Source organism: Equus przewalskii, chromosome 2 (assembly GCF_037783145.1).
Source record: "Equus przewalskii isolate Varuska chromosome 2, EquPr2, whole genome shotgun sequence".
In the NCBI taxonomy this organism is placed as follows: domain Eukaryota; kingdom Metazoa; phylum Chordata; class Mammalia; order Perissodactyla; family Equidae; genus Equus; species Equus przewalskii.
The window spans coordinates 19334693-19578729 of record NC_091832.1 but is presented as its reverse complement, the minus strand read 5'-3'; the positions used below and the strand labels follow the sequence as shown (position 1 = coordinate 19578729).

The window sequence follows — 244037 nt, the reverse complement described above, 5'->3', positions numbered from 1 at the left end:
GGGCCCTCGAGCTCTGGAGCCTGTGGTCTCCAGTGGCCAGCAGTGGATGGCCAGGGTACTGGGACAGTCAGCTCCGGATGGGCAGGGGCCAGGGAAGGAAGCCCCCATCTCGCATCTCTAGCTAATTTGATCCCAGGAGGTTGGGGGCAAACATCCCTCCCGCAGAGAGGGCTCTTTAAAGGTGGAGTGGTAGGTGGGAGGATGCACTGTCCATCTGGCACTTGGGGACTGGGGGTGCCACTCGCTTCTGCTCCTGGCTGGTAGCATTATAAGCCACCCCCCGACAGGGGCAGATGGCCTCCGTGGCAGATGGAGACTAGGCCAGCAGTGGCTGGGTGAGCTTTCTAGTGTCAGCCTGGTCTCCCTGGCTAATAAGACAATCCAGAGGGGCAGTAACAGGGCTGTGAGTGTGAGTGTGTGTGTGTGTGTGTGTAGAGATGGAGTCCTGGCCTTGTTGGGCCATTCTGGGGGAGAAGTAAAGAAGGACCCCCAGATGGAGTCAGTGGATCTTCGGGGTACACCTAAGTTTGCCATGTAGGGGGGCACTTGCTCAGGGCCCTGACACTGCTCACCTGCCGTGGCTCGCGAAGCTGCCCAGTTAGTTCTCCAGTGAAGGGATGGTCCCTGGGGTGGGAGTCTCTGCTGCAGCTGGAGCCTGGTGGCTTGATGCAGACCCCCTGCCAGGTCCCCGGAGCTGTGACTTGGGCAGCGGCTCCTCCCAGAGGATGCGCCAGTTTATTATGCGCTCGGGCTCCCTCACTGCGCAGGCAGGCAGCGGCCTTCATTAGCGGAGGAGCTGGGGTCTGTTTTGGCTGCCTCATCAGCATCAGTGAACTGCGTCCCTGCGAGATTTGATACAATTTAATTAACCTAATTAAAAGCTCTGATTGCAGAGATGATTGGGGTAGCGCCAGCAGCGACTGCATATTTATAATGAGCTGCAAGGTGTGGGACCGCAGCCAAACGCCACGCATCCTAATGAGCGGGAGCCGGGAGCCAGGGAGCGGGAGAGGGAGCGTTTATTTTTGGCAACAATGCCCAGTTCCTCCCTGCCAGAGAGTCAGAGACCCAGGGAGCAGGGACGGACCTGCCCACCCGGCTCTTCTGCGAAAGGTGGAAGCAGGAGGGTGTGCTCCCCACGAGTCCTTGTGCCTTTGGACGCCCACACGAACGCACAATGCTCGTGTTTTCTGCCTGCAGCGTGGGGGCTGGGACCCCAGCAATGCACTTTTCCTGCCTCTCTTTATCGCTGGGAATCAGGGGCTGCCTGCTGAACCATGAGCCCCGGTCTGAGGAAATGGTTCAGCAGAACCGCTTCGCTCTCAAGACTTCCGGATCCCTGGGCTGTTCTCTTAAACTTGCCAAGGAAGATCCGAGGCGGACAGGATTTGCTGAGAGGCTGAGCGGGGGTCAGAAAAGGGATCTGAAAGCCCAAGAGACCCAGGTGAGGATCCTGGGCCTGGAGCAGCCAGGAGAAACAGGAGAGATGAAGTCCCAGGCCACCTCCCCTGGACTCTCCTCTCCTCTCCCACTGCCTCTGTCTGGGGAGTCTTGGTTTGTCTGACTCAGCGTTTCCGCTGTAAATCACGTCTAATAATAACGAGAGTGAGAGCTGTGGCAGAGATGCTGTGGGTGAAGGGGGCACCGGTGAGAAGGAGCACACTGCCCAGGTGCAGAGGGGTGTCGAGCAGGGAGGGAGCTCTGGGCTGGCAGGAAGGGAGGCTCTGGAAGCCACGGTCAGAGGCCTGGGGGGGAGAAGGTGGGAGCAGCCCTGCCCTGGACCCCCGTCCCTGTCCCTGCTCAGAGCTTGTGTAGGTCGTGAGCTCAGCTGGGCTGGCCCAGCCCCCCAGTGCTCTGAGTGCCGCCAGGACAAGATGAGATTTGTCCCCAGCCCACCTTGCAGAGCTGCAGCTGTTTAGTTCCCTTATCAATCTTCTCTGTGGGTTTAATCATCTCTCTGTCATCCTGCTGGGGCAGCCCTCCCCTTGCTGGAATCCCGGCTTGCCTCCTGTCCCCTTCCCCCAGACATAAGCATCTTCCCCGACCTGACTTCCCTTGTAGGAGACAGAGGGTGGGCCACATGGCTTTGCCCCAGGTTTAGTCCCAGTGGCGGGGGTGGGGGTCCTTGTTTTTGCAAGGAGTACGTAGGGAGTAGGTGTGGGTAGAGGTGGCACTGGCAGAGAATCTGTCCTATTTGAGTCCCCAGGGTCTTTGGCTCCATCCCAGGCTGGGTAGGACAGAGGTCTAGAGGTTGGCCATGAGGACCTCTAGCCCAGATCCAGGAGATTCTTGTGTAGGTGCAAGAGTGGCCATCTCTTCCTTCTTCCTCCCTTCTGCCAGCCACTTGGGAGCTGCGTCCACCCACAGTGGTCCAGCCAGCCAGCTTTGTCTGGCCTCTTTCCCTGGGTGGGTCCTGTGGGGCTAGGCCCAGTGGAGCCTTGTGGGCTCAGGGGCCCGTGGGCAGGAACCACGAGCCCACAGTTTTGCGTGCATCTTGGAAAAGAGGGCGCCCAGGAGTCAATGGAGCCTGTGTTGTGGTCCAGGCTGAAAGCCAGGGCGCAAGGGGCTCTGGGTCCCATCCCAGTGCTGACGTGCAAGATGACCTTCAGGGCAACTCTTTGGCCCTCTCTGCTTCACTCTCTTTCCCCTCCAGAGCATTCGGGGAATGGGAAGGCAGTGGGGTGGCATGGGATGGTGTATGTACCCCTGAGAGGGAACACGAGAAAGAGGGCCCTTCCTCTCCCTCTTCGCCATTCCCACTCAAGTACTCTCGGTGTCAATGGAAAGTTGGCTCCTTCCCATTTCTCAGAAGGAAATGGGAAGTCCCAAAGAGGGATAGGATCGGGCTGAGCATCACCTAGTTTGTCCTCAAGGCAGGGGCTGAGAGACCCCCTCAGAGGGTCCTCTCAGGAGGGGACCACAGGTTCTGGGTGGGCACTGACTAGTCTTGGGCTGGAGGGGGCTTGTCCCGTTCAACCCAAGGCTGCGTTCTGTAGGACAATGGCGTGTTGATGAAGCTTTGGTCTTGATCTCACATGACCTGATGGGGGTGGATGGACTGCACGTGGCTGAGCCGCCTGGGCTGACCTTTGGTTGCTGGCTAGGGAAGAGAGGAAACCATGAAGCTCTCCTGCCCACTCAATGCCCTGGGCACCCTGCCACCCCCCCCCCCCAGGAACCATCCTCTGGGCACACACCCTCTGTCTTCACCTACCTTCTTTTAGCCTTTCTCTTCCCTTTCTCTTCGCTCCACCATGTGTGAGTGTGTGTATATTGTGTGTGAGAGTGTATGTCTGTGTGAGTGTGAGCAAGGAGGCTCTCAGAGGAGGGACAGTGAGAGAAGAAGCCCCCTTTATGGGTTCTTTCCAATCAAGGATGAAGCCAGTTTCTTCCATTGTGGGGACAACACCAGGCTAAGGCCAAAATGTACGTGCATGTACGTCTACATGTGTGTGTTTCACGGGCATGGGTGGACACGTGTGTGCTTGTAGAGGTCAATGCCTCCTACTCTGCCTTGTCCTATGACCTATGCCCTCCTCTCGTGCGAGGGGTGACTTCTATGTCAGCTTCTTCCAGCTCAGACTGGAGCCACTCCGCCCCTCTCTGATACAGGGCCAAAGTGTCACTTTCAAAGGGAAAAAGGACTTTTTTGAGGGTTGTGTTAATTATTGTAATCAATTGAATTAACTAAAACCTACCATTCAGTGAAGAGGCAAGGCATGTGCGTGCACACACACACACACACGCAATGAAAGTTACACACAGACAAGTGTACACAGAGGGCAAGCCAAGATACAGAGAGATGGGGTACACTCTTGGGCACACCTGTGGTTCTTGAAGGTGGTTATCTGGCCTGCCTCCTCTTCCTCACCAAGATGCTACGGTGGATGGAGCAAAGGGGCTTATCTCAAGAGAATCTTTCTCTAAAGTTTCCCAAAGGGGGTTGTGGGCCAGGGCCTCTGAGATGGGGCATGCCAGTACAAATGACTTGACACAGCTGTTTAAAAGGGAACCTGCGGCCTGACTCTGTCACAAAACATTACAAATATTACGGGAAGATTTTTTAATGGGTCCTCCTTCGTTGGGAGGCCCATCCAATTTTTTTCTCTAGGGCTAGTCCACCCCACCACCCCCTTGGTGGCCCTGGGCGTATGTGGAGGGAAGTTAAATTCCCAGACCTGGCATTAGATGGGAGTGGGGTCTCAGATGCTGGCATAGGGAGGGCTGTGGGTGTGAAGGGGACAGCATGCCCCTCACTTATTCTCCGGGCCTCTCTCAAATACACAGTTTTGAACGGTTTGGCCAAGGAGTGTTTCTGGACGCTCCTCCCTCCCTCCCTCCATTCCCTTCTTTGTGTGTCCCCTCTCCCCCCCCAATTTAGTCCTATTAATCCCATAGTATGCTGGGGGATAAAGTGTGGGAATGGTCCTTAGCACTGAAGCAGAGAGGACAGAGGCTGGCAGGCATGGGGTGGAGAGGCAGAGCCTGGGAGGAGGCTGGGGCTGAGGCTGGTGCGGGGCACGGGGCTGAGGCTGGTTGGAGCTGGGATGTGAAGTTGCAGCTGAGCTCAGCATGGACTAAAGGGAGGTTGTTGGAGGTTGGATTGGCAGGGCATCTCTTTCAGCCTTGATGGGATTCTGAGAAGCCTATTTTTGGAGTCCAAGGCAGATGTTCTCCCCCATGGAGAGAAGGTTTGGTGTCTGCTCTCCCCTCAGAGGGGCGGGACAGGCCCCGCCCCCTGCTCCCCTCAGCTGAGCAGAGTCGTACATCACCAAGGGGCCGGGGCTCCCTAGATGTATTACCCTAATACGTCGCTATAGCAACCCCACTCTAATCCTGCATTATTCTAATGTGGTCCCTCTCCCCACTGTGATGTATAGCTTGGGTCTCAGAGCTGCAAGGCCCGTTCTCTGAGTCTGCTCCAAGTGCCCCAGGGATGGGTGGGTCGGAGGCTGGCTTAGCTTCCTTGGGTCCTGTCTTGCTTCTCCTTACCCTGTGCACGGGATCCTTTGTGAGGCTGGGGTGTGGAGGTGGGGTCTGATCCAATGGCCCACACACCCGCCTGCCCAGAGAGGGGAAGCGGCAGGCCATGTGTCCTAGCCCTGGCACACGAGCGCCTGACGCACCGACCCACGCCAGCCTGCCTGGCCTGGGGACCTGCGGCCTTGGGGTTGGGGGCCAGGGCAGGACAATGGCTGCATTCCGGCTGTCAGCCACAGGCCCCCATTGTTCCTGTGGACACTGCCTGCTTGAGGGCCTCCATTCTGGCCCTCACCCTGCGTAGGGTGTAGGATGCTCCCTGGACCACTCCCCCGGGTACCATAGAGGGGTGATTCATGGGGTGGCCAGGGCATAGCAAGCCTCAGCTGTGCCCAAATTCTGGGGGGCGGTAGGGGGAAGCGACTGAGGATTGTTTGTGTCAGGGGAGGTGGGGGGTGGAATAGCCAGAGGACTCAGGGCTGTGGACACCAACCACGTCATCCCTACCCCTCCTCATGTGTGGGCCGGTCAGAGAGGCCCCATTGTCAGAGGGTGGAAGGGAAGCAAGAATTGAGAGGGGCCACCTCAGAGCTGGGAGGACCCATAGACCACCCTTCACACTGCACTAGTGGGGAAATTGAGGTTCAGAGAACAGCAGAGACTTGCTCAAGGCCACACAGCTAGGTGGTGACAAGTTTGGGTCCAGAAAATTCCCCATGTATCTCTGGTGCTCAAATGCTGCTGCCATGTCTCGTAGGAAAACTGAGTCCCACTGGTGATTTTCACCCTTGGCAGAAGTTATGTTCATAAGCTCCTTCCTCTTCCCCACTTCCTTTGAAATCTCTCTAGCTTAGGTCCAGCAGCTGGCATCCCTGGAATGAGAAATTAGAGCTGGGGGAGTCCTAGGGCCATGCAGAGGCCATACTGACTACATCTTCTGTAGGGCCCTGAAGAAATGAGTGGGGCACGGAGGCTCCCAGTGCTCCAACACACACGTTTCATAGCTGCAGCAGTAGAATGCATTGTTTCCTCCCAAATGATGACCTCGCTTGGGCTCTCACATGCTACCCTACATGACTGAGAGGTGGGAAGGGAAGAGGCGAATCCAGGAATGTTTAAAGGACAGGAGACTGGTTTTATTTATCTCTGTGTTCCCACTGCTCAACATACGGCTTGATTGTTAAGTTGGCTGATGGATGAGTGGATGGATGGTGGATGGTTGGATAGATGGATGGATGGGTGGTTGAAGAGCGGTTGAGGGTTGCATGGATGAATAGATGAGTGGATGGGTGGGTAGATTGGTGAATGAATGGTTGCACGGATGGGTGGGTGGGTTGATGAATGGATAGGCCCATGGAACGATAGACGGATAAATGAGGGCATACCTATTTCATATATGGAGGTCCAGGGATTCCAAATGACCCAACTTGGGTCATAGTAAGGTACATGGGCCCCACATTTGAGGCTGGGATGCCCTGAGGTGTGGTTTGGTGGTCAATCTCTGGGCAGAGTTGCAGTCAACCAGGAGTTGGGACCTGAAGGAATCTGTAGTCAAACAAGTCTTAAGGTAGGTGGCTCCACAAGGTCTAGGGGCCTTGACCCTGAGTTGAATCTTCTATGCTGGAGTCAAAGTGGAGGGGTGGGAGAGCACTGGTAAAAGAGTCCCGAGCAGGGCAGGAAGAGGCATGAAGGTTCAGGAAGGGGGAATGAGTAGGGTCTGAGGGCATTGGGGCTGAGTGGCTTTGCCTCCTTGGGATCAGGCCCCGAACCAGGAGCCCCTGAGGAAAACCCTCACTCATTTTTCATAACCCAACTTAATGGTACCACCCTCTCTGAGGCCTTCCCTGATCCTCTGGGTGCTGTCTCCCCAGAACCCAGCATAGAGCCTAAGTACCTAGAAGGGGCTCAGTGCACGTTGTTGGGGCATGGGGTTGCCACAAAGAGGCAGAAGTGGGGAATAGGTTGGGAGACTGCACCTGCTACGAATTTTCTGGGTCATTTTGGGTGAGTCCCTCAACAGCCTGGGGGCTCCCTCTCCTCGTCTGTAGACTGGCGATGGAGAGCTTGAATTTTTCTTTCCAGAATGGTTTTGAAAATGAAGAGAAATAATTCTGGGTGGGGGGGAAGCCCTATGCATTATTTTTCTGCACTGCTTCAGCCCAGCAATAATATAATAACTATATCATACATACGAAATTAATTTTATAGCTAACGTTTAATGTGCACTTAGAATATGCCAGGCTCTCTTCTAAGTGATAATGTACCTCATCTCTCACCTAATCCTCACAGCAATGCTACCAGGCAGGTACTATCATTAGCTCCTTTTGCTAGATGAGGAAACTGAGGTATAGCAAGTGTAAGCATCTTGCGCAAGGGCGCACAGGGAGTAGGTGAGGCAGCCAGGACGAAAGCCTGAGCAGACACCAGGGCCTGCATTCTTAGTCACTGCGTGTGGCTGCTCAGTACACAGTGCTCTGAATGGACGCATCAGGAGGGCTTCTTGACCTTGGTGATCCCAGGCAGCTCTTCCAACTTCCTCCAGCCTCACGGGATTCACCTGATTGCCGAGTGGCGGAGAGGGAGGCGGATCCTAGCCGATTAGCTCCAACACCCTTGGTCCCCATTTCTCTCTCTGGCCCAGTCCTGAATTCTGGAACCCCCTGGGCTTTGGGCACATACCCCAAGCACTGGACACTGCTGTTCACCCCAGCAGGGAATGTAAAAATAACACGGATCCGGGGGTCAGATCAAATGAGTTTTATCCCAGGTTCTATCATTAACCAGTCGTGCCATTGTGGGCAGGTCACTAAAAGTCTCTGGGCACCAGTTTCCTTATCTGCAAAATAGGAATAGCTAATGTGAGATAATGAAAATAAAGCACAAAGGAAGTGCTGGATAAGTATTATGTCAGAGCGCCTCAGGCAGAGCGGGGTCAGGAGTAAAAGTTCATTACACTGTGGTTTTCTTCCTCATTCACTTGTTTTCGTACAATGTCCTGCTCGGGCCCCACAATAAAACAGCTTTCCTTCATTCATCACCTACTTATGCTAAGCGCTCTATGTACATCATCCCACTTAATTCTTGAAATAGCTCTATGATGTAGGAACTGCCATTGTCTCTGTATCAGGAAACTGAGGCACAGAAAGTGTAAGTAGCTGACCTAAAGTCACACAGCTAATAAGAGGTAGAGCCAGAATTTATACCCAGGACTGTCTGGTCTCATGGCCCCTGCACTTCACCATTCTGCTCTCTGCCTCCTTGGAGACATGGAGCGCTTCCTCAAGGACTTTGATGACGATAGGAGAAGGCAGGTGACCCTCAGTGGCTGGAGGGCGCCTCCCCAGAGGGTCAGATCTGTCCGTGAGCTGCTTGGGTCAGCTCTAGTGGCTTCTGCGTCGGGGGAGTGCTCTCTCCTCCCCAGACCGGCCAGCCCCAGGGAAAGGCCAAGGAGTGAGACAATTTCCCACCCTAAGCAAGGAGAGCAGTAGCAGCGCAGGGTCCAGGTCTGCTCCTGTTCAGAGCTGAATAATCTGGAGCCTTTGAAGAAGGATTTCTGAAAAGCCATCAGGAGTGAATCATTGACTTAGGGAGGCGATGAATCAACGGGGAGTTCATAAAACGGCAAATGAATCGGGTGTGAGAACGACAGAGCCACTGCTATTCCCCAGAACCCTCCAGGGACAGAGAACCGAGAGAAAAGAAATAAAAATAACACGGGGCCTTAGGCCTGCTACAAACCCGAGTCAGCCCCTCTTTGCATGTGGAAAGACAGAGGGGACAGAGGGGTGAGACCCACTGGTGGGTGGAACCGGGCCAGAGGGAGCCTCCCCAGGCACACTTGGCTCCCTGGGTCTGGGCTGCAGGTGCAATTAGCAAACGCCTTTTCCCCTTCTTTTCAGAAGCCCTCACAAGAAAGAACACTGATTTTGACGAACACCCAAAATAATGTGAGATCAGGCACCATGCATTATGCATGAGGTCTGATTTAACATGAACATTATTTCTTGTGTACGAGACCATATGCCTCTGTGCTGTCTCTGCAGCCTAATAATACCCAGACCCACCCTGGTCAGGCTCAGCCAGAGACACGTCCACTGTGTGTGTGTCGGGGGGTGGGGGGTGGTGCTGAAACAGCCCTTCTGGTAGTTAGCTCATCTGAGGGGAACCCTTTCAGATGCCCTGGAGGTGGGTGGGAGGTGGGTTGTGCTCCTGGAGAAACACCAGGGAGCTGGGGGTGGGTGTAACTGTGTGAAAGTGCCAGTGTGTGTGCGTGTGTGTGTGACATCAGGAGCCCGTGACTAGGTGATGCTGGGTTCATCGGGCGATGATGTGGGGACATGTGCGTAGCTGAGGGTTTACTGCACAAGAAACGGGTAGATCTAATTGCTGTGTGTGTTTGTATATATACACGCATATGTACGTGTGGGGGTGTGTGTTTAAAAAATAACATCACACATACATACAAACACACAGCCTAACTTTAATTATCTGAAGGGAGCAGGAGAGATCTGGGAGGAGCTGAGAACAATGATGGGCAGGGATGTGTTTGGAAAGCAGCTTGTGGGGTAAGTGATTGGAAATCCTGAGAGAAAGGGACCCTGTCGAATGCTGCAAAGGATGCTTGTGCATGTTAAATCAGACATTACAGTGCCAGGGACCCGGCGACTCTGGAGAGCTCAGCGCCAAAGACCACAGCGCTGGCATCGGACAGCCAAACAGTGGTATGGGTGTGACCATGAGTGAGTTAGCGTGTGTGTGAGTGAGCAAGCTGGTGAGAGCGTGCACTGGGGTTTTAGCTGGCTGAGAGGAGGAGTGATGCAGATGAGTGTGAGTGGGAGAGAGACAGAGCAGGTAGCTGTGTTGGCGAATTTCCGAGAATGGCTGCAGGAATGGGTGGGGTGGTAGATGGAGAAGGAAGGGTCACGGGCAAGCCTGTGTGTGTGGGAGGCAGGATTGCTTCCTTGAAGGTGACGGTAGCCTCTCCTCTACCTGGCATCCCCCACAGAGTAGCCAACTTGAAGGTAATTTTTTAGGGGGACACTCAGCTGTGAGGTGGCCCTGGTGGCTGCTCCCATGTCCCAGCTCAGGGACCAATAGAGGGCAGTCCTCCCACACGGAGGCCTCAGAGGCGATAAGAGGAACTCTGAGCGGCTGGCCAAACACTAATTTTGGGTCTTTGAATATGCCAGGCAGGGACAAGACTGATGGCTCCTCTGGCTTTGGTCACTAAGCAGGAGGCCCCAGGTGAATCCTCTTCCCTGAGCTTAGGGGGAGCAGCTGGGCCAGACACCAACCTCCTCTTTCTCCTCTCCCTGCTCAGGTGGGTCTCCTTACTGGAGCTCAAGCCCTGCTGGGGAGCCTGGGCCCTGCGTGCGTCATTAAGGGCTTGACCATCTCACATGCAGCCCAGAGCCTTCCAGAGGAGACTGGATCCTAAACAGCTCTAAGTGGGCAGCTGTGGTTGTGGGTCAGCTAGCCCTGTGGATGCCCCGATGAGGCCGGCATCAAGGGATGATGGCACAGGACCTAAGCCACGCAACATACAAGCTAGTGCAACTTCCTGGGGAAGGAGTTGCATGAGAACCTCAGTGTCCTTGAGCTTCAGGGCAGGGCACCTTCTGGGTTTGCCTTAATGACTGCAGGTGACCACAATGGCCAACTTCCTTCTTCCTGTCTTGGCCAAACCTCCTCCCCCCCGACCCTCCACTGTGCCAGCAAATGTTCTTCCAGCTCAAAGCATCAGCAGTATAGCATGGACTTCCTTTCCCCGCTCCTATCTCTGGGAGCAGCTACAGATTTGCAGGCACGGTGGCACACATGCAGATTCATACATCACTTCACAGAGGTGCACGTGGGGAAAGTGGAGCTCTAACAGAATCTGTGGCTGTGTGATCATAGGAAATTATTTTGTTCAAATGAGAAGGGGAGGGAGATGGAATCAGAAAACCCCAGATCTGTGAGGGGAAAGCTTGGGCTTCCCCGGAGGTCGACGCTAGGGCCATCTGCTGCTCTTGAGTGAAAGAAAGTCAGGAGGCTCTCGAGGGTGAGCAGGTATATATCCACATACACATGGGGTGGAGAAACCGCGGTCAAGTTCACAGCTGACTGTGTCTTTCCTAAACTGTATTCTATCCAGGGAGTAAGACTCCGGGCAAATATTTCTCTCCCTGTGGCTTCTCCTTACACGTTCAAATGTGCTGCAGCTCCTACCATCAGCCCAGGATGGGAACTGGGGGGAGGAGCCCTGGGGCCTTCTGCGACCAAAGGGTTGGTCACTGGGTAGCTGTCCCAGGCTGGTGTCTCATTAAGCAAATCCTTGCAAAGTGGAAGATTTTCTTCTGTCCCTTTTCCACTTTTTTTTTTTCATTTTTTTGTTTTACGCCTCAGCTGCTGCTGGTTCTTGGGAGGCAACATTGTTTTGTTGTTTTTGAGTTGACTTGCTTAGATAATAAATCCACCCTCTTGTACAGGATTAAGCAATTAGGAAATCAATCAATCAATTGATGTCAGCTGCAGGCAGAGGCCAGCGAAAGGCTCGAGTCTTCCCAGCCACCCTTTCCAACCTCCAAACCTGCGGAGGCCCCGGGTGGCGGCGCAGGCGGCAGGGAGCACCGAGCTTCATCTGCTTCCATTGCAGGGCCCCGAGGCTGGGATGAATCCAGGAATGGAGACATAACAAGGGAGTGTGGGGGAGTGCGGGACTGCTTCGAAGTTCTGTACTTAGTGGAGGAGGAAACGGGAGCCCGAGGTAGGGTGGCCAGGGGCTCCTGGCCACACTGTCACCTGGCCAGCCTCTTTGAGAGAAGTTCCTGGCCTCCTCTTTGAGAAGCATGAGAGAGGCTCACTGGCCTGCCAGTATGGGGAATGGCTGGGACACGGGTGCCAATTATAGGGCTAATCGCCCACTAGGCTGGACTAGTGAGTAGGGGGGAAGGAGCGGTGAGTGAGCCTCTGAAAACTCTGGCGGGTTTTGTACCTGTGGAAGTAGTTCCCCCTGAGATCGAGGGGCAGAGCCCAGAAAGTCACTGGGAACTGTCAGCACGGCAGGGTCATCCTGAGGCTGCAGCCTGGCCAGGGACAGCCAACTGGGGAGTCTGGGGACACCTCTCTGGGTGCCCAAGACACTGTCGGCTAGAGTCAAGGCCTCTCACGGGCCTGCACTTGGGCAGCTTCCCTGGCTGGAGAAGGCCACACGTACACCCTCACGAGGGACACAACTTTCGCCCTAGGCAAGTGACTAGGCCTTCAAGCTCTGTCTCCGTGAAGAGGAAGAGAAACCTCATGTGACTTCTCCTGAGAAGGGACAAGCACTGCATCTACAGAGGAAACAGGAGGAGCTGTTTTATTCATATTTTTAGGAAGAGTTGTTTTAAAGGAAAAAGAAGTTCCTGACTGGGACACAGGGAACCTTAGGCTTTGGCTCTGGAGCTCAGATCTGCCTCCCCCATCCTGCTTCTGGAGCGGGGGGATGCTGCTGTCGAAGGCTTGAGAAGGGGATGTCTGAGAACGTCTGTGTCCTCTCCAGGTCATGATTGCACAGCCGTGGAATCCTCACACAGGCATATGCATCACTCCCTGGGGCGGAGGGAGGGTGTCCTTTGGGTACTCATCCCTGGAGAGGAGATGCCCGGGCTTTCACAGCTGGGCCCTACTCTTCCCCAAGAGAAGTTGGGGCACAGTGGTTTGTCTGCAGAGAAGTAGTAGGGCTAGCTTTGCCCAAACAGACAGGCAGGGCTTTCCCCCCAGGCCCACTCAACTCCCGCAGGACCACTGTCTAAGCTGTGTGAACGCCCAGTGGATCCACGCAGGTTTGGGTACCGTTGGTTTGCGGGTAGAGAGCCAGCTGGAGTGGGCTGGTGGGCCTGATTCAGTTTCCAGTGGCCCCAGAACCTGGAACGATGGAGTTGGCCTGGACCCCACACATGGAGTACAAAGTGAAACCAAAGTCAGGAGCTGTGGTGCCGGGCGGGGGATACAAAGATGCCAGGCTGGCGGTCCAGGTTGAAGCAGGCTCCTTTCTTGGCCGTGAAGAGGAGTCGAATTGTGCCTGAGGAATGGCTGACTCAATTCGGTGAGGGTGTCCTAGGCCCTGGTCTGGTCTCAGGATAGTCTGTTTATGGGAGGGGACAAGAGGCGGCTTCATCTTGCCTAAACTCACTCACCTGAGGCAGGGGCCCAACTGTTGCCCAAGTAACCAGTGGTCCTGATACTGGCCAGCAAGAAGGTCTGTGTGGTCACCTTCCTCCAGGACAGTGAGGCCAGAACTTTAAGGGGATAAGCGAGGGCATCCCGTCACTTCACCCCCAAACCAACCCAGCCCTGGTAGTAAAGAGGACAGGACACGGCCCTGGGGTACATGTTTATGTGAGTAATAAAATATTTACTATAACATAAATATAAAGGGAACTTCCCAGTCTACATTTTTTTTGCAATAAAGATACAAAGAGAATGCATCAAAACATTGTTCCAAAAAATAATAAAAATAACAAAATTTAAATTCAAACTGTAACAAACAGAACAAGAAATGGAGAAGGGGGAAGCTCCAAACACATCCGGAAAATAAATAGAGATGGGTCAGAAATCTGGAAATCATATTAAAATATCTTTTTCGGATTAGTCGGTGTACAAAATCCTTTAGGATCGGGAGGGAGGGCAACCCGGAAAACCAAAAATAAAAGCCAAGCACAAAATGTTTCTTCTCCCCGCCGGTGTGTACATATCTCACATATTTACATGGTTCCCACCTCACCCCAAATTTGGGGAATTTCTCTCCAGGCCTCCCCCCAGCATCCCGCATCCCAGGGGGCTGGAAAGGGAGCAGACGGAAGCCGCGGGGATTTAGGCAGAAGGTTCTCAGGGAACGGCTTATTTCTACAGCTGGTTAAAAAATATCTCCAACTTTTTCAAGTTTCGTTTGTTTGTGGCCAGGGGGTCAGGGCCCCGCGGGGAGCGGGGGCCCTGTTGTGCGGTGGTCAGTCTGCGGTGGGGCACAAGCCCCGTCCCATCGGGGTGTGTGTGGGAGCGCAGACCCCTCCGGTGTGGCCGGGAACCGAGCTGGAGCTCGGATAAAACGAAACGAAAAATGAACACTTAAAATTTTTTTTGTTAGTTTTTGTTTTTTTGTTTTGCTTTTTTTGGGGTAGGGTAGGGGAAGGTAAAGGGAAAAAATAAATTAGGCTAGATTAAAGCTTTGGCTATTTCCTGCTTTATACACAGACGCGGCTCTCGCGGCCTCCCCTCCGGGGCCCCGATAAATACAGTATACAGCGATTTAAATTAAGGGCGCGGGCGGAGTTAGAAGGACCCCAGGAACCGAGAGGCTCCATGAATAAATAAAAATCGTAAAAAACCAAACCCGGAGGAAGGGTAAGGGGGATGGGGCACATCCTTATGGGAGAGAAGAGGCGTGGAGCGAATAAAGTGACAGTCCCCCGCCCTCGACCCGCAGGCTCGGGAGTCCGCGCCGGGGAGAGGGATGGGGAACCCTCCCCCCTCTCCTCCTCTCTCCCGGGAAATCCCTAACCCCGTACCGCGTTACCTGTCGCTGTGGGGAGGCCGCTGCCGGGATCCGGCCCCGAACAGCCCGGGGGGCAGGGGCGGGGGTCGTCGAGGGAAGGAGGGCAGGGAGCAGGCGGCGGGCAGGACGCCCGGGGTGAGTTGGCGCGGTCCAGATCTTCGCTCCTCTCTCCTGGGGCTCGGGTGACGCAGCCTATCGGCCGTCTTCGCCGCTCGCCGGAGAGGGTCGTCCGGGTGTTTGGTTTTGTTCGAAAGTTTCGGGGCTTTTTGTAAAATCCAAAGCAACCGAACAAAAAAGAGTTCAGGCCGCGCGGCACCTCGCCGCGCGCCGGCAGGAGCCCGGCCCGCGGGGTCACTGCACCGAGCCGGGCAGTGTGTGGTGGTGGTGGTGGTGCAGCGCGGCCGGTGGCGGCGGCGGGGGCGCCGAGGGCGGGGATGCACCGCCCCCGCCCGGCCCCAGCTCGCCGGGTGCGTAAACGTCGTCCATGGGCGGGTGGCCGGCTCCGGCCGCCGGGGTCATGCGCTTCTCCTTCTGCCGCCGGTTGCAGAACCAGACGCGCACCACCTCCTTCTCCAGCTGCAGGCTGTCGGCCAGGCCCGTGATCTCGTGCGCCGAGGGCTTGGGGCACTTGAGAAAGTGGCTCTCGAGCGCGCCTTTGACTCCCACCTCGATGGACGTGCGCTTCTTGCGCTTGCGGCCCTGTGCTGCGATCTTGTCCAGGTTGGTGGGGCTGCCGCTGGACGAGTCGGTCTCCTCCAGCCACTTGTTGAGCAGCGGCTTGAGCTTGCACATGTTCTTGAAGCTTAGCTGCAGGGCCTCGAAGCGGCAGATGGTGGTCTGCGAGAACACGTTACCGTACAGCGTGCCCAGCGCCAGCCCCACGTCGGCCTGCGTGAAGCCCAGCTTGATGCGCCGCTGCTTGAACTGCTTGGCGAACTGCTCCAGGTCGTCCGAGCTGGGTGCGTCCTCGTCCGAGTGCTCGCCCACCGACGAGCCACCGCCGCCCGCGCCCGGGTGCAGGTGCGCCGCCGCCGCGTGCAAGCCGCCCGCGTGTGCATGTCCGTGTGCGTGTCCGTGGGCGCCCAGGTGCGGCGGAGGCGACGGCTCCAGCTGCGCCTCGTGGCCGTCCTCGTGCAGCGCGTGGTGCAGGCCCGGCCCCGCGCCGCCGCCGCCCGCCGCCAGCATCCCGGCCAGGCCGCCGCCGCCGCCCCCCGGGTAGGCCGCCTGCGCGTACAGCCCGAGCGGTTGGGGCTGGTGGCCTCCGCCGGCCCCCGGCGACGGCGACATGGCCGGGCCCAAGTGGTGCGCCGTGCCGCCCTGCGCCCATGCCGCGCCCGCGTGGGCCGCCCCCTGGTGCACCAGGCGCGCGTGGAAACCGCCGCCGCCGCCGCCGTCGTCGGCTCGGCCAGTGCCGCCGCCGCCCGCCTTGCCGTGTTCCAGGTGCGGGCCGCCGGCCCAGTCGCCGCCTCCGCCTCCTCCCGTGGGTAGCCACTGGGGGTGCGCTAGGCCCACGGGGTGGCCCGCGCCCGCGCCCAGCCACTCGTGGTGCATCAGCTTCTGCACTTCGCGGTACGCGGCCCCCGCGTGCAGCCGCTCGGCCGCCGCCGCCGCCGCTGCTGCCGCCGCGGCGTCCGGGTGCATAAGCGGCCCCGTGCCCCCAGCTCCGCCGCCGGGGCCCCGCGGCAGGTACTGCGCCGTGGTGGCCATGCCGCCCCGCGCCCCGCGCCGCCGCCGCTCCGCTCCGTCTGCGGGCCCAGCCGCCGCGCTCCACCGGCTTAAAGCCGGGACCCGCTCAGCGCTCCGGAGCCCCACCCCACCCGCCGCCCATTGGCTGCCCGCGGAGCCGCCTCCCGCCCCCCGGCCCCGGCCCCCGCCCCCCGCGTCCGCCTGCCGCCAGCCGGGGCCGCCCAGAGCTCGCCATTGGGCCTCGCTCCCGGGGTCCCGCGCGCCGGCCGTGCTGATTGGCCGCTGGGGCTTCATTCACGGCCCCCCTGCCGTCCGCGTACACACTCACGCCCCGGGGGCGCGGCCGCCACGTGGGGAGTGGCGCGGGGGTGGCACTGGGACCGCACCCCCTCTCGTCCTGGCTGCGTGGGCCCAGCTTTCCCCCCTCGCTGGAGACTCCGAGCCCGGCGGGTCCCACACTCCACGCGAGCTGAATTCCCGCCCGTCTTTGGCAGGGGCGGCCGGAGGCGGCGGCGAGGATGGCGGGCTCCGGGAGGCGCTCGGGCTCCGAGAAGCCGCTCAGCCCCGCGCTCCTCCCTCCGCAGTGCCGCTGCAGGCGGGCCGGGATTCCGCGGGTCTCGGGAGGCTGCGAGCGAGCGGCGGCGCGGGTCCCCAGCTCGGTTCCAGAGCGGCTGCTCGCCTGGGCCGCCTCGCCTCCCGCAGCTTCCAGCGGGCACGGAGCTCTCCTCCGCGCGCCTCTCCGGCCCGTCTCGTTTTCCCCCTCCTTCCGCTAGACCCAGTGCCGCAACTCCGCCGACCTCCGCGGCCCTGAGAGCGCGTCGGCCGCGGGCAGAGTCAGACCCGCTTCACGCCTCGCGCAGGCTCCCCTTCTCCCGGGCACCGCGGCGCAGGTGAGTACCGCGCGGGCGGCTCGGGGCGGCACGGCCGGCGGCAGTGATGCTGCGGGAGTCGGGAGCTCCTGTAAAGAGGCCGCGTTCCGGGGGTTCCAGAGTGAGAGAACCTTGAGGTGGAGGCGGCTGGGGGGGGGGGTGGGGGGGGAAACGCCACCGACAGGGGTGGTGGACTCACTGGGTCGGCAGGTATCTGTCCCAGGCCGCCGCTGCCTTCTCGCTCCTTCACCTCTCTGCCTGAAGGGCCCATTGGCCGGGGTCATGGCGGGGTCACGCCCCAGAGACAGTTGCTCTAGGTGAGGCGTGGCCTGGACTTGAGGAAGTGCTGTTGGCACTTTAGAAGTCCAGGGTGCAGGCCGGGAGCTGTCCAGCCTCGCCTGGGGTCCTGCACTGGCGTTTAATCCGGCTCGCCTGGGGCTACCGAAAAGGGAATTGAGATTGAGGAGGCCTTGTTGGAAAGGTGAGGCGTGCAATTCGGGTATCTTCTCACCCCATTTCTTTGAGGACTCCCTGAAGGATTCTGAGTGGACTGGAACCCCAGTAGCAGCTCTCCTGTGCCTTTGACCCACACTGGGCTGGAAGCTGAGCAGAGCTAGGTGTAGTCTCCACTCTTCCCCACACTGGGGCTTGGCTCCCCGGGAGCCATCCAGCTGCCAGCCCACCTCTTTTCTCCCCATGATCTTGCCTCTCATGGATTCATGGATTCCGGGGCCCTGGGGTCCCAGATCACAGGACTGAGCTGGGGACCCAGCTAGAGCCCTACTGGGCAAGTTGAGATTGTGGAACACAGCCTTCACAGTGTGTGAACAACGGTGATGGGGACTTGGGTGACAGCTGCAGTGGGGTGATCCCACCGGTGGCTGGGGCAGAGTCGACAGTGACAAGGGTCATCCCGGGCACAGACTGTGCTCATCCAGGCCCTGAACATCCTAGGAGGAGGCTCTGGCTAGCCCCTAGGGGATGGAGTAGGACAGGGTCTGGTCCTTGTCTGGCCACTGGCCACTGTCTTGAGCAGGCTCCTGAGGTACCACCCTTGCTTCAGAAGCTGTGAAGGAGCCCTGTGTCTGAACCTAGCTAGGAATGCTGAGCTTCCCTGGACTCTGGCCCGGGAAGGGGTCACTTTGAGGCAGGCCTGGACCTCCTGGTCCGCTTGTCTTCCTGGCCCCTCCCCCAGGCCCAGGAGGTAGGACCCAGGCTGGGAATGATGTAGTGAAGGCTCCTCTCGTGCCAGCCCTAACCAGACATTGAAGCAGGGGCTGCCAACCTGACCTGCCACTATCTTCCTGGGCAGGAATAACTCTGGTCCTGTCTCTCTAGCCCTTGGTTTTCCTACCTATAAACGGGGAATAACAGTGCCATAGGTAGCCCACCTGTCTCACTAAGGTAAGTCAGAGGGTGATACGAGACAATGGGGGTGAAAAGCTCTCAGAAAGGGCATTTACTCTGCTGGTTTCTGTTGTTAGTGCCCAGTGAATGGGCAAATTACTCGCCCCTTTAACTAAATCTCATCTGTTGAGTGGGGTTATGGAGGTTTGGACCAGCTGACCTCATAGGCCCTTCCAGCTCTGATGGTCTTTGAGTCTGTGAATCTGTCTCAGTTTTTGTTGGAGGAAGGGAACTGTCTGGACAGTGGACGGGTGTGATGTCCAGTCTTTGGAATTGTCACTGAGACTTGAAGAATGAAGACTCGTGGGTGCTTTACCCTCATCATTTTACCTGCACCTCTCGGCCCTGTGGGAGAACAATGAGATTCTTACCCCCAGTGCATAGATGAGGGAGCTGAAGCTTGTCTGAGGGTGCAGAACCCATGAGGGTCCCATTCCTCATTCTCCTCATTGCTCTGGGATGGGGAAGGATGCCTGTGGAGGCAGCGGCTTTGGCTGTCACAGTAGAGAGAGCCCACCACCCTATCTCTGGTAGCTCTCGGAGGGTGGGCCAGGGCCAGCTGGCACTCCTGAAGCTGTGATCCCGGGTCTGGGCTGGACTGAGAGGTGTCTGCAGCAAAGCCGGGCTCCTAGGTTACCAGTTTGTCAGCCAGCAAATCTCAGTCCCGTCCCTGTCATCCCTGTTAGCTGCCCTGTGACTTGGTGCTGGTTGCTTTGCCTGGAGCTTCAGTTTCTTCATCTTAAAACGGGGACAGGAATGCCTGCTTCTCAGTTTACTGTGAGGTTCCAAGGAGGAAGCAAAGCGTGTAATTTAGACACCCTCTGCATGTTCGAGCTGCCCCTGGGGTGAGCAGCCGTGTGAACTAGGAAAGGATAACGTTGCTTTCCCTGCTTTGGAAGTTTTAGACCCTCTACAATGATATGGGCTTGGTCTTGAGTAAAAATTTTCTTGTATTTGAAAGTTAAGTTTTCCTCAGGAAGTCTTGACATCTTCTTTGCTCTTGCTCCCCGAGGTTCTGGGTGGGGTGCTGGGGGCTGTGACATGGCCTGCTGCAGAACACCCCCTCTATCCAGGAACCCTACCTTCACAGGGTCTGGGGAGGACTTGGCATACGGACCTCAGACACCCCCCTGATCCACGCAGACACTGAATGGTTTAGGTGTTCACACACACATGCCACACTCAGATACACACGTGCAATTTAGCCCAGGGACAAACATACAGATTCACGATAGGAATGCATGGACTCACACCCTTAGGTTGGATATTCATAGTCACAGAAATCAACACACAATGATAAATACAGGCATGTGTCTAAATGGGAACACACGCAGAACCCACACGTAGGCTTAAATAGACTCAAGTAGGCATTCCTTCAGCCACACAAAAATACACGAGACCTACAGTGGCTTTTGGAGTCACAAGCTGGTGTGCCAGTTCACACAAAAAGGCACACTGTCATGTTCACACACAGGAGCACACAGAGCCAGCCACGCACACTCTGCCACCCAATGCATAGACACAAAGAGGCCCACCCCACATGTCACATAGACATACACATATACACCTACACCCTGTAGGAACTGACACATCTGCACAAGGGATCGGAAAGCAGAGGAGGGGGCTGTCCCCAGCCCAGAATGTGGTCCGCACAGTTTGGTGGCGGCACTAGTCCCAAGGAAGCAGAAAAGCCCTTTCTTTTCATATTTTTTTCACTCTCCTTGTTTGTGGAGGACAGCTCCCAGCCAGGCCGCCGCCAGGCTCAGAGGCTCCTGGGCCTCTCTCCCCAGCAGGGACCCTGCCCAGCCCGCCCCCAGGCCAGGAGCTGCCTGGGCTTTCCCAGAGTGGCGCAGCCTCCTCCAGGCTCTGGAGTGTGACCGAGCGCCTGCTCATTTGACACAGGTCACCGAGCCTCCAGCAGATGGGGCCCTCGCTGTGGGGGGTCTCCGAGCCAGAGGGGCTGCAGGGGGAGGCTCTGCAGGGATGAACGGCAGCTACACAAACTCCAGCCCCACATACTCTCTCTGCAGAGCCCCAAGTCGCAGACACAAACCTCTGCCATCTACATTCACGTTCCCTCCTGGGAGATTCAGGCACAGCCTCTAGAACACAACCACACTCTCCATCAGCACCCTCGTGGTCACATACGCACTGTTATATTCCAGACACACGTCCCAGACAGGTGAACCTACACAATGGTACGCCGAGCAAGATTTGGGAGGGAGGAAGAAAGGGCAGCCTGGTCTGGCTGCTTTCCCCCTTTGGACTCTGAGCCTCTGCGCTGTGTCTTTCGGTCAGTCAGTGGGTACTCGGAGCCCAGGAAGCGCTGAGAGCAGATGTAGCTGCAGACCTAAGGCCTTTTCAGTGCTGGGGGAAGACAGGCTCCGGGACATTCCACCTGGATTCCTTGAAGTCAGGAGTGCTGAGAAGAGTTCAAGGGAGGAGAGATCGGGGCTCAGGGGGGGGTGCTGCTGGAGGAGCTGGTGTCTTCGGATGCCCTCCTGTGTGCGTGGACTTTGAGTCTTTGTCTGTGGGGGCCAGCATGCGGGCAGCACTCAGAGGCCACTGCCTTTCGCTTCTGCCTGTCTCCTTAAGCCCTAGATCCCATGTTTTCAGAGTGTCAGGGTTTGGGTTCCACTTTGGCTCTGACTCAGGCCCACGGGATGACATTGGACCAGTCTCAGCCCCCTAGTTTCTGTGGACCTCAGTATCCTCATCTGTAAGCTGGGCAGGATGGTCTCTGTTGGATTCTTGTGAAGCCGAGATGAGATCACTGCCTGGATGGAAACCTGTAAAGGGAAAGTGTAGCTTGGTTCTTCTCCCTGGCTGCCTGGGGTGAGTAAGAGGCTGCGTGCGCAGGAGCGGAAACTGCCTGCTCTGCAACCAGTTCTCGCTAAGCAGTGTCAGGAGTGACCACACCCTGCTCAGACCCTGCTCATTCTGGGCTGGAATGCTTGTCTGCCTTGAAGCATCTGTCAGGGTTCTGGCTGTCAGAGTCCTACCTGGGGAGCTGCCAGGGGCATCTTGTCTATTCACTACCTTGGTGCAAGTTGTGGCAGCTAGGTAGGTTCGGAGTGCTCACCACCGTCCAGAAAGCTCTCCCACATGGGCTGGGATCACTGTTCTGAGCTCGAGCCCCTACCTCCTCCCCTATAAGGTGTCCTCCTGGTGTCCTACCTCTTCTGTCCTTCCTGTGCTGGCAGGAACCTAGCATAGAGGGCCAGGAGGGGCGCTGCTGCCTCTGGTAGGGGAGAAAGAAGCAGCCTCACTTACTGAATGGAAGGTCCCCCATCTCTCAGCCTTGGTGAAGGAAAGGCGGGCTGGAAGGGGAAATGTCTCTTAGGGGGTGAACTTTTCCTTGCCTTTTCTTTTCCTGCCTCAGCCGCTAGGCCTATGGGTAGGGGTGAGGATCCTCCCAGTGCATCAGTAGAATATTCAAATTAGGGCTGGTCAATTGCTCTTGAAATTTACTTTCATTTTTAGCAGAATGGCAGCCTCTGAGCTGGAGTTAATGCCCACAATCCGGTTATGCAGAACATGCTTTCTGCAAATCGGTAAATCATTAGCAGGGATTAATCACTCTGAAAGGCTGGGGCTGGGTTTGAGTTTCTTTTCTTCCTTTTTTTTTTTTTTTTAACACACTTTTCATCTGAATGGCTGCAAAATTCACCGCCACAGGGTGGGGTGGGAGGAATGATAATTTAAGTCCTTGTCACCATCCTTAGAAGAGTGAGGTGACTTCCTGGGCCTGGTGTTGACTTTGTGACCCCACTGAGGGTGGGGAGTGGGCAGCTTGGGTGCGTGGAAGGGAGAGCGGGGAGTTCTCTTGGGTTTGTGTGCATTACAGTGTTTACGACAGTGTGCGGGGGGGGCTTGGTGTACTTGGATACATGGTGACTGCATGTTAGCATGCTTGCATGAGTTCGTGTGTTTGTACTTTATGGAAGCTCATAAGCATTTGCGTGCTTGTGTTAGGTTCGTATTAATGTGTGTGTATTACTGTCTGTAATTGGGTCAGGGATTCTGTTTGAGAGCGGTTTTAAAAACCACACCTCACCTTCCTCAGCCTGCAGGTAGCTCTTGAGGGGAAGTAGGTAGGGCTGAGGGGAGTCCCAGTTGGCACCTGCTGGGGGGCGTGGCTTAAGGTAATTTACATATTTATGAGCCTCTCCAACTCCCCTCTGGAGGAGACTGTCTGAGCCCACCTGGGGGCCCCTTAGGGCAGGTGGGGAGGTCAGGCTCACTCCTTCATCCCAGGTCTAGTGGCTGCCTCCTCCACCCATGGACTAAGAACATCCAATGCCCCCTGGTTCCTGAACCCCAACTTCTGCGTAGCTGCAGTACACACAACTCCGGCTCCTGATAGGAGCGGTGTGTCTGCGAGTGAGAAGCTCTTTTCCCTTCCAGGTCTCGGATGCTCCATGAGGACTCTTGTGGAAGGAAGGTCATTCTTCCAGCCAAGACCAAGCTGATGAATGGGACTGTCTCCCACTTTATGTCTACACTGGGCTAGCCTCCTTATTCCTCTCTTTCTTGCTAGCTAATGCAGCCCAGCTTTGGAACAGTAACCACCTTCAAACGACCCAGTAATGACATTCCTAGGGTGTTGGTTGGGGTATGTGTGCATGGGGATGAGGTCACAGGACTTCTCCTCCCGTCCAGTGCTAGAGTGTGGGGTTTGAGGTAAGACTTAGTGGACCTGGTCCTTATATCAACCCACTCCTTCCTCTGATCCCCCCAGCCTCCTCTCCCTATACAGAGCCAGCTGGGGTAGCCTGAGCATCACTATCTGCTGTGCCACAGATGGCACAGATGCCCTGTACTCCTGTTCATGTGCCTCATTCATCGTCCCACTGATGTGCCCTCCTCCCCTCCATGCAGTAGTCTAGCCTGGAGTCAGGGGGCGGGACAGAAAGATATAGCTCCTTAGCTGTTACAAGTTGGGAGGGTCTGGAGACAGTTGGCTGGCTCAGCGCTGGCCTCCCTCAGCTTTCTCGGGAGCAGCAGGTGGAGGGTGGAAGTGGTGAGAGAGGATTTAGGAATTATATTTTCCCAGGGACCTCTTAGCATCTTTATGTATCTCTGGTGGCAGACATCTGTCTGAGCTTAGGGTAACATCTGCCTGGGCTGGAGACAACATCTGTTTGGGGCTGGGACACCTGGCTGAGCCCAGCACATTATTTGGCCCCGGGACAGCTTCTGTCTGGACCGAGGACATGTGTCTGAACCTGGCACAGCATCTGTCTGGGCCCGGTGCAACATCTTCCTGGCCTGGGGGCAATGTCTGTTTGAGCCCTGGACATCTGTCTGACTTGGGGACGTCTGCTGAGCCTGGAACAATACCTGTCTGAGCCTGGGGGTGGACTTGTCATTGCAGATAAAATCACCGTCGAGTTTCAACTTTGGTTTGTAGCTGAGAACAGAGTATGTGCCAGACTCACGTCCCTGCCCTCCTCTCTACCAGGGAAGGGCTCTTTGGTAGAGGGCCTCGTTTTACCTCCACTTGTAAGGTCGTTGGGCTGCTTGCTCTGGGGACCTCCAGGGACAGACAAAGCTGACACCCCAGTGCTCCGGGAAACCAAAGTTAAAAGAATGTGTAAGCCAACAGGTCATAAATTGTAGTGACTGGTTAGGATGGTTCTCCCTTCCTCCGGTCCCTTTGTTGAGTTGAATCAGTGTGCTCCTCCAAGACACAACACAGACATGTCACTTGCCTCCTGAGAAGCCTTCCATTGCTCCCTCTTGTGGACATCATCAGGTCCAAAGCCCCCAGGGGCCCTGCCCTCTGAATCCAGCAGCTTTGAGCTTCTGTTCCCACAAACACCCCAGGCCCTCGCGACACCCTTCCTTTGCACAAGCAGTTCCCTCTCCTTGGAATGCCCACCTCCCCATCACACTCTTCAAGTCCTAGTTCAAGGGTCACCTGTTCTGGGAAGTCTTTCCACTCTCTCTCTCGACTATGCCACTGCCTCTGCCCTGCTTCCACACTGTGTCATGCAGGTCACCTCTGTGTTAGCATTTATGGGCATGCACAGCCATTGCCATCCACGTGTCTGTCTCTCCCATAGGGCTGTGAGCTCCTGGGGGCAGCTGGCTCCATTTCATCTCTGTCTCCCCAGCACCCTGGTCTGTAGTGATACCAGTAAAGGATGCCTGCTTAATGATCATGTGGTTGTGCTGCTGTGATCTCATTTCCTTCTTTTTTCAAATGGGTGGGGTGGGGGGACACTGGTTTTCAGTCTCGGAAGATGTGGGCTCCAGAGAAGAGGGCCAATCTTCGTATTCATACCTGGTTTGTTGACTGAAGCTAAAGGTGCTGGGGAATGGGCCGGGAGTGCCCTGGACGGGGCCTTTGGGAGCCTGGTCCTGCCCAGCATCCTTTATCCACGACGAAGATGAAGATGTATAGGATCCAAAGATTCGACCCTTTTGACAGGAGCCAGGCAGGAGCTTTAAGGTCGAGGGGTGGCCACGAATCCCGACCTAACAGCCTCTCTGTAGGCTGAAGGCTGTGTGCGTGGCACTAAATCTAAGAAAGAGGACCTTTGCCTGGGTCCAGGCCCAATCCTGAGGGCAGGTGGGAGAACTGAGGCCTGGCTTCGCTTGTATGGAAAAGTTCCAGGGTTCCCACCTCTGCTTGTCCTGCCAGAGAGGGAAAGTCACGTAAGGTCTTATTAATATAAACCTTGTGTCCAGAGCAGACTGCTCTCCCCGGTCCAGCCTACCGGGCCCCTGGCCAGGTTCAGAGGGACGCAGATCCCCAGGAGAGCATCTGAGGAGAGAGGCCGTGTAGGGAGGGGTGCAGAACCAGGAGGAGGGAGCTGAGGAGTTAATGCTCCCGGGACAGTCGCTGCCTTGGTGGCTTTTATGCCACCAAATAGGAAAATCTTTCTTGTTTTTGCTGATGATAAAACCAATACAGGTTTGTGTGTCAAAATTCTTTACTTCAGAAGTATGTGAAGCCGAAAGTGGAAATCTGTTAATCTCTCTGCCTTGCCCCTCGCCACTGCTCCTATTGGCTATACCTTTCCAGAACTTGTTTGCATGGACCACACTATTTAATAATGACAGCTGAGATTTATTGAGTGCCCGCTCTGTGCAGGACTTGTGCTCAGTGCTTCCATCTGGGCTTGCACGGTGTGTCCTCATGAGAACCCTGTGAGTCAGGTGTGACAATTCTTCCCATTTACAAATGAAGAAACTGAGGCTCAGAGCGATATTAATAATAATAGCCATATATATGGGGTGCTTCCTACATCCAGGTACCATTCTGAGCACTTTACACGTTACCTCCTTTAATGCCTATTGGAGCTGGTGTGTAAGAGGATAGCTGGTGTGTAATAGGCAAGCAATAAATGGTGGTTGGTGCCCCCAACTTGGAAGTTCGAGAATCTCCGATGATGAATCTGGGATCATTCGATGGGTCTGTAGATGGGAGGGCTCTTGTCCCAAACCTCCTGAGCCACAGGCAGCCTCCCTGGTGCGTGGGGATGCTGACTCAGCAGTGAAAGATGTAAATTCCTACCTTGGTTTGCATATGATTTACACGTTTTTATTTATGAGTGTCTTTGATTAATGTCAAAGTGCCTCTGTGATTTTTCTGCCAGGTGTCAGGGCCCTGCAGAGGGCATGGCTGGTGTAGACTGGCCGCAGGCTCTGAGTGTGCACGTGTCAGAGGCTGCTGGGTGGGGGAAAGTGACAGCTGCGGGCAGGCGAATGGCGGTGGGAGGGTCGAGCAGTGGCCACACTGGAGCCTGGAGATCTGGAGTGGGTGATTTGGGCAGCTGTTGTGAATAGGGGGCATCTGACAGCATACGGCAGGGTCCACCTAAGGGGCTGGGACAGAATCAGATCTCCAGGCCCTGGGGTGAGTGACTGGTGGGCCTATAGGTGGCCATGGTCTTGGAGAAGCTAGGGTGCCGGTCAAGCTTTCTAGGTAGGAACTCAGACCCAAGGAACGAGGACAGGATCTGGGGTGCAGGGTGGGACACATGGTGGTGGTGAGGTCTTCTAAGCAAGGTAGACGCTCAGAGGCAGGAAGGGCCCGCCTTCCAGAGTTCCCCCTGGTGCTGCCCAGGGCAGGAATCCCTTGCTTGGATGCTTCAGGAGGGAGTGCTCTCTGCGATCAAGGCCTTGGGAAAATCTGCCAGTCAGCAAGAATATTCTGTGCGTGCTGGCTGTGCCCAGCCCTGTGCCTGGCACCATGTGGAAGACCAGTCCTAGCCTGCAAACCTTGGCAGGGGAGGCGGCAAGATACGGAGAGAAGGGCGGGCCCCGACCTTGACAAAAGGCTGTGTGCCTGGCACCATGCAGCACTTTCATCCATTATCCCCTTTGATCTTCATGAAGATCAAAGGCGGTGGCTGTCTTATCTCCTCATTACAGAGGAGGAAGCAGAGACTCAGAGAGCTGCAGTGACTTGCCCAAGGTCATACAGCAAGTGAGTGGAGGAACCCAGATTTGAACCTGGTCTGTCTCATTCCAGAGCCCGAGCATTTAGCTGGTTTATTCTGCCTCAGCCAGGTATAAAATAAGGATAACATCCAACCTGCTTAGTTGTTGTGAGGGTTTAACGAGCTCAAGTGCATAGGGAGCTTAGCACAGTGGCTGGTACACAGTAAGTGCTCAGTAGAAGCTTTTTTTTCTTAAGTGGTAGAACTAGGATTCTTAAATCCTGGTCCAGTGGCCTCTGATGTTTGCATGGTACCATGGTTCTTGCCAAGGCTGGTTGCCAGGGTGGCTGGGACAGAACATGACCTCCTCTGTGGGTTGGGTGAGCCCTTGTCATGCATGGACACTGATGGCCATCAGCCTATGGGAGGGACCACCTGGCAGTCCAGAGCCCCTGTCAGCTCAAGTCCTAACCCTGGCTGGGGTGCAGACACTGAATTTGTCTAGTTAGGGTTGCCTGGACTTGTGTGTGTATGTGTATGTATTTTGTGAGCATCTTTGACTGGGGAAGGAGGGACAACTCTGGGGAGAACAGGGAGCTCTATCAGCAGGCAGTGGTCAGGGCCCTTTCTCATTTCCAGCCACAGAGATCTGAATCGATTGAGGGAGTGAACTGTGTGAAGATGTGTGGGAAATCACTCCTGGCAGAGGGAATAGTAAGGGCAAAGGCCCTGGGGTTGGAATGAGCTTAATATGTACATCTTCTTCAGTAGCTATGGAGACAATATTGACTCGTCTCTTCCAGTGTTTGAAGTAGAGGGGCAAAGTGGGAACAGGATTCATTCGTTCATTCGTACATTAATCCAACAAATATTTAGTGCCCACTTTGTGCCAGACATTGTTCTAGGTGCTGATGGCCGACACTTATTGAGCATTTCTTAGGTTTCTAAGCACTTTACGTATATTACTTCATAGAATCCTTACAACATCACAAGGAGTTGGGGAAGCCTGGGGGTACATTTTGGTTTCTTCAGATTCCTCCAGCCCCTTCCCATGTCCCAGCTGCCTTGGGCATCCAGTGTCTGCCACCTAGAGAGACCAGGACACCCACAGTGGGTGGGGTGGGTGGTCCTGCTAACATTACTTCTCCAGAGTCTTTCATGTCCTGGTTGGGCCTTGCCTGGGCTCAGGCCCTGAGACTCCTGGAAGCCACCCAGTAGACGGAAGCTGGAGAGGGTGGGGTGCCCACGTTAATCCCATTCAGCCAAGCCTGCCCCAAAACTTCCTCCCCCTGGGGGCTCCCAGTCACATCTTCCCCATCCTCCCTCCACTGCTTAGCTCCTGGCCCCCCTCCAATCCCCTGCATAGTTCAAGCCTTGTCCTCTGGGCTCTGCTCAGGGCACCTGGTCTCAGCTTGGGAGCAGAGGCTCCTGGCAGGGAGAAAAGAAGGTTCCATACCTGCTGTCTGGTGGGACTGTCCCGAAACACTCCCTGTGCTGCACTGACTGCTGGAGGCAGCAGGGGTGATGCTCACCCAGCCCGGCTCCCTCTGTCCTTTCCTTAAGATGGTCAGCTCACAGGCCTCAGCCAAGGCGGGCTTCTTGGTTCCTGAACCACTCCCCCTTGCCCAGGACCTGGGCTCCTCACACTCTCCTGTATAAGAAGGAACAGGGAAGAGGAAATAGAAAAGTTGCTTAAAATTCAGAGGCCAAGGAAGGAACCTGGTGCTTCAGTTAGTCTTTGGTGAATAAAGAAACCTGACAAAGGGGGTTTTCTGGGTGGGATGAAGGAGAGGGAAGGTCTTGTACTGATACGCTTGCTAACCTGGAAACCATGACTCTGTTTTCCCATCCACCCATCCATCCACCCATCCATCCACCCACCCATCCACCCATCCATCCACCCACCCATCCACCCATCCATCCACCCACCCATCCACCCATCCATCCACCCATCCATCCACCCACCCATCCACCCATCCATCCACCCACCCATCCACCCATCCATCCACCCATCCATCCAGACACCCATCCATCCACCCACCCACCGATCCACCCACCGATCCACCCATCCACCCACCTACCCATCCATCCATCCATCCATCCATCCACCCACCCACCCATCCATCCATCCACCCACCCACCCATCCATCCATCCATCCACCCACCCATCCACCCATCCATCCACCCACCCATCCACCCATCCATCCACCCATCCATCCACCCATCCATCCACCCACCCATCCACCCACCCATCCACCCATCCATCCACCCACCCATCCACCCACCCACCCACCGATCCACCCACCGATCCACCCATCCACCCATCCACCCATCCATCCATCCATCCATCCATCCATCCACCTACCCATCCATCCATCCATCCACCCACCCACCCACCCAACCACCCACCCACTCACCCATCCACCCACCAACCCATCCATCCATCCATCCATCCATCCACTTATCCACCCACCCACCCATCCACCCACCCACCAACCCATCCATCCATCTATCTATCTATCTATCTATCTGTCCGTCTGTTGACTAGATGTCTAATGCAGCCACCGGTTGAGTTATGCTTATTGAATGTGTATGTTGGAGGACTGGTCAGTATTTGTACATTTCTGACCCATCTGTTTATATATTTCCTTTCTCTACCTGGTTCTTAAAGAAGCTCCTTGAGAAGTGGGGCCCCATCCCTACAGAGCCAGAGGAAGGGCTCTATCTTGGCTGTGAGGTTGGCAGCAGCTGCCTGTCTTGGGCACCCTGGGGAGCCAGGGTCATGGGGAATCTTGCATCCCGCTCCCACCCCTGCTGGGCCAGGCCTGTGACCCTCACTATGACCCAGCCTGGAGGATGTTGTGCTGCTCCAGGGGCAGGGACTTGCTACCTGGCAGCCTGCCTGCGCTGCTGCAGGGGCTGCTGGCCCCTTCCCAGCACAAAGCTTCTGGAACCTCTCCGCACGACTGTAGTAAACAGGCTGGGAGCCAGGGTCGGTGGGTGGCTGCCACGTTGGGAAGAGCAGGAACCTCGTAGGGGCTCAGAGGGGTGGGTGGGCCAGCTTTGAGCTGAGCTACTGCTGGGAGCCTGAGAGTTCAGGCCACTCTCTCTGCCCTTCCACCCTGCCCTCCTCCCTGCCCAGGCCAGACCTGGCTTGGACAGCAGGTGTGGGGCATCCGACATCTGTGGGGCAGCTCTGAGCTTCCCTGCTTGGTGGTGAACCTGCAGAAGGAGGGGCCAGAGAGAGACATGGAGAGGCAGAGGGGTGTAGAGATGGAGGTTCAGAGAGAGAGACTCAGAAAAACAGACAGAATCACATGAGAGATGGGAGATTGGAAGGGCTGGGAGGAGAAGGGTCGGAAGAGGGAAGTGCAGGGCAGGGAAGAAAGCGGGGTTGGGGGGGCCCAGGGGAATGGCTCTTCCAAAGGCAGGAAGTGTGATGCTTAATAACAGCCCCCTCCTATGTGGCTAGCACCCCACAGGGAACAAAACTTTTCCACTTGCTTAAGCTCATTCAAGCCTCACAATAGCCCAGCTGAGATGGATGAGGTCCTCCTGAGGATGGGGGAAGGGATGGCCCCGGGTGGGGAGCAGGCGGTGGCAGGGGGAGCTGCAAAGCTGGAACTGGAACCTGAGGACTGGCTTGGAGGATCCCACAGGGTGGGGGGCAGTGAGTGGGTTAGAGACAGAGCCCCCAACTGGGCCTGAGTCTCCCCAGGGACAGTCTTCCCCAGCCGTGCTCAGAGGCTGTTGATAGATGTGGCCGGCCTGTGCTTGGTGCTCCTGCTGCCAGGACGTCATCACCCCTATTCCTGGAAGGAAGAAGTTGTCTGAATCAGGAGGCCTCTCTCTTGTCCCCTTTCTCCTGTCCCCGGCTGCCTGGCTGTAGCGGATTCTGTGGCATGTGCCCAGGTTCCCCTTCAGGGCCAAGGCACTCACTCCCCGCCTTCTGGGAGTGGAGGCTGTTGATGGTTCACAGCTGAATCCATCTCCAGGAATTGCCTTTGGTGTAAGGGGGGCACCTTGCCCAAAGTTACACCCGTCCCCAGGGACAGCCTACATCCAGTGGCTGGTCAGTTGATGGCAGGTATGCAAAGGCCAGGTCCCCTTGCTGCAACTTGGGACTTCTGAAGGGCCGTCCCAGCTCCAGAACTCCTTATGAGACTGTGAGACTGCCCGGGGCCTTTGCTGTGACTGCACGGCCTATCAGCTTCTCCCTTTGCCCGATGCGGCTTCCGCCTTGCGCCGTTGTTCCTGAGAGTACTTTCCAATAAACCTCCTTCGTGCACGTCACGTAGTCTCAGAGCGTTTCCAGGGGGTCCGACCCACGACACTGACTCCAACCATTGGGTCCCCATCCCACGTCCTTGTTTTCATCCTAATCCTTATCCCCACCCAACTCTAAACCCCTCCTTTCTGCTCCTGGCAGTTGCCTCTTACTGATCTTCCTGTGTCCGCTCCTGCCCGTCTAGAGCAGAGCTGTCCACTGCAGTAACCAGTTGTAGCTAGTGGGCACTTGAAGTGTGATTAGTCCAAATTGTGATGTGCTGTAAGGATAAAATACACACCGGATTTCGAAGATTTGGTATGAAAAAAAGAATGTAAAATATCTCTAATGATTTTTTTTTATAGAGATGACACATTGAGATAATATATTGGATGCAATAAAACATATTATTAAAATTAGTGTCTCCCGTTTCTTTACTTTTTTTGATGTGGCCATTAGAAAACTTTAAATTATGTGTGTGGCTTGCGTCATATTTCCATTGGACAGTGCTGCTCCAGAGTCCGTTGTTCCACAGCAGCCAGAGGGATCCTTTACAATCTTGTTGGATTGTGTCCCTCCTCTTCTTACAACCCTTTAAATGCTCCCATCTCATGGGAGTCCTTACTGTGGCTTTCAAGGCCCTCCACAACCTACCCTCCTGCTTCCTTGCATATCTTCCCTCCTGCCATCCTGTCCCCTGTTCCCTTGTTCTAGTCACACTGGCCACCCTGGAACTCCTTAAACTTGCTAAGCTCATTCCTACCCCAGGGCCTTTGCAGATGCTGTTCCCGCTGCCAGGAGTGATTTCTCCACCTCTTCATGTGTTCACTCCCTCGTTTGATTCAGATTTCTTCTCAAATTGTCCCCTCTGCAGGGTGGCCTTTTCTGTCTACCCTGGCTAAAATAGATGCCTCCTGGTTTGTCTCTAACCTCAGGGAAAGAGCATTTATCCTCATGTAACATGACATTACCTATTCAATTGTTTATGTTTTGATTTTTGTTTTCTCAATTAGAATGTAAGCTTCATGGAGCCAGGACTTTGTCTTATTCACCAAAACACTCCCTGTGCCTAGAACTAGGCCTGGAATACAACAGATGGTCAGTAAATATTGGCCGAGTGACTATTTATAGATGATATAACTGAGATCCAGAGAGTTGAAATTGTGCCCAAGGTCACACAGCCATTCAGGGACAGGGCAGGGAATAGCTCAGGACTGTCTAGGGTCAGCGCCCACACTGCCCACTACAGGTGCTGTCCACAACTTCTTTCCATCCTCTGGGTCCCATCACACAGGAAACACAGGGGTCACCTTGAGGAGGGGGGACCTGGCTGTGGAGAGGTGGCAGACTCTGCTTTTCTGGTGTCTCTGATTTTCTGAGTGCTGGAGACTTCCATGCAGGGACCCACCTGCCAGTTGGTCCTTCCCTCGCCTGTGCACCCAGACTCACTGTGCAAGGAAGACCCTGGAGTAGGGGTGGGGGACAGGGTAACTCTGGGTGATAGGGGTGTGGTCTGTCCAGGGCTCAGCAAGACACTATGCTCTTAGGCCGTGACACTGCTCAGTGTTGTGCCCGGAGCCGAGTGTGAGGCACAGGGAGGAGGTCACAGCTACGAGTGGGGAGATGAAACCTCATGAACTTAGGTTTGAGAAGACAGCAAAAGGGAGAGAGAGGAACCCTGGAACTGGATATGGGGGCTGGAGAAAATTGCAGAGCCTGCTGCCCCACAAGCCCCCCATGAGGGTCTCTGCTGCTGTGCCCTTGGGGCAGCTCTGACCTTGCAGAGTTTGCCTTCGCCCCACCTGCCTGGCCAGCTGCCCACCACGATGGGGTGAGAGTGCTCTCTGGGCTCCGACCAGATTCCCTGCCAGCTGTATTCCTTAGGAGGGGCACCCTGTTCGGAATGAGCAGGACTTTGGAGCCTCGGAGGCTGCTCTGTCTTCTCTCTGCTTGGTGAACTCCTACACATCTCTCAAGTCCCAGCTCAAATGTCCTCTCCCTTGTCCAGAGTCCCCTGACTCTCAGGTGGGGTTTGTCCCACCCTCCTCGAGGCACCCAGGTTGTGCATTGTTCCTACAAGTGTATGAGTGTTCAGTGCTTGCTTTGTAGTTCTTTTCTGTATAACAGCCGCTCCTATAGACTGCGAGCCTGAGGGCAGGTCTGTCTTACCCATTTCTGGGTTTCCAGCCTGAGGCTTGGTAGGGAATAGACCTTCACCACTATTACCATCATCCCCAGCACTGCCATCATCCCCACCACCATCGTCACCACCACCACCATCGTCACCACCACCACCATCATCATCACCACCACCATCATCCCCACCACCATCGTCACCACCACCACCATCATCATCACCACCACCATCATCCCCAGCACCACCATCATCCCCACCACCACCACCATCCCCACCATCATCATCACCACCATTGTCACCACCACCACCATCATCCCCAGCACTACCATCATTCCCACCATCGTCATCATCCCCACCATTGTCATCATTACCATCATCATCATCACCACCACCATCATCCCCAGCAGCACCATCATCCCCACCACCACCATCATCCCCACCATCATCATCATCACCATCGTCCTCACCACCATTGTCATCATCACCACCATTGTCATCCCCACCGCCATCATCATCATGGCCATGATCATCACCACCACCATCATCATCATCATTGCTATCGTTGGACTTGATGTTTATTGATGTGTTCCCATCATGTGAGAAGTGCTCCCCCTGAAGGAGATCATTTAATCCTCACAATGACCCTACTCAGTGGGGCAGGTGTTTTATTGTCCCTCTCTGAGGAAACCGAGGCTTGGTGAGGTTCTCAAGGTGGCGCTGTCAGTAAGTGCAGAGCCAGGGCCTGCACCTTAGCTTCTGACTCCAAGGCCAGTGCTCCCTTGCTTTATGTGAGCAAGGGGTGAAGGGCCTTCTCTCTGGGCATTTCTTCAGGTGAGTCTGTAGGCAGCCTGGGGGAGCTGGCTAGCGGAGGAGGGAGCCCGGTGGTTCCTGTGGCTGAAGCACACGGTGTGTGTAGGGCTCAGAGGACATGGAGGTGGCACAGTCAGAGGAAGCAGATCAGGGAGGGCCTGGGGCAGACAGCGAGCTGGACTTGGGCCTCGCTGAGTTTGAGGCGCCTGCGAGGCCTCAGCATGGAGATGCCCTGTGGCCAGTTGCATCCATGGGTCTGGAGTGGGAGGGCAATCTGCTCTGGGGAAGGAGATTTGGGGTTGTTGGCGGAGATACAGACAAGTCTGTGGGAGTGGGGCGAGGTCCTGGGGAGTGTGTGGTGTGAGAAGAGGAAAGTGTCAAGAACGGAACTCTGGGGACCCTTCATTAAAAGGGCTAGTCGATGAAAAGGAGCTGGCAAAGGAACCTCAGAGGGATGAACAGAGGGCAGAAGGAGAACCAGACAGAGGGCTGCTACCAAAACCTGGGAGGGGCTCCATAAGTATTTGTGGAACGAATGAATGAATGAATGAACGAGCGAGGTGGAAAGGATTGGCAATCCCCTGACCTCTGGGCCTGCTGTGGTTCTGCCCTGATGACTTAGTCAGGGCTTCTCCTCTCCCCAGGACGCTCTGCCTCTTTCCTCTCTCCTGGACCTGCCCTCTGCTCACCCCATCCTCAGGGAGCTAAAACGGGGTTACTGTCCCTACATCATAACTAGGGAAACTGAGGCCAGAGAGGACCACCCACACAGACACGCTGGGTCTTAGTGCAGGTGCATTCTGGACAGGGGTGGCATCTCCAGAGAGGGGGCTACCAGCAGGGTGGGGTGTCTTGGGGGCTTCTGAGACCCCATCTCTGGCCTGGGGTTTCTCGCTCCACGGTCATGGAAACCCCCTGGCACTTGGGAGCTCTGGGAGATCACCTGCTTCAACCCCCTCATTTTATAGATGGGAAGACCGAGGTCCAGGGAAGGCAGAAACCTGCCCAAGTTCATAGTCATAGAAGTAATAATTCCCGGCTATCATTTATTGAACACCTACGATGTGCCCGGGGTTTCACACCTGTTCTTTTGTTTATTCCCATCATCCCCTTAGTAGTCTCTGATTTTGCAGATGAAGAATCTGAGGTTCAGAGAGGTAAACCGATTTGTCTGAAGTCACAAAGTAGGTGAGCCTGGGCCAGAATTCAGATCCAGATCTGTTTGACACCAAAGCTGGGGTTGTTCCTCTGCCCTCCGTGGCCGCCCAAATTCCAGACCCCAGGTCTCCTGCATCCTGGGCCAGAAGATTTTCTGTCCTGGCTGCAGCTCTGCAGGATCCAGGCAGTGTTTCTGAGGAAGGAAATGACAGTCAGCAAAATGGTGGGAGCGCTAACATCCAGCCTTGAGTGTTGCATGTGCACAAAGAAATTGGGAGAAGGAAGAGAGGGGCTGCCCCCACCCCTGCCCCACGGCCCAGCCAGGCTGGCCCCCAGCAGCCTGGCCCTCTCCCTCCCTGGGGGCTGGAGCTGCCACTCCGCCTCTGCCTGCCCGCCTGATCGGGGGGCAGAGCTGGCTTCATGTATTATTAATAGCACTGCCAGCCTTCCTGTTTTCACGCTGATAACCTGCTGGGGAGGGCGGGTGGGAGGGAGGGAGCAAGGGGGCAAACCCTGGAGCTTCGGGGGCCCCTCCCCCCTCAGCAGAGCAGCTCTGCGGGGCTGGCCCAGCCCCAAGTCTCTGAAGTTGGTTTCTAGAGCTTCCTCATCTGAGCCCACAGGAGGGGACCGGGCCCTCTGAAGCGGATTCCTGCGGGAGGTTGGAGCACGTGACTCTGGGAAGAGCCCCATCCCTTACACCATCCAGGATACCAAGAGCTCAGATCACTCTGGCCTCCCCAGAGGCAGATGTGCCCATATCCAGGTGGCCACGGGGCTCGGGGCTGAGGATTCAGGTGTGTGTGTGTCTGTGACACTGGCTCCCAGGATTCCCTGGGGCAGGGATCTCTGAGGTCCAGCCACACATGGAGCTCAGGCCACATCTAAACTGGTCTCTGCCAGTCCCCCACCCCATGCCTCATATCTTTTTCCCTTCCAGAGTCCAACCTGAGGGCCAGAGGCAGGCTATAGATGGAGCCAGCCCCGTCGAAGATTGAAGGGGGTGAGGTGGGTAGGGCCGTCACCTCTGAGCCAGCCTGTAGGCTGTAGGTCATTGGTCTGTGTCCTCAAGGGCCAACTGTGCATCTCTTCCCAACTTCTTGTTCAGTGACGTCACACTGGGAGTTTGAAATTGGCCTTAGTGGGAGTATTTACCCCCCAGAAACTGGCAAATGCTACAAATCAGGGTCCCTCTACCCCAGAGCCCATCGATAGACTTTTACTAGTATGGAAGGCTCTGCTCTAACCTTGGACATGCCTGCCCTTCTCGTGCCTTTAACTTCTGCCCAGGCTGCTCCCTGGAATTCTTTTCTCTTCCCCTTTGCCTGTTAATTTTCAATAACAACAATAAAAGCAGTAATAATATTGGCTAACATTTATTGTATGCTTATTAGTTATGTTCTGGGTCTGTTGGAAGAGCTTTACAAATTCAACTCATTTCGTCTTCACAGCCACCACGCAATGAGTAGACGACATTGCGTTATTTTTATTTTACAGATGAGGTCACTGAGGCACAGAGAAGTTGAGGAACATCTGAGGTCACACAGCTCATCGATGGCAGAACTGGCACCCACACCTCGCTCTGTGGCCTGTGCTGCCAGTTCCTATATTGCCCCTGCCTGGCTGCGGGGTGCCTCCTGCCGGAGCCTTTCTGGCATCTGGGTCTTCCTGGCTGACTTCCTCTGTCGTCTCCCAGGGGCTGTGCACTGAGCACACGAAACTGTTCTTCCCCAGTTTGGGTCTTTCCTGCCCCCCAGGCTGGGAGCTCCTTGAGTGTACTGCCTGGGTCTGAGTCATCTGGTGCCCCCAGTACCTGGCCCAGGAGCAAAGTCTGAGGACACTTGCTGAATGAGCCACTCACAGGGGTCATCACGGGGAGCCTTTGGTACAGGGCCTGACACATCGTGCATACTCATATGTACACTGCTCCATCACGGGCAGTGGGGTGATCAGAGACTTGTCTCACTCACCCAGCAAAGTTCGTACTCGTGCCTTCCATACACCAGTTCCTGTGCTGGGGGGTGTGGATTACAGTGAAACAGACAAGAAACTTCGTCCTCTCGAAACTCATGTTCTAGTGGGAAAGATACAATAAACAAGATAAAGAAATAAAATATAAAGCATTTAGTGACACGTGCTAAGGAGAAAGACAGAAAGCAGGGAAGGGGGATAGGAAATGTCCAGGGGAAGGTTGACATGTTGATGGGTTGGGAACCTGTCAGACTTCTCTGGGAAGGTGACGTTTAAGGAAGGGAGGGAACCAGCTGTGCTGTTTGTTGGGGGAAGTTGCATTGTAGGCAGTGCCAAGGTCCTGAGGCAGGAACTTGCTTGGCATGTTTGAGCAACAACAAGGAGGCCAGTGTGCTTGGAGTGAGGTGAATGGAGGGGAAAATAGGTCAAAGAGTTATTGGAGCCAAGAGAAGCAGGTAGAAGAAAGAGGGGCTAGTGGGAGTGATGGGGGGAGGGTGGAGAGGGTTATGGGGTGCTGCTGCTTTTCCCTCTGCCTAGGAGAGGGACAGCTGTGAGGGGAGGCCGCAGGAGAGGGCTCTGCTTTCTGTAGCTAAAAACAGTCTTGGAGCCGTGCCGGGCCCTTCGCCCCTTGTAGATGCTGGTGCCGGGCAGAATTGCCTCAGTTTCCCCTCTAGACTCCTATCAGCTGCTCCCCTGTCCTTAGCACAAGAAGGTCTTGCCCTAAGGGCACTGCTGGTCTGGAATGGCACCGTCCTTCCCCTTGGGTTTCTGCTGCCCTCCCTGCCTCTGACCTTGCACTTCAGGGAACATGCGTCAGGTTCGTTAGGTGTTAACCACTGGGCTGTCCCTTCCTGATGCTCCTGCTTTCCAGACACTCCCCTCTGATCCTGAGTCTGGCTTCCAGGCGCAGCCTGCCCGAGAGCAATACAGTGGTCCTCCCAAAGACAGTGAGAGATCCGGGGTCCTGGCGGTGCGGGGATGAGGTGGCAAAGGAGGGAAGATCCTGGCGGGGGCCTGGGTTGTGAGGTCAGCAGGCCCAGGGGTGCTGCAGGGGTCCGTCAGGAGTCCAGGATGGCTGAGTGGGGGCAGTGGCAGCACAGGGGATGTCTGGACTGGGACTGTGTGCACTGGATTTCTTTGTCCAATGCCACACCCAACCCCAGAGCCCTAAGTGCTCTGCGTCGTAAATAAAACCCACCTAATAAATCTCTCCTGTAAATTTTCTGTGTGGAATTTCATTACTCGTCTCGTTTCCAGTCATTAGGTTTCAGTCCAATTTGGAGTTGTCCCGATGGCTGTGTAAATCATGCCTGCACTCCGGGGAGCGTGAACTCCAGGGAGAAATCACGCCTGGGCCTGTGGGGTGACAGCTTGAGCCTGGAGATCTGGACCCCGAATGGGCGCCTGTGGGCTGTTGGCTGCTGGCACTGAGCTCCTGCTACTCCTCTTGCCCTGGGAAAGGGAAAGGAGCGAACACTAATTGAGCCCCTCTTCTGTGCCAGAAACTTTGCACATGTCATCTTGAATCCTCACACAAGCCCCACAATGTAGGAATTACTATGTCCATCTTAAAGAATGGGACTGAGGCTCAGAGAGGGCGAGTTACTTGCCCAAGGCTACTCAGCTCAGCTTGTTTGTACCTGGATAGTCTGGCTTTGAGCCCAGGTTTATCTGATTCCAAATCCAATGCATCCACTGCCTCCCAGCTTCCTAGATGGAGAAAACCGTGGAAAATCTTGCACAATGCCACCTCTTCCATGAAGCATCCCTTGGTTACTAGCTGGAGTCCATCCCTCTGTCATCTGTTCCCCCTGTCTGAACTTTGAACCCCTTTGGGAACTTTCATCACATCCAGTGGCCTTCTGTGACTCTTCATCTGCTGGGCTCTCCAACACACGGCCCCCTGGGTCTTTCATTCATAGCACTTTGCACACTTGTAATTATGCATCCAGTTCTGTGACTGTTGGGTTATCGTCTTTCTTCTCTTAAATGTAGGCTCCAGGGAGGTAGTGGCCACATCTGCTTGGCTCACCAGTGCATCTCCAGCATCTGGTATAATATTTAGCAGGTAATAGATGATCAATAAATTTTTTGTTGATTGGGTGAATGAAATATTACATGAAAGCATGAGGTAGTGGCACCTACCCGGAGGTGGGTAGGAGGAGATGTCAACATGTCCACACCTCCACTGTGCAGGTCAGTTAGATTCCCAAAGCCCAGTGGAGGTCTGTGTGGGCAGGGGGATTCTGGAGCCTTGTGCCCAGGCTCTAACTCCACCCCAACCTCAGCCTTCAGCCCCAGACCCCACTCAATCTCCAGCCCTAGCCTCCACCCCTAACCTATCTCCAACTCTGATCTCAGCCCCAGCCTCAAGCCCCTCGCCAGCTCTAACCTCAGCCTCAGCTCCAGACTCTGCCCCCGACCCAACCTCAGCTCCAGCTCATCATAGCCTCAACTCAGTCTCAGCCCCAACCCTACTTCAGTCCCCAAATCAGCTTCAATCTCGGCCCCCACTTGAGCACAGATCCAACCCCAACTTTAGCCTCCGTACCAGACCTCAACCCCAACCTTCCCACCAACCCCAGCCTCAACCCCATCCTACGTCTAATCCCAGCCTGAATTTCAACCACAACCTCATTCCTTTTCATCCCAGCCCCAGCTCCAACCTCAACCTAGATATCGCGAGCCTGTCCTTGGGAAAGCAGGGTCTCCTCCTCACCTGAGGGGCAGGAAGCACCATGGTGACCAGTGTCGGCTGTCCTGTCGGCCCGCCATCCCTTCCCCCACCTACCTTCCAGCTTCGACAGGGCAGGAACCTATTGGCTCCTTGTGGGCACTCACTAATAATTTCTCATATGTCTATCGTGGTTGCGGTTTACAAACCACATTGACATCCATCAGCCCACCAGATCCTCTAAGAGCTTGGGAAGAAGTGTGCGTTTCTTTATGTTATGTAGGAGGAAATGGAGGTTATGAAATGCTTTAGCTGGTTTGTGGCAAAGGGGGTGCTGTAACCCAGCTCTTCTGACTCTGAGTTCCACGCTGTCCCTGGTTCTCCCTGACCTGCGAGGAAAACGAGAGAGAGGTGTTCTTGGTTCTGTGTGTGCGCATGTGTGTAACAGCAGGCACCCGCTCCCTGATCGCCAGCATCCTGGGGTGGTCTCCACTAAGGGACGTGGAGGAAGCGGTCTCCTGTTTCCCACCCTGAGTTCAGGAGAACTTGTAAGGGAGAGAAGACAAGAGATATGGAAGAGGCCAAAGAGAGCGTGCATGGCATTGAGCAGTGTTTGGTTAGAGTCCTGGCAGGAAACAATTCACCTCAAATGGTTTACACATCGAGACTGTAATGGATGGACTACTTACAAGGCATGGGTGGAATTTAAGAAGCAACAAGGGATGGTGAGGCCCCAGAGGCTGGCGATAGTGGGAAGCCCTCACCACCTCCAGGGCTGGTGCTGCAAGACGAGGAGAGGATGGTATCGCAGCCCAGCGAGGCCTGGTGCTGTGGAGGAGGGAGGCCGGGTGCAAGCTGTAGTCACGGAGAAACACAGCCACTGATAAAAATGTTGCCCAGGAGAGAGGATGTGGGGATGGAATCCCTGACCTCCCTCTCCTCCCCCCCTGCCATCTCTGCCAGTGCCTCCGGCCAGCTGAACCCAACCAGGGGCACCCAGGCCGCACAGCCCCCTGGGGTCAGCCTCCTGGGGCACAGAGAAGGGCTGAGAAGGGTAGGGATCGAATCTGGGGCAGGAGATGCAGTGGAGAATAAACAGCACAAGAAGAAAGAAAGACTGAGGAGCAGGTCGTCAAGGAGAGACCGACAGACAAAGAGGAGCAGAGGGGGGTGGAGAGCCTGTGAGGGAGGGAGTGAGAAACGGCTCTGCCCATGTCTCTGGGCAGGTCTGCGGAACCCAAACCCGGCCCACGTGCATCTCCTCAGATAAACTCCTGGGAAGTAAAGGCCTGAAGCCAACAGAGTGCAGAGAAGTCAGCAAATATGTGCGCAGTGAATTCCAAGCCTTCTGCTCACAGCTCCTGGGAAGAGCAGCAGAGCTTTGGGTGGCTCCGCCCACCTCCCCACCCCCAGTCCCCTGCCTGCCTCTGATCCTGGGGAAGGGCCTCCACCGTGGGCATCTGGAAACAAGGAGAGAGATCTCTCCCCAGCAGGTGTGAGGGCCGGAGGACTGCACATCACACAGAAGAGCGAGGCTGACATTCACAGGGGCCTTCACATGCACGATTAGATGGCACCCTCCCAACACCTCGGTGAGGCAAGCTGGGTGGAGACCCTTGTTCCATTTTACAGGTGAGGAAACTGAGGCTCATAGGGAAGGCGCTTTCCCAAGGCTGTTATGAGTCAGTGGTAGAGCTTTGATGAGACCCAGACTGAGCCTGAACCCTGCCCTCCCACTGAGCCCCAACCCAGGCCCAGACTGAGCCTGAACTCTGCCCTCACACTGAGCCCCAACCCAGGCCTATACTGAACACAGCCCAATACTAACCCCTGAACATGGCCTCTGACAGCCTCACTCTCTCTGGCCAGGAGGTTGGAGGGACCCAGGATACCCTTGAGTACTTTCATACGATTTCTACTGTGGATGGGCTCTTGGAATATCCTTGAGGCTTGGAATTTTTCCAAAAGAAACTTTGACTAAAGGAAGATCAGTACTATTTTTGAAATGCTTATTCTGTGCTGGGCACCATGCTAAGCACTTTGCATGAATTATCTCATTTAATCCCCTCAGCAATTTGTAGGTTTGGTACTATCATGATCCTAATTTTTTTTTTTTGAGAAAGATTAGCTCTGAGCTAACTACTGCCAATCCTCCTCTTTTTGCTGAGGAAGACTTGCCCTGAGCTCACATCCGTGTCCATCTTCCTCTACTTTACATGTGGGATGCCTACCACAGCGTGGCTTGCCAAGTGGGGCCATGTCCACACCCAGGATCCGAACCAGCAAACCTCGGGCCAGTGAGAAGCGGAACGTGCACACTTAGCCACTGTGCCACCAGGTCGGCCCCCTGATCCTAAATTTTTAAGTGAAGAAACTGGGCTCTGAGAGGGTAGTAGCTTTTTCAGTATCCCACAGCGAGTATGTGGTAGGGCTAGGATTCCAACCCAGGTCTCTGTGACTCTGTAGGTTTTCACTATTATCCTATGTTGCCTAACAGAGACCAGAAATTGTAGTTCTTTCCTCCTCTTCTTTTTTTTTTGAGGAAGATTAGCCCTGAGCTGACATCTGCCACCAATCCTCCTCTTTTTTCTGAGGAAGACTGGCCCTGAGCTAACATCTATGCCCATCTTCCTGTACTTTATATGTGGGAGGCCTGCCACATCATGGCTTGACAAGTGGTGTGTAGGTCCGCACCCAGGATCAGAACCCAGGAACCCCGGGCTGTCAAAGCGGAGTGCATGAACTTAACCACTGCTCTACTGAACCAGCCCATCTTTCCTCTTCTTTTGAAAGCAAACACCTTACTGATCTCTCACTAAACTCAGCTTGGTGGGTACAGCTCCCAGGTCTTCATCCCTGGCCTGGGCCACACAAGGCAAGTCCCAGCCCAAGGAGTGGCCTGTGATAGAGACCATGGGAGACAGTGGCCTCCCTCAACACCCAGGGGAAGGACAAGGGATCTGGGGGACCTGGCAGGCCATGGGAGGAACATTCTCAGTCTTGCACAGGACAAAATATCTGTACCCATTGCACACATGGACACAGTCCACAAGATATGGGCATGTATATTAGGGTTCTCCAGAGAAACAGAACAATAGGCTATATATAGATATACAGAAAGAGATTTATTATGAGGGATTGACTCAGGTGATTATGGAGGCTGAGAATTCCCACAATCTATCAACTGCAAGCTGGCGGCCCAGGAAAGCCAGTGGTGTAGTTCCTGTCCAAACCCAAAGGTCTGAGAACCAGGGGGACTGACGGTGTAGGTCTCAGTTTAGGTCCGAAGGCCACAGAACCAGGAGCGCCGATGTCCGAGGGCAGGAGAAGGCAGATGTCTCAGCTCAAGCAGAGAGAGCAAAGTCACTCTTCCTCTACCTTTTTGTTCTATTCAGGTCTTCAGTGGGTTGGGTGATGCCCACCCACATTGGTGAGGGTGGTCTTCTTTACTCTGCCTACTGACTACTAATCTCTTCCGGAAATACTCTCAGAGAGACACCCAGAAATGTTTTACCAGCGATCTGGGCATTCCTTAGTCTAGTCAAGTTGACACATATTAACCACAAATGAACCATCACAGTGTCCTACATACTTGTGAGAGATATGTGTCTGCCTGCCCAGAGAAAGTGCTGGATGTGTGCAGGGAGCCTCTCCCTCCCTCCCAGTGCTATGCACAGTGCTGGACATGTGGAAGATGGATTAAAATGCCAGCTCAGAACTGTGCGGGGAAGGGATGGGCAAAGGCCACTTTCAGGAAATCTGAGCACCCAGGGAGAGCACAGGTCTCCTGCAGCCATCTCTGCCCCGAGGCTTCCCCTTTCTGGGTCTCCCTGTACACCAATAACTCTCCTCTTGTGTCCCACCCCCTAGGGGTTCCCAGGAAGAAGAAGGGGACTCAGAATCCTGACCTTTCCATCTGTAGGACAGCATGAGATGTGGAGATGCTGAACCCGGACACCTGGCATCGTTATGATTCTGGGCAGGTCCCTTGTCCTCTCTAGGCCTGTTTATTTCTCCACAAAGGGAAGCAGTGGGCCTCAGTGATCACCAGGATCCCTTCACACTGATTTTCCCACTGCCTCTCCACAGCATCTCCTCATCCTTCTACCCCGAGACTCTGGCCATGGTGCTGAAGGAGGCCATGGCCTCTCCAGGGGCTTGGAGGCGTGGAGGTCAGCAACGTACACATCTCAGGATTTGTGAGGCAGAGGAAAACTACCTTGAATGAGCACCTACTATGTACCAGTCTCTCTGCTGTTCACTTTACATACATTGTCATGTTGACTGATCACACTGTCCCTTGGAGGAAGAGATTATCATGGGGAAACTGAGTTTCAGGAACTGTGGGTCCCACATTTTCCAGGAAGCAGAAAGCTGCTCTCCTGACTTAGGATTTCAAGTAGCCCTGGTTCCCAGAGATGGTCCTGAGACAATTAAGGGTGGCTGAGAAAACAGTGACATGCAGAAATGGTTGATAAAACTGTGAAGGAGCGTCTGTTGGCATTGGTTCTGAGCCTGCGGCCAGAGATGAATGATTGAAACACCAGGCTTGTTACAGCGAGAGCACGTTTGATTTCTCTCCCCTGCACTGCATGCGATTTCGCTGGAGGGAAGTTAGCAATCAGCTAATTGACATTGAATTAACCATGAAACTCAGCCCGCGCCTTCTCTCTGAAGCACTCTCCAGCAAGACTTTATCAAGGCTTTGAATTATTGATTATTACTTATAGCTCTGATGGGGTGATTTCCTTTTATTTGTTTTCACGTTGGGTGTCCTTCATAAGTGTCCCCAAGAGTGGGAGGCACCCAGACGGCAGAGCTTCTTGCCAGAGGAGCCGAGGGAGAAGGCTGAGTCCAGGGAGGACGGGTCTGGGTAGTCCATCAGGCCCCAGAGAAATAAACCTGTATTTGCTAAGCTGTGGAGCTTCTGTTTTTCGTTTTTGCTGCTGTAACTGTAGCAAAACCTGGCCTAACCTGACTAACAGGGGCTCTGAGGGTCCAGATCCTCCGCAATGTCTCATGATACCAAGCTTACAGTCTGATGAGCTGTGATCCCTACTCCTGCTGTCTCAGCTCTGTCTGTGAGGACTGTCGCTGGACGTCTATTTCAACTCCATCAGATACCTAAATTCTTCCACGACATCCAAACCAAATGGCTTTCTGGACTCTGTGTGCATATTCTTGGGCCAAGGAATTCACTCTCTCCTAAGGCTGTCTTTTCAAAAGTGCTCAGCTCTGACTGTCCCCCTTGGAATTGTCCATGTAACTTCCACTGGTCTCGGCTCTGCCCCATGGAGCCCCACAGAGTAGTTTCATTCTTTTAGTCCGTGACAGCCCTTTAAGAATCTGAAATTAGATATCTGGGACCTCTCCTCTTCCAGGACAAACATCTTTTCAACTCTTCCTCACATGGCTAGATTTCAAGTCCCTTTTTCAACTTGGTCCCCTCTTTTGTTGGGAATCCGAAGTGTCTGGGAGTCTCTGAAAATGCAACACCCAGAGCTAGAGGGCTCCAGAGATGGCTTGAGAGTGGTGTCGCTGAAAAGAACCATCAGCTTCTTCAGGTTGGATATTAGACCTTTAGTGATGCAGCTTCATTCTGTAGCAGAGACGTTTTCTTCTTATTGAATTCATGTGCTCCCATATTTCCCAGCTTCCTTGTGACTCTGTGGGGCCATGTGACCAGACTGACCAGTGGTCTGTGAGCTGAAATTATATGTGACACTCTGGAATGAAACATTGAAGAACCAGTGAGTGACATTCCAGCTCTTTGCCCTTGCCATGGTGACCTGGAAGCCATGTTCTAGGTGGTATTGATATAAGATGCAAGTAGCCTGGGTCTCTGAGTCACCACTGGAAAGGGAGCTGACGTGAAGGGTTGCTGGACCCACAGTGGACTTCGTATGAACAGAAATAAGCCTTCATGTGTTAAGGTGCTGACATTTTTGCTGCAGTGGTTGCTGTTACTGTAGCACAGGCTTGCTGTCCTGACTCGCAGGCCCATCGTGCTGCTCCCTCCCCTTGGGTGGCAAGTCTGTCTCATCACCTAGGTAACACCTCCTGTGAAGCACATCCCTCCTCAACTGGACCTTGAAGTGATTCTTATTTATCGACTTTGAGCTCCTTAAAGTTAGTGAGCACATTTTATTCTTTGTGTCTTCCCCAGGGCCTAGTCCGGCCACACAGAGGGCATTAATCTTTGCAGAAGGAAGGGAGTAAGAAAAGGGACTGCTGGGTCCCTCAAGATGGAGGCAGAAAATGGCCTCTTTGGAATGAGGCAAAGTGGACTCAAGTGTCCAGCTCCCTCCCTGACCAGCTGTGTACCCCGTGGCTAGTTACTTCTCTATGATTTCTATCAAATAGAGATAGTAGTCCCAGTCTCTCAGAATTTGAGAATGTAATAATATATTTTATAAAAAAGTGACTGGTACATTGTGTTGTAAATAAATGCCAGATAAATAAATGTAATAAAAAGTGTAAATAAGTGTCCTTACCAACATCATCGGCAGCAGCAGAAGGATCAGAGGACATTGTTGCTCCATCCATCCAGGTCAGAAGCAGAGAGGAGGGTCATCCAGGAGGAGTCTCAGCTCCAGAGTGGTCACAGGTGGAGGATTTAGCAGATGCAGGAGCACGTAGACCCTTGAGGGTTCAGGGCTGGACATCCTGGACCAAGCCACTGCAGCAGCGTCCCTCTGAGGTTGCTAACACTCCCAGGCCTCCCTCCCCTTCCTCACTGGACTTTCACTCAACAGCTGTATTTGGCCTGAGGTGCAGCTTGTGACATCTATCTGGATGGTTCCTCCGGTACGATTCTGCCTGGTTCCAGCGGAAACCTGGGCAAGATGACAGGGTACTGAGGAGCCATGTCACTCTGCTGGCAGGTGTTCAACATGCAGGGGTGGGAGGGTGGCCTCTGGACAGCTGCGCATTAGAGATGGACAGCACACATGGGCAGGTGTCATCTAAAGATAGTGTCGGTGCGCCGTACATGAGTCACCCCAGACAAATGTCACAGTGCAAATGCACACCATTTTGAATGCCTAATGTCCTTGTGGAAGAAGAGATGAGAGGGAGCTTACAATTTTTGAGTCCCTACTGTGTGCAAGCTGGAACTGATATCTACTTTAATCCTCACAATTTCATGAGATAAAGATTACTATTCCCATCTGAGAGATGAGGAAATGGAGGCCTGGGAACTGGGGACCCAAGTCCAGGTTTGCTTGACTCCAAAGCCTGCCTTCTTTTTAGTCACCACCAGCCTCCCAAGGCTTGTCCTCTGCTCGCTCCTTCACTGCCCTCCACCTTGACAGATGTGCAATTTCCGGTCCTCCCTAAAATATTTCAGACTCACCAGGCACTATGATATGTTCTGAGCCTCAGTTTCCTTTCTTGAAAATGGGGGTGATAGTGACACCCACCTCTTAGGAGTGCTGTGAGGGTTGAGTTGAGTTAATACACACAGAACACTGAGCACAGAGTTAGCATTATTTAAGTGTAAGTCATTGGTATAACAATAGCTAACATGTAGGGACTACTGTTTACTATGTCTTAGGTAGGCTGCGAAGTGCTTAATGTGGTTCATTTTATTTAACCCTCCAAACGACCCTTGGGGGGAGGTGTTAGTCCCCTCATTTTCAGCTGGGGAAGTTGAGGCTTAAGAGAAGTTAAGTGAATTATCCAAGTCCACACGCTGAGGAAGTGACTGCGTGGGAGTCTGAATGCTGGTCATCTGAGGCCATGCTATAGGAGGTCAGAGCCAAGAAATAACAATAATATAGGAATTACTTACTTCTATTGAGTGGTTCTTACCTGCCAGGCACAGTGCTAGTACATATATAAATACATAAAGTCTCAATTTTCAAAACTGTCCTCTACGAGACAAGTCTTATAATGAGCTGAATTTTTTAACACATAAACCTGGGAGTTAGCAAGAGCAGGTAACTCCCTCAAGATCTCACAGCCGGGAAACTACAGTGTCGACCCCTGTTGTTGACAGCCCTTGCACTTAACCAGGTAATCCCCTTAATAGCAGGGAAGATATACGTGTTGTATATCCTTTGACGGTGATGTGATGCTTGGGTTAAAAAATTGATTGCAAAATTCACATTGGAAACAAAAGGATTCAGGAAGTTTTAAGAGGATGAATAAGGCTATCCAGGCAAAGGCTGACCCCCAACAAGTAGGTGTTGAGTTGCTGGTCTTCCAATGGCTCCGGGTGGTTTGAGCAGGTCACAACCAGTTTGATTCAGCTTCATCCAGTCTTGACCAGCTCCACACATTTTGAGCTGGCCCCAACACGTCTGGTTTGATTCAAGCCGGCTTGAATCAGTTAGATCTAGTTGCAGCCAGTTGGGACCAGCCTGAACTGGACTGACCTAGTTTAAGTCTATCTGTCTCTTCAGGTTGATTTCCTTTCCAGCCTTAGAGTCTTGACTCCCTGTGGATGATCTTCTCTTAGGCTCTCTGGCTGGATGGCTGTGGTTGGGACACTGGTGAGAAAGAAAGTCTAAGTAAATTATTAACCTCACAGGGGCCACCCTTGGACCCTTGGGGATCTGCAGCTGGAAGACCTCAGCTGGTGAGTCCTGGCTTGGTCAACTCTGTTAGAGGGCCTCCCATCCTACTCTGCCCCCATGGAGTCCCCTTGCTGCATGCTCTTCCCTCACCCTTTCCTGTCCTAGAAGTAGACTTTGCCTTCAATTTCTTTTTGAAGATGTGAACTCCGGGGATCCAAATGTGCAGGTCTAGGGCCATCCCTGAGCAGTAGGGCTTGTCTAGGATGGCAGGGCTCACATGTGGGTGGCGGCCCCTGTAATGGGTGACTGGTGGGTGTTGCTCACTTCATTCCTAGACCCTGAAACAGATGTGACTTGTACCACTACACTGGCAATTCAATTAAACATTGATGTGCATGGGGGCTGGAGGAGGCAGGTGGGCAGAAATGGCAGGTGCTGGCTAATGGGGTGCCACATTACATTATCATCCTGCAGAAACCATGCCCCCTTCAGAGAATAACGTGGGCCAAAGGGAATGAGTACCAAACAGGCCTGGGGAGCAGGGCCCCTAGGCAGGCTGGACCCCTACCCAAGGGCTTGCTGTTCTGTTCCCAGCTGGACTGTGTGGTGATGCAGCTATGGGACTGATCAGACCCAGGAAGGGTCAGAAATCCAGCACAAGCTGTCTCCTGGAGTGGATAGTCAGCCCCCTTGTCCTGGACTGGCCACTGCCCCTCTCCCTGTTAGTGCCATGCCTAAGGCTGTGAGTGTGTTGGTTAGAGAAGAGGGTCGGCCACCTAGTTGGGAATTTATGTCCTTAGAACTAGAAGACACTTGTCTAGCACACTTGCCCATGGTCATGTGGACACTCAGTGGCAGGCCAGCCCCCGCTCCTTCCGCAGCCCTGTGGGATCCATTCTGTATGCAGAGAGGGGGCAGGGTAAAGAGAGAAGAAGGTCTCCTGCCTCCAGCCAGGCCTGGTTCTCTCCCCTCAGTTCTCCTTCCATGCTACCTCCACCTGCCATGAAGCAGGCCCTGCCAGGGCTCGTGGGACCCCAGAGGATACCTCCTATCCCCTCTGAGGGTCCCAGTTTTCCACGTCCTCTGAAGAGAGACTGGGGCCACACAGGAGTGGGGTGATGCTCTCTGCATGTTAATCAAGGGGGAGGCTCTCAATGGACTGTGTCAGGGGTCCACTTTGTCCTAAGGTCAAAGACTGACTGTGCCTGGGGGACCAACTGAGCCCAGAAACAGCTATGTCCAGCAACCGGCTGCTGACTGTGCCTGGGGATTGACTGTGCCCAGGAACCAGCTGGTATCCGGGTGCTGACTGTGCCCGTGGAAGGACTATGCCCAGGGACCCACAGTGCCCAAGGACTGACTGAGCCCAGGGACGACTGTTCTCACACACCCTTTGAGGACCCACTGTACCTGGGGCTCATCTGTGTCCACGAGCTGACCGTCCCCAGGGACTGATTATGCCAGAGAACGTCTGTGCCCAGGGCCTGACTGTGTGTAGCCTGACGGTGCTCAGAGACCGTTTCCAGGGACCAGCTGTGACCAGACACTAGCACCTCCCAGTGACCAAGTATGCTTAAGGACACCTATACCTGGCCAGCCAGCTGAGCCCAGGGACTGGCCCTGCCCAGAGCTGGATGAGGCCCAAGGATGGGCTGTGTCTGGACCTGTAAGACCCTCGGCCCGGGTACCAGCCGTGTCAGGAGACCAGCTGTGCCCAGGGACTATGGTGGGGGACAGAGACTCTTCTACCTGGACGAAGAGTCCTGTGCCTGGCATACAGGCTGCCCAGCTGTGTGGCCCCGTGCCTGGTGTGAGGGCCTCTGGCACAGCTTTTCTCCTGGGACAGCAGGAGGAGGGAGCCCCGACCCGCAGTACAGGCAACCTCAGATTCCCTATTTTGGAGCCTGGGGGATAGAGAAGGAGAAGGAGAACCCAGAGCTACTGAGCACCTGTGATGTGTCAGTGTATGCTGGTCCTTCCTTCCCACTATGTCGTTTCGTCCCCAGGACAGCCCAGAAGGCGGTAGATATCACCGCCATTTGCAGATGGGAAAACGGAGGCTCCCGGAGGTGAAAATTCTTTTCTGGTCTGACTCCGGAGCTCTTAACCATGCTGCTGTTCTGCCCATGGGCTGTGGCTTCCCATGCTCCACCTCGCCTACCAGAGTGGAGCTGAGGTGGGGCCTCTCCCCATCTTCCAGAAGAGGAGACTGAGGGATGACCAGAACCCGCACGTCTGGTCTGCGGCTGACAATAAACCTGCTCGTGCCAGTGGCCCTGACTTCTCAGGCAGGACAAGGGTACTTGGCAGGCCCGTAGGAAGGGCTTCCTGTGGGCTGCATTCCTGGTTGCTGTCCTGGAGGCGGGCAGGCCGGGGTGCGGAGGCCGTCGGCCTCATCACAAGCCGCCTTTCATGATGCTCAACAAGGCTCCTTCAGAGCCCGGACTCGGCTGTGCAAACACGCACATCTGGGCTGCGGGCTGGTGCAGGGCAGCGGAACTCCCCCACCGCTGGCCAGCTGCTCCTGACCTTCTGGACAAAGGGAGCTTTGGCCCTGTGGGGGCTCCCCGGGAACTTGGGGCTCTGGAGGGTACAGCCCCTGCCCAGCCCTCCGCGGGGAGCAGTCCTCTCTGGCTGCCGCCTGTCATTTTCATCAGGACTGGAACTCTGATGCTGACAGCATTTCCTGCTGAGGGCATGCCCTTCTCCTCCCTCTCGGGCCAACACCCAGCCAGAACAGGAGAACCAGAACAAAGGCTGCAGGCAGAAAGGGCCTCGAGTGGCGGGCAAAGAAGCCTCTGAGCAGCCAACTCAGTCTAAGGCCCCCTCCTCAGGGAGCTTGTCATTTCACGGAGGAGAAAGACACAAATCGAATCATCACAAAAAACAATTGTGAATAACAACAAACTCTTACATAGTGTTTCAGATTCCAGGCACTGTTTTTGGTGCTTTACATATTTTAACTGATTTCATCCTTACGACAACCATATGAGGGGGACACTCTTCTTATTCCCGTTTTACAGAGTAGGCGATTGAGGCACAGGGAGGTTAGGGGACTTGCCCGAGGCCACACAGCTAGTCAGTGGCAGAGCCAGGATTTGAACTTGGGTATCCTGCAGTCGTAACAATGATGCACATTTACAAACCACTCCAAGGGCAGTCACAGGGGGAGCTGAGGTGGGGAGGGGGAAAGTCACTGGGGAGGGAAATAGGATTTAAGCTTAGGGAAGATCACTTTGGCTGCTGGGTGGAGGGCAGATGTGGATTGAAGGCTGTCCCAAGAGTATAGGTGAGAGATGATGGCGATGCGGCCTGGATTAGGGCAGGGCAGGGGCCAGGGGGAGAATAGGGCGGGTTTGGGAGAGATGTAGCATCTAGAACGGCAGCAGTGGTTCCTGGCAGCTGAAGGGGGGTGAGGGTGAGGGTGGAGTGGAGGACTCCCCTGTGTGTGGGGACTGAGCCACTTGGTCCCCAGTACCCACTTCACCTGCCTGGCAGGGCCCCCTTGGCTCTGAGGCCTCTAGGGCGTATTTGGGGCCTTCTATCGCTGTCATGCTCCAGCTGCCGGGAGCATCCCGGAGGGCTCGGGGGAGAGAAGGTCAGTGGTACAGTGGAGGAAGCCCTGGGTTGGCCATCAAACGTGGATTTAAATCCTGACGCCTCCTCTGGCAAGCTGGGAGACTTTGGGTGAATCACCTTTGTCTCGGAGCCTTAATTTCTTCCGAAATTGGGGAACGCATGCCTCCCTCACAGGGTCCGTGTAAGACAGAGGATACGCACATGGACTGCAGAGGGAGAGGGCCAAGTTGCTACTCGTTGCTGTTGTTTAAAATCATCATTGGAGGCTTCCTTCCACTTGACAAGGGGAGGACTCAGGAGGCCTGGACACCAGTCTCTAAGATGTCGTGTGATGCTGGGCATGCCTCCTGCCCTGGGCCTCGGTCTCTGCTCTGGGACGTGAGCCCCCCACGGGCGGTAGAAGAGCCGGGGCCGTCCTGCCAGGCAGATGGAGGGAGCGCGGCTGCCTGAATTTAGCACCTGGAATGGAGCTGGCCAGAATGGGCATCTCTTGCTCATTCCAGTTCATTCGCTCATTTAACAAATGTTTAACTGAACATCCACGAGGTGCGAAGCCTTGTGGGAGGGGCTGCGATGCAGTGATGAAGCAGGGTCAGCAAAGTCCCCGCTTTCCAAAGCTCGCTTTACGGTGGGGATGGGAGATAGTCACAAGTGAAAAAAACCAACAGAGAGGATTGCAACAACAAGATGTGCCTGAAGTCAAAAGCCCCAGTGACGTAAAAGAGGCCGATGGGGAGAGCGGCTCCTTTAGATGGGGTGGTCAGGGGAGGTGCCCTAGGATGACGACCGGTGAGCTGAGGCCTGGCCGATGAGAAGAACCCAGCCTGGAGAAGCTGGCCGGCCTAGGTGACCAGTGAAAAAGGAGGCATATGGTGGCAGAGGCATCGAGATGTAGGAGGGAGGCCGGCTCACATCGGGCATGGCAGGCCCTTTTAAAGAGTGTGAACTTTACTCTGAGAGCCGTGGGAAGCCTTTGAAAGGATTAAAGCCAGGGCGTGACATAATCGGATGCACTAGTTTAAAGGTTACTCCAGTTGCCGTGCAGGGAATGTGTTGAACGAGGGAAGAATCACGCAGGCCGTCCATCTCGGGCTCTAGCTCCTGCCCCAGCCCCCTGACTGAGAGGACCACCCCTCTGTCAGCTGGGCATTACCTGCCCTCCACAGTCTCCCTAACCCTCTTCCAGACCACCGGCTCCAGATGTGCCTTGGCCCCCTGAGAGCACCAAGACCCCTGAGCAGAGAGAACTGGCTGGCTGGCCCGGGCAGGCTGGGCTGGCAGCCTGCAGGTGGGGACCAAGTGCAGGGCCAGTGGGCATGGGCATGGCTGCCCTGCCGGCTTCTGCCCACCATGCAGGGCACGCCCCCCACCCCCACCCCGCATGGGGCTTTTGAATTAAAGTCTTAACTTTTTCTTTTAAATGGCAGCTCTGTGTACTGTACATGGTAATTAATACATTAGCATTTATGCAAAATACCATCACAGCCGGGCTGGTATGTCAGCTGCCTTCCTGAGCTGCAAAAATGTGAGCGCCCCGAGGTACCTCCGATGGGCCCCCACCCCTAGCAGACAGCTCATTTGACCTGCGCCGGTTGCTACCACATCTCAGGGAGCGTGTCTGCGTGTGCGTTTCTGTGTATGCCGGCCAGTGTATATGCGTCTTCTTGTGAGGGTCTGTGGGGGTGCGTATGTGTCCTTGTGTGTGTGTGCACACGTGCTGCCCATGCTCACATGAGTAGGCATGTGTGGTGTATGAGGGCGTCCCTGTGTGGGTGTGTGCCTGTGTGTTGGTCTGGGCATGATGCATATGAGTGTGGTTTTGTATGTGCACATCTCTGAGCATGTGTGTGTGTACATCTGTGTGTGCCTATGTGCGTGTCCGTGGGTCTGTGTATTTGTGACCGGATAAGTGTGCATGAATGTGCATGTCTGTATGCACTTATGTATGTGTGCCTGGGTGCATGTCCGTGTGTGTCTGTGTGGGTTATGCATGCATGTACATATGTGCACAAATATGTATGTTCATGTGTGTATATCGGTGAGTATTTAGGGGTAAGTGCCTATGGGGTCTGCTGTTTGTGTGTTGCATCTCTGTGTTAGCAGGGCTGTGGGTGTCTCTGTATATTATAGATATACCCATGTGCATTCCTGTACATATTGAAGTGTGTGTGTGTATGAGATGCTTGCTAGAGTGGTTCTGAAATGAAGTTGTAACGCAGTGGAAAGAACAGCCCACTGGAAACAGTGACATCTGGGTTCAAGCCATGGCTCCACCACTTGCTGGCTCTGCAACCTTGAGAAAGTCACTCCACCCCTCTGTGCCTCAGTTTCCTCATCCGTGTACTGGGACTGATGGAACCTACCCTGCCCATAACAACCATAATCAATATTCTCTGGGCGCTGGACGTCCTGGTGTCGAGGATCTCCCAGTGCGTTGGGGGAGGTGAGCCCATCAGCAGGCAGTGACACGCAGGCTATGGGCGCGATGGCACAGGGTGCTGCGAGGAATGTCACTTAGCCCCTAGTGGGAGAGAGGGGTGGGATGCGTGAGGGACGGTTTCTCTGAGGAGGTGGTTGTTGAGCAGAATCTTGGGGGATGAGGAGGAGTTAGCCAGGTGAAGAAGCCGAGAAGCATGAGCCAGCCCGAGGGAGCATGGGCATGGAGTTGTCTGGAGCGTCCAGAGTGGCTGGAGACCAGGAGCGAGTTGGCAGGGGTTGGGGTGGGGGCTGGAGCAGCTCACCCGGGCCCGTGTATGCTGAGGGCAATGGGGAGTCAGTGGGGGACCTTTACAAAGAGGAGGTCAGGGTCAGGGTGCAAACATCTCTCTAGCTTCTGCAGGGAGGGAGGACTGGAGAGGGAGGCGGTGACTGGAGGTGAGACGTGGGTGCCTGGCTGCCCGGGGATGACCCCCAGAGGGTGAGGCCTGAGCAGAGGCAATGGAGAAGAAGGGGAGGGGATGGGGTCAGAGGGCATCGCTGAGTCAAAATCAATACTGTGCAGAAATCGACTAGACAATGAGGTGAGGGGAGGGAGAGGGACGAGCCGGGGACACCCAGTCTGTAGCTGGAGACAGTGGGTGGTGGATGAGGTTGTTCACTGAGACAGCAGACTTGGAAGGAGGAGGGGAAGGGCTCTCTCTGGAGGGGGGAGGATGAGTTTTAGACGTCTCGAGGTTGTAATACCTATGAGACGTCATTCATTAATTCACTTACTCATACATTCACCATGTATCAGGCGTCTGAGAGACCAAGATGAGCAAGACAGAGCATTGTCAAAGGCAGAGGGAAAATCAGGTGCAAAGGCCCAGTGGCAAAAGAGATGGAGTCTGGGAAAAATGATAAAGGTCTTAGGCAGGTGGGAGAGTGTGGGAGAAGGGGGAGAGCTGGGGCCTGACCACGGAGGGGTCTGGGGTGGGGCACGTTGGTGAATGGTTTGGGGAAGACAGTGGGGGAGGCACTGACAGTGGGGGATTGCCGTGTTGGGTTTATATTTTAGGAAACCTTTTCTTTCCTCCTCTTGCCCTTGTCCACAGCCTGCCGAGGGATCCTTGGTCTTCCGATCTGTGAAATGGGGCTGATGATCGTGCCGTTGCCACGCGGTTGTGAAGTAGACTAACTCTGGGCCTTGGTAGTATATCCCTGTCCTCAAGAAACTTCCAGAGGCAGACGCTGCTGGGTAGTAGACGCCATGATGGGGGCCAGCACACAGTAGGTGCTCAATAAATCTTGGTCATATAAAGTGTCAATTAAATGGATAGTAGCACGGGGGTCTGTGGGAGCTGAAGGAGGCATCTGAGCCTTCAGATGGGGATTAAGGAAGACTTCCCAGAAGAGGTGGCCTAAAGCGTGAGCAGGAATTAGCCTAGTGAAGAGGGGAGGGCACAGCATGGACAAAGGTGTCAGGGTGTCGGGGTGTGACAGCAGGAGGGCTGGGGGAAGTTTACGTCATTCAGGTGTGCAGGGTAAGGAGTGGAGATGGGCGTGGCTGGAGTCCGACAGAGGCCATATCACAAAAGACCTTGAGTGTCAGGCTAAGGAGCTTAGACTTTTCTCCCCTGTAAGCAATATGGAGCCATAGAAGTAGAGGAATGGCTGGTGAGTTTTGTAAAGTTTTAAAGAAATCACCCTGGGTACTGGGTACTGGATCCTGGGGGGGGCGGGGGGCAGGGCTCAGGACAGGGAGGCCAGTGATGGGGTCTTCTGTGGCTTAGTTTGGGGTAGTGACTGTGCTGCCATAGGTTTATCTTAAGGAATGGGGCACCAAGCTTTTTCTAAACTAAGGCATGCACAGGGCCAGCGGGAGAAACCCTGGTTTCCACCCTGCGCCTGGCCATGATCCTGCCCTGAGACCTTGGCTCCACCAAGCCACTTAGCCTCTCAGGGCTGCAGGTGGTTCTGGGTAAGGAGACCCACAGGAGGTGATCCAGAGAGAAAGGGAGGGATGTTGGGAAGGGATTTTTTTCACTCACCTCCTGGGGGGAGAGAGTCCCCTTGGGCGCAGGAGGGCCGGGAGGGAGGCAGCTGTCTTCCTGTTTCCTTCTCCTTGACAGGAGGAGGGTGAGGACGAGGACAAGGACGAGTTCATGTATTTTCATGCTGTGGCCTCGACACTCAGCCCCATAGTCCCAGCTCACAGACGCTGGGACGCTGCTCTGGGGTGGGCCGACCCCGCCTGCAAGCAGACACTCCACTATTGTTCGAAATGGAATTGGTCCCAGGAAGCTTGGAGCCTGTGCAAACCGCTATGAATTTTGCAAAACAGCTCTGAGGCGGTAAAGCATGTCAGAAGAATCAAATGCGGAAATCCCTATTTAGAAGCTCCGCTCTGGACACGCATGATGTGCCTGGAGAGAGGATCGGGCAGGGGCGCCGGGCCCGGATGTCCCTCTCCTGTGGCCTCGGTGGGCGGTGCCACACAGAGGGGAGACAGCCCCCCAGCCCCTCGGGCCCCAGCTTCTGTCCAGTTCGCCTGGCCTCGGATTGAGCCCCTCACAAGGCACCCACCCCCCCCATCCTTTCCCAGGGTACCTATCCTATTTTTTGTCTTTTGAAAGCAGCTTTATCATTTTGTAAAAAAGGATACATATGCTCATTGCAAAAAATTCAGACAAGATGGAAAAGTTCAAAGAAAAATGTAAAAACCACCTCAGATTTCACCACCCAGAGATAACCGCATAACATTTGGGTGAACGTCCTTCCAGACTTCTCCCTGTGCATAAATATACACAAATAGATTCCACGTATGCAGTTCCCCCCTGAGTGAGGTCAGACGACACAGGCTGTTCTGTCACCTGTTTTTTTCTCCCCACTCAGCAATATGTCACGGACATCCTTCATGTCCACAGATACGGAGCCCCCTCATCATTTGCATGCCTGCATTACGGCTATGAGCACTCCTCGCTTGACCTACCCAGTCTCCAGCTCACGGCAATATATATTTTTCCAATTGTTTTGTTCTTATAAACATCCCTGCAATGAACATCTGTGTGCACAGATCTTTGTGCCTTTCTTTCGCTCATTCATTCATTCATTCACTCATGCCACAGATGTTTATCGAGTGTATTCTACACACCAGCCCAGTGCCAGGCTGGGGATAGAAATGGTGGATAAAGCGACATGGTCAGTCCTTGCTTTTACAGAGTTTCTGATGCAATGGGGAGACAGGACGCCCAGCCCCTGACAGCAGGGGAAGACAGCACTTTTCTGCAATGAGCTTATGTCTTAAGCACTTACACAAATACCTATTCAATGAGCAGGTGATATGCAGTACAAAGAAGTACACAGCCTATGAAGGAAAAGTACAAGCTGTGAGAGAGTCAGACGAGAGAATGTTAGCTAGACTTGGGAATCAGGGAGGGCTTCTCTGAGGAGGTGACATTCAGGTTGGGAAAGATGAATAGGCAAGAGACAGGGTCAGGGGATGGAAGGGGAAAGGATGGGTGGGCCTGGAGGGGAAGAGCAAGAGGATTTCAGGGGCCGGCCCCGTGGCCGAGTGGTTAAGTTCGCGCACTCAGCTGCTGCGGCCCAGGGTTTCACTGGTTCAGATCCTGGGCGTGGACATGGCACCACTCATCAGACCACATTGAGGAGGCATCCCACAGGCCACAACTAGAAGGACCCACAACTAAAATATACAACTGTGTATTGGGGGGATTTGGGGAGAGGAAGCAGAAAGAAAAAAAAAAAACAAAAGAAAAAAGAAGATTGGTAACAGTTGTTAGCTCAGGTGCCAATCTTTGAAAAAAAAAAAGAGGATTTCACTTAGAGGGAGCCGTATTTTCAACTATTAACCTACAGAAAGTTCCTCCGAATGGAATAGCTGGGTCAGAGGGTAAGCAGAGTTTGCGTTTCGTCACATGTTGTAAACTGCTCCCCATGAAGGTGTTACGAATTTATGTTACAGCCCCATAAAGAGTACGTGGTGAGGTTGTCGTGAAGATTCAGGACCAGCAGGCATGGGCGGTTAAGCACAGCGCTCGCGTGCAGGAAGTGAGCTGGTCGCCGCTGTTGCCATTAGTGTCCTAATTATCTGTGCCAATCTAATCGGTGAAAAATGATATCTCATCCTTGTTTTTAACCAATGTGTCTTTTTTCGACTTTGGCGGAAATTGAGCCTTTGGGGGGGAAATGAACTATCTTTCTTTTCTAAGCCACCTTTGTCAGAACCTTCCTGTGCCCTTTGCAGAGGCAGGAAGCGCCCAGGGTCTCTGGCCTGCAGTCCCATCCTTCCAGCAAAGCCCCTGGGCCTTAGAGGTGACTCCAAATCCCTGTGTGGCTCTGGAGTTCCAAAGACATGTGTCAATCAGAGAGGAGGGCGGTTGGGAACCTGTGTCGGACAGGGGTTATGCCCGTGGGGAGGGACAGGCGGAGAGGTGGGGCCCTGGAGGCAGAATCCACATGCCATTAGGAGTGCTTAGAGATCCCAGGTGCTCCCGATGATATTCATGCAGCTATATGAATATTAACGAAGTGGCCATTAATATTAATGACGATAGTAAACAAGTGCGAGGATTATTTTTAAAGAGGGCTGCTGCTCCAGCTGTTGCCTCCCTTCGTTAAGATGCCTCTGAAGTTCTCAGCCTTCCTTTTTCCAAACCTCATGCAAGACTCAATGGCGTCTTCATGACCTCTGCCTGGGCAGGGACCGAGCCAAAGGGGCATTTCCAACGTTTTGGATTGAAGGACACTCTGCACAGGAAACCCTGAGTTTCCCTCCGAGGTCCTCTGGGCCACGTGAGTGGCAGGGACAAGGAAGGGATGAATCGGCTTGTGTATGGGCAGCCAGCTGCAAAGACTCTGCTTTTGACCCTCTCAGGCATTAGGCCCGGCATCCACATCCCTGAAGGAGTGTGGGCAGGGGGCTCGCAAGGGTCCAATCTCTTGCGAAGGTGGCTGGAGGAATTACCCTGCTAAAGTGGTCATGAATTATAGAAAGGAAGAGGGGGGAGGAAGGCCCAGAAGATCATATGTGTAAATAAACCGGAGTGGCGGCCAGACATAAAAGCCAGCCGCCACCTCCCGCTCCCACGGCGCCTCTTTTCCACAGCCCCACTCGTGCCAAGTAGCACAGCGAGTGGCTTACAACCTCCGTCTTCCAAGGATTTGTTAATAAGTCAATGACGGAACATCTAAAGGGGAAAAATATTTCTCTTTATAGTTGGAGATAATTGTCCCAGGAAAAAAAAAACAACAAACCTTTAATTACAACTCACATGGAGAAAGCTTGATTTGTGGGCAGAGCCCAAATGCTGAGGAGCTGGATGTAAAATATTTGTAATATTTAGGGAACCTAGAGTTTTACATAAAAGTAAACAGCATTGCCTGAAGGCACAATTTCCAGCAACACAATAAAATGTGCAGTGAATTTATGGCGGCCATCCATTAGCCCTTACCAAGGCAACGTCGCCCCTATCTGTCGTCCATCATTATAATAGAGGGTTAATGCACCGAATTTACATAAAAAAGTCATATTGTCTGCATGAATTATTTACACTCGAAGCTGTTTTTACAGCTTGGTTTCAAGCTGGATTCTGGGAGAGATTCTGCCAGTAAATTACTCTGTGGAGACCTGGTTCTATAACCGCGTGCGGAGCCGGCAATGAAAAGAAAGGAAAATGGGCAGGCCCTGGCGGGTCGTTGGTGCTGACGCCTCTCGGTGGGGGGCTGGAGGCAGCGCTCGAGGCTTCAGGAGGCTGTTGGACCTGGCTGCAGAGGGGGCTGTGTCCCTGGGCCCCGTGGCATCACGGTTGGGGCCCAGCTGCCGGTGCGGTTAAAGCCAGCGTGGGACCCCCGGAACCACGGCCATCCTCCAGAGGGGTCCGAGGGCTCTTGGAGGCTGAAGTCAGAGGTCTTTTCGGGATTGGGGTCCTGGAGAGGGAGAGGAGCTGCTGTGTTTGTTGGAGGCGGGGCCTAACTCAGCAGCGTGAGCAAGACTCATTGTCCCCATTGTACAGATGGGAAGACTGAGACCACAGGAGGCTCCTACGCAAGAAGCAGGGAGCCCATTCGTCCCAGGTGGGCCTGGGGAATGTGGGCCCTGCAAACACTTCAGACTTGGAGGGAGAGGGGGCTAGGGTGGGGCATCTTGGGAGGACATACAGAGTCTCCATGCCTTGCAGCTCAGTCCTTAGATTTTCCAGGACTTTTAATGAATTGAAGGCAGTTTTAGTGGTTGGGCTGGGGCTGAGCTGTTTTGTGGCACTGAGTTCTTTTTTTTTTTCTTTTGCTGAGGAAGATTTACCCTGAGCTAACATCGGTTGCCAATCTTCCTCTTTTTTTTGCTCAAGGAAGATTAGTCCTGAGCCAACATCTGTGCCAGTCTTCCTCTATTTTGTATGTGGGTTGCCGCCACAGCATGGCTGATGAGTGGTGTAGGTTCACACCCAGGATCCAAATCCACAAACCCGGGCCGCCAAAGCCGAGTGCGCCGAACTTAACCGCTGTGCCATGGGGCCAGCCCTGGCACTGGGTTCTTAAATTCTCTTCACTTCAGGGTTTGGGGTACCGAGGAGAACTGCTCATGCTTCCAGGTGATGTGGAGTTATGGGAGGCTGGTCAGGCAATGGAAACACACCTGGATTTTTAATTCTGTGCCAGCTGCATGGCCTTGGGCTAGCCTCCTAGCTTCTGGGGGCTCAGTTTCCTCATCTGTAAAATGGGGTTTCTAATCCCAACTCTCCCAGCCTGTCCTCCAAATGACAGGAGGCTGGAATCGCGTAAGAGGCTCTGGAAGGTGTGTGACGTGTTACAAGCAAGGCCACAGGTGACGGGGTCAGCAGAGGGAAGCCTTGAGATTAGGGCTGGCAGAGGGCCTTGAAAAGAAGAGGGCAAGATGGACAGATGGAGAGAGAAGGCCAGACAGCCACAAAGAGATCAAAGAATCCAGAGATGGAGAGGCAGGGAGGGACAAAGAGAAAGGGCTAGGGCTGGAGAGGAGGGAAGAGGTGACTGTCACGGGCAGACTCAGGCTGCCTAAGGCTCTGACTTCCTGGAGGCCCGAGGATGCTTGCCTGCCAGGGAAGAGGTTGGCAGGGCAGCGTCTGTCCCGGGGCCGGTGCTACCTCTTGCCTGGACCCTCTTTCTCCATCCAGGCCCAGAAGTGCCTGGACTTCTCTCTGGCCTGCAGGTTCCTGCCTCTTCTCCCTCTGTTTTCTACAGACGAGGAAGCCTGAGCCGGATGCCATCTCCTCCTCCCCCATCCCCCAGCACTCGGGCCGGGCATGTGCTTGTCGCTGCTGCACTCTGGGTCTCCCGCTCCTGGAGCAGCCACAGCAGGTCCCAGGGGCCTGGAGACAACAAACGACTCCCCGCTGATGGGTTGCTCACTGCCTCCTGCCTGCCAGCCTGTTCCGCTGCGTGCCGCAGATAACCGCGTAAGGCGAGGGAACCCCTCCTGCCCCGGCTGCTCTGATTTAAAACCGAACTTGGCTTTGCTTTCATCCCCGCGAGAAGCAAGATTTAGATGATCAATTCCTCTGTCTTCCCGGGAGCGTGCACACAGATGTGCACAGACGTACCTGCACACACGCACACAAAGGCGCTCACACATTGCAAATTCCCCATGCACCCATACTTACACACGAACGTGCCCACCCCATGTGCAAACTACACGTGTTCACATTCACGTATGATGCATTCTCGTGCACACACAGGCCATCCAGGGGATTCGCTGCCCCAGGCTAGGACAGGAGGAAAAGGTGGTGGTCGGAACAGCTGGGACGCCTGGGGTCGGTTGGCAGGATAAAGCAGACACGCAACGCCGAAATTGCAAGAAGCTCTGCCAGTCTCACCCACCGTGTTGCCTGGAAGAGAGGAGTGAAGGTCGTGTTTTGTGTCAACGTGTGTCTGTGTGTGCGCCCCTGTACGCAAGTCTGTGTGTTTGTCTGTGGGCGTCCACAGGTGTGGGTGCCTTTGTTGGGTGCTGAGGTCGATGGTCCGTGGGCAGGGGAGAGTGGGGTGTGTTGTGAAGAACTCAGCACTGGTGTCTTGGCCACTGATGCTGGCCCGAGGCTGGCCCGATGCTGGTCTCCGGCTAGCTGGTGCCCTCTGTAGTCTTCGGTTCCTTCTGGCTGCAGAGCGTCCTGCCGGTTCCGACCAGTTCTGACTTCCTGGTCTCTCTGTGTGACCTTGAGGGTGTGTTTCTCTGAGGTTTGAGTAAGATGGGCTTGGGGGGCGGGAGTGTGTCTTTGTGCTGAATATGGTTGTGTGCGTGTTCATGGGAGTGTACTTTTCACAGCAGAGAGGGCACCTGTGGGCCTACGTTTGTATCGTGAGTCCGTGCGAGTCTAGTGCGAGTGTGACAGTGAGTTTGGGAAATGGTCTGTGGGTGTGTTTAGCTTAGTGCAAGAATTTGTGCGGGTGAGGACCTGACCGTCCTTACTTCAAATGCACCCCTCCCCCTTACTCCTCTGCTTTCATCTTCTCCATCACACTGATCACCGTGGAACACCATGTGTATTCACTTATTTAGTTTATGGCTCCTCTCTCCCCTGCCAGAACGTAAACTCCATGAGGGCAGGAATTTTAGCTGTTTGGTTCATGTCTGGATCCCCACTATTAGAACCATCTCTGGCCCAGGGTGGCATGGTGGATGTTCGATAAATATTTATTGAATGAAGGAATGAATGAATGAATGGAGAACTTTATCACCTCCTTCAAGAGTCCCCTGAAGTGTCACTTGCTTTTTTTTTTCCTCCTGAAAACACTGTTCATCATAAAGTACCATCTGTGAACCCATTGAGTGGACATCACCAAGGTGCAGATGGAGTCTGAGAAGGCAGGTGGAGGGGGAAGTTCCTCTTTGGGAAAGGGAGGGCTGCTCATCTTTCCAAGAGCAGTGCCGGTGGGTTCGGAGGCTGGGAGGACAGAGCACAGGGTCTCAGGAAGGGAGGTGGGGCAGACGAGGGAAAGTCGGTGGGTCTACAGTATTTGGAGGACGAAGGAAAGAACACATGAGCTGGGAGAGGCGGTGGGGTCCCATAATCATTCCCTCCGAGCTGATGACGTTTATCGACACTCCCAGGAGTGTTCCCGGTTCACAATATTGAGTGCGTTAGCAGCTCTTCAACTGTTTGTAAGAGGGAGTAACTAACAATGTGGGAATTAATGTCGACCGGAAGCACGTCTGGGACTGTGCTGGCTGGTGCAGGAGCCGCTGGCCGTACCCTTGTGGCCGTTGAGCACTTCCGGGTCATTTTCTCATTGACGCCCCCACAGCCCTCCTTCAAATTGCTCCCTGCTCCTCCAAGCGCTCTGGTTCTCCTTGTCTTGTTCTCATTTTTCTTTTGTCCTTCTCGCCTTTCAATACACTAAATGATTTACTAGTTTATTTTTTACTGTTGGTGTCCCTGTTGGAATGAAAGCCCTCACAAGGGGTGGGGCCGTTGTCTGGTTTGGGCTCTAATGTGTCCCACGTGCCTGGAAGAGTGCCTGGCGTGTGGCAGCTGTGTCATCCGTATTTATTGAGTGAATGGACGGGCTTCTGTCTGTGTCGTGAGGGGATGGTAGACTTCTGTGCGAAGGGGCTTGGAAAGCCAGTACTCGTGCGGGTGCGATGGTCAAGGGGCCGTGTTTTTGATTGTGAGGTGATTGCGTTGGGGAGGCGGGTGGCCTTGCTCCAGAGCTCCGTCCTCTGCGGCCCCGGGGGCCTGTCCTCTGACAGAGGCTTCCAGTTCTGAGCATCCTGCCTGGACATTGTCAAGGCTTTGCGGACAGACCCACAGATGGCCTCCCCTAGAATCTCAGAGATCCCTTGACTGGCTGCCCCTTCGGTGGCCACGGGCCTGAGCCCCAGCCCAGCAGGTTTCCGGGCCCACTCCCTCCCTGGCTTATGGAAGCCCCTCAGTCTGCAGCCCAGGCTGACCTCTGGGCTGATGGAGTCAGGAGGAGGGTGAAGGCTGATGGTCAGTGGTGGGGGACAGCCGTGCTGGGTGGCTGGACCCAGCATCCGGACAGTCTGGGCGTGTGGGTGGGAGGAGGGGCCTTGGGATGCTCCTCGGGCAAGTGGGGGTCCTGGCCAGTGGGGGTTCAGGAGGCAGCGTCTGTTCAGAGGCATCAGGGTCTGCCAGCAGGAGGCTGCGCCCTGATGAAGGGCTGGGAAGAGGGCCCAGGCTGAGTCGGGGGCCCCGGGGTCAAGGAGCTCAGGACGCGCATGTGCTGATCAGCCTCTGAGGAACCCACTGATGCCAGTCTTCAGGGAGCAGCGGGGTCTGTGCCTCAGCCCAGCCCCTTTATATGTGAAGGTGGTGGGCACAGAGCTGCTGGGAGGTGGGGGCGAGGAGTGGCCAGCCCTGTGGATGACAGTGTCAGGACCCAACAGGCGCTCAACCAAGTGAACGTGGGGTTGATGCCGAAAGAAAAGCACAGCAGGGCCAGAGAGCAAGTCCCCTGTTAGGCCGGCATTTAGGGAATATTGCCTAATAGCGAGAATGCAGTGTTCAGAGTCAGACAGAGCTTGGCTCAGCGTTCAAAATTTCCAGCTGTGTGACCTTGGAAAGGTTATTTAACCTCTCTGAACCTCAGTTTCCTCATAGGCAAAGTGGAGATACTTTTTATTTCATAGTGGAATTGGAAGGATTAAAGTTATTGCTACTGTTATTTAAAAAACTGCACAGAGCCAGGAAGGCTGCCTGGACAAGATTTCCCATGAAAAAGATCCAGATCTTTGGCTGTGCTCAAATTAGTGGGAGGGTCTAGTATGGATGGCGGAAGCTGCCGCACTTAGAAAAGAAGGCAGAGATCCCCGGAGCCAACGTGGGTTCACCAAGACCAGGCAGATCTCGTAGGTTCTGACAGCTTAACGACTAGGGGATGAGGAGAATGAGCTGGGGTGGAGGGGAGTGGAATCTGTTGGTGGCACACCTACTGGGTGCTGGATACTTCGCAGACATGGCCTTACTTAACTTTCACAAGCCTGGGCGCCGGCTGTGGCTGTCTTGATTCTGCAGATCCGAAACTGAGTCTCTAGGAAGTTAGATGGCTTGCCCAAGATCTGCGGAGCTGGGATTCAAGCCTGGAGCTGTCGGGTCCTTTCTGCCATGTCACACTGCCTTCCGAGACGCTGGAGAGGGTCTCATGACCCTTGAGGACGTAATAGATGGCTGTGAGGGCACAGAGGGGGCTCCCATCTGGCTGAACAGCAGCCACGAAATGTTCATGTAAGTGGAACCAGGTGGGTCTGCGAAGGTCTTGAAAGGCTTCTCTGGGGCTCTGCCTTCCACCCTGTTCTGACCACTACGTGCCGAGGACCCAGAAGAAGACATGGAGAGTGCAGGCCTGTAACAGAAGGAGGTAGGAGAACAGAGAAAAGGGACAGAGAAAAGCCCAGATAGAACAATCAGGATCCAGAAGGATCTCAACTGGCTGGAGTGACAAGGAGGCATGAAGAAATGTCACAGGGATAAATGCTGGGGCCCATCTTGACTACAGGAAAAATTGTAGAGAGGAGCAGCAGATCGTGACAAAGGGATTTGGGCGTTCAAGGGCCTATAAGTTCAGTATAAGCCAGCGGGCTACATTAATAGAGGTATGAGGTTTGAGTCAAGGGAGGCGACCACTGTCCTGGCCCAGCCTGCTCTCTGCCCTGGGGCAGTCTCTATTGTATATATTTGAAGGTTATGTGCTATTTTCTGCTTTTTCAGCTCTTCTTCCTTTTTGGGAGGGGAGGCGGTTTAAAGGGAACAGAGCCGTTCCGGAGTTTGGCCCTTGGATTCCATCCAGAGAGGCCTCCAAAATGACACTTTGGAGGGCAGGAGAGAAGCTGCAGATTTCCTGAACTTTTGTTTGAGCAGCCAGTCCTGGATCTGATCTTTACGCCACACTGCCCTCACTTGGGGGAGAGGAAAGTGCTGGTCCCTGAATGCTCTGGAACAGGGAGGGGTCCTGGTCCCCTTGGCCACTGGTCAGGTGTATCCACTCCCTCCCCAGCCGTCTCCCTCCCCTCTCAGAGCCCTTATCCCGGTGGGTGGTCAGCGGTTTGCAGGGCCTGGCAGGGCCGGTTCTTCTGGGCTGGAGGTGGGCGGGACCAGAAAGCTTACAGTTGCTCACATCAGGGCTGGAACCCCGCTTGGGCTGGGGCGACACCCGCCAAGCTGAATTCGGCTTGGGAGGCGCCTGGCTGGGAGACGCGCTGTTTAGCGCGGAGGTTCTGTTCCCCTCTGCGATGCACTTCTCCTGGCAGCTGCCGTGAGTGAAGCTGTTGAACTCCCCTCTCTCCTGCCAGAATCACAGGCACTTTTTCCTGAGCAAGAAACAGGGCTGCAGACAGTTTTCCTCATTAAATACTTCTTTTCCTCTTAAATCTGTTTTTGCATTTTTTTTTTTTTTTTTTTGCGTGAACGGAAAAGTAAAGCGGATGCTATTGAAATAAACAAGGCATTTGTGGTAGGAAGGTTAAAGCAGATTGTTGGGGGTGGGGAAGGGGGCTGGATGCGCCCCGCGTCTCTGCACACAGGCTGCTTGTAGCCTGTTGGGAACGGCAGGGAGAGAGCGTGCTCAGAGTCTGCCCACCTCCCAGCCCAGGGGAGCTTTTCTCCGAGTGTCCTGGGGATTCACCGAGAAGGGCCGTGGGGAAGGGAACTATTATTTATCAGGAGCCTGCCGCGTGCTAGGCCTGTAACATGGGTGAGCTCATTCAGTTCTCATGACCACGCTGCGGGGCAGGACCCATTTTACAGATGAGGAAAGTCAAGCCTCGGATGGACTAAGGCCAACCAGTCAGGGATGCCCTGAACTGGGATTTGAAGCTCCCTCTGTCCGACCTCAGAGGCCACGCTCTTTTCACTATACTTTGTTACCCTGAGCTGTTGTATATCAAGCTGGGGGATGTAAGAGGAGGAGGAGAAGGAGAAGAAGAAAGGAAGTAAGGAGATCTGGGCCAGCTCTGAGAAATGGGCGTCCTACCTGGCGAGCCGGAACGTGCCCCTGACCCCGGGAGTGAACCGTGACCTCGTGGCTGGCTTCTGACAACTCTGGGAAGTTTGGGGAAGGGTGTGGGGTTTGATGACAAGGATGGGCTTCCTGGAGGTGGAGGGCCCTGGAGGTTGAATGGAGGTGAGGGAATGGCCTTGCCACCGTGTGCAAAGGCAGGAAGGGTGCGAGTCTGGTGTGGGTGTGAGGAGGTGATTCAGGGTCGGGTAGCGATGGTTGTGTTGGAGGACGGGGTCAGGTTGGAGAGTGTGATGCAAAGAAAGAGCCCTGGGCTGGGAAGCAGGTGGCTGTTTGTTGTCCTGGCTCTGCCACTGACTTGCTGTGTGATGTTGGGCAAATCTCTTTCCCTCTCTGGGCCTTAGATTTTCTGTCCGTAAAATGGTGGAATTAGACTCGAGGATCCCTAGGAAGAGAGAAAGTGACTAGACAATCCAGAGGCTCTTGAATATCAAGACTTGACCTTAGAGTCGTGAAACGTTAATGCTAAAAGGGCCCCCAGGAATCAGCTACTAAACCATCTGACTTTAGGTCTTGAAGGATGAGTAGGAGTTTTTGAGGTAAAGGGAAAGGAGATGGAAGAGGGAAAAGAGGGCGTTCCAGGCAGCGGGTATAGCGTGAACAACAGCATTGGATGGACGCAAGAGGCAGATGTCTGGGGGACGCCAAGATGTTTGGTGTTGGTGACGAATAAAGACCAACACAGGTGGAGGAAGAGGTCAGGGATCAAACAGGAGAGGGAGATGGGGCCAGACCTTGGAGGATCAAGGGGCTTCGATTCTGTCCTTTGGGTAATGGGGAGCCATGGAAGAGAGTGGGAAGGACACGCTCAGAGGGGCCGTTTTGAAAGATCACTTGGCAGCTTTGTGGCTGATGGATCTGAGAGGGGCTGGGAGAGGGCACGGGCCGGGGCGAGTGCCGAGGGCCCAGTCAGGAAGCGTGGGGTCAGTTCAGGGAGAGACGGCGACCGTCTGGGCCAGGGGAGCGGAGTGGGTATACTGAGGCCAGCGTCTGTTCCAGAGGACCTGGGAAGCGGGAGAGATGGGACTTGTTGATTGACTGGATGTGGCGACTGAGGAGGAGGGAGAGCCAAGGACTCCTAGGTTTCCAGCTGGGTGACATTCGTTGAGACAAGAAGCCCAAGAGGAGGGATGGGTTTTTTTTTTGGAAAGGTGGTGAATTCAGTTTTGGATTTGGTGAGTTTGAGGTGCCAATGCAACGTGGATGTAATGGCTCTTCCTTTCCTTCCTTCATTCATTCATTATGGAGCATGTACCGCTTGCCAGGCGCAGCTGGATGCCGTCTTCCTGGAGCGTCAGCCTAGAAGGGCCTTCAGAAGGTTCTTCCTTATGCTGAACCTCGAGCTGCTGCCCTCCTACCCCCCGGTCCTCTTCTGCCCTCCAGGACCTCCCAGGCGTCTACCTGCCTTTGGAGGTCAGAGGTCAGTGGCCGTGGCTCCCTGCGTCGCCTCCTGCTCAGGGAACACGGAGCTGTGAAGAGAACATGCCCTTGAGAAAACTGTAAGGAAGCGCATTTCAGCCCGAGCGCCTTTTGGTACCGTCTCATCTGTGAAGTGGCTTTAACAAAACCTCTCTGACCGGCGGCCGTGTGTTGGTGGGGGGTTCCTCCTGGCTTACAGAATCCACTGAGGCCATCCCTTCCCACCTGCATGTCCAGTGACATCCGACGGGGAGCTTGAAATTGACCACGGTGGGAGGATTTACACCACAGAAATTGGCAAATGCTACAAATCAGGGCTCTTTACTCTCTTGCATATTCCTGGTTGGTGACTATTTACCAGCACCCCACTGCTCACAGGGTTATGGTTAGGACGATGGATATGGAGCCCCGGGCACATGGCACCCACATGCACACACGTGCGTGGCACAGCGTGGGATGCAGTAAGTGTGATGACCTTCTCCTTTGAAAAAACTATTGTTTCATTTGCTCAAGAACAGCAGCTCCCCTTCAGCCGGGGACCGCTCCCTCTTTCCTCGGACAACGCGGTTCCGGTCACAGCTCCTGTCTTCCTCCTTCCTCGGCCTCCACAGAGGCATAGAGTCAAGAGGCTGAGGATTTTGGAGGCTTGTGAATTGAGGTCTGAATCTTGGCTCTGCCTCCTGCCAGCTATGGAATAACCCTGGGCAAGTTATTTAATCGTTCCAAGCCTCGATTAAGTCACCCATAAACTGAGGGTGGACATGCCTCCCTCATTAAGTTGTTGTGAAGATGAAATGAGGTAATGGGCGTGTGGGTGTGCAAGGGCCCGGCGGGGAGGCAGCAGTTTCAGTGAAAGCTTGACCAGTGCTGGGCTCTTTCCCGTGGAAAGTCCGCTGTGAGCTGGGGAGGCAGCCCTGACTGTGGGGGAGCAGCGGGGCGGGCAGGAACTGGGGCTGCGTCCTTGGGGAAGATGTTTTCTGGTGGAACATGTAGGCCGGGAGAGGCTGTGGGCTGGAGGACCCTCCAAATGGATTCCGAGGGCAGTGGAGGGGAACTCCCCGGGCCGCGGTTCCCACTTCCGGGGCCTCACCTGCAGATCTGCAGATGCACTCCTGCGTCGGCGCGGCTTGTGGGTTTCTGGGGCGGCTGTGGCAGCCCGGGCTGTTCTGATTTACCACCCGGCCCCAAGCAGATTAAATCACCCAGAGTCATTTGAATTTTACCCGGCCTTGTCACACAAATCTTAGAAACTGCTGTCTGGCAAGAAACTTTCTCTGTACTTTTTGGAAGAAGTCTAAGAGCTCTAGAAATTGAGGTGAAGTGGGAAAAAGGAAGTGGTGCCAGGCGGGTTTCTGCACCTTCGGGTCAGGTCTGAGTTGAGGGAGGGAGTGTGGTGTGTGTGTATGTGTGTATGTGCGTGGGTGTGTGTGTGTGACAGAGAGAGAGACAGAAGGGAAAGAGAGATCTTGCTTTGGAGGCCTGTGGGGCAGTGCCATCTCTGGCTGTGTGACATAGTGCAAGTCACTTAACCTCTCTGAGTTTCAGAGGATTGTTGTGAAGGTCAAAAGGGCTAGCTTGTATAAAATGGTTTGCAGGCTTTAATCAGTTCTGTGATTACTAACTGGGAAGAACGGACAAATGACTATATAAATAAATCATATATGGCTGTGCTTCCCCTGGGTGGAGCTGAGAGTAAGGGCTCTGGGAGGTAAGAGAGAGGGGCATGTTGTCAGAGGTCTGGGCCTTTAAGGAAGCCTGGGTCCCAGGAAAGCAAATTGGAAGAGGTCGTAGTGCAGTCGAGGTTGTCAGCACCCCATCCATCTCCAGCAGTGTATGCGACTGTGCAGATAAGTTCTGAGTGGTGTAGCCAATCCAGATAACCCTCCCACACTCACACACCTTGGCACATTGGCTTGTTCTAAACTAATCAGCACACACATTCCTCTGGTCACAGGGATTGCTTTAGGTTGGCCCAATCAGACAGAAGCTCAGAATTTTTGTTAGATGGCTGGAGAAACATATCCAATCTCTCTCTATCTGAATTCAAATGAACAAGCTTGTGGCCCTGATTCCTGGCAGACATCTGGTGACTGGGAACACAACCTGAGACTACTGTCAAAATATGGAAGTGGGAAGATCCTGGAAAATCTCAGGAAAATGGCATCCAGCCTTGATCGAACCATACCTGAAGCCTGTGCCATCTGGACTATTCAGTTAAGTGAGCTAATAAATCCACTATTATTAAACCAGTTTGGATTTTATTTTTGTATTCCTTTCAACTAAAAGCTGATACATGGACTGACAGAGGGGTCTGAGTGGGGAGTGAGAACCTGCTTGGTATTAGGCAGCCAATAAGGAGGAGAACATCTAGGCTGGAATTAAAGGGTTGGTGGTGGTGTGTGATAGGCGAGGGGTGGCAGGGGCCTGCAGGAAATAAGCTGGAAGGAGGTTTGGGGTTGAATAATGGAAGGACTCAAATGCAAGTTTAAGAATTTGGACTTGATTCTGTTGGGAATGGGGCTAACTGAAGAGCTGTAAGCAGCGGAGGGGAGTGTTGGAGCCGTGTGAACACAGTGGTGTTTTGGGAAGATCAGCCTAAGAGCAGGGTATAGGTTGGCTTGGAAGGGGAAGTTGGGGGCTGAGACTTAAAAAAATATTATCATTTACTGATAATGCGCATGGTGTGTGTATTATCTCACTTAATCCTTACAATGACTCTTCTTCTCCCCCCTCCCTTTTTTTTAAACTGCATTTCAGAGATCTTGCCTGGACCACGTAGTTAGTAAATGGCAATCAGGTTTTGAACACAGGTCATCTGACTTCAAACCCTGTATCCTTATTCCTCATGTTTGTGATAACACAGCTGAGAAATTAATATGGGCCAGGCTAGGATAGTGGTGACAGGGTTGGAAGGGATGGAACGAGAGAATTAGGCTGGTGAAACCCTACAGACATTCTTGTTAGAGTCAGAAACTAGACCAGGGTAGCTATTGTTATCAATATCTTAAAAAATACTTTTCCTAAAGTGCTAGACATTGCAATTAGACAGGAAGATGAAATAGAAAGTATAAATACTGGTGGAGGAGAGCAAATAATCATGGTTTGCAGATAAGATGATTATTTATCTGGAAAACCCAAAACCCATTTCCCAAAAACAATTGGAAAAAACAAAGATTTTAGTAAAACGACCAGTAACAAAACGATAAACAAAAGCAAATAGCTTTTCTATTTATAAAATGACCATCTAGAAGGGAAAATGAAAGGTCTCATTCACACTGTCAGGAAAAAAACAACACCACAAAATACCTGGAAATAAACTTCGCAAGAAACATGTAGAATTTACATGAAGAAACAGAACGATCTTCTGAGGGGTATGAAAGGATTTGAATAAATCTGACACCTAATTCTTAGGTGGAAAGATTTAATACTATAAGGATTTCAGTTCTCGTTAAACGAATGTACAAAATTAAGACAATCTGATCAAGACCCTGACAGGATGCCTTTTTTTCCTTTTGAATTAGAAAAAATAATTATAAAGCTTATCTGGAAGAATGAAAAATAGGAGTAGTCAGGAAAATTCCTAAAAAGAAAAATGATGCTTTCTCTAGCAGATATTAAAATGTTCTCTAACGGGACAAAAATGAAAATTTTTATGTAAGAATAGGAGATCATTGGGATCGAAAAGAGAGTCTAGAAATGGATGCAAGTATTTAAGGGAATTTCATATATGATAAAATGGCATTTCTATTGAGTTTGAAAAACATGGGCTATTTTATAAATGATGTTGCGATAAAGCTGGTTTTCTGCCTTACTCCACCAAGATCAAGCCACGAAGACCATAGTGACATAAATATACATGAATATTTTGGTTATCTGAAAGTGAAGAAGGCCCTTCTAAGCATGAGGTGATATCCCGGAATCATAAAAGATTGATACATTTGAATATATGAAAATTAAAAACTTAAATACCTTAAAGACCATTAAAGGAAAAGTAAAGGAAAAAGAGAAAACATATATTGTAGACAAGCGTTTAATCTGATCTCAAATGCACAAAGAACTCTTACAACTCACTAAGAATATGATAAATATCTCATTAGAGAAATGTGCAAAGGACATGAACAAGCAATTCACAAAGAAAATAACTACAAATGACCCCAAATGTGAAAAGATAGTCATTTACTAAGAATCTAGGCCATGCCAATAAAAGTGAGTGTCGTTTGCCTTTTGTCATTTCGCCAACCATTCGCACTCAGGGTTGGCGAGGGCGCGGGCCGGCAGGAGCCGGAGTGCTGCAGATGGAAGTGCATTGTTGCAAGTTTCCGGAAGGGCAGGGTGGCAAAATCAGAACTAGCATACCCTTATTGTAGCCATCTCATTTGTGGGGTTTTATTCTAAGGAGATGATTGCAAAAACGAGCAAAGACATATGCACACGGCTATTTATCACAACACTGTTTATGGGAGTAAAATCTTGACAACAGTCTAAACAATCAATAGAGACCCAGTTGAAGTGTGACACATCCATACAATGGAATATGATGAAGTAATTAAAATAATTTTGTACAGCTCTATATATTGACATAGAAAGATGTCTATGACATATTGTTGAGAGAGAAAAGCAGGTGTCCGCGAGAACAGGATGTATAATACAATCCTTCGTCTATAAAATTATATACATAGATCTCTATGTGTATGTATGCATAGGGATATGTCTGCAAGGCTGTTCACCAAAATGCTAGGAGTGGTTATATCTGGGCGGAAGGATTTTGGGTGATTTTTACTTTCTTTTTCATAATTTTAAACATTGGTTTGATTTTTTTTTTTAATATTGAGCGTATATCATGTCTTTCAATCAGAACAAATAATAAAGCTATTTTCATTTCGTAAATTAGATAAATATTAAATAAGAGGAATCGGCACATGGTGATTTAATGGATGTGGATAAGGAGTCAAACGCAAGCCAAGAATTTGGTCCTGGAGCCTGGGAGGATGATGGGTGGTGGGAAACCAACAGCAGGGACTGATTCTGGAGGAAGGAGGAGGCGCCGGGCTGTCAGAGCTTTGTGATAGTGGCTGCTGGGCATAGAGGCACAGGTGACGGGGGTCTTTTCCCCAGGGGCAAAGTGGTGTCTGAGCTCTCGCAGCGAGGGGCTGCCCCGGCAGGCGCAGTAGACGGCTGAACACCGGGCCCCGGAACACGGCAGCATTTATGCGATGGAGAATGAACAGGTTGAGTGGTCAGGAAGGCGAGGGGCTCCCAGGGGCATCAAGGGCCTCAGAATTCCATGGAGGCGGGGGTGAATTTCCAGAGAAAGGTCAACCATGTCTAATGCTGCAAAGGCATTGAGACCAAGAGAGGGCATGGGACTTGACAAATAGGGGTTTGTTGGTGCCCTCAGAGCAGGCCGTTTCTGTGGGAGAGGGCCTGTACGTGGGTGAGTGGAGGAGTGGGGGAGTTTGCTGTGGGAGAAAGGAGGGTTATAGCTGGGGGATGCAGATCTGAGGGTAAGGAACTGAGCCTTGATTAGGGATGGCAATAACTGGCACGTGTGCCACCTCCCCCCTCCCCAGCACTGGCAGACATCACTAACCATGCTGCCGAGCCCGGAGGAGGCCTTAGAGTCTTTCTCCCGACAGCCAGGCTGGGGAGCCACTAGCAATCTAGTGGACTTGGCCAGTCAGATGAAGCTCTTTTCCTTGCCTGGGCTTGAACACATACTTGAAGGATGATGAGAACGGGGGATGGAGGGGCGATTAAAGGCGCAGGAGAGAGGAGGCCTGGTGGAGCCGGGGCCTCCCGGGGCATGTGTGAACCTCAGTCTGGGATGACTTCCGGGCCTGGAACCTGGGGGCTTGGAACACTCTGTCTGCGAGTCTGAGGTGACTAGATGCCAGAACAAATCCATGCTTTGGGTGATGCTGTGAAAAAGCCCAGGTGGGTGTGAATTACTAGTTGGTGCACAGATATTTGGGGCTCACCTGGGCCCACCCTCTGGCTGTCCGGGGAAGGCACAGCAGGCACCCCATTGTTTGGAGCCCCTGGTATGAGGGGGTCTGTCTGTGGGTTCCAGCTGTAAGGCCTGAGAGCAGCAGAAGGACTGAGGTTCGGTGGGGGCTTGTGGGAAGGACATTTGGGGAAGACATTCTGGTTTAGCTGCCAGGCCTCCACTGGTGTTTCGATCGCATCAGTGGGAGCATGGGGAGATAAAGGAACTTCTGGACTCTCAGGGGCCAGAGCTCCTCAGGAAGCATGGAGGAACACAGACACGTGGACAGGGCTCACCTACAGAAAACGACCAGGCTGTGGAGAGCCCAGGAGTCATGTGCAGTCTAGGAGAAATGCTTGAAGGAGCTCAGGCCAAGGAATCAGGCCCCTGCTTTTCACCTGCAGAAGCAGTTTCCTAAAACGTGCTCCTTGGAAACTTAGCTTTTTGAGGTTTTTCTGCAGAAAAGGGTTCTGTGAGCAAACACGTTCACGAAATGCTGCACCCACAGCTCAGAGCGTATGAGCACCGTCAAGGCTCTGAGAAGTCCTGCAGTGGAGAAACTTCGACGCAGAGTTTTTCCAAACTTATTCGACCCCAGAAATGTTTTCAATTTAACACCCATTTACCTCCTGCAGGACTAATGGCTGACCTGGGGCAGAGAGAGCGACATGTCCTGTGTGGTCCTGGGGCAGTGTTTGAGCCAGTGCAAAGATGCCGCAAGGAGGCAGATTTTGGCTCAGTTCCGGGAAGAACTTTGCAACAATTGCAGATGTTTTAACCGTGAAAGAGGCAGTGAAGGAATTCCAGTCCCCAGAGACCTCAAGTGGAGTGTGGACTTGTCAGGGATGCTGCAGAAGGGAACCAGGCTGCAGGTATGTCATCATTGATTTCTGGGGTTCCGTGAGCTCTGGGAGAGGGCTCTTTGGTACCCAGAGGTGGTCCTGCTCCCTTGGAGCCTGTCGCCTGGCTTGTACTGCTGCGTACTCGGCCCGAGAATACTTGGGATGCTTGAAATGAACAGTCTGTGAAGGTAAGATGCGAACACATAAATATCCTCATTAAGTCCCAAATACACATCCCAAACTTTACGTAACAGGAACAGCAGCTGGAGACGCCCACAGCCCTAATTGCTTTTCTGTACGAAGAGAACGTCGTCCTCCCTCCAGCTCTGCGTCTTCCATTCATGGAGGTAATTACTGCAGGGAGCCAGCTGTGGCGGAGTGGCGGGCAGACAGGCGGGTTCGTAACACCACCCAGTGGGTGCCGCCACGAGGATGGGATGCCGCGGTTAGGCTCTCCGCTCTCTCCGTGGGGAGCGGGGCCCGAGGATGGTAGGCCAGCCGCTCAGCGCCCATCCCATCGGGCCCCGACTGAGCTGCCGAGACAGGATGCGTCCCCTCCCGGGGACTTGACAAGCATGATTCGGGGCAGCAGGAAGGACCCAGGGCCAGGTACAGGAACAGGGATGGGAAGGGATGGGAGACAATGACTCCGTTCCACAAATTGCTCAAGATGCCTTCTCTGAATCTCCTGCGGGGCTGGGACTCTGAGACCACTCATCAACCACAGCCCCTGACCTCCCAGCTCAGCCTGGGGAGGAAGCAGCCATGGCAGGAAACAGGCTGGCATCGAGGCACGCTTTCAGGCCTTGGTGGCTACCGGGGATGGAGAGATGGACTCTGTCTTGGGGAAAAGGCTCAGAGAAGACTTCCTGGAATAAGAGAGAGTGGGACTGGGTCTTGGAAGTGAGTGTGACCCAGAGAGGGAAGAGTCACCATAGTTGGGTGTTCCCTCCTGCAAAATGGGGCCAAGGTTACTATGGACTTAGGCGCCGAAGTGACAGCTAGTTTGTCCCTCTGCCTCTTGGTCTCTAGTGACACCCAGGACTCATGAGGACCCTCTTGAGATTTCTTTAAGGGAGTCTCAAGCATGGAGCTCTCAGCCGGGAGCCTGCCCTTGGGACCTGGGCCCTTGGTGGTCAGCCAGAGTGGGTGCCCTCCATCAGCGGGGTTTGAGCCTCTCTTTGGAGGGGCTCTGGGCAGGGCTGTGACCCAGGTGCTCTGCCCACCAGGCTTCCCGTGGGTGGCAAGTGAAACTTTTCGTCTTGGTTCTCTCCCTGCAGCCAGCTCCATTCCCTCAGCCCCAAGTGGCGGCTCCTTGGGCCGGAAACAATGTGCTTTCTCCACGCCTGGGAGTGGAAGTCAGCAGTTTGGCACCGTCTGGCTGGCAGCCTCCACCGGCTTCCTTTGGCACTTTATTGGCAAAGGCGGTGACATTTCTTTCAGTTGGGTGGGTGGAGCTGTTATGCAAACTCCCGCTCTCCTCATTCGCCAGATGAATATTCATGACTCAGGCAATCTGTACCAGCCAGACTTTCCTGAGGGCGGCAGCTCTTCTCTTCCTCTCTCTCTTTTTCTTTCTCCTTCTCTCCTTCCCAGTTCTTTGGAAAGCTGGAGTGCGGCTATATTTAATTTACAAATACGGAGCTATTGAGCTTGCCTTTTGAGGTGCAGGCATTGGGGAGGACGTGCTGGGAATGAGAACAGCACTTGAGGCATTTGTCCCTGACCCCAGGGTCCAGCACCCAGGCCCCAGATCCTGGGAAGTCCCATGGGTCTGGGGTTCCCTTTGAGCCTGGCATCTTGGTGCCTGCGTGCCTAAAGGTGCAGCAGCTGGCGCCACCCCGTTCCACACTGGCGCCATGGGAATTCTGGAGGCGCTGATGTGTTCCTGCCTAATGCGCGGGCCAGGCCCTACCAATGTGTCATTGCTCCCTTGTCCCCCGTGTCCCCTGTCCACCATGCTTTGCTCTTTGTCAAGGCCCACCCAGACCCTGCTCCAAGCCCTATGCCAAAGCCCAGAGGGTAGTGGGGCATTGCTTGTCATTGCTTTCCTAGAGAAGGGACCACTCCCTACTTGGGGTCCAATTCCCTGGAGCTACACCTGTTTCTTTCCTTAGAAGGGTGGCTCCCCAGCTTCCTTTGTCTCTTCCCAAAGAGGCACGAGAGACTCCGGCAGAGGGGTCAGAATTTCCAGAACTTGCCAGGGAATTTGGCCTTAGCAAGGATGTGCTCGTGTATGTCTTGAGTGTGCGTGTATGTAAATATTTACGCACAGCTTAAATGAGTCTGTATGCCTACATCTATGTTCGAGTGTCTGAGTGTGCGTCTGTATGTGTAAGGGCGTGAATGTGTATGTGGCGGGAAGTCTGGGCATGTCTGCATGTGCGAATGTGCCTCTCCAGTTAGAGCTGCCTGTTGGAGTATCTTTGTGGGTCTGGGGGTGTTGCGTGTCAGGGTGCTGCTGCGGGGCTGAGGCTTGTGTGTGTGTGTGTATGCGTAGGTGAACTGTAGATGTGTGAGTGTGTAGGTGTGCCTCTGAGAGTCGAGGAGAGAGAGAGAGTGTGTGTGTGTGTGTGTGTGTGTTGGGGGTCGATTCCCCCTGACCCCGGTTCCCTCCCAAGCCTTTGCCTCTCCAGTGAGGTGGAGGGGGACGTCCCTCCCTTTGTGAGTGTTACAGCTTCTCTCCAAGGACGGGAACAGAAGGCTTCCCAGCACAGAGCGTCCTGAAATTACTTTATATTCCCCCCCCTCCTTGTTTCATCTAATCAAAATAGCAGCCTTAGGCTCACCCATTCTCCCTGCCCACCACTCAGCCCTGGGGGAGGGAGCGAGGTGGGCCGTCTTGTCTGACCCCTGCTGAGAGCACCTTGCAGCCCCGAGCCAAGGAACTGTCTTCCACATCTCCTCCTTGCGTGGCCCATGCTTCAGGAGCCAGCTGCCTTCCTGCCTGCCAGCAACTGCCAAGCTCTTCCAGAACCCACATCCAGGCCCGGCCTCATTTACAAATATGCAAATTTGCATCTTTTCTGGTATGCAAATGGAGACAGGACAAATAGCTAATTAGGGTCAAAAGAAGCACTCTGAACCAATTAGTTGTGGGGTCGATTCCTTTCTGCTGGGAGGACACTGGGTCCGCCTGCTGCCCTCCCAGCCCTCGCTCCCCTGTACCCACACACTCTGGCCTGGCCGGTCTGGGGCCGTGCATGCTCAAAGAGCACTGAAACAAGAATCAATGCTTGACTCCTGGTCCCACCTCTGACTCTTAGTGGTGTGACCCTGGACTCACTTGTCTGAGCCTCAGTCTCTTCCTCTGTGAAATGGAGCAATGACATTGGCTGTCCTGTCCCTAATCTTCCACCCCAGTGTGGTGAAACTTGAGAGGACTTGAATGTCAACAGCCTTTGGAAACTGTACTAAAATTCCTCTGATAGGCACATCACTTGTGCTCTTCCAAAGCACTTTCTGCCCTTGGTTTTATTTAATTGTGACGTCCACCTTATGAGTTAGATGACTTAAATGTGGTGACAGGATGGCAGTAAGTTTCATCCTGGGTGCCAACTCTGGCCAATTATGAATGTCTGTCTGGAGTGGTGTGTTGAGAAGGATTCCGAGGCCAAGTCTGAGTTCACCAAAAAAAGAGACTGTGATCGATTAGCGATGTCTGCTGTGGGCAAGTCACTGGACTCTGGCAGCTCATGCTCTGCATATTTATTGGCCAGGAAAGATGTGGAATTTGGAGGCAGAATCTGGGTTCCAGTCCTGTCTGCTCCCTTGGGTAAGTGACTTAACCTTCCTGAGCTCAGCTTTCTAGTATAAAACGTGGAAAATAACACCCCGTCTTAGGGTTCTCATAAAGATGACACAACAGAAGGTTAGGCAAGATCTCTTTGTCATCTGGGAGGTGATGTGTCCATTTAATTGACATGTCAACGAGACAGGCATATTGTCCCATTTCAGAGGTGGGGAGCCTGAGGCCTGCAGAGGGTGGATGACTTGGAGAAGAGGAAGCCGGCAGCCTTGTCTGGCAGGCCTGCACAGCAGCTGGGGCTGCTCCCCTCTCTGCAACTACAGGATCCTGGCTCCCTCCCGCCACCCCCGCACCGATGCCCCAAGCGGGCTGCAACAAGCCCTGCTGGCCTGGCTCCACTTCTGGGTGTGAAATTTGGCTGAATCGGCACCTGGGAGAATGGGGCCATTGCCATCCTGGAGCCTGGGCCAGGGCCAATGGGCAGATGAAGGGAGGTGGGAGGGCCTGAGCGCCAGGGAGCTAGTCAAAGCCGGGCAGCTGGCGGGAGACGGGCAGGAGAGCACCTGGCTTGAGGACAGCCAGCTCAGGGATGATGCTGAGACCCGGGGCTTGAGCTCAGAGCAGAGCCCAGAGGTGTGTGTGTCTGCCTGGCTGCTGGCAATACCTGAGCATGTCAGCCTGTGTCTCTGAGTGTACCTTTGTGCATGTGCATGTGTCTGAGGATACATCCGGGAGCTTGTGTCCTTATAAATGTGTGCGTATATGCATCACCTGTCAGTGCAAGAATTAAGTACATCTATGTAGTTGTGCTCATGTACGTGTCAAGGTGTGCCTGTGCATCAGTGTGTACCTGTGTATGCATGCCTCCACATCTGTGTGTAAGTGAACTTCTGGCATGTATGCGTCTGTCGGTCTCTGTGTGTGTGTACATTTCTGCCTGTGTCTGTGGATGTCCATGTGTATGTATCTTTCAATATCTGTGCAGGTGTATCCCTATTGGCACATCTGACCACCTCTGTCGGTATCTGGGGACGTGGGTCCACGCCTTTCTGTTGGCATCCATGCAAGCGTCACTGGACAGCATTTGTGTCCTTTCCAACGCCTCTGTGCCTCTCTGGGTGTTGTACACATCTGTAACTCTGCCCACGGACATGCGTCAGTGCGCATTTCCGTGGCTGCGCCCGTGTGTTGGTGCTTTTCTGGGTGTGCACATCTCCATGTGAGGGTGTTAGTATCTGTTTCAGCATGCAGGCACAGCTGCATCAAGGTGAGCAGGATGGAACCTTCCATGTCACTGCAGCAGCTCTGGGTCACCATTTCAGTCTTTGCCCAGTGGCTGGAGCCTCCTGGACGTTCATGAGCCTTTGCTGTGTTTGAAGGGAAGCTTTGCTGCCCCGGCCAGAGCAGGGCTTGGGGCTTCTGCAGAAGGACCTGCCTGCTCTGACTTATTTATTTCTCCCTCTCTTTCCTTGTCTTATCTCCATTCCTTTTGCTATTCTTCTTTCCACTCCCCCTCCTTTCTCCTTTTTTTGGTCTCCATCCTTCTGTCCTTCCCGCCTTCCCTTCTAACAACTCACTTGAAGAGACCTGGCCTTGGGCTGCTCTGGAGGTGACAGATGAGCCTTAGAAGCCCCACTTCAACCTCTAGGGAGGGCTCCCCACTCCCATCCCCCATGTGGACTCAGCCCCAGAGCCACGCAGTCTCCTGGGGCTCTTTAAATTAAAGCCATTGCACCTCACTGCATTTTAATAATCGCCCCCGGCAGTAGCTCAGAGTGAGACCCCACGACTTTTTCTCCTTCCCTCTTGCGGCTTCCTACAGTGCCGGTGAAGGGTGGCCCCACGGCCGGCTGGAAGACCCGCTAGCTCGGACTTCGGAGCCCCCCGCCCCAGCTCAACTGCTTGTCTGCGGACGGTCCCTTCTGCCATTGCTGGACCTTTCCTGGGATGTGACGCTGCTCTTCCTCCCGTCTGGGTTCTGATTCCAGCCTTCCCCAGCTGGCCCACCCTGCTCAGTCCCAGGCTCATCCCCAGGCAGCCTCCCCCTGGATGTGGTCCCTCTCCGGTGCTGGCTGCAAATGTCTCTCCGGTTCATCCTGCAGGGCCTGGGGCAGCGTCACTCCTGTCTGCCCAGGTTCCCTGCCCGCAGTGGTGCTTGGAACATGAGCGCTGATGCCTGACTCTGGGGAGAAATGAGGTGCCCCCGTTCAGATCTCGCCATTATCAAATGCCTTCCCTCTCCTTGCAGGCTTTTCCCTTCACTGATGATATTGGATGGAATTTAAAATAAAACAATTGATTAAAAGTTGGAAACTGAGAGGAAGATGGGCAGGGATGTAAGCTCAGGGCCAGTCTTCCTCAGCAAAAAGAGGAGGATTGGCAGCCATTAGCTCAGGGCTAATCTTCCTAAAAAAAAAAAGTTGGAAACCGTATACACGAAAATAAAGACACCTGTAACACCAATAAGTATCATTTGAGCTTTGATGTAAAAAGAAAGCATGTTAGGATGACAGTTTGTGGACAATTCCAAATTAGCATGAAGTTCTCAGCTGGTAAGTGTCTTGCCTTTGTTCCCCTCTCTTGGGGTCCGTGGCTAGGCGTTCTCCTTCTTGGGATCCTGACCAGGCAGGCACTGAAGTGGACTGTGAAGAACCTGGACTTTGGGTTGGGATAAGCCTTGGTCGAATCTCTCACTTCCTGGCTGTGTGACCTTTCTGAGCCTCGGTTTCTTTATCTGTACAATGGGGATAAAACATCTACCTCACAGGGTGGTTGTGAGGCTGAGAGAAGATGGTGCGCAGGGCGAGGGGCAATGCCTGGCGTGCGTCATTCCTCCTACGGAACACACCCAGAATCCAGCCACTTCCCTCCACTTCCACTGCCATGGCAGCGGGCGGAGCGCCATCATCTTCCCACCACTCCCCGATGATCTTTTCTCTACACTGTAGCCATAGTGATCCTGTTCACATTCAAGTCACGTCATATCACTTGTCTGCTCAAAACCTCCCGTGGTTCCCATCTCACGTGGAGTAAAGCGGAGGTCCTCTCAGCAGTCTGAAGGCCCTGTGTGATCAACCTCCCCACCTGTCACTGTCTCTGTTCTTCTCCCCCATCTCACTTCCCTCCAACCACACCGCCGTCCTGGCTGATCCCAAAATGTGTCGGCCACATTCCTGCCTCAGGACCTTTGCATGTGATGTGCCCTTTGCTGGAATGTTCTTCCTCCAGATATCCTCATGGCTCCCTTTGCCACCCCCTTCAGGTCTTTATTCAAATGTCACCTTCTTCATGAGGAACACGCTCCCTTTTCTGATCTATTTTATCTATAGCACTTCTCATCCTCTGGTATACCATACCATGATTTTTACTTATTTACTTTCTTCTGCTGGTGTCTTCCCAGGAGAATGTAAGCTCCTTCGGAGCAGGGATTTTTGTCTTTGTTTCCACCGTCTGAAACAGTGCCTGGCAGATCATGGGCGCTCAGTCAATCTTTGTGGAATGAAGAGCTGCTCATCATTTTGGAGAGTACCAAAGCAGAGGAGTGGCTGTCCACCCACTGGGGCGAGCCGAGGTTATTGTTCTCCTGCAGCTCTGGAGGGGCCTTACTTCGCCATTACCTTTCTATTGAGGCAGTGGGGCTGCAGGCGCATCCAAGGCTGAGGTGGTCCTTCTTGGGGGCTCGCGCTCAGCGAGCCTCTCCACGGGAGTGAGGGCATTCAGGTTAAGGTAGGTAGTCCGGTTAGGTGCTGGAAGGGCCTGAGCCCAGAGATTAGACCCAGGGGGCAGCCTGGGCCGAGGGGTCGTGCAGGAAGCCCTTGCTCTGCTGGGGAAGGGTGGACAGGCAGGTGTGCTAAAGGGTGTCTACCTTACACGCTGAGAACTTCCAGAAGCCATGATTGGGTCCAATCCATCTTTGCCTGCCCCCTAGACCCATGCTTGACCCTCAGCAGGGCCATCACTGTCTGCTGGGTGGCCTGCTCAGCTCAGATCCAGGAGGCTAGGGGTCGGGCAGAAGAGTCACCTCAGGGCACAGAGGAAACACGAGGGGGAAGGTGAGACCTGGGAGCGGGTCTTGGTCTTACCCACCTTTACTTTTAAAGTCCTTTCTTCAAAGATGGGGAGGAGGGGTTCTCCAGAGCTGGGACACACGCCCAGGCCAGGATGATTTTCCCAAACCCGACACATTGATGGCTAAAAGGGGCTTTGTCTGGATTCCAGAGCAGACTGCTTAACTATTTTTTTAATGCCATGGACTTCTTTAGCAGTCTGCTGTAGCCTACGGACCCTTCTCAAACAGTGTTTTTCAAGGCATAAAATCAGATACAGAGGATTACAGGGGACATATTCTATTCAACTGCAGTTCTGACCATGGACCCCAGGTTAAAACGGCCAGTTACGCTCTTTGAAGACAAATATTCCCCCTCTGAAAACAGAGCACAACCCTGGCTCCTCCTGCACTCTTGCAGGGGGATGGGGCAGGGGTGGGACTGGGGGAGGCATTTGGTGTCTCTGCAGGACTGTCCTGGGGGGTGGGAGCAGCCATATCCCACCAGGCCCAGGAGGTGGAGTTTAACCCCTTCGGGGAAGCCACAGGGAGCAGGATGGCTGGGCTGCCTGGGGGAAGGAGTGAGCTCCCCATCTCTGGAGGTAGTCAGCTGGAGGCCCATCTGCCAGGGAATCTGGAGTCGGGGGTGGGGGTGGGTGATGGCTGCTGGGGTGGAAGAGGGTTTGGAGATTGATTTAACCCGAGGCTCTTTGGGAAGTGGACCTAGGAGGCACCCATGGCTGTCAGATCTTTCTCCTTTACCAAGCCCTGAGCCACCCGTGTCGCCCTCGGAAGGAGAGAATGGTCACTTTCTGCTGGCTACTGCCTGCCAGGCCCGCGCAAGGAATTTGCACCAGGGCCACCTCAGTTTTGCCTCAGAATCAGCGGCTGGTCTTGGTCTTTTGAAGACACGGGGCTTCAGGCTGGGGAAACCTCTTGGCATTTTGTGTCTGTCCCCCCAAACCCTTCCTGGGGGTGGGGGATTGTAAACCATGCCACCCAGCTTCTCTGCAGCTGTCTGTAGAGTTCCAGTTCCCAGCCTAGGATGGGGTCTCCCCTTCTTACCTCTGTGACCCCAGCGCCCTCCCCTGCAGCTTCAAGGCCCTCAACAGAGCCTGAGACAGTCTTTGAAATTGTCTGGGCCAAATCCCCAGTGGTGTGGATGGGGTCACTGAGGCCCAGAAGGTCAGGGGCTTTGTCCAAGTCCTGTAGCCTCTGGGTGGCCAGCTGGTTCTGGAACCTCAGCGTCCGACTTCCTCCCACTGCTGGGCAGAGGTGGCCCAAGCTGCGAGGAGGCTGCGGGAGGAAGGCAGCCTTGGGTCCCCTTTGACAAACACATCGTGCTTCCCACCTACACCCCCTCGGTGGGTGGGGAGCCGGGCCTGGTCTATTAGCTTTCTCCCGCTGTCCCCCGAGGGGGCATTTGCCTATTTTGCATTTTTTCCAGGCTGTAGTTAGACAACTCCAGGTCCTGGGGGGAGCGCTGCTGAAAGAAAATGTCAGGGCGACACGCCGCCAAGATAACATTAGCGAAATATCAAGTTCTTTATGATGTCAGGAGGGATTCCTTCCCGCTGCCGAAGCTGCCTAATGACATCATAAAATAGGCCTGCGGCAGCCACAGGCCCCCTGAGCCATCAATCAGGCCTGTCTGTGGAGGCCCACCCCCCCCGCCCCCCCGCCCCCCCGCACCCCCGCACACGGGGTGGGGGTGGGGCGCGGGACGGTAAACTCAAAGGAGGCCAGGACTCAGCAGCACTGTGATGCGCTGGGGGCTGAAGACACCCACAGCCCCCCGGGAAGCGTGCCCCTCCGTGGCTGGCCTGCCTGGGCAGTGGGGCAGGCGTGGTGCCCAAGGCCCCTGGGAGATCCTGAGGCTGGGTTGGCCTGCCACCGGGCACTGATGGCTCCCGTCGTCTGGAGCAATGGGACGGAGAGTCACACCACTGGAACAGTTGGAGGAGGTCTGACTCCTTCATGGCTGGTGTGTGGTCCTGCAGGCTCTGTTTGCTCGCGTTTGTCCATCTAGCTATCCGTCCCTGAGGGTGTTCACAGCATGTATACAAATGGGTTGTCCGTGTCTGCGTTTGCCTGGGCGTGTGCAATCATGCCTGCCTGCCTGCTCTGTGTGTGTCTGAGGCTCTGTCTGTCCATGTACTTGTACGTATGGGTGTCACATGCCTGCAGATGTGGGTGAGGAGATGTGGAAGGGGATAAGGAGGACCGAGGAGAGAAAGGGGTCCCAGAGGGCGAGTGGGGACACGGGGTGCATGCAGGTCAAGCACGTCTGCCTGCCCCCGGCTGAGGACTTTGGATGTGTCTTAGAATCACCCAGCCAGACTTTAAAACCCGCCCATGCCCCACTCTCACCTCAGATCAATTACATCAGAATGTCTGGAGCCAGGGCCCAGGTATTGGCATTTTTAAAGGCTCCCCAGGCACTTTTAAAGTGCAGCCAGGGTGGAGAAAACTAGGGTGTCCAGGGCCTTGTTATTCCAAGTGTGGTTTGTGGACTAGCACCAGGGCCTCATCTGGGAGCTTCGAAGATACGCAGACTATCAGCCCCCTCCCAGACCTCTGGAATCCTAAACTGCATTTATATTTTATTACTATTTTATTATTACTTTTAGGAAGATTAGCCCTGAGCTAACATCTGCTGCCAATCCTCCTCTTTTTGCTGAGGAAGACTGGCCCTGAGCTAACATCCGTGCCCATCTTCCTCCACTTTATATGTGGGACGCCTACTACAGCATGGCCTGCCAAGCGGTGCCGTGTCCGCAGCTGGGATCCGAACCAGCGAACCCCGGGCTGCCAAACTGGAACATGCGCACTTAACCGCTGTGCCGCCGGGCTGGCCCAATAATCTGTATTTTAATAGGTGATCTGTACATCCGTTAAAGTCTGAGGAGTGAAGCAATGCTCTTAACTGCTTCAGATCTGAGAGTTTCTGGCTCAGTAGGTTGGGTGGGGCCTAAGAATGCGCTTTTCTAGTGAGTTCCCAGGAGATGCTGATGCTGCCAGTCTGAGGACCACACTCTGAGAGGCACTGGCTTAGCTGTAGCGTATAAAGGAGGCAGACAGGAGGAGAGGGAGTGGAGGGGTGTGTGTTGGCGCATGAAGAGGGATGGAAGGGGAGAGGATGTCTTCATCACCCGGGAAGATCCCGTTTCCCCCCAACAAGTGTGGCCTGCCGTCATCTCAGGGCTTCGAGTTCCCTGACTCAAACCACGGATGAGGGGAGTAAAGAGAATATGAAACATCAGCGCCGAGTCTCTGAAAGCTGCTGGCACTTGGGCCCCGTTCCTGATCCCTCGGGAACCCCTTCCCTACCCTTGCCATCCTGTTGAGAAAAAGCTGGACCTTTCTCTGCTGAAGAACCCCAGGCCAAGGAGTCAGGCTTTCTCAGAGTTGGAGCCCATCAGAATGCCCACGTGCCTTCTTGGGGGTCCAGCACAGGTTGGGGGCTCCATAATTAAGGCAGCCATCTATCCGGTTTTTCTGGGACACTCTCAGCATCTGATCATCATCCTTTCATTCTCAAAAGTTTGCAGGATAAATAATATGTTTCCCCTATTGAAAATGGCTACTGGAATTGTGAAAGTTTGGTTGAGGCAGAGGTGAGGAGGCCCAGGGGGCGGGGTGGGAGGTGAAGAAGTGTGTTCCCAAGGGGAAAGCCCTCTGGGAACCTGCCCCCTCCCTCAGACACCCTCCTCCTGGGGGCTGGCTTCTTGGGTGAGGAATGGGGAGCGTCCTTCCCGGGATGCCCAGCCGTGGGACAGGGTTTAGCTTGGTAGAGGTGGGATACTGGGGAGCAGATGTTTCTCCCATGGGGCAGCCAGCTCTGTCTGTCTGTCCATCTGGTGGGGCAGCAGGAGGTAGGCGGGGGTGGTGCTGGGAGCCACACTCAGCCACAGCCCCGTCTTGCCTCAGGCCTGGTCTGCAGGATCAGCATCTCTTCTGCCCACCTCTTGCTGCAGAGTAACCTGAGGGCTGGGGGAGGAGATAGCGATCAGCCGGAATACCAGAGGTGTGAAGCAGGCATGACCTCACCCAGGGTGTGCCTGCTCTCGGAGCCCTGTGGGGCCACCCTCCCACTCACTCCCAGGCACCCCCAGGCCAGCTTAGACAACAAGCTTCAGCCAGCCATGGCTGGGGCGTCCCTACGCGCTGGGCTGGGTCCCAGCCAGGGCTCAGGCCAGGAACTGGGTATGTCTTCTGGGAGCAGCCTATAGGCTGCCTGGGGGTGAATGCTGGAGTCCTTAAGGGGATCCCAGCCCTTCTCTGGCTCCCTGGGGCTGGGCATTTGGGGGAGCAGCAGGGAGGGAAGGTGGGGGCTGGGGAGAGCAATTCAGAACTGAAATTGAGTGCCAGACCTGTAGTCTAGAAAGAAAGGCAGCTGTTAATCCCCAGTGACCAAGGGAGGTTCGAGACCTGCCTCAGCTTGGGACAGGAGGTGGAGATCAGGAAGAGGCAGCTCCAGCAGTGTGGGCCAGCAGGGATCCCTACTGTGTGTCAGGCAGCCAGCTAGCAGGAGCTGAGTTGGAAATCAAAGCCAGAAAAACCTGGAAGAGACTGTGGGAAGTATTCACCAAGCCAAATATATTAAAACACCTCTTAGTGACTTCAGATTGAGCCCATTGTGGTAAGATAGGCTGTCAACGTCAAGCGGTTGACTGTGGGCTCAGGGGAGATGGCAGCCCCCAGGGATTGTGGGGGTCCTGGAAATCCGTGGGCAAGGTCTCTAGAAGAAAATACCCCCCACCCCTGAGGGTTAGAGCAGAAAGTAAGCTGAGCAGCAGCAGTGGAACTGGTCCTGCGCCTTCTGGCTGGGTGCTGCCCTTGGACCCCTCCCGCGGTCCAGGCTCTGTCCAGTCATGGGCTGTTTCCCCCTAGACCTGCAAGCAGGTCCTTCCCACTCATGCTCATCCCGCCCCATCCTGCTCGGTCTACAACCTCACCCACTCCAGACCTACCCACACTTGTGCCCACCACCTCCGTGCACATCCTACACCCACACTCACAGGAGGCATGTGTACCTCACCCAGGAGCATGGCACAAACAGCCACTTTGAGACCCCTTTGCATAATGAATAAATGGATCCACCTATGAGCTGCTGGCTTTTTCTGGCTGTGCTTGGTGTCTGTGGGCTCCCAGCCCCAAATCCAGCAGGGCAGACAGCATTGGCTCCCGCCTTGGCCCGCCGCCCCCGCCCCCCCCCGCCCCGTGCCCAAGGCCAAAACCCCGCTCCCCAGAGCGCCCCCTGGTGGCTGCCTTTCTGGGCCTCGTGGATCCAGGCTGCTGTCCAGAGCCCCTTCCTCCATGTGCGTAGGGGGGACATGCCTACACCACAGTGTGGATTGTTCTCTGAGTTATTTATTCAGTTCTGCAGATGTCTCCTGGGCTTTCTGTATGCCTGGCCCTCTGCTGAGCTTTGGGTCCCAGAGACAAGGAGAATAACTCACCACTTGCAAAGAATATCTGGGGCTTAGCAAGCCTCTCGGGCTGGCTCCCACTCTGTCCTGGGATTCCGCCCTCCCTGGACCCTTCCGCGCTGTTCAGTCCCCATCCGCCCTCACACACACCGTTCTCTGCCACGTGTCAGCCCCTCTCCCTGTCATTCTCCTTCACCCCCTCGGTGTCCTCCTTCACACTGACTTTGGAGCGATGGCATCGCCTGGTCGTGTCCTCTTGGCTCCGGGGCCGCGTCAGGAGTGCTGTGGAGAGCCTTGGCTTGCTCCCTGGCATCTGCTGCTCCCTCACTGCCCAGCTTTGGCTCTGGGAGACGCAGAGCCAGGCGGAACCCGGGGTGTGTGTGTGTAGGGGGGTGGGGGAGGTTGTCCTCACTGGGTCTAGGTAAGGCTCTTGGCTTCTCAAAGGCCTGAAGCATGGTGGGAAGTGGACACAGGAGAGAGAGAGAGAGGGAGGAGGTCGGGAGAGAGAGAGAGGAGAGGAGACAGGAGGAGGGAAGGGAAGAGAGAAGAGACAGGAGAGAGTGAGCAAGACAGAGAGTAAGAGAGAGAGAGTGACAGGGGGCCGGCCTGGTGGTGCAGCCATTAATTTCGCATGTTCCGCTTCTCGGCGGCCCAGGGTTCGTTGGTTCGGATCCCGGGTGCGGACATGACACCACTTGGCACACCATACTGTGGTAGGCATCCAACATATAAAGTAAAATAAGATGGGCACAATGTTAGCTCAGGGCCAGGCTTCCTCAGCAAAAAGAGGAGGACTGGCGGTAGTTAGCTCAGGGCTAATCTTCCTCAAAAAAAAAAAAAAAAAGAAAGAGAGAGTGACAAAGCAAGAGAGAGTGGGGAGAGAGAGAGAAACAAGAGTTAAAGAAAGTCACAGAGACTGAAAAAAACAATAGGGACAAATAGACCAACAGAAAGAGATTCTGACTTGATCACCGGGCACTTCTAAAAACAATTTCATTCACCCTCTTTTCTTAAGGATGGACATGGGTCTCTTTCAGTACAAGGTTGCACAGCCCTGGAACGGACCTCAGAAAGGGGCCTGGAGTCGTGCCCTGGACTCTGGCTGGCCTCAGCTCCCACCTGTGTGACCGACTGGAGAGTACGCTCCAGGAGGAGACCGTGGACAGTGGCAGTGAGGTTCCTTGGAGGATGGTCCAGCCCAGGCGTCCTCCCATCTTCCCTCCATGGGCCCCGGGCTTGCTGTGGTCCTGACACCCTCAGCTGAAGCCTTCAAGGGGCTTCGTCAGAGATGGGAAGTCAGCTTCGCAGGGAAATTTTGCAAATCCCCAGCAGCCTCTGGCCTCACCTCTCGTGGGTGGTCTTCCACCTTTTCTCGGATGTTGGACCCCCAGGCCCCCCCTCTTTTGCCCACTGGTGCCAGCTGGGACCCGGGAGACCCCTTCCTCTTGTCCTTGTGAGGTTGCCTTAGGTGGGGAGTACGGCTGGAGGTCAAGAGCCTGACCTTTTCCCCTTCCCAGCCGAACAGCCAAGAAGCTCCTGGGCGGGTTCTGATCAGATTCAACCCACTCCTCAGGCCTTCTCGGGCCCCTCCCCTTTGCCCTTGGCCTGGGGGACCCCTCCCCAGACCTGACCAGGGCCGAGGAGCCCTGCTGAGAGCCCTGAGCAGTCTCACGAACTCAACCAGGGATTGTGGCAGGAGCGAGGAGTCCCTTTCTGTCCCCACAGCCCACACCCGCCCCAGGACAGAGGGGCTTTGGCAGCCTCCAGCCTGGTTATCTGATTTGGGGGCTGATGGGGTTTCTAATGGAAAACAATATGGTAATTTCAGAATGTTCTTGATTAGATGAGAATGATATTGCATCAAAGTTACTTCCTTAATTTATTCAGAAAATAACAAGAGAGAATTCTCTCCGAAGATCCTTAATTAAACCAGAGCTTGCACCGCGCAGGGAAAGTGGGCGCTGAGCTCCAGGTGTGGGGGACAAAGGCCCTCCCTGAGTCTCCCGGGGCCCCGGGCTGCAGGGACTGGGCAGGTCTTCACCCAGACAGCCTGCCCGCTCTATGTGGAGGGAGTGTCGACAGCCAGAGGCACAGGACGAGGCCCCTTCTGCTCAGGGACCAGCGGGGCAGCCGGAATCATTCCTGTCCCTCCCTGTCTTCTCCAGCTTCATCCTGGGAGTCCTCAGTGACCCACAGCCATAGAGACTCCGCAAGCAGGGGTGGCAGAGCTGGGTGCCCAGGGCATCTTTGAGACACAGAACAGCCCGGGTGAGCACGGAAGATGCGGGCAGGTCCAGTTATGATTTGCACTAGGGTCAGCTTGGGAAGGCTGGCAGACCCAAAAGGCATAACTGAGGACAGTTTGATCTGAGAGGGAGAGGCAGGGTAAGAGAAACAGCAAAAGATGGTGAAGCTTCTGGACATTAGTGATAGGGAGAGGAAGCTGTGGCTCCTCTTAGGCCTGAAGGGGCAAAAGGAGGGACAGAGAGAGGCCACTTGACAGAGCTGTGCCCACAGACTGTGACAGCAGTGCCAGGACGCAGTGAGTCCGGGAAGAGATGAGGATGTACTCCCAACCTCTCTCTTTTCCTGCCCTGTTGCGCTGGTGTCGCGCATTAGCTGGACTGGAAGCCAGGAGTCGGGGAGCCTGGGGGACGCCCTTTGTGTTGGTGAGGGTCCTGGGGCACAGAGCAGAGCAGACAACAGATCTGGGAGAAGGCAATGGAGAAAGCCTAGCACAGCCCGCAAGGTGATGGTAAACAACCTTTCCTTGTCTGATACTTCAGAATTTCTCTAGTGCATTCTTATTCATTTTCCTTCTCACTCCCCACAACAGCCCTGAGTACAGATTCTTGTCTCCAGGAGGAAACAGGCTCAGAGAGGTTGAGCCATGTCCCTGAAATCACACAGTAGGGAGGTTATGCATTTGAACTCAGTTCCTCCTCCCTCCAAATCTCCCCTTCCCCACCCTGAAATAGAGGCTTGGATGCATAAAAGTGCTAGCCTGAGCTGGGTGTTGCCAAAGGGTCCTGGTGTGAAAGAGCCCTGTCTAGAAGCTTCTGTGAGGCTGTGAGGGAAGTCTTGGAGCACCCTGGGCACTTTACAGAGGAGACGACGGCAAACTACTCAGGAGACAAACATTTCTAATTCCGATGGGACCTCCTGCCCACGGGAATGATGTGGCTGGCTGGCTGGGATCTGCTGGAGCAAGAGCTGAGAAAGGCGGCAACTTTGCTGAGTCAGGATATAGAAGGAACTTCCCATCCTCCCAGGGACCATCTCGTTTGCCCACACGCCTGCTGGTTACACGGCACCAGCCTCGCCCCATCCCAACCAGGCACCAGCACCCCAGCCACCGAGCAGTGTAGGGACTGGGTCCTGGCTGGGGATGAAGTGGGCCTGGTCCTCTGGGCGGTAGGAGGAACCTGGGCAGGGCTCTTGGGGAGCTCCCGACTGGATTCTGATGTGGCAACAGGGTAGAGAGACAGAGACCAGGGCCCCGACACTGCGGCTGCAGAGGACCCCAAGGTGCAAGAGTTCTGAGGGTGGGGAGGCTGATGTGCAAGCATGTGGGTGCTTGTACGCATGCGTGTGTGCATGTGCGAGTGTGTGTACCTGGGTATGTGTGCCCATATGCATCTGAATATATGAATCTGGCATATATGTGTGTAAGGATGTGCATGCGAGAGAAAGAGAGGAGAGGAGGAGGAGGGGGAGGAAGAAGAAGAGGAGAAAAAGGGAGGCGGGGGATTTTGTTAGGGCCATCAAGGATCAAAGGGGTCAAAGTCAAAAGAAGTGTGGCTTGGATGGGCCATGTGAGATGATGATGATGATGGTGATGATTAATAATAGTAGCTAGCATTTATGTAACTCTGTATGCCAGGCCTGCTCAAAGCCCTTTATGTATATTAAGTGTTTTAATCCTCACAATCAATTTAGGAGGTAAGTGCTGTTATTACCCTATTTTACACTTGGGGAAACTGAGGCACCAAGAGAGTTTTTTTTTTTTGACAATGTGCCCAAATACCAGAGCTAAGAATTGGGCCCAGGCCCAAATCTTAACTACCAACAGGTTCTGTGTATCGAACTGAAAGCTGTGTCCCCGGTCTCTGACTTCTGTGCAGGGCCTCTGGACCACTGCTTTGATGCTCTCTGTCTCATGCTCTTTGTTCCCAGCAGGACTTTTTTTGGGGGGAATGTGAAGTTGATCCCACAAAGCCCGAGTGTCAGGCAGGTGGTCCTAACTGAGCCGAAGCAGGGGGGCGTCAAGGGAGCTTGGGTTTGGGAGGGCCGTTCCTTCTGGGTGGTTGGTGGGGGCGGGCACAGGGGTGAGGCAGAGATGTGAGCACGGGTGGCTTGTGCAGGGTCTTCGAAGGCCAGGTTAAGGCGTGAGACCTCTGTTCTATAGCACAGGTGGTGGGGGCCCTTGAGATGGGGAGAGTGGCGTGGTCACCCTAGGAGGGTCACTCTGGCTGCAGTGTGGATTGCAGAGAGAGAGACCGGAGCCAGTGGGGCTGGTGACCTGAGGAATGCAAGGATCCACGTAAAAGGGTGATAAGGCCCGGGCTGGGGTAGGGTTGGGGTCGGGGAGGGGGAGGAGATTTAGAAGGAAGAAGCCTCAGTAGTGGGTGGCAGACTGAATATAGGGGAACCTGAGGGACTTGTTGAGAATGGCTCCCAGGTTTCCAGACACCTGGGTGGATGGACACCACAGGAGGAGAGCAGCTCCTGCCACACACCCAGGTCCCTCAGGAGGCCAGGGAAGCCTGTGGCCGTGGTGGCTGAGACACGTGCCCATGGAAGTGGCCAGGGCATTGCCTGGCTCTGGAGAGGTTTGGGTTGGCCGTGGATTCTCTTCTGATGGATACATAGGTTGGGGAGGCAGAAGGTCAGAGGGACGGCCAATGGACACATCAGGAAAAGGGCGGGGGGGTATCGATTTCCCCTTGAATATTTTTCATTTTCTTTAAGTGTCTCCATTTCTAAAAAGCTCACATAGGAGATTGTACGAGAAATGGAGCTGCATGTCATTCATTCTTAAGTCTCAGATGCCAGCGAGGCCCGTGCTCCAGGGGTTAGGACTCTCATTCTGTGGTCAGTTGGGGGTTCAAATTCTAACGTCACCATTCTATAGCTGTGTGTTCTCGGGTAAATCGCTCCACCTCTCTGAGCCTCAGTTTCCTTATCTGACACTTAGGGATCATTACAGCACACGCCTCTCTGCTGGTTGTGAAGATTCCATTAGATAGGCCACTGCAGGCAGCTCTGGTCATGATTCTTCAGATCCAGGCAGGATGACAGAGAGCAAGGGCTGCTGCGGCATTGTTCCTTGCCCCAGTCTCCTAGGAGCCCTTTCCACTTGTCTCCACCCTCCCCACAGGTAGGGGACACAGCCATTCTTTCAGGACTGGGAGGGAGAGGTTCTGTCAGACAAGAAGGGGGGGGGCCTTTCTGACCAGGAGGGGCACCGGTGAGTCTTTACCGCCTGGTGCTCCTCTGCAGGCCCCTCCCGTTCCCAGTGCCCCAGGCCCTGCCTCTCTCCTGCAGTCCTGAAAAAGACGACAAACCCAGATACAGGCTGAAACTGGGATGTCCATCCCCCCTGCCTGGACCCTGCCTGGACCCCGCCTCCCCACATAGGGTCTGGACCTGTCGTTTCTCAGCCTGTGCTCTGGCTGCAGGCAGCGCACGCCTCAGCCCCCTGCAGCCCCTATGCCTGCAGGGTCCCCATCCCTGAGCTCTCTCAGGTGTCCTGGAGGGGGTTCTAGGGTCTGGGCGGGCAGGGGTTGCTGCAGACCCCTCAGCCTGCTGCCCAAGGATGGGGCATCGGGAGAAGATGGCTGCCTCCCTTCTCCTCTGCGATTTGGCCTTGGGGCCTGGGCCTTGGGCTGAGCTCGCTCCTACCCCAACCCCAACTCTGCAAGTTTGCTGGCAGCAGCGTACATGACTTTGGTGTAGTTTCTGTGGTTTAATAAGCTACAAAAACGACATTATTTTAAGCCAATCTGGATATAGCACAAAAACTCTCACCCCGTCTGTTCTGTGAAACTCAGATACCCTGACGAGAACACAGCTCACAACCAACTAATACAATATTCTGCTGGGCTCGCTGTCAGCGGGCCCCACGCGGGAGCGGCTCCCCGGAGGACCGCCCAGGCGCTCGGCAGGCCGAGGAGGCAGGCGGGCGGCCGTGGATGGGGAGGAGGCGGACGCCGAGGTGGGAGCCGCGCTGGCGGGGCTGCCTCTCCCCTCCCCGCCTAGCCGGGGCCGGCCGGCCCCTCTGGGCTCCCCGCCCCCCTCCACGGGGACGTGGAGAGGAGAGGAGTGTTTCTGGCCTGCTGACAGCGGCTCTACTCCCACAGCTTGCATATGTCTGATTCCGAAGCAGGGAAGTGTGTCCAACACACCCAATGCAAAGACAGGTTGTTGAATATTTTTTCTCTCATCACTAAAAAGGATTCCCTGCTGGGTGCAATCAAGATCCATAAACTCGCGGCTCGAGTCGGTGTGAAAGCGGCGCTCCAGCCCAGACTCCCTCGCTGGCGCTAAATGCAGGCTCCGGGCGGAGATGCACAGACATCCGCTAGCAGTCTGGCCCCGCGACCGGCAGTTCCCGGCACATTAGGCAGTGCGCTTATTTTGGGCTACGCTTCAGTGGATTAACTTTCAGTGTAAAGTTTAGGAGCTTGGGCATCGTCCCTGTGGCGCTGCCCCCGTCCTCTCTTGGTGGGTACCAAGCTTTACAGAGCCAGAGGCAGGGGGGCTGGCCCACACGGGTTCTCAGCAGCCGCTGGGGTCAGCACTGGAAAAGGAAGGCGGGGGGGGGGGGGGGGGGGGGGGCAGAGGTCCCCGCTGGGGCCCCTGGCAGCCTGGAGAGCCCAGCTTGCTGACCCGGCCTGCCTCAGGGTCAGCAGATGCCCAATACCTGACTTCCCTGGAGACCCTGAATTCGCAGGCTTTGAAGATCTTGCAAAGTTCTCCTGGGAGGGGGAGGTGGAGGCTGGTCCTAGATGAGGGTCTCCCCTCTTCTGCTGGTGGGGGCAGGCCTGGCATCCACCCATCCCTCCCCACCTGGGCGTCCGGCTCCCTCCCCCCACGGGATCCCAGGACACACACTGGAGGTTGGAATCTTGCTTGTTTACGTAAAGGCAAGTGTGCCTTCTTCTCCTTCCGAGCTGCCTCTCTCCATCCCTCAGGTAAGGAGACTGAGGCAGAAAGGGACGTGGCAAGGTCTTAACTGGGCCCTGGGAGAGCCTCCCGCGAGTGGAGGAGGGTGGAGAGAGGACGTGGGGCGGAGGAGGAAGAGGGTGTGATCAGATCAGTGCCCGGACTCCTTTCTGATGGCTCGTGAGGGAAGAGCTTGGCGGTTCTTGCAGAAACTGAGGGACCCTCTCCCCCTGCCCCCGTGGCTGTCCACTGGGAAGTGCTTTCAGCTCCAACAATTTACAACTCTAGTTCCCATGATTTCTTAAGAAGCAACTGAAAATGTAGTCTCCAAAAAAGCACCCCCCCCCCCCCCCCCGCCCCGCACATCTTTTTTTTTTCTGGGGGCCTATGATGTATCATTTAAAACCAGAATGAGCTCCAGAAATAGCATGCAGAGCAAAGGGCAGCTTAGAGCCAGTGCTGAAGCCCTATAGGGTGTGGGATCTGTGATTCACTCCCTCATTTACGCAAAACGTGTCACCAGGGCTGACTTCGTACAAGTTACTGGGCTGGGGCTGTGGCAGGCAGCGAGGTCTCTGCCGGCGGAGGGAAACCAGATACATCCCCACTCTTCCGTTTGCTCATTTATTAGCAGCGACTATGAGCCAGGCCCTGTGTTGGGGCCCAGCGCAAGCAGATGCCGTTTGAGTATAAAGCAGAATGTGAAAAGGCAGAGGAGAGAGGGGGTTTCGGAAGAGGCAGGGATGCTGGGCCCCTTCTCCCAGCTTTGAGCGAATGGTCAGGAAGGCTTCCCAGGTCCACATCCTGCTTAGCTTTGCGCCGGCTTGCAGAGGCCCACAGGGATGGGATCAAATTGCCTCCAAGTTACACCGAGGCAAAAACAGATGATGAGAAAGAGGAACTATTGAGGTGGTTTTGGGGAGCTCTGGATTAAAAAAAAATCCTTTTCCTCTCTCCTATATCGTAAATCACTCTCCTTCTTTCTCTCAAACCCCTCCCCCACTCCCTCCCGCTGTCCCTCTCTCCGAGAGATCAGCACATTGCAAAGACAGGTTGTTGAATATTTTCTCTCTCATCACTAAGAAGGCCTCCCTGCTGGGTGTAATCAAGATCCATAAACTCGCCGCTCGCCTCCAGTCGGTGTGAATCGAGCCCCACTCCGCTTGCCTCGATTCAGACACGCTCGGGCCGGCTGACAGCGGTGGTCAGGCTGCTCTCTCAGACGCATCCCATCCCCGAGGGGCTGCGGCAAGGGGGGCTGGGTCTCCTGAAGGCCCCACCGTCGGCTCTGGGCTCTGTAATGACGGGGCCCGGAATTCAGGGCGCCTCTCCTGAAAGGTCAGGAGGGAGAGAAATCGATACCTGCAGACAAGGAATCAGGTCATTGACACGTGGGCGCTCCTTGATCTTCACCCCGGGTCCCCAGTTCCCCAGGGAGAGGAGAGAGGAGGCAGGATGATCTCTCAAGCCTGGTGGTTATTTCCAACGGGCCGCCTGACTGGGTGGCATGGCTTCTGTCTGGTTTTCAGAATTGTCCCTTTCGTGGTAGACAAGGGCATGGACCTGGTGTTGCTCCAGAGGGCTGGGAACAAGCAGGGGGCTGGGGCGGGTGGGGAGGTGGTGGCTAGAATGAGAGGAGAGAGTGAAGGAGATGCACCAGAGAAGCTGGGCTGCCGACTGCTGGGCTGCTCAGTGTGCCACCCCGCTCTTTGTCTGAACATCCGTTAGCTGGGTTGGGAACAGTCGGCAGATGCAAAGCTGGGGAGGAACACTTCTCACCTTCCCCTGACTTTACACTCCGATGTGATGCTCTCCAATGACGCTGTCACCCTCTGAACCCCTGGGCCAGGTCACCCCCTCCTCCCTGACCTCTCTCTGTCCACTGTGACCTTTCTGAAATGTGAATCTGACCATAGCTTCCCCTCCTTAAGGTGCTTCCATGCTCCCCTCTTGCCCACAGAACGAAGCCTAGGACCACGGTGAATAATCAAGACCTGCCCCCAATACTCCTTTCAAACTCCCCCCACCCTGACCCCTCAGCTGTTAATGTTCTGGACACCCGAGCCATTTCCCAAATACACTTGGTGTCTTCTCACCTCCAGGCCTTTGCATCCTCTGTTCTTCCTGCCAGGCATGCCCTCTCTTCCTTATCTTTCTAGTGCAGTCCTCACTGTCCTTCAAGCCTCAGCAGAAATGCCTCTTCTTCCGAGGAGCCTTCCCTGACCACCCAGGCAGAGGTAATCCATGCTCCCTGGGCAATTTGTACAATTCAGCCCTTAACATCTGTACCGTGATTGTCTGTGTCAGTGTCCCTATCCCCAGTGGGCACAAGCTTCTCCTCGAGGGCTGGGACTGAGTTTGATTTAGCTCTGTGTGTCCAGGGCCAGCACCTCGTGTGTTGAGATGAGTAAAATCAGAAGTTTCATCACCAAGTTTCAACCCTGCTCTCTGTCTGTACCTGCACACCTGTGTCCCTGTGTCCCTGCATACCTGTGTCCCTGTGTACCTGTATGGGCACATCTTCCTGTCCACGCTTCCCCTCTCCATCCTCCTGACCAGATTGGGAGCACCTGGAAAGCTGGATGGAGTCTGTCTCGTTTCTGAAGGTACACATGCAAAGTGGGCGCTGGTGAAGATGGTGGGACTGGGTTTGGGCTTTGCTAAAATAGTCCGCCGCAGGCTCAGCCTGGGAGAAGCAGGCTCTCTCCCTGCAGGGGTGTTGTGGGTGGTGGTGTGTTGGTGGTGGTGCGGCTTCCCATGAAGGGTCTGGGGGACTCACTGCGCAGGGCTGGGTGCTCAGCCTTCATTTCCATTCACATTGGAGGGGCTGCCGACCCCGAATCTGCAGGCTCAGCCTCGGAGGCGCTGGCTCCCCAGGCAGGGTTTACAGACCCGCACGAGCTAGTGGGGGCCCACCCTGGGGCTCTTCTCCCAAGGCTGCCAAATACAGTAGCTCTCCAGGAGAAAGAAAGTCCTGCTGCGGCCTCCTTTGCCTCTCTTGGGAGGCCGGCAGCAGGAACTCAGAAAAAGTGAGGGTTTCCTCTCTGGCAGACACGGCAGGCCCACCCTCCCACCTCTGCAGAGGCCACGGAGATATTGCCCACCAGCTTCAGGGCTCTCATAACTCTTTCAAGACAATCACTTTATTTATATGAGTTTGTTTTAAAAAACCCACCGACGATCCACCGTAGGGACCTCTCCTACCGCCTCAGCTTGATTCTCTCCTATCCTCCGAGTCTATAACTCTTAGTCTTTTGATTCTCCCAGTCCACAAACTATAAAAATCTTATTTCTATAAGGTCTTTTATGGTTACCAAGATAGTCAATAGTGTCATTTTCATTCATATCATTCTGCAGGGAAGTTAGAGGAAACGAACCAGACAGAGGAGAGCTATAAATAAGCGTGAGCTACACAGGGCCCCAAGCGGATCCCGCTGCGTTCTTTTAAAACGACTCATGCACGGAACACACACACGCAAAATATGCACATATGCACACAAGTGTGCACACGTATGCCCACTCAGGCATAGAGACAGGTGCATGCAAACTCACCCATGCACACAGGATGCTTGTATGCATGGTGCTTGCACACACACACATGCACGTGCATGTATGTGCTTACACAGTTTGGCAGGCTTAGATAAAGGCCCTTGATGGAATTTGCCTGGCTTTGAAGGGCCAAGAGCAGGCGGCAGCACACGCTATGGTGAGCTGGGGGACTGAAGCCAACCAGCCCAGGGAACACATTCCAAAGCCATGAATGGTGGGGTCGGGCACCCAGCCACCCATGAGCTCATGTGAGGGAGCTTTGGAACTCCCACCAGCACAGGAGTCTGTGCTCCTGGCCAGGCAGCAGGGGCAGCTGCTCAGCCAGCGCTGGGAATGCCCAGGCGGCTCCCAGGGCTCCCACTGACTGTCTGCTATTGTCGTCTGAGGGCCCAAGCCCTCATTTTTGGAGGGCAGCCAGCCAGCTTTGAGATTCTGATTTGTGTCTGGCTGCCGCCCACCTGAACACTTGTCCATAGCCCTGCAGCCAATGGCTTTGCCCTTAAGGCAGGACCCCAGAGGAAGAGCCTGGGGCGTGACACTAGAGCGGAAAGCAGAAAGTCTCGGGCAGAGGGAGAGCCGGCAACTCTGTGTGCCAGCGTGAAGGGTGTAGCCCAGATGGGGCTGACCAAAGACGGAGGGGCAGGCCCAGGCCTGGAGGAGGACTGCCAACCTCCCCCAGGTGAGTGTAGTCAGGTCTCAGTCCCTGCCCCCAGGAGTGGGTGGGGGAAGGACGGGGCTGCCTGGTTGGTGCCAGAGAACCATGCTCTCCTCAGAGGATTCTGGGCTCACTGGCCAGGGGGACAAAGGAGGGAATGGCCCCTGGAGCCAGGAGGCCTGGGACCCAGTGCAAACTCTGTTGCCCTGTGTGATGTTGGGCAAACACCTTCCGTCTCTGGGTGTCTGCACCCCAGTGAATCATAAGGAGGGATGAGCTCTCAGACTCCTCCTAGTTTTGGAGGTGCAGGTGGATTAGCTGCACCCCAGCCTTAGGGCCATTGTGTCTCCTTAGTTTCCCCATCTGCAAAATGGGGATAATGGCTTTTGACATTGGCAACGTCCCAGGGATGGCTTGACGGGGGCTGGCAAAGGTCCAGGAGTTTGGATTAGCTCGTTTGGGAACTGGTGGGTTTGGCAACCCATTCGGAGACTGAGACCCTGAAAAGGCTCCCCTCCCATCGCCAGCTTTCTCCTCCCTCCTCACACACCCCCACCCCCAACACCCCCCTAAACACTGAAGAGCTGAGAATGGAGCCCGGGGCTCTGAGCTCAAGGTCTTGGAATTCCTCTATTTCCCCTCCCGCCTTCTTCAAGGGAACTATTAATTGTAATTTAAGCCTCCTAAGTTAAAAGCAGTGTGCAGATTTAAGGATTCTTTCATCCCAGTTACACATCGTTTCTGGCTGCACTTTAGTGCCAGGCTTTTATCTGTTGTTCTGGGGAATCACTTATCGGCCAGAGCAGCGGGCTCCACACAGATTTCTCCCTGATTATGTTTAATGGCAAATGGAGAGTTAACCACCCTCCCTTGCCTGAGCTGTGCCGGTGGTTTCCCCAGCCCAGCCTGAAAGCAGCCCAGGGGAGCAGAAGGACAAGTACTGGGGGAGCTGCGGGGACCTCCATGTCCCGGAACAGTCGGTGCAGGGCTTCGAGGGGACCTGTGTGGCTCAGGGTGGCTAAGGGGGCATTCCCCCACCCACCTCCAGGTGACCCATGTGCTCTGTTCCGACGCTGATGGCAGCTATTTGTTTATTCCTCACATTCCACAACTATAGGTGTCTACAGTGGGTCAGGCCCTGAGCTGGCATCATGTCGTCACTCACATCAGTGTGCACCCAGCTGCCAGGGCCACTGTGACACTCACACTTGCATGCTCCAGGGTGTGTCCAGCCCCTGAACCTGCACTGCCAAATGAACACACATTCATAGAAGCATGCACACACACATATAGATACACTTGCAGGAGCATGCACACGTGCACAGAAACATGCACATATATGTACACATACTCAAAGAAGCATACACATGCATGGACACACTCATAGAAACATGCAGACATGCACACATGCACAGAAGCATGCACACACACAAACACACACAGGAGCATGCACACACATACACCCTCACGGAAACATGTGCACACACTCTCACAGGAGCATGCATACACATGCACACACTCACAGAAGCATGTGCGCACACACTCACAGGAACATGCATACACATATACTCACAGAAGCATACACACACAAGCACTCACACATACTCACAATCAACACCTCCATACACAGGGACACACTCTATTTGCACAGATCCCCTCCTAGTACCCCCGAATACACTCTCAGCTCAGTCCCACATGGCACGCAGTGTGACTCTTCTTTATTGTCGCACAGACACTTCTCTGTCAGGACATCTGTCTGTCATTCACAGAATTAGAATGCCACAGGAGCTTGGAGTGGGTCTTGGAATTTCAGGCCCTTATTCCGTGGAGCCTCCTGTGACTTCCACTTCCACTGTGTCCCTGAGCCCCATCTGTTATACCAGTTGGATGACCATGTCACAGGCTCGGCTGGGGCTACTCAGTCCCAGAGTTGTTACTCTGTAAATCTCAGACTATACACGTCCAAGGCAGAACTCCTGGTCTTCCCTAACCCTGCCTCGCCTGCGGTCTTTCCCACCTCAGCTCTTGGCAAGTCCTTCCTTCCATTGCTCAGAACAAAAACAGTCCGATTCTGACACCAGTTACAGCGTGTGGGTTTTTCCCCCACAGCACCAAGCCATTCTCCCATACCAGCTGGGTGTCCTACGATTCAACCCATTTGTGACACTGTCCACCTGGAGACAGCATCCAGTCCCTCAGGTTAAGGATGCAGTCCCACAAGACTGCCTCCACTTCAGATGCCAACCCCTAGTCCAGGTTGTCACCTGTGCTTTGGACCAATCAGCTATAGATCCGAGGTTCCCCCAACCCCCTCTCTGGGTTCAGTTACACAGAACTCAGGACACCAGTTGACTTATGAGATCACTGGTTTCTTATAAAAGGATGTAACTCAGGAACAGCCCGATGGGAGAGGTGCACAGGGCAAGGTATGGGGAAAGGGCTTGGAGCTCCCATGCCCTCTCTGAGCGCCACTCTCCCAGCACCTCCATCTGCTCCCCAACCTGGAAGCTCTCTGAACCTCATCCTTTTTTGTTTTTGGATGGAGGGCTCATTACATACACAGGAGGTTGGGGGGTGGGGGTGGCTGAAAGTTCCAACCCTTTAATCACGCGGTTGGTTCCCCTGGCAACAAGCCCCCATCCTTAGGTTACCTAGGGGCTTTCCAGAAGTCACCCCATTGACATAACAAAAGACACCGTAATTGCTCTCATCTCTTAGGAAATTCCCAGGGTTTTAGGAGCTCTGTGCCAGGAATGGGTACGAAGACCAAATGTATACTTCTTGTTATAAATCACAGTGTCGCGAACACCTTGGCATCATTCTTGACTCCTCTCTTTCTCTCACTTCCTACAGCTGGTCCATCAGCCAATCAAGCTGGCTGGATTTTAGAAATACATTCCTAACCTGATCACTTCTCACCCCCTTCTCTGCCACCACCCTGGTCGACCTGGCCAAGAGCTCTGTTTGGTTTACTGCAGTGACCTCCAGACAGGTCTGCCTGCTTCGGCCCTCACCAGAGGATGTTTCAAGTCAGGTCATGCCACTTCTCTGCTCCTTTCAGAGAAACAGCTGAGGACCTTACGGTGGCTGCAAGTCCCTCTGAGATGTCTTCCCCTCCCTCCCTTCCTCCACTCCAGCCATACTGACCTCCTTGCTGTGCTCTTGCCTTCTGGTCCTCACTGTTCCCCGTCCCCCGGGGATGCTTTCCCGCCAGATCTCCACTTGGATAACACCCTTCCCTTCTTCAAGTCTTTGCTGGATTATCACTGCTTGATGAGATCACTTTAACTATTTTATTTAATTCTACAGTCTGCTGCCCCTTCAGCCTCTGTCCTCCCAATGCCCCTTACTCTGCTCTGTTTTGTCTTTTTTTCCCCGTGGAATGTAGACCTTCTGTTACAAGTTGGGTGCCTGGGGAAGCAGACTCTGATAGAGTTTTGCTTGCAAGCAGTTTATTGGGGAAGGTTCTCAGATCTAGACCTGGGGGGAGGGGAGGAAGCAGGACCGGGCAGAGGGAAGAGCTGAATTAGGAGGTAGTCAAGAGCCCTCAGCTGACCCCCTGGGGAGCTGTGGAGCTGGGATTGTTACCGAGCCAAAGTGGGTTCGCTTCTTGGTGAGTGGGCATCGAAGCCTTCATCAGAGGTAGTAGTCACACAAAGTACAATTTATTTGCAGCAAATAAGGAGATGACCATGGGGAATCACTTCCAAAGCTGTGGCCCCCAAGCAAGGGGAAACTAGGTGCCCATACAGGTATAGTTTGAAAACATGCTTTCACATACATCTCACGTTATGCTAATAAGGCTATTTTCTTTTTTTTTGGTGAGAAAGATTGGCCCTGAGCTAACATCTGTTGGCAGTCTTCCTCTTTTTGCTGGAGGAAGATTGGCACTGAGCTAACATCTGCAGCAATCTTCCTCTATTTTGTGTGTGGGACACTGCCACAGCATGGCTTGAAACTTCCTTTGAGTTACCTGGGGCAGTTAGTCAGTGACAGGATGGCTTTCAGAGTTGCTCCACATTAAGGAGAGGGAACTGGAGCCTTTATAACCCCAGATGGACCAGCTATGGGATGTGGGCTGCCCCAGGGGGTGGTGACCTTGAGTGGAGCAACTGCCTTCTCTGAGGGCAATTCTGGAGGAGAGAGACTCCGCTGAATGCCATGGGCTGCCGGCACTCCCAGCCTCAGTTCAGAAGTGGGCCATCTGGGCACCACACCCCCGCATGCCCTAACCTTTAAATACACCTGAATGAGTAAATGCATCTGTACGATAGTTATTGTTTGTATCCATCTCTCCTGCTAGAAAATGAGCCCCAGGAGGGAAGGGCTGTCTGTGGCCTAACTCCCTGATGTTTGCTAGGTGCCTGCGACAGTTTTGGCGCATAATAGGTGCTCCATAAATATTTGCTGAATAAGTGAATGAGCCCGCCCATTCTCAATGGCCTGCTCGTCTCAAGGTCGTCAACTTTATTGGAATCAAAATCCTGGTGCTACCGCCAACCGTGGTTGTAGGTGCACAACCGTGAGCAAGTTGGCTGACTTCTTGGAGTCTCTGCTTCCTCATCTGTGAAATGGGATAGTAGATAGTCCCATCTCACAGGGTTTGGAGAGGATGGAATGGAATGAGCTAGTGCGTATAAACTACTTGACAGGTGCCTGGAACAAAGCTGGTAATCAATAGATATTAACCGTCGTCAATGATGCTGTTCGTGTCCTGGCTCTCCTTGCTTTGGGTTGCTGCCAGGATTCTGATCAGACTTAAAGACAAAGCTGAGACCCCATCTGGGGAACCTTGACCTTCCAGGTGTACGGGGAGAGGGGGGCTGTTTCTGCAAGTCGACGTGCAGAGCTCAGGTCTTGGCTAATGAAGATAGAGATCTGCTCACAGCCTGTGGTTGGATCCCTGCCGCAGGAAATCTCAGTGTGTACCTGTGTGTGTGCATCTGTTTATATGTTTGTATGGAGATAGTACAGGCCATCCTCAAAGCTGTCTATTCCTAAAGGACAACTGGACCCACACAGGAAGCCAGATATTAGCAGGGTCTGGAGAGGTCAAAAGAGTCATCTCCTCTTCCCCACCTTCTGCTACTCTGCATCCTGATGGGCTTGTCCCTGCTGCTCCCCTGAGTGAACTTGCTTCCCGGTCTCCAGCGACCTCCTTGTGGTCAAATCCAGTGGACGCCTCTTGACTTGAGCAACCACTGATACTGACCACCACTCTCCATCTTGTGTTGCCTACGATCACTCTCTGGGTATAGCAGATGCTGTAGTATGAACCCCAGGTACCCTCCCTTGAGACTGAGGTACTCATTCTCTCAGCCAATGGGAGTACTGATGGCCAACAGCATTCAGCTGAGTCCCTCCCCAAGAATTGTCTTTGGCCAAAGGGAACTGCCTCTCCCAAGGCTACGGCCCTCCCCGGAGGCAGTTTGAACTCACTGGCTGACTGATTATTCTTGCTGCATTTTGAGACATCTCTAAAGGGCCGTCCCTGCTCTAGAGCTTTCCATGGGATTCACTGGGGCCTCTGTCACAGATGCACCAGAGTTCAGCTTCTCCCTCTTCCCAGTCCTGCTGTCTGCCCTCTTTCACAGGTGTCGTTACTGAGCTCACTCCCTAATAAGCCCTCTGCATGCAACTCTCCATCCCTGATGTGTTTCTAGGGTATCCGACTGATGACTACAGTTGGTGCTAAGAGTGGTTCCTAGGAAACGGGCTCTCCAGTGGGATTTTGGAGTTGTATCACCCACTGGCCAGTTGGTAATGAGAACTCCATCGCTGGTGGTGGGTGGAAGTGCTAATAGCCCCTGACATACTTTAGCAATGCAATTGTTAAAACTTTCACCAGTTGTGAACTGGGATGGGGTACTGGTGGAAGGGAACATACTGGTGGAAGGGAACATACTGGTGGAACGGAACATACTAGAGGGAACGGCATTACAGACGTCTGAGAGGCTCAGAGGAAGTGGGAATGATAAAGACTATGGAATTAGACCATTGTTGCTGGGAGCTATCGGTGCTTTGGAAAAAGACAAAGAAAGGTTTGGAAAAAGACAAAGAAAGGTTGAGGGTGATTGATCACCAATTTGAGGTGAAGTGTGAAAGCCGGGGGGTCCTCCTTGCCATCAGATAAGGAGACTTTCTTCTGCATCTGGAGGGCAGAAAAAATGGAAGTTGGGCCCAGGATTTAATTCTGAGTAGCAGGTTTCCAGAGAAAATTGAATTCTCAACATAGCAAGCTGGCTCTGCTTGATTGGTCAGGGCCTTGACTGGGAGACGGGATGTCTGGGCGCATGCACTTGAATGCCTTGAAATCGCAGGTCACGTGAGCCCTCCGAGGCCGCAGGGTGTCCTTTGCCCTCCCCATGCCTCAAGAAGTTGCAGAGATGCAGAGCCGTCCACCTTGCAAGGTGTAGTGCATCACGTGACGCCCCGCCCCCAACCACCACACCAGGATCTACTCCCCCTCCCCTTCCGGCACCCCAATAGAACCTGCCTGTTCAGGGAAGAAGTCGCTTCAGGATCTAGCCAGTGTGCACTAGCAGGAGCCCAAAGTTTAACCTGCTTTCTCTCCCGCATCATTGGCAGTCTCTCCACCTCTGATCTGTACTCTGCTGGTCCACCTTCCATGCTGCCACAGAGGAATCTTTCTGAAACATGTCTCCATGTTGCTTCATCTCTTACCTGCTTTTCTATGTATTCTTTTTGTACTTGCCATGCAAGTTCTTGCATCCGAGCCTTTGTTTTTGCTGTTCCCTTTGGTTGGAGGCTCTCTCCCCTTCCTCACTTCACCAGGCACTTTCCCGCCCCTGTTGAAGCGCCACTGCTCACCTCGTGTGGAAGACCTTGTGTTCTCCTCCCGGCTCCCCTCTCCAGGGCTGGTGTCTCTGTCCTCAGCTACTCAGAACACTGACCCAGGGCTCACAGCTGCATCCCTTCTCTGGGACTGTCCTCAGCCACAGAGAGCGACCGTGCCTAAGGTTATGCCCCCTGCTGGGGCAAGGGATACAAAGACCCAGGCCCCTTGCCTCAATTTGGGACAACTTTGAGTTTCTTTCCACCTCTAGAGCATCTCACAGGATTAGCTGAGGCCTCAGATGCAGCCACACTGCGGTTCAATCCTCACTTCTTTATGGGTCCATCTCTCCAGAGCACACCCTCCCAATAAAGCTCGTGTAAAGCTATTTCAAAGTCGGTTTCCAGAGAACCTAATCTAAAACACCTCTTAGGGTATTCTTAGATCCTCTTTCTCTGGGCTCCCTGGGAACTGTGGGCATACATCTGATATTGTGTGTTTTTCACGCATCTGTTACTGTGTAACAAACCAGCCCAAAACTTAGCGGTTACCAGTAACGACTGCCTTTTCTCCCATGATTTTATGGGTTGACCGACCTCCACTGGGCAGTTCTGCTCCATCTGGTGTCGTTCAGGTCACTTGTGTGGCTACACTCAGCTGGAAGCCCCACGGTGACTGGACTGTCCAAAATGGCCACTCACCCTCCAGGGCCCCTCCTGCATGGCCTCCAATCATTCAGTGGTCTAGCTCTGGCTTCCTTACAGTATGGTGGCCGGGCTTCAAGAAGGAAGAACTGGAAATGGCCATTCCTCTTAAGATTTGGGCTTAGAAGGTTCAGAACCTCACCTTTGCTGCATTCTATTGGTCAAAGCAAGTCACAAGGCTTGTCAGAATCAAAGGGCGGGGAAACGGGTTCCACCTATTGATGGGAAGAGCATCATGTCTGTCTAGGAATGAGATGGACTGGTTGGCGACCGTATTTGGAAACCATCAAACATAGCATTTAACAATCATTGCACGGGGAGCTCCTTGAGGGCAGCAATTCAGCTGTATATCCGTTGCCCCTAGCCCAGGCACTTGGCAGGGACTGTCAGAGATTTTTGGTGACAGAGAGAGCTCCAGCCCCAATGTGCCTTATGCTGCATTTGGTCCCCATAGAGCCTGGGGAGCGGGTAGAGAGTGGAGCCAAGTCCTAGGCTGTCAGCTGCCTCTATTGGAATATCACTTTAATTTCCAAGATAGCTGGTCCAAATGCTGTCTGGGAGTCTATTTCTGGGCACAGACTCTGCCCCCTGGGGCATGAGTGGGGCATATTTTATTCAGCCACATGGTTGCACAGGGCCCAGGATCCAAACACAGATTTAATAATTAAAGCTCATCTCTCCTCTCTCTTGTCATTGTACATTTAGAGCATGTGGAAGTCATTAGTGTTGTTTGTCAAATAATTCTGGCTATGCACCTGCTGAACACATGGAAAGATTGTACTTCTTGGCCCTTTTATACTTGGGTGAAGCCTGGTGATTAATTCTGGCCAATGAGTTGTGAATGGAAGTGACTCGTGCCACGTCTGGGCATTTAATTACTGTGTGAAGCGCCCTCCAGAGCTCTCTTTCTCTCTGTCTTGGTGACAGGCAGGGTTGGAAATGGGGTCTGCTCCGTCAGTTGGGTGAGGAGACATGGAGCAGAGCCCCAAACAACCCATGATGTGCCAGCGGCTTGAGTAAGAAGTCATCTTTGCTGTTTGAAGCCACTGAGATGAAGGGGGTTGTTTGTCACAGTAGCACGACCTTGTATCCTGATACAAGGGTACCCCGTACAAGGGTCCTGGCTTGCGCCAAGCTGAACTCAGCATTCAGGTAGATCTGGAGTGGGGTGGGGGCAGGGCTCTTGGGAAAGAACTCCCCTTCAGGGAAGGAGGAGCAGGGGCTGGAGTAGACGCTGGAGTGGGAATCCTACACACAGGCCCCCTAACGTGAGAAAGTAATCATTAGTATGTGTTAGAGTCGTAAAGGCTTCATATTAAAATTGAATGGAATAAATGTTGAGGAAGTTGGGAGCAGTTTAAAGATTCTTACCCTCTGCTTCTCTATGTGTATTGTTTCTGTCCCCTCCCTCTCTTCCCCAAATCCCCTCATTCACTGCTAGGGGTTTGAATAGTAGTTTTAAAAGCACAGTGACTTGAATGCCCAGATATTTGCATATGGGCCTTCCTTCTGTGGCTTTCTTTATTCTAGTTCAGTGCCTCTCTAACTTTAGTGTGCCTAAAAATCCCTGTTCAGGGCCGTGTAAACGAACCCGTGGATACTGGACTTTAGGAGTGGTGTATGAGCTTTTCAAGGGTACTTTGACTCTACGCAATTCTTGTCTTACGCACAGCCCTCAAAATCTAAGCCCTTGGTAAAATGAAATTCCATTGTGGAAAACCAAAGGCACCTTGCAAATTTCATGAGCCGCTGAGAGCGCAGGATGTCCGCGGCAGCTGCTCTCAGCCTGTTATCCACCCGTCACTCCAGTCTGTTGGTTTTCCACCCGTGGTCTACACCTCCGTCGTCTCTTCCTGGATTACCATGTCTCCTTGCATCTTCTCTTGCTGATTCCAATCCATTGTCTTCATCACAACCAAAGTGATCCTTTCCAAACACCGGCCTGGTCATGTCACTTCCCCCTTCACTGGCCTCCCATTGGTCTTATCAGGAAGACCAAACTTTTTAGTGGAGTCTTAAGGCCCACGGGACCTGGCCCTTGCCTGCTTCCCCGGCCTCATTTCATGGCAGTCTCCCCCTCGGCCACCTCTGTGTTCCCTCCATGCTGGCCTTTCACTTCCACCAACACTGTCACGGCTCTCTCCCCCCATCACGGAGCCTTGGCACTTGTTGTACCATCTACGTAGAATGTTCCTCCTCCACTCTCTCTTTTTTGCCTGATTAACTCCTACTCATGCTTCAGATGTCAGTTCAAGTGTTATGTCTTCAGAGAGGCATTTAAGCCAACTTATTCTTCACTTGCTCTCATAGAATGGTTTGCTTTCCTTCAGAATATTTATGTCGGTTTGTAATTATACACTAATTTATTTCATTATCTGATGAAAACTTATTTCTTCCACTAGAAGGCAAGCCCTGGGGGAGCAGGGGCTGTGACATCCTTGTTATTCTTGTGTACCAGCTCATTCAATGTGTGTGTGCTGCATGAATGACTGAATGGTGCTCAGAGTGGTTCTGTGACAGCAAGAGTGACGGTGGCATTAGCAGTGATGCCACACCCATTTCTGTCGCTTTTGGGCTATTATTTGCTCTAATTCTCATCTCAGGCTTGTGTGGCCTGGGAAATAGGAATTACCTCCAGATGGAAAAACCAAGACCCAGGGCGTAGACAAGACTGAGGGTCAGTGAGTGGCTGAGTCAGGTCCAGAGCCTGTCCTCCAGACTCCAGGTCGTTCTTTCTCAGACACAATGCTGCTTCTTGGCCTCAACTCTGACAACGCAAGAGCTGTCCTCTGAGGTCTCCAGTGTGGATAATTTGTGGGCCAGAGATAACACAGTAGCATCTTCTACAAATAGTTCTCTGACTTCTCCTCTTCTTTCTCCTTCTTTTCTCCTCCTCCGTCTCTTCCTTTTCCTTTGGTTCAAAAGTAATTTTTGGGGATGAAATGAGCATGGGTAAGACTTTTTAAAATGTTGATGAGAGAATATAAAGAAACTGAGCTGAGTGCAGCTTCACCCAATGGGTGGGGCCGGTGAGGACCTATATATGGTATTAAGGCTGAAAGCGCAGACTTTGGGAAATGTGTTAATGTTGGATTATTGTTTAAACATTTTTTTGGGACTTTAGGGTCTGATAACATCACTGTGGATGGTGGTGGTGGTGGGGGCGCGGGGAGCAGTGATTTCTTTTGGAAGGGACTGACATTCCCAATTTCAATCATCCTGGGCGGAGGTTAATCCTGGAGCGGAAAATAAGGAGGTATGAGGTAGCATTTGGCTTTAAGGGAAATTTCCCTCCTCTCTCTGGAGCCTTGGGTCAGTCTCCCCTGGATTCTAAAGCATGGAGGTAACTAGAGCATTATATTAGTTAAGGTATGGCCATCTGCTATAATAGATAAACCCTTGATAGCTCAGTATCTTAGAATAAAAGTTTATTTCTTGCTTTCAAAATAGACATTCCCAATCACTGGTGACTTTCTCCCAAGTGGCAATTAGGGACCCAGCCCCTTCCATCTCGTGGCTCCCCTATCTTTAACATGTGACTCCCAAGCTCACCATAGAAGTAGAAAAACTAACTGGGGTCAGGTCTCAACATAGCTTAAATAGGGAAGTACAGACCCTGCTCCAGAAGGAAATAGCTTTTGCACCAAAGGAGCTGCATGGACTGTCCGTATGTACCAGTAGGAACCAGGGGAACACGCATAGCGGTAGATCCTGAAGGTTTTGGACTGGGGTGGTGGGGTGGGGGGATATAAATCTAGATTGGGGGGTGTTTATTGATATAGGAATGCTTTCCTGGGAATCAGAGTATAACGTCTGGCAGGGACACTTAGAGCCAGTGCTAATAAACCTGAGATCAGATGCTGTCGGGATGTCTCTGTGAAGCCTGGCCATGATGGTTGCCTGCAGTAAATTAGGTGGAGATGCTGGAATTGCCTTGGTAGAGTATTGACTAAATGGTCAGAGGATTATGAGATGCGGCACAAGACAATGAGACCAGCCGACTATGTTCCCTGGAAGTGTCCAGAAGATGCTCCCTTTACTAAAGAAATATGGATTGTGCTAGACGGGGGTATACAGCATCACTCAAGGGCTCAGGGGTGGCCCTCCTCTGTAGGTAAGTGTTGATTGTAAGAGACGCTGCCGTGGAACTGGGCCTCCTGATAACAATGGGGATGATAGGGTTTTGGAATAGCAGAGACCACATGCCAGCAGGTAACTGACAGAGGAGAGGTGGACTTGTTTACCACAATGAGCAGCAAAGCTGGAGTGGCAGCTAGAGGCCTTGACCCAAAGGGATCTGTGCTGATAGCTAATAGACCATGTTCCTAGGGGCTAGATATATGGGCAGCCAAAAGGGTATTTCTTGACTTAAGTAGCCAAAAAAGATAAAGAGCAGGTGAACCAAAGGCTATGGCAGCCTCTGCAATAGAAAATAATGAATCTTTACCTATTCTCCAGACCTGAGCCACTTTTCAGACCCAACGTCCATTGATTGAAGGAGAGGCCAAGCCCCCTTGAGGAAGGACCCTGCAACATCCCTTCAGGTCTATGCAATAAACACTTCCCCACTCTTCCTTTAAAGGGACCATGGCTATTTTGCAGAGTGACATTGGGGGAAAGGAGAGCATGAAGCTCTTTTCAGGGCTGTTGGATTTAGGGTCTGAGCCGAGCACCCAAACACCACACCGACCCCCATCTTAGAGTTAGGGCATTGAGAGCGCTAGCTTAACTCTGTCTCACCGTGGGTCCAAAGGATCCACACACCGACTCTTCATTCCCTTTCCTAGCTTCTGAGTGTATAATTAGAATAGATATACTTAGTATTTGCCAAAACCTTCACATTGGTTCCCTGACCATTATGGCAAGAAGCTCAAGTGGAGGCCCTTGAAAATGCTGTCCAACTGCTTCACCAAGGTGTTAAATCTGAAGCAATTGCACATCGTAGGTGGCATCGCAGAAATTAGTGCTGCCATCAAAGACTTAAAGGAGTCAGGATTGATTTCCCTCATTAGATTCCCATTCAATTCATTGGTATGGCCCCTGAAAAGTCCAGACTGGTCATGGAGGACAGCGAACTATCATAACAAGCTGAAGACCCAGTTGTGGCTGCTGCGCTGGATACGGTATCTTCACTAGAACAGATCAACATAACCTCCAGCATTTGATAGGCAGCATTTGATCTTTTCAGTTCACACCAGGAAAAAGGATTAGGAGCAATTTGTATTCACATGGGAAGGATAGCAATATATATTCACTGTCTTGCCCCAAGGCTAGGTTAATTTTCTTGCTTTCTGTCACAGTATAGTCTAAAAGGACCTTGATTGTCTTGACATTTGCAAAACATCATGCTGATCCCCTATATTGGTGGCATGATTCTCATCGAACTCAATGAACAGTAAGTGGCAAGTACTCTGGGTGCCCTAGTGAGAGACAAGTGTGTCAGGAGGTGGGAGGAAAGCCCTACAAAGATTTAGGGCTCGACACATCAGTAAAGCTTTAGAAGTGTTGCTCCTTGAATCTCCTACCACTAAGAAAGAGGCAGGGTGCTTGGTGAGCCTGTTTGGGGTTTTGAGGCAGTGCGTACTACATGTGGAAATAGTGTTCTAACCCACTTATTGAGGGGCTCAAGAAGTTGTGTGTGTTTTTTTTTAAAGATTGGCATCTGGGCTAACATCTATTGCCAATCTTTTTTTTCCTCTTCTTCTTTTTCTCCCCAAAGCCCCCAAGTACATAGTTGTCTATTCTAGTTGTGAGTGGCTTTGGTTGCGCTATGTGTGACGCCGCCTCAGCATGCCCTGATGAGTGGTGCCGTGTCTGCGCCCAGGATCCGAACTGGCGAAACCCTGGGCCGCTGAAGCTGAGCGTGCGAACTTAACCTCTCCGTCTCAGGGCCAGCCCAAGGTTGTGGTTTTGAAAGGGTCTTAGATCAAAAGAGGGTTCAGCAGCGAGTCTACTGGCAGCATAGCCTGCCTGAGCGCTTGGGCTGTGTGACCTGGTAACTACAAGAATGTTAGAGGTGCCTATGGCAGGATCTAACAAGCCCTATTAGGAGACTCACAGGGTTAGAGTTGCGGAGCAAGGCTATGCCTTCTGTAGCAGAGAACTTCTCAATGCTTGAAAACAAGCTCCTGGAGCGTTACTGGGCCCTAGCAGAGACAACCACCTGACTGTAGACCAGCAAGTGACGGTATGGCCAGGGCTGCCCATCATGAGCTAGCTATTATCACATCTTAGTCAGAAGCTTGGGTGGACGCATCAGTAACCCATTGTTTGGTGGAAATGGTACACTGGACTCAGATCTGAACAGGTCAAGAGGGCACAAGTAAGTACATTCACTGGTGGCTTAGCCTCCCATATCGTCTATCTTGGTTGAGCCAACACCTTCCTCTCAGCTCCTATCACCTTGTGAGGAGATTCCCAAGACCAGCTGATGGAGAAGGAAAAATCCTGGGTTGGTTCACAGATGGATCAGCTTAACATGTTGGTGGCCCTGAAGGACAGTGATGAGAGAAAACCTTCCACTAGGTAGAGGTTCGAATAGTACAGCTTGATTGTCAGCCTTTTACGGAGGGTAACGTGGTCTGAGGTGAGCATACACATAGACTATTGGCCAGTGGTGAATTGCTTGGCTAATTGGTCAAGGGCCTGGAAGAAGCAAGATTGAACCATGAGAGATAAGAATCTTGGGATAAGGGTATGGATGGCCCTATGGAAATGAACACAAAGTTTTCAGATTTTTGTGTCTCACGTTAATGCTCCTGAGGGAGCATCCAGTGTAGAAAAGGCATTAAACAACCAGGGGATACGATGACTCCTGAAGGGAGCTGTACTTACCTGTAGTGTTGTTTGCAGGATATACTCTTGGCTCTGGCCGCCGTGATGTGGAGGCAGCTGCTGCTGGCAGGCTGGTGAGTTTGTGCAAGCCCAGAGGGTAGCAGAGAGAGGCTCTTTCCTAGATGACCACTCTCAGGACCCCACACTCACTCTGCTTAGAGCACACTGCTATATTTATAACAGGCTTCTCCTTGGTGCTTCTCATCTCTGTGCTGTTTTCCAAACACTACCTTTTTGCCCCAAGGTCTCTGCAAGTGAAGTAAAGCATAATTTACTGTTTGAAGAAAAGCCCAACAACAAAACATTGGATGTTTTTGACACCTATTGGATGTCAGCCAGACTCTGTCCTCAGCCATCCCACACATGCACAATGGGCCCACGCAAAGAGTGGCAGGGTGGTGGGCTGAAGGCTGTGCATAGGCCCAACAACATGGGCTCCCTCTCACCAAGGCTGATCTAGCTAATGTAGGGCCAGTCAGCAGCAGAGACCAACACCAAACCTGAACCTCCTGAATCCTCAGGAGGATGCTGATCCTTATAGAGAATGACTGGCCGCTTAGTGGCAAGTGCCTCTGCAAAGGGCAGCAGTTTGTCCTTCATGCGAATGACAAATGCTCTGGATTTGAGTTTGTCTTCTCTGCCTGCAGTTCCTATTCCAGTACCACCATCCAAAGGCTTACAGAGTGTTCGGTTTACTGACATGAGGTTCCACATAACGTCATCTCAGACCAAGGGACTCACTTTACAGAAAAGGAGATGTGACAACGGACTCATGACATTGGGATTCACCGCTCTTGCTATATATCATATCATTTGGAAGCTTCTGGCCTGATAGGATGTTGTCATGGCCCTTTAAAAACTCAGCAAGGTGGCAGCTTGATAAATGGTACCCTGCAATTTTGGGATTCTGTTTTCCAGGATGCAGTATGTACATTACACTAATGGCCATTAAGTGGTATTGTGTTGCAATAGCTAGAACATATGGATCTGAGAACCAAGGGGTGACTGTGGGATTGGGTCCTCTCACCATCCTTTCCAGGGACCAACTTGGGGAAACTTGTGCTTTCTGTCCTAGAATCTTAAAGTTCTGTGGGACTAGAGGTCTTGGTCCCTAGGGGGTGAGGTACTTCCACCAGGGGAAACAATAAGGATTCCACTGACCCCAAAACAAAGATCGCCAGCTAGTTGTTTGGGATTCCTCATGCTAGAAGGCCAGCATACACGGAAGGGGCTAGAGTTGCTGCTACACAACGAATAAGTCTAGAACTTTTCTTCTTCCCTGTGAACTTTCCCCTTTTCCTACTTTACTTGTGCTCCTTGGGACTATCTCCTGCTCCAAGTCCATGTCTCAGGGTCTGCTTTTGAAAAAACAGAGTAAAGCAGTAGGATTTACAATTTTGTCCTATAGGCAATGGAACCCATTGAAGGGTTTTAAGCGAGGGTGGTATGTGATCAGATTTGCATTTTAAAGAGATGACTCTTGTGGCTATGAGGAGAAGAGGTTGGAGGGTCCAGAGTGGACTTAGGGATTCTAGTTAGGAGGCAATTATAATAGTCCAGACAAGAGATGGTAGTGGTTGGGACTCATATGTTAGTGGTGGTAGAGATGGAGAGAGAAGCAGATGCCTCGAGATATTTAATGAACAGAATCAGTAAGACAAGAGTTCCCTTTATCTGTTTCAGATCAATCCATTCAGAGCTTTGCCTCAGTGTATGCACACATGTTTTTCTGTATACCCATTGTCCTCTTAAGGTCAGTTAGATGCTTTAGGACAAGACCTGTCTCTTGTTGGCAGCCATTTTCTGGAAGGAAAGGACTATAGGTGTGAATCAAAGAGCTTTATCATTGAATATCGAAGCAATATGATGCTCTAGAACCCTGTTATGGGACCTTTCTAGCTTAGCATAACACAGAGAGACCATTCTCCTCTCTTCAGAGCGCAGACTCTTGAGTTCCAGTTCTGTTGGAGCCACTCAGTTGATACCTTGCAAAACTCTTGGGTCCAAGGCCGTGGTGTTTGGCTGATTATGCCTGTGATGAGCAGGAGTCAGGACTGATTTGTGGGAACACGATGGCAGCCCTTAGGATTTCCAGAAATACTTGGTAGGGGAGGTGCCAAGAAGTAGGGTGGAAGAAAACTTTTCAGAAGACTGGATTTCCTGTCATCAGTCTTCTGGGGGCTCCAAGTTAACATATTGTGACTGTCTTTGTACTCAGGGGCAGTAAATGTGTGCTAGGCCAGGTGAGAGGTGGGGCGGAGTCTGACGATTCCCAGGTTTCTGGCCTGGGTGCCTGGTTGGTGGGATATTGAATTCGGTGTTAGATACACTGGGAAACATCCAGGTAGCAACGTTCAGCAGGGTGTTGAATGTATTTGCATTTCTAGTGTCTAAGATAATGCCTGGCATGTTAAGAACTCAATCAATATTTGTACAACCACATTAGTTAAATTCTTCTCCTCCAATTCCTCTGGCAATATCCAACCTCAGTGAAGGTTCAGGACAGTTGTGGTTACTTTCTGTTTGGGATAATTTAGTTCCTAAGTGAAGGACTAAGTTAGCTAAAGTTCAAGACCTTTACTGATGAGGCATGGCTTTGGCCAGTCTCCACTAAGCACTCGACTCGCTGAAGCCTTGTTTGGATATTCAAGGTGATGAAGACCTAAAGGTGGGAGACAAAGACCCACACACATCCTGGGACCCAGCTTTCCTGCGTGAGGTGGTGACTGGGGGATGGGGTGGGGTGGAGAAGGCAACTTCCTCCTTCTGGATCAGGACCTACTATAATCCTGATTATACAAGTTAAAAGCACAGCCTTTGGAGTTGGACAACTTGAGTTCAAATCTTCAGTCCACCATTTCCTGGCTTTGTGACCTTGCGCAAGCAGTTTAACCTCCAGACCTTATTTTCCACATTTGTAACATGAAGGTATTCAAGTTATCTACCTCAGAGTGTTGTTGTGAGACTGAAATGTATCAGTTCAATGTTTGGCATATAGGAAACATTCAGTAAATGCTACTAATAATTCAACAATCAATAATACTAATAATTATTTTTATTTGTCTGGCAATATCATCTATTCCTTATATTCCTTCTACCTCATGAGTAAGGTGATGTCATTATTATTCATTTTACAAATGGGAAAGAGAAGCTTGGAGAGGCGGAAATGACTTCACCCAGCCAAGAATATGGTGAAGATGAGCCAACCTGTCAAGTCTTCTGACCCCAAATCCATGTTTCCCATGACTCATCTCATGGAAGGCTTAGGTATAGTTGAGTGGGTCCAGCCAGCCAAGCCCAGCAGCAATGCCAAAAGGTGAGAGTCAAGTTCTAGGAGAGAAGACATACTGGCCAACTCAGCCAGGGATGTGTGTGTGTGTGTGTGTGTGTGTGTGTGTGTGTGTGTTGGAGGGTGAGGGTAAAATGGTGAAACATTTTTCCTAAATTTCCAAATTCCTGGGAATTCCCAACTCATACAGGGCGTATTTGTGCTCTGTCCCTTCCAGATCCTTCTGAGCTCTCCTACCTTTACCTGTCTTTCAGAAAGCCTTATTCCATGAAGTTGAATTCACGTGAAAGAGAAAACGTTCTTTCTCCATGGGTCTCTGTATCCCACTGTCCAACCAAAGCCAACCAAACAACTCAAGACCTGGGAGAAATCTGAGATCAGAATACCTAGACTTTAGTTCCGATTCTGTTACTCCACGATTCTGAATAATTCCTTTTCTCTCTCTGGGCCTCAGTTTCCCTATCAGCACCAGATGAGGACTGCCCCAGACTGACGCTCGGTAACTGAACATTGCACCCACATCTCCTACTTCTGGGGGAAGGAGGGAGGGATTACGGGGCAGGCCCATCAATCTCCTCCGTGGGATGGCTCCTCTGAGCTCTATATTTCTTGCCTATAGTGACCGGGGAATTTTCCCCTATTGATTGCTTTCTGTAATCGAGCTTAACAAATAGAACTTCCCTCAAATGATTCTTCCAACTAAACTGATAGAAAGCTAACCTTGTTATATTTATTGACAGAACATTGAAATAAATATTATAGGTCTAGAGGGAATGTTTCAGCCCATTGATTTTTTTAAGGAAATAATAAATGGAGCCTATTCCCTTTGGCATATTATGCTGGGAATAATCTGAAAAAATGCTTAGCTTGTTCAACACAGAGCTTGGAAACCCTCCTTCCACTCCCTGTGGAGCAGGGGCCCTTTGCATAAATCTGCTCTGGCCCAGACAATCAATTTTCAATTTTAATTATTTTCAAAACTCGTTTATTATTTGCTTGTCCTGTGAGTTGGGAGTTTTACTTTCTTGGTGAGTTTGCAACCAGGAGCGGTCAGACCTCTAGCCTGGGTCTGCAGGTATCAGATCTCTTAGTTCTACCCATCAGAGAGGAAAACCCATCAGCTCTCTTTCCAGGGTCCCTTGTTTGAGAACAGGGATCTGTAAATGTGGCCCACGGCCGATTTTTGTAAATAAAGTTTTATTAGAAAACAGTCACATCCATTTGTTTATATGTTGTCCATGGCTGTTTTCCACGACAATGGCAGAGCTGAGTAGTTGGGACAGAGACCAGACAGACCACAAAGCTTAAGGTATTTACTATCTGATTCTTTACAGAATAAGTTTGCCTGCCCCTGTTCTAGAATCTTCTCTCTCCTGCCCTTCTAGATGAGACCAGCATGCTTTACCCACCCACTTGGCGGTCTCTCCTGGACTGAGTGGCTGCATGATAATAACATTAGCCAAGGCCTACACAGTGCTCTTTTATGTCCCTGGCACTATCTTAAGGACATTATATATGTTAATCTTCATTTCATCACAACAACTCTGGGAGGTAGGCCAATTATTAACTCTGTTTTAAAAATGAAGAAACAGGGCACAGAAAAGTTAAATAACTCACCCGAAGTCACACAGGTAGAAAAATAGCAGAGCTGGGATTTAAATCTAGGCAGACTGGCTTCAGAGATCACTGTCCCTAAACTGCAGATGGGGAAACTGAGGCCTGAAGAGGGGTCACATAGTTGGTGATAAAGCTGAAAGTAGAATCCAGATTAGAGTTCCAGGGACATGTCTTTTTGTTGTTATTATTACATTATTCTGCTCAGTTTCTGTTTGTTAGAGCCAGGCAAGGGAATTCAAAGACCATTAAAGCAGAGGCCTGCATCACCCCCTCCCCATGCACCGCCCCGTCAAAACTTTGAGGTTGTATTGTCCACGACATCACTCATTACTTCTTTCTCACAGTCATCTGCTCCTTTTACCCTCCCATGTTGGTGGAGGAATTTGGTACCTGGCTCAAGGCCTTCTTTTCTTGGGTAATTTCAACATTCATTCATACCACAAACCCTGCTGTGTACCTGGAACGCACTGCATTCAGTGATCTGCATGGTCGTTAGCAGCCGTTTGGGAATGAGCTTACAGACTCACATACACTCAAAGGTTTGGGCTACAAATATGCCAGTCTTTTCCAATTAAAAGTCATTCTTTGATCCTTTGTCCTCCTTGGCTGCTACCATATCTTTGACCTTTCACTGGAAGCCAGATGGACTGGAAGATTTTCTACTTGATCATTGTCTCCACGTACTTCCCTCTTGTTCACTCCTCAACCCACTCCAATCTAGGTCCCTCCAGAGCCCACTGCTGAGTGATTTAAGGACGCCTTTAATGAGCCCCAAATTGCAAGGTCACTATCTTTAGGATCTCTCTTGCCTTTGAAACTGATGGCCACTCCCTTTCTCCTTGAACTGTTTCTCCCTGGCAACACCCTCCTGGCTCTTCTACCTCTCCAAACACTCTTCTCAGGATCCTTTTCTGCTTCTGCTTTGTCCGCCATGTTAAATTTTGAGTTGCCTGGGTTTGCATCCTAGGTCCTCCTCTTATGGCACTCAAGGTCAAGCCAGAGCTCTGGCTACCTACCATCTATTCCCCCAGATCTCAACCAGCTGCCTGAATCTCCTGCTTGGACTCCAAAATGTGTGCACAACTGGACGTTACCTGCTAGTCCCTCAGGTACTTCAAAATCAACCTCCCAATGCTGAACTCATTATTGTCCCCTCCGTACCTGCTCCTCCCCATAAATTACCAATATTTTCGAATTATTTCACCACCCACAAAGCTGTTGGAGCCTGAGGCTTCTCCTGTCTCATCTCTTATTTAGAATCAGCCTTGTTGATTCTGGTTCTTAAATACCTCACACATTTATTCTCTCTATTTCCCTCTCGATGCAACCGCCTTACTTTACGCCCCTATCAGCTCTCACCTGGATAATTAACCAGTTAATTAATTCAACAATAATTTATTATGTATCACTATGTGCTGCTCACTGGCGGAAACAGTATCAAACAAGCCAGACACTGGCTTAGCTCTTGGACTCAGATTCTAAGCAGTGGGAGGCCCTCAATAGAAAAGAAAACACATACTTAAAAAAGATAATTTCAGGGGCCGGCCCGGTGGCACAGCGGTTAAGTGTGCACGTTCTGCTTTGGTGGCCCGGGGTTCTCTGGTTCGGATCCCAGGTGTGGACATGGCACTGCTTTGCAAGCCATGCTGTGGTAGGCGTCCCACATATAAAGTAGTGGAAGATGGGCACGGACGTTAGCTCAGGACCAGTCTTCCTCAGCAAAAAGAGGAGGATTGGCAGTAGTTATCTCAGGGCTAATCTTCCTAAAAAAAAAAAAAGATAATTTCAGATATTTTAGTCCTGTGAAGAAAATCAAATTGGGTGACGTGCACGAAGGTGACCAGAAGTGGATTCCTTTAGACTGGGGGTCAGGAAGGACTCTCTGAGGAGGTGACATGTGAGCTGAGACCCGGATGATGAGAAGGAGCAGCCACACAAAGATGTGTGAGCATTCCAAGCAAAGGCTGGAGCCCCTGGGATGGGAATAGGACTCACCAGCTTCAGGGAACAAAAAAGGCCATTGTAGCTGGAGTGTGGGGAATTTGGGGAAGACCAAAAGGAAAGGCATTTGCAGAGGCAGGCAAGGGCCATAGCATACTAGGCCGTGGGAGAGAATTTAGATTTTATTCTAAGGGTGATGAGAGGCCTTTGGGAGAGTTTTAAGCAAATGAGATCTGATTTAGAGTTTAGAAAGCTCACGCTGGCTGCTGTGTTGAGAACGGGTTGCATGAGGTCAAGTGTGAAGATGGGGAGATGGTTAGGAGGCCAGTGCAATCGTGTGGCTGGGAGGAGGGTGGTAGCACTGGTGAAGAGAAGTGTTGGAGTCAAGGTTTGTTTCAGAGGCAGAGCCATCAGGCTTGCTAGCGGATTGGATGTAGAGGGTGAGAGAAAGAGGAAGCAAGGATGTCTCCTCGGGACCTCACCCCTCCTGCCTCTCTGTGCCTCTGTCGCAGAGGAAAGAGATGCCCCTGGACAAGAATTCCATCTCCTCCCAGCCCCCCTGCTCTGACAACGCCGGCTCAGAGAGAGGCTGGGGGTGCAACTCGTCTTGCATAGGGGCAGCCTGGCCTGGGGCTGAGCCAAGTGGGTGAACCTTGATCATGAACTGAGCTACGAGGAGGGGCTTAAGCCCAGCCAGGCTTATTCCCATCCTTCCACCCCAGCCGTGCTCTGTCCTGAAAGCCGTCAGCCCTCATCCCTGTCGCCCTGTCTTTTCCAGGCAGGTGGTGGGAGATGTTCCTCTCACGGCCTTGAAGGCTGAGCCGTCCTGTGGTGCCCGCTAGGCTGCGGTTTATGTCACAATGTGGCAGAACGGGAAGGCTGGCCTGAACCGGTGCCCTTTTGGACTTTGGAGACCCTGGGGGTCAGAATTCCCTTCTCTGGCCTGTTGGGAAGGACAGACTTGTGCCTCCGGAGGCTAAAGGACGAAAGAGGAGCTTGGTTTCAGTTTCACAGAAGCAGGCGAGTCCTCCCTGGGGGAAGGTGAGGATGGAAAGGAGGAGGATAGAATCTTCTCCTGACTATGACTGACCGTGACATGCTGGAGACTCCAACTCAACAGGAGGACCTCGCCCTCTGTAACCCCCATCCTGCCATCTTCCCACCTCTAATGACCAACCTCGGGGAGCAGAGCCCAGGAGTAGTCATGTCTTCAGGGACCAGGCAGGTAATAACTGAGGTGGGCTTTGTGGGGACTGCGGGGAGTTCACGTCCCGTACAAAGGGTAGGGTGGGCTAGCCACTGCTTCACTCCAGCAGGCTGTTGACATGGAGGCAGTTGACACTGGTGTTGCTGGACCTTCTGAATTTTCAAAAAAAGTCAGAAATCTGGAATTTCATATGTAATCTCCTGAATTTTAAATGTTGGCAACTAATCAATTAAAAAAAAAAAAACCAGTGTGGGCCAAACAAAGCTGCGGGAGGCGTTGGGCCGCGGGTGGCTGGTCTGTGATGCTGGACAGAGAACCACAGAGGGACCTGAGGTACCCTTGGGTCTAACAATGGCCAGGGCACCAACGACGGCTGAATGCAAGTAAAAAGCACTGGGAAACACCTACAACTTAATGTCCATGTGTTCCCAACCGACCAGGACTACTTCACTGTTCACAGTTGCAGAAATGGAAATGCTTTTCTTTGCTTTCTTTCTTTTTTTGGGGCAGGGGTGAGGAAGATTGGCCCTGAGCCAACATCTATTGCCAATCTCCCACTTTTTTTTCCCCCCCAAAGCATAGTTGTATATCCTAGTTGTAAGTCCTTCTAGTTCTTCTGTGTGGGACACTGCCTCAGCATGGCTTGATGAGTGGTGTGTAGGTCCATGCCCAGGATCTGAACTCGCAAACCCTGGGCTGCTGGAGCAGAGTATGCGAACTTAACCACTATGCCACCGGTCTGGCCCCAGAAATGCTTTTCATTTGAACTAAATAGTGAACAATATCCAGGGTCTCTGTTAACATCGGTTAGTCAGTTGATGGTCGAACACAAAGTATGTTATTCCTATTCTCATAGATATGCATGTTTGTTTATTTATTCATTCGACAAGCTCCTATGATTATGGTGTAAGACACAATCCGGCTCTGTGTCGTGTTAAAATTACCTATCATACCAGGTGGCATAAAATATGTGCTGTAACAGTTAGGAGCAAAGGGCTGTGGAAGTGAAGCAGAAAGATGAAATTGAGTGCCTTTAGTGCATCTGGGGAAGTCTTCAGTGAGGAGGTGACATTTACCCTGAGCCTTGACGGATGAGTGAGTGGAGTGGGGACAAAGCAGGTTTCAGTTCGGATTCTTGTGTGCAAGCAACGGAACTAACTCGGCATAACTAACCAACAGGAGGCTGGGAGACCAGGCCTGGGGAAGGCGGGAATGGAGGAGGCTGAGAAAGCCCGGGATTCAGGAAGCAGGATGCTGAGAAACTGGTTCTCGGCAGGAGCAGGTGGGAGAGGACACAGCTGCCAGTACCGTGGCTGTTTCTGCCACTGTTGAAATTAACCTCCAAATGGCCCCGTGATCCTTGTGGCACTTTATCAAGATTCAGTGTCCTGGGAGACAGTGACTGACTGGCCGACTTTAGGTCATGTTTCCACCCAGTCCTTGCCGTGACTTTACGCAATGATGACTATTTCCAGCCGGTGCTCACCAGGAGGAGGACAGCCCCAGACTCTCCAGACTGAGCAGTTCTGTGGTGGGGCAGGGGAGGGCCTCGAGAAGGCTCCAGGGTCTGCCAGGCGAGGAGCTGTGTGGCAGAGACTGATGGAGGAGGTCTTACTGACCTCTGTGTCCACTGGAGCCCGTCACCTCGTGCATCTCCCTCTGCTCCATGCCACCAGCGGAAGCACGGTGACTTCCCATGTTCTACTGGACACGGCACTTTGTTCTGGTCTCAGGCTTTGTTCCTCTTAGTCAACGGGAAAAATAAAGGCTTATTTCCTCAAGAGAAGCACATTTGAGTTCTACTTATAAAGCGAGTTAATGAAACCAAAAAGTAATTTAATTGGTATTGGAGACAATCTACAGAAGGTCCCCAACTTACGATGTCTCAACTCACGATTTTTTGACTTTATGATGGTGCAAAAGTGAGACCGTTCAGTGGAAAGTGTACGTCAAATTCTGAGTTTTGACCTTTTCCCGGGTTAGGACATGTGGTACGGTGCTCTCTCAGGATGCTGGGCAGTGGCAGTGAGCCACAGCTCCCAGTCAGCCGCATGATCACGAGGGTAAACGACCGATACTTACATCCATCTGTCCCCAGCCATTCTGTCTTCACTTTCAGTACAGTATTCAATAGATTACAGGAGATAGTCAACACTTTATCATAAAATAGGCTTTGTGTTAGATTATTTTGACCAACTGTAGGCTAAGGTAAGTGTTCTGAGCACGTTTAAGGTAGGCTGGGCTAAGCTATTGATGTTCAATAGGTCAGATGTAGTAAATGCATTTTCAACTTAGTATTTTCGACTTAAAATGGGTTTATCAGGACATAACCCCATCGTAAGTTGAGGAAGATCTGTAAATATATAGTAATGAGGGATTGATTAAATAAATTTTAATACATACAATAGAAAAGAATCTGTCTAGAATGCAAAACAGTCTGGCTGTTCCAATCCTATTGAAAAATTTACACACACACACACACACACACGCACACATGCAGAAAAATGACTAGAAGGAGATATACCAAAATGTTAACAGTGATTATCTCTGGGGAGTAGGGTTCTGGGTTGATTTTATTTTCTTCTTTTTGTTATCATGCCTTTTCTATCATTTCTATAATAAACCTGAAACACTTTTTAACCAAAAGAAAGCTTTTCTTAGAAAAATAAACTTGGTGAGTACAATTGTCATTATTATGAATAAGCTACCCTTTTACTACTGGTCATGAGAATCAGCTGGGCATTTACCGAGTGACACATAGCAAGGTCTGAATAGAGTCAAGAATGTGGCTGAGAAATGGGTTGGAGAACATCTCCACTGTCCCCAAATTGCCTTTCTCTTGCCCCTATTGGGGACAGCCATCTGCTTGACAGTCCCTTTTAGTGGGTGGAAAAACAGGATCACAGCTCCATCAATCCAAGGCATGTCTCTGCCTAGCTCAATGATTTGCCCATGAAATTTAGGACACTTTGCCATAATATTTATTCAGTTTTATGGCTTTAAATATAACACTAACTCCTAATAATCAATATTGATTTAACTATAACATCTTATTTATAGACATGGCCCTCTGGTTTGCATATGGACTCAAACTGTAATGCAGCAGAAATAAGCCACTCACTGCCCCGGCCCTGGGCCAGCAAGGAAGGAAGTGCCGGCCTCTGATGAGTGGCTCTGAGGCCAATACAGAGTTTGGGGTTTCTGATGCCCACTTCTCCCTACTCCATCCAAAATGGCTGCTTCCCACCAGCCAGAGTCATCCTGGGGCTGGGGATGCCTGTTTTCTTCCTGCAACATGTTTGTCAGTCTAAGGAGACAAGTCTTCCAACCACATTGGAGGGCAGTTACAACCTGTTCTAGGTAGAAGTAGGACCTTGAGGGAAAGAGAAATAGCCAGAAGTAGAGGATAAGGTAGGGCCTGGGAAAGCAGGGACTTCTCCCCCCTCTCCCCCCCGCCCCCAAATGACCCTGACAGGACAGTGTGGATTTCTAGAAAAGTTATTACTGTTGCTATAATTAGTGTTGAAGAGGTGTCCAGGCAGCATAGCTGGCAGCTGCCTCTTGTTGGGGCAGGATGCTGGCCTGGCAACCATGGCCCAGTGTGACAGGGGTCCACGAGGAAGGGTAGAAGCGGCCAGAACTTATGGCCTGGAGAAGAGAAGACTCAGACTGGTGGAATGTGCCTAAGACTAAGAGATGAAGGAGATGACCAACTCTTGTATACAAAGAAGGCGTGCCTTCCAGTGACTGGAACACAATGTCTGTTGCTCAGTATACCCCCTTCTCCCTCTTGAGGTTCCTGGGGATCTCTGTTGGTATTTGGTGAGTATGGTGGAGATTTATTATTTATTTCCTCCAACCCCTAAACACACACACACACACACTCACACACACATACACACTCCACCCCAACATCCATTCACCCTTCTTTTGGAAATAGCTCTAGATTCCACGTGTGGAGTCTATGATCCAGGCCTGCCCGATTAAAGTATTTCTTGCCTTTGATTGCAAATTGGTTCAGGGCTTTTGGAGGAGCGGCCAGAAGAGTCTGGTTCTCTTTCACTGCACTTGAACTCAAGAGGATGTAGTAGCTGGAGCTGCTGCAGCCATCTTGCAATCATGTGGAGCTTGAGAAAAAAGCCAACTTAGAAGAAGTGAGCTGAGAGACACCTTACAAGAGACACCCATTGTTTCCTCCATCCCCACAGACTTTCTTAGGGAATTTTGCCCTCTAGTCCCATACAGTACTAGGCAGCGTGTGACCTTCATTCTTGATCACAAATGATTTTATCAGGGGTGAATACCTAACTCAACCTGACCAATCAGATTCTTTCTGCTAGGCATTTGGAACTGAGACACAGGGACTAAATCAGGAAGATGGTACTACTTGGGCACTGGAACTGAAAAGGCATGTAGAGTTGGGGCCAGAGGTGGATGCTCTAGCTTGCCCACTTGCTCTTGGACACACTCCATTCCCAAGCAAGTCAGAGTTCCAGGGAAGCACAGAGAAGCACACATAATCATTACAGTCATGCACTGCATAACGACACTTCAGTCAATGATGGACCACACATGCAATGATGGTTCCATAAGGTTAGTACCATACAGCCTAGGTGTGTAGGACGCTATGCCATCTAGGTGTCTAAGTACACTCCATGATGTTCACATCAAAATGAAATTGCCTAATGATGCATTTTTGATAACATGACCCTATTGTTAAATGACATATGACTGTAAATGAATAGTGTTTTGGTCACCTACTGTTGTGTAACAGACCAGCCCAAAACTTAGTGGCTTAAAACAATTTATTATTATCTCTCGTGGTTCTGGGGGTTGACTGGACTTGGCTAGGTGGTTCTCACTGGCGGGTCTCTCATGCGGTTCTAATCAGAGTATGGCTGGGGCTGGTGTCATCTCAAAGCTCAACTAGGCTGCATGTCCATGATGGTGCCCGCATTGGCGAGCAGTTGACGCTGGCTATAGGCTGGGAGCTCTGCCAGGGCTGTTTCTTGCAGGTGGCTTCTTCATGTGGCTTGGTCTTCTCATTGCGTGGCGGCTGGGTACTCAGTGGGCTGTCTTAAGAGCAAGTGTCTGAAGAGAAGGGAAGCAATCACTGCCAGTCTTCTTAAAGGCCAGACCTTGAACTGGCACAGTATTGCTCCTACCCTAGTCTATTGCTCCAAGCAGTCACAGGCCAGCCTAGATTCAAGGGGCAGGAGGCATAGCCTTTACCTCTAGATGGAGAAACGCCAGTGGTAAAGGGATGTAACAACTTGGTGGTGGCCATCTTGGAGACAAGCTAGCACAAATAATAGTGATTTCCAACAGTAAGGATTGCTAACAATTGTGCAAGGTGCCGTTCTAAGTGTTTTACGAGCACTGTATCCTTTAATCTTCAGAACAATTCTATTACTACCCACATTTTACAGATGAGGACATTGAGTTGTGGAGAGGATGAAAGACATTACGGAGGGTGGTTTAGTGTCAAGAAGCAGAACATCCAACTAAAAAAAGTTTATACCATATGCCCATTTATTCTCTCACTGAACAGGGACACAAGACAGTGAGGCAAAACAGGGACCATGCAGCTGGTGGCTCAGAAATCTCGTTTCCTTCCAGCTTTTCACTGGGGGACCCTCAGAATGTGGGTGATGCCTCCTTTGTCCTGGCAAGACGGCTGCAGCAGCTGATCCACACCTGCTCATGGATGACTGGACCAGGGGTAAACACCTGACCAATCTGGACCAACCACGTGGCAACAAGGTCACATGGCCACATCTAAGGTGGGAAGGAATGGATAAGCTTCACCTCTTGTCTTTTTCTTTCATTGAGCTCCCTGCAGACTTTTCCTTCTATGTCACTGCCCAGGGCTGGGATATGTCAACCACCGGCAAAGGGGAATAGGATTATCAAGACTGGTTCAGACCAGTCATGATGCGTTCCTTGGGCTGGAGGCAATACTGCCTGATTTCTGAACAAACTCTGTGTTCTGCTGGTGAGGAAGAAGTGGGGGGAACAGCTATTGTGTGGGCAGCCAATCGTTTCTGCCACGTATGTCTTTAAGAGGCAAAGAGAATGGCCTCTGTCCCTGAAGCTACAATTCCTCTTCTGGGGCTCCGGGCTGGAGGCACTGCTTCCTGTCCTTGAGGGTCTGTGAGATCGTCTGTCATATCCTGACAGCCAATTCTCCTTTACTTAAGCTAACTTGAGTGGGTTTCTAGTCTTGACAACCAAATGTATTATGCCTAAGACAATCACTGAGATACCTTGAGATACTTTTGTTTCACAATTTTCAAGAATAGAATTTTCTAGAATGTTTCATAATTGACTAGAATGCTTGCGCCTGCTGGGCAGTGGACTTGCACTCAGGAGACCTGAGTCTTAATCATGGTGTTACCTGGCATGCTTGCTCCTCTTATGTCTTCCTGAAGCCACAGTGGTCATTGCCAGATAACTACGGCCTTCCTTCCCACTAAACCCAGATATGGCTTCAGAATTCCGGGTGTAGGTAATAGGTGTAGACCAGTCGTGTTCCAGTAAGTCGGGATGCTTCATCTCATCACAGGATTCTGGAGAAGCCCTGATCTCCATGTGGAGACTTCGAAGCTCCCAACCCCATGGTGTCACTGAGAGGGCTCTGCACAGGCAGTTGGACTGTCACTTTATGAAGAGTCTATGGGCAGTATAGAGCTGTGGTCAAGAGAAAAGCTTGGATTCAAAGCCTATCTTTACTTCTTCCCAGCTGTGTGAACTTAGGGATGGTTATCCAACCACTCTGGGCCTCCGTTTCCTTATCTGCAAAGGATGATAATAATGCTACCTTACCACAGTAAAGATTAGATAAGATCATGGGTGTAAAGCAATCGCTGAATACCTGATACACAGGAAGTATTAAACAAATGGTAGCTATTATTGTTATGCAACACGGGGGGGACATTTTTCATGTTGTTAGGGTGGTGCAATACATTCCTATACACAGAGTCCAAGAAAGTCTCTTTGCCTGAGTCCAGGGTAGACAGGAGGGAGGGAGGACGTCTCCCAAGATAGCTGGGGCAGCCCATGACCAGCTATTGTGGCTGGACACTGAGCAGATCCCCCTGTGTCTTGTATTTTGGGTGACAGTGGCACACGGGGCTCACTTGGAGGACACTGGCTGGGCGCTGGGGTCAGTGGAAGGGTAGGAAATATCGTCCCATGAGGCAGGGCTGAGGCAGCTCTGTCTGGAGAAGATCCATGCAGGAGACTCTCTTTGTCTTTAGACCACTGAAAGGCTGTGATGGGCGGAGAGAGCGGACACTTTGTGAAACCCCAGAGGGGAGGGAGGGAGTCACAGAAGGCTCTCTGCCACAGGCAACCCTGATGCTCACAGCCGTGCAAAGCTTGACGAGCAGGGCTCTGCGCTCCATTCTCTTCTCACTTCACGCCAGTGGCCCTCAACTCCGGCTGAGCACCAGAGTCACATGGCAGCTTTCTAAAAATACCACTTCCTGAATTCCACCCATGTCAACACTGCTGATTCAGTAGATCCCGGGGGGCAAGCACAGAATCCCCATATGCTTCCCTCACATCCCCCCTTTTCCTTAAGTTATCGGAGTAGGTTTCGCTTTCTTAAAACTGAATGACCCCAGAGTTGGAAGTGCCTGGACTTCCTCTTCCCTGATGTAGGGGATGGCATCTTGCCAGCTGAGGGTTGGCACACAGAGTCCTTGGCTCTGAACCTAGTTCCTTTGTGACCCTGGCCATGCTGGCCGGGCACAGCTGCTGAGGAAGAAGCCCCTTGTCATCTCTGTGTGTGGTGTTTCTTGGTAGCTCAGGCTCCCAGCACATAGGGGACATTCACGCCCTTCCTTCCCACCCAGGGGGACACCAAGAAGCTTACTCGGTGCCCTGCTGCCTCTGCCCACCCCTCGGACTGGGTGATGGGGGCCAGCCTAGGGGAAGCGAACAACTTGCACAGACCCTAGACTCTCAGTGTGGCACTTCCGATACCCAGGAGTTTTCAGGAGGCACTGACAGTTGTTGCTGGGGGCTGAGGGGGGAAGGGAGAGGGAGAGGGAGATACATTTTTAAAGATAACCTGGAGGCAAATATAATATTTATACTTATTTATCCTCGGAGCTCACTCGCAAGGCCCCAGACATGTCTAATGAGCAGGAATTGCAAAATGGCCATGGATCCTACTCCTTTGCCTTTGCAGACACTCTGAGCAGTCACATGGACCCAGATTTTTCAACTGTGTGACCGCTGCAGGCAAAACGGCTGTAAGGAACACCAGGACGTGCAGTGAGCGCCCGACTCCCAGAGGCACTGAGCCACAAACCTGCCAACCCAGGAAAATGAGGTGCTCCCCTCCGCTCCCCTCCTCGGCAGAGCACAGAGCATCCACACACACACAGGCGAGCCCACATGACACACGTATGCATATGTATGCACGCACATGTGCATGCATACACACACAGTGAGGCACACTGAGACCCTGCACACCTTGGTGGCCTCCCACAGGCCTGCAGGCACATCCTTGTGCATACACGCTCTCCAAAGCAGGTGTAACATATGGTGCACCTGGATAGGATGCTCCCTGGCTAAGGTCATGTTCTAGATGGGGGCTCTTACCTGCTCTGCTCGCTCTGGACACCAGTGATCGCACACAATCATTGAAGGGGCTTGCTATATATGAAGCTATTTATAAAGTCAACAACAGGACTTACTGAGACCACACAATCTGCTGTGGAATGAGAGAAACACACAATTTACTACATGGTTCACTCAGGCATCTATGCATAGTGAATATATGTATATTTATATAAATACATATACAAACATATATGATGCATGCAAATAGGAAAATAAATGCGGAAGCCCTCAGGTAATGGGCATCTGTCTGTCCTGGTCCCTGACTCCCTAGGCTCGGTCAGGCCTGCTATTGGACGCTCTCAGAGCCACTGGTGCTCCTTTTCGAAGCGTTTACACAGCTGTCGTTCCACCTCCGTTTGTGTTGTGAGCTTTTCCAGTCTCTGTTGCGCTGGTTGTGAGCTTTGTGAGGGAACGGCCGTGTCTCGGCTCACCCTCATACTCTGAGTGCCGGCACATGGCAGGTGCTCAGTAAAGGGGTTGGAAGAAGCAGGAGCCTTTCCTTCTATTGTGTCTCCTCTCTGTGTTGCTTGACAATCAAGTCTCACCCCTCGGCACCAGGAGGGTCACTTCTTTGAATGCTAACAGCCAAGAATTCCCAGGCTTAGGCTGAAAAGTTCAAATTTCAGATATAGCCCCGACGTCAACTCCATTTCTAATGAGGTGCTTTTCCTCCTCTGTGCGGCTGGTGGCCTGTTTAACTGGGAAGTGGCATCTCTCTGTTTACCTGGGGATCTAGTCCATGTACGAATTCCTTTCTCGTGCTCGGACTGTGGCTGGCCTGATGGGGCTGTGGGGGTGGGGGGTGTGGTTTGGAGAGTCATGACCAGTTTAGGTTTTCATAGGACAATGTCATTTCCAGATATTGTCTGGCTTGAAAAATATCCTTATGGAAGGAACTGCGTGTTCTTAAAGCCATAGTCTGGAGCCTTCATATTCAACCATGGCACTGGGTGAAGCCTGACAGTTTTTGCTACAAGTCAAGAGGGGAGGTTGGCAGGTCTGGTCTCTTGACTGATTAGGTCTATAACAGCAATAAGTCCTGACCCACTTATTATGCTAATTTCTACCAAAATACTTGCTCTGGCTTGAGCTGGCTGGATGCCTGTCCCCTCACCTCCAAAGGAAAGGAAAGAGCGGCAGTTTCCTAGATGCCATTGACACGATTTTATTTTAACAAACCAGGAGTTTCTTCAATAAACAGCTGGTTTTGTTGGCTAACTACTATTTAAAAGAAGGGTTTCTGGCTAGCAGCTCTAAAACCCACATCACGCCTTCTTGGCACAACCCTTCCAATACATAACTGGCTTAGAAACCTGCATATCAGGACGCCTCGTTTTTTCGCATAAGATGAACTTCCAGGTATCACCAGTGTTATGGATGGTTGGGAGAATCTTTGACTCAGGTGCTCATGTGGTATCCCTCACTCTCTCCTTTCAATTTACAGTCATGTGTCGCTTAACGACAGGGAGATGTTCTGAGAAATGCGTCATTAGGTGATTTCATCATTGTATGAACAATATAGTGTACTTACACAAACCTAGATGGTATAGCCTACTGCCCACCTAGGCTACATGGTACTAATCTTACGTGACCACTGTTATATATGTGATCTGTTGTTGACCGAAACGTCATTATGGCTGTGTGACTATATATAGGATGTATAAAACAACAACAACAACAACAAGAAAAACATAAAGCAAAGTTAGCTCCCAAAACACCTCCATCAGCCTTGGGCCCTTCCTGGAAAACTCTTTTGGACCCGTGCAACGGTAGTGGATGCTATGGTGTGGTGCTCAGAGCCTTCTTTAGGATGGAGGCACTCATTCCCCTAGTTTCTGGGGTGTTGGCTGCTCCCAGCCGAGTCCCTTTCTAGGAATTGCCCTTGGTTGCAGACACCTGCGTTGCTCAAGATTATGCCTCCTCCTTGGGTGCAGCCGGCATCCAATGATTAGCTGTGCGAGGGTACAGAGGCCTCAGTTCAAGCCTTCTCTGATTTAAACCCCAGAGCTCTCCGTGGGATCGGTGGAGGCCTTTGTGGAGACTGCCCCACAGTTCAAGTTATCCCTCTGCTCGGTTCTGCTTCCTCACTCCCAGCAGGTGTTGGATTCCATCTCAGGGTCTGTTTCCTGGAGAATCCAGCTTACATCAGCCAGCAAGGCCCTTTTCAGCATTTCACTGCTCACATTAGTTTGGTGAACATTTGAGACAATGTTTCATACTGATGAAGTTTGTCACGGCCTTGACTGGTCCTGGGTAGTTGGGATTCTGGGCTCAAGTCTGGTCAGATTTCAGATGCCCTCTGCCTGGAACTTGCTGGGTTTTAAATCCAGCCCATGACTTCCACTGAGCTCCAAGCTCTGGATGGCAGGCAGGGGACGGTAAGGCTTGCCAAGGGCATGATGACTCTCACGCGGGTCTGTCTTCAGCATCTCTGCCTGTGCTCAGAGGAGTGACCTGTCTGCACCTGGGGCAGTCAGACTGGGGCTGCAGGAGGCCTTTGGGAGGAGGACAGGAAGCTCAAGAGGTCAGGTGAGATGTTGATTGTGGAAGTCAGCCGATCCAATGTCGTCTGCACTCAGATTTCTCCTGTCATCTTCCCCCACTCTGCATGCTGGGCAGCTGAGCCCTGCAGCCTGCATTTCCAAGCTCCTCTGGATTGGGCCAGGAGGAGGCATTGGTGGGAGCCTGGATAGTAGAGAATCCAGGGTATCTGTCCCTTTCCTTTTCTGCCTCAATGGTTTCTGTAGCAGAAGTTGTCTGCCCTCCATGGCTCCAATTCCTCTACGTTCTGGGGTTCCATTTCTGCAGGGTGGCCCTGGCCCCTGGGCTCCAGGGATACCACCTCTTCTTTTTTCTTGTCTCCCCAATCTAGAAGTGACAGTGGCTTCCTGCAAACTTCTGGTCACCTCACTGCTTCCTGCTTGGGTTTCATCTTCTCTATCACCTACGTAACCAATTCCCTGCATTAAATTCCTCCTGTTATAAATTCTTAAGGCGATTTCTGTTTCCCTGGTTAGACTCTGGCTCCTAAAAGCATTTTTGTTGTTCCACTTGAACTGGAATTTGATTTAAAAAGGGGAGGATCTTTTGAGACAAACTGGTCTCATGACTAAATAATTCCTCAGAATAACCCACCTCCTCTCTCCATCCCAGCTCAGGATTCTGTCTTGGAAGAGCTCTTTTCTCCATGTTTCCCCTTTCCAGGGTTTTGGGGTGACTTCAAGTCTGCATCTTATGAATTTTAGTTTGGCCCATGTTTTGGGGAAGAATTTAAGTGAATGAGATTTTCCAAAAGCTAGGTTTGTCCCACAGGCTGAAATGATGGTTCCATGGCAGAATTTCGTAAAAGTGTTCCAATGCACAATGGCTGGAGTTTTAATAAGCATTGTGTAAGGAAAAGGGTTTGGAGGGCAAAAAGTTTTGAGAAGCATTAAGTAAACAGGATGGGGAACCTTCTTTGCTCCAGGACTTGTCAGAGCCTTCAAGGTGCTAAGGTCCTTTTATGACTCTCCAAGAGGGGAATGTAGTTGGTGGAGTTTCCTAAGCTCATTTAACCTCAGAAGCCCCTTTTCATGGAAACACATTTGATCAGACCTACTCTGGAAAACCTTCTGTATGGCCCACACTTGAGTTTTTGATGGCCCATTTGTCCATGTGCTGGGTTGGAGCTAGTGCTGTTTTCAGAGGAAAAATATTGTCCTCTGTGTGGACAGGAGTGACCATTCATTTGAGTACAAGTCCTGGTTCACTGTGCTCCATGAGCTGGACATCATTTCTTATTGCCTTAGTATTTTTTTAATGTTCGCTTCTCTATGCCCAGCCACAGGAGAAAGATGGTCCACATCTTCCAACTATAACTAAGGAGCTTAAGCAAGACTTCTATAGGGCTGGATGGGGTGATGCATGGACCATGCTTAGCACAGTGCTTGGCACTTGGGAAGGGCTCAGTAAATACCAAGCTGCCATGAGGTCTCTGCTGCATGGATCCAGTCTCTGTATGTCTTCACTTAGATCGACGAGGGTGCTAGAACCTACTCCAGACTCAGTGGGTCCCACAGTTCCCTCCCATGGATTCTGAGATCTGGCCAGTGCCTCAGTGATCCATGCTATGTGAGAGCCTCTGTCAACCTCTTGGATGGTTTAAAGCCCATGACAATCTTTGTCCCCCTCAGAGCTTATCCAGGCCCCACCTGCCCTCTCTTTGGGGGTATGAGCAGCTCTCCAGTCCTGTTTTCTGGAGGCCCCCTTCCCTGAATGTCCCCAAGTTGTTAGCTCTGTTCTGCCTGGCCCAGCCCATGTAGTCTGGAAGCCTCTGTGATCCCTGAATATCTCCCAGTTTCTGCAAACATCCCCTGGCCCGGACAATTGCTCCTCCACCATCCAGCAGAAATAAGGAGTTGGGGAGAAGTCACTACGGGGGCATTTGGAAATGGGAACCAACAGCAGCTCTCGCACAAGGGACCAGAAGCTTGGATGGATGAGAACAAAAGCGTGTCTGTCCCCAGGGACTGGTGACCATGGTCACCTCCTGGCCAGGGAGCGGTGAACTTCACAGAAGACTCCTTGCTCTAGCCTCCCCAAGGACAGGGCCCTCCTTGATGCCTGGGGAGCTGACCTTTCCAAGAGGCGGGTGGTGGATATGGGGCCGCAGCTGGGCCCCCAACCCCTTGCCCTCCTGTTCTTCCCAGCTTGAGCCAGAGCCGGAAGGATCACTTCCAACAGTGACTCAGCCCTCATTCTCCAATGGCCCGGCCGCACAGGGCCAGGCAGGGCCCCTGCAGCTGGCTGGGCTTGCTTCTGCGGCTCTGGACCCACTGTCTGGTTTTGTTCCTTCCACCTCCAACATTTTGTTTTGGAAGTTTTCAAACTTACAGCCAAGTTGAAAGAATAGTCCAATTATTACCCATAAATCCTCCATCTAGATTCAGCATTTGTTAACATTTTACTGTTTTCTCCTTCTCTCTCTTTTTGGTATAGCATTTGCAGATAGATTGTAGACATCATAACAGGTCACCCTTAAATACTTCTCATGCTTCTCCTAAGAATAAGGAAATTCTTCATATCCACAGTACCATTATTGTGCATGAGAAAATTAACAGTAATTCTATAACATCAGTCAATTTCTAGTTCATATTTCCCAATTGTCCTAAAATGGGAAAGCTGTTTTTTAAAAAAAATTTTGAACTAGAATCCCATCAGGGTATATGTTTTGCATTTGGTCATTTAAAATCTACAATAGTTCTCTTAGCATTTTTTTCTTCTTATCACATTAATTTTTTTGAAGAGTAGAGGCCAGTTTTCTTGTAGAAAATTCTAGAGGATAAATTTATCTGATTGTTTCCTCCTGGTGTCATTTAATGTGTTCTTCCTTCCCCTGTTTATCTTATAACTGGAAGTTAGTCCTAGATGTGTAATTAGATTCAAATTAAACATCGTTCACAGAATACGTCCCAGGTACAGTGCATATTGCAATACATCAGAAATGCATCCTCGTTTCTTTGAACTTTTCTTGGAGTTCACTTTTTAAAAAAATTTTTTAAATGTTTTTCCTTTTTCTCCCCCAAACCCCCCCGGTACATAGTTGTACATTCCTAGTTGCGGGTCCTTCTAGTTGTGGCAGGGGAGTGCTGCCTCAGCATGGCCTGATGAGCGGTGCTATGTCCACGCCCAGGACTCGAACCCACAAAACAGTGGGCTGCCACAGCAGAGTGTGCAAGCTTAACCACTCAGCCACAGGGCCGGCCCCTAGAGTTCACTTTTAAAGAATGAAATAAAGGGCTGGCCCAGTGGCTGAGCGGTTAAGTTCGCACTCTCCGCTTCGGCAGCCCAGGGTTTCACTGGTTTGGATCCTGGGTGCGGACATGGCACTGCTCATCAAGCCATGCTGAGGCGACATGCCACATAGCAGAGTCAGAGGGACCTACTGGGGGGCTCTGGGAAGAAGAAGAAGAAGAAGAAAAAGAGATTGGCAACAGATGTTAGCTCAGGTGCCAATCTTAGGGAAAAAAAGAGAATGAGATAAGGTTAATGGTGCGTATTATCTGCCAAGTACTTTGCAGAGCTGTCTTATCTAGACTCACAGAACAATTTTGAGGAGAGGAAATTGACACTCCTATTTTATTGATGAAGAACTGAGGCTCAGAGGTGACAGGTGGGGAAAGAAATGAACATTTGCTAAATAACTATTGAGGGTCAGGCAAGGAGCTGGATATTGTCCATCCATGCTACCACTTCATGCAAGGGGAGTTCTGGGAAGTTAAGTGGCCGCCTAAGTTCACAAAGTCAATTAAACGACAGAGCTGGCTTCACACTTAGATCTTTCATTTGCAGAAAGTCCTGAGTTCTTTCTGCCCAACCGTGCTGCCCCCTCTGCTTAGATCCCCTATCTTCAGAATTCTGCTCATCCAATGGATGAAGCAGTCTGCTGCCCAGATTCAGTTGTGCTGGGTAAGCCTGGTGAGCTCATGCCCCCGGAAGGCCCTGAGCAGTGACTCTGAGGGGCTGGACTCTGGGATAGGCCTTTGAGGAAGATGCTTTTGGTCAGTGGCTGTCTCTTTCATTCTCCCCATGATATGACATCACCAGGACTCGGGTAGGGGTGGGGTGGGTGAGTGGGCATGTCTTCCCCCTCTCCTGAGAATTCAGGCACAGATGAGACAAGGTGTGGCAGTGAGGCCCGAGGAGGGCTCCTAACCCTGGGAGTCCAAAGTGCCAGGTCACAAACCTAGAGTCAGAGCAGAAGGCATCTTGGGAAATGGCCCCGAAGAGGGGCAGAGGCTTGCCTCAGGTCACACCGGCAGTCAGAGGCACAGCTGGAAGTGGAGCACAGGTGAGAGTCTGGATTCCCTGTCCAGTGCTCTTGGCACAGTTTCCACTTTGTCGCCTCCGTGATTTGTGCAATTCCTTCTTGGAGGGGACAAGGAGCGGGCGCAGGAGGGCTAAGGGAGGGGAGGGGTGGGGCAGATGATGGAGGTGGAGGTAGGCAGAGAGAAAATAATGCAGGCTGGAGGAGACTGATTCTCTGGGTGCGGGGCCCCCAAGGTAACCACCTGTGTAGGTATTGGGGGTGTGTGTGTATCTGTGTGTGTGTAGGAATATCCTTAAGACCTGCTTCCCTGACGTCATTGTGCCTTCCTGGGAGACACTGGGACAACTCTCCTTCTCTCCATCCCGTTGACTTGATTGGACTTTCATCTTCCCACTTGAGACTCTGACATCAGCCTCCTGGAAGGGCTCCGGCTTCCAGCTTCTTCGCTATCCTCTACATCATGGCCAGAGCTATCTTTTTAAAACAATCTCTGGGCAGGTCATCCCTGTTTAAACTCTTGTATCAGTTAGCTGTTGCTGCCTAACAAACTACCCAAAAACATGATGGCTGAAACAACCACAATTTTATTTAGCTATGATTCTCTCGGTCCGCTGGGTGGTCGTTCTGGTCTAGGCCAGCTTGGCTGATCTGGGCTCTACCGTGTGTCTGCTGACAGGTTGGCTGGTGGCTGCACAATCCTGGATGGTCTTGTTAACATTTCTGCTTGTTGGCAGGCTGTCAGTAATTGGGGCTGGGTTCAGCTGTGACACCTCATTTCTTCTCCATGTGGCCTCTCAGCCTCATTTCCATGGTGGTCTCTGGGTTGCAAGAATAGCAAGAGAGCAAGCCCCCAAACGGGAGCACTTTCCAAACCTCTGCTTGCATCACCTTTGCTACCGTCCCATGAGCCAAAGCAAGTCACGTGGCCAAGCCCAGCTGTAAAGCGAGGACTGGGGTGGAGAAACAGACCCTACCTCTTTATGGGGAGGGGAAGGCTTGTCACCATTTTTGCAGTCTACCACAACTGTACACGATTCCCCAGTGCTCTCCGGACAAACCCAACTCTTCAGCTTGCTCTCTCTGCTCTCTGTGATCTGTTCCCCAATTGCCTTCCCATGACAAACCCAAGACAAGTCTTGTGTTATTGTTATTCCAGAATCTCACTATTTTCAAAGCACTTTTCCTCCTCCAACATTTCCATGTGCTGTTCCCTCTGTCGGGGGTACCTTCTCCACTACCCACCCCCGACCCATCCCAGCCTCATGCCTATTCGTTCTTCAAGGTCCAGCTCCAATGCTCCCTTTTCCTAGAAGCTTCTTCCTCCTCATCTCCATCTGAATTCGTCCTCACTTTCGGGTGTCAGAGCCTTTTGCATGGGTCTCTGTTGCAGCCCTGTTTTCCTGTTGCTCTGGGAGTATAACCTTTGCTCATGGCTAATAGGGTGAGGGTTCTGGAGGCAGGCTGTCCAGATGTGAGCCTCAGCTCCTTCACCGAGGGTGTGACCCTGCACGTGCCACTTCGCCTCTGTAAGCTTTGGTTTTCTTATTTCTAAGAAAAGGAGGATAATTATAGCCCCGACTTCAAAAATTTGTTTCACAAATCCAATGATGCTCACAGGAAGTGCTTGGCGGGGTGACTGGGAATTCCCACATGCTGGGAGCACTTTGTGAGCAGCGACCATGTTAGTTAAGTCTCCTCCCTAGACCCAGCACATGGCTTGGCAGACAGCAGGTGAGCGAGATCCTGGAGATCACCTTTATGAATTGACATCCCCCCAAATAATAATGGGCCCCTGCAGATGCAGCAGACCTGGGGCTTGCCTGGGTTTTGGCTTTTCTGTGGCTCCCCTTAGTGTGGGACAAGACTTAGCTGGGCTCACAGCCAGCCATGAAGTGGATGCTAATAATATCATTATATGCTGAATAATTAGCTGTCATTTAAATATTCATATGTTGTTGGGGGCAAGGCCTTTTATCAGCGTCTAGGGATGCATTGGCAGAGGAAGGAGATAGATGTCAGCAAGGCTGACTTTGCCTATGAAGGGCAACCCGAGGTCCAGAGAGAGCTGTTGGAGTGGCCACCAGACAGTCAGCTAATATATAACTGCAATATCCCCACGTGATAAACTGCAATTTTGTAAACGCTTGATGCATATGAACAAGCCTAAAACAATATTAGAAGCATTCATTTCATTTGACTAATGCTTATCTATATTTTACTCTGCTCCAACTTTAAAGAAGTCCCTCTTTCTTTCCTGCTAAGGGAGGTGGGGCCAGAGACCTGTAGGTGAGCTGGAGTAGAGGGGTCAGAGGTTCTTACCTGTTCTGTGCCCTGAGCTGCAGGCGTGGGCTTGGAGCATGTGTGGTGCGTTGTCCCTGAGCCCTGGAGCCCTGCCTCGGGGAGTCTGCTCCTGGCTCTTCGAAAGAAGAACTCAGGCTCTCAGTTGGGGCCAGTGGAGAGCGGTGTGGGCATCTAGGTCCTGGCCAGCTGGGTTGAAGCTGCTGTGGATTTCCCACTTATTTCTGTTAGGGATGCACCCAGAAGGAAGGCCCTGCAGGGAGAGGTGTGGGACGGCTGGGACTGTGACAAAGGAACTACCCATGGTGGGCAAGGGAGGAGAAAGAGGAGAGAAGGAGTAAAGGAAGTTTAGGGAGAAGCATAAGAGGTTGGAGGAGGAGGGAGAGGACAAGGAAGAAGAGGAAAGGCAAGAAACAGATGAAGGGGACTGCAGGGGCTGGTGCAGGATGGGCTGGCTCCCTGGAGCGTGGGAGGCAGCCTGGCGTGCTGATTAAGAGTGGGGGTCTGGAATTAGACAGTCCTGGGCTTGAGTTCTGGCTGTGCCTCTAACTGGTTTGTGACCTTAGCAAGCAACTCACCTTCTCCAAACCTCAGTTTCCCGTTTGTAAAATGGTAAAAATAATAATACTTCACTGATATATTAGTTGTATGTCTGCACAAATTCTAACAAATTGCCACAAACTTAGTGGCTTTAAACAAGATGCATTTCTTACAGTTTCTGGGGGTCAGGGGTCGGGCATGGCATAGTTTGATCCTCTTCTGAGGGTCTCATAAAGCTACAGTCAAGGAGTCAGTGGGATGTGTTCTCATCTGGAGCCTCAGCTGGGGCTGGATCTGGGTCCAAGCTCACTCAGATTGTTGGCAGAATTCACTTCCTTGCTGTTGTAGGACCAAAGGCCCTGGCTCCTTGCTGGTTGTCTGCTGGATGCGGCCCTCAGCTCCTGGAGGTCACCTGCAGTTCCTTGCCATATGGGCTTCTCTGACATGGCTGCTTGCCTCATCAAGTCTTCAAGGAGGGCCTCTATGTCTAGCCTACTCAGATGGAGTCTTAGATAACGTAACATAATCCCGGGAGCGGCACTGTATCATCTTTGCCATGATCTTTTGGTCAGAAGCAAGTCCCAGGTCCTGCCCACACTCAGGGGAGGGGAATGCACAAGTGTGTGAACACCAGGAAGGGGCATCACCTTTGAGTCTGTCCACCACATCTGACAGTGGCAGCCTGAATCTGCTCAGTGCCACTGTTCTAAGTCCTTTCCATGAACTATTTCATTTCATCTTCAGAACGAACCCATGATGTCCTGTAATGATGACCACCATTCTGGTGAAGAAATGGCAACACAAGAAGTTAAGTAACAGGTAGCGTTTGCACGTGAACCATGTACTCTGGTTCCAGGTTCTGGGCTCCTAGCCACTATGAGGTCCAGTCTCATGGGGCTGCTTGTGGAGGTAATACACAGAAGATGCTTAGTACAGGTCCTGGTAGAATGTCTAAAAAATGTTACCCCCAAAAGTTACCCTCGTTTGGCAGGCTCTGATCACATCTTGTACCTGGGTGTAGGCCACATCCACTAACGCTTCTCATCCTCAAATAACCAGACCCAAACCCTGGAGCACAGGAGAGCAAAAAGGGGAGACAGAAGAACGACATTGTGTATGTGTTTCCTTTACCTGACACATTCCCAGCCCAAATCTATTGTTCTCTCAGGCCCCAACTTAAAGACCACATGTTTCCGAGCCAGCCCTGATGGTCCAGTGGTTAAAGTTCGGTGCTCTCACTGCTTTGGCGGCCCGGGTTCATTTCCTGGTCACGGAATCACACCACCTGTCTGTCAGTTGCCATGCTGTGGCAGCGGCTCACATAGAAAAACTAGAATGACTTACAACTAGGATATACAACTACGTACTTGGGCTTTGGGGAGAGAAAAAAGAGAGAGAGAAAGTTTGGCCACAGATGTTAGCTCAGGGCAAATCTTTCCCTGCAAAAAACAAACAAACAAAAAACCCTAAAACCAAAAAAACATAGGGCTTTCTATTAAAAGAAAAAAAATCACTTGTTTCCAATTACTGCTGTAACAAACTACCATCAATTTAGTGGCTTAAAACAACGCAAACTTACTCTCTCACAGCCCTGGGAGTCAGAAGTCCTAGAGGGGTCTCACTGGGCTGACATCAAGGTGTTAGCGGGGCTGTGTTTCCTTTCTAGAGATCTAAAGGGAGCATCTGTTTTTGTGTTGCCTTCCCCAGTTTCTAGGCCACCTGCATTCCTTGGCTTGTGGCCCCTTCCTCCATCTTCAAAGCCAGCAGTGGCCCGTAGAGTTGTTCTCACACCCCATCCCTCTGACACTGACTCTTCTGCCTCCTGATTCCACTTTTAAGGACCCTTGTGATTATCCTGGGCCCAACCAGCTCATCCAGGATCATCTGCCTGCTTTAAAGTCAGCTCACAAATGACCTTAATTCTACTTGCAGCCTGAATTTCCCATCGGGCACGTAACAACATAGTCACAGTTTTGGGGATTGGGATGTTGTTACAGACTGAGTATTTATGTTCTCCCAAATTCATCTTTCGAGACCCTACCCCCCAGTGTGATGGCATTAGGTGGTAGAACCTTTGGGAGGGAATTAGGATTAGATGAGATCATGAGGATGGAGCCCTCGTGAGTGGGATTGAATGAAATCCGGGCCCTTTAGCCTAAAAGAGACCTGAGGGAGCTCCCTCGTCCTTCCACCACATGGGACACAGTGAGAAGACAGTTATCTATGAACCGGGAAGAGAGCTCTCACCAGATACCGAATCTGCCAGCTCCTTGATCTTGGACGTCCCAGCTCCAGAACTGTGAGGAATAAATTTCAGTTGGTTAAGCCACTCAGTCTATGGCATTTTGTTACAGCAGCTCAAACAGATTAAGATGGATGTGGATGTCTTTGGGGGCCGTTCTTCTGCCCAACACACTTCCAGACGGGGTCGGGGCTGGGGGCTATGCCCGGTGCTCCTGTGGCTCCTTCACTTTTCCATCACTGCCCTTAGCCCTCTTCCAGGGGTCTCAAACTCACATGCTCTTAGGGGCCAGGAGCTAACATAAATAAATTCTCTGAGTATAAGATAGTAAGGAGCGGTGGCATTCTGGCAAAGGAAAATCTGTTTCAAATTCAGAAATTTTAAAACACTGTGCTGGCCAAATAAAGCTTTCTGTGGTCACATTCGGCCTGCAGATTGCGTGTGCTCCTGGGGGTCCTGTTAGACTGTGAGCACCCCACAATCAGAACCAGGCTGCGGGGAGGCTAGCACCTCGGTGAGAGGCAGAGGCACGCCTGGGGCAGCTGGGTGAGGAAAGGCTCTTCTTCCTCTGGGCCGAAGCCGCCTGTGCTGGGCCATATGACACCCCCGCTTGGGCTCTCTTAGGCGCCTGTGCAGGGTACAACGCGCACGCTGTCCATGGTCCTGTCTCAGGTACCTCATACAGTACGTGATCCACAGCACAAATGTGGACTAGATATTTGTTGGGTGCGTAATTGAATGAAATCCAGTGCCTTTTGGCTCACTCTCTACCCTGTCGAGGGATATGTGACCTTCTCCCAAAGAGCTCAGCTTCTTTTTTTAAAAATTTTTTATTTATTTTTATTATTTTTAATTTTTTTTAAAGATTTGTTTTCCTTTTTCTCCCCAAAGCCTCCCGGTACATAGTTGTATATTCTTCGTTGTGGGTCCTTCTAGTTGTGGCATGTGGGACGCTGCCTCAGCGTGGTTTGATGAGCAGTGCCATGTCCACACCCAGGATTCGAACCAACAAAACACTGGGCCACCTGCAGCGGAGCGCGTGAACTTAACCACTCGGCCACGGGGCCAGCCCCAAGCTCAGCTTCTTTTGACAGGCACCAGCCACGGCCACAGGCACAGAGCAAGTGTGGGCATGCATGCATGTGTCACGTGCATCAATCACGGGCTTCAATGGCTTGGAAGCCAAGGTCTTTGCACCTTTGCGGGAATTCACTATAGCCTGTGACCAAAAGGCCGGGGCCAGGGGCTGACCCATGGAGGCTTGCCCTTGCTGCTGCCCCAGCTGCTTCCTTCCTCATCTCTTCCCCCCTCGCATTCGAGATTCCCCGGAGGTCGGGCCTGGTGTAATTACAGGGTATCTGCTGCCTCCCCATAAATCTAATAGACTTTTTGGCCTTGTCAGATTAAAACTTACCTATCAACCCGCCGCAGTCCTCTAGATCTCCCTAAATCTGTACTTGGGAGAGAATTTATGGCCAGGAATTGCATTTTGCAAAATGATTAAAGTTGCCAAACAGCCATAAAAAGTTGCAGGAGGAGATATGGTTTTTTTGAAAGTCTGCTTAATTTATAAGGGGTGGAAGGTTTATTGTCATTTAGAGTCCACAGCGAGGCAGCGATGGAGCGTTCGGCGGCAGCTGTGCACAGCTGCTCTCGCTTTATGCTTTTTACATGTTTTTAAATTGCCCTGTTTGAATCCGGCCTTCTGCAGCAGCAGAAACGCCCCGGCGGCCCAGTTTGCAGGAGAGGGGCTGCCTCCCCACCCCCGCCGTCTGATGCTCGGCCTCACTCACCCCTGCTCCCCCCGAACCCCCTCCATGCTCACCTTCTGGAAGCAGTTCCTGATCTCGTCGCACGCTGACCACTCCATCCCATCCCACTGTCCTCTGCTGGCCCCCCCGAAACAATAACAAATACATGTGTGCAGGCTTTTACATTTATAGGCGATTTCACGTGTAGTATCTTAGTGATTTTCACCCCAGATTAAATGATTAAATGAGATAAAACCTGTAAAGCTCTAAACAAGAGGCAGCTACCCAGTGAGCTAATAAATAGAATTAGGGCTCCTATTTGCTGACCACATACGAGGTGCCAGGACCTCTGCTCTGAGCTTCACATGCATGAATTCATATAGTCTTCACTGCCATCCTATGAGGTAGGCGTTAGTTTTGTCTGTGTTTTAGGAAGCTTAAAGAACTTCAGCCCAAGGTCATGCAATAAATGCTTAGTGAATATTAGCGATTATTTTTAATACTATTAGGTCAGGAGCTGATCTGTTTTGCTCCCAGCTTGGCACATGGTAGGCGACTGATAAATACTGCTGAAGGCACGCATGCATGAATTATTCTCATTGCCATTGTCATTGCCAGTCTAACGTCCCCTGTCCCCCATGAGTGCAAGGGTCAGACTGTCCACCTGATGTCTAACCCTAGTACTGAGCCAGTGCTGGGCGTGTAAAGAGGTGCTCTTTTCGTATTTGAAAAATGACGGAAGAAATTTAATACTCACAAGAACCCCATGAGGAAGGAATTAGGAATCCATCTTGCAGAAGAGGAACTGGAAGCTAAAGGGGAGTTTGACACCTACTCAAATCATAGAGCCAGGATTTTGGGTTCCAAGTCCTGTGTTTTTTTTTCACCACAGCTCAGCTGCCCACCTATTCGGGATTTGGGGTAGATTCAGAAATTGTTCTTATTCATCGCTATTTTCTCTAATATTTATTAAATACCTATTACTCATCAGCTATCAATAACATGCCAAATAATCCTTCCAGCATACTTGCAGATATACTGTTTCCTCCATTTTATAGATGTGGAAACTGAGGCCCGAAGAGATTGAGCAGCAATTGGCTGAAACTTAAGCCTGATATGTGTGACTCCAGAGGCGGGCAATTGTCATATAGGATGATAATTGTTTGAATGAGGGAAGATCTCCAAATCCAGCCTGGCAGGGGCAGAGGAGTGTCAGGGAAGGCTTCCTGGAGAAGGCGACTTCTCAGCTGCCATTTGTGGGATGAGTAGGGGTTTGCCAGATAACCCGTGGGCAGCCACGTTGCAGGTGGAGGGAAAAGTGTGGAGGCAAGACAGAGGAAGGCTGCTTGAAGGACGTGAACATTTCCGTCTGGCCGGAGGTGGTCCTGCATTCTCTCTGGCCTCAGACATGGTTCAGTGGTAACTCCACCTGCCCAGGTTGCAGAGATGTTCAAGATGGGGGAGGAGCTGGTAGACTGTGCTGGCTGCTCCCCAAGGTCCATCAGCTCCTCCCACACTCTCTCCTCTCTTTCCTGATCAGGCCGACTCCCCTCCTTTGAGCATCAGGGAAGTGGGCAGCTGCCTGCTGTTGGCCTGTGATGGATGAATCGGGCTCCCCTTGGACTTGATCCAGTGCTCTCAAACATTCCTTCGTCCCTCCATCCATCTGCTAGGGTTCTCTCCCTTCTGCCCTACAGCCTGGGCATGGGGGTGAAGGAGCTTCCTCTTCTGCTTTCCATGCCTCTGAAATGTTCCAAGATTTGGAGCCTAACAACTTCTCCAGGCTCTTTACTCATTCATTCATCCATCCAACTAATATTTTTTGAGTACCTAGTATGTTCTGGGTACTGTTCTAGGGTCTGGGAACACAGCAGATCAGGCTATCGTCCTCATGGAGCTTACCATGAAAAAATGGATAATTTCAGAGAGTGACATGTGCCTTGATGTCAGTTGTGTGACAGAAAATGACAGGGCATGGGCATGTATGTGTGTTGTTTTGGTTAGTATCTAAGGAAATCTGTTACGAAGAGGGGACATTTGAACCAAGATTTGAAAGAGAAGAAGTCAGCCAAAGGGAGATCTGGAGGAAGGACCATCCCACACCAAGGGAGTGAGAAGCACAAAGGCCCCGAGGTAGGAAGGAGCTGTACCGACTCAAGGAAGAGAAATGAGGCTGGAGCTTAGAGAGTGAGGGGCAGAGTGGGAGGTGACCAGGGGGCGAGGTGGGCAGGGCTTGCAGCCATGGCCAGACTATAGATTTTACTCCAAGTGCACCAGGAAGCTCTTGGAGGGTGGGATCAGGGAAGAAACAAGATCCAGGTTACATTTGTGGAGGCTCACTCTGACTTCTGTTTTGAGAGCAGAGAGTAGATTATCCAGACAGCCATAGCCTAACCCAGACTGGACCCCTCTCCAGATACACTGTATCCTGTTATCCCTCCAGGTCTCGGCACCTGCACATCCTTCTGCCGAGAATGCCTTTCCCTTTCCTTCTTAGAGTGTCCGATTCACTCTTCAGGACTCGGCTCTTGGAGACCCTCTGTGTGACTTCTTCCCTCTCTCCTGCAGACAGGGCAAATCCAGGCTCTTAGTGCCGTCCCCCAATTCCAGACACCGTGATGTCTGTTTCTGTGTCCCTCTCCCCACTGGACAAATAGCTCCTCCAGCACCAGGACTGCAGCTGTCTGAGCTCTGAGAGCCAGGGCCTGCGCACAGCCCACAGCCTGGGCCGATGTGAGCGCCTGACAAGTGCTTTCTGGTTGATAAGCACTCTTTGAGCACCCAAGTCATTGAGAAAAGCAGTAGATGGGCAAGCATCCTTTGTTCAAATAGATAATAAGATAATGAGATTAGAAGTAGGGTAACACACTATTTACCATAACATTTAATTAAATCTATACTTACTAGGAATTTTGGCATCTGGAGGTTACGTTTCTAAGTGTTTGCTAAAAGCAGCAGTTGTCTGTGATCGTCCACATTTGAACAGCTATCTCTCAAGGTCTGTTCCCTTGTTACCTTGAGACTATGAATGCTTGTTGAAGAAGAAGGCGTTTGTTAAAATACTCTTAGAAATACTTGTGTTTGAAAGAATGCATTTGTATGAATACTTCCTGGAAATACTTGGTTTGCTTGCAGTTGTAAACCCGTGTTTGTCACTCAATGCTGCCTAGGCTGCCTGACTGGATTCTGATTAACCTACCGATGTAGAAGAATTGTGCATTTTCTTATTAAGCTAGGAAGGTATTTAAAAGCTGTTTTCCTTTTTGAGATTTATGCAAATAAAAACTAAAGAATTTTGAGACATTGCAGCGTCTCGTTCTCCTCCAACTGTAAGCTGGATTCGGGCAAGGACATGGAGCCTTATCTGCTGAAGCATCCCCAGCGTGGCCCCTGCCTGCTGCTGCTGAGCAGGCATCAAATGCTTGTTGATGGGTGAATGAGTGAGCCTTTGGCACTCCCAGGCCGAAACTCCCTCCACCAAACCCAACTGCCCCCGCTCCTACCACGCGCAGAGAATAAGCCTGTGGATTTCACTGCAGGGGGCATCCAGCTCACCCACAGTGCGCCCTGGGCACTGAGTACCTGCACACCAGCTGTCTCCAGGAAGTGACTAGAGACGGCAGCCCTGTGGGCATAACACAGATTGGGCCATATGTGCAAGACCTGCTCACCTCTGGGTACATGCTGAAAACTGTGTCCCAAGATCTGGATCCTTGATCACAGCAATGCCCAGCTTTGAGATATGGGGAAACAACTGGATAACTGAAATGTGCAATTTTCACTTGACTATTGGGCAAAGATGCTAAATCCCTGGACGTGTTATATAGCTTCTTTGAGCCTCAGTTTCCTCCTCTGTGAAACAGGGATCATGATACATTTGAGGCAGCTCTCCAAAGCCCAGTGGCCGGCCCTATGTGACAGCTGACTGCCTTCATCCTGCCTTGGCCTCTGACATCTGAGTAAAGAAACAAGAAAAAGGACCTGTCGCAACTCTGGTTAGGTTCCACGATTGCTTGGCTAGGACCACTCAGGGCCCAGTGTCATGGGCAGTTTCGAGGCCACACCAGCTTCTGTAGTTCTTAACCCCAGAGAGAAACGAAGTGTACACCCAGCTGGAGCCCCACGGCTCCCTGACTTGTTCGTTGATTCCCAGCTCTGGGTCGAAGGCATCCTGGCAGGTGGCTCTGCGTGATTGGGTGCCAAAGGGTGACCCATCCTTCTCAAATAATGATGTTAAATGTTACCTCTCATTGCCTCTCTTGTAGCATTCACTCATTCCACAAATAGTCACCAGGCACCTGTCATGTGCAAGTACTGTGCCAGGCTACTTATACATGGGGATACAGCAGAGAAAGACAGACGAGTCCCTGCCCTCACGGAGCCTGCATTCCAGCAGGAGAAGGGTGGAAGTTTTGGGTAGAGACCCACAGGCAGCTGGGTTGGTGAGGTTGAGGGAGTCCGATTCGAAGGCCCGCAGGCTTTAGATGCCCACTCCTGAAAGTCCGTGTCCAGCTTCAGGTCTGACCCTGCTATACCCACCTTTTGAATCTCTGGGAGAATTAATGAAGATAAGGTCTGCAGCTGGTGGTCTCGGGGTTAAGAGTCAGCGCTCTTACTGCTGCGGCCCGGGGTTCGTTTCCTGGTCAGGGATCCACACCACCCTTCTGTTGGTTGTCACACTGTGGTGTCTGCATGTTGCTATGATGCTGAAAGCTATGCCACTGGTATTTCCAATACCAGCAGGGTCACCCATGGTGGACAGGTTTCAGTGGAACTTCCAGACAAGACAGACTAGGAAGAAGGACTCGGCCGTCCACTTCTGAAAAGTTGGCCACGAAAACCCTATGAATAGCAGCAGAACATTGTCTGATATAGCGCCGGAAGGTGAGAGGATGGCACAAAAAGACCAGACAGGGTTCTGCTCTGCTGTCCACAGGGTTGCTAGGAGTCGGAATCAACTCGATGGCACTACATCAAAATGTCTGCACGGTGTCTGGTATGGCGCTGGGTGCAACCCTGGTGCTCAATATATTGGAGCTCTCTCTTTCTCCAGACACAGGTCTTCCTGTGGCCCCCTCCCTGTCCTGGTTTTCAGGCAGAGTCAAACATGAGAGATCCTTTTTGTCCTCAGGGCTGAAGGTGAGCTACTTTTTTTTTTTTTTTTTTTTAAGACTTTATTATTTTTTTTAAGAGCAGTTTTAGGTTCATAGCAAAATTAAGAGGAAGATACAGATTTCCCATATAACCCCTGCCCCCACACAAGCACAGCCTCCCCCATTATTAACGTCCCCCACCAGAGTGGTGCATTTGTTATGACTGATGAACCTGCACTGACACATCCTAGTTACTGCAGGTCCATAGTTTACATTTAAGGTTCCCTCTTGGTGGTGTACATTCTACGGGTTTGGACAAACGTATAATGACAGGTACCCGTCCTTATAGTATCATACAGACTATTTTCACTGCCCTACAAGTCCTCTGTAGGTGAGCCACTTCTTTAGATTCTGGGACAACCTGCTGCGAGAGGCAGTGTAAGAGGAAGACAGAGATACTTGGAGCTCTTGGGGAACGGACGTCTAGTGCCTCTGTCCTGCCTGTCAACACGGAAGCAGAGGGAGGCAGCGCCCAGCCTGGGGCCTCCTTAAAAGTAAGCCAAAGGAGGAAGACGTGGTTAGACCCGAGTGTGGGAACATTAGCAGGACAAAGCAAGGAACAGCGAAAACATTTATACCCACTTCACAAAGTCCCACCAAGGAGCTATGGCATCTCACAGTGCAGTCCAGCCAAGTGGCTGTTCTGGAACCAGTAAGACCCCAGCTTGAAAGCCCCAAACAGCAAAGTGGAGGATGGCATTTTGTCCATCATAGAAATCAATGGTTCTTTGGCTAAGTGGTCAATATTTATTTGGCTTTAGCATTGTTTAATTCAATGCATCAATTAAAGATAGTGTAATGTCTGCTGTGGGCTGCAGCCCCGGCTTCTGTGTGTTGTTACCTCATCTGTTGGAGATCACTCACGTCCCTACGTCTCTGCTCCTTTGTCCCCTTGCATAACTCAAGGACAGGAGTAATTGACGTGAAACTTTTAAAAATTAATTTCGCTGCATATGCCACGGAGAGGGGGGTACAAGTCCTCCCAGCCATTTATAACGTCACGGTGATTGGTCCTGACAAAACAATACCTTAAAAACTCACCAAAGTAAATTATGGCCCCAGCAAATGGCTGCTCCGCGGCAGGGCCGGAGGCTTGGAGGGGAGCCAGGCAAAAACAAAGTAATGCGCTTTTGATATTAATAACAGAGATGATATTGATCTGCAAGCTAGTGTCACTTCTCCACTCTGGCGAGGAGATTGCTCCCGGCATTTAGTTCACTGAAAGCCACTTTCCATGCAGGCCATTTAATTTTGTGAGTCTTTAATTATGTGAAATGGAGTCTAGTTAAAGGGCCAGGTCCCAGTTTTGCCGAGCGTAGACGTGGGCTGTGATTCAGGAAGCTGTCAGAAATGAATATAACTCAATTCTTAGATCTGCAAATGCAGTTGTCTTTCTGAATGTTTATTTCATCCCTGCACTTCCCTGGCCTGGTGCCACCGTGCATCAGGACAGACACAGCCTCTGATTACAGGACCACATTTTTCAAAGGACCTGAAGTTAATGTGCCTGTTTTCTGCATAATAAAAGTCATAACTCACAGAGGCCGCCAACCCCTCTCTCCTGAAAGGGAGCCTGGACAGACTGCAGACGGACTGTGCGTCCCAGCCCAGGCAGCGCGGGCCCTGTGCCTGGCCTGATTTTGGACGTGCAGTCTCCTTGTGGAACTGTGACAGACCACACTGGCAGACCACAAGTCAGACCACAGGCCAGCCTGTGGGTCAGGTTATGGATCAGATCATGCATAGTTTCACGAGGCAGATGAGGGAGAAACCCACATATCAGACCACAGAGAAGTCCACGACTCGCGATTTAGGATTCAGGAAATATCATCACGATGGCTGCATGCCTTGTGATTATCTGAGGATTCTTCCTCTGGTCAAATTGGGTCAAACGTTTTTCTGGCTTTCTCTTACACACCTAGCCCTCCCTATGTGGGTCCGTGTGCTTCTCCAAAGTCACCTTTTCATATATGCATATACATGCATGCACACTCGCGCACACACACACACACACACACCCAGAGCTCCAGAATCTCTCTTGGACTCTGCTTTACCATTGTTCCCCATGTTGGCCGCTCTGTCTCCTTTCCAGATAAATCTTTCCTGAGCCTGACTGAGGACTCTCTTCTTGAAACGCATTTTTAGCACCCAGCGTTCAGCCTGCCTGGGTATCTTGGGCCTGTTCTGGCTGCCGCCTAGGTGTTCCACGATAGGACCTACCCCAAGGTGTCCAGGCCAGCCCTGCTGTCTCCCTGCCCTGCAGTACTGTCCTGTCTGCTGGGTCTGAGGACGGTGTTACAAAGAGGAGTCAGTGCAGAATAGCGGTCTCATATCTAGAACTCAGCTCTCCGACAGCTCCATCTTTCCAGAACATGGTCAAGGATCAGGAGCTAAGCTAATCAGAACCACAAAGACCAAATGCCTCAGCATCTCCACACTTTGCTCCTAAAAGGAGGGATCAGAACCTCACTCGGAGCTCCTTCCTCTTACTTTACAAATGGTTTCGACAGTCTCTATTATTGTTGTCCAGCCTACAGAGGATCTAGAAGCAGAAAGAAGAAGTGGAGTGTGGCTTCTAGAAGCAAAAGCATCCAGGGCACAGACAGCCACAGCTGAAAGTGAGGGAAGAGAGGAAAACTCTGAAGCAGACAACAGAACTCAGTGCAGTGAGGTTTTCCAAAGTGAATTTTATAACATAACCTGAGGGAGAGAGGTATCAACTCCAAATGTATTTAGGAGACGCGGGGTTAAAGAAAGCCACACAGGGTTCTTGGCTATAGGGGATTTCAGTGTCTTTAATATGCTAGTACGCACTGTGCATAGCTAAGGGAAGTGGGGATAGAATTCAATTTTTCCAAAACTTATTTTTTTTTCTGCTTTGTCTCCCCAAACCCCCCTGTACACAGTTGTATATCTTAGTTGCAGGTCCTTCTAGTTGTGGGTCCAAAACTTATTTACCCATGAATATCTTTTTTCCCCCAGCCCCTAACCTGGAGGATTTTGAGAGGTTAGTATTCAGCCGAGCGCACTCTGGGATATCCCACGACGGGTGTTTGTACTGGCGACTTCAGTGGAGACCAAGTGCTTTTTGGTGGTTCAGCAGCCATTGGTTCTCTTTGCAGAAACAGCCATTCGGAGATCCGCCCCTCCCCAGTTTTTTAGTATGCGTAGTTTAGTTGGGGATCTATTTCTCAACTCCAGAAGTAGGCACATAGCTCATGCTAAGCCGTTCATGACGTTGCACCTCCCCAGCCACAATGATTGGTTTGAGGGCAGGCACGGTCCAATCAGAGCTATTGAGATGCTACGGGACTTCGCAGGGATTTCTGGATAAGAGATAATAGGACTCAAAGGTGGAGGATGTGAGGCTCGGAGTTGTGGCAGCCATTTTGCCACCACCTGGAGCCCAAGGAGAAGTCAATGTGGAAGAGAACAGGGCCAACAGGTGGAGACAAGCAAGGTTTGGCTTTTGAAAAGATCAGTTTGGGTGCTGTGTGGAAATTGGAGTTGGAAGAGGGGTCCAGCATGGAGACCAGGTAGTGAGCAAGTATTGGAAGGAGATGAGAGTTGCTTGGGTCAGCGAGAAGGCAGTGGAGATGGTGAGGGCTGTTTTGGAGGCTATTTCTATTCACTTGGAGAGTGATTGGTGGGGATGAAGAAGAGGGAGGGAGAAAGATGGCTCCCAGATTTCTGGCTTGCAAAACTGATGCATGGTGGTGATATCTGAAAGAGGAGGTCTGTTTGGGTGGAACGGGGCAGGAGGAGGACTATGGGTTCATTTTGGTTGTACTGGATTTCAAGGGTGGGTGAGAAGTCTAAGTGGAAATGTTGAGTATGGTGTTGACTGTCAGGTCAGAGGAGAGCCCTGGATGGAGATAGAAACTGGGGAGACATTGGCTCATGGAGGGTGGTGAGTCACCCATGCCAGTGACACCTAAACGCAAGTCTGGGACAGGAGGATGGACCTTCAAGGGAAACTAGAAAGAAATCCTCAGAGAGGTAGAAGGAAAAGAATGTTTAAAGTAGGGAGGAATGGTCAACTTTCTGAAAGGTAAAGTAAGATGAAGACTGGAAGGTACCCTTTGGATTTAAGCACAAGGAGATCCTTAGCACATTTAGCCTGAGCTGTTTGGGTGGAGTAAAGGGGCAGAGGTCAGATTAGTGGGTGTGGGAAGCGGCAAAAAGGTGAGGAAACGATCAGAGCAGTTATAATAATAGTAACAATGGCGAAGAGGAAGTGAACACTTATTACGGGCAGGCCCTGTTCTAAGCACTTTATGTGTATTAACTCATTTAATCCTCACCACGGTTCTTTGAAGTTGGTATATTTAAAATATTCCCATTTTATGGACAAGAAAACTGAGGCTCAGAGAGGTTAGGTAATTTCCCTGAGGTCACACAGCTGGTAGGGAGTGGAGGTAGAATTCAAATTCAAGCCCAGGGCTCATATTCCTAACCATTAACCTATGCTAAGGAAATACATAAAGATGACTCTTTCAAGCAGTTTGGCTGTGAAGGTGAGGAGAGAGACAGACCTGCAACTAGAGGGAGATGTGTAGCTAATGGAAGATTTACCCTAAGATGGAGAGACTTAAGCTTTAAATGTTGTGGGAAACACCCTCTTAAAAGGAAGTGCATGGATACAGAAGAGAGAGAAGGAACAACAGATCAAGTGGGGTTCCTGCGAAGATGGCAGAGGATGAACTTAAAAACACAGGAGGAGCTAGGAGGAAGGACCCCTCCTCCGGCGTAGGAGCTGGGGAGAGAATGGGTACAGATGCAGTAGGTTTGTAGGTGGAGTTTCTTTGGGAAGACTTCCCCTTTCTCTGCCAAGGGGGCGGTGAGGTCTTCTGACGGTGGGGGGAGTAAGGCCTCTCAGAGGTTTGGCGAGATGGGGGAGTGTTTGAAATAGTCGTGGAGAGCAGAGCAGGAAGTGATGGAGAAATGGCGAGTCTTGGAAAGCTGGTGATGATGCATTTGTGGGTTTGCGTGCAGGACAGAGAGAGGGAGGGTTGGGACCATCTCAGACTGGGATTTTGATAAACAGGTGCAGAAAAGACAGCGGGGCAGAGAGTTTGGAGTATTGGCACAGGTGTTAGTAAAATGACGGAATCTATGAAATCCATGCTGGATAGAGGGGGAATGAAGGAGAGGGCTGATGGGTTGGGAGAAAGTTCAAGAGGTTGATGGACTGGAGGTCTTGATGAAGGCAAAGAAGGACCGTAATGAAAACTGGCAAAGAAGGAGAGGAGGCTGTAGTCAAAGAGCGGGATGCTTGAGTTAGTGATGCTGGAGGGGAACAGTGGCGGTAATGGCCGGGCTTGTGATGAAGCACAGGAATGGGTGGCTGGGGGAAGTGAGAGAGAAGGCCACCGGAGATGAGAAGGTCAAGGACCGGAGAAGCCTGCATGTTGTACGGATAGTTCCTCTGGATGTTGAATTCACCCAGGATAAAGCCACAGCTTAGAGTGGAAAGGAAGACTTGGGCCAGTTATCAAAGTCTTCGGTGATTGTGGAGGCTGATCAGGGTATCAACAGCAAGAAAAACAAGAGCAGAGGGTGGGAGAGCTGAATGACATGGCCCTCCAGGGAGCATGATTTTCTAGGCAAGAGAGGAGGAGCAGTGGTTTAGAACAGAATGCAGAGCAAGACGAACACTGGCCCCACTTCCAACCCTTTGAGTGTGAGAGAGCGAACGGCAACCTCTCGAGTGGGCTGCGAGGGGAGTGGTGTCCTCGGGAGACAGCCTGGTTTCCGTTAAGGCAGGAGATGGAGGGCCACGTAGAGAGGTTCAGTGGACTGTAGCGCCGGGTAGAGTTTGCGGATTGGGGCGGGAGGCGGGGAGAAAGGGTAAGGAGGAACAGCATTATGAAGTTGATGGGTGTCGAGAAAGACTGATGGCCAGGGGCCCACACTATGAGCACTGACACAGGGTCCTGGGCGTGGAAGGCTGGTTCTGATGGTGTCTCTGGAGGAGGATGGACTCCAGGCTCCATCGCCTGGGCACTTGGCTCACTCAGCTTGGGGCAAGACTGCAATTCTAGCCCTTTGAGCCTCCCAGGGCAACGATCAGCTGGAGCTGAGCGGGCCGCTCCCTTTAGATGGGGCGTGAGGGCTGCGGTTCCCGGGCCCCTTCAGTCTCTGTTGTGTATACCAGCCCTGTTCTGTGTTCTCAGTCTGGTCCCATTTGTGTTTTTGACCCCTGATTAAGAGTTCAAACAGTCCTAAGCTTGGACTCCAGCTCAGCCACTTAAGAGCTGTGGGAATTCAGACAGAATCACTTATTCTGTGCCTCAGTTTTCTCATTAGTAAAACGGGGCTATCAAACACCTACTTCCTAGACTGTTGTGAGGATTACGTTAGACGATGCAAATAAAGAGGTTAGTGCAGTCGCTGATTTATAGGAAGTACTCAACAATGAGCAATATTCATTTACTGAGCACTTACTCTGAGCCAGCTTCTCCTCTAAGACTTTCCAGGTAACGACTCACAGAATTCCCTTAACAACTCTATGGGGTAGGTGCTACTATTCTATTATTCCCATTTTACAGATGACGAAACTAAGGCACAGAGAGGTGAAGTACTTTGTTCAAGGTGGAATCAACTGCTAAGTGGTGACACTGATGTCAAATCCAGGCAGTCTGAGTACAGAGCCATCATCTTTAACCATCACGCCATATGGCCTCTCCGTAGGCTGCAAATGGTAGCCATTACTAGCTATTATCACTCCAAAATCATATCGCAAACTTTAAGCATAAGTTGGGACTCGTGTGCATACTACATTGGCCGTGGCAGGCAGACCCTTATTCTTCCTGGGCTCCCCAGACCCGTCCCTCCCCTGTCTGCTGGGCTGAGCCCATCTGCCTCTCAGGTAGCTTAGGCTGGATGTCTGGCTCTCCAGGAAGTCACTGGCTGGCTGACTCAGGTCTCCTGTCCATCCGGCTGAGTTTCCATCAGAGGCGAGGTACCCTCTCTTGATGTGGCCTGGGGTACTTAATTACAGGCACTTAAGATTCTAACCTGGTTTCCCTCTTTCCTCTTGGTTTGTGGTTCCTGTCTTGATCGCAAAGTCGCTTTCTGTCCTTGGGGCCGTCCCAAGGAGGTTCTTCTATCACACATCCCCGCAGCCCACACCCTCTCCCTCCTAGGTCTCTGCATTCCCTCTGCGATGTGTTCACACACACGTGTTCTCCCAGGTCCAGAGTGAGAGCCGGGACGTCAGGTTCGGGGAGGATGAGTGGGGTTCTCAGGGGGCCTGGTCAGCAGAGCCTCGAGGCCCCAGTTGCTCCGAGAGAGTTCTCCAGCATCAGACGGTTACATGGACCAAACTGGTGTTGGGCCCCAACCGTGGCTCACCACCCTGACCGGCTTCCTGGGAGGGCAGCTCATTGTGCAGTGGGGGCTGAGTGGGGCTGGGGAGCAGCTTCATCTGGGTGGTCCTGGAGCAGCTGTCCCTGGGGCACCCACCCTCACTGGAAGGGAGCCCCTGGAGGCCAGAGCCCACATCACCTTTTTCACCAGCACATCCCAGTGTGGAGCACATCGCAGGGTGCCTCAGGCTGGGCTCTGGCCCAGGGATTCCAGAAGTTCCCAGGGATGTCACTAGGATTGCCACTCAGTCATTCTCTCACCCTCTCTCTGTTCTGCTTCCATCTGTGAGGCAGCTTGTGTCCACTCTCTGGCCAAGGGGGCAGGTCCCAGGATCGGCCGGCCCACTAGACCCGTGTGTTGTGGAGAAGGGTCACTTCAGCCTAGGAAGGGATGCTGTGACTAGAGGAAGAGACCCAGGGCTGCTGAGGAGACAAATACAACGGATGTCACTACAAGCTCGCTCCCCATGCCGGGGGCTTTACATATTTTAATTTATTTAACCCTCATTACAATCTGTGTGCTAGAGGTTATCATGCCCATTTATAAATGAGGAAATTGAGGCACAGAGGCATTTATCTAAGTTCACATAACTTGAAGTGGCTCTGCTGAGATTCAAACCCAGGTCCCCCTCATTCTGAAACTCCAGGCTGCCTGGAGCTTCTCGGACAGACGCCCTGGGGCAGCATATTGACCATGACTCCCCTTAAGCCCCCAAGTCCTCTAGGCAGTTCTGAGGGCAGAGAATGGAGGCCAATGGGCACCCGGCAGGAGGGAGGCCAGGTCTCACCAGGGCCAGGGGCAGGGCTGGAGGGAATCAGTGGTTCGATGATGCTCAGGGCCTCGGAGCAGGCGATGGTGGGTCGCTGCCCTTCCAGGCCCTGCACGGCCCTTGGGGCTGTTAGCCCGGGGAATGGGCACCTCCCCTGGGTCCCTGGCAGGAAGCGAGCAGTGCCTGAGGCAGGAGGCAGGCAGGCATGGCGCGGTCCCTGCCCATCTGGGGAGTGCTCGGTGGCTGGCTGGAACTGAGCAGTGGACGGCGTTTGGACTCGGCAGCGGGAGCCCAGCTCGGAGGCTGCGAGGCAGAGCCGTGAACGCCAACAGTCTGGAGACAGGCTCCGGAGGGAGGCAGGCTTGGGCCCATGTGCCGAGCTCGGCTCCCACGACTGCTCAGCAGACAGATGGACCTGGGGAGCCTCGCTGCCTGGCCAGGAGGGTGTACACAAGAATGGGAATGTAGGCGCCCCCGTGGGGAGGCATGGCTCCCGGAGACAGCCGGTGTGGTGAGACAAGGGCTGATGCTGTGGCCTGGGCTGGCTTGTTAGATGGCTGTGCAGGGCTCCACAGTTAGACTGACCTCTGGACCTTGGCTGTGTACGGCCCTGATCCTGATTCCAGGCTTTTCCTTGATTCCAGCCTCACACTGAATCCTGATCCAGAACCCAGACTGAGCCCTGATCCCAGGCCCTCACGGAGCCCTGATCATTTCAAATGCCTTCTGATCAAAATCCTGCTCTCAGAAAGGAGGCCAGAGCCAACTGCCCAGGACAGTCCCCGGGAAGGATGGGGTCCTGCCAAAACTGACCGTCTCTGGAAGGCAGAGGGGAGCAGAGCAGCAAGGACCAAGAGCACTGTGGAGTCTGGGGGTGGCAGCCTGACCAGGATCAGGAGAGTTACCAGGATGGTAGACCAGAGGGCACTTTCTCCAGGGCAGGTCCAAAACTCAGGCCTAGGGACAGAGCCTGAGTGCATGGGCCCACAGGGCCGGGGGCGGCAGGAGGCACAGGTGGCTTCGCCGAGAAGCAGCAAAGGCAGGGTTTCTTGAGCCAGAGCTGGGCGGGGACATCAATGTTGGGGCAGTTTGACTGATAGGTAGAACTGGGCCTGGAGAGGAACTCTCCACCTAGGCCCAGAGTCACCCTGGGCTTAGAAACTAGTGGAGCCCAAGTAAGACAGGCAGGCAGCGGCCGGGTGACAAGGTCGAGGCAGCCCATGAGGGCCCTTCCTGTTCTTAATACTCCAGTGTCACCTCACCTAGTCCCCGTCACGGCTCGGTGAGATATGGGGGCAGATGCCCTAGAAGCCTGGGTCCCCAGTCTCCCCTCAGTCTTGACTCTGCCTAAGGGGTTCCTTTGGCCACAGGAGTGTGCCGCCGCAGAACTGAGTGTGTGTGTAGGTGTGTGTGGTTGTTAGGGCCCCTGGGAGTGGCCAACAACCAACTGGGCTTTGTGGAGAAATAGCCCAGCTTCTTCTCCCTCAAGGCAGACAACTCTGGAGTGAGTTCTGCACTATGTCCTGGACCAGGGGCCAGCAAACTTTTTCTGCAGAGGACCAGATGGTACATATTTTAGGCTGTGAGGGCCACGTGGTCTCTGTGGCAATTGCATGTTCAATTCTGCTGTTGTGGCGAAAAAGTGGTCACAGGCAACACATAAATGAATGGGCCTGGAGGCGTGGACGCCACTAAAACTCTGTTTACAAAAACAGGATGCAGGCTTGACTGGGACTATGGGCTGCAGTTTGCCGACCCCCAAGATGTCCCCAGCAGGCCTGAGCCCCCGTGGTCCACAGTGGTCACCTGCTCATCGACCCCCCCTTCATTGGCCTCCTCTCCTTCCCTGTCTTACCTACTGGAGGTTTTGGATCTTTCCCCAGATAAACAGCTCGCTCTTGAATTCTTGTCTCAGGGTCTGTTTCTGGGGCCCCCAACCTCAGACAGGTGCCCCATTTTACAGATGAAAAGACTGAGGGACCTGGAGGCTAAGCAGTGTGTGCATGGCCCCCCAGGAAGAGGCCGAGCTGCCTTCTTGAACCGCTGCGGTCTTTTCTGGAGCCACCAGACTCTGCTGTCACCCTGGGGGAGGATGTGCCTGCTCGCACAGGCCGAACAACCTCTAGACAGGTCCCAGGAATCAGCAGAAACTTCAGCTTGTTCATTCACTGCCAGGGGTAACAGGTACAGAGGGCGAGGACATCCCTGCCCTGTCCCCAGGCCAGCAATCTGGACAGGGAGTGGCAGCTAAATTCAGGGCAGAATGGGGTCAATGTCTCCAAGGCACAACCCTGTCCCATCCTTGCTTGGATCTTCTCTGGGAAACCCGTGGGACGTCAATTATCACCCCTACTTTTCAAATGGGTAAACTCAGAGAAGGAAAGGCACTTGCTCCAGGCCACACAGCACATGCTTGGCAGAACTAAATCTTGTTCCCAGGCTCCGTGAGAAGCGGGAGGAGGCAGAGGAAGGGGCGCACACCGTGTCTAGGAGACCACAGTGTGGTTCTCGTGCACTCTCCAGCCTACCCTCTGAATTGCTCCTACATTTGCTGCCTCATCGGATCATGGCGTCTTGAACAAAAGAGCCCATCAGGATCATCTGATCTACCTCCCATTTTACAGATGGGAAAATTAAGACCCAGAGAGGAGAAGGAACTTCCCAGAAGGTTAGTCAGTGAGCCAGGTCAGACAGGAGCAGAAACCTCAAATTCCTGGGAAAATAATGTAGATCCCCAAGCCAGGGGCCGTCTCTGACACCTTGACTTCCAGAGGCCAGCCCTGGAGTGGACAACGAGCTCTGAGCCAGCCTGTCCACTCCCGCCTCCGCCAAGCTCAGCTCCCTGGGCTCTGGCACTGTCTGAAAACGCCGCCGCCGCCCTGCTCTCGGCAGAGCACAGATTATCGCTCTTGTGCTAATTATTTTTATGATTAAAAGATGATAAATTATTAAACAAAGTCTGAAAAATGTGCCAAGATCTGCTCTGAGGCTGGGCCCGAGAAGTTGCCCCCTTGGCGTCCACGTTAATTAAAAAGCGAGGCTCTCTGTGGAGAAGAGCCACAGCTGGCACATCTGGCTGCCAGGCAGGGGCTGGCGGAGGGCAGATGCTGGGCAGGTGGGGAGGAAGGGGACTCCCTGGGAGCCTTCAGCCTGGGCTCCGGTACCAGACACCCCTCCCTCCCTGCCCCCAGCCTAGGACTCAGCAGAGAGCCCTGTGGCACCAGCCCGACATCTGGTCCCTGGAAGCGACCTAGGACTTGGAGCTGAGAAGCCACAGTTAATCCCCCAACCCCATTCTCTCCTCCAAATGTGGACTTGGGAGAAGCGCAAGTATTTAAAGGAAGGCAGGAGACCAGGATTCAAATCCCTGCCAGCTCTTTCCTCCCTTGGTAGTTTTGGGTAACTCACTGAATGAGACTCTAAGCATCAGTTTCCACATCTGTAAAATGGGTGGAAATGATCTCTACTTTGCAACACAAGGGCGTTGAGAGTTTCAAGTAAAGCAATGTCTATAAAGAGCACCCAGTTCTTAGCAGATGGTCCGTAGATGTTAGTTGAGCTGAGCTGAGCTGAAACTTGGGTTTCTTGCTGCTGTGCAATTGCCAGCCTTGAAATGTTGGTCAGCTTAGCTTTTCTGAGCCTCAGTTTCCTCATCTGTAAAGTGGGAATGAGAATTCCTAACTCTCAGGATCAAGGGAGAAGCTATATGTGAAGTGTCTAACACAGAGTAAGTGCTCAATTGATGGCAGCTATTTTATTATAATTGTTTATTATATCTCTCCTGCACTGTCGTTTCAACAAATGCATTTTCCTCCTACCTCACAGGAAGCTTCTTCACTGCCGCCTTCGCTGGGTCTCCTTCCTTCTCTCCTCGACTCACTGGGTTGAGGCCTTGGTGTCTCTGTGTTTCTTTACACTCTCTTCCTCGTGATCTCATCCATCTGCGTGCTGATGACCCCAACATTTGTAACTCTAGTCTGGACCTCTCACTTAAAATCCAGACTCCTCTGGATTCAAATTTAAACCCTCCCCTCAGAGGTCTAAGAGACATCGCAAATCCAATATGTCTAATAACACATCCCAAACAGAATTCCAGACCTTCCTGCCACAAACCTGCCCCACCCGTGGCCATCCCCCACCACCTTGGGTGATGGCTCCCCATCCTTCTGGTCAAGGATGATACCTTGGAGTCATTCTTGGTTCCCTCTTTCTTTTGTATCAAATGTCTAAACCATCAGGAAATCTGGTCAGCTCCCTTCCTCCTCTGTTAGAATCTGACTACCTGGTCCTCTCTCCCCACTTCCTATACCCCCCACCCAGGGACAAGGCACCATCTTGTCTTGCCTGGATTCTTGTGGCAGCCTCCTCGTTGGTGTCCCTGTCTGGTACCTGTACCCCTATGCTCTGTGCTCCACAAAGCAGCCAGGATGAACCCCTTAAAACAAAGGCAGATCCCGTCAGGCCTTGATCATCACCCTCCAGCAGCTCCGTCTCCCCAGAGCAAGACGCAAAGTCCTTACAAAGGCCACCTTACAAAGCCCTCCTTCCCTCTGTGCCCTTCCTTGAACACTCAGGGCACACGCCCACATCAGGGTCTTTGCACTGGCTGTTCACTCTTCTCGTCCTGGCTCAGTGTCTCACTCCTCTCAGATCTCTGCTTTAGGCTCACCTTCTCCATGAGGCCGACTTTGACCATCCTGTTGAAAAGTACAGTCCCTTCTGGTATTCCTTATTGCTCCTTCCCTCCTCGATAGCGCCTCCCATCTTGTTACATACCACAGTTTCTTGTTTCTTGTGTTATTGTCTGTTCCTTCCCTCTAGCACACAGACTGTTACCTGCTTTGTGCGCTGCTGCATTCCCACAGCACCCAGCATGGGGCCCGTTTGGAGGAGGTGCTGACTGCCTAGGTACCAGGGCCCGGGCACAAAGGGACGAATCAGGCAGTCAGAGCCCCTGCCTCCCCGGCCCTTGGCCCTGCAAGTCGGGTGGGCAGGCAGAAGAATGAACTGGCCGTTTCAACTTTTAGATGAGCTCAGTCAAGAGTCAGGGAAGGCTCTGCGGAGGAGGTGAGGCTGAACGACATCCTGAAACCATTGGAGTTTCCAGGAAGAGAAGGGCATCCAGGTAGAGGAGGCAGCATGAACAGAGGCTTGGCAGCACTCTAGAAGTGAGCTCGGAGAGTGGCAGGTTGTCAGTGGCAACCTGAGGAGGGGGGCGTTGGGGAGATGAACCAGAGAGAAGGTGATGCATGGGGCTAGGGTGCTGGCAGTGGGGCGGGGAGGGAGGCCTCTCTGGTCTCCGGATTTTGCCAAGGGCCTCTACCCTCAGCATAAGCAGATGGGGCACATGCCCACCCTCACCACTTCCAGCGGGGAGAAAGTGGTCTAACTGCCAGAAACGCGATATTAGCAAAACAACAGTTACATTTCAAAGATGCACAACTATTTTCCATACTACTAAGAAACGCTGCCAATTAACGTATGCCACAGCGTTTATTTTAAGACTCCTGTGAAAACGTGTGCGTTTCAAAGCCACTGCTGTACAGTCGCAGGTAGCATTGATCACACCATGGGCTGGGCCCTGTACTGAAGATATATTCTCTCCCTGAGTTCTTGCACCAGCCGATGAGTACCTGTAAGAGAAGAACATGATTTCCCCCTTTTATAGAGGTGACACCCAGCGTATGGAGAGATTAAGTAACTCTGCATCCGGCTGGAAGTGGGGGAGCTCAGGTTTCTACCCAGGCTGTCTCTTAAGCATTGTTTTCCAACAGGAAATGGAGTGTGAAACGTGGAAGCCGGAGAAAAGACAGGAGAATCAGCCATGTAAAATGGGAAGCAATGGTCCTATTTGTTCAATGGGGAGACCTGCCACTGCTGCTGTCCGGTCATCTCGATGTGCCCCCCAACATTCTCATCGTGCCCTACCTGGGCTGACCACTTGTCTTCTTGACCCCAGCGGGGTTCCCATGGTGAAGCTGACCTACCCTTCTCTCTTGGTTCTTGGAAAGCCATGAACCTTGAGGCCACAAACTTCTTGGGACCAATTGAGCATCCTGGAAAGTTTCCCGCTTTTCCAGAGGGATCTGACTGGTCATCTCCTCCTGTTGGGGGTCCCCCCGTTGCCCCTCACAGCCGTTACTTCCAACGCTCTGGAAATGGCTGAAACCAATGGGTTAACTTGCTTTCCCTATTAAATATTTACATAAACACGCTCGGGAAGGTGTGTGTAAGTTATCAATAATGCAAGGCCAGCCTAGGCTCGGTGAGAGCTAAGAGACCCAAATTGTATCATCATAATCCATTATTCACATATAATGCGTCTATTCTCCTCCATTAGCACAGGCAGGAAATGCCCCTGAGTGCCGGGCAGGGCTTTGGAAAGCGCAATAAATGGCGGATAGACACATGGCGGGAGGGCGGCAGCTGTAGTTAAACAAGTGTAAATTAGCGCCCAGGCTGCTTCAGGCCTGCATCCAGAGCAGCGGGCACAGGCCTGGCAGGGAGGGGTCACGGGGTGCAGGGAACTCGCCATCCATCCGGACTCCCTGCACGGCCTCGCCCGCCCTGGATCGGGAGCCTCCAGCTGGCCGCCGGGGAGACCTTGCCTTTCAGAGCGTGGCTTCTGCTCTCTCTAGACTGGGCTGGACTCTGAGCTGTGCCACCGAATGGTGACCGTGGGTGGGGGGTGCAGGGGGCTAGATGCATGCAAGCTGCCCCACATCGAGTGTTGGGGCCCCATCTATAAAATGAGGACAAGAGCCATCATCTCACAGGGTCACGTTGTGAAGGAAAGGGAAGGAGGAAGAAGTGCTCTTGGAGAATGAGAGATGCCCCCCACCCTCGCCCCCCAGGCAGTTCCAGGGCCAAGGGTCTGATGTGAGAAGCTGGGCCCCTAATGCGTGTGGTGCAAAGGCAAAGCAGGGTGAAGACAGAGTGGCCTCACGTTGTTCCCTTTTTAGCTTTGCAGTCGCTACAGGCAGCTTTGCCCCTTGGGACCCCACTCAGCTGCCCTGTGCTGCGGTCTGTCCCCCTGGGCTCAGCGGGCACATTCGACCATCCCGCCTCCTTTCTTCAATGTGTCTTCATCCTGCAGGCCATCCTCATCCTCTTCTCCATCACCACCGTGTTCCCCCGGGGAGCCAGGTCCCGCGGAGCTCTGTGTGTCTGCCGTGTAGATGACTCCAGACCAAACTAAATCTTTGGATTACCCATGGACTGGAAGGCAGTGCTGAGGCATTTGAGCACCAGACTGGGAGGGACATCTGACTCTCTGTGGTTTGGGGAGAGTCCCGAGGCCTCTGGGCCTCAGTTTCCCTCCCTGTAGTAAAAGGGAGGTAATCAACTGAGGTGATGAATACAAATTGCTTCGTGAATGTAGAGTGCTAGGTATGTCTGGGGGCGCTTCCTGGCTCTAGGTTCCCAAGGAACAGAAGCATCCTGAGATTCTAGAATCAACTATTCTGGTTCAAGTCATTGCTAAGTTTTGTCTCCGCAGCTAAAGGTGGATTTTTTCTAGCACAGGAGCTGCATTGTGGCACACAGACCATGGGCCCCGGAGTCGGGAGGACTGCGGTCCAAGCCCAGTCGCTTCCCTATCTAAAAATTGCCCCCACCCACTCTCTACCCCTATCCATTTTGACTTTTCTTCCCAGCCCTGAGCACCACCTGACGTCTTGTTTCTGACCTATTGGCTTACTGGCTCATTCCGTGTCTCCTCGGCCAGAGTGTCGGCTCGGTGAGCCCGGCAATCCTGACTGTCTGCTTTGGGTGGTTGCCCAGCACCTAGGAGACGTGGGATTCACGTTTATGGAGAGAATTAATTATTTTAGATTCAAATCTAACACGTCTGTTGGGCCCCTACTCTAGGCCGGTCACCGTGTGGGTGCTTTTATATATTACTTGTTTAATCAGCTTGACCGTGCAGTCTATTCACAGATATCAGGACCAAAGGGCATGAACATTAAATCACAATTGAGTGAAGCTGGCAGGAGCACTCACACCCTCTTCTCTGCCTCATTTGGGCCAGAGGCCCAATAATTATCTAAGCGGCTGAGCCGTTTAATGATCTGATGTCCTGGTATCTTCACGCAGACTTTCCTGCTGGTCTTCCCCTCGGTCCAGATCGTCAGTTCTCAAACTTGAATGCATCTAGGTAAAAATGACTGGATAGGGCTATAAAAAAAGAAAAGCTTGTAGATGAGTCAAGGGATTTTAACGGCAATTTGAACTTGTGCAATTTTTGCCTATGCACCAATTTTAGAACCTAATGCCTGTATAAGATGTAAGTTCACTGTGCCAGCTGTGTGGCTTTGGGCAAGTTACTAACCCTCTCTGAGCCTCAATATCCTTCTCTGTATATGAAGATATGAATAGCTACTTTATAGAGTATAGCACATCTGTATATGAGGGGTTTGAATTCTCCTTCCAGCACTTTCTAGCCATGAGACCTGGGCAAGTTCCTTCCTTCCTTCCTTCTGTGGCTCAGTTGCCTTCCCTGTAAAATGGCGGCTATTAAGAGAGCCTGCCTTTCAACTGGATGAGACCCCATTGGCGCTCTGCTGTGCGGGAGAGCTGTGCTCTGGGTCAGAGCTGCCGCAGCGTGGGAGCAGCACCTGGAGTGTTGGCTGGGTCTGTGCCCCCCACAGGCGTGGACATCCTGACCCCATGGGGGACTCCAGTGCAGTCTCTGCCTACGCACCAGTTGTCGGCAAGTGGTCAGAGGAAAACTTCACAGACGACGCAGACGGTGAGACTTGACAAAAAGGTAGAGTTCTAACAGAGCCCTTCCTGCTGATATCTCTAAATGTTCTTTTGTCCTAGATGCTTTATCCGTGACACACACTGGGCCAAACCAATAAACATTTGTTCGTTCATTCATTCAACAAACAGGTATTGAATGCTACTGTGTCCACTTCACGTCTACACAGTGGAGAGCACAAGTCAGACATAGGCCCCATCCTTATGGAGCATACAGGTTAGCGGCTATAACGATAAAACCAATAGCAATAACAACAACAACAACAATAATAACAACAACAATAATAATAACAATAATAATAATAATAATGGCTTCCATTTACAAAGCACATTGTAATGTGCCAGAGCCTGGGCTATGTTCTGTGCAAACAGTACTCTGCTTAATCCTCACTACATTCCTATGAGGTTAATATCCTAATTTTATGGACAAGGCACCTAAGGCTCAGCGAGGTTATGTGACTTTCCCAAGGTCACATAGCTCATCAGCGGCAGTGGGGAAACTTGAGTCCAGATCCATCTGTGTCCAGAGCTTCACTACAACTTCCTTCCTCAGAAGCAACTTGTGAAAATGGAGGGTCTCCTGGGCTCCCTGGGACTTTCCAGAGGAAGGAAGGGACTGAGGAGGAAAAGAGAACAACTGGCCCTGAAATCCATCGCTCGGTGCCACGGGGTGGCGAGATGCTGTCCTGACACAGATGGCGGGAGTCCTGGATGCGGCAAGCAGTAATAAGACCCAGCTCAGCGTGCGGGAGGCGGCAACCGCGAGGAAGGGCCAGCCCAGGGCTTGCTTGGGCAATGGCCCAAGCTGCTAGTGTGACATCTTTACTGCCTGATTAATAGAACCCTGGGGACAGCAGGCATCGGAGGCAGCTCCAGGGTTATGGGCCTGAGGACCGGGAGAAATAAACAGCCTTCGAAGGCCCCAGTGTGGTGGGGGGGACATGTGGGGCCAAGGCAAGATGTCTGTCCCCCAGTCCTCCGAGGGCTATACGAGGACAGTAGGCAGGACTGCTGTCCTTGGAGCCAGGCGGGGACAATACTGATGGTCTGAGGGCTGTGTCAGACTTAAGTCTCCCCCTCGGTCACTGGCCTGGGGAAACAGCTCTGAGAGAGACGGCTGTGTGGACAGAGGCAGTGGTCTCCCCAGGGTGGGCCTGGGGCCTGGGGCTCAGGCTGCCTCTCTGGCTCCCGAGAGTGGCAAGGAGCTCACAGCAGGGGCAGGAGCCCCAGGGCCTCAGCTCTGCAGCGAGCTCACAGTATCAGTTAGAGTTCCATCCAAGAAGCAGATCCGATGAGGGCTTTCTGCCGGGAATGAGGCCTTTTGTGGTCATGGTGGTGTCAATCTGCACCCATATGTCTGCTCCAGGCCTGGAGTCGGTAGGGCTGGCAGTCAGGGAGAGAAGATGGACGTGAAGAGGAGGTGAGCAACGACAAAGTGGAACCTGAAAGGATGACTTACTGGGACCCGTCTCTGTGTCTCACTGGGACCTGGTTGGTCTCCCACTGCTTCCGAGCGCCCAGCGGATGAGATGGGTGACCTGCAGAAGAGCTGGCCTGCTTCGCCATGGTGCTGCACACAAACCCGGCCCAGAGTTCAGAGAGGCTGGAGGAGGAAATCCAGGGGGGTGTGGAGTTGCCGCATGTCTGGTAGGTGGCCCGAGCCAACAAGGTGAGCCCGCAGGTGAGCAGCAAGCCTGAGTGCAGAGGTGGCCGCCGCTCCACTGTCACCTCCCAGGGCTCCCGCGGAGTCCTCCTGGGGCCTCCCCAGCCCGGGACCAAGCACGAAAGGGATTTGGGAAGGGGCGCTCCAGCTTCACGAGGTCGACGCATTCACTGTGTGACTTTGGCGACATCCTTGTCCCTCGGAGTCTCAGTTTCTTCATCTGTAAAATGAGAGGATGGACTCCACACTGCTTCCTCTTTTAACACAAAAAAAACCCCAAAAATCAAAAACAGACAAAGAGGGCTCGAGGCCTGGGTTTCCTCCTCCCGGCTTTGTGAGCACGTGGACGTGAGGTCTCCTGGAAATAGTCTGCAGACCCCTCGGATCCCATGCCTTCTCCCTTGGACAGTGGAAATGCGCTGGGCTCCCAGTCAGAAGACCTGAGCCTGAGCTTCGCTGGGTGACTGGGCGAGGCACCGAGTCTCTCTGAGCCTGGGTTTCTTCACTGGTGTAATAGGGACAATTCTTTCTTACCTTCCAGGGGACCATCAGATAGCTATTGCTAGAGGCTGGGCAAGGCTCAGAGTGTATGACAGGCTTCTTAGAGGGCAACTCAGTGGCGGCTCTCTGGGAACCGCTGTGCTGTGCTGAGGATAGAGATGGTTAAGTCTGGGTCTCCTCCTCCAGGGAGCTCTCCAGCCTGTAGGGAGACAAGAGAGATCATGCTATGGAAGCCACTTCCACAAAAGGTTGTGGGGCCTTGGGGAGGAGGAGACACGTTGCACCTGCAAAGGCTTATAGGGGAAAGAGCGAGTGAGTCAGGCCTTGAGGAGTGGACATGGCCGTGATAGCCTAGATGGAGGGGAAGGGCCTTCTGGAAGAGGCATGGGCGGGGCAAAGGCTGTGGCTGGGAGGGTGCAGTGGGTGTTTGGGGACTGCGAAGGAGTGTGGTGCATGGAACAGAGGAGGCGTCAGTAAGGAGAGGAAGGGGTGTGGTGGCAAAGGAGTGAGGGCTAGCTTGCAGAGTCTGAATACTTGCTAACAGTGTTCCCCCGGTGTTAACTGAAATAGCAAGTAGTGGGAAGCACCCAAAGCGAGGCACCTGGGGTCCCCAGAAGTATAGCTTTCTGGGGTCATTCTTTCACATCTAAAAAAGGTATCTCAAACCCCTTCCCCATAATGAAGTCCCCCTAAGGATCTCCATGAATTCCCAAGGGAGGCTTACCATCCTTTTTTCAGTCTACACTGCAGCTGGCTTCTGAGTCCACTCCCAGACCCCGCATCACCCATCCTCTCCTGCTGACAGCTTCACTCCAAGGTGGACCCTGTCCACTTGCCTTTGCTCCTGGAGAGTTCCCCTGGCCCAGGGCTGTTGGCGGAACAGCCTTTTATCAAGGGTTTAGGGGACAATGTTGTGGGGCATTTATTGGTGCCCTGGAGCCAGCTCACACCAAGGTGGGAGTATTTACACCTGGGAAATCAGCAGACAAATCATTTGGTTGTTAAGCCTCTGCCAGCACCCCGCTGATTGATTACGGCCGCTCTGTAAGCGACAGGACCCTAAGTTCTCTGTCATGTTGCCGGCATCCTTCTCCTTCCGTAAGCTCTGCATGCATTCCCAGCTATCCTAGATCCTTTGAAAACTCCAAATTTCACGCACAGTCCAACTCTTTCTTGGTTTTACTTTCTTTTTCCAGACCATGCCCATAATTCACCTTTTTTTACATGAAGGCTGCTGCAGATACCATAGCTTTAAGTAGATTTTTTTTTCTGCTACGCGAGTCGACTCAGTTGGATTCAAAAGGCGGTTGTGCAAATGTTAAAAATGATCATTGGGATGCTGGAAACAGTATGGAGAACACTTATAGGTCACATGCTAAGATCCTGCCCTCTCAGTTCTGAGACCGATCCTACAGCGACATTTGCACAGATGTACGAATGCATATGTATGGTGGCACTGTCGCACGACTTGTGATAAACATTGGAAATACTCTAATTGCCTGGCAATGGAGGCATAAGTAAAATAAGCAATGGGATGTATATAGTTGATAAAAAGACAGAAGTGGGTCTCTCTACGTACTGACAAGGAATTATGCCCATAACATTGTTAAATGGAAAAGTTGCAAAATGGGGATTTACATACATTTTTTTGTAAAGAAGTTTCGAAGTGTACATACATATATATGTGTATGTGTGTCTGTTTATAGATAGAGAAAAGTATCTGTAAGGACAAGCCTTAAACTGTTCATAGTGTCAATCTTGGAGGATGGGTGCCTCTGTGTGGGAGACTTGTTCCCTTTTTGTGTCGTGTATTTCTGTATTGTTTTAATTTCTTACCATGAGCTTGTATTGCTTACACGATTTTAAAAAACCAATAATTTTTGCAAAGAGAAAATGCTTACAGCACAATGCCAAATACAAATGGTAGGATGCAGAATTGTTTACACACAGTGCTTAGAGCTCCACAGAGACCCGCGTCTGGGTGGACAGGAATGGAATAAGAAGGAGCATTCTAGAAGAAGTGACTGGTGGTTAGGGCGGGGTCCCGAGAGATTTCTTTTTCCTCTGCCAGAAGGCTGGGCAGGGCTGAGGTCTGGGACATCACAAATTCCTCCCGGCACCTCTGTTCATTACACCTCCAGCCCATGTTCCCGTCGCTTACAAGTGGCAGTGGGTATCAACTATTCAATTATTTTCAAATAGTTGAGCTCGGGTCTGGATTGAATAAATCACATTGATGCCAATTTCCAGGGAAGTCCTTTCATATTTTATGATTCGCTCCCCACCTTTTCCCCGCTTCCTTCCTCATGCTCCTGTTAATGAACCTGGAGACGGCAAAGACTGCTCGGACGTCCCCACTGCTAAGCCCCAAATGGAAATGCTGCTGCTGAAAGCATTGTGGTTCTGGGTTTTTTCCTTTCCCTCCTCACAGTCCTGGGGAAATTGATATGCAGGCAGGATTATGCTTTGTTTAAAGCTCAGCCTTGGCTTCTGAAAGAATACATTATCCAAATCGGGGCACATGGCTGAAATTCTGCGAAACTCAGTTGTGTCACACGTGGCTTGCCAATGAGGTGTCCAGCGGGGTCTCAGGCAGCATAAAGGCCCAGCATCAGAGAGTACAATGGTGGAAAACCATCCAATAGGGAATATTCCTGGAGTCGATAATTTATCCTGTTGGTAGTGGAAGGATGGCTTACCAGGTACCTCTACCACCACTATGGCCGCCCAATGTGCTACCCAACTCTTCTGTCCGTCTCTCCAGCTCCTTTAGAATTAGGATTTGTTCAAAGAACTGATTGAACATGAACACAAATTCAGATTTTTTTTCCCCTTCTCTTTTTATTTTGTAAACAGGTTTTAAAGGAACCAAGTCTGATTTGGAATTCTGGAACTTCAAGAGAAAGGACTGGGCTTGGCCATGTGGGTTTCAGTGTCTCTACTAGTCTTGAATCTTGTCTGGGACCAGGGCATGGAGGGAACCCCTCATTGGCGATCCTTTGGGAGCCACTGCAGTCCCACTGGCTCTTTAAATGTTAGAGTTTTAATGATTTAGGAACCAAAAGAATAACTAAGGAGCCCAGCAGTCATTATCTCAAATAATGAGACTTTTTAATGCAAAATCAATGTTTGTTATAATGAAAATAGATTCCTCAGCTCCTGCAGGGCCAAATGTACAAATCTTTTCTGCTGTTAAATAAAATGTGACGGCTCATTTTCAGGAGGATGGTGAGCATTTTTATTCAAGAGTAAAAATAAAATGTCAGAACTTATTTACTTTTATTAAGTGCTCCTTCTCAATCAGATAGTCTAATCAATATCTAATTGGAGGCGAGGAAACGGAAAATAATTTTTATGCCAAGTTGGGGAAGGAAAGTAGAGAGAAAGAAGGCGAGAGAAAGCCATATAGTGCCTTTTCGGTTATAATCATAGCAGATATTTATTGAGCCGATGCGTAGCGTCAGGACTGTGCTAAACGTTTTGCTGGTGTTATATCCCCAAACCTTCCCGATAACCCGGTGAGCTTGGCACTCCTGTGGCCCCTATTTACAGATGACAAAACTGAGACACTGAGAAGATAATGACCCACAGTCTCATGTTTATTGCATGGTGGAGCCAGGATTGACAGCCAGGTCTGTCTGACCCTCAGCCCTAGCTCTTAATTACTCTATTTATCTATCTTCTCTATCTATCTCTTTAGAAAATGTCTTTTATTATATTTTTATGAGTCATTCTTGAGAGGTTAGCTTAACCAGTAACAGAAGTTTTTTACTCCTATGAGCATTGAAACTAAACTTAACCGTTTTGGAGGATAAAAGTTTCCTTCAAATATATTGCATACTTCTCTGTCTTGGGAAACAGAGTACCTTGAACATAATTTAGATTTTTTTAGTGACTCAGAACTAGTTTCCAGACTACTCTGATGTGGAGAATCTGTAGTCTAACAGGGGCGACAAAACATGAGAAGTGAGTTGACATCCTGGCGCTGGTGCCGGGTACTGTGTACTGTGGGCAAGGCTCCCGCTCTCTGTCAGGGGCGGGCCCTTGTGATGTCCTGTGATTTTAAGTTATAGGGAGATCAATTACACCATTTTAAGGAAGAATCTTTTAAACCTCAGAATTATCTGGAAAACGGCTGGGCTGCCTCAGGAGGGAGAGAATGCCCCGTTCCTGGCAGTGTTCCATCAAGACCAATTGTGGAGCTGGTTTAGATGATAAAGAATTAGACTAGCTATCTTCTGGGTGAGTCAGCAAACTTTTTCTATAAAGGACCAGAAAGTAACTATTTGCAAGCCATACAATCTCTGTCCCAACTACGCAACCCTGCCATTGCAGTGCACAAGCAGCCATAGACAGTGCGTAGACAAACGAGCGGGGCTGTGTTCCAATAAAACTTTATTTACAAAAACAGCTGGAGGGCCAGCACAGGTCGTAATTTGCCAAACCCTGCTGTAGGCTCTTCCGATTAGAAACTTGATGATTATTTTCTCGTCCCTTTCTTTAGTCACCGTGCTGGGCTGAGCCCTGGCATAGGGGCCTGCCATAATCAATACCAAAGAGTTGACCCTTACGTACTTCTTACTATGTGCCCGGCAGCTTTCCAAGCTCTTTATATATTAACACTTTTAATCCTCACAAAAATCTTGTAAAGTGAGTGCCAGTATGATTATTATTCCCATTTTATACATGAAGCTACTGAGGCACAGGGAGATTAAGTAGCTCACACAGGTTCATGCAGCTGGTAAGACGGAGAGCCAGGCTGCTAACCCAGGCAGTGTAGCTTCAGAGTCTGGGCTCCCAGCCACTATATGGCCTGTCATGTGCTACATCACCTTGAGTAAGTTACTGTTTGTCACAATACGGCAAATCCCACCCTTACAGCCCACCAGCTGTGTCATCTCAGGCAACTCACTTACCCTCTCTGAAATTTGGCTTCCTTGCCAGACAATGGGAATCATGATATTTGTCATGTGGGGCTCTTGTGAGGCTGCACGTGATGTGTGAAAGCACCTTATTTAGGGCCTGCACATAACAGGAGCTCAGAGAATGCCAACTGCCGCCCCCACCCTAGTCATTTCTAAAGAATCTAGGGATGGCTGAGAAACAAAGAGACGGCCTTGTCCAAGCAACTGAAGTGACAAGTTCCCACCGTCTCCTATAGGTTTGTCTTTTTTTTTTCAAACCTGTAAGAGTTTGTTGTAAAATTGGGTTTTTCCTGCAAGGAAGTGCTCTGGCCCTCGTAGCTGGGTGGCTGGTCCAAATTATGCCCTTGGCAGGGGGTCTGCATCTCTCTGGAAGTGCTTTCTATGGTGGGCCCTCATGGCGTCTGAGCTGGGGAGTCTGACCCCAGGTTCTGGCCAGTGAAGCCACCAGCTCTGGTCACTCCAGCCCAGGGCCAGAAAAACATGGGGACCAGTCCATTGGCCTTCACACTACGAGATAAGGAATGTAGAGCGTTTGTGTGTTACCTGGTGTGTTATGCCCTCAATCCTGGGTTGGTTACCATCTCTGTTGAAATGTATCAAGCGCTTACTTCACACCAGGCCCTGTGCTTAGTATTTTTCATGCATTATCTCATTTTAACCTCCTAACAACCCTATGAAGTCATTTCTTTCCTTATTATTTCCATTTTGCATAGGAGGAAACTAAGGCTCAGAGATATTAAGATACGTGCTCGAGATCTCAATTAAGTGGTGGAGCCACCCTTCAGCCCTAAGAAGCCTGAGTCCTTAATCCCCTTCGCAATATCTGCTGTCTCCCCAAATCCTGTTTGTTTCCTCCTGAAATCCACACCCCAAATGCAACTTCTTTCCGCCTCCACAGCTTCCACCCTCGGCCCAGATTATTGCAATAGTCTGCCAACTACTCTCTCTGCTCTCATCCTGTACCTCCCACCATATTTGATTCTCAAAATACTAGTCTGTATAGTTCACTAATTTTAAGGGTACGATTCAATGAGTTTTGCAAACGTAAATAGTTGAGTTCATCACCACCACAATCAAGATATGGAACATTTCCATGAGTGTGTATATTTTTAATAAAAAATTTAAGTTAAATCATGTCACTCTTCTGCTCAATATTTTCTAAGGGTTCCCATATCCCTTAAGTAAAAGTCAGAATTCTCTTAATGTCCTACAGTGCTGTGGCAAAGGAAAGGCGACATGTTTACCAAACCTTTCGTTTTTCTCCTGGGCACAAAAGAAGACCACGCTGCCCATCGTCCTTGCATCTAAGTGGGGCCACATGGCTACTTACTTTACTTTACTTTACTTACTTTACTTACTTACTTTACTGGAGAGTAGACAGAAGTGATATCCACCTCTTCTAGGCCTGAGGCCTAAAATTTCTAGAGGGATCTACACTGTTTCTCTCCTCCCATTGCCAGATGGATGTGGAGGACGCCAAGCAGCTCTGAGGCCTGGAGGACGCAGGAGTCACTAGAAAGAAGAGTTGGGCCCACGTCAGGCTGGGATGCGAGAAGAGACACATCTTTGCTCTGCTGCTCCTCTGAGATTTTGGAGGAGTTAGTAACACAGCAGCCAGTGGTGACCCTGATCAACCCAAAGGCTCTGATTGTTCTGGCCTCTGCCACACTTCAACCTCATCCCCTACTGGTCTCCTCTGAATTCTTTCCACTCCAGCCACACTTGAGCCCAGGTGTGCTTCTGCCTCAGGGCTTTTGCACTTGCTGTTTATGGTCAGCTGAATAATGGCCCCCTGAAAGATATCCATGTCTTAATTCTTAGAGCCAGTGACTGTCACCTTATATGGCAGGAAGGACTTTGCAGATGTGATTAAGTTCAGGATGTTGAGATGGAGAGGTTATCTGGGTGGACCCAACGTAATCACAAGTGTCGTCGTAAGAGGGAGGCAGAGGGAGATTTGACTACAGAAGAGGAGAAGGCAACATCGTGATGGAAGCAGAGATTGTCAATGATGTGGCCATGAGCCAAGGAATGCCAAGGAATGCTGGCAGCTACCAGAAGCCGGAAGAGGCAAGGATGCTGTGCTCTGGAGCCTCCAGAAGGAACCAGCCGGTTGATATTAGCTCCGGAAGCTCATTGCAGACTTCTGGTCTCCAGCCACTCAGTTTGTGGTAAGGTTTTTTTACAGCAGCCACAAGAAACTAACATGCTGTGCCTTCTGTCTGTAGTGCTGCCCCCCAGGGAGCCGAATGGCTGCCTCCTTACTCCTTTATGGCTTGGCTCAAATATTTGTCACCTTCTCAATGAGGTTTTCCCTCACAGCCCTGTTTTTTTTTTTTAAGATTTTATTTTTTTCCTTTTCTCCCCAAAGCACCCCGGTACATAGTTGTGTATTCTTAGTTGTGGGTCCTTCTAGTTGTGGCATGTGGGACGCCGCCTCAGTGTGGCTTGATGAGCAGTGCCATGTCCGCGCCCGGGATTTGAACCAATGAAACACTGGGCCACCTGCAGTGGAGCGTGCGAACTTAACCACTCAGCCATGGGGCTGGCCGCCTCCCTCACAGCCCTGTTTAAGAGAGCACCCTGCCACTCTCTCTCCCGCTTCTCTGCTTTCCTATCTCCAGAGAACTTCATAACTGTCTGAGTCACCATATTCTACTAATTTATTTTACCTGCTTATTTCCTCTCCTCATCAGAATGTAAGTTCCAATGACAGTGGGATCTTTATCTGTTTTAGTCACTGCTGTGTTCCCCAGGACAGTGCCTGGCACACAGTAAGCATTGCAGGAAATGTTTGTTGAATGAATTAATAAATGGATGGATGGCCAGAGGCCCCTTGGAAGGGGGAAGGTCTGAACTTGCAGAGCCAGCCAGGTGCCCTGGGTTTAGGGCCCTTGGGGTGGTCTCAGGCCTGGTGGTCCCTTCATTCACCCTTTTCTGAGCATCTCCTGGGTGTGGCACTCTGTGAGAGGCTGTTGGGGGGGATCCGCAGCACTTGTGGACCCTGCTCCAGGGGTGTTCACCTGAGTGGGGACATACGACTTGGTTGCACATAAGGATAATGCGGAGTGGGGTCAGGACCATGAGAGGCACAGCTAGGGGTTCCGAAGAAGGCAGAGCGATTCCCAGAAGAGGGTCATCTGGATGGGGTGAGAAGGTCGAAGATTGGGGACACTTTTTTTTTATTACGGTTATAAAAGTTAACATCCTTGTGAAATTACAGTTGTACATTATTATTAGTCATGTTGTAGGTACACCACTTCACCCTTAGTGCCCTCCCCCTACCTCCCTTTCCCCTGGCAACCACCAATCAGTTCTCTTTGTCCATATGTTAACTACCACCTATGAGTGGAGTCATACAGAGTTCGTCTTTCTCTGTCTGGCTTATTTCACTCAACATAATACTCTCAAGGTCTATCCATGTTGTTGTGAATGGGACGACTTTGTCCTTTTTTATGGCTGAGTAGTATTCCATTGTATATATATACCACAACTTCTTTATCCAATCATCAGTTGCTGGGCACTTAGGTTGGTTCCATGACTTGGCTATTGTGAATAATGCTGCAATGAAGATAGGGTGCATGGAACTTCTGGAATTGCTGATTTCAGGTTCTTAGGATAGATACCCAGTAGTGGGATGGCTGGGTCATAAGGTATTTCTATCCTTAACTTTTTGAAGAATCTGCATACTGTTTTCCATAGTGGCTGTACCAGTTTGCATTCCCACCAACAGTGTATGAGGGTTCCCTTTTCTCCACAGCCTCTCCAACATTTGTCACTCTTGGTTTTGGATATTTTTGCCACTCTAACAGGTGTAAGGTGATATCTTACTGTAGTTTTGATTTGCATTTCCCTGATGATTAGTGATGATGAGCATCTTTTCATGTGTCTATTGGCCACCCGTATATCTTCTTTGGAGAAATGTCTGTTCATGTCCCCTGCCCATTTTGTAATTGGGTTATTTGATTTTTTTTTTTGTTGAGTTGTGTGAGTTCCTTGTATATTATGGAGATTAACCCTCTGTCGGATAAATAACTTGTGAACATTTTTTCCCAATTAGTGGGCTGTTTTTTTGTTTCAATCCTGTTTTCCCTTGCCTTGAAGAAGCTCTTTAGTCTGATGAAGTCCCATTTGTTTATTCTTTCTATTCTTTCCCTCATGTGAGGGGTTATGGTGTCCAAAAAGATTCTTTTGAAGCTGATGTCAAAGAGTGTGCTGCCGATATTCTCTTCTAGGAGACATTGTTTCAGGCCTAATCTTTAGGTCTTTGATCCATTTTGAGTTTATTTTAGTAAATGGTGAAAAAGAATGGTTGATTTTCATTCTTTTACATGTGGTTGTCCAGTTTTCCCAGCACCATTTGTTGAAGAGACTTTCTTTCCTCCATTGTAGGCCCTCAGCTCCTTTGTTAAAGATTAGCTGTCCATAGATGTGTGGTTTTATTTCTGGGCTTTCAATTCTGTTCCATTGATCTGTGCGTCTGTTTTTGTACCAGTAGATTGGGGATACTTTTTGGCAGAGAGACCAATGTGAGGAAAGGCCCAGGGGCGTCATAGTGGGTGTGTGTTGGGACATCCTGGCAATTTCCTTTCATGGAAGTAGAAAATGTGTGCCGGGGAAAATTATGAAGGAGCTGGAGAGGTAGCAGGGGCTAGATCAAAATGGCCTTCAATGTCACTCTAAGGAGAACAGACGTCACTCTGTAGGGGATGAAGTGGGAGATATTAATGATTATTGGAGAAGCATTCAAAAATGGGAAAAATATATCTGTGATGCTAACACTGAACTTTATCAACCATCTCCACTTCTCTGTGGGCCCTTCTGGATGTCCATCTGTGTAATTGTCCTGGGAGCACCTCTTGGAGCTGGCCAGTCCCTGCCCTTGTCACTCCTCACATAGTGCCATCCTTTGACCAGTGTGTCACCGCAAGGCCCTATTCCCTCGGGCCTGGCTTTTCCCTTCCACTCTCTGTCTCTCTGGTCATGGAGGCTAGGACCCTGGCTGGGCTTCAGAATCCAGCGTGAGAAAGGCATCTCTCTGAGTTCCAAAGTAGCTGAGAGACCCTCCCTGCCTGTGGAGAACAGAGATGAGATGACACTTCTCTGCCCAGAACCTCGTCCAGAGCACAGGCTGGCTCCGTATCACTGATTCCCATGTTAATGGAACAGCTGCCCACTGAGCGTACACCAGGTTTGGGGTGCTGGGCTAAGGAATCCACACACAGGAGTTCTTTAGTCCTCAGGACAGCTGGGGGATGTCGGGCTGGCTCCTCATTTTCCAGATGAGGAGACTGTCACTTGGAAAGGTCACAAAACAAGTGCCAGAGCCGAGGTTGGGAGCCAGGCTGTCTGAGTCAAAAGTTCAGTCTCTTGACCACTGTGTAATATTCCACTCCATCTGCAGGGCTTCTTAAGATGCGGTCCATGGAGTTTGTGCGTGGGAACGGGAGAAACAGCTACATCTTTATTTTCTCCGACCTCTAACTGAAATGCGGCATTTCTTTCTATAATGAATGCAGGCAACAGACCACAGTGAATTAGTGGTTCCAGAACTTGGGCACCAATAGAATTCACAGGTATTACACTTGTCACAAATACCCTGAAATATCATTTATACTACCTAGAAATTATAGTTGTTTTAAGAATGCCACTAGCTCTTGCTGTTTATTACAGTAATAAAGAAGCTCTAATATTTCTATCTCACAGACTTGATTTTTAATATTTTGATATCTATATTTCAAAAACAATTGGTTCTGATTGTGATCCTATGGATTTTCTTTTCTGCATTCTAAAATATCGTTCTGAGAAGCCTTCATAGGCTTCACAGTGGGACCCATGGGATAAAAAAGGTTAAGAACCCCTGCATGGAGTCTTTGCTGCCCCTTCAGGAAGTTCTCCCCCTCTCATTACCATAGGTCCAGTTGGTATTTTTCTTGTGCCTCATTCTGCATGTGGGACAGTCATCAATGGGCATGTCTGACCACTCCCCCCAGGAAACTCTGAACTTTCTGAAGCAGGACCGCATCTGATTCATTTGTGTACCCCCCACAGTATTGTTGGGTGTGTAATAGGTGTATAATAAATGCCTGTAAACTTAATGAATGAGTGAGGGATGGACGGATTGATGAGTGAGGGAATGAATACTGAGCAGTGTGGGGATTGCCCTCAAGAAGGACTGTTGACATGTTTCGAGTTCACTGTATGCCAGCCACTGGGACTTCTCATTTCCATGATCGCATCCAATCCCACAGCTGTACCAGAAAGAGATCATGACATCTATTTTATAGATGTAAGGAAACTGGGGCTCAGAGAGGATAAGCAACATGCTCAGTAAATGTCGGAGGAAGGGTTTCTCAGCTTCTTTCCTCTATGCTGCATGACCCACCTCTAGGGAGGCATAGGATGGATAAAAGGCAGGAAGTGTGGCGACAGAGAGGCATAGCAAGTAACATAGAGTCAATGACTTGTGCGTGATAGGGGAGACTCTTTTCAGTTGCTCTTGACTTGAAAGTTGTGTTCTTCAGCCCACAGCCTAGGTGGTCCAGAGTGTCTCTCTTCTCCTGTGGCACCAAAGAGCACAGGCAGAGAGAGGAGCCATTTGTATATAACAGACACCTGCTGCCAGTGTTTTGCCAAAGGGCTCTGTATCAGTGAGGGTCCAGCTAGGAGGACAGAAACCACTCTAGGTCTTTTGAACAGAGGGAATTGAATACAGGGAATTGGTGATGGAAATCTGAGAAGCCAAGCAGGGGACTATGAGGCAGATGCTGAAATTGTCAACAGCTGGAATCTGTTCCTACCCTCAGGGATATAGGGACAGTGAGAGGAGGTGGTGTAACCAAAGCTGGGAAACTGAGGCCGTCCAGTGGGAGCTGGAGCCTCAGTGGGCACTGCTAGGTGGGGGCTAGACAGCTGGCATTCTTGGGAGCACAACCACTGCCAGAGACTCAGACACTGCCAGAATGAAAGGGGGGAAAACATCCTGCTTCCTCCCCTCTTCCTACCCTCCCATCTTCTACAAGTGCCTTTCATTGACTGAACATACCAGAAAGCTAGAGGGTGGAGGAGCCTGGGAAATGTAGTCTCTTGAGATTCTGGGCAGATCAGAGAAGGGTGGGGATGGATCTAGAGCAAACCAGTAGCTGGCTGGCACAGATCTACTCCTGGAAGAGTAGGAACCCCAGGGCTTGTTCAGTATTACACAGGGCTGTGAACTGATCTAAGGAAGAGCTGATGGACGCTGGCTTTAAGCATGACTTTGGAGCAATTACAGCTAGAGAGACTGAGAAATCTGCCATTGATATCAATCTTGGGGCTCGGTCCTCCACCTCTTCTCGTGTGTCAACGTTCACTCCCTGGGTGGCTGCGTCCTGTCTTGTGGCTTTAAATATCATCTGTTGGCTGATGACTCTCAAGTGTCTTTCCTTGGCTCTGAAATGTCCCCTGAATTCCATACCTGTGTATTCAGTTTCTTACCTCACGTCTTCAGTTGGATGTGTAAAAGGGATATTAACCGAACATGTCAGGATGAGACATTTTATTTCCATCTGCCCCCCATTCCCTCTTCCCCAGAGCTGCCCACCTCAGTAAATGGGACCACTAGTCACTCAAGTGCTCAGGCCAAAAATCTTGTAGTCATTCTTGACTCCCACGTTTCTTTCATGCCCTGACCTCCCATCCATCAGCAAATCCCTCAGCTCTATGTTTGAAATAAATCCTGAATCTGACCTTTTCTCACCACCTCTTCTACTACTCCCCTGGTCTAATCACCAACATTATCCCTGGACTATTGCAGTAGCCTTTGCATTGGAATCCATCCCTCCATTTTCCCTGTTGCCCCGTGCCCAACTCTCACACAGCAGCCAGAGTGGTTCTGTTAAAACCTAAGTCAGATCTTACCGCTCTTTTGCTTGAATGTCATCCTCTCATGTTTTAAGAAAAATGCTTACCATGGCCTACAAGGCCCTGTGCATCCAGCCCTGTGCCCCTCGCTTCCCTTGCTCTGTCCACCGTGGTCTTGCTGTTTCTTGAACAGGTCAAAAATCCCTCTGACTTAGTGCTTTTGCACCTGCTGTCCCTCTGCATGGAACATTATGTCCCTAGATGTCCACAGGCTTCCTCACTTTATTCATGTCCCTTACCACCCTAACACAGAGAACATCCCAGTTAATCTCTCTCCCCTTCCCGGATTTGTCTTCATTACATTCCTTAATGGTATTACATATACTAAATTTGGTTTGTTCAATGCCTGTCTTCCCCATAGAGCTATGCTGGATTATCAGTCAGTACCACTTCCCCTCTTCTTTGCACACTCTTGTGTCATGAGGGCTAGAAACTTGGGAACCATGAGGGCTAGAAGCTTGGGAACCACATTTTCCAGAACCCCCGTGCACAGAATGACTCCAGGTTTGATTCCGCCAGTGGCACACCTATAAGATTTGGAAGGTGGAAGAAAAGCAGAATCTATATTCTTGTTCCTCCAGCAGCAACGGGCTGATGCCTGGGCTTTGGTAAATTGAGATGGTTGCTGTGGCCTCTGGATGTTTTCTTGCAAACCATACACCTTAGTCCCTGAGTCCTACAGCCATTTTGGCAATTTCCTTGTTTCATGCAACTTCCTAAGATGTAACAGTGGGTTTCATCATTAATGTGTGTCTTTCCAAAGGTTTTGTAAGCCACCTCTTCCTTGGAATTCCTCCAGTGGTTTCTGTTTTCCTAACAGAACTACCTGCTACAACTCCCAGCATACAGTAGGCACTCAATAAATATGACCGAAGAATCAACAAATCTTGATATAAGGAAGTGATTGGTCCAGAATGGATCCATACTAAATACAAAGCAGCATCCTCAGAGGCTGGAGACTGTCAGCTCAGTCCCGTCTATTTCAGGGGTTTAATAGGACCTCAGTGAGCCAGGGATCGACTTCAGACCCATTCTATAGAGCGTTGGGAGTGTGCCATTTCTGCATTTGTGCAGAAATTAACATTTTAGAAAATGGTATGTAGTTCGTTCCACGATGTGGGTTCCATCCCTTCTCAGCTCGTCCATTTTTAAAATAAATATTTGAGGTCCAAACAGCTCCACCAGACGCTGCGGAGGAAAGAGGGTTCGGGACTGGGGAGACCTTCTGAGATTTGCAGTCGAGGTTCTGGACCAGAATGGTCCAAGTGTGCAGCCCCTTTAGATAAATAGCTCGTCTTCCTGAGGGCTTGGCATGAGTTAAGCTCTGTGCTCAGGGCTCCTCATGCCCCATCTCATAGAATCCTCGCAAAGATTCCATGAGGTAGGTATTACCCCTCCATTTTATGGAAGAGGAAACAGGCTCAGAGAGGTTCAAGGACTTGCACAAGATCACCCAGCTAAGGCAGAGTGAGGATTTGAGCCCAGGTCCCACCAGGTCCTAATTAACCACACTTTCTCTGGAATCTTCCCTCTCTTCCCTCTGATCCTCGGGCTTGGGTCCTAGCAGCCAGGCTGGCACGTGTTTGGCAAGAGTAAAGAAGGGCCCCTGGAGCCCCGTTTTCCTGAAAGCCCTCTTCCCTTCCTTTCCCAACGCTCGCCACACCATCAGCCTTGGAGCCCACCCACTAACCCCATGCTGTTTATCCTTTTTCATGGTAATCATCACAAAAATCCCCAAACTCCCAGTTTACCCCTCAGCCTCTGCCCTCTAATCTTCATTTGGCTCCGTACGTCCACCAATAAGACTCCGACCCTCTCCTTCCTTCCTCGTGAACTTCTTCCACTGCGCTTTCTGTGGTTAGTCCTCAGACACCCTGTATCCTCACCTTCGTCCCAGAACCATCCCCTTCACCTTCTTACCCAAGGGGAAACTGTGCTTCCCTCCGAGAACACCACTTCCCCCGCAGCCTCTCCAGCGGTGCCTTCCTTGTTCAACCGCAGCCCTTGACCAGGCCTGGCAGGTGGGAGGAGGATGCTCCTGGCTCTTCATCGGCACTTTCCGATTGTTCCTTCTCATGTGTTCTCTGCAAACCGCTGCTCTGAAGTCATGCCATCAAACCCTTTGATGCTCCTCCCCGTTCCAGTCCTCTATGGACCCCTAGTCACCCCCCTCACTCTCATTCCATGAAGATTTGAAAATCCTGGTCCACTGTTTCCCCAACACTGCGCCATCACCATACTTGGTGACCTCAGTGTACACAGAGATAATTCTTCCAGCAGCCTGGCTCTCACTTCCTGGACCTCCTTTCTCACATCTTCTCTCCACCTCTCAGTCCCAAGGTCCTACATTCATGCTTGCCTTTAACGGTAACTGTATCCTCTGAATCCAAGCATGCTACTTTCTGAAGACCACCTTACCTTTTCAGCTCACTCTGCCTGGGGTGGTGTCATCGCATGGTCTCCAGGAGAGGGAAGCTGTTCTCCACCAGCAGAGGTGGGTGGGCTGCTGCTTCTGGCACAGAAGGCTCAGGGAGAATTTGAGGTTCAAGATTTTTAGGCTTGTGTCCACAAATGTGCTCATCTGACATTCAGGGTCCCACTCTTTCCCTGCCACAGACTTTAAGGATACTTGTGAGACTATGCATTCATCTCCTTTGCAGGTCTGCCCTTTAATAAGCAAACCCTGGGTCCAGTTTTCAGCCCTGTGGCTTCATCCTTTAAAGATGCCAAGGGACCTTCTGCCTTTCAAAACATACCTTAAGTTGTCAGTTAGCTTCCCTGGGTCCACCATTTTATTTTTGCCAGGTTTTCAAGCCTTTGAAAGCAGCCAGCCCTCACCACCATCCTTCCCATTATGATTTCCTCCAGACTGATCAAGGCCCAAAGCCACGCCATATCCCAATGCCTCCCCTTCCTGCCGTGCCTTATTTCGTTAACCACAGGTTAAAGTTCAGTGTATGTGGAGCCCTGCATGCCAGAGGTGATCATCACTCCACTCTCCACGGCAAAGTGGTCCCTACTGTCTTCAGATAGATGGGCAACCCAGCTCCTACGTCCCATCTTGACGATCTGCTCTCTAGGACCATGCTTAGTACCAACTGCCTTAGGCCTGGTTCCCAGAAAGCAGAGCCCAAGGAAAAAGCTTGTCTTATCACGCTAATGGAGAGTGTGATCCAGTGGTCACAGGAGTGAGGAAAGTGGAGAGTGAGGCAGGGAGATGGGGAGAGCAGACACCGGGAAATGCAAGGCTGAACTTCGCAAAACACAGCTTTGTGACAGGTGTGGCTGATGGTCTCAGGTATATCTTCTTCTGTGCAGGACCACACATGCTGTCTGAGCAGACTGGTGAACATCTAGTGATGGGAGGGGGTAGGGAGGCAATTGATCCTCAGGATCCCTCCCATCCCGTGTCAACGTTTGCCTCATGGGATGTCAACCCTGCTGCACTTCTGGATGGTGTCACCCATCCCTTCAGTGACCCTGAAGAAATCAGAAACCATGCGTTTTGGTGTGACATTTTCCTCCGGGTGCAGAAGTGGAGGGAGGTCAGGGGACTCAGGGCACGCTACTGTTTATTGAGCATCGCTGTATATGTCAGGAGCCGCGTCCAGCCTTATCGTGCTCTGTGGGCCCTGGGGCCCTGGAGGAGTTCTCTGGCTGCAGAGCTGCAAGGTCCCTGAAGCTGTGCTGAACGTCGCCCACCTGGAGAGCCCGTCAATGTGGTAGCAGCTGAGGCAGAAGGAGGAGTCAAGGATGCTAGAGGCCGCGACCAAGAGGATTTGGGGTCGCGCAGGAGGCCCTGAGACACCCTGAGAAGCAAAGTCAGATTACGCCATTCCTTGGCTCAGAATCCCCACGGTTTCCTCCTCCCAGTGGCCCACAGACCCCATCCAATCTGACCCTGCTCCTTCCACTCCCCACATGGCTTACTGGTCCAGGAACACTGAGCTCCGTGCCTTTCCTCGGTCCCGCCACGCCCGCCCTCCTTGGTACCTGCTTTTCTCTGCCTGAAGAGCTCTTCTCTCGCATATCTGACTGCCTGTTTCCTTAATTCCCTTCAGGTCCCTTGTCAGATGTCACTTTATCTGTGAGCCCTTCTCTGGTCATCTTACTTAAAAGAGCACTTTATTTCCTACACCCTCCCCAACACTCTCTCTCTTTACCCTGCCGTGCTGTCCTGACAACTTCATGTTTAGTTGGCTGTTTCTTGCTTGTCTTCCCTGAGCTAGAATGTAAGCCCCCCGAGGGCAGGACTGTTTCTGTTACCCCAGCACCATGGTAGGTGCCCCATAAATCTTTTGTCAAATGAATGGATGATTGAGTAAATGAATGACTACTACCCAACCTCTATTCTCCCCTGCCATGACTGATAGACCAGAAGGAACCGCTGATCTAAGCTGGCCAATCCCATGTCCTCTCCAGATCCTTTGGAATTGGAATTTGGAATTGAGAACCTGGCGAGGTTCTGCAAGGGGCAGAAATTCCAACCTGTGAATTCAGGGGCTGCAGGGCGGCACCTTCCACCATGTGCCAAAGAAGCGGAAGGAGCTGGTCTGCAGAAACGAGATATAAGGAGCCCTGCTGAGAATGGAGAGGGGCCTGTGCTGGCTCTATTCCCCACTTGGGGTCCAGGAGATAGTCCAAGACCTTATAATAAATTCTTCCTTTCTACTCAAGTTGACTGGAGTGGTTTTACTTTTGTTTGAAATTAAAGTCTTAAATATCAACACTACTATTTCTTGAGAATGATATGTATCAGGAGCTGTGCTGATCCTTATCATGCTTTGTGAGGCCAGAGCAGGCCACTTCCTGCTGGCGCGGACCACGCAGGGCCCCTGGGTCACAGCGCCACGGTTAACACACGGCCCTTGATGCGGGAGAGTCTTCCCTGCCAATTTCCACTGCGGCTGCTCTGAGGCTGCCCTGAGGCCTTTTCCTGGCACCCAGGGGGTGCCCCAGCTGCCCAGGAGCCCCAGGCCTCTCCTCTTTACCCTGGCACATGGCACCCCCCCTACCCCAGCTGTCAGCACAGGCTCCCAGCTCCTTGTCACCTCTGTGCCTGAGGCTCCAGGTCTCAGCCAAGCTCTGGGTTGGGCCTCACACCCCCGCTCCCTGACCCCGCTCATGCCCACCCAGCATCTGGCTCCTTCTCTCCCTGCCTCCTGAGCCCCACGGTCCCCTCCCCCCAGGCCTGACCCCAGAGCATGGAATCCATTGTCCTACTCCATCCCAGCCAATCCCCAGCCCGACCTGACAGCTCCCCCATTACGGATGCACATTGACAAACAGCTCATTTACATAGAACACAAGGGAGCAGCTTCTGTCTTCAGAAAACAGGAGACTCCGGGTCACCTAGACCGGGCGAATCCTGAGATGAGGGAGCCTCTTGCCCTTCCTCCCTCTTTCTAGGCAACTCTGAATGGGCCCTCAGGCCAAGGGTGGGGGTGAGGAGGATGAAATCCAGTTGAACAGAAAGAAATGAGGTGTTGGGCAGGCAGATGCTATTTAGTTGCCTGCGTTTATTTGTTTTTTTAGAACAATTTTATTTCTTATCTACATATGCCCTTATGAAACCTTTAGGGCCTGTTTTTTCATTCGGCCAGCCCCCACCCTCCTCCATGTTACCCTGTCGCTTGTTGGGCAGCCCCCACGCCCCCACTGCCTCGCACAGATTTTATTTCAAAGGCTAGCCATCACCCTGCAGAAAGGAGGCGTGTGCATTGGGGAAGAGGCCAGGCTTTGGAGTGAGGAAGCCCCCTGTTTGAATCCCAGTGCCATGTTTGATGAAAAACTCCTTCGGGGCCTCAGTTTCCCCACTGGTAAACTGGGGATAATAATATGAACTCCATGGAGAGTGAGCATGTGGCTGTAAGGGACTTTGTGCAGTGCTGGGTGGAGGATAAAGGATCCAGAAGCAATAGCTACATTATTGAGGTTTAGGAAACAGAAAAACTCAACCGCATGCCCCATCCTGGCCTCCTCTCCCATCCTTCCAAGAAACCCTGTCTCTTGTTCTGACTCAAGCACGGATACACTCCCGCCCCTAGTGGCAGGCAGAGGATGTAGACCATTCGTCCCCCTGCTTTTATTAGTTTACATTCTTCTCTGGAAATGGTCCCTCTCTTCTTGTTCTGTTCTTGATCTGTTAATTCCTTCTTTCCCCAAACCCACCCATCTCAAGAAGGTGACAGATGTGGACCATGGTGGGACTGGGGGCAGGCAGGGTCGGGACACACTAATGCGACAGTGCTGAATGCACTACCGTGAGCCAGGTATTATGCTAAGCTCTGCACAGCAGTTGCCTGACTTAGTCTCGCCCTTGGTGCACTCACGTCAGGCATTTCCCACTGAGCCCAGAAAGTTCTCGGAAAGTGTCATGATCCATTAGCAATGTCTGCCCTGGGTGAAGCCGCAGGGATGTCAAGACTCCATTTGCCTTCTCAGCTGGGTGCAGTTGGGGACATGTAGGAGGGACTCTGGGCTCAAGGCGGGGCTCAGGTGAGCTTCCTGAGGAGGTGACCCTGAGCTGACATCTGCAGAATGAGAAGAAGGATGGGCCGGGCTCTGGGCAGGGAGCAGCCTGGGTGTGAGATAGGAAGCAACATGGAAGGCAGATGGGTATCACTGGAGCTTAAACAGGAGGCAGAGAGAGCTGGGAGATGGAATTAGAACATGTAAAGCATTTAGAACCCATAGTAAGTGCTTGATAAATAGTCGCTGCCAATATTGTTATTATTACTGTTATTATTATTACTGGAGAGTTTCAATAAATGTTTCTCGGCTGACTGGCAGCAGGCAAGGCCCACTGAGTACCTAGTGGTTACTGCCCAGCAAATCCCTAGTCGATTTGTTGGCAGCTTGATCAATAATCAATTGACTCTGGGAGAGTCCAGCCATGGCGGGTGATAACGTGTCAGAATAAAGACATAAGTGGCAGGACAAATACTGTGCCCCAAGTTCAAGTTTAGGTAAACACTGCTTTTTCCTTAACTCCTCCTCTGAAGATGTCCTCCTGCCTTGCTTCAGGTGCACCTGAGCCCACCCCTGGGAGCTTCTGATTCTGGCGGCCTCTCTTTGTGGCACAGCTGTGTCCTCCCCTGGTCCACATCCTGGAGAGGGGGTTGCACTCAAGAGAAACAAGAAGAGAGAGAAGGCTTCTGCTCATCCCTTCTGTGGAAGTCCCGGTGACCATGGGGTGAGGTAAGGGCCATGGACTAGGTGGGGCGGCCTGGGGAGCTGGGCCTGACTTCCTGCGTGTCTAGACTGGCTGTGACGAACTGGGCAAGGACGGGGGTTTCTCCTGCAGGTCTGTGGGCTGAGGGGAGAGTGACAGAGGGGCAGGGGCATTCTTAAAAAGCCATTGCGCCCTGTTGCTGTAATCTATCACCTCTCCATCCCCACCCCAGTGGTCTAGAGTTTTTTCTCTCTGCAGCCAGTCAGCGGGGCATCCCCCTTCAGCAGGGGGACTCTGAGCTGTCACCTGCTCCCAGCCCTGCCTCCTTCCCTGAGACTAGGGACGTCTCTGAGGGGGCTGGGGCTAGTGGATTTCCTAAGGCAGAGCCCCCTCCTCACCCATCAATTTCCTGCGGGAAGGGGTCCCAGTGAACTCTGGGTGCCTTGAAGGCAGACACTTTCCCCCACTGTTATCATTTCCTGTCTCCTCTGCTCACTCTCCCAAGGACTGCTCTGAAACTCAGACCCTGTGCCTCCCCCACCAGAGCTGGGGCAGACCCCACCCCTCATTTTCCACATTGCGCTTCCTTATTTTATGGGATGGAGGGCCTGGGTCAACCCCCTAATACCCCGGCTCTTCTGCACAGGAGGAATTTGCGTCTCCTTCCCTCCACCCTCAGGGCACTGTTCCTGCTCCCACCCTCCCCTTCATCCCTCAGAGCCTAATTGAAGAGGCTCCCCCTGGCAGAGAAGATGAAAGCTTTATCTTCCCAGTCCATCCTGAAGCGTGTTAAGATGATGGATGAGCTTCCAGACCTGCATGCTCCTCCCAGTAGCATTAACAAAATTGCCTTTCAGGATCCCAACTCCCATGTCAAGATGGGCTGCGGTGGAGACGGGAGACCCGAGCTTTGGCACTCGACGGTGAGCATTAAAATTATTTTAAGACGGCATTTAGGGTCTGCGTTCCCTGTGTGTGAGCCAGTCCCATTGCTGGCACCGGAATAAGATGAATCATGTTTGTTAAAAAGCTCTTTGGTATGGTCTGATTGACCATTAGGAACACTCAGCTTGGAGCTGGGATGCATGGCCCAGCTCTTGGGTCTGGATGGGACCCGTAAGAGATGTGGTCACTGTCAGCCCTATTGGATCATGGCCAAGTCTTTTCTTTTAGGCCTCTCTAACCTCCCCTGGGCTGATGCTGTCAAGAGTTCGGAGATAGAACACAGGTACGAGAGTCTGGAATTGGACTCTCACCTCTGTAACCAAGTTGCTGGTTGACCTTGGTGAGCTCTTTCCCCCTTGCCCATTGGCATCCTCATCTATGAAATTAAGGGGGTGGCTAGCTGTTATGGGTTGAATTGCATTCCCCCAAAATTCGTATGTTGAAGTCCTAGACTCAACAGTATCTCAGAATGTGATCTTATTTGGAAATAGGGCCTCTACAGAGGCGATCAAGTTAAAATGAAGTCATCAGAGTGAGGCCTCATCCAATACCGTTGGTATCCTCATAAGAAAGGGACACTCGAGTACAGACAGGCACGCAGGGAGAACACCATGTGTAAACTCAGGCAGAGATCAGGGTGCTGCATCTGCAAGCCAAGCAGCACCAAAGAGATCCAGCAAACCACCAGAAGCTAGGAGAGAGGCACGCAACAGACTTGTCCTCACAGCCCTCAGAAGCAACCAACTCTTGAACTTCCAGCCTCCAGAACTGTGACAATACATTTCTGTTACTTAAGCCACTCAGTCTGTGGTACGTTGTCACAGCAGTTCTAGGAAACTAACATACTAACTAAAGCCTCTCCCATTCTGATGTTCCCTGAGTCTTTGATTCCAGGATTCAGCCTTGGGTACCAGCTGGGACAGGAGGAGGGGCAGGGGGGTGAATCTGCTCTCTGCTGCCCCAGGACCTTGGAGCTGAAGCCCCTTTGTTTCTGAAACTAAAATGGTTAGAAAGCCCCCGGAGCTCAGAGGGATCGGCTGGTCTTTGGGGAATAGCTGGATGGAGGAGGGGCAGCTGCCCAAGAACAGGAGCACAGGTAGAGGTCTGGCGCTGAGTTTGAGGTTACCCGGATCTCAGGATGGGAGTCTGGAATCCCCACCTGGAAACTAGAAGCAGGGAGCAGGGGTGTCTGCTTCTAGACACTTGGGACGAAGTGGATGTGTTGGGCCAACCTCAGCTTCTTGACACTCCCAGGTCAACTTATTTTTCCCCCAAATGAGAATCTTTTTAATTACATGGAAACTTATCCACTTGGAGTAGACATTAGTGTGCATTATAGAAAAATAAAGCTAAAATTATTGCATACCTGAATATGTGGCTTGAAATACCCATGAATATTTTTTTACTGAGTATCCAGCATAGCCAGACGTGGTAACTACATTCTGTCAATCCTATTGACAACTGTGTTAACTGTATGTAATATTACTGTCTCCGCCTTACAGGTGAGGAAAACCGAGACGCAGAAAAGCGAAGTGACTTGCCCAAAGTTGCACAGACAAGTGGTACTGCTTATATTTGAACTCGGGGAGTCTGATTCCAGACCTTACAGTGCCCAAGGGCCGGTGCCTCAAGGGCCTGGAACCTGATGACACTGAATCTTCTCAGGAGATGCTACGAGCTGGGGACCACAGAGCAACAGATGAGGGACAATCATGGTGTCATTGAGCGTTTGAAAAACTTGTGCTGGCTATAAGACATTGGTTAAGAGCGCCCTGGTGACATACGGACCACGTCTATCATGGGGCTGTAGCCGTGGGCCCTCTAGGACCCATTCGACTGACCTCATCTCTTATCAACAGAGTGATTAAGAATTGTCTTTCAGAAAAACTGCAAAGTCACGTAGCCAGGGCATGTGCAAAAGAAGAAATCGTGGTCTGAAATGACATCCAGACCAAAGATTGTCCTTCCCACAGAACCCAAGGACTGGACACGACCAGAACTTGAAAGTTGGACTCTTAGCCCTCCTTCAGGAAGAGCCGGTGTTTAAATTCCTTCCCCATCCTGTCATAAACGTTGAAAACCTTACCCTAAATGCTTGAAGCCCACTGATCAAAACCTGTCCCACCAGTGTTTCCGTGTGCCAGCCGGTTCTCCCTAACCTCTTAAATTTCACCCCAAATCCTGAATCTGGGAGACAGATCTGAGGGCGCGAGCTCCCTGCCTTCCTGCAGACTGATCTCGCAGAATAAAAGCTGATTTCTCCCCCGAAGGCTGATGCATAATTAATTAGCTTGTTTATGTGCATCAGGCAGAGAACCCCAATTCTGTGCGGTAACAGGGCCACCCTGTTTACCCAACACAAGTTCTGGTGACTGAGCAGGTAGTGTATGCTCTTTTGTTCCTGGGAGGTGGGGGGTGGGGGGCAACGTCTGCTTGCAGGGACAGGAGATCTGCCCGCTGTGACTCCCCCGCCACCCCTCCCCACGAGGCAGGTAGCACCAGGTGTATCTGGCACAGGCGCCGGGGAAGGGCAATCAGCAAGAGAGAGTGAGCCGGGCTGTGCTGGGGCTCAGGATGGCACTTGCAATCAGGGCATTTCACACAGCAAATTGTGGTCATTTAGGCTTCTTTACGGCGAGCTTAATTTCAGGCCCAAGCGCGGAGGATATTCAAAGACACAATGAGGTAATTTCACATTTTAAAGCAGAGAATGCAGTGTAAATTAGTAGAAAAATCATGACACTTATAAACCCGTTCTAAAGATGTATTGTTCCCTTTTCTTCTGGGAGAAAAAAATCAGCTTCTATTAAGATTGAATTAACCGCTGGAAGAGAATTCCTCAGACGGCCAATTCATAAGGAGAAATCTATTTTAAACTTGGTCAAAAGGCTTTTGCAGAAAGTGGTGGGAAGAGAGTTCCCAAGGAGATGCAGGTGCTCCCTAGGCAGTCCCCACACCTGGGCACCGAGGGCGGGGCCCACACATGCCCTCCCTGGGTTGACCCCCTGTGGGTGCAGCCTTGAGTGGTCCAACTGCTGAGCTCAGATGCCCCCCAGACAATGGGGCCCACCCCCTTCAAGTGCTGTGACCCTGGACCTACTGTCTAGTGAAATGGTTAGGTGCACAGATTTTGGGGTCTTGTTGCTTGGATTAGAGTGCTAGCCCTGCCAGCAATCAGGTCTGTGACCCTGAACAAGAACTTAACTTTCTATCCTCTGTTTTGTCCATCTGCAAATGGAGTCATAATAGTACCTATTTCATGGCTCATTTGAGAGGAGATGCAAATTAAGAGCCTGACATGTAGGAAGCCCTCAGATAGGATAACCGTCTTAGTTTGGGATCCCCCAGAAGATGACCTGAATACCAGGTGAAGGGTGGGGGGAGGGGACACGAGATGCCCAAGGCAAGGCAGCCACCTCTGTGGGCAACTGGACCCAGAGGAACTCTGGGAGCAGCATAGAGAACACATCTTAGAGTTCGGCTGCACGATGGGTGACTGAGCTGGGGTATGTATACACCAAAGGCCAAACGTCATTCACGGGGGTGCTGCTCCAGGAGGTTTTAATTTCCTGGCATTTCTGGCCTCTATCTGGAAGTTGTCAAAGTGGGCTCCAGAAGCCAGAGAAAGGCCCCAGGCAGGGAAAGCCAGGTGGTGGGGCGGCGGGCTAGAGACACAGCACCTGCTGCCATGCTGCTGGCGTTCTTATTCCCGGCCCTGCCCAAGACTCCTCCCTGGGCTCTAGCTTTTCTTTTATTCCAGACAGACAGGTGCCACGCCAGTGTCTGTGTCATTCCAGGGGCCCCACCAAGGAGGTAAGCTCTATGTTCGTGTCTCAGCTCTTTCCCTAGCACACTGTAAACTGGAGCTCCTTCTGTCCCTTTCCCTGGGTCACGGTGTCCCAGTATTTTGGGATGCCCTTTGAAGTCCTTCCTTGCTCTGAAATAAGAACTTTGATGACAGGAGAGTGGACAGGTGACGGGCACCCATTTCCACCCCTCTGCCAGCACCCAGCTCTGGCTCTCGGGCCTAGCAGACCAGCAAGTCTTTCCTGCGCGGGACTGGACTGTGGGGCTGAGCAGCAGAGCTCTGGCCAGGTGGACAGGCTCTTGGTTTCCCGAACCAGAGAGAGGCCTCGGGTACCATGCCAGTGGGATGTTCTTGCTGGCTCTTCCTGTGCCCATGGTGCTGGGGTCAGAAAGTGCTGGGGAGAGAGGGCCCCAGGCCATAGGCCTGATCTTGGGGTCCAGGACACCAGGATCCCTCATTTTTAAAATGACATCCATTTTAAGGCAAGTATACCACAGAACTGACGAATTTGTCTCCACATGGCGAATATTTGAGCACGAGACTAAACTCTGCACTGGGTGCTTCCCCACTTTTCTGAGTACTTCCCGCTGCCCCCTACCCCATATCATTGAGGTTAAAAGAAGATTCTGCCTTTAGGCCCTACATGCCTTTTTAATCTACTAACACTTTCATGAAGAACCTCAAGTGCCAGAATATTCCTTGGCTTTTCTCTTTTTTCCTTTACGATAAGTTTCCAGTCCATTTTTTCAGAGAAATCGATTTCAGTGTTGATCAAAAGGCTTTTTCAGAGACCTGGGCAACAGAGCCCAAGAATTCAGTTCTCAAGGAAGTGCAAGGCCGCAGAGCTGGTTCCCCGACCAGAAAGCAGGGTGCGGAGGCTGCCGGCAGTCCAGCATGTCGGTCCCTTCCCAGTGCCACCTGAACATCCGTCCCCCAGGCTGGCAGCCTCCCGGGGCCACATCCAGCCCTGGACTGCGGCGTCCCCAGCCCCCTGGACAGCCAATGGCAGTGAAATGGCTGCTCTGAGAGTCAGCTTTCTACAAAGACAGAAATAATCAGGTTGACCAAAGGGGAAAAAAGGGAAAATTGAGCATTATGAGGGTGATAATTCAGAAAGTGTCAGCCTCAGAATAATTGAATCGGATGACATTTCGTGCTACGGGAAACAATAGCAGCTAGCCCGCTGCCCGTCTGATTCATGTCTGGTTCATGTTTAACAAAACAAGGGCAAGGGTCACGCAGCCACGAGCCCCATAAATAACCCGTTAATGGGATTTCCAAACAAGCTGTCCGCAAAGTGGCTTTCCGTCTCACTGAGAGAATATTAAAATGCAAATGGATTCGGGCTGTGTCTTCATAAACAACCGTGTTCGTTTAACCTCCGACCTCCCCGCTTAACTGCCCATTCCAGCAATTTGTACGGCTCCTCGGCCGCCGGCTCCGCGCGGTAATTCAGGGAAAGTGCATTAAAGGAAGGGGTTACAATTTGCGATGCTCAGTTAATCACGCTATTGAGATGTTTATGGACAGAATAGCGCTCCTCCTCGCACTTGTCTCAGGCCCTGGGCCCCCAGCAGCCCAAAGGTGGCCGGCCGGCTCCTTTTGTTGTCCAAGGATCTGGTGCGGTGGGTGCGGCCCCCGGGCTTCAGGAGGCTGCCTTCCCAGCTGAGTGAGGGCCCCTTTTCTGGCCTCCAATGACCAGCCGGGTCTCCTTCCTTGGCTGCTGTCCCTCTTGGGTTAGGCCAGAGGCCCGCAGTTAAATGTTCCTCCCAGCGGATGGTCTCAAGGCTCATTCTCCTTTGTGAAATGGCCCAGGCTCTCCCCAGGCAAGTGTCTGTCCCTTGGGTTCTTCCTAGGAGCGCCCTGTCTGTTTCCCCCAGGCCTGCCCTGACTCCAGCCCTGGCGATGGCCTGGCAGAGGGCTCCTGCATCGACCAGCTCTGAGAGAGGCCGCTCAGACGTATATTTCCTCCTGGCCTCTGGGCTTTCTCCCAGAGCCTTGACCCTTCATCTCTAGCCGTGCAGAAAGACAAGGCATGCGCAAAGAGAACAAGGGGGAGCGTGAGCCAGGGGCCAGCGCCTGAGGTCTGGTACCCAAGCATACATTTCAGGGGATGAGACAGGCACTCTTTGGAGGAGGGGGTCTGTTTTCTCCTCGGTTGCCCAGACAGATCACATGTGCACTGTACTCTTCAGTTTACAGAAGGTTTTTTCACGTAGATGATTTTCAGCAGATGTGTTTGGCACGTGGCAACTAGGGGTTCAATCACGAAGGTTCGTCCTTCTCTTAGACATGAAGAAAATTAAACTGGAGGGTGGGGCAAGTGCTTTGCCAGGGGTCACCCCGTGAGTGGAAGGCAGACGGAGCCTGCAGACCCGGCCTGGCTCTGAGGTAGGGCTTTACTGCATTCCCGGAGGAGGTCCCAGCGCTGTCGTTTCTCTCTGAGGAGCAGAGAAAGTCTGCGAGGGTCTGGACTGGAATGTGTCTCCTCCTGTGGACCGGAGGAGAGTTGAGGAAGGGAAGCCGTGCTGGGGAGGGCGTGTGGGAGTGGAGGGGGGGCGGGGGTCCGCGTCATTGGCCTCAGCTGCATTGATGGCCTTCCTCTCGAGAACTGGGCTGCCCCATTCCAGCTGAATTTTTGTGTTTTTCTCCAAGGCGAGCCTCTCTCTCTTTCAGTTTTTTCTCCTACCCCTTTATCCAGAAGAGAGGGGAATGAATCCCCAAGAATCTTTCCAGTTTACTAACGGGACACGGGCCTCTGGGGACAGCCACAATGAGAAATATCCAACTCTGCCTGCTCCCTTGCTCGATAAACTCAAACATGCTCCTAGTTATAAGTCTGTCTCTGGACATGTAAAGGCTGGAATTGCAGATATGAGCCCGTTAAGGAGCTGGGCTGAGGCTGTAGCCGCTGGGCTTTGCGGCCCTCCCTGGCCCTTTCCTCCCCACCGCGTCCCTTTCCTCCACTCCTCGTCTCCCTTCTCTATCTGCCTCCCTTCCTCCCTCAGGCTCAGCACCTGAGGCCTGGCACAGATGGGGAGAGAGCCAAGAGTCGTGCAGCCCTGCCCCCCTCCCCCCACTTTCCTGTTATGTTTCTTAGACACTTTCCTCGTGTGGATGGAATTTCTCTCTTTCTCTTCCTTTCTCCATTTGTCTGTTCCTTTCTCTGTTCTCTTCGTGTCCCATGGACTCTTTCTTGTTTCTGTGCCTTTGTCCCTCTCCTTTCTGTCTCTTATGCATCTTCTCCCTGTCTCTCCATCTCTGTCTTCTCTAGTCCCTAATACACCCCCAACCTATCCCCTGCTGCCATCCGCCTTCCCCGCCCCCGGTTCAGCTCCATCACCTCTTGCTGGGATCCCCATAACAGCCCTGTGCTTGTTTCTTTGTCTCCACTCTCATCCCATTCTCTATTCTGCTCTCACAGAGATTTATCTGAAATGCAAATTGGACTGTGTCCTTCCCTGGCTTAAAATCCTTTAAGGCTCCCCGCTGCCCTCAGGATTAATCCCAGACTCCTTATTGAGACGTGTGAGGCCCTGATCAGATCTGAGTCCACCTTTCTAGACTCATCTCTCTTCACCACCCTGGGCTCCACTCTACAGGGTATGTGTGGAGAGAGAGAGAGAGAGAAACATATACAAACACACACATGGAATGAGACCCTGAGCGAGAGACACACTTACTTGAAGAAATAGAGACAAGAGAGATAGGGAGAAAGAGGAGAGACAGAGACAGAGAGAGACAGAAGGAGACGCTCTGCTGGAAGAGTGACGGGCCCTTCAGCTCTTCGCTCTCCAGGCCGTTCGCCTGCGGCAGGGCCTTTCTACCTGCCCAGATCATCTGACGCTGGAAGCTGTGCTTCTAACCACCTCGACACACTGACTGCCCCGGAGTGACCTTAGGGAGGAAGAAGGGGGACTTTCTGATTGTGCAAAGTGAGAAGAAGACAGGGGCCCAGGGAGGCAAGTTTACAGGTGGCTATAAGATGTTGGTGGCCCCTTTCTTGGTGAAGTGGGAGATGTGGCCTCTGCCTGTGGAGTGTGTAGGGCATTAAGGAGGGAGGAGAAGGGTGAAGGCTTGGCCAGGTCTCAGAGGGTCATATGACAGGAAGCCAACCAGGCAAACACCGGAGGCCTGTTGGGCCACAGTGAGCCCCAGGTGATGACCATGAATTTGTGGGAGAGATGCCCGTGTGGCTGGATGGTTTCCTGCACTAGTGTTTGCCGGCACGGGTGCCGAAGCACAGAGGTAGACAGTTGGACTGACCCAGAAATGGGGCTTCACTAAGGGTGTGGGGGGAGGACAAGAGTTAAAGGAATTAAAGACTTTAGCGAAAGAGTGGATGATGTAACAGACCATAGGATCTCGGTGGGATTGGGAAGGAAAGAAAGACAGAAAGGGCAGACTGGGAAAATACAAGGGGAAGAAAGAGTTGGTGGTTTTGATGAGACTGAAGATCAGGCATAGTGGAAATAAGAGGGTGAGGGGCTGGAGGATGGGCAGACGCAGGTCAGAGAGTGGCTGGACTATCTGCCCATTTCAGAGGAGTGTGGTTCTGGGTAACGACATAGTGCAAGGGTCATGGAGCAGTGGCTGAGATGCAGCGCGGGGGATCACTGAAGTATGACAAACCACTCACAGACCTAGCGACTTGAAATAACAGTAATTTATTACTCCTTTCAAGTCTAGGGTCAGCTGGCAGGTTCTGCTGATCTTGGCCAGGCTCTGCTGGTCTTGGTTGGGCCTACTCATGTGTCTGAGGTCAGCTGTCCTGTTGGTTGGAGCTGGTTGGTCTAAGATGGCCTCACTCACAGGTCTGGGGTTTGACTGGCATTGGCTAAGGTGTTGGGGGTGACCAGATGCTGTGTCTCTCATCATCTAACTCAGACCCAGATTGAGAATGTGTGCAGCATCGCCTCTTCTGCATTCTGTTGGCCAAAGCGAGTCATAAGACCCGCTTAGAATCAAGGAGTGGACCAATGGGCTCCTCCTCTTGGTGGGGGGAGCTGAAAAGAAGTGTGGCCATTTTCCCAATCCAGCACAGTTAAGGCCCTGAGCGTTCAAGGGGTTGGCTAGGTGTTCAGTCCCAGCACTGAGTTCCTCCAGGACGTAGACCAAGATCCAGGGGCTAAGGTCTTCACAGAGTGAGGAGGAGTGACACAGAGCACTGTAGAGGACAGTGTCAGGGAGGACAGAGGTGGTTCAGGCTCTTAGAGGAGGGGCTGCGCACGTGTGTGTGTGTGTGTGTGTGTGTGTGTGTGTTGGGGGTGGGGGTGAAGTGTGAGGGAACTGAGAAGATGCCAACCTCTGATAGAGTGGGGGTGGCAGTGACAACCCTGGGAAATAGTTCCTGGATTTTTGTGGAATCATAGCATTGGCAATTCAGTCCCTTTCTTTCCCCTGCCCCACCCCCGCTGCTGGTAACTGACAGAAGGTCACGGCCCATCAAGACGCTGCCCAGGGGAAGGCTGCTACGTCAGCTCTTTCTTATTGACTGACTGTCTTCACTTTCTTTCACTCAACAAGTAATTATTGAGCATCAGTCATGTGCCAGGCTCTGTGCGGGGGACAGGAAAGAAGACAGAGTCCCTGCCCTTGGGGAACTCAAAATCTAGGCATCACAGCCGAGGTGTGTCTACACACAAGTATTCAGATGTGTATGCACACGTGTGTATACACATACACACTACTCCCCTGGCACGCACACAAGCTTTATGAATTAAAATATGTACACTTGCTAATTAAAAAATAAAACTTCAAAATCATCCTCATCATTTCTCTTTCTATTTTCATCCCTGACAAATCTGAGATTTTTCTAGACTAAAAACCAATATTTTTAAAAGTAATCACAGATTCTGTTTAATGGATTATTTGAAATTTCCTATATTCAGACTGACTCTTGAATCTGTTTCTATGAATAAAGGGAATGCCAGGAATCTTCCTTAAAAAATAAAAAACACAAGAGTAACAATAGCAGCGATAATAAGAAGTTCCGTATCTGTGACACTGCAATTGCAAAGGCCCAGTCATGCATGTTTTGTCATTTATCCTGTACATGGCATCTCAAGGCTGGCCTTAGGGCCCCTGGGAGGTTTATGGGACCAAGTGTGGCTTAAGCCCTGCCCTAATTGAAGAGAAGGCAGGCCGGGTCTCCAAGTGCCAACCAGCTTTGAAGGGCCAGGGTGAGTCCTTTGTCTCCTCTGTCCCTGTCCTGTTGCCTCTCCTTGGGCAGGTCTTGCGCTCCCAGCAGAAGACTACAGAGCTAGGACCAGCCCTGGGTTCCATGGCTCTCCATGGCCAGAGGCATGGCTGGTCCCCATGCGTAAGGTCCAAGAAGAGTCATTGAATCAGGAATGTTGGAGCTGGAAGGAACTTAGGAGACCACGGGGCCTCAGTGACCATCTGTAAAATTAGGGCTGCCATTCACACTGGCTTCAGGGTGGTTGTGAAGTAGAAATACTAATGACTGGGCTGGTGCTGGGGCAGATGCCCTGTGGACCCTGCGGATGTGAGGTGGATGTCAAGACTGTTGGTTCCCACCTCCCTCAAGTGGGGTCTACATGGAAACTTGAGGCTCTGACCACCCAGTCCACGGAACCTTCTCCTTTCTTCATCTCTGGAGACTTTGGCTGGGCTCCTAACTCCATGCTCTCCAGAGCTACTGGGGTGCTCTAAACTTTCTCGATCCATGTCCCAGGAGCTGAGGCTTTTGACCTCCTGGAGAAATCCGGGACGGCTTCAGTTGAATGGGAGTTCTCTGGACAGCAAAAATGGGGAAGGGTGTGGCAGGCAGGAGCTGCCTGATAGGGTCCAGGAGGATGTGAACAAGGCTGATGTGTTTTAGGAGGGGGTCAGGGCTGAAGATACATGAGGGGGCATGGCAGGAAATAAGGCAGGGAAAAGTAGGGAAGGGTCAGCTGAGGGAGGGCCGTGATGGGACTTGCTAAGCAGTCTAGGCTTTATCTTGGGGGCAACTGGAAGCCACTGAACAGACCTTTAGGAGCAGCCAGCATATGCCAGGCTAACGCGGAGACATGTTTGATTTGCCTATGTGCCTTCAAAGAGCAGAGGCGGTGTTTCCTGTTACCACGTCATGTGGCTGTTGGGCATGGCCCGCCAAACCGCATCTCTTCCTGCTCCCTATGCTATCGCTGGTCTCTCCCATCTCTTCTCAAGTCTCTTCTCATCTCTTATCCCCAAGACTCCCTATCCTTCAGGCTCAAGGATGGCATGAAGCTTCGGGAGGTCTATCTTACTCATTATTTGCTAATAACGAAGAGTGGAAGTTTCCAGGATTTGTTTTATAAGCCACATCAAAAGTCTTGCTTGAAATGGCTCCATAAAAACCTCTGAGTCTAAGTATCAGGGGGCCATTCCACCAAACCAGACACTACAGAGACAGATGAGGAAGTGTGGTCCCTCTCAGGTAGCTTCCACTTCGTGGGGGTTGCACAAGGACATGTAACTTTACTCCATGTTGCAGGCACTTTGACAGAGCGGGGCAGAGGAGTTTTAGGGCCCTAGGACAGGGACCCTAACCCAGGCTAGGTCGAAGGACATTCTAGGAGGCCTCCAAGTGGGGTTCCCTGGAGAAGGGCTCTGAGATGGAGATTTGTGTGCAGAAAGTTTCCGGGTGGTGTTCTTGGGAGCCACAGTTGTGAGGAGGTGAGGGAAGCAGGACTGGAAGGAGGAGGTTTGACTGCCAAGCATTGCACCGGAAGCCTCGGCCGATCCCACAGGAGCCCTGGAGCTGGAAAGGCCAGAGTTGTCCAGAATTAGACAAGGGAGCTGGGCCTTTGTCCCTCACATTGACCAGTCACTGGCCATGGGCGGCCCCAGGGAGGGGTGCATCCTGAGGGAGCAGCTGGTGCTCCTGCTCCCGGTAGTTGGGGCATGAGTGCCTTGGTCCTGAAAGGGGTTCTGGGTGGTGCACCACAGCATCCCCACAGAAGGCCGTCCCGAGGGGAGACACCTGTGCCCAGACCTGAACAGCGAGCAGGAGCAATTCAGACAAGGTGGGCAGGGCAGTGGGAACAGCATGTGCAAGGTCCAGAGGCCTGACTGTTTTGGAAAAGAACAGGTAACGCGGCTCAAGCCCAGAGCTCAGAGCAGGTGGTAAGAGAAGAGGCTGGGTAAGTAAGCGGGGGGGCAGGACCCCTGAGGGGCCTTGTTTGACAAAACCGGGTTCAGAAACTCGAATTTTCTCACAATGGCAACGAGGAGCCATGGAAGGCTTGTGATGTCATTGTCCTCTAGACTCACTCTGGTTATAACGAAGAGGGTGTGATCCATGGAAGCTGGAATAGTTCGGCGATTTTTGAAGTTAGTCCTGAACTTAGGAGTATTGACAATATGGTGGAAGAGAAGAAGGGTCAGGATGCATTCAGGGGGCAGAACTGATCCAATTAGTGACTAATTGGATATGGCTGTTACTCCTCTAACTTTACCTATACTAACTCATTTACGGTTCACAACGAGTCAGGAAGTGGGAAGTATTATTATCCTTATATTGCAGATGAGGAAACTGAGGCTCAGAGAAGTTAAGTAACTTGTCAAGGTCACACAGCTGGTAAGTGGCAGAGCCTGGATCTAAAGCCAGACTTTCTTGCTTCCCAATTTCTGGCTCAGCCAGTTGGATGGATGATGGTACTGTTTAGTGAGATGGAGAACACAGGAGGAAAGCTGGGTGGGGAGAATGATGGAGATTTGCTTTGGACATGTTGACCCTGTATTCCCTGTAAGTCATCTGAACAGAGATATTCAAAGGGTAGTTGGCTGTGTGGGTCTAGGTTGGATGAGCGCAGGCTGGAGTGAGAGATTTGAGGGCCAGTAGCCTTTAGGTGACGAATGAAGCCATGGGGACGGATGAGCTCACCCAAGGAGAAGTCTCAGAGTGAGAAGAGAACACAGGCTGGAAGTGAGAGGAACGTGGAAGCTAAGAGAAAGGCAGAGAAAGAACTCAATGCCTAGGAAGCACAGAAAGATTAGCCAGAGATTTTCGAGGAAACCACTCAGAAGAGTTTTCACAGAAGCCAGAGGAAGGGAACGTTTTAAGGTTAGAAGTGTCAGATGTTGTGGAGAAGGCCACTAAGATAAGGCCTAAAAGTCGTCCTCTCTTCGCTGGGGGGGAAAACGGACTGCCCAGCACCCACTGCCTGGAGGAAACGGAAGACAAGTGCAGATCTGAACACTGGCTTCCGCACTCTCTCTTGGCAGGAGTAGAAGTGAAGGGTTTTCGGAACAAAATATCTCTTTGGAGATTGATTGGAACAAACACCCCATTTATCATTTCCTCCCGGGATTTTCCTAGCACCTCTCTGCTCAGATAGAAATCTGAGGCTTGCCATCAAAACGGGGAGACAGATCATGACAGCCTGTCCTCTGAAGCCTGCCCGCTGCCTGCGCACCTGGAGAGCTCCCGGAGGCCCGGGGCGCCGGCGGGTGGGGGAGCAGCCACCCCCCAACCCCCGCATCTGCTCCCCTCGGCTCCTGCAGGCAAACACCTGGAGCTCTCTTGGCAGGCCCAGGGCTGTCCCAGGACAAAGCCCCACATCTGACAGTGGTGTGTGGCTGCACTCTGTTCAGTCCTCATACTAGGCACCCTGCCACCTGCAAACACATGCATACATGCACACGTGCACACACACATGCACACTCCTGGCTGCTGTGTTCTATCTCCCACTGTGCTGGAGAGGCAACTAAGTTAGAAGAAACTGTGCTGGTTTGGGATCCACGCTTTCACGCGTCATACCAGCTAAGTGTGCCCGTGACTACACCTTTTTGCATTTTTGTTTCCTCATTTGATAAAACGAGGATCCATTTTTCTTTGAGTGCCTGATATGCAGTGACTATAGGAATAACAGCACAAATTAAGTGCCAGGGACTATGCAGAACACTTTGCACACCTTTGCTCATTTGATCCTCACCATGATCACCAGAGGGTGGATTCTGTTATTATTCCCCTCTTGCATAGGAGGAAACTGAGGCTACAGCGGGTAAGTAACTCCTGCTCAAAATCTCACAGCCGGTAAGAGGTGGGGCTGGGAATGGAACCCAGACATCTGGGTTCTGAGCTTTCGGCCACTTTCTTTCCCTGTGATTTTTTTCTTTCCAATCCACTCTGCGCATGTAGTCAGAGGCATCTTTTTATTTCCCTTGTCTGCCTAGGTCACTCCCTGCGTAGGAGTGGTTCAGCTGCATAGTAAAAGCCAAATGCTTTTCCTGGGCCTCCAAGGCCCCATTTCTCATCCTCCCACGAGGATGGGAGCTAGAACTAGAACCCGGGGAGCTAGACTTGGACCCTGGCACCCAGCAAGATGTGCTGTTTTTTTTTGAGGAAGATTAGCCCTGAGCTAACATCTGCTGCCAATCCTCTTTTTGCTGAGGAAGACTGGCCGTGAGCTAACATCCTTGCCCATCTTCCAACACTTTATATGTGGGACGCCTGCCACAGCATGGCTTGCCAAGCAGTGCCATGTCTGCATCCGGGATCCGAACCGGCGAACCCTGGGCTGCCGAAGCAGAACGTGCGCACTTAAACATTGTGCCACTGGGCCGGCCCCCCCCTTTTTTTTTAAGATTTTATTTTTTTTCCTTTTTCTCCTCAAAGCCCCCGGTACAAAGCTGTATATTTTTAGTTGTGGGTCCTTCTAGTTGTGGCATGTGGGACGCCGCCTCAGCATGGCCTGATGAGTGGTGCCATGTCCACACCCAGGATGCAAACGGTGAAACCCTGGACCGCCGAAGCAGAGCGCACGAACTTAACCACTCGGCCACGGGGCCGGCCCCAAGATGTGCTGTTTAACAAACGCGCTGTGTGCATTCATGTCCGGGGGAAGGTGGCGGGCCCTGGGGGGCAGGACTCACGTTGTCTCATCTCTGAGCACCTCCTCCAACTTTGGCATCTTCTCTCCCACTCCTCCTTCCCAGAGTCCCTCCTACATGTCCCCAACTGCACCCAGCTGAGAATGTTTGTGCAATAAAAGCTAACATGGGAAGAGTACTAGCAGTGGGAATACCAGGAAAGGTTAAACGGAGCAGCTGACAAGCCCTGACTGAGGGCCATCTATATACCCAACTTTGTGGTTGGCCCTTCGGGGCAAGAAAGAAGCAAGACACTCTGTCTCTACTCTCAAGGAGAGGAGCGTCTGTATGACACGCAGGGAACAAGGAGATGCTAACAAGTGCAGCTTTAATGCTAGCTGGAGGTTGTAGCTTGGTAAGAAAACAAGGAGAAATCAATGCGGACTTCCTGGGGGAGATGGCGTTGACCCTAAGACTTTGAAGGACTGGGAAAGCAGAGGGCATTCTGAGACTGGGGAGAGACTTGCACGTTAAAATGCTTTTATCCCTGTGGTCGACCCCACACCCACACCCCATGTCCCCCACCCCCCACTCTCTGGGCCTCTGCCACCCCCTGCAGTTTTATCTCCTCCCACTCCAGCAGGTGGGGCTTCCTACAGTTTCCTCATTGTATCTTTTCCTCCTGAGAGGTTGTTTCCTCTGACGGCAGGATGCTCTCCCTCCTCGCCTGGCTAACTTCTAACGATCCTGCAGTCCCCGCTTAGGCACCACTGCCCCCAGCTCCTGCTGGTTGGAGCACCCTGCTTGTTGCTCTCCGTGCATCCTCTGCTTCTCCAGCACAACACTTACCAGCCTCACTGGTTATGGCTTAGTTTTGGTTATGGTTATGGTTGTCTGCCAGCCCCACTAACTAGCTAACTCAGGGAGGCCAGGGTCTGTTTACCCTGTATTCCCCAGCACCTGCACACAGTAGGTGCTCAATAAATGTTTCCAAAATGAATGACTAAGTGCTTGACACATGGTAGCTAGACTTCTTATCACCGCCTCGAACATTCTTTCAGGTCAACATCGCCTCCTCTGCCATTGTGCTCTGCCCTGGTCTTCTGGGTCCTGGTTCCAACCCCGGGGAGTGAAGAGTCATGTCAGGGCCCCAGGGATGCTCGTGATCTCTTGAGAACAGGACTGTGAAAGCCATCATGGGCCTGATCCGGAGCACTTGTCCCTGCTAATTATTACGGACAAGCCTCCTTATTGAACCTCGTCCTCTTATTGACATTCGGATGCATGAGCCGAGGCTGTTGTTTTAAACGCGCTCATTAGCCACACAAATCAGTCCTGTTGACAGAGCGCCTTTGAATTAAGCATCTCGCCGTAGTCATTGGACAAGGAGCAATTTATAATGCCATTAGCAACGCTTTCGAAGGTTACAGGCATCAAAAATTGTTCAGCCGTAATTATTCTTAATGGATACAAGGAATAAACTGACGCAGGACAGCTTTTTCATTAGCCTTCAATCAAGGCTGATGGCTTTGAGAAATGTACAGTAAGTGCGTTTTGGGGAGAAATAATGATGTTACAGCACCTTTCCCAGGCAAATGCTCTCGGTACACAGCTTAACTTTTAATGGCCTTAATTTGACATAATTAAAAAAAATTTGAATTTGTTTTTGAAGATCCTGAAATAAATTATTTGGCTCCCATTTTTAACCCTTGGGGGAACTGGTGCTAAAGAGCAGTAAGGGAACGAGGGAGCCAGTGTCTGGGAATGGAGGGGTGCCACGGGGAGCTGGGGCTTATAGGACAGAGGTCTCCATGAAGCCCACCCAGGTTGCAGTTGTGAGGGCTGCACCCCCACCTCGGGGTTTTCTAGTGACCGTGGGAGAAGGGATCGGTTTCCTGCGTACCCAGGCACAAAGAGATTCAAGGCAAGTCTGTAGCTACAGAGCCCATTTGGGTCACCCAGGAGGTGGGGCCCCTACAGGGAGGGAGAAAGGAGTCCTACCCCCTGGGTCAGGGCAGGCTAAGGAAATGGCAGAACTGGGCATAAACCCAGATCCTGAGCTGTGGGATCTCAGGCAAGTGCTGACATCCCTCTGAGACTCGGTTTCTTCATCTGTGAAATGAGGATGATGATGCCTATATCTTGGGGCCGTCATGGGAGTTTGAAGAGGACCGAGAGGAAAGCTGATGGCCAGTGCCTGGCACACGGTAGTTGCTCAATAAATGTTCATTCCTGAGGTCGGGGCTGGATCTATGTGCTGTGGTAGATGCTATCGGTCAAGGCCAGGGCACCAAATCCACCGGAAATGTAGTAAGATGGGGACAATTATGTTTGCCAGAACTTATCCTAGGGAGGACAATGGATGAGGCTGAACAGAAGCTGCTCAGCGATAAGATGTCTCATTGAACTGCCCGCTCAGACTGAGGACTGAGTGGAGGTATGCACGTTTGGGGCAGAGCAGAATTGCTGGGACAATGACGGAGAAGGCACAAAGTGGAAGAGGCCAAGCGTCTGCCTTGTCTGTCCTTCATCAGGCAGGACTCAGTTTCTCCCCATCCTAAATGCTGAACAAGTCCTTCGAGTCTGTCAGATGGAAGGTGGGTCAAATCCTGACTTGCCTGAAGTGCTCATGTGTCTGGTTCAGTTCCGATTGTAGCAAGAAGGTACTCACACAGGGGTCCACCCTGAGCCACGCTGAACAACGAGGATGGGGCTTATTCACTCTCATGATCACTAGCCTTCAATAGGACTCAGCAATGGCAGGCACAGTGGGACAGCCTGGGGTCAGGCCCACACACTTGGCCTGTAGCCTTCGCTTCATGCTGCCACAGTGGGACCTTGGATGTGATGCCCCTTCCCTCTGCTCTCAGATTCCTCACCTGAAAATGACTGAGTAGCTGGAAGTCAGTACTTCAGACACCAGGAAAACTCAGGGCGCTCACTGCCCATCAGGATGCCGTCTCCATCAGGCCTGCGTGATGCAGGGGCACATCCACACAAAGGCTTAGGAGACTTTTGTGGCAGAATAGTAAATGGAAAGCGTTTTGCCCATTGCCTTAGTGCTTTTTGGGACTCGGGAGAGGCAGCCGTTGTTGCATCCCGGCAGGTTGTGGGGCATCCCTGGTTGGCAGATGCTTCTCTTGGGCTCCACTCATGGACAGGCTCAAGGCCAAACACTGAAATGGTGGCTGGAAGCTGGCAGAACTGGGTTCTGCCCCCGGCTTGGCCTTGAATTCCCTGTGTGACCCTGTGTGTGTCAATTCACCTCTAGGGGCCTCAGATTCCTTATCTTTACAGCCTACGGAATTTGGACTTCACACTTTACTTTTTCCTCTCTCCTTCCTCCCTCCCTCTTTCCTTTCATCCTTCTTTTCTTTCTAGCTGCCGAATCCTATTTTCAAGTGTACTCTTACACAGATGGCTAATTTAGGAAATAAATAAAGATGGACCTCATCTGGTTGAAGCATGCGTGGGGTCCCAGAACCTACCCCTCTAAGGTCCCTCTGCAGACCATCAGGCTCCTGAGAGCATGGAGGACCCCTCCTGAGATGGCCTTAGCCTCCCCTTGAAGCTCCATCGCTTGCTGTTGCCTTACCCATCCCCTCCTCCCTAACACTGGCCAGCTTGCCAGTCCCCAAATGTGCCATGCACTGTCACTGTTCCCTACCTCTCCTCCTGGAATGCTCTTGCTTTGTCTGTCTGGCAAACTCCCGCTCATCCTTCAAGGGCTCCCTCAAAGGCGACCTTCTTAGGGATCCTCCCCGAGTGCCTCCTGCAGAATGGATCTCTCCCCCGGCTTCGTCCCTACAGGACTGTGTAAGCCACCTGGAAAAAGATGGCCCGGAGGGTATTTTAGCTGTTGGGTCCTATCTCTTTCTTCCCGGACAAACTGCAATGCCTTATCGGCAGGGATGACACCTGAATGAGCCATATGCCCCAGGACTCAGCTCTAACAGCACGTGCTGGAGGGGCACACACAGCACAGGACCTGGGACACTGTGGCAGCCCAGCCATTCTAGAGTCTGGCACACAGTAGGTGCCTGCCTAGCCTAGGTCCCAGCGTAGGTACGTGATCCCCCATCCTGAGCCAAGGCACACAGGAGGCATCCGTGGAGCGTGGCACATAGTGGGAGCTCACCCAGTGCCGAGTACTCAGTAATTGTCTGCTAAGTGGAATTCCCATGGGATGGAAGCCCAGCCCTGGGAAAGCTTCCCCAGTCCAAGAAACCAGTACGTTCCCTCCCTTCATCACTTGTCGAAAGAGCAAACGTAATCACCTCCTAAAGCCAGGAGTAGACAGGGCTGCAGGTCTGAGGTGGAGGGAGAGGTGTGTGGGGGAATGAGCAGATTCTGTTTCCTTATCGCTATCGGCATGTTCTCGAGCTTTTACTCCCCATTGCCCTCCCGGCTCAGCCTCCATTTAGACTTCTTCTGATAAACACCAATATCTGTGCAAATTCTGGAGGCTGCCTGCACCCCCAGCCCAGGGGCCACTCTGCTGGAACTCCAGATGTGTGATAAGGCAGGGAAATACATTTTCAGCCCACTAAGTCGTCACATTTTCTGACAAGGTTTCTCAGGTGCGCAGATCTCTGATGGCTAATGTTGCCTTCACTCAGCCGAGGGCTTCAGAAACCAGCCAAACCATCACCCGGCTGTCAGGGGTCTGCTCATGCTCTGACTTCACATTTTGAGAGGCCCCCTGAGGAGCTCTGAGTCCCGATATGGCCATGACCCCGGCTCTGCATGAAAGAAGACGGTTGGCTGGCGGTCAACAGTCCTGGGGCCTGTCCTGCTCTCCGTGGGTGACTTTGGCGGATCTGTGACCTTTCCGGGTCTCAACTTCCCAACCTGTTCAATGGGGGAGGGACAGATTCCGTAATCTCTAAGGGACTTTCTGGCTCCAAGACTCTGTGAGTCTCTTACTTTTCTGCCATTAGGAGCACGGGATGGCAGAATCTCATTGCTGTGCAATGTCAGGGAGGGCTCAGAATGCTGGGAAGAAAGTAACAGGAGTAGCTGTACTCGTTGGGACAATAATAATAGCAACGACTGCTTTTCATCCGTTATTTCACCTATGTATAGCTCTGGAATCAGACAGATCTGGATTTGAAGCCCTGCTGTGTTACCAATGAGCTGTGTGTCCTTGGGCAAGTTACTTAACCTCTCTGAGCCTCAATTTCCTCCCGGGAAATAAGGAGATAATAAAAATTTAATGAGATGATATAAAGTACTGATACCACAGGGCTTAGAACACCAGAAGCACCAGTAAATGTTGCCTTTTTAAAAATCATGGTTAATAACGATCCTTATAATATTCCTCATGAAGTAATGACCACTCACCTGATTTTGCTAATGAGGGAAATGAAGCACAGAGAGGTTAAATAAGAGGCTGTCCCCGGGTCTATCTGACCCCAGGTTCGTGCACTGGGCACCATTGCAAGAACCCCTCAGCCATTCACTCTGCACTCCTTGCTCAAAGCTGGCTCGGCCGGCCAGGACTGGCATCTCTGGAAATGAAGGCAATTGGCTGAGAGCTGGTGAGTTGGGCAGGACTGGGGGGAAGCAGCCAGCCTTTGGGAGCTCCAGGGACCCCTGAGGGAGGGGGCTGGGCCCGAGGCCCAGAAGTCATCCGGCCACTGCAATTTGGGCTTTTCTTTGGGCAAAAAAAGTTGAGAAGAAAATAGATTGCAGCCTGTTACAGACCCAGTGGCTGCAAATCATTCTGGAAATTAGCTTTCTATGGGAAAATCTATATACTAATTAACTCCATGGCCTCTCTAACGAGTTTAAGCACAATAAGGCCCCTGAAAATATCGAGGCATTTTGCAGCTGCCTTAAATTCTACCTTGGGAGACACGCTCACAGCTCATGAGGCCGTTCGAGAGGTTCCGGAACGAAAGGGGAATCTTAAATGATTCATTTCCAAGGGCAGAAGGTGGGCGGCTGTGACTTTGGTTTATTGCAGAGGGAAGCACAGAGCTCCGGGCTTGTTGGGAGAAATGGCGGCTCTGCCTCGATGGCCCTGGTTGGCCCCTGGGTGTGGCCCAGTATTTCCTGCTCCTCCAAACCCTGCGTCCTCAGTGTGAAGATCATGAGGCCATCACCAGGTCGAGACGGAGAAAGGGCCCCTGGGATGTGGCCATGGAAACCTAGGTGGGAACCTTCTGCCCACTAGCTGCTGTCCCTGTGGGATAGCGCTGCTCAGGCCAGGGGAGGTGACAGGCTCATTCCTGTGTGTGATGTGGGAGGCAGCCCAGCCAGCAGAGTCCCTGGGCACTTAGCTTCTCCCAACAGGTCCAGATTGCTCCTTCTGGGGTGCTGCCCTCAGACTGCTGGCCTTTGTCCATCATTTCTTTTAGAGACCAGCTTGTGCAAGGACTAGCCAATACAGTGTGGCGCAGCACACACACATGCTCACTCGGAGCCACTTGCACACCCATGGGTGCCCATGAATAGTCACATGTATGTGCAGCCGCTCCCTGTACACCCCACGCTTGTGTAGATGTGAAAACACACGTGCCTGAACCCGTGTTTGCACATACTCCTTCGTCTGCCCCTACACACGGCTCTCAGGCTGGAAGCACCCTTGCGATTGTTCCCTGGAAACACAGGCCACCAACCCATAGCCCCTGATAATCCTGGGGGGAAGGCTAAGTGTGTCATGCTTCTGGGGGCAGGAACCCAAGCTGCCCTCTGCCTCTGTCCCCTCCAAGAAATGCACACGAGTGCCACTCACTGCCACCTTCATAAAGCAATGGTCCAGGTGTGGTTCTGAACAGAAATCCCTGCAGGGCCTGCCCATGGTCCAGACGCCCCTTTGGGTCTGACCTGCCGCTGCCCACTGGCCTCAGTGAAGTACGCCCTGCTCAGCCAGGCAAAGAAACTCCTCATGGCCAATGCGCTCTCCACATGTGACTTGGGGTGTCAATGGAAGCAAGAGGGTTCTTCATTTCACAAAGGGAGGGAGGGGGTGAGGGAGGGGGCCCCTCAGCCCTACTGATGATGGTGATGCCTGTGCCTCCACCAGCCATTCTTGTTTACCATGTGCCTGGAGACCGTGCTGAGTATTTTATGCCACCCTCTCACCTACTCCTGAGAGGTGGGTCTGATCGTTCCTGTTTCCCGATGAAGAGACCAAGGTTCAGAGAGGTGAAGTGACCTCCTGAGGTCCCATCGCAGTGAGAAGTAAGGCTTTGAACAGAACACGTCTGATGCCAAAGTCCACTTTTTATGTTAAACTGCCTCCCTTGGGGTTTGGCCAAGATGTCGGCAGCCCCTGTGCAGCCGTGAGTGAGAATATCTAAGTGAGAAAGGCGGATTCCCTGAAAGGGTGGGAATGAGGCAATGCCTGCAGGGTGGTGGTGGGGAGACCTGGCCTCGAATCCCAGCTCCGCCGCTCACTGGTTGGGGGACCTGGCGCACCGGGTTCAACCCTCCGGTCCTTTCCTGGTCCTAGCTCACAGGGTCTCCTCACAGCCCTGCACAGTTGGCCACTTCCTCCTCCTCCTTGACACCCTTTCTTCCACGTGGCTTCCAGAACTCTGCTGGTTTCTGGCTTTTCTCCTCCCTCACGGACCATGCTGTCTGGGTCTCCTTTGGGGTTCCAGCCTCCTGTCCCTGGAGTGCCACAGCCCCAGCTCCCCGTCGTGTCTCTATGACCCTCCCTCCCCTGGGCTCTGATCCATTCCCACGGCTTTAAATATCGTCTTGGGTTCATGACTTCAGAATGTGGATGTCCTTCTCAGACTCTCCTAACCCCACACTCATGTCTGTGTGCCCCCAAATCTCCTCTTGGGTGCCTAATAGCCTCTCAAAGGAACTTGTGCTGCCAGTTGCTCAGGCCAAAAAGACTTGGCCCTCTCCTTCTCTCACTTGCTGCATCCACGGGCGCACCCCGGTCCAAGCCACCAACCTATGTCACCTGGATTATTGCAACAGTTTTCTTAACTCACTGCACTTCTTCCACCCTTGCCCCCTAGAGTGTAGCTCGACCCAGCAGCCAGAGAGAGCCTTTAAAATACAACTCGTATCATAATTCTCTTGTGCTCAAAACCTGGCAGTGGTGCCCCAATTTCACTCAGAGTAGATGCTGAAGTCTACAATGGCTTGAAGGCCCCCATGATGAGGCCCCCTGTGATCAGCCTCCCCGTTGACCTCCCTGACTCCCTCTCTAGAGGCTTCCCCCTAACCGATGATTCCAGCCACAGGGCCTTTGCACCTTATGCCCCATTGCCTAGAACACTCTTCCCCAGATACCCACGGGGCTCACACACTTCACTCCATCCCTCAGCTTTTCAGTGAGTAAGAGATGTTAAGCAAATTTTCAAGGTTAAGTTGGTGGCTAGGCGTAATCTCAAATCTTCTGAATCTTAGCGAAGTATTTATTTCACAATGCTGTCTACCCTGGCCGTCCCAAGGCCCAAGTCCCCCGATCCCATGGCAGACACTCCCAAGCCCTCTTACCCCGCGTGCATGCACATGCTCTCAGCGCTGATCCCCTCCAACTTGCTCTTTATTTTACGTATTGATTATGTTATTGTTTTATTGCCCCTCACCTCCAGCTAGAACGCCTGCTCCGTAGGAACAGAAGTCTGCCTTCTTGTTCTCTGAACATCCCCCGTGCCTGTCCGTAGCGGACATCAAAATATATTTGTGAAATAGTTGTCATTTCTTAACCTCTATGAGCCTTGGCTTCTCCACCTGTAGAAGTGAGTTACGTGGGGGATTAATTAACGTAATTGAACACCAGCACTAGTGGCGGCATGATGTCCACTCCCTCTCTCGTGAGGACTCCGGCTCCTCTCTGAGGTCTCTGCCTCGTTTCAGACACTGCTGATGTTCTGGCGCCTTTGGCTTCCTGGGGGCAAAGAGGGTGGGGACAAAGTGTCTGGGGTCTCCAAGCCCCTCCCCTGGAATCTCACCCTTGTCCATCACAGGTCCAGTGGGAAGATTGCCCCAGCAGCATTGGTTTTCAGGATCCCTCTGGCCATAAGCATAGCATTAGCTGGGGGTGTGGGGAAGCACAGGTCCGCGCCTGCCCTGCAGATTCCTGGAGAGAAAAAAACTGTAATGACGGGAATAGCAACAGAATGAAAGAAGGAATTTGCTTCATAAATAGTGAAACCGGTGATTTTAATGGTTAGTAAGGAAGAATCAGGAAAGAACAATAAGATATACATGAGAACAATTTACTGTGATCTGGAAGCTTGCGGCTGCAGCGCTGACGTTTTCCTGATGGAGGTGTGCACAATGAAGGCCTTGTTTTTCTTTGAGGGGACATTATTGTCATAACACGGCAAGTTTAAGTAAACTTTTTCCCTCTAAATTGCAACCCCCACAAAAAACCAGCGAAACAGAGTCATAGTTGTGTTTGCTCAGTGACAGTATACATTTATTCTTTTTCTGTCAAGATGGAAAGTGAAAACAAAGAAAAACTGTGCAAAACTGTGAGTGGCTGAACAGGAGTCACCCATGAACTAGAATGGGAGCCATGAAGAGTGACAAGTGGCTCTTCTCTCCATAAAAAAGGAATGTAGTCAGATTATTACTACATCCTGAGCTGATGGTGCGTAGACCTCTACAGCAGGAGATGGCTACAACAGGTTGCTTAGATTGCCCTTCTCTGCCCATCCCATGGCTTCCCTTCCTCTCCCTCCCATTCCTCTCCCTTCCTCTCGCTTTTTTTCCTTCCATCTCTTCTTCTTCCCTCCCTCTCCTTCTTCAACTATGTTCGAATACTTGCGATGCCCTGCCTTGTGCTTGGCCCCTGGGATGCAAAGACAACAAGAGAGTTGATCCCAAAGAGCTTGAGTCTTGTGGGAGGGGCACGCTTGTGAACCAACAGCCACATCCTATAATAGATGTTTGTGCAAAGTTCTGTGAAAACCCAGAGGAGGGAGGTTGCCAGGAAGTCTTCCCAGAGGAGGTGACTCGAGTTGTGACGGGAGGGGTGAGTGTTTGGGGAGGGGATGGTGAAGCTTTTTAGGAGGAAAGAAAAGCAGGGAGAAAGGCATGGAGGTTTAGCTTGTACATTTGGTGTTGTTTGTATGCCTGTATGTGTGTGTGCGTGTGTACGGTAGGGCGCGGGCCTGAAGAGGTGGGAATATTGATGGGGACAGCCCTACCCTTTGCCTCAGGAAGCTCTGCTCTGTCTGGGTTCCCTGTAGTCATTTCCCTATTGCTAAAGCGGGACCATCAACACGGAGGGGACACCTCTCCTTGGAGGCCTTGGCGTGGCAAGCTGGGCCATGGCCTGAGGACCTTTCCTGTCCCTACACTAGACTGGGGAGCTGGATTTTCCCCTCCACTGGATTCCCCTCCCTTGGGGCTGCTGTGCGCCCAGGACAGAGGCATAGGGCTTCCAGACCACATGAAGACGCCGCTCGTGACTCTTGTCATGGAAAGTTTCACGTAGCGGTGTCTCCTGAGACCTGGGAGAATTCCGCTGGATTCATCAGGAACAGTCGGGACCATCCCTGGGTTGGCGGCTCCCACAGTGGAGGAGCTGTGCCAGCTTCGTGGACCGTGATCCTCAGTGGGTGAGGGCTTGCCCACCTCCTGAGTCTCCCTCCTCCCAGAACAGCTCAGGGCAGAGGCACAGCACACCCGGAGGACTCTGCAACTGGGTCCCTCCCAGCCTTGATGCTCCCGGTGGCTTCTCTGTAGTGGCAGAAGACGGGACAGAGGGGCCCTGGGCGGCTGACCTCCCTTCTCCTCGGGCCTGGCCCGGAACCTGGGAAGTTGCTGCCATTGTGATGGAGAGGTGACTTCCTCCTTTTCTGTTCAGTGAGGAGACCCGTGACCAGTGAAATCCGTGGCCGTTCAACAAGACCTGAGGCCTCTGGCAGACTCAGGATGAAGGGTCGGAAGGAGGCCGAGGTGGAGTTTGGCGCTTAGCAAGCACTGGCTGATGGTGCCTGTGAGCTCCAGGAAGGCAGGGCCCTCTGTCTTTCCACCACTGCCCGGCAAGAGCCACATGCTTCGGAGGTGCTTGGATGGATGTTTATTGAATGAGTGCGTGCATGCATACGCAAATGATTTACTGAGCCTCCATCCCTCCACTGAGCCTCAGCTTTCACTCAGGGCCTCCCCCTCGACCAAGTCCCTTTCTCTGAACTTGAGTCTGGCATGTCCTTCCAAGTAGCCAGGCTCAAGGGCCATTTCTCTTTTCTACTTCTTTGTCCAAGGCTGAAGTTAAACTCACTCCCGCCCAGAATGTACCTCTCACCTATTTCCTATTGCAGGTGGCTGCACATTTGCTAAAATTTCTTATGTGCTTCCCTAGATTTTTTCTTTGCGAGCAAGGAGGTAGGAGGGACCTCAGATTGCTCCTCCGTATCAGAAGGTCTGGTGTTCCTGGCTGGCCGGGGACTCTACAAGAAGCCCATCTGAAACCCTACAGTGAGCAGGACCGGCTCATGCTGTAATCATTGCCCCAGTGCATAGACAAAGTGGCTTACCCAGAGCCGCTCAACCAGTAAGCAGTGAGTGGCTAGTAATGGCTGCAATGCGCTGGCTGAGAATGTGGGAGGCAGTTGTTTAAGTACGGATTCAGCTCTTGGAGCCTCAGTTTCTTCATCCATAAAGTGGACATAATATCTCGTACCTCAGAGGGTTGTTGGCTGGAGTCAATGACTTAATATGTGTGGAGGGCTTTGAAGGGACTTTGGGAGCTAGAACGTGCTCACTAAGTGTTGCCCACTCTTGTCACATGCTGTGTACTTAACTATGGCCCAGACTGAGAGCTAAGCATTTTTCTAGAGCATCTCCTTGAAGCTTCACAGCAGCAGCGGTACAGGTGGGGCCACAGACCTGGAGAGAACACAGCTTACCCCAAACCACAGAGTCAGCTCCTGCGGGGTGGGGACAAGAGTCCCTCATCCCTCCAGAGCTCTCTTCTCGTGGAGGGCCTTATCAGGAACTCTCTCTTCCAGTCCCTCTGCCTGGCACTCCCCCTGAGAAACAGCTCCCAGTGTAGACAATGGGCAGAACCCAGGGCCAGTGGGAAGGGTGCTGTCTGTCAGCACCTGGGGTCACGGCAGTGCGCAGACCCACCTGAGCTCCGCAGGTAGGCAAACCTGGCTGGAATCGGGAGACAGGCCCGCGGCAGAACCCCCGCCCGGCACCTCCTGGCAGCCGAGGCAGCAGCAACACTTCTTTCTTAAGTCAAATGTTGCCTGGAAGTCATTGCTTCAGCAATTACCTCTGAAACCCATTGTTTCCTCAGCCCCATTAACATGTCAGCTCCTGGCAGCCGCTGACGGGGCAAACACCCCTCGGAGGGCTGCAATTCAATTTAAGATCACCTCCCCTGCACAGACAGCCTCGGAGCCGGCCCATCTCCAGATTTCACCAAATCGAGGAGCGAGTCTCAGGGCGCAGTTTGATCATGCTGCTTCCTAAATTAAAAACAAAATTGTAAGTGTTAAACATCTTTAACAAGTCATTAAGCCCCAGCCATAATCCAGAAAAAGTCCCTTAATGAGTAATGACATATGTTGCGAGCGCAGTTATCTCCTAATGTTGGATGCTGAGATGGTGTGATGAAATGGCACGGTGCTCAGAAGGGATGGCTCACCACTAATGGCAGGATAATTCGAGGCTGTTGGGCTGAGGACCCTGGGGGGCCGAGGAGGCAGCCCGAGCCAGGCGGCCAGGCTGTCTCGCTCGGATTGGGTGGTCCTCAGTCTCCTGGCCTGTCCTGGCCCTCCAGCCCCCTCTCTACACTGGGGGCTGCTCCGTCCCCACTCACAGACTCAGCTCTGCTCCCAGCTCTGCCCCAAGACGGGGTCTGTAGGAGTCCAGAGGCTGGGTACTAGCACTCATGCATTGTCCCCTGATCATGGGTACCCCCAAGCCCTTCCTGTGTCTCAGCTCAAGTCCCTGGGCTTTTGAATGAGCCAGGCATTTTCTCCCAGTCCCATCTTGGAGACTCTGCCTTGGCCCAATGTCCCTGGGGACCTCCCAGTCTGCCGCCCGTTCCTCCTTCCTGGGCTCGGGATCCTGTCCTTGATCCCCTGCCCGCGTGTTGAGGCCCTGACCTGCTCCCTGGGCCTCCACCACTTTGTGCTCCAGGAGCCCTGCCTCAGTGCTCTGGCCTTGGCTGACCACCCTGCTGGACCCCTGCCTGCTGTTCATCTACCCCCGGGATGGCTCCAGGCCTGTGAAGAAACTGACTAGCTGGCCCTGAGCCCCAAGTCCCAATTCTCAAGAGAGAGAAGTGTTTGCCTGAACTTGGATCATGTGACTGCCCCTAGGGTCATCGGGCGTAGCCCACCCGCAGGGTGATGAACAGTCCCAGAGAAAGGGGCTTCCTTTATCCTACTTGGACTTCTGTGGCTTTGGCCCCACACAGTCCACCCACCCACCGACGTCCTCCTCCTTGCTGGGTCCTGCTTCCATGGTTCTCCCTCCATATACCGCTCTGGGATTGCAGCTAGAGGATGTCTTCAGTCGGAGAATCCAGAAGCAAGCCTGAGCACTTCAGTAAGGGACGGGGAGAGCAGAGCGAGGAAGGGGAGGTGGTCCCCAGAGGGTGTGACTTCAGGCAAAATCCACAGAAGGTGGCTTCAGTCTGATCTTGCAGAGTGGCTCTGGAGTGGAAGTTATGCTCCAGGCCTGAGCCAAGCTGCAGGTGTGGGCATTAGAAGCAGGTACCTCTGCTCTGCAGTTTCCTCAGTCACTCATTCATTCATTCATTCGTTCGCTCACTTATGTATTCATTCAACATGGATTAATTGTCACATTCTTAATTATTCAGTATTTACTATCTGCCAAACAGTGTGCCGAGAACTTTATATGCTTTACTACACTGAAAACACGAATGACTCAGTGACATAGGTACCATTATTAGCTGCATTCTACAAGACGAGGAAACCGAGGCCCAGAGAGTTTCGGAAAGTGACTTACTCAAGGTCATGCAACCAGAAAGTGGTGGAGTCAGGATCTGAACTCAGACTCCAGCGTCAGTGGGCTGTTGACTCTGAGAGCAGAGGTATGGAGAATATATATCTATTTCTTTTCCTTCCTAAAGCCCAGGTCTATACAATTATTTGAGACAGCCTAGCTAAATACTTACACACTGGTCCCTCCGAAACCCAAATCATTTAAATCTTAACAGTAAATAAAACAATTGGAATCTTGGTCCTGTAGAATTTCAGAATTGGGAAGGAACTAAGAGATCTCCTGGCTTAACCCTTGCGTTTAACAGATGAGGAAAATGAGCCCAAGAGAAGAAGTGTCTTGTCCAAAGTCGCTAAGCCAGTGCGTGGGAGAGCTGCCGTCACGGAGGCACGCACGAGACGCTGCAGGAACCTCGCTCTCCCGTCTCACAGCCGTCTGCTATTTTTGCGAGAGCTCAGGAAAACTCACTGAGCAGCTTACTTAGAAACAGCAGCAACATCCTAGGAGAGGATCAATTCCTGACCATGCATTCCAAATGAGACACTTGCATGGCCTTCCTTGCAGCGTTCCCTCGATTGGTGCCCAAAGGAAGCAGCGTCATCGCTGGAGGTGGCTGATGCAACCAGGGAAGGCCTGGAGCGCGGTGGGAGCCTGCCTCCGGCCCAGGATGCTGTCGCTCGTGCTGGCTTCTGCCAGGCCTTTGACTTTCTACCCTATCTGTGCATCTTATCTTTCCGCCAGTCCTGAATTCGAAGTTTGACCCATATCTTTGATCCCCTGCCTCAGTGACTCTTTAGTACCCAAGAACTTCTTGGCTGTCCCACCCTTGGGATCACCGCCCCATAACTTTGATGCCCTTCCAAAGCTGGGCCTCTGCTGGATGCTCAGAGGTCACCATTTGGCTACAGATCCAGCACCGTGAGCCTCTCTGGGACCCTTGGTGTCAGAATGGGTGCCCAGGAGCCGCCTGGTTGCTGTGACAATTAAAGGAAGGACATTGAGGCTGAATCCCAGGCTTCAGCACCTGGCAGGAGATGGTGGGGTACTTGGGCTGGGGACTGGACTGCGAGTTAGGAGAAACAGTTGCCAGTTCTCGCCTGGTAGAAGTCGGCTGTGCAACCTAAGGAGAATTCCTGCCCCTCTCTGAATGTTGGGTGGGTGGACTAGGCTACTTTCAAGCACACACGTCTTCGATTTTCTGGACGAGAGAAAGGGCCGCCTTCTATATTCCCTGCACTCTCTTTCACATATCTACCTTAGGGGGCATCCCCATGCCCCAGATGGAAAATGCTACTCAGAGGTCTGCCACAGGAGAGAGCAGATGACTAGGGGTTTGTCGTTCCCAGCTTCTGAGCATCCAAAGTGGCTGGGATGGAGTGGGCTTTGCTTAGCTGTCTGGTGATCACAGCATGCTGGGCAAAGGGCTTGTCAGCCACCATGGAGCTTCCTCCCAGCCTCCGCCCTACAGCAGCGGCTCCTCTGCCCTGGGACCCAAAGGGGGATGAGAAAACCCTCTTTGTTCTGGGCAGATAGTACAAAGCCTCGTTGCCATAGCAGCAGCAGCCATTTCCTCCAGCTCTGAGCTGGGGCAGCAGCTCAGCTGGGCCTGGGCTCGGGCCCTGAGCAGCCGGGAGCAGAGGTCAGCCTTGCATGCGGGGGGTCTGAGTCACTGAGGCCCCAGCAATGCACCAGCAGAGGAACAAGAAGCTGGCAGTCACCAAGGCTGCCTTCCTGTCATCATCCAAAGCTGGGCGGGGGGGTAGCCAGGGGCTGGGCCTGGGGCCAGGGCTTGGGGTCCCAGCTGCTGAAACAGGGCTCCCTGGATGCTTAAACCTTCCATAGCCTGGCTGGCACAGGAGTCTGCCCTCAGAGGGACTAGGGATCCCTGGAGGAAGTGATGGAGAGGGCTGAGGGATGTGGGGAGGAGAAAGAGGGGACAATAATCCCGGACCTATTGGGCCCTGAAATATAGATGAGGCCAAAGAATTTAGAAAGTCCTAAACTTCTATAAAGAAGGAACCCACCAGCCCAACAGCTCCTTTATCTGTTGAGCCCTGTGGGGAGTGGGCCTGTGGAGGAAGGTTGGAGGAACTAAGCGTACATTCTAGGACTTTCAGGAACTAGAATGGGCCGAACGTGAGGCAAGAGACTCAGCACCTGGCTTTTCCCCAGCAGGAAACAGGCGCTCTATGCTCTGAGGCCACAGATGGGATTAGATCTCAGTTGTGCCAGTTTGAGTGTGCACAAGGCGCCTGCCTCGCTAAGCCTCAGTTTCCTCCTCTGTGCGATGCGGATGCTAATTAAGACTCAGAGTGTTTTTGGGGACATTAAATAAGGTAATCAATGCGACGTGTAGGGGCACTTTTGGCCCAGGAAGCCCTCCGTCAACAGTGGTTATTAACGGTATTAATAGGTTGAACCAGATAAAAATGCCATTTTTATGGGGCTGGCCCCGTGGCCGAGTGGTTAAGTTCGCGCTCTCCGCTGCAGGCGGCCCAGTGTTTCATTGGTTCGAATCCTGGGCGCCGACATGGCACTGCTCATCAGACCACGCTGAGGCAGCGTCCCACATGCCACAACTAGAAGGACCCACAACAAAGAATATACAACTATGTACCGGGGGGCTTTGGGGAGAAAAAGGGGAAAAAAATAAAATCTTAAAAAAAAAAAATGCCATTTTTGTTAAGTCAGAAGCGGCTAAATACGAGCAGTTTCATCTGGTTTAACCTAGTATCAGTGGGTGGGGTGACCCATGTTTTCTGGATGGGGCTGTGGGATAGTTTGAGAGTTTGACCACTTGCTGGCTGGATAAGCCTGGGCAAGTCACTCGACTTGCCTGTACTTCCGTTCCTCCTCTGTGAAAAAGGAATATGAAAGTGTTGTGTGGAGTACATGAATGAATACAGGGAAAAAAGAAGAATGCCTGGCTCAAGTTCGTGCTAAATGAATATTTGTTAAGTGAATAAATCTGGTCAGCCGGGAGGGGATGGTTGTTATTCCCACTTATATGAGAGGAAGTAAGGGATGTGCCCAGGTCACACTCCTGGGGCTCGAACTCAAGCAGCGTCATTCTAAGTCCAGTGAGTTCTCTTACCATTGCTCCCCCTGCCTGTCCTCTGCAGCCTCCTGTCCTGTGCTGCCCAAACCATCTCTCCACTTTGATGATGGCCCATGTGTCTGTCCAGCCAGCTGGTCAGCTAGTCAGCCAGTCACCGCTCATGCATCAATTCTTCCATGTGTGTATCCACTTACTTTCTTCCTTCCTTTTCTCCCTTCCTTAGAAACCAACTTCTGTTGGGTGCTTGAATTTGGTTGAAATGATCTAGAAACCTAGAAATCATTTTTTAAAAGTCAGGTCTATTGGGGTAAAATTAACATGCAGCAGAGTTCACCCTTTTAAGGACATAGGTTGATCAACTGTCACCATCCCATATAACTGTGTAGCCATGGCCAAAATCAAGATACAGAACATTTCCAGCATCTCTCTCTCCAGATCTCTTGGGCTCCTTTGTCACCAACCACTCCCCTTAATCTTGGCCCCTTGATAGCTACTGTACTGTTTTCTTTCTTTATAGTTTTGCCTTTTCTAGAGTGTGATATAAATGGAATCAAACAGTGTGCAGCCTTTTGAGTCTGGCTTCTTTAACTCAGGTTAACGCATTTGAAACTCACCCTTGTGGGCGTGTGCATCAGTAGTACGTTTATTTTTATTGCAGAATAGTATTCCTTTTGTATGGCTATACCGCTGTGTATTCATCCATTCAATCATTGAAGGACATGAGCATGGCTTCTGTTTTTTGGCAATTATGAATAAAGCCACGGTAAACATTTGCATGCAGATTTTTGTGTGAACATAAGTTTCCATTTCTCCTGGGTAAATACTTAAGAGTGAGACCGATGGTTCATATGGCAAGTTATTAATTTTATCAGAAAGTGCCAAACGGTTTTCCAAAGTCGCTATACCATTTTGCATTCCCATCAGCAACATACGAGAGTTTCAATTGCTCTGCGTCCTTGTCGGCACTTGGTATTGCCCATTTTAAAATAACTTTTAGCCATTCCCACAGGTGTGTGATTGTATCTCTTTATAGTTTTAATTTACATTTCCCTAATGACTAATAGTGTTGGACATCTTTTCATGTGTGTGTGTCTTTTTTCCATCCATATATCTTTTTTGGTGAAGTGTCTGTTCAAAATTGAAAATTGGGTTATTTGTTTTCTTATTTCTAAGTTTTAAGAGTTCTTTGGTTCTTTCTATGTTCCTTATCTGACATGTGCTTTGCAAATATTTTTCTCCCAGACTGTGGCTTGCCTTTTCATTTAACAGCGTCTTTCAAAGAGCAGAAGGTTTTAATTTTGTTCAAGTACAATTTATGAATCTTTTCTTCTATGGATCATGCTTTTGGTGTCACATTCTTTGGAGTCTTTTCCTAACCTAAGATCTACCCTTTTTTCTCCCCTAAAAATCTTACGAGCTCTGCTATCCATTTTGTGTTCATTTTTATATATGGCACAAGGGATAGATGGATTTTCTTTCTTTCATTTTTTCTTGGCATATGGAGGTGCAGTGTTCCAGCACTATTTGTCGAGTTATCCTTTCTTCGCCGAATTGCCTGCGTACCTTTTTCAAAAATCATTTGCTTGTAGATGTAGGAATCTATTGCTGGACACTGTGCTGTTCTGTTGATCTCCGTGTCCATTCTTTCACCAATACCAAACGTCTCGATTACTCTGACTTATGTTAAGTCGTTTATCCAACTTCATCCTTCTTTTTCAAAACTGCTTTTGCTATTCAAGTGCCTTTGTTTTTCCATATGAAGTTTAGGATCAGCTTACAAATTTCTGTAAAAATTTCGCTGAGATTTTCATCAGGATTTTGCTGAATCTACAGAGAAATTTGGGGAGAATTTATGTTGTAACAATACTCCTCCGAACCATGAACACAGCATCTCTCTCCATTTATTTAGGTTATATTTGAATTCTTTCTTCAGTTTTTGTAGTTTTTAGTGTACTGATATTGCAATGATTTGGTAGATTTGTGGCAATATTTTAAGTATTTTGGTGTCATTATAAACAGTTCCTTTAAAATTTTAATTTTCAGCTGTTCATTGCTGGTATATAGACCAACAATTGATTTTTGTATATTATCTTTCTATACTTGGATCGTGCTCAGCTCACTTATATGTTCTAGTAAATTTTGTGTAGATTTTTGGAATTTTCTATGTGGGCAATCATATCTCAGCAAACAGAGACAGACTTATTTCTTCCTTTCTATCTGTATGCTTTTTATTTCTTTTTCTTGCCTTATTGCTCTGGCTATAATGTCCAGTACAATGTTGAATAATAGGAATCATTTCTGATTCCTCTTTTTTGCTTTTTCACCCAGCTCCTCCAGTCTATCAGACTGCCAATAAATATATCCAGAATCTGAACACTTCTCACCGTCTCTTCTGCTGTAAGCTCTTTCGCCTGGATATACTTACCATCTCCTCACTGGTGTCCCTGGCTCCACTCTTGTCTCCTGTGGTCCCTCCTCCACAGAGCAGCTGACGTCCTATTTCTGTTCCAATTAGAACAAAACTCAACATCTAACCACAGCCTGTAGGGTCCTACAAGAGTCGGCTGCTCCCCTTCTCTCTGACTTCATTCCCCTCACCTACTGCACCCCAACCACGGTAGCCTTCTTGCTGTTTCTCAGACATATTGAACATATTCCCACCTTGGGGTCTTCACACTTGCTTCTTTTGAATTGTTTCAGCTTTACCTCAAATGCCGCCCCCTTCAGGAGGCCTTCTCTAACCCTCTGAACTAACAAGGCCTACCAGTCACCCTCTAGCTTATTTCTATTTTATCTTCTTCACAGCACTTACCAGGGCCTAAAATTATCTTTTTCCTTATGCAAGTGTTTATTTTCTCTCTCTCCTCACTAAACAGGGATTCTATCTCTGTTGTGTACCCAGACTAGATCCATATCTCCTAACACACCAATGAGTCACTCTAGAGTGGTCACTCACTGTTTACTGACCAGCTTCTTCCAGCTCTATGATCCTATGAGTCTGAATGAGATCCTCTCTCCAACTTATCCCTTAACAAACCAGACAAGTTTCTCAAGGAAGCTGTCATTTCACGCCTGTTGAGTCTACTTCCTGAAGTCCCATGCACTCCCCACCTGACAACAGTTGGACTTTGGCTGCCATCGCTTTTCTCTGGTAAAGGCAATCAGTGTTCTCCTTAAGACAAGCCAGCTCAGTCCTTACATTACCGGAGATGGAGCAGTTGCCTTCGATGCAATTGATTACACTTTCTCTCATGAGTTATCTTCCCCTTGGCTTCTGAGATCTTGCATGTGACTGGTTCTCCTCTTGTCTGTCTCACTGTCCCTTTTCTCTGTCCTTGGTAAGCTATTGTTTCTTTCTCTTTATCCTTAAATATTAGTGCTCCCTAGGGTTATGACATGGACTCATTACCTGCTCATCTAACCTCTTGGTTTTAACTCCCTCCTTACAAGCCATGTGACTCAACAACTGTTTACGGAACTCCCAGTAGATGCCAGGCACTGGGAAAATAAAGGTGACAAACACAATCGTGGTTCTTGCCCTCTTGGAGCTCATAGATGGGAACGTACAACTCCTGCTCCTTGCTGTTTCTCGAGCATCTAAAACAATGCCAGACACTCAACACATGTTTGGTGAATGGGTGCATAAATGGAGTAAAGAGATAACAAGCAAGAACTACACAAATATTTGCATAATTATAATGATGATAAGTGCTGTAATGTGGAAATACAGGGTGCTATGAATTTTTAAATCCAGGAAATCTAATCTAGTTGAGCTTGGGAGGCCTGGCTTAGCCATGAAGAATGAGCAGGAGTTGGTAAGTCAGTGCAGATACCATCAGGTTGGAAGATCTGGTGGTGGGAAGTTGAGGAAATTCCCAGTCTGATGGTTTTTGTCTCTCTATGAACTAAAAGGAAAGTTGATTCGCTGAGAGTGAAGGGGTGGAGGGCAGATTGGAGGTTTGAAGGGAGAGTGTGGAGAATGTAAGGGTGAGTTTAAATGTAGTAAGATCTCCAGGCATTGCTTTTTCTGGTAAGTGGTCATTGATTCAAGGTTGCGCATGTTGCCTAGTCATAAGATTTCTTCAATGCATTCAGCCTCTTGGGTCAAGTTGTAAAAAAAGGGAGAGTTTGGCTCATTCAAGGTTGGGCTCTTATCATGTGAGTGTAATGTCTGAAAAGATGGGTAAGGGAGTTGAGGACATTCAAAAAGGGCTATAATGACAAACTATGGAACCTAAGCTCGATGAACAGGAAAGTGAAGTCTTAGGTAGATGAGGAGGAAAGTAAAGTTAGGTACCAAAAGAACCTTGATTTGGCTCAGGGAAGCAACATGCTGAGTTAAAAATACATACCCTTTCATTTAGGGTGGCCACATCACAGAGTTCTAGTCAATGAGATAAAAGCAGAAGCTTCGGCATGAAGGTTCTTTGTGGGCTTTTTAAAGAGGAAAAACTCCTCTGGGATGTGCCTTCTGCTCTTTATTCTTCTTTATTTCTCCAGTGAGTTGGAGAGGCTGGAGGGGAAGCTACTATGTTGAGATCCTAAGTGTATTTGTTAACTGTTGCCACAATAATGCTGCAAAACAAACCACCCCAAAACTTAGTGTCTCATGAATCTCCTGGTTGTCTGCAATTCAGCTGATCCAGGCAAGGCTGGGTCGGCCAGCTCAGCTTCAGTCTGTGGCAGCTGGGGTGGCACTGTTCCACGGGTCTCTTATCCTTCTTCTGGGGTATGTTCTTCTCATGGGTAACGGAAGAAGCCCAAGAGAGCGACTGGAAATGCACAAAGTCTCTTAAAGCCTAGGCTGAGAACTGGCACATAGTCACTTTCTGCCTCATCCTATTGCTTCATGCATGGCTAAACCCAAAACCAAGAGGCGGGGTGCAATTTACTACAGTGGATGTAAAAGCTACCCTCAAAACGTGGCAGACCAGGAAACCAAAAGGAGTCTGATGACTTCCTCAAGCAGCCTACATCTTGTTAGGGAAGGAAAAACAGATTCCTATTGGTTAAGCCATTATAATTAGATTTCCATTACATGTAGCTAAAGACAATTTCTAAGTTATAGAGGGAGCTTAAGGATGGGAAGAAAGTGGAGGGACCGATGACTTGGAATCTCAATGAGATCAAAGATACTTATGGAAAGAAACTAGAACGGTAATACACTTTGATTAGAGAGTAGGTATTTTTAACCAGTGATTTCAGAGGTGGAGCCGTTCCTAGCAGTGACAAGCCCCGAAGTGTGACAACTGTGGAGGAGAGGAACCTGGAGATGAGGAGGTCAAGACTGAAAAGCCAGCGTGTGGGAGGGATTTTCCATCTGCACCCTCAAGACGTCAAGAATGAGTTGGGGTATAAAGAAGACTGGCACCCAGGGTCTGAAGCCTTCCTTGAATGAGGAAATGGTCAGCGGAGAACTGGAACAAGAGAGAGGGCAGTACAGCCTGAGGGCAAGGGTCTCAAAGGAGCGAGGGGTTTACAAGAAGATGGGGAGGAACGAGGAGGTCTGTTTCATATTTATAGTGCAAGCTGCCCCTTGAGGTTTAGACTCATATAACAACCCCCTGGCTCTTTTCATTTCATGAAACTCAACATATCCGAGATCAGCTCAGCATATTTCTCTGCAAACCCACCTTTCCTGCTGCTGCCTCTCTCAGTGAGTGACCTCCCACCCACTCACCCAAACCGGAAACCCGGGGATCACTCCAGGGTCCTCCCTCGCCCTCATCCTATCATCGCACCCTGCTAATTTCACATCACAAATACATTTCAATCCATCTTCTCTTCTCCTTCGTATCCTGTTTCAGGCCTCCGTCATCTCCCATCAGTCCCTCTGCCTCATTCCCCGAACCGTGCTCCCTGCCTCCAGTCTCTCCCCATGAAATCCATTATCCAACACCTCAGGGAACCACTCCAGCATTGGCTGCATCTGAAATCAAGCTCTGCACAAGAAAACGATCATGAACTCCCTGCTTTGTCTCTCGGATTCATGAATATGAAGGTGGACGCTGGGAGCTAGCAGGGTCAGGGAGCAGGTATGGGGGATGAGGGCCGGGCTGCCCTGGGAGGTGGGCTTCACCCACGGAAGACCGGGCTTGTCCAGTCTTGGGCAAGCTGAGAGGTGGAGACTTATGTACACCAACTGGATGGACTCGGTTGTTGTGCTCACATTGCCAGCTGCCTTGAAGGTCCTGTGGATGTCTGAGTGTGGGACAGTGAGCGGATGTGGAGCGGAGAGGGCTGGGGGAGGGGAGGCCAGATGGCAAGATGGGGGTGGGGGTGTGAGAACAGTGGGAGGGGTTGGCAGCAGCTGGGAAGGATCAATGCCTTTTCCCTTTCTGTGTTTGCCTGTGTTGCTATTCCTGCTCAGATGAAAGAAATTCAAATAGTTATTGATTGGCGCTGAGGGGAGAGTGCGGGGATCCGGTCTGGCTCCGTTACAGCTGCACCCAGCCCCTGCCCGGCCTGCTTCCAGCCTTGGGCCCTCAGGCCCTGCTCTGGCTCCTGCCTCCAGCCTGTTCCCAGCCCCTGCCTGGGCACCTACCCTAGTCTTTGTCTTGGGGCAGCCAAAGGAGCACATTTTAACATGTGCTCAGTTAAAAACACTTCCTGACATACGCTTTCATTTAGAGCAGTCATCAGGAGCAGTTCCAGCCGAGGAGATACAAGCAGAAGTTGCTGGACATGAGCCCGGACCCCAGCCTCAGCCCCAGGTGACGGGGACAGGTTAGACCAGGGGGTCGGTGGTGCATTGCGGGGCCTGAGGGCTAATTCCAGTCTTTGCCTGGCCCAGGAGCTAGGAATGACTCTTTCCTTTTTAAAGGGTTGTAAAGAAAAACAAGCGAGAGTGGGCCACAGAGACTCCCTGTGGCCCGCAAAGTCTAAAATACTTACTATCTGGCAAAAGTTTACTTTACAGCAAAATTTTGCTGAACCCCCCCATTTGCACTGTTCTCCTGCTTGTGGTTTTGCAGGTGAATTTTCCCCAAGTCTAAGTATTAAGAACTGAAAGCCTTGTGCTACCTCCCCACAGGCCTCAGCTGGGTCTGTGATCTCGAACCCCAGAGGGACAGGAAGGGAGCCAATCCCTCAGGGAGAGCCTGAGGCTGCTTATAAGGGCTGTTTTGGCCCCAACCGCCCTCAGTGTCCTTGTCCTCTCGGCAGGGACACCCACGGATGCTTCAACTGTAGAGGCCAATCAAGGACCGGCTCCTGCCCAGGAGTTGTTCTGGGAGCAGTGACCCCAGGGCACCTGGAGTCCAGATGCTGTGTGTCCCTCACAGGCTGCACACAGCCTCTGGCCCGGGGGTTATCCCGACTTCTCAGCAGGCTTCAGCTTTGTTGGCCAGGCTGCAGAACTGCCAGGGTCCAGGCAGTTGGGGACAGTCCAAAGGCTACAGTCCTGATGCTGGCCTCCTTGCTGGGTGACCTTGGGCAAGCTACCAAACTCTTCTGAACCTCGGCTTCCTCAGCTTTAAAATGGGGATAAACACAACTGTGAGGGTCATTTTAAGTATTAAGTATTTTTTAAAAATTCTGGTTCTACATCAGCATTTAGTAAAGATAAATGCCAAAAAAATTGTACTGCGTTTCTGGCCTGCTTACCATTGGCTGCAAAGTGCACACACCCCATTGTCGAACTGGAGCTCTGGACCGGCAGTCGGAGATTGGGGTCTTGTTCCTGCTCTTGGAGCAGAGTCGCTTGGGCAGGACCCTGCTAAAGTTCGCAGAGCGGACTCGAAGCTGCTGAATTGGGTCAACACAAGGAAAGGTTTCTTGGGGACTGCCGCACCTGACGATGTGTGTCTGGAACGCCCCCTTCTCAAGGCCAGGTGCTGCGAGGGCAAAAAAAAAAGCCCAGAGTCTGGCTGAGGTGCTGAGCTCACTGCTGACCCCACTCCCGAGGAGATGTGCAGGAATCAGCAGGAAGGGTCATCGACCGCCATCGGCAGCTGGGCCACGTGGGCTGCCTATCGATTGGAGGCCTCCCTCTCCCCACCCCTTCCTCATCCCTCCCCGGATGGGCAGCGTGAGTCCCTCTGGCATTCTACCTCTGACAGCACACGGGAGGGGTGGGGGTGCGCAGGGGGAGACCAAGAAATCTCCTTGATCCCTCTGGACAAAGAGATCTGGCAGCTGCATGTAATTTGGGACTCTGATAATCCCTAATTGCTAATCCGGCTCCATTTGCACATAAATGCAGCCCCTGGCTTCTGACCCCAGGGGTCCTGGGAGCCCTTGGGGGGGTTTGCCCCCCTTTATTTACTCTGTGAGTTTTCATTGGCTGAAAGCCCCTCTTGGCCTCCTGGACACTGAAAGGAAGAGGATTTCCCAAAGACGGTCCCTGATAAATCAGCATGGAAGAGAATTCCTGCAAATGGGGCTCCTCAGTAGCCAGGGCTCCAGACAAGACCCCCAGAAGAGCTGGGGAGGTGCCCATGGGGCTGGCGGGCCTGGCCGAGCTGTGGCTGTAGGACCTCAGCTTGCTGCACCCTTAGAACTGGTGTGCGGAGAAAGGGAGTCCTGGGGGAGGCCTGATGGAGACGTAAAGACAGGGCATCTCAGGATTTGGAGTCGAGAACTCGCAGCTGTGGGAAGACAGGCCCTTGATGATCTGACTTAGCACAGACATAGATACAGACACAGAGAGACACGGCGTCTCTCTCTCTCTGACGTGTACGAGAATTTACCGCGTGCCCGGTACCAAACTCTGTATTTTACAAACGTTATGTCGTTTAATGCCACAACAACTCTTCAAAGGGAAGTCGTTAAGATTATCCTCATTTTTTAAATGAGGAAGCTGAAGCTCAGATAGTTGATGCGTGCTGCTCAGTATCTTAGTGTCTGCGACTGTTAACACCCCTGTGTCTGACTCCAAAGGCAGAGCGCTCTGCCTTGGTCCCTCCTATGGCGGGTCCATCCCTCAAAGAGAGGACTCCAGGTGCAGGCTGAGCTGGCTTCCTGGGCCTTGGAGTGTAACGGCCAAGAGCTTAGACTCTGGAGTCAGGAGCTGGGTTCAAATCTCAGCTCCACCACTTAACACGGGCAGCATGGTGGGGGCTGCAGGGCAAAGCCGCCCCCACTCCCACCCCCAGACTCAAAGAAGAGAGGCGCCAGCTCTGAGGCTCACGCTCTCCAGGGAGCTGCTCTGGCCACACCTGTTCCTCTGAGGTGAGGAAGCCATGGGGAAGCGCCCACCTGGAACCCTCCTTCTCCTCTAGATGAAGATTCTGTTTCACGTACCTGGGACACCACAGTTCCCTGCCCAAACGGCGCCACCCCCACTTCCTGTGGGGGCCTCTTCCTTGGGTCCATCCTCCAGGGCAGGCCACACTGCTGGCGGGCGTTGGAGTGTTGTGTGTGGACAAAGAAGGCAGCTGGGCTGTGGTCAGTGTGGAACCGCTGTGAGTCCAAGAATCTAAATGCGAATCTGGCCTTCCAGGTCCTTGTGAGTGTTCATTTATGAAGGTATTTCATTCAATGTGTTTCTCATTTTTCAGCATTCAGGCTTATGGTACGTGGGCCTCTGTTTGTGGTTTCGCTTGGGGCCCTGCAAATGTTAGGGGCAGCCTGGCCCTAGCAGAGTCTGGAGCCAGACTTCCTGCCCAGGTTCAAGTTCTGGGTTCGGCCCTTCCTATATCAGCTGTGTGACCTTGAGTAAATTACTAAGCCCCTCTGTGCCAGCAGTATTTTCATTGTAAAATAACAGCACCAACCTCATAGGGTTATTGCCAGAATTAAGAAAGATTATACATGGAAAGTGCTTAGAAATATTGCCGGGAACAGAGTAATGCTGACCTGGATATGACTCTTCTTTCTGTTTTGCAAAGGCTGTTCTTAGAAGGAATCCAGTGACCCCAGGTGGCAGGGCAAGGGTGTAGGGGGAGGTCAGGAAAGACACAGAGCATTGCAGCTGAGCTCCGGGGCTCTGCCCCTCTCTTGCTGTGTAACCTTTGCTAATCCCTTAGCCTCTCTGTGTCTCCTTCCTCGTCTCTAAAATGGGGATGATTTGAACAACTTCGAGCTGGAGAGCGGATGAGGATTAAATGAAAATATCTGGCAGTGTCTGATACAGTGCCCAGCACATGGTAGAGAGTTGACAGTTTCCCAGTTTTGCTTTCGAAACATCCTCGTTTCTTTGCCTTGTCTTCCCTTCCTTCTCTCTGTACTCCTCACTTGCCTTTATGGCACTTGTTTCATTTCATCTGTGCAACCACGTGAGGTCGGTTTTCCAGATTGGGAAACTGAGGCTGGGGAGGGGAAGTGATTTCCCCAAGGTTACACAGGGATTCCAGAAGGGTCGGGGCTTTGGCCAACCAGCCGTGGAGAGAAGAACAGAAGGCTGCTCCCGTCGGCTGTGCACGCGCTGTGCTTGGCGCTCATCTGTGGGCATGCAGTGCTCACAGAAGCCCCGGGGTGGGGAGCCTTTTTACAGTCAATGAGACCCCATTTTACAATTGACAAGACAGAGCCTCAGGACTTGAAGGGATCTTTCCATCGTTGACCCTTCTCTCTGCTCCCACTTTTCTGCTTTTGGAAAGCGTGGTGAGTAAGCACTCCTAAAAGGGCTCCAGCTTCCAACAGGCTCCGCTTTGCAAGCTGATTTCTGACCGTCTCCCAAAGGATGGGGCATCACGGCTGTGAAACGGTTGGTACCTTCCTCCCCTGGATTGGACACCGGTTTCAAGAATTCCCTGAGGGGCTAACCTCTAATTTCAATATGTTAATGTGTGGAATCTAATGGCATATTTATTGCTTATGTAGATGCTAGTTATTTACGTGGGAAACTGATTTATCTATTAGATAATTAGTAAACTTCAATAATTGCAAAAACCTTTTAGCAATCAGTTGACATTTAATTAACATACAATAACTGTCTTATTAAATCTACATTAAATGCCTATTGGAATTAATTAAAACTCGTACCTATGACTCCACATTCTTTGGGACTCCTCATTAAAGGCCACCAGTAAGAAACGCAGGTGGGAAAATTCCCCGGAAAGCGGTTTGTAATGAAGTTGCTTGAACAGGACTCAAACATTTACTCTTGCCTACTATGTGCTTAAAACAATGACAAGCAAGACAAAAATAGACGTTGCCTTCAAGGAACATACAGTCTGGTGAGGGTGGAGGTTCATCGATTAGTGACACAGACAACTGTCACTTGCAACTCTGACAGGTGCCATGAGGGGGAGGTAGGTGCTGGGGAGACCCCTGAGAAGGAGGATTTGACCCGGTTGTGGGGGTTAAGGTGGCTGCTTGAGCTGAGTTCTGAAGGTTAAGTAGGAGCTATCCAGGGAGAGAGGGATGCGGAGGTGCTCCAAGCAGCGGGAACAGCATCTGCAAAGGCGCTGGGGATGGAGGGAGCATGGCCAGGAGGAGGGGCTGAAGGACAGTGTTGTATAGCAGGGAGCAAAGAGGAGCCTGGAGACAAGGAAGTTGGTCCTTTTTCTATGAGCAATGGGAAGTGGAAATTTGTGTGTGTGCGTGAGTGTGTGCGCACAGGATTGGACTTGTGTTCAGAGAAGATCGTTCTGGCTGCAGCTAGGAGAATGGGTTGCAGGGGACCCACACGGATGTGTGTAAGCCACTCAGGAGGCTATTGCAGTGGTCCAGGTGAAAGACACTGGTAGCTTGGACTGGACAGTAGATACTGGGAAGGACGGAGAAGTGTCGCAACAGTCAGCCCTCAACAGGAGCCGGCGGTTGGAAGGGAGGAATCAAGGAGACTTCTAGGAATCTGGCTCTTGGAACTGGCTGGAGCCATTCATTGGAAGCAGGAACGTGGAAGAGGTCCAGATCTGGAGTGAAGACCTGGAGGTCAGTTTTGGGTATGTGGAGGATGAGTTGTCCAAGAAGAGATGTGAAATAGACAGATCTGTAGGCTTTGAACTCAGAAGAAAAGTTAGGGCTGGAGATCGAAAGAATCCTCATGCTTGGGTTCCACTCCAGAGTTCATGATTTAGGTGGTCTGAGCTGCGGGGGATTTTAATGTGCAGCCAAGTTTGAGGATGACCAGCCTAAGTAGCAAGGGTAAACATATAACGAGGATTTCATTACCCGCTGGCTCCATCCAGGCATCTCCGGCTGGTTCGGATCACCTCCACCAGACTCATTCTTATCTGCCCGTATGTACGCGCTCATATTATTGTTGATGCTGTGAGTAATAATTATATCACCCTTGTTCCTCGGTGCTCACTCTGCTCCAGGCACTGCGCTCAATGCTTTGCTTCCGTTCTCTCATTTGATCTTCACAACAAAATTATGAGCTCGGTATTGTCTCTATTTTACAGACAAGGAAACGGAAGCTCTGAGAGGTATAGTGTCTTGACCGCTGTCACACAGGTGGTGTTGAGTGGATTTGAACCCAACTCTGTTGGACCCCAAAGTCTCCGTGCTCCATCGCTATGATACACTGCCAGTCTCCCCATGAAACCAGGGAGAGGTTCTTGGATGTGCCCGTATCACAGAGTGTGAGTCTGACCAGGGATATGGAAGGACCCGTGAATGCCACCTGGGTCTAAGGGAGGACCCTGGTCCTCAGCAAGAAACTCTTGCTCTTTGCTGGAGAAAGAAAAGAGGAATGTTTGCCAGTGGTCTTCCTTCCCTGTGAGCTGTCTTGGTTTGGAGCCAGAAAAAGCTAACAGAGAAGAGCAAGAGAATTAATGTGGATCGAATAGGTCAAGAAATTATTGCAGAGGACCCCAATTCACACATGTATCATCAAACCGTGTTGATAAGCCAGCACTTCTTAAAGCGTATTCCAAAATTAAATGGTGTTACTCGGGAAACAAAGCCTTCTGTGGTCAAATAAGTTCAGAAACTGCAGGACTCCCCAGATCCTTTATCATGCGACTCTGAGGCTCCACGGGAGGGAGAGTAGACAGTTTCCTAATCTTATTGAAGCCAAGAAGGCTTCTTTTCTTTTTTCTTTCTTTAACAGAGCATTTGGCTCAGTGCTTCTTGAAGTGTGAGTCCCCCAGCCACCTGCATCAGAACCACCTGAGGGGCTTCTCAGAAAGGCAGACTCTTGGGGCCGGCCTGGTGGCCTAGTGGTTATGCTTGCACACTCTGCTTCGGTGGCCCAGGATTCGTGGGTTCAGATCCCAGGTGCGGACCAATACACTGCTTGTCAAGCCATGCTGTGGCAGCATCCCACATACAAAATAGAGGGAGATTGGTACAGATGTTAGCTCAGCAACAATCTTCCTCACCAAAAAAAAAAAAAATAAAATAAAAAATTGCAGACCTTGGACCCCACCTCGCCCCTCAGATCTTGCATCAGAATCTCTCTAGATGGGCACAGAGATCTACAATTTTGTTAACCACACAGATGATTCTGGTGCCCGTGAAGCTTTTATAACTCATTTCCTAGAAGGACTAATGTTTTGAGAAACACACTTTGGGAAATGCTGCCGCAGGCTGAATATATCTTTAACTTCCATGAATTGCTTTTTTAAAATTGATGTAGATGCTGTAATAAACAAAACACAAATTTACTTGAATTGTTGCCCAAAACCCAGAGTGGTTTTTGTTAAACATTAATGTTCTCCATCAGGGGGGCTAACAGTACAATTGCCCTTTTGTGTGGGGTCAGTGGGATGTTTTGAAATTAACGAGGGGTTCTCACATCCCCAAAGGTCAGCCTAGAGCACGTCGAAACCACCTAACGCAGGGGTTCTCCATCTGAGCTCTGAGCAGCCTGGGGATTCTGAAGGGGCCTCAGAAATGTGCAGAAAGGGAAGGAGATGTAACTCGGCCCAGCCTCTGTTTCAATCAGGGCAGTTTTACTACGATCTGCTTAAATTTTGTTTGAAATCAGCGTCCAGCTGCTTAAAAAAAAAAGTTTGCTGACCACTGATGCAATTCCTTCATTTGTCAGAGGAGGGATCTGTGACCCAGAGAGGGAAAGAGACTTCTCCACAGTCACCCAGCGGGCCGGTGGCTGAGTGGGAAGGAGCCTTCCCGGCCAGCACTCGCCCGAATCGCTGTCCAGAGTGCCAGGCTGTTGAAATGCAGCCCACGGCCGGCGGCCAAAGTCAGCTGTAAGTCAGAGCCGGATGCAGCCGAAGAGCGCCCGCGTCGCGCTCCTTGGGGCTGACCTCCCTCCCTGGCCTCTCGGCTCCTCTCCTCGCTGCCTTTTCCGAGCACCTAAGCATATGTATGAAGCGGAAATCAAACGCCTGCCTCGGACTTGACAGAACTGCTGAACTAAGAGCCATATAATGTCCTCTGCTGAAGGACATCACCTTGTCAAGATAAAGCTCGGTAGGCGCTCCGCAGGAAGCCGGGCTTCCAGGGCGGGATCATGCATATTCATGGAGGCTCTGAGCCTGCCCACTGCTCCACCCCCGGCTCCCTGCCGGCTTGCTGACCAGCCTGGGCATCCTGGGGGTGGTCTGGAGTCAAGGGGACATGGTTCTTCCACTGCCCACCTCTTACTGGGAGTGGGCGCTGGAGGGGGCCGATCTCCTGCCTCTGTGGATTTCAACTCTCCTGTTAGCATTATCCGCACTCTGGAGCTTTGGCGACCCAGCAAACTCCTAAGCATGGCATTCAAGACCCCTTGTGAGGGACCCTGGCCTCCCTCCATAGCGTTTCTGTGGACTCTGCCCAAGAACCTCATGGAGCTTCTTTCTTCCCTTTGCCCTCCCCTCCAGGCCCTCTCACAAGACGGTGCTTTTGCTCAGCGTGGCCCCCTGCCTGGGATTCCCTCTCCCCGTTCTCCCCTTGGCGAACCCCCATCGTCCCTTCAAGGTCCGGCTCAGATGTCAGTCCCTCCTGAAGCGTTCCCCGGCCCCTCACACTGGTTTGTCCCTCGCTCCTCTTGGCAACCTGACAACATCCCAGCGTTCTGGCACGCCCCTCATCTTTTACACTTTCACGACTTATTTACGTCTCTTTCTCCCTTTCCGCTGAGAGCTCCTTGAGGTCAGGGCAGCACCTCCAGAACCCACTCTAGGGCCCTGTCTGGAGTGGGGACAAGTGAGTGTGAACTAATGTTCTGGTCACTATTCCTGTGTGTATGTGTTTGCTCGGGCCGCCATCACAAAGTACCACAGGCTGGGGGCCTTCGACGGCAGAAATGTGTTCTCTGACCATTCTGGAGCCTGGAAGTCTGAGATCAAGGTGTGGGCGGGGTTGGTTTCTTCTGAGGCCTCTCTCCTTGGCTTGCAGACGGCTGTCTTCCTCCTGTGTCCTCATGTGGTCTTCCTTCCGTGCCTGCCTGTGTCCTGGTCTCCTCTTCTTATAAGGACACAGTAGTACTGGATTAGGGCCCACCCTAATGACCTCATTTTACCTTAATCACCTCTTTGAAGATCTTATCTCCAAATCCACTTACATCCGGAGGTGCTGGGGGCTAGGCCTTCAATGACTTTGACGCGTACAATTCAACCTGTAACACCATGTAACAAAATCACTTCCACAGTTAGCAGCTTAAGACGATGACTTTATTATGCTCATGGATTCTGTGGGTCAAAGTTTTGGGCTGGACACCGTAGGGGTGGCTTGTCTCTGCTCCATGACATCTGGGGCCCCAGCAAGGACAACTCAAAGGCTGGGGCCGGAGTCCCTTGAGGGCTCACTCCTTCACAAGTCTGACAGGTGAGCTGGGACGACACACAGACCAGGACTGGGACGGGAATGCCCACAGGTGCCTTTCCAGGTGGTTTGACTTCTTCCCAACACGGCAGCCTGAGGAGAGCTGGGCTTCTCACTGGTGGCTCGGGGCTCCAGGAGCAAACGTTCTAGCCAACAAGGCAGAAGTGCATCACCCTTGAGGACCAGCCCCGGGGGCACACGGCCTCTCTTCCCTTGTGCTCCGTGGGATGAGCAGTCACAAGCGTACCCAGATTCAAGAGACAGGAATGAGGCTCCTCCCGCTTGTCGATGGGGCAGTGACAAGGCCACACCGGAGAGGGGCATGTGGCAGGTGGAACGCTGTTGTGGCCATCTTTTTGGAAAGTGCAATCTGCCCAACTGAGCTAAAGACAATTCAAAGGGACACCTTGCAGTCATCATTGTGGGGCATGTTGAAGCTGGTTGCAGTCAGGGGAAAACAAGGCTTGTTCTCTTGCTATCCTTGGAACGTTACGTTGAATATATGCGTATTTCTGGGTTCAGCATCTTTATGCTTCATGTTTGTCCATTCTAACGACCACACCTATCATCTGCTAGCTATGTGGCTTTGGACGTCCATGAACTCTTCCTTGCAGACTGCTCAACACAGGGCCTGAAGCATGATAAATACCCGTGGTTTTGGAGTTCCCTGTGGATTGAGCGTTTTAGAATCATCTGTTTGTTTTATCAGCATGCATTTCTCCACTGCCTTCAGGGGGCCCCACACTATGTTTAGGAACCTGTCTATCACTTGCACAGTAAACAGTATTTGTGGATTTTGTCATTCAACAAACACCGTCATCGTTCAGTCATTCAACAAACGCTGTGATGGCGTCCACCCTGGGGAAAGAAGAGGCTCTTGGCAGAGGGGGCCGCTCCTCAGCTAATGCTGTGCTCGAGATGCATCGGGCGGAATTCTAATAGCATCCGTGTGTTTCATTTTGCCCATTATGACACCATTATATTTTAAAGCTTGTCTTTCTAACTCTCCTATTTTTCTTCTAGACGGCACCCCTGCTAGGTGGCTCCAGTTTCTCTAACCATTAGGAAGGTATTACAGTTACTGGAGATTCATCTATCATTTTATGAGCCTCTTTCAAGAGAGGAAATAACAGGTTGTTTCAAGTGTGAAGTGACAGTTCGCAAAGCCCCATGGAACAAGCGTCCTGCTCCTGGGGGACCAGCCCAGCGGTGTTTATCTTTGACACAATGAGCAAAAGATCAGAAATGATTACAACAAATGGCAGAGTAAACAATCCATCTGCAGCAAAGGGCACCTGCCCAAATGCCGGAAATTGGATCCACACACAGCTGCCAATTCCAGACTGTGGACTGACGGCTCCATCGCGTCTCTGAGGGATGTGGCCGGTGGCAGGGTCCAGGCTCGCCCATCCCCACCCTAAATGCCTTGGCAGGAGGACCCAAATCTGAGTCCCTTCGGTGGCTCATGTCCCCTTAGCCTCAAGTCCAGCCTCCCTACCCTAGCTCAGAAAGCCCTGTGTGATGTGGGACTTGTCTGTTTGACCTGCTGCTTTGTCCCCACCGCCCAGAGCTATGTCTGGCATAGACCAGACATTCAGTAAATATTTGTTGGTAGAGGGAATGAGTGGTCTGGCCCCTGCCTACCTCTCCAGCTCCATCTTTTGCTTCCCTCTCCTGTAGTCTTCATGGAATTTCTTTCAGTTCCTAGAATCAGCATGCTTTATTTTTCCCTCCTTTGCCCATTCTGCTCCTTCTGCTTGGAACACTCTCCTCCACTTCCTCCTGGTTAACTCCAGACCCCCTGTATGTCTTAGCTCAGATGCCCATTCTTCTAAGAAGACTTGCCGGAGCCCACTGCCCCAGGCCAGCCCACCTTAGCGGCCCTTTCTCTAGCACATTCCTTTTCATAGCTTCTATGTTCCCCACTGGGGTGTAGGGTCTCTGAGGGTGACAATGGTGTCTTGCTCACTGCCAACACTAAAGTCTCACACTCTCCTTCCACGGTGGAGAGCTGCTGCGGGGAGGCAGCCGTCCAGGCAGGGACTCCATTCCTCAACCTTCCATCCGTGGGACTGCCTTTTACAGTGGAATAGGAGGGGAGGAGAGACATGTCCCTTCTGGATCAAAGTGGTCAATAGGGGGCACCGAATCCTTCGCACCCTCTCTCTTCCCTCATTCTTCAACCAGATGCAAAGGATCTCATGAAGGACTCTTTGGGGATGCTAGATGGAAGCACCCTGAATTCCTGAGCTCCCCGAGAGGACCAAAGGGAACATCTATGTTGGGCTTGGCATGAGTGTGAGATGAACTCCTACTGTGTTAGCCACTGATATTTGGTGATGCTTGTTATACCTGCCAGCATTGATTGACTAATTACTGCTTTGCCTCAACAAGTATTTGTTAAAAGTAGAGCCACACCATGTCTGGGCAGCCACCCGGGCCAGCACTTCCCAGGAGCCCACGGTGTGGCTGTGGAGGGCACTTTGGGAATCAGTACACATCATCATTAAAGCATCACTTTGTCAGATTAAATGGACTGAACCTGGGACCATTGGGCAACATAAAGATTCTTTTCTCGTGGACAGAAATAGCATTATTCAATACAGAGCATCTTCATTAAAATAGGCAACGAGCGGCCTTTGACCTAGCCCATTAGGTAGGATGAGAGTTACTTTATCCCTCAACCCTGGTCCCATTAAGTCCTGTAGAGTCCACCTCTAGCCTTCGTTTGTCTTCTCTCTGTCTCCACTGCCCACCCAGGGTTCAGTCCTTCTCGTCTCTCAACAGAACCGCCCGAGAGCCTGTGGGCTGGTCTCCCCTCCATGGTCAGATTTGGCCAACAATCACTGTTACGTGTGTTTACCATCTGCCACATCACAGGCTATATGGGTCTTCTAAAACCCAGAACTGACCTCTTTGCCACCTGTTGCCTTCGGGGAAGACCACATTCCCTACCTAACATTTGAGACCCTTGAGGGTGTGCTTCCTGCTTCTCTCTCCTGTCTTGTCTTCCATGAGTCTCCTTTATCCACGTAATATTTCAGAGGCTCTAAGCCCCCCTTCTCCCACTCATGCCCTGGGCATTTCTGCATCCAAGACTTTGCTCATGCTCTTGCTCCTATCAATGCACGGCCAGGCTTCAAGCCTCCACCCAAATGGCAACTTTTCCAGGAAGCCTACCTAGACTGTCCTCTGAAATCCCACAGTCACTTAGCCATGCCTCTTTTAGGACCTGTCCTGGGCTGGGTGTCCCTGAAAGCAGAGCCTGAAGAACAGGCTTGTGTGTGTCGAATGTATTTGGAAAGTGGTTCCAGGGAGCAAGTGTGAGGATTTAGGGGAGTGGAATGGGAAGGAGGAAAAGCCGACACAAGGACGGGTTGCTGAGTTGACCATCATTCAAGGCCTTAAGAAATGAGTCTTCGAGTGTCTGCCTGGGGGGATGAAAGGTGCCCCACAGGCATCAACCGCCTCCCCTTCCGGGTTGCGCATGCGTGTTCTCAGCAGGTTCCCCTTCCGGGTTGCGCATGCGTGTTCCCAGCAGGTTCCCACTGATTCCTCTCCCTGTGACTTCAGAGAAGGCGGGGACAGGAAGTGAGCGGCACGTGTCACGGACTCAGACCTGGCTCTGTCTGGTTGCACCTGCAGGAAGCTGGCCAAAGCCTGTGCAGAGCTGGTCACTCGGTGGTGGCTGGGGTGACAGGTGTGCCGAGATGTTTTGAAGTGGCGTGTGAGAGGTGTCTGACACCCGCGCCTCCTCCCAGTCTACGCGCTGTTACATTTTTTGTGTACATATCGTTTTCTCTGTCTAATCTGGGGCTTCTTTGAAGACAGGGACTGTATTTTATGGCCGATACCCAGCGTGAGTCCTCATACACGGGAGAGCTCAAATATGCTGAATGAATGAATGAAAAGGTTCAGATGATTGTTGTTCTCTGCAGAGGAAAAATATAAAACATACCCAAAGGAGATCTTCCTTCAGTGTGAATTACAAGAGTGGGGAGCGGGGTGGCTATACCCAGAGAAAACCCGGAACGGAACGATGATATAATAGAAGCTAATATTGACTCAGTGCTTACCACGTGCCAGGTGGTTCCAGTGCTCTCTGGATGAGCTTATCTGATCTTCACAACAGCCCAATAAAGTTTTATCATTATTATTCCCATTTTACGGGTAGAGAAATGGAGGCAGAAGCCTTGCTCAAGGTCCCGTGGTCGTGAGCGATAGGGCTGGATTTGGACCTGCGTAGTGGTCCCATTCCCACATCTGGGTGCACACCCACCACATGGCGCAGTAGGTGACACCCAGGACAGGGTAGGGCGGCTGCCTGGAGGTCCTTACCGCTCAGACCCTGGAAGCTGGGAGGGGCAGGGGATTTATTATAGTTTATTTTTACTAAAGCTTCTGATAAAGTCTGCAAGTGTATGTTACATTCTTCTTAGCTCCTGTCTCTTCCCAGTGGGGAGGGACGAAATGTGGGGTTTAATCTTCTAAGCGTTTCTCTCTGTCTCTCTCTCACTCTTTCTTCTTGCAAACCAGTAAGGAAAGAACATTCTGATTTGAATAATAGGCACAGGATATTCACAGAAGAAGAAATACAAATAATCAATAAGGAAATAAAAGTTTACTTGGCTTATAAACAAAGAAACATAAGTTTAAATAATAATATGACTTTTTCCACCATCACAAAAGCAGACTTATTTTCTTGCTGCATGATTGTGGCCGGGGTTGGCCAAGACCCCAGGGAGCAGGTTCTCCCATTCACTGCTGGTGTCTTTCCAGGGGTAATTTGGCAATAAGCATCCGAAGCCTTAAAAGTTTGCATGTGCTTTGATCCAGTGGTCCCTTCTGGAACAGATCCTAAAGAAGCAGTCAAGGATGTATGCACAGATTTAATTATATGTGTATTTACCAAAAAGTCGTTGATGATAGTGAAAAAGTGAAATCAACTTAAGTGTCCAACAATGGGGCTGGTCACATATCACAGGGGATCAGCAGGCAGTCATTGAAAATGATGCTATAGAATAATATTTAGCGGCACAGAAAGTGAATGTGATAAAGGGTTAAGTGAGAAAAAGCAGGTTACAAATCAGATGAACTGGTGGAGGCGATCAGACGTGTACATAAACAACTTGAACACATTGGTCAGAAGGACTCCAGCCAGCCTAGCACCAGGGGAGAAAAATGCACAGACTCTGCAACCAGACGGTCCAGATGCCAACCCCGGCTCTGCTACAAGCTAGCCACGCGAGTTTGGACAAGTGCCTCAGCCTTCCTGTGCCTTCGTTTCCTCACCTGTAATGTGGGCATTCATCAGAGCAGCTACCTAAATGAGTTGGCACGTCCTAAGAGCTTTGAGGTGTGCCTGGCACCAAGTAAGCAAGATGTGAGAGTGTTAAGCAAACGTATTCGGTGCTGGATCAGACATCAAAGGAAAGGCTGTGGAGAAAGAGTTCATTTTCTTGCAGGAGATGGGGACCAGCCTCAGGGAGGCAGCGGCACCTTCTCAGGTCTTGAATGACACGCAGGGCTTCCGGAGGTGGAGAAGCCTTCCTTCTCTAGCTCTCCCTGGGAGGCCAGCTCCGAGGCTGCCTCTGAAAGGAGGCTGGGAGGGTCCTCTCGCTGAGCCACCCTGGGCCCTGGAGGTACATGGCTGCAGGAACACTGCACGCCTTTCTGGGGAGGGTTGGCCCTTGGGCTCTGGAGCAGCTCCACTCTGCGGCCCTGGCCAGGCCTTCTCTTTGTCTGCTCGCACTCTGCATTTCCAGTTTTGATGAATGCAGCAGGCCTGCCAGTTAAGTTTTAGGACAGAAGGTTAAGCCTTGTTTTAAGAAATAAGCTTGCTTTTCAAAGAGATTTACAAAAAAATTTATATTAAATGAAACAGTTATATTTCTACAACAGTTTCTGCTGAGCCAAATTCTTGGAAATATATTTATCTCACAGAATTCTTCGATTGCTGAGCCTGGAGTGACCATTCAAATGACGCAATTGATAGATGGAGAGATGATAGCATGATACTGGAAAGTCTTACCCACAAGGTCATGGCAGAGCTAGGGCCAGCGTTCAAGGGTCTAGACTCCCACTTAAGTACGTGGGGACAAAGCTACAACCCTGGTGCTGGAGTCAGAGGAAGTAAAAGCAGGCAGATTTTTGGCTCAATATCAAGATGACTCTTTTAACAGATAAACCTGTCCAGAACTGAAGTGGGCTGCTTAGAGATAGTGAGCTCCCCATCACCAGGGGCATGTAAGCCAAGACTGAAGGACTCGGGAAATGGTGCTACTATATTAATTGTTAATTAATGGTGCTACTAATTAATTAATTTGAACTCTGAGATTTCAGCTGTGCCATGATCTTTCATCTTTTTTTTAAATTAATCGTTTTAACAATAAAATATTTCAAACATGCAGAAATGAAGGTAAAAATAATGTAAGAGACGCACATATCTCACCACCCAGATTTAAGAGGTTAACATTTTGCTCTATTTGTTGCAGCCCTCTCTTTTTTTGAGGAAGGAAAATCTCGGGTATGGCTAAAGTCCCCTTTTTCTTTCCTTCTCAGAGGTAACCATTAGCTTAAAGTTTTTTTTAAAAAATTGAATCATTCCATACTAGTTTTTATACATTTAATGCACATATACATAACCATGAACAATATGTGGTGTTGCTTCTCCTGTTCTTAAAATTAACCTAATTGTATCATACCGACTGTATCTTTTTGCAACTGATGTTTTTCATGTAATTTTATGCTTTTGAGACTTAAACATGTTGATGCATGGAAATATA

The 244037-nt window shown here is 51.7% G+C and overlaps 1 protein-coding gene and 3 long non-coding RNA genes across 9 annotated transcripts; 1 reads left to right on the top strand and 3 right to left on the bottom strand.

Moving 5' to 3' along the window:
* Positions 1-13327: 13327 nt before the first annotated feature.
* On the bottom strand, positions 13328-16249 carry POU3F1 (POU class 3 homeobox 1). Its single transcript, XM_070594068.1, has one exon. It carries the CDS (start codon positions 16202-16204, stop codon positions 14849-14851), a length of 1356 nt encoding a protein of 451 aa, XP_070450169.1. The 5' UTR covers positions 16205-16249; the 3' UTR covers positions 13328-14848.
* A 286-nt stretch (positions 16250-16535) lies between these two features.
* LOC103549512 (uncharacterized) lies at positions 16536-192342 on the top strand. Of its 6 annotated transcripts, XR_011537457.1 has the most exons (7): positions 16614-17073; positions 55498-55672; positions 75449-75685; positions 75910-76002; positions 188983-189156; positions 189988-190053; positions 191578-192342. It is a non-coding gene; the product is annotated as an uncharacterized lncRNA (long non-coding RNA). The 6 variants fall into 6 exon arrangements; XR_011537456.1 differs by lacking the exon at positions 55498-55672 and having other exon boundaries at positions 16587-17073; XR_011537459.1 differs by lacking the exons at positions 16614-17073; positions 55498-55672 and adding an exon at positions 74566-74761.
* LOC139081936 (uncharacterized) lies at positions 42975-56811 on the bottom strand. The gene is made up of 3 exons (XR_011537461.1): positions 56434-56811; positions 46361-48358; positions 42975-45592 (listed from the first exon to the last, which is right to left on the bottom strand). It is a non-coding gene; the product is annotated as an uncharacterized lncRNA (long non-coding RNA).
* LOC139081937 (uncharacterized) lies at positions 185512-186391 on the bottom strand. The gene is made up of 2 exons (XR_011537462.1): positions 186302-186391; positions 185512-185765 (listed from the first exon to the last, which is right to left on the bottom strand). It is a non-coding gene; the product is annotated as an uncharacterized lncRNA (long non-coding RNA).
* Positions 192343-244037: the final 51695 nt, after the last annotated feature.

What these genes read in the sequence shown, in the direction of transcription:
- POU3F1 (XM_070594068.1), bottom strand. Translation starts at nt 16,204, where the DNA reads ATGGCCACCACGGCGCAGTACCTGCCGCGGGGCCCCGGCGGCGGAGCT.